The sequence below is a fragment of the Coffea eugenioides genome, chromosome 5, assembly GCF_003713205.1.
Source record: "Coffea eugenioides isolate CCC68of chromosome 5, Ceug_1.0, whole genome shotgun sequence".
NCBI lineage: Eukaryota > Viridiplantae > Streptophyta > Magnoliopsida > Gentianales > Rubiaceae > Coffea > Coffea eugenioides.
Window position 1 is genome coordinate 49,318,073 of NC_040039.1, and position 274,185 is coordinate 49,592,257.

At 37.2% G+C, this 274,185-nt stretch overlaps 43 protein-coding genes and 1 non-coding gene across 48 annotated transcripts in view; 26 read left to right on the forward strand and 18 right to left on the reverse strand.

The window, feature by feature from the left end:
* The first annotated feature begins 6,537 nt into the window (after positions 1-6,537).
* Positions 6,538-8,462, forward strand: LOC113770611. Its single transcript, XM_027315124.1, has 2 exons — positions 6,538-7,054; positions 8,326-8,462. Exons 1-2 carry the CDS (start codon positions 6,619-6,621, stop codon positions 8,376-8,378), a joined length of 489 nt encoding a protein of 162 aa, XP_027170925.1. The 5' UTR covers positions 6,538-6,618; the 3' UTR covers positions 8,379-8,462.
* A 2,937-nt stretch (positions 8,463-11,399) lies between these two features.
* LOC113772451 lies at positions 11,400-13,971 on the forward strand. Its single transcript, XM_027317044.1, has 4 exons — positions 11,400-11,882; positions 12,454-12,619; positions 13,208-13,301; positions 13,386-13,971. The coding sequence occupies exons 1-4, from the start codon at positions 11,521-11,523 to the stop codon at positions 13,742-13,744; spliced, it is 981 nt and encodes a 326-aa protein (XP_027172845.1). The 5' UTR covers positions 11,400-11,520; the 3' UTR covers positions 13,745-13,971.
* A 447-nt stretch (positions 13,972-14,418) lies between these two features.
* LOC113769831 (mRNA cap guanine-N7 methyltransferase 1) lies at positions 14,419-19,347 on the reverse strand. Its single transcript, XM_027314132.1, has 13 exons — positions 19,045-19,347; positions 18,584-18,723; positions 18,443-18,511; positions 18,261-18,332; positions 17,933-18,034; positions 17,697-17,753; positions 16,806-16,944; positions 16,151-16,215; positions 15,994-16,044; positions 15,758-15,820; positions 15,193-15,316; positions 15,024-15,085; positions 14,419-14,913 (listed from the first exon to the last, which is right to left on the reverse strand). Exons 1-13 carry the CDS (start codon positions 19,121-19,123, stop codon positions 14,806-14,808), a joined length of 1,131 nt encoding a protein of 376 aa, XP_027169933.1. The 5' UTR covers positions 19,124-19,347; the 3' UTR covers positions 14,419-14,805.
* Positions 19,348-20,105: 758 nt separating this feature from the next.
* LOC113769896 (putative beta-glucosidase 41) lies at positions 20,106-23,674 on the reverse strand. The gene is made up of 13 exons (XM_027314215.1): positions 23,581-23,674; positions 23,386-23,452; positions 23,141-23,199; positions 22,423-22,498; positions 22,206-22,277; positions 22,031-22,118; positions 21,665-21,920; positions 21,455-21,570; positions 21,123-21,346; positions 21,004-21,035; positions 20,816-20,918; positions 20,629-20,731; positions 20,106-20,535 (listed from the first exon to the last, which is right to left on the reverse strand). The coding sequence occupies exons 4-13, from the start codon at positions 22,481-22,483 to the stop codon at positions 20,316-20,318; spliced, it is 1,275 nt and encodes a 424-aa protein (XP_027170016.1). The 5' UTR covers positions 22,484-22,498; positions 23,141-23,199; positions 23,386-23,452; positions 23,581-23,674; the 3' UTR covers positions 20,106-20,315.
* A 3,245-nt stretch (positions 23,675-26,919) lies between these two features.
* On the forward strand, positions 26,920-28,984 carry LOC113769897 (60S ribosomal protein L8). Its single transcript, XM_027314216.1, has 2 exons — positions 26,920-27,464; positions 28,435-28,984. The coding sequence occupies exons 1-2, from the start codon at positions 27,025-27,027 to the stop codon at positions 28,775-28,777; spliced, it is 783 nt and encodes a 260-aa protein (XP_027170017.1). The 5' UTR covers positions 26,920-27,024; the 3' UTR covers positions 28,778-28,984.
* A 2,405-nt stretch (positions 28,985-31,389) lies between these two features.
* On the forward strand, positions 31,390-34,034 carry LOC113770655 (organelle RRM domain-containing protein 2, mitochondrial-like). Its single transcript, XM_027315181.1, has 4 exons — positions 31,390-31,702; positions 32,285-32,353; positions 32,439-32,545; positions 33,750-34,034. The coding sequence occupies exons 1-4, from the start codon at positions 31,543-31,545 to the stop codon at positions 33,855-33,857; spliced, it is 444 nt and encodes a 147-aa protein (XP_027170982.1). The 5' UTR covers positions 31,390-31,542; the 3' UTR covers positions 33,858-34,034.
* Positions 34,035-34,905: 871 nt separating this feature from the next.
* Positions 34,906-37,370, forward strand: LOC113770575 (organelle RRM domain-containing protein 2, mitochondrial-like). Its single transcript, XM_027315081.1, has 4 exons — positions 34,906-35,153; positions 36,272-36,340; positions 36,427-36,533; positions 36,991-37,370. The coding sequence occupies exons 1-4, from the start codon at positions 34,985-34,987 to the stop codon at positions 37,099-37,101; spliced, it is 456 nt and encodes a 151-aa protein (XP_027170882.1). The 5' UTR covers positions 34,906-34,984; the 3' UTR covers positions 37,102-37,370.
* A 3,087-nt stretch (positions 37,371-40,457) lies between these two features.
* LOC113770538 lies at positions 40,458-42,437 on the forward strand. Of its 2 annotated transcripts, none has more exons than XM_027315019.1 (2): positions 40,458-41,162; positions 42,155-42,437. In XM_027315019.1, the coding sequence occupies exons 1-2, from the start codon at positions 40,759-40,761 to the stop codon at positions 42,216-42,218; spliced, it is 468 nt and encodes a 155-aa protein (XP_027170820.1). In that variant the 5' UTR covers positions 40,458-40,758; the 3' UTR covers positions 42,219-42,437. The 2 variants fall into 2 exon arrangements, with proteins under 2 accessions (XP_027170820.1, XP_027170821.1); XM_027315020.1 differs by having other exon boundaries at positions 40,459-41,162; positions 42,161-42,437.
* Positions 42,438-43,447: 1,010 nt separating this feature from the next.
* Positions 43,448-48,242, reverse strand: LOC113770537 (organic cation/carnitine transporter 4). Its single transcript, XM_027315018.1, has 2 exons — positions 47,708-48,242; positions 43,448-44,966 (listed from the first exon to the last, which is right to left on the reverse strand). The coding sequence occupies exons 1-2, from the start codon at positions 48,144-48,146 to the stop codon at positions 43,786-43,788; spliced, it is 1,620 nt and encodes a 539-aa protein (XP_027170819.1). The 5' UTR covers positions 48,147-48,242; the 3' UTR covers positions 43,448-43,785.
* Positions 48,243-50,195: 1,953 nt separating this feature from the next.
* On the reverse strand, positions 50,196-53,281 carry LOC113772413 ((-)-germacrene D synthase-like). Its single transcript, XM_027317004.1, has 7 exons — positions 53,095-53,281; positions 52,708-52,984; positions 52,176-52,548; positions 51,722-51,940; positions 51,418-51,556; positions 51,019-51,267; positions 50,196-50,923 (listed from the first exon to the last, which is right to left on the reverse strand). The coding sequence occupies exons 1-7, from the start codon at positions 53,194-53,196 to the stop codon at positions 50,630-50,632; spliced, it is 1,653 nt and encodes a 550-aa protein (XP_027172805.1). The 5' UTR covers positions 53,197-53,281; the 3' UTR covers positions 50,196-50,629.
* Positions 53,282-57,522: 4,241 nt separating this feature from the next.
* On the reverse strand, positions 57,523-61,182 carry LOC113770738 (chitin-inducible gibberellin-responsive protein 1-like). Its single transcript, XM_027315307.1, has 2 exons — positions 61,031-61,182; positions 57,523-59,678 (listed from the first exon to the last, which is right to left on the reverse strand). Exon 2 carries the CDS (start codon positions 59,530-59,532, stop codon positions 57,775-57,777), a length of 1,758 nt encoding a protein of 585 aa, XP_027171108.1. The 5' UTR covers positions 59,533-59,678; positions 61,031-61,182; the 3' UTR covers positions 57,523-57,774.
* A 19,437-nt stretch (positions 61,183-80,619) lies between these two features.
* Positions 80,620-85,923, forward strand: LOC113770920 (calcium/calmodulin-regulated receptor-like kinase 1). Its single transcript, XM_027315545.1, has 8 exons — positions 80,620-80,890; positions 81,774-82,138; positions 82,441-82,594; positions 83,437-83,563; positions 84,304-84,389; positions 84,514-84,585; positions 84,755-84,958; positions 85,317-85,923. Exons 2-8 carry the CDS (start codon positions 81,825-81,827, stop codon positions 85,650-85,652), a joined length of 1,293 nt encoding a protein of 430 aa, XP_027171346.1. The 5' UTR covers positions 80,620-80,890; positions 81,774-81,824; the 3' UTR covers positions 85,653-85,923.
* Positions 85,924-87,228: 1,305 nt separating this feature from the next.
* Positions 87,229-90,375, forward strand: LOC113772172 (50S ribosomal protein L24, chloroplastic). Its single transcript, XM_027316744.1, has 4 exons — positions 87,229-87,415; positions 88,655-88,693; positions 89,318-89,548; positions 89,755-90,375. The coding sequence occupies exons 1-4, from the start codon at positions 87,323-87,325 to the stop codon at positions 89,959-89,961; spliced, it is 570 nt and encodes a 189-aa protein (XP_027172545.1). The 5' UTR covers positions 87,229-87,322; the 3' UTR covers positions 89,962-90,375.
* A 460-nt stretch (positions 90,376-90,835) lies between these two features.
* LOC113772086 (putative anthocyanidin reductase) lies at positions 90,836-94,177 on the forward strand. Its single transcript, XM_027316628.1, has 6 exons — positions 90,836-91,284; positions 92,355-92,522; positions 92,665-92,882; positions 92,965-93,124; positions 93,519-93,729; positions 93,806-94,177. The coding sequence occupies exons 1-6, from the start codon at positions 91,131-91,133 to the stop codon at positions 93,948-93,950; spliced, it is 1,056 nt and encodes a 351-aa protein (XP_027172429.1). The 5' UTR covers positions 90,836-91,130; the 3' UTR covers positions 93,951-94,177.
* A 2,116-nt stretch (positions 94,178-96,293) lies between these two features.
* On the reverse strand, positions 96,294-99,166 carry LOC113772239. The gene is made up of 2 exons (XM_027316835.1): positions 97,841-99,166; positions 96,294-97,185 (listed from the first exon to the last, which is right to left on the reverse strand). The coding sequence occupies exons 1-2, from the start codon at positions 98,502-98,504 to the stop codon at positions 96,569-96,571; spliced, it is 1,281 nt and encodes a 426-aa protein (XP_027172636.1). The 5' UTR covers positions 98,505-99,166; the 3' UTR covers positions 96,294-96,568.
* Positions 99,167-104,920: 5,754 nt separating this feature from the next.
* On the reverse strand, positions 104,921-106,243 carry LOC113770043 (histone H2A.6). The gene is made up of 2 exons (XM_027314392.1): positions 105,946-106,243; positions 104,921-105,506 (listed from the first exon to the last, which is right to left on the reverse strand). The coding sequence occupies exons 1-2, from the start codon at positions 106,132-106,134 to the stop codon at positions 105,297-105,299; spliced, it is 399 nt and encodes a 132-aa protein (XP_027170193.1). The 5' UTR covers positions 106,135-106,243; the 3' UTR covers positions 104,921-105,296.
* Positions 106,244-113,696: 7,453 nt separating this feature from the next.
* Positions 113,697-114,339, forward strand: LOC113771940. Its single transcript, XM_027316486.1, has 2 exons — positions 113,697-113,963; positions 114,049-114,339. The coding sequence occupies exons 1-2, from the start codon at positions 113,697-113,699 to the stop codon at positions 114,337-114,339; spliced, it is 558 nt and encodes a 185-aa protein (XP_027172287.1).
* A 2,524-nt stretch (positions 114,340-116,863) lies between these two features.
* LOC113772183 (formin-like protein 5) lies at positions 116,864-122,873 on the reverse strand. Its single transcript, XM_027316754.1, has 8 exons — positions 122,682-122,873; positions 122,126-122,530; positions 120,244-120,919; positions 119,521-120,166; positions 119,124-119,323; positions 118,526-118,761; positions 117,496-118,354; positions 116,864-117,285 (listed from the first exon to the last, which is right to left on the reverse strand). The coding sequence occupies exons 2-7, from the start codon at positions 122,267-122,269 to the stop codon at positions 117,500-117,502; spliced, it is 2,757 nt and encodes a 918-aa protein (XP_027172555.1). The 5' UTR covers positions 122,270-122,530; positions 122,682-122,873; the 3' UTR covers positions 116,864-117,285; positions 117,496-117,499.
* A 2,839-nt stretch (positions 122,874-125,712) lies between these two features.
* LOC113772340 (potassium channel AKT1-like) lies at positions 125,713-127,327 on the forward strand. Its single transcript, XM_027316932.1, has 6 exons — positions 125,713-125,901; positions 126,028-126,273; positions 126,350-126,448; positions 126,589-126,621; positions 126,754-126,939; positions 127,087-127,327. The coding sequence occupies exons 1-6, from the start codon at positions 125,725-125,727 to the stop codon at positions 127,198-127,200; spliced, it is 855 nt and encodes a 284-aa protein (XP_027172733.1). The 5' UTR covers positions 125,713-125,724; the 3' UTR covers positions 127,201-127,327.
* Positions 127,328-128,631: 1,304 nt separating this feature from the next.
* Positions 128,632-129,623, forward strand: LOC113770902 (21.7 kDa class VI heat shock protein). The gene is made up of 2 exons (XM_027315529.1): positions 128,632-129,070; positions 129,212-129,623. The coding sequence occupies exons 1-2, from the start codon at positions 128,761-128,763 to the stop codon at positions 129,460-129,462; spliced, it is 561 nt and encodes a 186-aa protein (XP_027171330.1). The 5' UTR covers positions 128,632-128,760; the 3' UTR covers positions 129,463-129,623.
* A 1,159-nt stretch (positions 129,624-130,782) lies between these two features.
* Positions 130,783-130,855, forward strand: TRNAA-AGC. The gene has a single exon. It is a non-coding gene; the product is annotated as a tRNA-Ala (tRNA).
* A 5,211-nt stretch (positions 130,856-136,066) lies between these two features.
* Positions 136,067-142,038, forward strand: LOC113772208 (kinesin-like protein KIN-14N). The gene is made up of 17 exons (XM_027316794.1): positions 136,067-136,171; positions 136,625-136,879; positions 137,057-137,201; positions 137,285-137,394; positions 137,497-137,616; positions 137,724-137,927; positions 138,184-138,393; positions 138,487-138,561; positions 138,666-138,812; positions 138,901-139,039; positions 139,130-139,239; positions 139,834-139,995; positions 140,084-140,271; positions 140,518-140,599; positions 140,713-140,817; positions 140,904-141,008; positions 141,631-142,038. The coding sequence occupies exons 1-17, from the start codon at positions 136,097-136,099 to the stop codon at positions 141,808-141,810; spliced, it is 2,412 nt and encodes an 803-aa protein (XP_027172595.1). The 5' UTR covers positions 136,067-136,096; the 3' UTR covers positions 141,811-142,038.
* Positions 142,039-142,325: 287 nt separating this feature from the next.
* LOC113770635 (photosynthetic NDH subunit of lumenal location 3, chloroplastic) lies at positions 142,326-143,532 on the reverse strand. Its single transcript, XM_027315156.1, has 3 exons — positions 143,129-143,532; positions 142,747-143,033; positions 142,326-142,637 (listed from the first exon to the last, which is right to left on the reverse strand). The coding sequence occupies exons 1-3, from the start codon at positions 143,415-143,417 to the stop codon at positions 142,539-142,541; spliced, it is 675 nt and encodes a 224-aa protein (XP_027170957.1). The 5' UTR covers positions 143,418-143,532; the 3' UTR covers positions 142,326-142,538.
* Positions 143,533-146,232: 2,700 nt separating this feature from the next.
* Positions 146,233-150,040, forward strand: LOC113770543 (transcription factor ILR3). Its single transcript, XM_027315025.1, has 5 exons — positions 146,233-146,581; positions 148,123-148,185; positions 148,937-149,014; positions 149,097-149,259; positions 149,560-150,040. The coding sequence occupies exons 1-5, from the start codon at positions 146,445-146,447 to the stop codon at positions 149,821-149,823; spliced, it is 705 nt and encodes a 234-aa protein (XP_027170826.1). The 5' UTR covers positions 146,233-146,444; the 3' UTR covers positions 149,824-150,040.
* Positions 150,041-150,322: 282 nt separating this feature from the next.
* LOC113770371 lies at positions 150,323-151,895 on the forward strand. The gene is made up of 2 exons (XM_027314804.1): positions 150,323-151,531; positions 151,647-151,895. The coding sequence occupies exon 1, from the start codon at positions 150,523-150,525 to the stop codon at positions 151,522-151,524; it is 1,002 nt and encodes a 333-aa protein (XP_027170605.1). The 5' UTR covers positions 150,323-150,522; the 3' UTR covers positions 151,525-151,531; positions 151,647-151,895.
* Positions 151,896-152,005: 110 nt separating this feature from the next.
* LOC113770370 (probable galacturonosyltransferase 12) lies at positions 152,006-156,260 on the reverse strand. Of its 2 annotated transcripts, XM_027314803.1 has the most exons (7): positions 155,657-156,260; positions 154,436-154,491; positions 154,181-154,336; positions 153,047-153,637; positions 152,665-152,967; positions 152,409-152,442; positions 152,006-152,336 (listed from the first exon to the last, which is right to left on the reverse strand). In XM_027314803.1, the coding sequence occupies exons 1-7, from the start codon at positions 155,865-155,867 to the stop codon at positions 152,158-152,160; spliced, it is 1,530 nt and encodes a 509-aa protein (XP_027170604.1). In that variant the 5' UTR covers positions 155,868-156,260; the 3' UTR covers positions 152,006-152,157. The 2 variants fall into 2 exon arrangements, with proteins under 2 accessions (XP_027170604.1, XP_027170603.1); XM_027314802.1 differs by having other exon boundaries at positions 152,006-152,442; positions 155,657-156,256.
* A 2,750-nt stretch (positions 156,261-159,010) lies between these two features.
* LOC113772171 (autophagy-related protein 18f) lies at positions 159,011-165,907 on the reverse strand. The gene is made up of 8 exons (XM_027316743.1): positions 164,972-165,907; positions 162,537-162,995; positions 162,041-162,463; positions 161,431-161,658; positions 160,496-161,323; positions 160,233-160,399; positions 159,595-159,957; positions 159,011-159,280 (listed from the first exon to the last, which is right to left on the reverse strand). The coding sequence occupies exons 1-7, from the start codon at positions 165,179-165,181 to the stop codon at positions 159,597-159,599; spliced, it is 2,676 nt and encodes an 891-aa protein (XP_027172544.1). The 5' UTR covers positions 165,182-165,907; the 3' UTR covers positions 159,011-159,280; positions 159,595-159,596.
* An 8,344-nt stretch (positions 165,908-174,251) lies between these two features.
* On the forward strand, positions 174,252-183,581 carry LOC113772408. The gene is made up of 20 exons (XM_027317002.1): positions 174,252-174,616; positions 174,733-174,821; positions 175,029-175,138; positions 175,241-175,295; positions 175,421-175,509; positions 176,242-176,308; positions 176,391-176,453; positions 176,661-176,831; positions 176,974-177,067; positions 177,165-177,241; positions 177,374-177,449; positions 177,559-177,602; positions 177,761-177,828; positions 178,841-178,926; positions 179,024-179,181; positions 179,267-180,590; positions 180,723-181,006; positions 181,510-181,701; positions 181,785-181,941; positions 183,034-183,581. The coding sequence occupies exons 1-20, from the start codon at positions 174,505-174,507 to the stop codon at positions 183,330-183,332; spliced, it is 3,615 nt and encodes a 1,204-aa protein (XP_027172803.1). The 5' UTR covers positions 174,252-174,504; the 3' UTR covers positions 183,333-183,581.
* A 361-nt stretch (positions 183,582-183,942) lies between these two features.
* LOC113772478 (polycomb group protein FIE1) lies at positions 183,943-188,571 on the reverse strand. Its single transcript, XM_027317077.1, has 13 exons — positions 188,267-188,571; positions 187,711-187,776; positions 187,484-187,606; positions 187,250-187,330; positions 187,023-187,115; positions 186,810-186,885; positions 185,791-185,870; positions 185,635-185,706; positions 185,105-185,164; positions 184,906-185,002; positions 184,637-184,700; positions 184,463-184,522; positions 183,943-184,381 (listed from the first exon to the last, which is right to left on the reverse strand). The coding sequence occupies exons 1-13, from the start codon at positions 188,441-188,443 to the stop codon at positions 184,318-184,320; spliced, it is 1,113 nt and encodes a 370-aa protein (XP_027172878.1). The 5' UTR covers positions 188,444-188,571; the 3' UTR covers positions 183,943-184,317.
* A 300-nt stretch (positions 188,572-188,871) lies between these two features.
* Positions 188,872-189,896, forward strand: LOC113770663. The gene has a single exon (XM_027315193.1). It carries the CDS (start codon positions 188,969-188,971, stop codon positions 189,620-189,622), a length of 654 nt encoding a protein of 217 aa, XP_027170994.1. The 5' UTR covers positions 188,872-188,968; the 3' UTR covers positions 189,623-189,896.
* Positions 189,897-190,529: 633 nt separating this feature from the next.
* LOC113772586 (pentatricopeptide repeat-containing protein At4g04790, mitochondrial-like) lies at positions 190,530-194,203 on the reverse strand. Its single transcript, XM_027317216.1, has 3 exons — positions 193,866-194,203; positions 193,710-193,757; positions 190,530-192,917 (listed from the first exon to the last, which is right to left on the reverse strand). The coding sequence occupies exons 1-3, from the start codon at positions 194,143-194,145 to the stop codon at positions 190,633-190,635; spliced, it is 2,613 nt and encodes an 870-aa protein (XP_027173017.1). The 5' UTR covers positions 194,146-194,203; the 3' UTR covers positions 190,530-190,632.
* Positions 194,204-195,967: 1,764 nt separating this feature from the next.
* LOC113771941 (putative multidrug resistance protein) lies at positions 195,968-200,756 on the forward strand. Its single transcript, XM_027316487.1, has 7 exons — positions 195,968-196,150; positions 196,493-196,547; positions 196,681-196,868; positions 196,983-197,440; positions 197,536-198,076; positions 198,285-200,248; positions 200,381-200,756. Exons 1-7 carry the CDS (start codon positions 195,968-195,970, stop codon positions 200,754-200,756), a joined length of 3,765 nt encoding a protein of 1,254 aa, XP_027172288.1.
* A 442-nt stretch (positions 200,757-201,198) lies between these two features.
* LOC113770482 (protein NDR1-like) lies at positions 201,199-202,417 on the reverse strand. Its single transcript, XM_027314951.1, has one exon. The coding sequence runs from the start codon at positions 202,118-202,120 to the stop codon at positions 201,476-201,478; it is 645 nt and encodes a 214-aa protein (XP_027170752.1). The 5' UTR covers positions 202,121-202,417; the 3' UTR covers positions 201,199-201,475.
* A 900-nt stretch (positions 202,418-203,317) lies between these two features.
* LOC113770945 (trafficking protein particle complex subunit 3) lies at positions 203,318-205,993 on the reverse strand. Its single transcript, XM_027315573.1, has 5 exons — positions 205,832-205,993; positions 205,557-205,654; positions 205,255-205,354; positions 204,450-204,632; positions 203,318-203,702 (listed from the first exon to the last, which is right to left on the reverse strand). Exons 1-5 carry the CDS (start codon positions 205,886-205,888, stop codon positions 203,580-203,582), a joined length of 561 nt encoding a protein of 186 aa, XP_027171374.1. The 5' UTR covers positions 205,889-205,993; the 3' UTR covers positions 203,318-203,579.
* A 6,178-nt stretch (positions 205,994-212,171) lies between these two features.
* Positions 212,172-215,229, forward strand: LOC113769979 (polyubiquitin-like). 2 transcript variants are annotated; one of them, XM_027314323.1, is made up of 3 exons: positions 212,172-212,279; positions 212,848-214,395; positions 214,942-215,229. In XM_027314323.1, the coding sequence occupies exons 2-3, from the start codon at positions 212,848-212,850 to the stop codon at positions 214,993-214,995; spliced, it is 1,602 nt and encodes a 533-aa protein (XP_027170124.1). In that variant the 5' UTR covers positions 212,172-212,279; the 3' UTR covers positions 214,996-215,229. The 2 variants fall into 2 exon arrangements, with proteins under 2 accessions (XP_027170124.1, XP_027170123.1); XM_027314322.1 differs by lacking the exon at positions 214,942-215,229 and having other exon boundaries at positions 212,848-214,683.
* A 1,754-nt stretch (positions 215,230-216,983) lies between these two features.
* LOC113772279 (2S sulfur-rich seed storage protein 2-like) lies at positions 216,984-217,717 on the reverse strand. Its single transcript, XM_027316866.1, has one exon. It carries the CDS (start codon positions 217,644-217,646, stop codon positions 217,182-217,184), a length of 465 nt encoding a protein of 154 aa, XP_027172667.1. The 5' UTR covers positions 217,647-217,717; the 3' UTR covers positions 216,984-217,181.
* Positions 217,718-228,706: 10,989 nt separating this feature from the next.
* Positions 228,707-232,387, forward strand: LOC113770262 (protein translation factor SUI1 homolog). 2 transcript variants are annotated; one of them, XM_027314679.1, is made up of 6 exons: positions 228,707-228,846; positions 229,851-229,932; positions 230,062-230,166; positions 231,394-231,599; positions 231,686-231,739; positions 232,067-232,387. In XM_027314679.1, the coding sequence occupies exons 3-6, from the start codon at positions 230,130-230,132 to the stop codon at positions 232,109-232,111; spliced, it is 342 nt and encodes a 113-aa protein (XP_027170480.1). In that variant the 5' UTR covers positions 228,707-228,846; positions 229,851-229,932; positions 230,062-230,129; the 3' UTR covers positions 232,112-232,387. The 2 variants fall into 2 exon arrangements, with proteins under 2 accessions (XP_027170480.1, XP_027170479.1); XM_027314678.1 differs by lacking the exon at positions 229,851-229,932 and having other exon boundaries at positions 228,708-228,846.
* A 1,649-nt stretch (positions 232,388-234,036) lies between these two features.
* LOC113770472 (thiamine thiazole synthase, chloroplastic) lies at positions 234,037-236,183 on the forward strand. Its single transcript, XM_027314938.1, has 3 exons — positions 234,037-234,538; positions 235,108-235,668; positions 235,831-236,183. Exons 1-3 carry the CDS (start codon positions 234,176-234,178, stop codon positions 235,990-235,992), a joined length of 1,086 nt encoding a protein of 361 aa, XP_027170739.1. The 5' UTR covers positions 234,037-234,175; the 3' UTR covers positions 235,993-236,183.
* Positions 236,184-238,014: 1,831 nt separating this feature from the next.
* Positions 238,015-240,407, forward strand: LOC113770597 (pectinesterase 2.1-like). The gene is made up of 2 exons (XM_027315110.1): positions 238,015-239,203; positions 239,473-240,407. Exons 1-2 carry the CDS (start codon positions 238,216-238,218, stop codon positions 240,162-240,164), a joined length of 1,680 nt encoding a protein of 559 aa, XP_027170911.1. The 5' UTR covers positions 238,015-238,215; the 3' UTR covers positions 240,165-240,407.
* Positions 240,408-241,356: 949 nt separating this feature from the next.
* Positions 241,357-244,460, forward strand: LOC113770520 (DDRGK domain-containing protein 1). Its single transcript, XM_027314998.1, has 9 exons — positions 241,357-241,519; positions 241,758-241,897; positions 242,088-242,193; positions 242,387-242,493; positions 242,799-242,900; positions 242,986-243,147; positions 243,437-243,493; positions 243,894-243,930; positions 244,059-244,460. The coding sequence occupies exons 2-9, from the start codon at positions 241,772-241,774 to the stop codon at positions 244,262-244,264; spliced, it is 903 nt and encodes a 300-aa protein (XP_027170799.1). The 5' UTR covers positions 241,357-241,519; positions 241,758-241,771; the 3' UTR covers positions 244,265-244,460.
* Positions 244,461-246,649: 2,189 nt separating this feature from the next.
* Positions 246,650-249,603, forward strand: LOC113772392 (COBRA-like protein 10). Its single transcript, XM_027316983.1, has 3 exons — positions 246,650-247,265; positions 247,862-249,337; positions 249,434-249,603. The coding sequence occupies exons 1-2, from the start codon at positions 246,650-246,652 to the stop codon at positions 249,274-249,276; spliced, it is 2,031 nt and encodes a 676-aa protein (XP_027172784.1). The 3' UTR covers positions 249,277-249,337; positions 249,434-249,603.
* A 6,858-nt stretch (positions 249,604-256,461) lies between these two features.
* Positions 256,462-265,179, reverse strand: LOC113772401 (TBC1 domain family member 15-like). Its single transcript, XM_027316995.1, has 13 exons — positions 264,694-265,179; positions 264,400-264,592; positions 262,356-262,451; positions 262,032-262,135; positions 261,190-261,356; positions 261,022-261,087; positions 260,671-260,793; positions 259,789-259,877; positions 258,976-259,081; positions 258,557-258,654; positions 257,898-258,158; positions 257,013-257,096; positions 256,462-256,859 (listed from the first exon to the last, which is right to left on the reverse strand). The coding sequence occupies exons 2-13, from the start codon at positions 264,487-264,489 to the stop codon at positions 256,845-256,847; spliced, it is 1,299 nt and encodes a 432-aa protein (XP_027172796.1). The 5' UTR covers positions 264,490-264,592; positions 264,694-265,179; the 3' UTR covers positions 256,462-256,844.
* A 2,497-nt stretch (positions 265,180-267,676) lies between these two features.
* Positions 267,677-268,888, forward strand: LOC113770426 (early nodulin-like protein 1). Its single transcript, XM_027314874.1, has 2 exons — positions 267,677-267,939; positions 268,097-268,888. The coding sequence occupies exons 1-2, from the start codon at positions 267,738-267,740 to the stop codon at positions 268,588-268,590; spliced, it is 696 nt and encodes a 231-aa protein (XP_027170675.1). The 5' UTR covers positions 267,677-267,737; the 3' UTR covers positions 268,591-268,888.
* Positions 268,889-269,463: 575 nt separating this feature from the next.
* Positions 269,464-274,185, reverse strand: part of LOC113770342 (protein disulfide isomerase-like 5-4) — a 6,011-nt gene continuing 1,289 nt past the window's right edge. The window contains exons 4-15 of the mRNA XM_027314763.1: positions 274,045-274,102; positions 273,778-273,962; positions 273,629-273,686; positions 273,146-273,186; positions 272,936-273,010; positions 272,519-272,575; positions 272,175-272,241; positions 271,757-271,900; positions 271,010-271,234; positions 270,234-270,383; positions 269,950-270,027; positions 269,464-269,814 (exon numbers count right to left, since the gene is read on the reverse strand). Coding sequence (XP_027170564.1) covers positions 269,737-269,814; positions 269,950-270,027; positions 270,234-270,383; positions 271,010-271,234; positions 271,757-271,900; positions 272,175-272,241; positions 272,519-272,575; positions 272,936-273,010; positions 273,146-273,186; positions 273,629-273,686; positions 273,778-273,962; positions 274,045-274,102 — 1,216 coding nt within the window. The 3' untranslated portion in view covers positions 269,464-269,736. The remainder of the gene's footprint in view (positions 269,815-269,949; positions 270,028-270,233; positions 270,384-271,009; positions 271,235-271,756; positions 271,901-272,174; positions 272,242-272,518; positions 272,576-272,935; positions 273,011-273,145; positions 273,187-273,628; positions 273,687-273,777; positions 273,963-274,044; positions 274,103-274,185) is intronic.

Genomic DNA, 274,185 nt, shown 5'->3' on the forward strand with positions numbered 1-274,185 from the left:
CCTCATAATAAAAAACACATCCAGTAATTCAAGTTATACTCTTTGTACGGTACTCCTCAGGAGCAAATACACATCTAGTAATTCATGTTAACAAATTTATTATTTAAATTTTCCTCCCAGTTATAGGTAGCCCAGGTTTACAAGGATTAGGAAACATTCCCTGTCCTATTCTAAGAACGATTCCAAATCCAATTAGGGATGATCACTTGTATAATTAAGGAACTAGCTAGTCCACAATTCTCCAAACAAGCAAATCATGAGAACAAACTAATCAAGGAGACAATCATTGATCCATCCATCCATCCCGTAAAGCCTGGAAGAAGTAAACTAGAAGATGATGTGCTCGAATTACATGGCTGCAGGGGGTTTAGCGGCCGAAGCTCCCGTTACGGATGGAGCTATAAAGCTTGATCGTCATCATCCCTGGACTTTTCAATCCGATAGAGAATTCTTGGAGAAGAAATTGGGTCACCAAAGCAAGTTGGAGTGCTCATCCCCTTTTTCTCCCGTCAGGAATAGCCCTACAAAAAAATTAATCATGTGTTGCGACCAGAACTACATTAGAAGGCAGAAATTTGTTCGAAGTTACACCTGCAAAATAAATGCATCCCACAGGGCAAAGAAGTTGTGGATCAAAGCGAAGCAGAAGCTTTTGAAGCTGAAAAATAATGCTGAAAATTGTCACCTATCTGAGTCCAAAGCTCAGCCATAGAACGTGGCCCTCGTACTATGGATTCATCCCCGATTTTTTATTTTTTTTTTTAATTTTTAATTTTTGGGTTCTCTTTTTCCACCTTTTTCTCTGGTATCATGAATTAACGTTTCATGCCGACTGATAATTAAACGGTCTGATGATGAATCAGCGACAAATGTAGAATATGGAAAATCAATAATGTTGTCGCGTTAACGTTCAAAGCAACAGTTAAACCTGACGGCGATTGCATCTGAGTTTTGTACGAACCGAGTCTTATCAGTTTAGGCTTGACTACCGAACATTACATGATCTGCATGCATGTGAATTAGTAATCATCTATCCCAGTTCACACTCTTGAGATTTTTTTATTTTTTTTGGAGAAACGAACTCGTGATCGACCAGCAGGCTACGACTTTGTGAATAAAGACATTAGAATGGAAGTGGTAGCTGGTAAAGGGTCTCATCAGTAGCAGGGACACGCCGCTGCATGCCATCCGATAAAGGGGAAGGAGAGCCCTGTCTATGGCCCTGGTCAAAGGCAAATAATAATAATAATAATATATGCTTTTTCAATAATAATAATAATATATGCTTTTTCGTCTTGCATCTTCCATCGGCAAATTATGTCATTATAAGGCTTCAGACATCAGCCACTATTTGGGCGAGGACGATCTTTCATAGTTCTTGTGCTAAATCTTTTTCTCAGACCAAATACCAGCGTACGTGTCATACAGCATAATATGGTGCAGTAGCCCCATGATGTAGATACTACATCTCGAATATTTTCTCTCTTTTTGCATCAAAGAATCCTATGAACCAAAGGTTTACTCTTTTTCGATTAATTGTTCAATCTTTCTACTTTATCTTAAAATTAGAAAAAATTATTCAAAACGTCCTTCATATTTTATAAAATGACTTTATTCTTCCCTCACTTTTAAAAGTGTACTTTTACATCCCTTACAAATTCACATTGGTCAAATTTGATCCCTACTTAGATTTTCAACTAGTTTTTTGTTGGAATCCACCACATGCCTTACACGTGATCATTTTTAAAAGTTAAATTTGTCAAATCAAAATTTATATAATCCGATCCATAATCCCTCACATTTCACAAAATAAATTTTTTCGTCCATCACATTTTATAAAATAATTTTTTCAGCCCTCATTAATCACGGGTATGAATAACTTTTTTTTAAACTCATATATATGAATATATAGATATCTATTTAATTTTATCTGAACAATACGAATAGCATGCAATATAACTCTATTTGATTTCGTCTAACTGTACTATTCAAGTGAAATTAAACGCATATATACATGGATTTAAAAAATTGTTAGTTTTTCACTCATATTCATTTCTTTTTACTTAAAAGTTGAAAACAAAGAAGACATTTAATTCTAAACATTATCAAGTGTTTATATTAAATTAAATTTGGACAGAAAAAATAAACAAATAAAAAGTATGACAAAAAGAAGTAAGAGATTGCCACTTTCAAATTTTAAAACAATCACAAGACAAAAAATTCAATTGTTGGTCTTAAAGGTAGCTAATAGAAATTTCAGATTTAAACTGTAATTTGTTAACATGACTATAGAATTCGAATTGAAACTAATTAATTAGATGGTCTTATTACACAACTCAATAAATGAATTATTACGAAAAGAGAAAATGCCACAAATATTGAATAGATTCACATGATGAAATCAAATATAGATATATATGGGTTTAAAATAAAATTGTTAGATTTAAACTCATGTATGTATCTATTGAATAACATGTGTAGAACTACAATTAGTCTGTTTATATGAAATCAAATAGAGATATATTATATGTTATTCGTACTGTTCAGATGAAATCAAATATATATATATATATGTAAATTTTTTATAAAAAAAACTATTCATACACATGATCAATGAGGGATAAAAAAATTCATTTTGTTAAATATGAGGGATGAAAAAATTATTTTGTGAAATATGAAGGACGAAACAATTCATTTTGTGAAATGTAAGGGACTATAGATCAGATTATATAAAATTTGATTTGACAATTTTGCCACGTGGTGAATTCGAGCAAAAAATTAGTTCGAAACTTAAGTAGGGACCAAATTTGACCAATGTAAATTTATAAGGGATGTAAAATTACATTTTTAAAAGTGAGGAATGAAAAAAGTTATTTTACAAAATATGAGGGACGTTTTGAACTATTTTCCATTACTAGCTAAACTTCGATTAAAATTGATCAACGGCATTCCTTCAAATAGATTGATTGTACTACTAGTGTTTTTTGCTTCAAAATATTTCCATGCTTAGGCAATATAGATCAATTTTACTAGTCCGCGTAAAAGAAAAATTTTTAAAAATATGCAGAAACTATACTGGCTAAATACAAGCTAAAATCTGCTACACCAACTGACAAAATTTCTTCTTGTATGCAAAAAGTGTTGAATATCAAAATCCCATGCATTCTAAAATCAAATTCTGAGTCACTCCCGGATCTCTCAATTCCCCTCCCATCCAAGAAGCCAAAATTCATCCCATGGGTAGGCTAATCCCTGCTCACTATCTCATCGTTTAATTATCATAGACTGAGCAATGTACTAGCATGTAATCAAAAATTGCTGATGCAAGTCGGCGACCTAATGCTGCGTTTTTAACCAAATTGTCCCGTTTCTTTCAGTTCAATTGGCCGGCCCAATCCCACCCCATCCATGTCTCAAATCATACTTACTACATAGATAAGCGGTCGCACAAAGCATATATAGGTCCCGCGCGGCTTTGGCTGATAATTGCCCATTAAAGCTTCTGTCCCCGGGACGCTGCTTACTGCTATGCCCATTCCAGCTCTTATCCTCTCGTCAGTGGCAGAAATGGTAAACGGCAATTGACTCTTCTTTTTTTTTTTTTCTCAAACGGCAATTGACTCTTTTTGGCTGCCCTTTTTTTTTTTTTTTTTTTTTTTGTCCAAACGCATCGGATTGTCTCCCAGAGTTACGTCTGCCGAATACTAGTGGAATATACAATAGTATTGGAGAAAAGTAGATCACTAAATGACAATCTTGCCGTTCACAAGATTTTATTTGTTCTTCCTTTATTTTTTTTCCCCCTTGTTCCAAATCTGAATGCTTTTTTAAATGGGAAATATTTCTAGCACATATTACGACCTTCGTATAATTATAAATCACGTGGTTTAAGCACTTATATATAAATATGTTTCAATAAAATCTAAAAACAGACCAAAATAAAATTCGTGTAAATGGGTGTACATCCTCGGTGGATGCTGAAGAGGAGCTTCTGAAGTTGAATAGGAAAAAAAAAAAGAAAAGTCCAAAGACAGGGGGACAATTAATATGAAATAGTGCATTCAGGATGCAGAATTGCGTATCATGTCTGCCGACCAATATGCATTCACATTTCACACTAGTTAGAAAATCTTCGTATGAAATGTGTATATACACATGTATGTGTGTGTATGTTCACACATCAACAAGGGATAATAAGGGTCTCTTAAATGGAAAGTATAATTGCAAAGTGCAATTCAGGGTATAAATCGTATATTCTTTTGAATTTAATGGTTGTAATTGAGTTTTGTACAGCTCTAAATTAAGAATGCAACCAAAACAATCGTTGTTCTACAACTATTGATTTGATGTAGAGTCCTTAATCCTTAAACTGAGACTTGTATGTTGCGGAAAATAAAAACATGGAGATGCATCAATAAAGTTCGTGATCCATGGTATATCTTCTTTCCTTCCTTCAATTGTGATGATGAATTTCTTTCACCTTTCGGACTTTCTTGACTCTAGCCTTTCCCCTTTTCTTTTTTTTTCTTTTTTTTTAATAAAAGTTAAGTCTGTTTGATATTATCTTCATTTGGGATGAAGTACTTTAACAATGCTGACTTCATTTACTGTAACATATTAATTTCGGATTCCGTATTAATTGATATGAAGTTAAACTTTTTATATCGATTTTTCACCTCAGTGACTTTTTTGAATCGTCACTTTCTACGACAAAATTCAAATCCCCGAGATTCTCAATAATAATAATACTACTGTTTTATTTGTTCATCCCAACACGATCAGCTGCCGTCGTTTGACCGGTGTCTCCATAATTGATAATTGTCGAATCTCATTCTCATCGTAAGTTTCCACGCTCTCTTCGCCATTCTTTTTTCAGGTTTAGCTTCAGATAACTGCCTTTCGATTTCTTTCGTTTAAATACTTTAAGAATAAATCTTTTCTACACTTATAATGTATACACTATCATCGTTAAATTTATGACATGTGTGTAAAAACTGAATTTCATATTCAAATAGACTAAATTATACTAAATTAGATTATTGTGTTATGAATTCTCGTAGCTATTTTTTTTTATATTTTCATAACATTTCTTATGACTGTACGTAGCACGGGTAGACTAGAGCTTAATTAATTTACAATTTAGGATTTATACGCATAATTGGGATTTTAATCTTTCAAAAATTGGTAACTCTTTGTGGGATTTGCACCAAATACTCTCTCACTTCACTTTTTTTGACGAAAGTGCACACACATTTGGTAGTGAAGTTTTGGAATGTTTTAAATAATTTGCATACATAAAAGTACACATATGTTAGCCGAAAATAACTTGAAGCATAAATTTATCTCATTCAGCTGTTATATGATCAGAGCCTGTTTGGTTTGCTATTTTTTGAATTTTTTTAATAAAAAATGTATTATAGCGATTTAACGTATACGAGAAAAAAAGATAATTAAAAAATATATTCATTTAAACTATTTTGAGAAAAAATAACATTTCAAACAATTAACAAGTATTTGTCGTTGAGGTATTTAATAGTTGAATATGAAGATGCAAAGACAATTATAAAAACACGTAAATCACATCAATATAAAACGACAAAAGCAAGTGCCATATTATGTGCAAAAAAGCTAGTCTTTGTTTTTTTTTTTTAACAGTAACGATAATATTTTTATAACCTAATTTGTTACATTATAGAGGAAAGATGAGTCTAAAAAGACAGATATATAGACTTGACTAGATTAAAGATGTACTCTAACATTTCCTTTAGATTTTTTTCATTACATGTGAGATTTGAACTCCCGACCTACAGTTCAAAAAGGGACTTGGTGACCATTAAGCTTACAAAAATGCCAATCAGTGACAGAGATATTTTGGATCATAATTTCCATTTGTCAAATTTATTATTTGAAACTTTGTAATAATACTAAGGATTTGCCTATATCTACTCAATTTATGATTTAAATGTATACGCTTACTTTGATTGCTACTCCTTCTATTTAAAACCCCTCTTCACTATTAAGCACCAATTATTAATGAGACAAGCTCTAATTCTACAAATATATAGTAATTCACGATTTCACATGGCAATTGCCACTTTCATATAGATATTATATCAATGCATATGTTAAGAAAGTTGAGTGCATGTAACACATGAAATTACAAATTAAAATCTATAAAAGCACTAAAAGTATCAGCTTCACTCATCTACCAAACCCGAACAACTTTTGAAAACAAGATACAGAACCGCAAAGTGTACAAAAAATGTAATAATGAAAAATGTACAAGTCGTTCAAAAATATCAAGACTAGTGTCCCCCCTCCCCCTCACCAAGTCCCCACAAAATTGATTAAAGGCCGTTTAGCATTTACAGGTCCTACTAGCCAAAAATATAATTGACATGCAAGGCCAACCACCAGTCAGTATTCAAGTCCCCACGAGCAAGGACAAATAAGTAAAATCACTAATAAGCCGGTTTAGTGTTTCTTTTAAACAGTCTATATACCTTCCAAGCTCCCTCCATATTTCCCTAAAACGTCTCCTTCCGGCTCCATCTCTCTTACATCTTTGCTTAAACACAATATTCTCTTTCCTTCTTTCATTTGTTGGTTGGTTCGTTCATGGCTCACTCCCCTCAACATCGCTTTCTAGTTTCCCTAGGATTCCTCGTCCTCTTCATCTCTCTTCCTTCTTCTCACCCCTTGTCCATCCATGACCTCCTCAAAACCAGAGGCTTGCCAGCGGGACTCCTCCCAAAGGACGTGAAGTCGTACACGCTTTCAGAGAATGGACTCCTTGAAGTTTTTCTCGAAGGCCCTTGTCTAACCAAGTTTGATACCATGGCTTTCTATGAAAGCGTGGTCAGGGCTAATCTTACTTATGGAGGGCTCACTGGAGTTGAGGGCTTCTCTCAAGAAGAGCTTTTTCTGTGGGTGCCGGTTAAAGATATCATTGTTGATGATCCGAAGTCTGGTCTCATTCTTTTTGACATTGGATTGGCTCATAAACAGCTTTCTCTCTCCCTCTTTGAAGATCCACCGGACTGCAAACAAGATGGTCAGTGTAGCTTCGCTCTTTTTTCCAGTTCAGCTTGACTACTTTTTCATTGATCGTTACTTTAGCTTGAAACGATCTGTTTCTTTTTTTTTTTTTTTTTGGGGGGGGGGGGAGCTGTATCTTCTGTCATGTTCTCGGTTTCAGTTTCTCTTTTGTTTTTTACAGAGTTTTTTTTTCCTTTTCAATTCCGTTCTTGCTTCCCTTTTCTGGCCGGGTTGACTAGTAAAAGCCGCGTCAAGTTAATGAATTACGCTAACTCTTTCCTTGTGATTATCTTAAAATCTCAAGTTATTAAAGTTTTTCTTGCTGTCCTTCTTGGTTCGATAGTTCCTAATTGAGCGGGTGTGAGATTAAGGATCAAACTCATTGTGACGCGTAGCATTAAGTTACTGAGAGTAGCCTAAGACTATATCTAATTTCTTCTTCACTTGTTCGATCAGTACAAGGAAAAATTCCACTATAGATAATTTAGCTTTTGGACTATATATATCGTTCAGAATTGCTTTTTGATTGATGCTGTGGGTTGAATTTTAGCATACTCATGTAAGCATATGGGACAAGTTTAACACGGGATCCTTTGCTTTATGAAAAGTTACATTCGCTTTTTTGTACGTCACTTCCAATTCCATGGCCTTTAAATTTTCAGTTACTCAATAGGTAGAAGACTTCTCGTTTTTTTCTTTGATAAGGAAAGTGTTATAAAGTAAAGATTCGAAAGGCAGAAAATTTGGAATGTTTTTCATCTTTACGAGTGTTGAATTCTTGATTTTCTTTTTTTTTTTTAAATAACTTGAATTAATTTTGTTCTATTTACATACCAATGCTGCTTCATTTTCATTTCAGTTTCCATAATTACGAGGCATGTGCACTTATTTATTTCCACCAATTAAGGGAAGTAAATAAATTAATTGTACATTTATCGTGGGGAAATTGTTATGGGCCCCCGCATATACGGCCTAGACTTTTATTGGGTAGAAATATGTGGGACTGGATTTTGAGGATATCAAGTCTTCGACGCTTAAATGAATCTTAAATTGATGCTGTTTTGTCATTTGTGGAGAACATCACAGATAAGATAAGGTTTGACAACTCATCCCAGAATTCTAATTCGGTTGGAAACTATCCTTAGATGATAACTTCCAAGGTTCAAACCCCGATCTTCTCTAGCTAAACCTGTTCACAGATTCTTATCTTCTTTCAATTTTTTTTTTTGTAATCTTCCTTCGATTTTTTATTGGCCATAGATTCTAAATTCTCTTTTGATTATGCAGGTATTTTCAAGAAGATTACAAGAAAGGAAGGCGGGTTCGAAGCACAGAGATAAAAATAAAAGATGCCACTCTTGCTTTAGCAGCTCTATGACTATTCAGTTGGGTCATAATATATATATATATATATAGTTTAACTAGCTGTGTTACTAGTAGTATTGCATGTTGGTAGGGCTGTAAAGAATCAAATCTCCAATGACATTAGAAGCGCTAAACGCTAATCTTCTAACTTTTAGTTGCTTTTTGTTTGATAACATATATAATCTCATAGACCGGAGAAAACCGAAAAAAGGAAAAGCAAATTCTAGCTTAGTACATCATATCAAAGCAAAGAATCTATATGTCCGGTCTTCTTCGGCCAACATATTATTATGCTCCTTCCGTTATGTTAAACCATCCTACCCCTCTAAAACAATACAATAATCTAGTTTATTTGACAACAATTAGTGTCGTCGTGCATACCTAAAATCTAGTAGATTATCAGACTATTCATTTCGTTTTGAGATTTCGACCTTATTTATTCGATTAAAACCTCCTCGACTTCATGTTATTTTATTACATTCTGAGGATTTAATTTTAATCATTAGATCAAAGCCGTTCGATTTCATGTTGGTTTATTTGATGCTCGATCCCTTTTTTGATATTTTTTTTTTTTTGGTAATACTTTGTCAATGAAATGGTTAAGATTGATACATGTAGCTAATTCCATTTTTATCATTTGAGCCGTCCCGAAAAAATAAAAGCCGTGTGATGGTGTCCCATCTCCGGAGCTCATCATGAAAGTGGGTCCACTCGAAATTACTGATGTGTCGTGCATCATGACTGTCCGTCCTCAGGGCCTTTGGATTTATTGATTGTGTCATGTTCATGGTCAACACACTTTCCTAAGTATATCCTACGGTCGAGTGTATACTTTTTCCACCTGGTGAAGTAGCAGAGTGTTTTTTCCTAAGTATATCCGACACTTCAGGATGAACATGGGGCTAACCATGAGCAGCCTTCATTTCTAGCTTCTGGTCTGGTACTACTATCACGGGGCAACTGTTCGTGGTCGCATGATCGATTCTTTCTCCAATGACACTTTTTTTTCTTAATAAAGAAGAAACGTTTGGGAAGATTGATTTGCCTTCTCTTATTTATTGGCCATTGAAACCGTAACGTCCCTTTGTCATCTTTAACACGATCATCTGGTTCGAGGCGAGAACCACGGCAATTGCATAAGAAACACCCAAAAAAAAAAAAGAAAAGAAAAAGAAGGTCGATCGCTATCATAAACACGGGTCTACTATTTCCTTTTGTTTTTTTGTTTTTTATATGCATCATATTCTTGAGCAATATGTAGACCCTAGACTCATCCTTATGGTTAGCAAGTGTAGGATGTTGACCATTTTTCTGTGTTCTTTAATTAATGAGGATGTCGATGAATTTACCCATATTTATATTTGTTTACAAAATATATTGTCAGCAAGTATAGAACTATTAAATATAAAATATAACCAGGTTGAGATATTTTCAGCTCGAAACGCAAAACCCATAAGTTGATTATTTGACTTCTCAAACTGCAATTCAAAATTAATTAGGAGCGTGTATGCCTGATTATGCAAACCAGAAATTGGCTTAGTGACCAATTAAAAAGGATTAATCACCGTCCGTTGGAATAAAAAATAAAATCTTTTCAAGTGTATTTAAAAAATTTATATCCCAAAAAATATGTCGCCTTAAAAATAAAACACGAATACGTGAATTTAGTAATTCAAATATATGAACGAGCACCTTCATAGATGAGCTAATTAAAAAACCACAAGAAGTACATGAATGAATTTTTTCTAGGAAACAAATGTTCCAATGCATCATTTTGGAGATGAATAGACATCTACACTTATCTACTCATTAATTTTGCGACAGTAATTTCCTTTTATTGATTTATTCATGTACTTTTTTTTGGCTTGAAGAAATTCGCTCTTATTAGCTTTGGGGGGTCTATTTTGATTAGAGTGCAGAGGGCAAAAGAAGAGCTTCTTCGGTCGGAACTCACAACCTAAAAAATGAGAAAAGTACCAGCAAAATGGGTTCTGTTGGGCTACACAATTAAAGTTGCACGAAATGTGGGAAGTTGGACCTATCACAAGTTGATCATTAGTAACAGTTTTAGGCTTCATTGTCAGTCCCCATGAAGCGATCCGATGCTCCACGTCCAAATCTTCCTACGTGAGAAGAATTGTTTGTGAGATCCATCCATCAATTCCTAGAATGATTTCAAACTAATCGTGTTTAAATGTGCAAACTGCTGTGATTTGAACAAGAATGCTTAAAATGGTGTTAGCTTAATCAACATTATCGCCCCAAATATGCAAAACTAAACTTGACATCAATTAGAAATTCGTAATTAATTGAAGGGAGGGAGGATATATATTCTTTAGGCAGAGATCATTTGAAATTCATATCATAGTCCAAAGAAATGAAATCTTTAACCATTCAATAGATCAAACAAAAATTGAATGTTTTGATCCCCATGTCTCATTTCGTTTTGCTTCTCAAAAAAAACATTACCAAAATCTGCTTTTATTCAATAAAGTTGTTGTATGACTTCCTAATGCATATAAAGATCTTCTGTGAGAATATTGCGTATGTAATAATTGCGTAGTCTCCCAGCAAATTCCTAGATTCTTTGGAATGTCTCTAGAAAATAAAAGTAATTTGTTATTGTTGGCCTTAATTTTACCCTTATAGTTGACTTGATCCCATGGAAGATTTGTTATTGTTTGCCTTAATTTTACCCTTATACTAATTGCTATTTTCTTGCTCGAAGTAACCAGTAACTATTTTTTTCCTAGATTCTATTTTCTAGTCTCTGATTATATTTGAATGCCATTTTAGATTATTCTTATTATTTTCTCCTTTTTGTACTGTTAATTTTGCTAATTCCTTGTTTCCTTCTTCCAAAAAAAAGAGAGAGAGAGAAGTTTGTTTCGCTTGGAAGGCCAAGGGCAAAAATGTCAATTAACGTGAGGGAATTGAATTCCTTCCAGCTTTGACGTGTGTCATTGGCGAATCGTGATAGCTTCCAATGTTTTAAACGTCACCTTCTTCGGTAGCATTTGCCCGGAGAACTGATCCTCATCTCTTCAGATTTTTTTTTCCTTGCTCCCAATTTTCTACTTTTACATTTTCTGGGCTATTCGGGTTTCATTTTCAATCATGGGAGGCGGAGCAGCGATGAGAGCAGCGGCCAAAGTCGCTGGTTTTGGAGTACTCAACGGCGGTCTCCGTGGAATTGTGCCTGATCACCCTGCCTCCACGGCCATGCGGAAAGTTTTGCGCCCAGTCACCGGTTTGGCCTCCCCTTCTGCGCCTGAAAACGTGAAGGAGGCTGCCGTCGCCATCGATGTGTCTCCAGTGCAGAAGCCCTGCTGGGAATTTGATGATTGGGAGTTGGCCGGAGGTGAGGAGGATTTGTTCGGCGGCTCCGGTGTGTCGACGCCGAGGCTTGTGTTTGGTGGTGCCCCAAGTCTCGCCGAAGCCAAAGAGGCCACTTATGAACTCAAAGAAGCTCTTGAGAAGTACCAAGATTCAATCTTGTCTCCTTTTAAAAGAAATTTATCTGATTTTATTGAATTAAATACACGTAAAATTATGATCTTGCGATGCATATCTACATGTTTTTGTTATCTCTTTATATGAAAATTTATTTACATTTTTTGAGACTGTTTCAAGTTAAAATGTTAGTTCTTTTTACCGATAAGGTGTTTTTGGATTTCTTTCTTGTAGTGTTTTTTCCCTTAATTTATTTTCTGGGGCGACCTATGATTACGTTATGCACAGTAGTTCGCTGGTATCACGAGTGTTCTAGTTGTTTTATTGGTTATTGTCAACTTGGGCCGATTTTTTATCACTGTAATCATTTTTCAATCTTGATTACAGTTATATATTCACGTTTGTTGAGTTAGGTAGACTCCAATAGATTACACAATAAACAACGATAACGACGATAACGAAAACCAAGAAAAGAACTTGGCGTTGTTTTGTTCGAGAATATGGTATTGTTTTCCTTCTGTTTTAGATAGGCTACAATTAAACAGTTAACAGTTAAAAAATGCTGAATTTTATATGTTGCCCTTTGTTAATTGTTAGGGTATATCTTTCTGCATCCACTACACCCAAAACTGGGTTGTCAGGGCTTTCTAGGTCAGAAGTGCCAGAGACCAAAGCTTGCGTAACCAGCGAGACCATACTTGCGCCTGCGCCAAAGCATGCAATTCAAGCTTTTAGGTTTCTGAATGAAAGCCCTGCAGTTCAGGTTCAATTTCAACTGTATTTTTGCTACATTTGATGGACTGTGAAATATTGCATGATACATTCTCTATGTTGGTTTTAGATATATCAGCAACATTTCAGCATTTAAATTCTCTACTGGCACGCGCATCTGTTTTTTACGCCTTTTGTTCACAATATTGTGTTCTGGAGATATCTAGAGCATTTCAGCATTGAAATTCTCTAGTGTCATTTAGGCAGGGGAAGGTATCCTGGAAAGGAGGATACAATGATATGCGGGATCTTTTTAGTATTTTTTGAGCTTGATTTGTCTATATACATGACATTCTTTGGTGACCTGTTGTTTATTATTGATTGCTTTCCCCTTTGTGTATGTGTTTGAGTTCAGCTGGGTTAAACCTTGTGGTTGTGGATAATTTTTCAGTGCACTTACTAGAACTAAATTTGAAATTGATACTAGCAATCTCTGGTAACCTAGGGACAGATTTATTTTGGTTATCTGTTTATGCTCACCAGTCATGGTACCATTCATAGTTTGTTGGTGTTGCTTTTCCGGTGACCCGTATTTACTCTAAATAATGTGTTGGATCTGGCCTTTTTTTTTTTTCTTCAGAGTGTTGTTGCTTCAATTGCATCAGATCCGAATGTCTGGAATGCTGTACTGCTAAATCCGACACTTCAGGATTATCTCCACTCACAGAAGATGGGTAAGATTAGTATGTGGCCCTTTTGCTTCTACTCTGCTATTTGGTAGTTTGGGGAAAAATTCTTAACTTCATTCTTGTTGGCAGGTGCTCCTTCCTCAACTACGGATCAATATGAAAAGGGTTCCACTGCTGATAGTGATATTCTTTCGCCAAGATCTCCTAGGAGCGTATCATCCGATCGAGCAGAGTCCGAGTACGGAGAATCCAACTCCACAGGAAGGTTTATGGAGCTCTGGCTGGAGCTTAAGCTTACAGTCGTTGATATGATGAACAGTTTGTCTGATTACTTTCAGGCACTGTTTGGGGGTTATTCTAACAATAAAGGAGCAGCAGATACTAATGGAAATGTGTTCAGTGGCTTGGTGGATAAGGCTCTTGGGCCTTCATTAATGGGCTTGGCTGTCATGGTTATAGTGGTAGTGGTGCTAAAGCGAGCTAAATAAATAATTATGTCTTTCCCATTTGCTGCTTGTGAATTTGCCGAAGCCACATCATGTCTACATCAGGAGTTCTTTCCAGAAGGGGTAGAGAAATCTAAGATAGCTTTGGAAATTGCTCATGTGTACATATGAAGCGGGAAGTTCTAGTTTCTATTAAGGTTCTGCACGTTTTCTTTACCAGAACGTTTGTCCTCCTTTTGACTAAATTTGATGATTATCTTTGGGTTAGAGAGCCTTTGTTTTGCTAATTCTCAGAGGTTGATGTGGCTTGTAGTGGCAGCTTGCACAGGCAGGACAAATGCTGCTAGTAATTTAGGTGTGTCTTTGATCATGTTGGCAGTGTCCGTCACACACTAACAATAAACATTCCCTTTGGCCTTTGCAAAACGATTGATGATTTTGCCCAAAGGAAAAAAATGATTGGTAACCCCTCAAGCAACGCTTATTTTTATCGCCTTTCTTTCTGTCAATGAGATCCAGACCTGGCTTCAAGAACACAAAGGTCAATTGAACAGTGCATGTGTATTGTGTTGGATTTCCGAACAATTCTTGTCACTAAAGGTTGAAATTGTTCATCTCTCCCAATTCAACTGCCCTGCATCATCGATCTGGTGCATGTAAAAAGAAATACTAAAAGCAGATGACCCTAAAAATCAACCAAAAGGTTACAGGATAACTATTTGAATGTTGTCATTCTTATATGCTTTTTTGAGTTGAACCCTCGGAATACATTTGGAGGTCAGCATTGATAAAATTTCTACGTCTGGTCTACTGGAGCCTTATGACCAGCTACTAACATCGCTAAAAGGCATCAAAATCACTAGAATATTAGGCCGCGGGGAGGAGGAACGCTAATCTAGCATCATGTTGTTTAAGGCTGCCGTCAGAAATTTGATACATTACAATTCTAAGTATTCCACAAAATTGCTCAGCCATTTAGGACTCGAGACTAAAGAGTAAATGGCATACAAGTAAAAGCTTGCTACCCATTTCTACAGAAGACTTTGGTTCTTCTTTACACGTCTCTTCTACTAGACCTGGTTGGGACTATTTAGTGAGATCCATCATCCATCAATCTGAGCTGAGCTGATGTACATGATATCCTCCTTATCGACATGCATCTTGCCTTTGTCGCGTCTATTGTTAACTCTTGTTTGGTCAGGTTGCCCACGCTGCAAGAACAAATCTCACCCAAATCAGAGTCGATATGAAAACTTTTAAATCACAGTTATGCATCTCCACAGGTTACAAGACAGATGATACAGATTTTATGCAAACTTACCTTCCTCAGAACAAATGCTAAATACAAGTATGCTACTTCCCATTCATCTGGTGATAGTGTACCTGAATTTCATCAAGAAGTAATTTCACAATCAACAAATGTAAAAGAAGCTTTCACTGATGCCACGTCTTACTATCAGCTAAGTCTGTTTTCGGATTTGGAAACTTACTGTGGTCTTGATTTCCATCGCCTAAAGCACCGAGTCTCCGCATGAGTTCAATGAACTCAGGTTTCTTTAGATATTCATCCACAAAAACATGAGAGTTTTTCACAAAAACTAGCTCCAAGTCATACTGCATCAGTGGAATTCAACTGTAAGAAAATTTTCAAGTGCAGCAGTAAAGCTCCAGATTGGCATGCTTTATCACTATAATGACAAGTGATACAGCATGCCAAACTTAGTATATATGGTAATCGTGAAGCTTAGTACATATACTAATTGTGAACCTCTAAACCTTTCTGACACATAAGCACGTCATCACCAAAGCTAGAGATCAGATCATTTCTTTACTACGGATTTGCATCGTATCTCATAGTAAACATCCAGGAATCATAAAAAGGCACTTGTTAAGCAGCACTATGTGTAAAAATCCCAAGATAGGGTATATCCTATGAGACAGTTCCTCATGATTTCCTTTAGCTGAGATGTAAGAAACTGAGACAAATATGAAAATGTATGGCAATCCTTCATTTCAATTGAGACGTACTATAAATGTTCAACACGACTCTTATACCTCTTCAGCCAACGCTTTGAAGACATGAAAAGGAACAATCCACTCTGGACAGTCTACTGCATCCTGCAAGATGGAAATAATATCGTTACTAAATAGAGTCTAGACAAAATATTGTTGGATTAGACGGAAATAGTCATACCACAATTTCCCAAAAAGTTGTACGGAACACCAAATAAAACCAAGGAAAATCTACTTTTGAGAAGAACAACGACAAGCTAAGTTGAAGAATTAAGTACCTCAAGGTGGAATTTATACTTGATGCCAAAGGGAGTTGAGGATTTAAATTTCTGAAACAAATAGAAATAAAAATCATTATAAAATATATGTAGCTTGGAATTAATAAGATATTTGAGGCCACATGACATTCTAGCTAGCTGGAGAAAAGCAATTCACCTTTTCTGAATACTCCTCGTCAAAACGTATCCAGTAGACGCTGTTACCAAAAGCCAACCCTTCAGCTGCATATACCAGATAGAATTTAGCTACCATACATCAAATGCATTCAAAATCTTCCCATTTTAATTTTATGATGGCAAAGAGGGAAAACTATTCATGTGCTAACACAAAATTTCTCCAACATGATCTTATTTGACAAGAACATGAGCAGGTAAAGCAAATTGCGTGGCAAAAATTTCACTAAAAAAAAGTTCCAAATCATTGGTTGACAAGTAAACATGAAGCTTAAGATTCAATAAAGAGCATGCAGGTGAAACTAAACATTGCATTAATGAATTGGTCAATTACAATTTGCTCTTGGCACAAGGAAAAGACGCAAAGAAAAGTTGAAAATAAACTATTAGCATCTGGTATACAAGATATAACTGAAATCGTTAATGCAGCATCATCATCATTCACAAATATATTCTCCCAATCAAACCACAGAATCAAGGAGACAAACTACTAAAAGATAATGAGCAACTACTGAGGAAAGCAAACATCTGTATTTACTATGGTAAAACTTCTACCATCAGAAAGTTCACCAAGTCAATCTTTGTCAATCTAATCAGGATGAGGGAGAAACATTAGAAACAAGACAAACAAATTAAACCTTCTCTAAGCTTTTTGATGATGACGTTGGCATCTGGCATTGTTCCAATAAAGATGCCTCCTGGACGAAGCAAAGCTGATACATTGGCCAAAGCCCTCCGTGCACGTGCCTCGGTCGACCACGAGTAATGCATAGCAAACTGCAAACTTGCAAGTTTTGATGAGTTACAATCTTAATTTTTTGAATCTTGAAGTACTAAGAACAAGTCCTTCCGTGCACAGTAGAGAATGATTAATGACCACAACTAACTATACTGATCCAAATAGAAGGAAGCATGAAGAATCAGTTACAATGTCCAATTGGCTTGTGTGATAATTTTAAAAGGACCCTATTCCCTGACAGCCTGAAGGCGGCACTTTGATTTATGCTAGCAAGATCAAGGAATGGAACATCAGAAGAATATCAAATCCATATCTTGCCAAAGCAGGTCCATTAACTACCCAAAAATTTCAGGAAGAAGTATAATAACAACAAAAAAATGCAGTTCACTGCAAAGTATATTCAAACACACCTCATCCAAAAGATAAAAACATGGTAAGGATCAAGAAAGAAAATATCACCATCCATAAGTGTACAATAATGTCCACAAAGCTGAAAAGTTCCAAAAATTTCATTCCAAAAAAAGTAAATGAATGCTTGTGAAACCACAATAATCATTGGATGAGTATAAATTCAATTAAAATAAATCAACAGACCATTGGTCACCTTTAGAGCAATTTCTAGATTTTTCCAGTTCACTCCAGTGTAGAAGATAACAAGTTGAGCATATCTCCCCATCCAACAATTGATAAAGCAACAATTACATACAAAGATTTGATGCCAGAAAACACAGACTAGCATGTCTTGGCGAGTAAAGGAACAAATGTCATGAACACCAAGATAATGACTAACCTGGCAGCTACAAATGTCAAAAGGGGCATCGTCTGATAGAACTTTATCCAAGCGTACCTGAAATCATGCAAAATGGCCAAAACAGAACTTTTCCTATAATTAATGACAAAAATGTTAAACGCAGAAAGCGGATAGTCCATGTGAATCTCACAATCAGAAGATGAATAGTAATTGCAACAATAGGCACATGGTCAGCCTAAAGATGGAGTTGAATTTAAGCTAGCAATGATATTTACCTCAAAACAATCTCCACACATAAGTCTGGCAGGAAAAGAAAACTTTTTTCTGCGCTGATGATGGTCCGCATCTCCATTATAGCGTGTACGACAGTCTTCTATCTGCATTCCTTGGGCAAATAGTCAAAATTTCTAGTTTAATCCTAGAATCCAGCAAAACAGATTCTTCTTTGCATTGGACAAAAATGTGTTCTGTGGTAGAAACTTATCACATTAATGATGAGTGCGCTTGTAAGAACTACAGTATTTGTTGCTAATCATGCAATCATCTAATTGCAGCAGCCATTATAGTGACCAGAAGACAGATAGCTGAATGAAAGCAAATTACCGAGCCTTCAGCTATATCAACTCCAACATAGTATCCAACCTTAGCTTTGTCCCATTTAATCAAATCACCACCCTGTGCCAATGTGTTAAAAAAGAGAGAAGAAAAGATTAACTATTTAAATATTTTGGGACAAAAAATGAAAGCACATGAATATGTTCGTGCACACAAGTATTAAATGGTACCTTCCCACAGGCAAGATCAAGAACCGCATCACCTTTTTTGGCATACAACTGAATCAAGACACTCTTAATCTGTATGAAGAAGAAAAAACTAAGCCCAATTCTACCAACTGAATGATCAAGTAACTGCCATACAAATCATACCCAGTTGTTAAGCTTCTTTAAATGGATAATTGGACTTGCTTCTCGCTCTTCAAGAGTCTGATTGGTCCTTGCACTATAATGATCAGCAACTTTCCTAGCAAAAAACTTTGTACTCTCATCCTCTAGAAAGTGTCCATCCCCTAATCACAAACGAGAAAATACCTCAAATTAAGAAGACATGATTCAACCTAAGGCTTCTCATGAATAAATGTGCCCCCAATTTCACTTCATATATCTAATCCTAATATCAGAATTTCCACCAATTAGGCCATTTACACAGGGAATATAACCATGTAGCTTAACAATCTGATGACCAAAGTCTCAAACTTCATCAAAACCCAGGTTCAAACACCAAAATCAATGGAAAAAAAAACAAACCTCACCCACCTAAAATCAGCTTAATTCAACAAAAGGGTTCTTTCTTAAATATGTTAAAAGCAAATTCAAGACCGTAAAATTACCGTCCGGATTATATCTGGGTTTCGATTGAGGGGGTTCAAGAGACCCCGAAGATGAAGATTCTGGATAGCTCCGCTTCATGGAAATCTCGAAAACTTGAGTGAAAAGTCTGCAGAGCTTCTGGGATTTCAGTTAGGGAGTTGTTGAATCGGATTGTGTTGCAGATGTAGATACTACTATGGGCTGCGAGTAGCTTCAATAAAGATTGCAGTAAAACAGTTTCGTTATGCGCAAAAAGCAATGGAGGGAAAAAGGGTCTATGCCAATCGCCAATTTCGACAGACGCAAATTACAATAAGTGATTGATTTTGCCCCTGAGAGTCCCAAATGGTTTATATAGGTATCCAGTATTAAGACAAAGGGTGGGTCTATTTACCATACCGAAGTGGCTATCTCTAAGTAGAAGGGAACATATCTAATTCGACCAATGTTTTTGCTAATTATTTTTTCAGTTTAGTTTGTTTAAACAGAAGAAAATTGTCTAAATTGCATATAAATCTTCTATTTAGATTTGATTGAAGGCACAGTGTCCTATTGTCAAGATGGCCTGCCCTTTGCTCCCATCCACCTCGTAATTTTGATTAGCCTAATGCTTAGTGCCTAATCCGAAATGATTTTAGGATAGGGAGCCTTTCCTATGGATTGCCTACTTGCCTTGCTCATTAGCTGAAAAAGTTGATTGTTCCATTCCAATGGGCTGCGTTGGTCCTTTTCCCCCTGCTTTTGCTCTTTTTTCTTTTTTCCTTTCCATCGTGGTTTTGAGGAAAGCTGTGATTGGTCTTCGTTAATCCCTCTCTCAAAGTACATCATTTGTTGGAGTCGAATAGCAATATATTGCCCTATGCAATGGGTGCCACGCGTTTTGACCTAATTTGTGGGCATTTTGGTTTCTCTTGGTTTCTTAACTGCGGAAAATTAGAAAAGTAAGGAAAACCTAAATTTTAATAGCATCAGGACAAAAGTGATCATTTGTTCAAAACAAAAATGGAAAAGAAAGTTTGGTCATAAACCAAATTTATGACCAAAAATGGAAAAGAAAACTCAAGTTTATTAGTGCCATAATTTTCAATATGATAGAATGAAGACTGTTGAAAAGTATACAGGGACTTGAGGAAATTAATAAGAGAAACCATGGAACTGTTAGACGGAATTCTCTGTCCATTATATCTAGCCATGGAACTGTATATTAACAATTGAATCGAATCTAACGTATTTCCTTTCTCGTGTTGTATGGCGGGGCACATAATGTATACATGTCCATAGTGATGGAGTTCTATGACTGGTATCTCAATGCTGCGCCGGATTGGTATCTCGTTTCTGTTCTTGATCTTAACATATCCTTGAACCACTGAACAGAAGATTTGGGTATTCTCGTAAGGTTATTCTTGAAATCCACGTAATACAATCCAAAACGGACGGTGTATCCCATGTTCCATTCCCAGTTGTCAAGCAATGACCACGCAAAATATCCCCGGACATCACAATTGTCTTGCCTGCATTAGTGCAGGCTTCTGCAGTTAGAATGTGGGCAGTATTGTGTATATCGGACAGAAGCAACTGCAAAAGAAGCAGTCATTTGGCAGTACCTTATAGCAGCTGACAGATTTGAGAGATAGTCCCTGTGAAAGTTTATCCTTTTCTGGTCATTTAAAGCATTCTTCAGTGATAAGTGAGATGCATCATCCATACCTGATGCCAAAATTAAGCAATAGACTGTTTTTATAATGATGTCTATTATTTAGATTAGCTAACAACATTAGGAAAAGTTCTCGCCATTTTCTGTGATGATCACTGGTGGATTCCCATATCTCTCTTTGATGTATCTCGCCAACTTCCTAATGCCCCATGGGACGATTCGTAGCCAGACAGATGCAGCCTGGAGGAGGATACACCATTAAGGACCATTTTGCACAGATTTTACAAAAGAAAGATTTTTGCCTAATTCAGAAGCTAGAACGTACTCTTTCTCCAATAGCAGCTCCGTGTCTGTAAGCTATTGCCATGGAAGTACTTTAGTACCACATATCAGTATCCTTGAACTTATTCAGTGAGTAGAAATTCTGGTGCCTTGACATCTTACCTGAAGTAATTACAGCTGAATCTGAAGAAGCATCCCGCAATATAAGCTTCCTAAAATGAGTTCTGTCATTTCGGGCGTACAAAGTGGTATAGTGATTGATGCCAATGAAATCCAAGGTGCCCTTCAGGAACTTTGAAACTTCAGGATTGATTTCTGGTAGTCTCTCAGCCACAGACTTCTGCATTGAAAGAGGATAATTCCCAAGAAGAAGTGGATCAAGGAACCTGATTCACTTGTTGTGTGTTACAAAAGACTATATTTTGATTCTTGAATCTTCATCAAAAAATAAATTACACTATACTTAAATCTTATCCTGAATCTAAATGTATTACCATCCAAGAGAGAAGTCTATTGCTCTATTTGAAGCATCCCTGTCCTCGTCACAGTCAGATATTGGTTCATACCACTTGGCATCCAGTACTATGCCAACTTGGCCTCCTTGGCGTTTCTGGAAAAAACAAGAAGCAAAAAAAGAGTGTCCATTTTACGAAGGTAAGGAAAGTATGTATCAGAAACAGCTGATTTATTTGTGCTAAGAGTACCTTGAAGTTTCTGTGGTAGTTGTGGTAAGCAGCAGCATGTGACAAGAGAATGTTGTGAGCTACTATATATGGTTCAACAGATGATTTTCCTCCCTTGCAGAATAAATGCCCCAGGATAGAGCACCTTCCGGGGGCTTGAATACCCAAGTCATAACCTTCAATTGCAAAACCACGAGGCTCGTTGAAGGTCATCCAATGCTTCACTCTATCCCCAAAAGCTTTGAAACAGGTGACAGCATAGTGTTCAAAATCCTTCCTGTAATTTAGGAAAAAAAATGTAATTTTTTAACTTGCATCGTTGAAATGAACAAGATCATATGTTGACATCGAAAACACAAAAAATTTAGTTGGAGGGGTTGGACAAACACTATTTGATCACTCAAAAATCCACCATATGTTTCCTGAAGCTTCAACGGGAGATCCCAGTGATAAAGAGTAGCATAGGGCTGAATTCCTGATCCAAAGAAACATATCAAATTTTGAACAACACACAAGAAAATGGTGAAATGTTGACATTGATAAATCAATTTGATTCGGGAACCTTTTTCAATTAAAGCATCAATAAAGTTGCTGTAGTACTGGATTCCTTCGGGATTTGGTGTACCTGTGCCATCTGCTCAAAAAAAAAAAAAATTGTCAAAAGCACCCAGAAAGAAGCACTAAGACAGTCGGAATGGAACCAAATAAGTAGCTTTTAAGGCGGGCAACATTTTCAAGCTTCAAAGAACAAAGTAAATGCAAACCAAGGAATCTCTTACTTGGGAAGATTCTTGACCATGATATGGAGAATCTATAGGCATCCATCCCCAAATCCTTCATCAAGTCTATGTCACTCTGTTATTTCAACGGCACCGTTCTCTCAATGTTAGGAAAAGACAAATCAGCCTACTATTAAATTGACTAAAGTGATATTTTAATGCTTCATATGCGTGTGGTGATTGTCAGCATAGGAAGCTATTCTTATTCTTATCTTGTACGAATCGTGATATTCCTACTTTTTATTTGTTGCAGTATTATGAAGTAATTGGGCAACACCTGTCCAAATTTAAGCTCTTATCTTCATGATTCTGGATGTGGGATGTAGCGCTTATCTTAAAAAAAAAGATTTCTTGACCCTATAGTACCATTTCCTTTTTCTTTCGTTTTTCTTCTGGTAGCACTTATTTTAGGGAACTGATGATGCTAGAGCATGCATGCAAAATGTAATGCAGCCAATGTGTACATCAGCTGCAGAGCCATTCTATGATGTGCGGGTGACGATTCTACTTTGTTTTGGCTTCTCAAAAAGTTGATCTTGCATCATCATTTCCGGTGGCACACAATTTTTTCTGAATTACATGAAGCCAAAGGAAGTTAAAACTTGAAGGGGCCAAAAAATATTGAAGGACCACAGAAGAATGAAGAACGATTTAGGTGATCCTCAGACTAACAATCCAGCATTTACAAATTACGAGTGAATGTGTATTCGAAGTTCACCTTAAATCGATGATACTGATCGACTGCAGTATTTGCATTGCTGAAATCCACAATTCTACCTACTCAGACAGAAACAGGGGATTATTCATCAGCCCGTGGGATTGCCATTTGAGTTAAAAGAGCAAGGAGTTGGACCAATGGCAAGGTCTACCATTTCCCAAGACAAACAACGCCTAAGTAGAGTTTCCCTCACCATTCCTTCCACTCCTAATGTATCAAAAGAAGCTTTTTTAGTCCTTTGGTACCTGGTAGCTTAATGAAAGCATCCCATATGCTGAGTCCCTTGTTTCCTTCATCCACAGCTCCTTCAAACTATCACACAGCACACACACACTAGATGACTTAGTGATTCATTGATTAATGAAGCCTCTTCTTCTTGCAACATAGAAGAAACAGAATTTTGAAGGGAATTAGCAACTATAGAAGTCACACAAGATCACCTGGTAAGCTGAAGAAGCAGTTCCAAAGGTAAAGCCATCCGGGAAATCATCACGGCTGATGGATTCTGAGTTGAGAAATAGACATGTTAAATAGAAAACAATCAAAACTAATTTCATTGGCGAGTTTTTTTTTTTTTTTTGAGTCAAAAAAAGAATATTAACTGATGAAATTGATTGGTTTGTGTTTTGGAATGAATAAGGTGCTGGAGTGTATATATAAGAGGTAGGGTGTAGTTATCCCACAATATTTAGCTAGTGAGATAATCATATGACAAGGCGTCCAGGCTTTGTTGTAAAGAAGAAGAAAATGTTGTTGAAGCCAAGAAATTTAAACGAAAGCGACACTAGGCATTTTCTTCTGACACTACAAGTTATTCTGGGAGTAGGCCCTGGTGGCTTAGAAGGGTTGGCAGTTGAAGCTATCTCTCCCTTTTCCTTGCACGCTATGATGTGGACTATAACTTCCAAACAAATCTTAATATCCAGTAGTGTTTTGAAGTGTTGGGAAGAAAGGGACAAAAAAAAAAAAACAGAATCTTGAAGTTATGAAAACAACTTCAGCATAGTTCCTGGAGCGGAAATCTTTTGGCAACCGTGATTAAGGAGTATAATGTCAGTTTCCACCATATATGCACTTACCAATAGACAGACTACTCTTTGAATAAACACCAACATGCGTTGAGGTTTATAATAAAGACTCTTTTACCTGAAAGATTACATTATAATTTTAACTATCAACTTTCATGACTAAAGGGAGTTCTTCAACGTTTTGAAGCTCATAAGGAAAGGTCAACATAATTTTCTTGAGCAAAAATGCTGAGACGGTCTCCGACTAGGATGAGCAAAACTTCACGTGGACGCCAGAGTTTTCCCCTTGCGAAAGCAGGTCAAGATTAAGCAATCAGGCGGCTTTCAAGTTTAGATAGCTAATTGAATTGAATCCGCCTTCTTATCTTCTGTTGAAAAAAGAAAGATCAGATTATGACAAAAAGAAGGGGCAGACATTTAAAATTCATCAATTTGTTATCCAATACCACAGTAAATGTTGAACTTCTCAAATGAACTACATATATATATATATATATATATATATATGTGTGTGTGTGTCTTTTTGGGCTGAAACTTTGAAATGCTGTTTCATCACGGTCTAGTTCTTGAAATCACCAGCAACCCTTTTTTTTTTATTGACATCTAAAACATGTGGTTCATGTCAAAAAGCATAAACTAAGGGGAGATTAAGGCTGAAGAAGGGAGTCAGGCAGCTTAATTAGGTCGTTAGCAAACCATGTTTTCATTGGAATGAATTGCTATTTGTGCAAAAACTGAAAGGATTTGGACATAAAAGGATAAGAAGATGTCAGCATCCAAATTGCAAGCCCATCTTTTTTTGCTTCTAGGCTATTATATACGCGCATACTGGAAAAGTTCGTACAATTCGTGCACCTTTCTTTGCGTAATAAATCCTCTGCTCTTAATAATTGGTAGAATCTGGGAAAATTTTCTTATCAGTTATCTCCAGACAGCAATAGGGCCTCGGTGGGGTGGAAGTTTATATATAGACAATGAATTTGTTGGACACGTTAATGGGTAAAGACGAAGCCACTTCACATAATTTCTCCGGACCGTCGCCCAACCGTTCATTTACAAAAGACCAAAATTTTAATTGCTCCAAATGAGAAGAACGGAGAAAATGTCGGCGTCAGTCTCAGCACTACTTGCTTCTTGATCCGGGAATACGTTAGAGACTGCCATCAGTTCAGCAATCGTTGAAAGCTACAAATGAAGCGAGAGAACATATTCTTGATGTCAATATTACATTCACCACAAAAAGCAAATTATTTTCTTCCTTTCTTAGCTTCAAACGTGGGAGAGGTCTCCGTCTTAAATCGACTTATACATTTTTTCGTTTCCATCACTTGATAATCAAATAAATTATTTTTTTCTTTTTATTCTACATAAAATCGATTTTTTCTTCATATTTTTCTTTGTGGAAGGTTAGGTTAGGTCCATTTAGCTCCCCTTGGTGGACCTTTTCTTGTCTCTTTCATAATCATTTTTGGTTCCTTAAGTTTTATCACAGTATCAATCATACAAAAAACTCAATGCACGTGAGGAAGGGTTTTCCTTTGTAAATAAACTTTCCCCTCCCTTTGATTACCATTACTAAAACATTTATTCAATTTGCATCTAAATTTATTAAATAGGGAATAAAATCAAAAAAGGCTTTTTTTCACCTTAATCATTCTCCTTCGTAAAGCTGCGCTTAAAGAAGGGTAATCTTCTACACGTAAATCATAACTTAATAATCAAATAAACCTTTTTTTTTTTTCATTGCCATCCTACATAAGATCATTTTTTTTCTTAATTTTTTTATTATAGAAAGTTATGTCCATTTTGGCTTTATTGGTGGACCTTTTCTTGTTTGATTATAAGTCATTAATGATATATTTATTTGTTTCCTTAATAATAACTAATTTTCAATATACATGTATTTGTTGTATTTTTTGTAGGATTTTTTTTTTGTCTTTGTTAGTATTGGTACAATAATGCCTAAATAGTACTTGTTTCCTTTTTTTCATATTTGCATTTCCAAATTTACAACCTAAGTTTGGAAATAATGAGACATAATAAATGGATATATTTTAAACCAGCTAATCAAAAGGTATAAAATTTGAAAAAAAAATCCAGAAAAAAGGACGGGGTTCAAAGCTCAATGAGACACTTAAGATGCTCTTGATAAAATTAAAATTTAAAATTTAAATCAATAAAAAAATGAAATCCTAGCATTTGAATATAACGTATTTTGTATTAAGTGACAAGTAAATTGCTTATCACTTATGTTTTTAATTAAATTTTGCCTAAACAATTTATTAGAGTTACTTTTTTTTTGCCAATATTTAGAGTTACTTAATGAGTAAGTTTGTTATACATTACCAGTGTATAATTTTTTTTACACTTGCAGATTTAGATTGTGTCAAATAATATGAATTCAAATCACATACACTGTTAGTGTAAAAAATTCAATAGGTGCTAGTGTAAAAAATTCAATACACTGTTAGTATATAAAAGCTAATCCTTACTTAATTAATTACCATGTCTAATTTTCTGTTATTAAATATGTTTGAACATTAAGGTCTAAATCCATTCAATTTAAGGGTTGAATTGGTTTCATAAACATTGCTTTAGACTAAAACGGTAAAACCTCCTTCTCAACACTGTATACATATGGATATGGGCCTATGTTCGCACGCTGAGATAATCCAGTTGAAGGTAGCCCATCACTTAAACCCAACCACCCACTATGGCAACCCTAACCTTTTAAGCATCCCATACATTTTCTGCACTTAAAACCCTAGGCAGAACTTTGCTTTTCACTCCCCTCTGCTCCTCCAACTTCTCCCTCAGCCGCCCCATTCCCCTGTCCCCTCAACCCGAACCCCCAAAATGGGTCGTGTGATCCGAGCTCAACGTAAGGGAAGATGCTCCGTCTTCAAATCCCACACCCACCACCGCAAGGGCCCCGCCCGCTTCCGTTCTCTGGACTTCGGCGAGCGCAACGGCTACTTGAAAGGAGTCGTCACCGAAGTCCTTCACGACCCGGGTCGCGGTGCCCCGTTAGCCCGTGTCAGTTTCCGCCACCCTTTCCGTTACCAGCAACAGAAGGAGTTGTTTGTTGCCGCCGAAGGAATGTTTACTGGGCAATTCGTTTACTGCGGGAAGAAAGCTACTTTGATGGTCGGAAATGTTTTGCCCCTCAGATCCATCCCTGAAGGAGCTGTGGTTTGCAACGTGGAGCATAAGATGGGTGACCGTGGTGTCTTTGCTAGAGCCTCTGGTGATTATGCTATCGTTATCAGTCACAACCCTGATAACGGAACCACTAGGTATTGAATATATCTGTATTGTTTCTGGGTAGATGGTTGATCTGTAGGCTTGCTCGTGGTTGATAATACGTTTGTGTGAAATGCTTCGAAGGTGATGGATTTGGGTGGTTTTTCTGCACGAGTTTTTGATGGTTTTGGAAAGAATGGAATAGATTTTTGTGATTAGTGTATGCATAATTACTTGTTATTTGGTTTTTATGAGGAAAGCGTGTAGGTTTTATCTTTGTTCTGATTTTTCTTTATCTGTGATGGTATTCAATGAGATGGTTGACGTTAGACATTATGTTTTAAGGGTTTGTCTGGATGGCAAAGTCTATTGTTGTATCGGGCTCTAGTTCAACTTTGTTAGATAGGTTGCTTGGAAGTTCGTTAGTTTTTGCGTTATTGAAGTGGTAAATGGTTTAGATAATATTCCTATGCACAATATGTACCACTTGTTGTAGGTACTTGATAATTATGGTCATACTTCTGTTTGCTCTTTTGCTGTAGTGTGTGTCTCTTTATATTAGTCGCCTGCTATATATTTGTGCTATACTCAGTCCCACTTTATTTGTGCTGCTTTATTCCTCAATACTTCAGTTTTTATGCTCGTAACTTTCTTTGTTAAGTGTGTGTCTCTTTATATTAGTCGCCTGCTATATATTTGTGCTATACTCAGTCCCACTTTATTTGTGCTGCTTTATTCCTCAATACTTCAGTTTTTATGCTCGTAACTTTCTTTGTTAAAGGGTTGGATTGGTGAATTTTTTGAGTATATAGAGGTTGAAAATCATTCATTTTGCGGAAGTGTTTGATCAGCGTATTTGCCAGACTGATTTGTAAGCGACACAGTTTATTATTCTTGCCTTGGCTGTCAGATAATAGGAAGACTCTCTGCTTTCATTGTGCTGTTAACTTGCTTAAGTTGTGGAAGTGACATTTAATCCTTTTCTGGCCTTCATCCCCATATTGTCGCTGGTTATTTTGACAGGATCAAGCTTCCATCTGGAGCTAAGAAGATTGTGCCCAGTGGGTGCCGTGCTATGATTGGTCAGGTTGCTGGAGGTGGACGTACTGAGAAGCCCCTTCTTAAGGCTGGTAATGCTTACCACAAGTACCGCGTGAAGAGGAACTGCTGGCCTAAGGTTCGTGGTGTTGCTATGAATCCTGTGGAACATCCTCATGGTGGTGGTAACCATCAACATATTGGTCATGCTAGCACAGTTCGCCGTGATGCACCACCTGGTCAAAAGGTTGGTCTTATTGCCGCACGTAGGACTGGTCGTCTCCGAGGTCAAGCTGCCGCTACAGCTGCCAAAGCTGATAAGGCTTAAGCGAATTAAAGGATGCAGAGATTTTTATTTTTGTTATCATTTTCCGTTGTGTTGTGTTCTAGAGAGACTTGCCTATTCAGTTCAGATGTTGACATTGTCATTGCAAGAGTATAGCACTAAATTTTGGTTGGATCTTTGGTTATGATTTTTGTTTCAGCGGTTCTTATTAGATGAATGTTCCATATTTGGTTCAATTTGTTGGCTTAATAGTACTTTGAAAACTGGGTACACTGTGGTGCACCTAATGTAATTCAAGCCGGTGACTGATTGTTGCACGCTGCAGTATGAAGAACGTCTGTAGTAAAGAGCTGTTCTCTCTGAGGCTGCAAGGAATTCCTAGAAAATGCATATTGGCTCTAAAACTTTTGTCCCCAAAAGAAAATAAAAGGTTTTTTCCTAAACCCTTTGCAGCCCGAGTGCCGCCTGTAGGTTGATGTTGGGATAATTTACCCTAGTCAAGAAATGCAAAAGCTGAATTACAACCTCTGCGGCATGCGTTCTGAGGAGTCAAAATTGCTTCCGGATTCCGGAAGATTAGCCATTGAGTTGGCTCGGTTAGCACTCGGTCGACTCATCTTCTCAAAGAAGTTTGAATTAAAAAAGGGTTAAAAACACTTTATTCCCGAGAAAATGGGGAATAGCCCCCCGTAATGAAAATAATAGGTTGAGAGTTGAGAATATTCCGTTTGGTGCTTGTGTCAAGCATTTCATTTGAAAAAAGAACAAAAAAAATAGATTGCTTAAATATGTTCACAATTCTGCTCTTATGTTGTTGTAGTTTTATATTTTGTCAAATTGATCTTATGGAATCATAGTTATAATTTATAAGACCTTTATATAAATAGATTAGTCCATGGTATATATTAGTATGTAATATTTAATAATATATATCAACGCATAAAATTCGATAACTCGATCTCAGTAGTCAAGAATTCGGTAATCGAATTTTAGCATCCACATTAAATTATTTTACCAAACCTTAATCGGGAATTTAATAATAGAATTTGAATATCTACCTCCAAACTGTCTGTACCAAACTTTGGATTTTATCAATTTTCATTTGACAAATACTTGATCTAGATTTTATCACCAATTTTTTGATATTTTTTCAAAATTTCAACACCTTTTGAATATGTATTGTTTATGACGAAAACTTCAGTGCTAAATACAGCTTCTATTCCCTAATAGATGTCCTTTTATAAATCACCATTATTTATCAATAGCACAAAGGTACATTATTTATCAACAACATAAGGCTAAAATTATCAACACATCTAAGCTATCCATTTTTCTCAATAAATGTTCTTATTGAATTATAGTTATTTATGAAACACACAAGGGTAAAATCGTTAACATATTTAAGCATTGCACCTTTTGTTTTTTTTTTTTTTTTTTGCATTTTCAAAGAAAATCCTTGCCTAAACAGAATATTTGAAGTAGGTAAAGTGCCTATTATTTTAATTGAGAGGGGCAAAGAGATATTAGTCCAAGAAAGAAAAAAAAAAGGTACCAAGTGATACGACATTCAGTCTCATGCTATAAAATGCAAGTATTGCTAAACTTGTCTGTAAATTATTTATACTGAGTATGAAGGAAGAGCCATGAGTTTGGTATAAACATTTTCTATCACTTTTTATAATTTCAACTTTGCCCTTATAATTACTTAATTTTACCTTTACTATCTAAAAATCATATGTGTTGCCCATATTATCAACCAACTTTTCCACAACTGATTTTCACCTTAACCATCCAAACTGCACATAACCGCCCATTAACTGTTACAATCTCCTATCAAATGATTCTTTCATATGCAAAATAATTGTTCCTAAATTGCAGGTGTGTGTCCTTAGAACTTGTCATTATAAAGGTCCAACCAATGGCCCGCTTCCACCTGAAGAGAAAATGAAACGAATGAGTTTTTTTATAAAAAAAAAAAATGTCAAGGCAAAAAACCATTGAAGCCTGTCTCGGACCGATTTTGCACTCAACGGGACGAAGATTGGAGGGTGAGAATCCTCTTACGATTTTCACAACATCGACATTCATAAAACGTAAAATTCCCTATTGAACCTCTCAGGTAAATAAAAATGCGACCACATGAGGTCAGAAAATATAGCAGATTACTTAATTGTAAAAGTTCATAACAAGTCATGTTTTCGATGGTAAATCACGTTTTAAGATCAATGAAAAACTTATTTAAAATTGTCATAATAATAGTAATGACACCAATAATAGTAATCAAAGGATCAATCTTTTCTACACTAACAGTGTATATACTGTCAGCGTTGGATAAATGATAAATATGTAATATTTGAATTTAAAATTCAACTTTTGCATATATGTCATAGATTCAACAGTAATAGTGTATATACTGTCAATGTATATAAGATTTACTCGTAATCAAATGGTGATTTTCTACAAAACTTTATAAGATTTTCTAAGTAAATACATTAAGAAAGTTAATTCTCCCTAGTTTTCTAATTTAATACTGTATGGTACTCTTAAAAGTGTTGGCAGCCCAAATCTGCATTTGGCCCATATGAAGAGGTTTCTAAAGTCTACTTCTCACTGATCCACCTTCGCGCAACTGCAGGAAAGTGCGAAAAAAAAAACCAGAAATCTGCAGAATTGTTTTTCGTTACCATATCAGTCCGACGTCGTAACGTGATAATAAAAGCCAGAAATCTGGCTAAAGCCCTGCTGCTCATCATATTCATTTGAGAAATCAGTCGAAATCAGAGCTTAAACCCCGGCCCAAACCTCTGATGGCGATGAAGGCAGCAGCTATCAAGTTGAAGGCCGCCGCGGCGCCTAGCACCGGTTTTAGGGCTCTTCTATTCTCGACGTCAAGATTCCCATTTAATCAACCGTCCCCTGCTCAGAAGCCGCCTCCTGCTGAACCCTCCACCAATCTCTTCGTTTCCGGTAGCTACTCTTTATCTCTTGTCATTTGCCAAATTAACTTTGCTTCTTTACTTATTTAGTTAAGCATTAAAGTATTATTACTGTTTGTTTAATGCCCTTATTTTTTCCCCTTTTACTTTCTCAGAAATGATTAAGCAGAGCTTGTACTTTACAATTTATATACCAGAGCTTCCATTTATATGCGTCATTCATGATTTTCAATATTAATTTTACTAATAATGTTGTTTCTTAGGTTCATGCTCACGGACAAAACTCCTATCTCATGCCGCAGTCAAATGTAAATAATCAAGTTATTAATTGGAGATACTATAGTTAATTAACTGCAGATGAGATCAATCAATCGGCATTCTTCCCTTGTTTTTGTTTAATTTTTTCTTTAACTCTTTGGAAATTTTATGTGTTGTAGCTGGCTATCCTTTTGATAGTAGGATCAAATGATAGGCAATGTGGATACTTAGGATGCATTTCAGGTCAATCGATTTCGTTTTCCGATGATAACCAGAATCCGCTGTTGTGTTTCATCTAATTGTGCTGTGATATGCTGGAGAGTCTGAAATGCATGACAATATTATACACTTCCAGGACTCAGCAAACGTACAACTAATGAGGGTCTCCGAGGTGCCTTTGAGAAGTTCGGAAATGTGGTCGATGGTAAGTTTGGATTTCAGGTTGTTAGACAATTGGTTCTGCGTAATAGCCTCACACAGAGCATGATATATTTCTTTGCCTTTTGCAGCAAAAGTGGTCTGTGATCGAGTGTCTGGATTTTCAAAAGGTTTTGGTTTTGTTAGATATGCAACTGTACAAGAAGCTGAGGCTGGTATTAAGGGCATGGATGGCCAGGTCAGTTGACACAATATCAGCACTTTTTTGTTTTAATTTCACAGAGAATTCCTTGTGTTGTAGCCAAAAATATGATCCAACATCCTCTGGTAGAACTGGACTTTTATCTTTTTGTAAGCATCCCATTTTGCTTGGATGTGTTTATTAAGTAGAGGAAGAAGCCTTGTCAAGGATGGTTTTGGAAGTGGAGAAAAAGTTACACACGTCTTATGGACTAGGGATTTTTTTTTCTTTGGAACTATGGATTGAATTATGAATCAAAATAAATGGAAAGGGTTCTGTTGGTGATAATATTATCATAGGATCTCTAATTTGGAGATGAGAGAAGCGATTGAAGCAGTAAGAAATTTCCTGAATGTTTTCACTTAGAGCACTTCTTCTATTGTATAAAATGTTTCCTTGTTGAGCAAGTTTACTATGGTATAGCTACAGTTGACATTTTCCTTTATTAGAAATCTTCATTCCTCACCTTGGATCTGATTCTTGGATGTGCTTGCCGTCATAGGTGATAATTGATTAGGGTAGGAAAAATTAATTAGAAACACATTGAATCTCCTAAACAGTGTGAACTGTTATTTCATTTGTTTCTCTTGGGTTTTTACTTGTGTTTGCTACTTCAAGTGGTGTCTAGATTTGCTATGTTGATGGTCTGGCCAAGTGGTGGCCCTGGTGCTGCAAAATGCAAAGAAAATCAGTAAGAAGAGAAAGTAGCAATCAAGTGAAAGAGTGGGAATGGTTGTTGAAAGTGATGGTAGTGACTTTTAGGATACGGTTTTCTTCAAGAAGTTCTAGATAATTCTACTATTCACGTAACATCAATAATTCAACAATTTAAGTAACAGGAATAAGACACTTTCCCAGAACAAAGCACAAGAGCACTTCTAAGATGCTGCTATTGCTGTTAGAGTGTACATTGAACAAAATGCCTTAAGCTACCCTTGTTGAAAAGGAATAGCAAGCTGGAGTCTAAAGCAGGACACAAGAGGGGAAAAAAGGTAACCGAAAAAAGGATGGAGTTCAATACTGAACTTTTTCTATTAAGGTTGTTATTTCAAGAATTCGCTTGGCAGACAGAGCATGCAGTTAGTTAAGGCTCTTTTTGTTCTCAGTCCAAAGTCAATTAGGCTTCTAGTTGAATGACAAATATTTTCCTGCTGATGTGTAGTTTACTTACAATTGCTCTCTTTTAACTTCTATTCTGTAGTTTCTGGATGGCTGGGTTATCTTCGCAGAGTATGCAAGACCAAGAAATCCTTCTCCACCAACTCAAAATGGTCCTTCAAATGGTTTCGGCAGCACTAATTTTCGATGATGAAGAAGATGATGAATACCGGATTGAACTATAGCATCCATTTGGTTGACAAGGAGACAACCGGATTGTTTTGTATTCGAGATGAAAAAGAACTGAATTTGGTACTTTTGGTCTAATTGAAGTCCTTTAAAACGTCAATTAATTGAAGATATCGATTCTTAGTTTCCTCCTTTACCATAATTCTCGGCTGGATACTTTTTTTTTTTTTTTTGGAAGCAATAGTCACCTATACTTCAAATCGTGTCTTAGTGCGGTCATCTTGGCTATCCTTCACCGTCATTGAAGCTTGTTAGAGCTGTTCTTTCTACTAAAGATAGCTCTTCTCTATATTACCTTGATGTCCTTGACTTGCGCATCGGAATTACGGAGCGTCGGTGATGAGTATTTTTATGGTATTCATACCCATTTCAGTCATTCTGAAGTTGCAACTGAAGGTATTTGCTATTAGTAGGTCGAAACTCGAAATACAGGCAATTTGAATTTCATCTCCATATGTTCTTTGTTAGGCTTTGCAAAGGGGATGGCAGAACTGTTCCATTAGGAGAAGTGATTGATTTAATGATTTTACGAGATTCGGGCAGGAGAACAAATTGCAATTTTTTTTTTTGGGTACAATTTACAAATTTCACAACTCTTACAAATTTTTATCATAAGAGATGTAAACGTTCTCCTCATAGGGATATTACAGTTGTGTATTATTTTCTTACAGATGCAAACCGATCTCTTTAAAGATCAAAATTATGTTATCTTGTGAAGCTGCATAAGAAAATTTACTTTACCTACAAAAATCAGAGAAAAATAATTCCATAAACAATGAGTTGCAAATTATTAATGCTTAGAAAGGGGAAAATATAAAGTGGGCCTTCACCACAAACATTCTCTTACTGGGCCTAAAAGGGTGTTCTTGAAGTTCATTTATGGCCCATTAGAAGATTTTTTGGATATTAATTTTTAATCCACAGACTGTTAAAAATATATATATATATTCCAAAGACTGCTGCATCTGCCAGCCGGCGTCGTAATGACTATAAAACTCATCATTTCCCCAAACCTCATGGGCCGTGCTAAAACCCTGTCTAGTGACTGTATCAGGGTATTAGCAGAGCTTAAACCCCCCAAAAATCGAGATGGCGTTGAGAGCGGCGGCGAAGACAGCTGCGACGGCGGCCACGGCTGCGTCGCCGAGGGGTCTGAGGTCCCTTTTATTTTCCACATCAACCTTTCCATTCAATCTACCGCAGTCTCAAACGGAGAAACCTCCTCCTGCTGAGCCCTCCACCAATCTCTTCGTCTCCGGCAAGATTCCCTCTTCAATTTCTGTTGAATATGAGTCTTTTTTTCTTCTTCCATTTCTCTCCTTACTATATCATTGTCTGATTTATCGTTCTGCACCCGTTAATGGGTTTAGTTTTACTTGCTAAGAAATTATTGAAACTAGGGTAATTTAAGAACAGCTGATTGTTGGATTAAGGGGCTGTTGGATTTGAAAGATTGGAACCTTTTTGTTGTTGCTATTTGCCTAATTCATTCGTTGATTTTCAACTTTTTTTTGGGGCCTAGCCTGCTTATGTTGTAGTAATTTGTTCTTTTCTGTGATGCAACAAGGAATTTAAGGTGTCCAAATGAATATTTTCGGTTGAAGCTGATAAGTTGGTTAGAAACTAGGCCCTTGAAAAATTGAATTTAGTCTTGGTTAAACTTCCATGAGAAATAATTTGGTGCAGCCTAGCTAGTGTTTGTAGTTGGCTTATAGTCTACTGTCTGAATTGGCAGACAATTTGCCTGACAAATTTCGATAGCATTTCCAGTGAATTTTGTTCCAAAGCTCCCATCTTTTGTTCTTGTGTTGTCTGAAGCTTTTATTCTGACAATATTGATAAGTTTATGATCTGTGCAAACTTGGACTGAATATGCAATTGTCTCCTTTTATAGCCACATCTGGTTTTTGGCAGTTGTGTTTCGTATTTTAAAACTTCTTTTTCTTTTGTGCCTTGTCCCTCAAATTCTGGTTAAATGTATCAACTCCTGCCTCTTTTTTGAGCCTTGACCCTCAAACTGTCCATTGAGCAAAGTCTGACTTTTTTCAATGTGTTTTTAAGATTCTAAGGTGCTTTTATAACTGGATGTAGTTTTTCTTCTCCTTTTCCTGTCTGCATGTATTGTATTGTCGAGTCCTTCTGCCTTTCCCAGAATAAGATTTTCCCTCTTTTAGTTTGGAAGAGAGGGTGGAGGCTCGTCAAATTTGTTATTATTGTGTGGTACAGATGCATGATGCTTCTGGACTGCCTTTTTTTTTTTCTCATTTTAGTTTTAATGATTTGATGAATTATGTTGCTCATCTTTGCGTGTGTTTGTGTTTGTGTCTTTCTACGCCTCAGTAAAGGTATGATTTATTGTTTCTTTAATGCTCTCAGGTCTCAGCAAACGTACAACCACTGAAGGTCTCAGAACCGCCTTTGAGAAGTTTGGTCAAGTGGTTGATGGTATGTTTTCTTTTCACGCTAGTGGAGAACTGGGGTTTAGAATATCCCACATGGAAGATTAACATGCATTTACTTGCCTTTTTCAGCAAAAGTGGTAACTGATCGTGCATCTGGTTTTTCAAAGGGATTTGGTTTTGTTAGATATGGATCCTTAGAAGATGCTGCTGCCGGTATAGAGGGCATGGATGGCAAGGTTAGTTTGGATTATCTGGGATTGGTTTTTGTTTTTAAGAAAAAGCAACACCATGTTTGGTGCCCCATAATTCAACAATATATTCTGGCTTCCTTTACATTGACCGATGGATAAGTTCAGGGATTAAATATTCCACAAGCGGGCTTTTGGTCACTGAAACTTTGGCCTACTTACTTTTGAGCCTATTCATTTGTTTGTTTTTTGTCGTTCAACTTGAGCTCCTGGCGCAGTGATTGCATGCCTACATTGGTTACTGCAAAGGTGTAATTGATAAAGCAAAGCCAAAAATATAATCACATTCTGCATTCTTGATCCAAACTAGCAGATGTTCTTTGGCCAACTTTTAGCTATCCATTTGACAGAGCTTGCTGATTCTAGATAAGGATTTTGAAGGATAAAGTTTTTCTTGTACATGTTTGTCTCATTTTTTTTCTTTTGTAATATCTACTTTTTGTAGTTTTTGGATGGCTGGGTTATCTTCGCTGAATATGCAAGACCAAGAAATACTCTGCCGCCACCTCAAAATTCGTTCCCCCGTGGTGTCAATAACACACGTTTCCAGAGTTGAAGAATCCCTTAATTCAAACATAGCACTGTTCTGGATTGATACAGAGGGAATGTTGATCTTATGGCGTGTCGAAGAGATATAGTCTCCATTCGGTTTAATTAAAACTGCCGATCAAGTAAAGTTACGTACTTTGACTGGTCATATATATTGACTATTGAATTGGACGACTGGATGAGGTCATTTTTTGCTTAAGCTTGTAACAATGTAGCTTAGGAGAATACAATTTGCATTGCATATTGGTTTATACTGCTACTTGGCATCACTACTCACAGGCTTTTGGAGTTGCATTTTTACCTTTTTGCTATATGGCTGATGAGCTTGGTACTTATTTATGGCCTAATCTAGTTAAATTCTAGAAAGCTTGTCTTTTATAGGGAAAGGGGGTAAATCAGAAGTGTTCTTATACATTAAGCTTCATTTGGTTAGACATGCACTCTGCCAAAAAGTTATTTTGTTATCTTATGTGGAATATTGGTGTGAATTATCTCTAAGCATAGATGACCGCAAAGAATCAACATCTGTAAAGATGCGTGACGTTGGAGTATCACTTCATGTTCTAAGTGGTTGATGGGTTAAATTTGATGCTGGATTTTTGGTTTCAATTGTGGAGGGCACTAACAGTCTACCGTTTTGGGCCGTTACATGGGTGTCTGATTGCTTGCATAGGCGACCCAGCACGCTAATGCTTCTTGGGCCAATAGCTCTGCATAATCTGTTTCACCTCTGTTGGAAATCGTGTGATGCAGAGATCAATTTTTTCCCCCTCCGCAAACAGATATTAAGTTTACCGATAACTATATGTTTGTTGATATCTAGATTTGTCCGAATTGGAACATTTCTTGTCACAATTAAAATCTAATTTTTCACAATTGACACGGTTTAAAGTGCATGCTAGCTGCGAAAGAGATGCTAGTACTCGGGACCATAGAATTTCCTTGTTTCTTATGATATGTTTTTGTCCCTGTTACAATTTCCAGATTTAAGTGCGGGGTGAAGTTTGTTGGAAAGGTAGTTTATCTCAGTTTATACTCGTGATAAACTGATTTGCTAATTTTGCCTGGACAATCATTTTCTTATACCTCCAACGGGAGAGATCAATGCCAACGGATGTTGATGCAAGTGAAAAGGGTTTAATGATGAGGTATCATGTTCGAAATCCATAAAAATGAAAAGAACAACGTTGAAAAATCTTTTTTCTGTAAAGGGATAGATCCGACTTGGATAGGATTAGTCGCAAATAGGACACCTGTGGCTTATACCTCCAAAAAAAAAAAAAAAAAAAAAGAGAAAGGATCGATTTGTTTTCCCTGTCCCCTTCAGGGTGGCTGTGGAGAATTGGCTTTGCAACTCCTCCAATGTAGTTTTTGCACCAGTAAATATCGTCCATCAGTAGCTGAACGAGCTTATTATATGTTGGGAGGTATTTTTGGCTTCTTAGAAACGTCTGTAGGTCCACCACCTTAAAATTGTGGCCTAACTGCCGCAGTTTCAGTTCAGTTCATTCTTTTTGTGTGGTGTGAACGTGTCTTGTGCTTCTTTCGCATGTTGATTCTACGAGTATGCAATTCACAGGATTGCATAGTTTGTTTGGATCTAAAGGAAATGGTTTGGGAGTATTCTTGGGGCAGGCACGACATTGGATTCCAAATTTGTCCGGCATCTGAAAATAGTAGACCAGTTGGCAGATGATGGACCACTACTGTTTCAGAAATGGCATTGGAATTCTTTGCCCTGTTGCAGAAGCAAATTGGAAGACCATTCAAAGCCCTGAAAGTTACTAAGCTGGGCGATATTTTCTAAATAAGTGCATGCATTATTATTTTCCAGGACAGGAACCGGACATGCAATATTGTCAGGTGTTGAAGTGTTGTGGAGGTGGCGCAATGGCAGCAACAATATTTTGCTAGGCGCCGATAGATAGCTTTCTCACAACTGTCCTTTGACATTAAGTCCACAATCTGACTTGATTCATCAGCATAAGATCGACATATGTACTGTCGAATGGATGGTCACTTCTTTAGCTATAAAAATGAAGGTTCTTTCTGCGAGAAATGAAATGAGGAACACAAGGAAACTTATTAATTTGTCGACTGGTCAGCCCTGGCTTTTTGGTGTTTTTATTAAATATGTTCCGTGTGGAGCTAAAGAAAAGTTTTATTACGCCTGGTGGCTAGTTCTAGCGGACGGCTGTACGGCTGTGGTCGCTAAAAGTAGGTGGGGTTTGTCCTTTGTCCTTTGTCCTTCCCTTCCCTGAGGATGAGGCAGTTAAACTTGAATATTGCTATTTGCTTGCGCATCCAACCAACCCCAGAAAATAAATAAATTGATTAGATTTCACAACTAATACACGTATACTCCTCCTCTGATTTTTGTGGGGTGGATTGGTCGTTCTCGCAATTAAATTTTCGATACCGACTTGTTTCTTTCTTTGAGGGATGGGTAGTGAGTGACCCAATTGAGAATGCTGAGGTGGAAGTCAGCCCAAAGAAATGGAAGCGTTTACTTTTTTCCAAATTTTCTTACGAAAGTAAGATTTTTTTCGGCAAATAAACCTAATTCCTGCAGTAACTTCAAAAGTCGGCAACTTTTGAAATCCTGCGAGGGATTTATCTACCCAAACAACGCACTCCCCCAATCCGATATGGGATAGAAAATCCCACAGAGTGCCCTGCTCCTAAGGGATAACTACCCCCAAGCCCACTGAGCTGATTTTCTTTTTCCTAAATTCTCTTACGAAAGTAAGATTTTTTTTGACAAATAAATCTAATCCTCACAATAATTTTAAAAGTCGGCAACTTTTGAAGTCCTGCGAGGGATTTATCTACCCAAACAACCCACCCCCAATCCGACGTGGGATAGAAAACCCCACGGGGGAAATGGAAGCGTTTACTCGGAGTACTAATTTCTTCAGGCGATGACAACTGAACTTCGATTCAATTAATACCGGGATCTATCTGCGACCAACTGATTCCTATACTCGTTCTTCATTGATCTATCATATTACTAGTACTTAAAAAAGCTAATTTACTTCTGATTTTTCACCTCCAGCCTATAAATAAATAAATAAATAAAAGTGAATAGCTAGCAAACACCTTAGCCATGGATGGACAAATGAATGGGACCTCCAACAGTAAAGGAAGGACATAATCGTAAAACCAAAAATCAATGAAGTGAAGTGAAGTGGCCAAATGTTAACAAAATCCAAGTACGTGGATTGAGGATGGAGACGCAGCCAGGAAGGACAAAGCAATTGATGTTCGTAATTGTCATTAAGCCACAACCACCCCTTTATGCCCCTCCCCATATCTCATATCTCCTTCTTCTTCTTCTTATAAAACCTCCCACTTGTACATGTCATTATACGCACCCAACACACACATAGATACACACACACACCCAACACACAAAAGGGGGAAAAAAATGGATAGAAACCAATGTCCATATGAATCTTTGTGACGACAATCACAAAGCCCCCAGTGGCATACTTTTAACACACACGGTCGCACACTAACACTATTTCTTTTTTAATACTGATATTTTTTTTCCTTTATATTAGGACCTTCAAATTCAATTCCTGTTAGTAGCGGCAGTGGGAATAGTAGAGTATATTTTTCTTGATTTACGTGTTTGTGTGTGTGTGTGTGTGTGTGTGAAGTTATGAGGTTCCTACGGGAATTCATGGCATGTTGTGGTTCATGCTCTTCAACATCGACGGTCAAGGAAGAAGCAAGGTTGTTGGTGGCTTCGGCGCCACCGCCTGGCTCCGAAACATGCGGGATCAGAGGGCGGAAGCGAGGCAGGGCGACGGGGACGGGAAGGTCTGGTCGTAATTCCTCTTCCGGCGGGGAATGGCGGCCATCCTTGTCTTCGATTTGTGAAGACAACGTTTTACATGAGAGGAACAAAATTGATCATCATCGTCATCATCATGATCATCAAGAGGTGCCTATCACCGTCGTCCAATCATCATCATCATCATCACCATCATCTGAGCGGAGTCTTAAAAGGAAGATTACGTCAGCGGCTAGACCTCGTTCCCATTGTCCTCGAGAAGATGTCAGGTGCTTTTTGATACCTCGTACTTTTGGCATCGGATTCTAATTTCCTTAACCTTTTTCTGGGTTTTTTTTTTTTTTTTTTAAATTAACCCCTGTTTCTGCTTTCCATAAGATCCTGGAATTATAAATTGTTTTGCATATCTTTTTGTACTTTGCTTCGTAGTACCACCATGCCCAAAAAGATTCCCGGCCGCGGTCAACTCTCTTCGAAATTGTCGTCCAATTCATAACGCTAGATGATATAAAACGTACTAGTACGTGATTGCTCTTATAATCGATACTTGCTAATTGAGGATTCTGTCGGATTCCCAGCAATATGACTGATTTAAGATGCCTTACTTAGAAAAAGAAAAGAAGAAGATGATGGAAGAGCTTCCATATACGGACTACTGCTCTGTTTTCCCTTGATAAACACACTTTCGTGTGTGTTCTCTATAATTTTAATGCTAAATATTAGGTAAAAAGGAGTTGGTACTGTTACCAATTTAATCCTAGACTACAGCTGTGTCTGTGTGGAAGATCATCTATACATCGATCGATCTAGCAGAAGAGAAGTCACAGGAAGCGCGGGATTCTTCAACACACACACACACGCGTCACCCAAATGCACCATCATAATTTACACACACCCCTCCCCTTTGTGTGTGTGTGTGTGTGTGGGGGGGGTTGGGGGGGGGGGAAGCAACAGAATTTGACCATATGATGATGATGATGATGATTCTCTATTTTGCGTCATAAAAATGCTAACCAGTTAGGCGGCCTAAATACAATCAACCACACTTCTGTCCTAAATAAATCCAACTAGAGCAGAGATAGATGGCTTTTGTTGTTTTATGTGAAAAAGGAAAATGGCCTGCAGTTACAGAGGCCTGGAATGTGTTGATACACGTGTCATTTTCACAAGCAATTTAGTAACTCAAGGAATTACAGTGAGGCCGGAACCGGACGTTTCATTGATGTTTTTTTTTTCGTTTTAACTTTTGTTGTTTTGGAAGTTTCAGGCGACCGGCAGTGCATGCAGTGATGCCAACGTTTTCACCAGCACCCTTCATGTTCTGAATGGACGACGGACTCCTCTTTCTTGTTTCTTCTCAATCTCCGTTCGGGGCTTCGTCGACTACGAAATTCGCGTGTAAATATATTCACTACGCAGAAACATCATGTCTGGATAAGAAGATATGTATATTTGTGTTGTATTAGTAATACTTTGAGATTAGTTTGACCTCAAAAATCAGTGGAATGAATAGGATATGGAAGGTTGTTAAAACCTTTTTTTTTTTTCTTTTGAAGGAAAGGAAGGGTTGTTAAAACTTAAAAGCCTGTCTCAAAAAAATTAAAAATCGTTTTTGATGTTACGTTTTTTTGGGTTTAAGAATTTCCCATTTGAGGGAGTCTCCGTCTGTCCTTCGATCATTTATGTCAGCGTCTTGAGGTCCTCTCCTCCATCCATCCATCCAAATGTGATCCAAGCAACCACCAGAGGTGATGCACTGATGATAGAGTCCGCTGCAGGGCAAACAAACAAAGCCAAGAAAAAAATTTTATTATCTAGAGTTTCTTTTTCGTCTTTATGTATTGATACCATATTGAGTTTAGGTATTACTAATGGTTTTTATTTAAGGAATACTAATCACGATATTGACAGCAACACTTAAAAAAAAAAAAGATCTAATTCAAGTTTACCTTCGCTAGCAACTCGTATTTTCAAAGGTAAAAAAATTATTTAGTCAATTGGTAATGTTACACAAGACAACTCACATCACTGGGGGGGCTAACTCGTATACAATCAATATCCTACCTACTAATCTTAACAAGGATAACTTAACTTAAAGAAAGGTTAACAATATCCTTCAAAAGTTTTCTAACATTCATAAGATTAAAAAGAGGAGTTTTGTTATGTATGTTTCAACGGTTTGAGAAAGAGAGTTACTGCAAATGGTAGATAAAAAATGCCTCTGTTCCAGTGCCTCAAGTTGTCCTTGCGAGGGATCTTTCACTTGGGAGCAGCTAAGGCCCTGATTCAGTGAAATTCCTTTATTAAAGTTTCTGCTGCTTTTTAATTTTAGCTACATAAACTTTTCTTTTCTTTTTCTAAATGATAACGACGAGGATTGGACAAAACAGTTGTAAGTGGAAGTATGCAGTCCTCCTTCATTTTCACTTTTCTGACCCCTCACAAGAAAGCATTTTTTTCTGATACGAGACCGAAGAGCGCATTAGACAAAAAGCCAAAACCAAGATCTTGCTCTCACTTCTTTAACATTATTATGATTATTGAGCTATTAACGTCTAATAACCAATCTCAAGAGCCAATTGCTTGTAAATCTTTTGTTCCGTGCACTGACTAGATGCACTGTGCTGAAAGCAATTGTTTTGGTCTTTTCAAATGAGTGACTGTTAAAAGACAGAGATACATATAGGCCCACTAACAAAAACCTGTAATCAACAATGCCATCAATAGCTCTCCACCTCAAAACAGAGGGAAATAACACCCAAAAAAAAAAAAACACACACACACACACACACACAAAGGGTTGGCAATACTTGATAGTATCATGTTGTAATAATTCCTTCGAGAGAGAACAATTTCAGTTCCCTGACTGCTCATTCACGAATTTTTAGTACCTTAAACAACCGTGCCTTCTCGTTCTCCATCTTCCATTCCAGTCATCGTATCGTACAATGGCTTGTTTAAGGTTTCTGGAAGCCCATATGCTAACACTCCTCCCAAAATCCCACATGCACCAAACACTGCGAAAGGCAAACCCCCACCCAAAACCACCACAAATGGTGACAATATAGCTCCCATTTGCGCTGCCTGAGTTGCACAACCAAGCGCTGCATTTCTGACCACTGTCGGGAACAGTTCAACGGTGTAGATAAATAACAAGTTGTATGTTCCAGCCATCCCAAATATCCCCAAAACCCCGCAAATCATTTGAACCACTTCCAATGTTCCAAACCACTTGAACAGGCACCCTATCACGCAAAATAAGCCGCTGAACCATTGTGTGCCAATGGCTAACGGCTTTCGCCCGAATCTATCCAACAGGATTGCTGTTAGGAAATAAGCAGGCAGCTCTGCCACCGCATTTAGGAGAACACCAAGGTAAAGATTGGTTCCCAGGTTGACTACATTTAGGCTCAGGCCGTAGTAGACCACAGAGCACGTAAAATTAATAGCCACCGCCAGAAATAAGCGGACTCTTGTGACTGGGAACCGAACAACGTCTACCACAGAACCTGTTACGGCTTCCTTCGATCCCGAATCAGTTTTAGCATCACTCCGAACCTTACTTTCATGGTTGTTGACATCATCGTCGAGGGCAAGGATGACTCCATCAGGGAGGTGCTTTCCGTTTGATTTAGCTACGTTGGTCATTATTTTCATGGCTTTGCTCAACTTGCCTCTGATGAGGCACCATCTAGGGGATTCGGAGACAAAAGGGCACAGGATCGCGAGGAAAACAACCGAAGGTATGGATGAAGCTATATAGAGATTTCTCCACGATTGGAAAATGTAGGCTATACCGGAGAGAACGGCAATGCCGCCCGAGAAGAAATAGAAGGTTGACATTCCGGCGATGCCACGCTTTGTTGGGCCAATGGGTTCGGTGGAAAGGACGAAGGAGCAGAGGCCAGCGCCACCAGTGCTGAAGCCGGTAAGAACCCGCAACAGCACATAAGTCCGGTAGCCAGGAGAGAGTGCTGTTAGGCAACCGAAAATGCCATTTAAGATGCAAACAACAATTAGAGAGCCTTTTCTTCCTAATCTGGAGTCTGATAGATGGCCAAATACTCCAGCCCCTGCGATGATGTATTTGACGCAATGAAACGCTATTAGTAGTGTTCACATTTTCAATATTAAACACCAATTTGATATTATAGTTTGGACTGATAATTGGGTTCCGAAACTCAAATTAATTTCTCCTGTCATTTATCCATATACGTATTTCAGAAAGATTGCCAGAAAACAAGTTTTAGCCGAAAATTTGTCTCAAATTATTTGGATTTAATGCATAGCTCAGGTTTCGTTGTACTTTTTTTTTTTTTTTTTTGGCTGTATTCAGCAATAATAGATGGAGCAACCAAAATGAAAACAGATTGTATAGCGGCGGAACCAGATAAATTTGCGCAAAATGGATATCTCTAGGATTATCAAGTTCAAATTCCACTTCCTAAAAATTATAAAGCAAGTGATTGATAGGTACCATCATTAGTAAGTCAAACATCAACCGAAGGTTCCATGCTAAAACCAGAAATTCAGAAAAAGAGTAGGCAGGCCGCAAAAGTTACGTAACCATCACAGCCTTTGGACTGGTGGCCATCACCAATACATTAAAACTTGATGGGATGAAAGGCAAGGTTTGCCACAATTAAATGTGACCTTACTTAAAAATTTCAGACGGATGTGTAATGCACCCATCTGATCCGATGATGGTTCAGTCCCTTTCAAATTACTCAAGGATCTCTTCGGATCCTCCCTCCCCTCCCCTGCCCGTAGTATAAGAAACTATCGTATTGATAAAAAAAAAAAAAAAAAAGACAGCAAAAGTTACGTATTTGCCCAAAAGAAAGTTTATTTTCGTTGGAAAAAGAAAAAAGGAGTAGAGGCGCCTGTAGGACTGTCTTACTGAGAGCCCCATGACGGTGATAGAGATCAAGGCACACTCATAAAGAGAATCTTCCAAAGTAATGAAAATATAGCATTTCTTGTGAGTTTGAGATGAGAATCAGTCATTGCTTTTGGATAGTGGACCAAGACGCCCAAAAGAAAAAGGAAGCCCCCCTTTATATTCATTCACCTCGGCCCACGCATGCTCAACAATCTTTTTCCAGCCAAAAGTGAAAGGTTATTAATTTGTAGAAGCCCTCGAAAGAAAGACGTCTTTTACTTTTTCTAAGTCGGTGGAGCTATTTCCGTGTGGATGGCACCCCAAGGAGTCAGAACATCATCATCATATGCACTCCCACCCAAGAAACAACCATGATGATATGTTCCCATGTTACAAAGAACAAACAGCTGAATCCCAGGCTCGTTTTTGGCTATAGTAGTCGGTGGGTAGGGTATCAAAAGGACAAAAAAAATTTGAGCGAGAAGTCTGACTAAAGCATTTGCCTTCTCTCGCTTGTCTTGTCATATTTATCACGATGCCTTGCCTTGTGGATTAAAAATACAAACACGAAACTACAAACTGGTTCGTCACTCTGATCTTGATTTTACTTAGGAAGATAGTGAGTAGTATTTGAACTCTACCGTTAGACGTTGTTTGGCTGGCAGAATAAGAGCCCAATTTAGAAGTATATTAATTGCAATCCTGCACTTATTAATTAGTCGTATTATTAAAATCCTAAAATTACTCGGGACGTTCTACGTATTTTTCATGTGGCCACTAGCAAATATGAGCCAGCCACACATCAATTTTGTCTCGGAGTAGTCTAATCGGATCATCGTCAAGCAGCATACCAATTCTGACTCTAGAAAGTGAAGACAACCGTCAAAGGCTGTAAGCATAAGCGGATCCAGAGCGGACAAAAATGACAGACGACAGAATAATAATACTAAAGAGGAAGGCATTTGAAAGACAGAGTGTGATACTGATAATAAATGACCACCACTCCCTCCATATTGTAATGGTGCAGAGCGCATTCTTGTATAGAAAGATCCGAAATTTGATAAGCCAGAGATTAGTAGTGTGTGTGCAGAGCGGATTCTGTACTTTTCTAGGACCACTCACTATCTTTAATTCACAGATACTACAATGGACTTTGATCTTGAGTAAAGCATGAAGAAGATTAAGACTGGTCGTTTTGGAACAAAACATGATTAAACATAACATATGATGAAGACTAAAAGAAGTTTCACAAAACATGATGGATAACAGATGTAAAATCAATAGCCATAAAGACATGTAAGTTGTGACCAGCAAACCATTACATACGTGCACCTCCTCTGTCATGCAAAATTCCATTCCTGCACATTTAGCAGTGATTGGCACACTCTTTGAAGACCAGAAATCCTAAAATAATTATTAAACTCTAAAACGCCCTGAAAATGATCTTGTTCTTCAACATACAAGTTCTCTCAACGTTTAAGACGAGTATGCAGATATAAACGTATCACCTAGATCATTTTGCTTCACACTTCCTGAATTAAAATTTGATTCATTTCAGTTATCATTTAATCTGATGATCAGATGATTTAGGCCTTGCTTTTCTAATGAATAATTCCTTTCTTCTTTTTTTTAAATACATTTTTCCATCAATTTTTCATCAAACCTGTCTCAAATTGCTACACAGTAATTTTTCTAAAAAAAAAAAAATTTCAGAAAAATGCAATCCATCACCTAAGAGCCCCAAAAACCAACAAAATGATCTTGTGCAGCTGCACCAAATCACCAACCAAAACAAAGAACGAATGACAACTAAGGAGCATGCTCGTGTGCCAGGCAGATTAGACAAGGAAAAAGATCTATTTAACCCAAAAAAAAAAAAAAAGTGCAAGAAACGAAAAGATCGGGTAAATTTAAGAGTTAAAAAGGACTCACCAATCATGCAGCCTCCGAAAAACAATGCTTGAACCAATCCAACCTTGTATTTCTGTCCACAAACCAACCCGAACTCGGCCACCGTCGAGGTCCCCGGCCCACCGATCCATTCCCACGAACCCGGCTCGAGCTCGCACACACTTTTAGCTTCAGGATAACATCCTGAACCGGCGGCGCCGTCCAAGCACCGCCACCCCGGTTCACGGTCGGCGAAGATCATGACCATGGTGTGAAAAGCTTCCAGAGCCCATGCCAAGCTTGCCAGGATGAAGTGTCTTAATTGCCAGAACCCAAACTCCCCGCAGTATTTTTGTAACATGTCATCTATGCATAGCTTTTCATGTTTGCGATAGTCTCCGCCGTCGGCGTCTTTCCCCCGGGGGAGGAAAGGGGTCTGGAGGTCCGGGACGTTGGGATCCCGCGACGCCGCTTCTGTCATACTTTGCAAAGGACAGACCGGTAGCTTTTTGGCTTTCTGGCCGGGATGGCTCGGAGAGCTTGATTGTGGGACTCCGGAATTGATGAGACTCCACGAATTTGTTGCCTCTGTATATATATGATTTTGCTGGATGCTAGCGGGTCTGTCTTGTTGTCAACGTGGACTATGATCTCACCGTCGATATGGTTGAAAAAAATCTTTGTCTCTCTCTCTCTCTTTTTTTTCTGGCCCTCCGCCCAGAAAGTCAGCGGAAACTCGGTAGTAGACAACGTGGTCCACGACCCCGATTCACAATCAGGATCTGGTCTGGTGATGCGCATGATGCAGTCTGCAAGTGTTTGAGTTTTCATTTTCTTGAAGATTAATCCTGACCGCGGAACGTCATTTTTAATCCGTCGAAAAATTACATTGTTTTCCATAATCACATTTCTCTATTAACTTTTTTTCTCACATACATCAAATCGTTACAGTAATTTTTTCATGAAAAATCATGAAAAATGCAATCCAAACACAAATTTTTTCATTTTCCCTTTTATAAAATTTGAAATCTCTCCTTGAACTATTTAGAAGAAAAAAAAAAAGATACAAACTGCTTTTCAGAAGCTCATTTACGTTAAATATATTCTACTGAATTCTGACAGCACATAACGAAACTCATTTTCGTGATTTATGAGTGTGTTTGTATAATACATTATTATTTGAGATAATTTTTTTGAAATACCTCTTTAAACTATTTTTAAAAAATACAAAAGATTTTTCCAAGGCTGGCGATACAGATGTACCATATGCTAAACTCTGACATTACATCAATTATAGATACAGATGTACTGCTATACTATATTATGACAGCACATCCCTGACTCGGATTCTTTTTTTTTTTTTTCCTTTCTTGGATTCTATTTTTGGAACAAGAAGTGATTAATAATGCTTTTTTTTTTTTGTTTTAATCAGCGAGTTTAGTAAGTTTTGTCAGGAACAGCCAAGTTAATATATCAATTTGCAACCGCAATTTTTGACGTGAGAGGGATGAATAGAATAGAGGGGGGAAATGAGAGAAAGTGTGTCAAATCAACAGCTGGGAGATGACAGTAATCAGATTCATGTATTATTACACTACTGTTGTATTATTAGTTTGAACTGGACCGGACACAGGCTATAAAAGCGGAATTCTTGGGAGGTAATGATACAGAAGATTGGAATACATGATTAGTGTTTGTGACGTCCGTACGTGTTATAATTACGATTGACGGGGTGGGGGCCTACTTTGAACAACCGCAGCAACTTGGTCATCTGGTTTGGCGTCCAGCTGTGCGCCACGTGCCACCTTTAGTTTCTCTTTCCTTTCGTTTCTGGTTTCTTTTTGACAACTGAAAAGGATCTGGCCTGATCGCTGATTTTTTTTTTTTTTTGTCCTTCCTTTCAAATAAATTAAGTACTGTTTGTTGTTGTTTCTCTTCGAGATTTACATAACAATAATGCTAATGTGTGTCGGGTATAGCCATGATTTCATGTGATGGACTTCGATGCTAACCAAAAACAATCACCCCCGTGAATGCGGTCCAATTTCGAAATAGACAAAAGTCTAATAGCTCGAAGAAGCATATAGTACTATTGTTTGTTATCCGAGTCGCGGAAGCAGTATGAAGAGACGCGTCTTTCTTCGTAGGATAACAATCGAGTTTGTCTCAGAACCATTCGTTACAAATTTAATGCGGTAGTTGATTTGATGAATTAGTTTGCAGACAAAGTTGTTGGTTCACGCCTAATCTATAGTCTGTTCAGGTTAAGTGGCTTACATTACATGGCAGAGAAGCATACACGCATATTGGAATAGCAACCTTTGGCTATGGGTAAACCTCCCTTCCATAGAATACTAGTAAATATTATCGCAACGGATCTTTTGTCTGATTTCTCGTCTCTCGTTGAAAAGGAAGAAAGAGAAGAGGAATGAGATATTCGAGAGACACTGTGGACGGGAAAATGAATCATAGAATGAAACATAAGATCTTATATAATAAAGTTATTAACGTTTGTTGAAAAAAAAGAAAGAATGAAACATAAGATCTTATACTGCAGAATCCAAACACAAGAGCTACATCAATCATATTGGATTGGGCATTAAAGGACGATGACATATAAAAGAGCCACCTCAATCATATGCAGGCTTAGATATGACATTGTCATGAATAATCCAATGTCGCATGTCCTTAAGAGAGTTTGGTCTGTCCTCTAATATATGCGGGCTTGCTCTCGGCCCGTTTGGCGGGCAAAAAATGTGGCCCAACCACTTAATTGAGCTCTAACATGTTTATTGTGTGTGTTTCAGCAAGTGGCATTTGAGTTTAGCAAGAAATGAGGCCCAACATAGTAATATTATTATGAAGTAAAACTAACTGCTGAAGTTTCACCTTCTGATCTTCACTTACAAGCATCTTATTAATAGAAAGCTTTTTCAACCAAAAGCCAGAACACGAAAAAGCCTTTCACATTGGGATTGGATCTATAAGCGCAGTGGTAATGGTGTCCTTGAGCTTGGTCGCAGAATGGGTATACCAATCTCCTTCTTTGTATAACAGATTTATGACCTTTGCAAGGTTCACAACTCGCTCAAGAACGGCCATAGGCACTGCATTTGAATTGAGGCATTCTCCATTAATATCTTTCCAAGCATTGGCTACCTGTTTGTTAAACTCGTCAAATGCCTCTCGCTTTGTAACCCCATATTCATTCACGTAACACTCAACAGCTGTGGCCACATGTCCTCCTTCCTGCTCAAGCTGCACCACATGAGAAAGAAAGTATTAATTAGTAGCCTGTATATATTCGCGAGACCTGTATACATCGGGACAATCGTAAATTATTTGATATAAACCTCGTGTCCGGCCATGTCGTCCATTAATCTACAAACGACTGATGCAGCTCTGACGATTAATGGTTCGTTTGTTACCCAATCAAAGGTTTGTGCAGTCAAAGAATCTCCCATTCCAACCATGGAAGTTGTTGCTAGCATCATGTATCCTGCTGTGACAAGTGTAACCTTCATGTGCTCCTCAACTTTTGGGACATAGCCATTGTGAAACCATATGGCCTCTTGAAGATATCCTTTGGCTAACTTTTTCATCTGGAAGATGTTCCAACAATCAAACGACAAATATGTAATATACCCTGCGAATAGACCATCTAACAAATATATGGCTCTCATATTGAAACCCCACATGTAGAGTACGACTTCACATGCATTGACTGTGAAGCGTTAATCCAATCATATTACCTCTAATTTTGAATAATTGACTCTATCTGACTTGCCTTCCTTGGCCAATTTTTCCTCGAATTCTTTGTAGATATCCAGCAAGGCACGGTAACAGTGTTTCATATAAGATGGTAATCGATCCAATTCAGTGATGTGCCACCTGGGTATCATTTCATGCAGGCCACCAGAACAAATTATTGTTACAAAAATTGCAAAGGGACTTAGGACTGGAGCCTATACGTACTTCATATCTATTGAAAGGTTTAAACTAAAGAAGATTTGAAAGGTGAAAAAAAAAAACAAACAAACAAAAAGTTAAAAGTACCGTTCTATCGCATCTGTGAAAACGATTAATTCATCCACAGTGGCATAGACATCATAAATGTCGTCAATAATGGAAGTGATGGAGATTACTTTTGTTAGCACTTCTCTAGCGAAGCAATATTTGGGCTCAAAATACACTCCCAAAATCCAAAAGTAGCACTCCACCAATCGGTCCCTTGCAAATGGTAAGTTGGTTGCAACATCTAAGCCTTTCCACCACCTGAAATGTGTAAAAAATCAGGGTAGAAGTTTCTTTTTACTCACTACCAATTGGACATGTGAATAATCATTTAGAAAATTTGTTAGAATATTTATTGTGGCACCCATCGTAGAATATTAATCATTTAGAAATTTTTTTAATAATTATTGTAGCACCCATCAGTATTTTGTGGGACCGTCAGCCTTGCCCTCGTCCTTTTTTTTTTTCCTTTTAAGCTAGGTAAACATTTACTTACTTTGTTAGACCGCTTAGTTCCTTCTGATGCAACTTCTGCAATTTGTTAAAATCCAATTTTGCAAATTTTAGCAACAATTTATCATGTGATTCATGCTGTTGGTAGAGAGATATGTACTGCCTCGCTCCCAGCCTTGTCAAAGTTTTCTGGATCGGCAGCTTAAGAGCTTGAACAACTTGTGCAGCAAGAAAATTGCTCAAGCTTGGAACCATGGATTCGAGGTTATTTGAAGTAAATTTCAGCGCTTCGTCCAAAACCTTCTCCCCGTGCACTCCAAAGTTTGCTGCTTCGTACAAGCTCAACATTCCAAGGACATTGCTCGCCAGAGATTCCTTAAAATCTCCTTCCGGGTTCTTGAATTTGTCGAACACGTCTGTTGAAAAAAGTAACGGTGCATGTCGTTTATTTTATCAAGAAATGATAGCCTCTGGTGTTGGCGTAGCACGTCCTGGTATATGCATGCTAAAGTGCATGGCAATTTGTGAACATGATTTACATCTACTATATGTGTTATAAAGGTCGATTTACTTACCACAAGAGGCACGAAAACCTTTTTGTCTGAGTAATCGGAAACGAAGAGCGATGGTGTGGAGATCATTGCCATCTTTGTGATTCAACTCACTGTAGGCATCGAAAATCTTCTGCAATGATGCCTCGATTTCGCTCTCAAAATGGTACGACACCCCAAGACGCTGAATGGTGTCTATCATGTCTAGCTTTCCAGGAAACTCGTCAGGAGTTTCAGTCAACATCTTTCTAACCTCTTCTCTTAGCCGTTGAAGCTCTCCCTCTGCTTCGAAGAATTTTTCCTTCAAAAAAGCAAAAAGAAAACCAGTTCCAGAAATAAGTTTTGTGATTCGCAAGATCATGAAAATAACTGCCACAAGAAGAGCTGGAAATCATATGCTAATGCTATCACCTTATGCTGAGAAGCATAGGCAAGAAAATGATCTCCCCAAACGCTTGGATGAAAATTGGCAGAGCGACGGGGAACTGGTACTTTTTCAACGACAACCTCCATAATCGATTTTAATAAGAAATGCTTGGAGTTTATTTAAGTAAAACTTCCCGGCACACTGCAAAGTTCCGGCAATGCAGCTTTTATGCTCTCTCTACTCCGCTATTTATAGAGACGAATGCAGTCCTTGTAAGCGGCCATTTATAATGAATTACGAACAAGAATGTACGATTTTTTTTTTCTCTTAAAAATTTAAGCATGTGCGTCATGATTTGATGATGGATCCAAATTGAAAGACTAATTAAATTGAAAATGAGACATCGACCAGATATTGAGTCAACGGAATTTCCTTCTGTTCTTAAGCGAGGCTTGCTTGCAATTTAGAATACAACTTTTAAAAACTAACAATTAGCTTTAGATAAAAAAATTTAGGACGCGACTTTTTTTCTGAAAAAAAAAGGAAAAGGAAAGTTTAAAAAGTTAAACTACTAAATGAGTATTGTTACACGTTGCAAAATCTTTCGGCTAATGATGAGTTACATGACATTGAGCTAGGTGAGATTATAAGATCATTGGTTCGTTTTCGGCCACAAAATTATACAAGGAATCAAAGCCTTTTAACATGAGAGCGAAAGGGCGTATTTCGGCTTGAGTTCCCTGATGCAAACAACCCCTGGCGAGAAAATTATCGGTGATCCAAAAAATTTTCAAGCGTTTCAAGTGGGCCGGCACAATCCCATCAACTTCAATTTCCGTTGCAAGTTCGAACCAATTCTTTGTTCCATTTAGCACCACATGGTGTGGGTTACCATCATTGGGAAATCTTTTGGCCCAATTAAAAATGGACACGACACTCGGCGCATTCTCCAGCCCAATATGGCCAGCCTTCAATCCGCACCACGTGTCCAATTTCCTTTAAACTCTGCGACCTCTGCTCTTTGTGACTGGCAGGATTGATTTGTGACAGGTGGGCTCAGCCCTGGTTGATAGCGATTAGGATCTGCAGGAAAAGATTTGGGATTTCTTTGTGTGCCCATGTGAATCATGGGCTATTCAATAGTCGAGAGAAATGAAGATAATTTATGTTGCATTCGCCGCCTCTGTTAAGGAATAATCTGCATCACCGCTAAGACTAGAGTGTCACTTGAGAAACCTTAAAAGTCAGGACACGTGGTAGGAATTTGATATTGTGGCGGTTGGGGAATGGGGCGAAGATTTCAACCGGATCCTCCAAAATGAAAAACTCCCATTATACTTGATATATACTAGTGGTTCAATGAAAAACTCCCAATCCGAACAGAGTCGTTGCTTTCATGTGTCAAAACAAAATTTTTGTTCGCGGACGTGTTACTTTCAAAATTAAGCGATGCCAATGCTGCCGTCTCTTTATAAACGGATGACCATATACTCGGGGGGCCTGCAGCCACCGGCCATGCAAAAATGTCCCCCCAAGTACTTGGGTGGCCTGCAGCCAGTGTTTATGGCTTTATGCCTTCTCCTTTTTACTCATTAAATCTCTTCTGCACATTTTCATTGGAAATTGCATTTCTCACTTCCCCTTTTTGCATTTCTCTCTTCTTAAAAAAAAAAAAAAAAATTCCTTTTATTTTTTGTAATTCTTTCCAAAGATTTAACAACTTCGACATTTTGGCAATATAAGTTTGTCACAGAAGAAGATCCACAAAATTAACCGAGAATGAAAGTTTTACAAAATACAAGAAGAAAAAGAAAAGAAAAATTTGTAATTGGAAAGGGAGTATACAATTACCATGAAATAAGAAGTTTGGACAATTTCAGCGTGTTAATTTGTGTAATCTTGATCCAAATACAACTGAAAGAACTTAAATTGTGTGAAAAGGTGTGTTTCATTATCTAACTCTTGTTTATATTTTATTCACTCTAGAAATTTTTAGTTTTTTACCATATACCCCAAACTTTCATTTCCTTCACTGCTGCTACAAGTATAACATGACTAAGACCCTATAATATATTATATGTTTTGCTGATTATTTGGCTAAGATGGGAAGTAACCAGACAGACTAGACAGTTTGCTGCTTTTGATTCATGTCAATCAGGACATTCGTGGAGGCGCCTGTGTCCCTCCCTCCTGCTAAGACTAAAAGAGCCAGAGGTGCAGTCCTATGAAGTATTAGGACCGCCCAAATCACGCGTGCTCTTCAACAATTTATAACCATACCTGACTGAGTCACAAATCATGCCTACTCCTCAATAATTTAAAACAATTAGGGTTAATAGCCCTAAACCTAGTGTGATTAACGACTTGGACATTTAGGATTTGTCACACACACACACGATGATCGATCGCAATAGAACCAAAACCCTAAGTCAGGGGATGCAATGTGCAATTATCATGTCTAATAAGATAATGCTATTTGATAGACACATTTGAAGGTACAATGAAAGAACTTCAATTACCAGAATAAATTACTTGAAGGTATGTTCCATCAACCTCTTTTATTATTTTGTTTCACTTTAGAAGTTTTACTTATATCCCCCCCTATACTTTCGTTTTCTTCAACATTTGCTATAGTCGGTTCATGATTATACAAGGTCACCAATGATTAAGAATTCTAAAGTATCGTTAACAAGTATTGAAAAAAAAAAACGGTACTTGTGTAGTACTAGGTTAACTAGTTTGAAAAATAATAATCTATACTATCTATAATATATATATATATATATGTATATATGTATATATATAAAGGGAGAGAAGGGGATATGGTAAACATTTTTTGTCACTTTATATACCTTCAACTTTACCCTCATGAAATTCACTTATCACTTACCTAAATTGCTAAAATAACTGCCTTTAACCATAACTCATCTAAATACATGTTGATAGAATGACTAATTCTAAGTATTATAACTACTAAAGTAATCATTATTTGATCGAAAAAAGGTTAAAATACCACAATTTGCTTTAGTAATGAAAATTTTATATAAAATGGATTCGCAAAAATGTATTTTTGAATTGCACACACTTCGCATGTGCCATTAGCACTTATATATATAAAGGGAGAGGGAGGGATTGGTGTCAACTTTTTTCTGTTACTCTTTCTAAATTACCTTTGATATCTATTCACTTCCAATTTCTAAAATATTCTTTTTCCAACTAATATGTATTTCTTATTATTTTGTTTATCAACATATTTAGTAAACCTTAATTTTTATCAGCAACTACGAATTATAGTGACAAACTACTACCAAGTAATTATTTATTTATGTATTTTATCTTAATGAATTTTCTACATATTTACTATTAGAGCATAAAATCAATTCTGTTGAAAATGAATTCAGGTATACTAAAGAATTTTGGCATGATTTTCTTTTATTAGTTGCTCGAACACTAGAAATGGTAAACGACCGCCCCTTTTTTTTTTAAAAAAAAAAAAATTGAAAGAAACGTGTAGTGCTGGGTTAGATCGTTAGAGTAAGACCACCCAACTAAAAGGTCCAACATGTATGAATTTTTGTACAGTGTGCAGATCTCCCACACATTAGTCTTGAGGTCAATAATACAGGCCAACTATCATTCCTGTTATCATCCGGAGTCCGGACAATGATGAAACTTGGTGAAATCATCCTATTATCTTTGGTTCTGGAGTTAGTGCAAAGTCCAATCAAAGTAATCCCACGAGAGTCCACTCGATCAAAAGGAGACACAGACTGGCTGGCCAACTACTCACATAGGATGTTTGAGTCGGATGAGATCTCTGTCTTCAGTAACGTGTCAAAAAAAGATTAGCTAACTTGAGATGGATTGTTTTAGTTTTGCTCAATGTAAAATTACATATCCTTCCACCAACTTTCTCTCTAATCTAGAGAGAACATCCAATTGCCATCTGCCTAAATCTGTCTCCCTCTTAACAAATTCTTTTCGTCCCCAAAACAAGAAAAATAAAGTCCTTCCTCCCATCCCTCTTCTCTTCTTGACAAATCCACAACTGAGTGACTAACAAACCAAGTGTTAAAACTCCGGAGTCGCCTAGAATTTCCATTTTGTGATGATTTCAACCTTTCAAGTTCGAACAAAGCTCGGGTAGACCGGAAGCGGGCCTAAGCTACCTCACTTAATCAACCTATTGAATACCCAAGATTAACTTTGACCAAGTGGACCCGTGGGATTTTCAGTTTTCAACAGGGGAAGGAAACTAATATGGTTGGATTAATCTTGAACTTACCCACCCTCGTGGATGCTTTTAGTATTAGTGTCCAACAAATTATGTGCTTCTACTCGCACGGTCATACCTTACACATACTCTGACCCACAGCAGAATTTGCTAATCCACTGTAAAAAGTTGTGTTGTACCTAGGATTGTGGAGAGCTCATTGTTAAAGCCAGCATCATCAAGTTCTTACAGCTCAACAGCAAAAGACAATTCTAACATCTGTACTGAACAGAAGAAAATAGCACTTAAAAAGGGGAGAATATGAAATGACCCACCTGTATCTCCAACATGACGTTTTACAACAATATTGCACAACATAACTAAATGAAATTATGCCTAAAGCTATCATGGCTACAGTAACTATGTAATTGCCCATCCTATGAACCAGAAAAACAGAAACCAGTTGTTTCTATATCTACCTCTCCATCGTGCTCTTTCCGAATTCTAAGAATCAGTGCCAAGCAGACGCAGAAATCAGGTTCCTGTCTTTCCACCCCAGCAGCATAGCGCCATCAGCCTCCACTAGTGTATAGTGTTCTGAGTAACACCTTAACAGGCCTCTTATCACTGAATTGACATAAGAACTCAGAGGATATTGCCGAAACCCAGCCATCGTAAATCTGGATTTCCACTTTCCAAAGAGCTCATGGCGTTCAACCCTTTCCTTTCCTTCGCAAGCTATAATATTCACTATATCCCTGGCCAAACAGTGTTGCTCCACATTAATTCGCTCCTTCCTGTCCCTTGGCATAGTGACATCTATCGACTCAAATATTGCCGAATAGTATTCTAGAGTTTCCCAAAACCTGGGGAGAAATGGAGCAGTATTCGTCTTTGATTCTTGTTCCACCAGGGTGACGACCTTGGGATTAAGTGCCTTCACCATTCTGAGAAGCCCATCTCTTGGATTGGTCACATCAACACTCTCATCAGGTGTGTGATGGAGCTGCAGGGGGAAGTTCACAGCCAGAGCTTCACCAGGCCTTATACACAGCATATCCCTTGTAACCTCTGGAGCGAAAACTGGCACTGCATGGAACTCCACTGGAATATTGAACTTTTCAGAAATGGCTGCTAAGCGTTTGCCTACTGCTGCCAAACCTTCTCCGCGTGCATACTGAGAAACTGGGTCATCAATGCCAGTAATACGCACATGAGGAGCACCACTAGGCCTTGCAGCAAGTGCTTGTAAGAGAGTCATCCATTGCGTGCCCTGAGCAATTTGGAAGTCCACAATGTGGATGCGATCTTCGTTTCTACATGCTTCTGCAATGGCACCATTTGCAGCCATATAGCCAAATTTCAAGTAAGGACATATTTCATACAGAATATGCATGTATGAAAGCAAGTCCTTGCCTTCTGGCTCCTTGCATCTCAGAGTCCGGTAAATGTTGGTTCCCGATGCCTCTTTCCTTGCTATTAGCCCTTCAAGCATGTAAGCACCAAGACGCTGAATTGGCTCACCAGTGATGCTTACAGCACCACGTGCTGTTTCAACCAATTTCTCAAAGTTCTCTAGCTCATTTTCATAAAATGCTCGAGCACATTCCATCAACAATTGTTTAAGATTAGTTGGAGGGATACCCTTCAGGGACAATTCTTCAATCGCTCTCAGACGCTTCTCCATAGGAAGTTCATTTCCTGATTTCCCCAGGTGCAAGGCATAAGACGGCTGGGAATGAATTAATTGCGATCCCAGGGGTTGATTTTCCTGGCTCCAGGCCCTGGATTTCTGGCCTGATGCTTGTGGGCGTTTATTTTCCCCTACAGAGGGAGCTGATGTTGTTGCTTCTTCATCTGGTCCCATTAGAGCAGTCTCCAGTTGCTGCAAAGTGTACTTTATGTTATGACCATTATTTGGATTCTGAAAAAGAGTAGTTCCACCAGAAGAGATTTGAGGTTTTTCTTGACTGGAATCCGGAGATGAGCTTAACTGCTGGTAGCAACTACTGGTATAATTTAATGAAGAATTACAGGATGGACTGGCTTCAGAAAGATTTTCTGTTGAACTATGCTGTTCTTGACCGTCACTCTGTGTGGTAAGAGTCTCAGAATCAAAATGAGACAAGAAAGGTGAATTAGGTGAGTTCCTTAACTCAAATTTCAGTGAGCCGTAGAGTCTATTTGGCACTGAAGGGGCAGTAGAATAAGAAGGGTATGATATGTCTGCACCAGCAACGCTATATCCAAAAAATTGATGTGAATCCATACTAGATAAGTGGCATCAGCTGTTTTATTTACCAATTAAAATAACATGGACGGTGGACAAGAAAACTCTCTGGTTCCTTTATCAAAGACAAAGAACAGCAGATTATGTCCGGTGAAGGAGTCAGTCTTTAGCACACAGCGAAGGACCTGCAAAGTCACAAAAAGCAATAAATTTGCTGTTATAGCCTTATTTAACAGATAAAGCTAAACTGTTGTTGATACTAGTGAAGTATTTAAACAGAATAATTTGCTCAACATGTAGTACAGCAGTTCTCCTTTTGCCTGAACAAATTTGTTACATCATGCCCATCTATTGCAATAATCAATTTAAAAAGCTCTGTCCAAACTGGTACCAACATAAGAATGATGACAATAAAATCTTAATCACCATATTACTATTCATCACAGGGATTTACAAAAAAAAATAAAGGCAGTTAACAAAAATGTAGAATTTATTCCTTGCACCAAATTGTTGAAGCAATACGCCTTCAAGTAATCCTAGCCTCAAAATGATCTATGGCAAAAGTAAATTAACACATCTCTCTGACCCCATGAACAAAACATAGAGACCTGAGTCAAAACATATCATTTCCTTCCTTTAGCTCCTAATCCTTGTCTTCATAGATCACCACAGATCAAACTATATACAGTTTTCTAAGATTACGTTTTTCCATGGGTTTGATGTGCAGGTCAGAATTACCTTTTTGGCAATCTTCTGCATAATCTCAAGAAAAAGGATAAAGAAAACAACAATCATGCACAGAATTTCATTAACCAAAACCAGCTAAAAAGAAAGAAACACTCCTCATCGCTCGTAGAATACAATCTGAACAAGCATATACTCATGAAAATATTTTCAATTACACTACAAAAAAGAACCCCATAACATAAACAAGAACATACTTTTTGACACCAGCAGCAATAAACTGGGAGTTCCTAATAATTTGATGGTGTTCCACTAAAACAATGAAGACAGAGATAAGTAAATAAGCTAGCTTTTTTCCTCTTCATTTATATCTTTTCTTCTCAACTACTTTATAAACCATCTACCCTCCCTATAACTCCCTGCCTTCAATAAACGAAAAGAAATATCCAAGAAACTAAAGAAGGAATTCTAAAGTGGCAAATTTTCCCCATTGACTTGAGCTGAAGAAGAGAACACCATGTATTCAAAGAAGCCTAATTCAATTGCTTGACTAATAAAAGCAAGTCTCCTCAATCCCCTGGTAAGAATTTTCTATACAAGTAAATGAAGGAGAAAAGAAAACACGATAATCAACCCTTTGAATTCAATCTCTCTCTCTCTCTCCCCCTCCCTCCTCCCTCCCCCTTTGTTTTAAATGTTGCTCAACATTCAACCTTGAAGAACAACAAAATAAAAGACAAAACTTTACCATCAACACAACAAATATAAAACAGGAAATTCCTTTCAACCACAGCCCGCCTCAAAAGATCAACAAAATGAACCTTGACTTCAATTAAAAAACGGAATTAAGTACCTGAGGATTACTTAGGCTTGAAATGAAGACGTCAACCTCTTTCTCTAGCCTTCTTCTTCTCTAGCTCGGTGTTCAGGTGATAGGATCTTAAATATTTTGAATACGTAAATTTCTCGGCAGTCAAAAGATGGGATTTTTGTGGGCTTAGGAAGCTGAAGAGTATCGAAAGAACGAGCGAAGATTGAAGATTTTATATATAAGGAGGAAAGGAAAGTGCGACTTGCGAGGCAGTTGTGACCTGTGACCTGTTAGCTGACGAGGGAGCTGGGCCCGCGGTCTCTTTAACGGTAACGGAGACTAGGGGAGTTGAATTTTGACGGAATTGATGACGATGATTGAACCGTTAGTTACGCCGACCACACGTTCGACTTTGGCGAACATTCTCAGCGCCCTCAAGCAACTCATGTCCTTTTGGTTTTTGGTTTGGATAGAGCCACGCGCTCCTCATGGCTAGTGTGCGGCAGCCAAACATATGAGAATCTTTCAGAAGGAACCTCATGCAAACATGATTTTTTTTCCCTTCTTTTTTTTTTTCTTTATGCGGTTTAAATGTGTTCACGGTTAGTCCAATAAATTATTTCCAATCAAAAGAAGATTTTGGCTGTTGATTTCACTTAGGAAAAAATTATTTCATTGTACTAATTACTTAGAGCATTATATTATTTTTCTATTTTATTACAGTCAAAACATCTTTATAACAATTCAAAAATCTTTATCACAATAACAATATGTACATTACAAATGTCTACCCTCAGAATTTTGCCTATCACAGTGGACTTTGATATCTTCTTTTTGTCTATCAAAGTTGACCATATATGTTGATGAATTTGTTATGACTTTTTATCCTATGATCTTTTTGCTCCTATAATCATGGATATATGAATAGCATCTAAACTAGTGTGAATATCCGTGCTACGCACGGTACTGACATTATTGAAAAAGTAAAAATAAAATGGTGAATAAAAAAAATTTAAAAATTGTACCAACACAATTAAAATGTAATATCTGTCTAACAATAGTTTGAAATATGATAGAATGTGCATATCATTCAAAAACTGCATTTTTTCGGAAAATAGATCCTAAAAAAATAATAGAAATTTATTTTAGAAAATGAATGATATATGAACAAAAATGAATGTAATTGAATGTTGTTAAAATGAAATACTTACAAATATTATGCATTCGATTTGATAAATACAAAAATCTAGACAAAAATCTATAACTCACTACTTGTTCCGTTCTTGAAATTTTTTTTAGGGTTAAATATAGTAAGCCCCTTAACTTTACATTTAGCTGCACTTTACCCCTCAACTTTACATTTAGTTACACATTTGTGATTTTTTTGAAACGTGATTGTAATTTGCAAAGCTCATTTGTAGGGGTGGTTATAGGGTTAGTTTGGGGATAAATATTTCTTAATTATAAAAATGTAACATTGTATTAAAATAGCATACGAATGAGCATTTGTCTTTAATTAAGGAGTAAAAAGGATTTAAAGTATAAATAACAAAGTATAAACGGTTTATGAAATAGATAGTGGGAATATTTTAAATTTTAAATTTGATTGGTGATAGGGTTGGTTATAACCCACTACTCTTTATGTATTAAAATAAATACAAAAATCTATAACCCACTACTTGTTCCGTTCTTGAGATTTTTTCTAGGGTTAAATATAGTAAACCCCTTAACTTTACATTTAGCTGCACTTTACCCCCTCAACTTTACATTTAGTTGCACTTTACCTTTAGTTGCACATTTGTGATTTTTTTGAAACGTGATTGTAATTTGTAAAGCTCATTTGAAGGGGTGGTTATAGGATTAGTTTGGGGATAAATATTTTTTAATTATAAAAATGTAACATTGTATTAAACTAGCATACGAATGAGCATTTGTCTTTAATTAAAGAGTAAAAAAGATTTAAAATATAAATAACAAAGTATAAACGGTTTATGAAGTGGATAGTGAGAATGTTTTAAATTTTAAATTTGATTGGTGATAGGGTTGGTTATAACCCACTACTTTTTATGTAATAAAATAAATACAAAAATCTATAACCCACTACTTGTTCCGTTCTGAGATTTTTTTTTAGGGTTAAATATAGTAAACCCCTTAACTTTACATATAATTCCACTGTACCCCCTCAACTTTACATGTAGTTGCACATTTGTGATTTTTTTAAAACGTAATTGTAATTTACAAAGCTCATTTGTAGGGGTGGTTATAGGGTTAGTTTGGGGATAAATATTTTTTAATTATAAAAATGTAACATTGTATTAAAATAGCATACGAATGAGCATTTGTCTTTAATTAAAGAGTAAAAAAGATTTAAAATATAAATAACAAAGTATAAACGGTTTATGAAGTAGATAGTGAGAATGTTTTAAATTTTAAATTTGATTGGTGATAGGGTTGGTTATAACCCACTACTTTTTATGTATTAAAATAAATACAAAAATCTATAACCCATTACTTGTTCCGTTTTTTAGATTTTTTTTAGGGTTAAATATAGTAAACCCCTTAACTTTACATATAGTTCCACTGTACCCCCTCAACTTTACATGTAGTTGCACATTTGTGATTTTTTTAAAATGTAATTGTAATTTACAAAACTCATTTGTAGGGGTGATTATAGGGTTAGTTTGAGGATAAATATTTCTTAATTATAAAAATGTAACATTGTATTAAAATAGCATACGAATGAGCTTTTGTCTTTAATTAAGGAGTAAAAAGGATTTAAAGTATAAATAATAAAGTATAAACGGTTTATGAAGTAGATAGTGTTAATGTTTTAAATTTTAAATTTGATTGGTGATATGGTTGATTATAATCCACTACTTTTTATGTATTAAAATAAATAAAAAATATAGAAAAAAGAATAACAAAGTATAAAGGGTTTATGAAGTAGATAGTGGGAATGTTTTAAATTTTAAATTTGATTGGTGATATGGTTGGTTATAACCCACTACTTTTTATGTATTAAAATAAATACAAAAATCTATAACCCACTACTTGTTCCCTTCTTGGGATTTTTTTTAGGGTTAAATATAATAAACCCATTAACTTTACATTTAGTTGCACTTCACTCTCTCAACTTTACATGTAGTTGCACATTTGTGATTTTTTTGAAACGTAATTATAATCTGCAAAGCTCATTTATAGGGGATGTTATAAGGTTAGTTTGGGGATAAATATTTCTTAATTATAAAAATGTAACATTATATAAAAATAGCATACTAATGAGCATTTGTTTTTAATTAATGAGTAAAAATGATTTAAAGTATAAATAACAAAGTATAAACGGTTTATGAAGTAGATAATGAGAATGTTTTAAATTTTAAATTTGATTGGTGATAGGGTTGATTATAATCCACTACTTTTAATGTATTAAAATAAATACAAAAATTTAGAAAAAAAGAATGAGAAGTTTAGAAGCCATTGAGAGGGTCTCTGATAAAAACCCCTTCCTCAATACATATAGACTAGTGGGAATACCCATGCTATGCACGGTGCTGACATTATTGAAAAAAAAAATAAAATGATGACCAAATAAAGGTGAAAAAATTTTATCAATAAAATTAAAATATAATATCTGTTTAACAATAGTTTGAAATATAATAGAATGTATATATCATTCAAGAACCGTCTTTTTTCGGTTGTATGAGAATTTTTTTTATTATTGTATGAGAATTGTTAACAAAAAAATACAATAGTTAATATAGAATAGCATCAATAGAATTTAATACAATTGTGTTGTAATCAAATGAAAAATACGCACCAATTGAATTGTTATTAGCACCCATAGTTAATGAAGTAATCCCTATATAAAAATATTTTGGTACATGTAGTAATTGGTAATCTATAAAATAAAATAAATTGTTAATCTATAAAATTGCTAAATTGTCTATAAATAGCATCAACAGAATGTAATACAATTGTATTGTAATCGAACAATTATACTACAATTGTATTGTATTGTATCTATAGTTGATTTAGCAAAATAGTGCAGCCAAAAAGTGTGTATGTAAGATGAGTATGACGATATAAAAAGCTGTATATTTACCATGATCACGCAAAATCATTGGTGATGTGGATACCTGGCGATCTTGAGGACAGTTAGATTTTTCATTTCTTTGATCTATAAATAAAATATATATTAAATTAAAAATCAATAGTTTATGTATTTATTTTATGTGTAAATAGTGATACATTGTATGAGAATTGTTAACCAAAAAAATACAATAATTAATATAGAAATAGCATCAATAGAATTTAATAGAATTGCATTGTAATCAAATGAAAACAATTACAGAGAAGTGGTTACCTGAATTAAGGAATGCAGTTTTAAATGCTCAAAAGTGCCTTGACGATTGCATATATGTCAGGGGATTGGTGAGTTTTTTGCTCCTCTTGAATCATTTTCTTTTTTCTAATTGTAATATATTACTTGCAGGTGTTAAGTAGGACTTGACTCTAACCTTTCGTTTAAGTATTTTAAGCAATGAACTATTTATTCCATGAGTTGAATTGTGCTGTTGCTAGATAGATGAATCGTGTAGTTGTAATTGTCATTGTTGATAAAGAAAAGAAAGGCTATAATGCAATTTTGCCAAAAGGATTTCTGACGAAATTAAAAATTAATCCAATTTTAATAATGGGCGTATAGTGCCTTAGTTATTAGTAGTATCTGAATTGTTTTTCTCCAATTATAAATCATTTTTAATTTTTTTTTAATTATCAAAAAATCTTTTTTTATTTCATGCACGATCATTTTTGGAATAAAATTATGAAAATAACTATCGTAACACCTATTTTATGTGATAAATATGCAATAAAAAATAATTAAAAAATTTCAGTAATACAAACAAATAAATTTTTATAATATACAATTTATATTAGAAATAGTAGAACCCTCAATCATGAACCTATACCATCTGCAATTATATAAGCAAGCAATACCTTTTTATCTTTGCTTTACAGTGTAACAATAAGCAAACAACCGTTCATAAGATTTTGTAAAAAATTTTCAGAAATAATGGATGATCAGAAAATCAATGCAATATCATTCATGACAAAAAACAAAGCAAAAGCAAAACATACTTAAAAGGCAGAGGGGACTGACCTGGAAAATTAAGCCGGCCACAAGAAGGTTGATTTCTGCTGGAGTCTCTGCACATAATATCTTCCACTACTGCTCACAAAAGAAACAAAATCAATACATTTACAAAATCAATAGAGAACCAAAAATAAATAAGAAATTGAGAGAGAGGGTGAGGGAATTAACTCGATAAGTTAATCAAGTCTATGAGTAAAAGAAGAATTTGTAGGAGTAATTGTAGGATGAGTTAAGATAGTGGGATAGTGGGAGTATTGATTGGTGATAAGGTGATAGTGGGATAGTGGGAATATTGATTGGTGATAAGGTGGGTTATAACCCACTACTTTTTTATGTATTAAAATAAATACAAAAATCTAGAAAAAAGTATGACAAGTTTAGAAGGTATTAAGAGGGTTTCTGCTAAAAATCCCTTCCTGAATACATATAGATATAGATATAGATAATAAAATAGCATTTTTTTAGTTTTATTAACTTGCAATTATTTGAAAACAATCTTCAAACTTTTATTGTATGATTTTCTGCCTCCACAATTATTGTTATATGGATGGCATCTAAACACTATAATGACATCTTTTAATACTGTTGTTGTTATTTGCAATCATTTTTTTAATGATCAGTGCATGTGGTGGTACCTTTTGGCAACCAGGTTATTCAAATTTCAATTTAGTAACATATATAAAAGTTTTGATAAAACTCTTTTATGTTAAATATCATCCTTACGTGCACGATATTACCTATCTAATTAACTTATTTTTTGGGAATTGGTAAATACAACAAAGTTCCATTAGGTTATCAAGTTTCAAGTTAATAAATTATAAGTTATCATGTAACTTTGTGTAAGTAATTAATTTAATAAAAAATGTAAGCATATTTCTACATTTCTAATGTAAATTAATTTGCACTTTTCTTGCTTTGAATAATTAGAAAATTCTATGGTCTTTTTCAGTATCATTCCCTCAATATGGTATAGCTCTAATGATGATAATGAATTTCATCATCCAACGGTGAACTTCACTTTAGGGTATAATATTAAGAACGGGCTGTAAAATCTCCCTAAATAATTTTCTTCTCCCTAGGATTGTGCGAAAAAAAAAAGAATTTATAGTAGAAAATAAAAAGATAAAAGAAAGGAGGGGAAAATGAAAAAGTTTACTGCATCGAGAAGAAGCGGACGCGCTGCTGGCTGCTGCGAACGGGGAGGTGATGTATGGGGTGACTGGGTAGACAACAAAGCCGCGCTGAGGCCAAGCCGTGTAATATAAACGCGAGGATGACGACCACGTGACGTCGGGATTAGATCCGATAAATAAACCGGGATCTGTTGACGGTAAACCTAAGATAGGAGTAACATAGGAATGGAATGGAATTAAATAAGACGGACACGTGGGGGTTGAGAATCTCCTCTATTTTGACTACTTTGACCTGACGCCGTGTCACGCGGTATTGTATGACTGACTGGACTACTGCCTCGCCGCTTTTATTCAAACAATTTCAAAGAAATAGAAAGGGAAGCGCCCCCTGACCAGCTGGAAAGCCACTAAGCAAAATCCCCACCCATTAATTGCTTAATTCGATTGTAATATCCATGACGTAATTTCGAAAGTTACGTAGATATCTAGAAATCTATCAATGATTAATTTATAGTTTTATAGCTATTTTTAAAAAAATCTTGAAAGTGTCTAATAATTAGAATTAAAAAATTTTAAAGTATAGAAATGATGAGATAAAACGATGATAAATTTAGAAAATTCAAAGTCGCGGTACCCACAACATTCTTTATTCTTTTTTTTTTCGCCCTTTTGGGCTAACAATACACAATTTCAATTTTATGTGGGAGCGAGTTGATTTTTCCAATGGACCCCTGGTTCATATGATTATGCAAACTTAATTATTAATCACTGAAAGGTTATCCATGTTCCATTCTTCTTGGCTATGAAAGTAGTTCATAAAAATTTGGCTCTCCTATAAAGGATAAATTTGTTTCAGTCAATGACAGAACCACGTGGTATCTTTTTTTTCTTTCCGAAATGATAAATAATTTTTATAGATTATCAAAACTGTGACGGTTCCACCTTCTCTTAAGGCGAACCAAAGGATTCGGCGGGGCAGGTACGCCCTAAGAGGAGGTGAGGCCGTCACAAAAATTGTACAATTGAGAGCAAAAACTCGATAGAGCTATACAATCAAAGGGAGGATAATTGCATTCCTCAAATTTTAGGAAATTGTAGAATGAGCTTGTAATTTTATACTGTTTTTATTTTTGCGTCTTATTTGCCCCCCTCTCAATTTTCTGACTAATTTTGTAACTTCCTTATGGAAGATTCTTTGCAAAGTTTGAACATTTGTCCATGTCACCTTCTTCAAATTTCTGAAAAGAAAATTCAACCTTTTTTTTTAAATTTAAATGCAACTAGTATAATATTAATTGTAAATATATAACAACAATTTAAATGTAAGGATATACAACAATCCACATTGAAATTTTAGCTCTATTATAAACACGTATACTGGTGGTCACCCTCCCGGCCCACTGGTTTGCATGGAAAAGAGCATCTTGTTTACTCGTGAAATGCATGTAGAATGTTTTCTTTAAAAAGATTACGTAAGTCATTATTCCTGATCTAAAGAGGACGAGGGTGTTGCAAATCGCAGTAACACGATTAATAAGAATCACATTGATCTATTACTTCTTCATTCTTTTTTTTGATAATGAAACTGAACTTCATTAAAGTAAATCCGCATTTCCAGCGCACATAATAATCTCTTTTGGGATGTTTGCAAACCAAACGGGGCTTCCCTCAAGTGACAAAGACAAATGTGACAATAGTAAATGAGCAGCAACATTCTTCTTCCTTCTTACATGTGAAACCAAACCGCCAACGTATCTTCTGTCCCACACTCTGTCATTTTCTGTCCAATTTTTTATTATATTACTATTTTTTCTACATAAATATCATGTTTTAGTTCTTTTTTATTTCTTTAAGATCCAATAACTATTAACTGAGTAACACAAAAAATTTAACAAGCTCAAAAAATCAAAATTCATAAAAAATGAGTTTTTTTGTGAAATTTCTGCTGTATTTTTTAATTTTCTACTATATATATTACTTTTTTGAAGCTGTTGTATTTATTTTTTATTCAATTAATAATTATTGAATTTTAAGGAAATAAAAAAGAAATAAAACATGATATTTATATAGGAGAAATAACAATATAATAAAAAATGGGACAGAGAATGACATAGGGTATGGGACAGAAGATCCGTTGCGAAAGAAACCAGTATAAAACAAAAATCCTTCACCACATCTCTAATGCCTCAGATCAAGTTACCTAACACACAGATAAATCAGGACATTAGCAAGTAACCCTACTCTACCATTAATTTCAGCTAACTTTATAGCAAATCCACTTCACAAACTAACCAGCTTGGGAAAAGATGTGAGGCGGAACGTAGAACTCAGGAGCTATTCAACCGCCATCTACACAGGGGAAGAAGAACCAAGTATCGTCCCGCAGGAATTGAGATTTACTCGTCCAAATCCAATCGGACTCTCTGTTCAGTTCTGTAATTAAGTATCCAGGCTTTAAAATTAAACATGCACTTTTATTGCGAGAGGATAGGAAAATCAGATGGCCAAATATTTAAAAAGTAGGCCAGTATCTAACTTCAAAGGCAGAACCTTAACCCTTAGAGATATTATTATTAATTAACATCCATCGTTGCTCTCCCTAGATAAAAAGGGGGCTATGAATGTGATGACACCGAAATGATTAGTGCAACAGGCAATTAGTAGTGTTTGATCAACTGCTAACCACCTGTGATCCGCTTAAAGAAGCATAATCATCATGAACGCGTGATAGGGATTCCGTCCAGAAAAAAATGGATTTTGAGTGGGTCTAGCTCTAGCAGAAGAAAAAGAAGCATTATTAGGCCTGGTTGTAAATAACTAATACTACTATCAAGGAAATAATAATAATGTCCTCATCATCTTGGCTGGCGTATTAAAGGGACTTTTATTTTTATTTATATATCCAGGGGAAAAAGAAAGTGTAGAACTACCTCCCAATTTGAAAAATGCCTGTGATGCTAAACACTAATATTAATTAGTTTTTTGATTGATTGTATTTGTATATACGCGTGAGAATGAATGCGCGTGCGGGGTCGAAGTGGACGTGACTGGTTTGCCTTTATCTAAAATCTCCGAGACGACTAAACAAGTGATAGGTACGAATGAAAAGAACGGTTGGCTTTTTGGTTTAGGTCCATTATCTTAATGATGGAATGCCACGGTTGTCTACCTTAAACATGATTTATATCTGGAAACATACAATCATGACCTTCGAATAATAATCTTTATTTACAGGAGGAATGAAATCTGATTCTCTTTTTCCCATGGCTAAGTGCCATGTTTATACTTTTATTATTGGTTTTTGTGGTGGTTTTGTTGTTGGGAGGGGAGGGGGGGGGTGGTGGGGTGTGGGGAGGGGGTTTAGCTGTGTTTGGATTGCATTTTTTAGAATTTTTTGTAGAAAAATTACTGTAGCGATTTGATATATGTGATGAAAAAAAGTAATAGAGAAATGTGATCACGAAAAATGATGCAATTTTTTGACGGAAAATGACCGGCCAAACAAGGCCTTTGTGCAAGAATGCATGGTTCATCATTCAGGAGAATTATTTAGCTGTAATAACTTCATGTACTCGTGCATACATGGAGTCTTGACCTTTCTTCTTCGAACTTTCCAAGTTCACAAATCGATATAAAGATAGGGATAAGAACATAATACATACATACCTTTCTACTATATCCTTCCGGTGCTTTCTCCTCCACGAGCTTTTGCCTTTTGATTTATTCTTCTTTCTTCTACTTTAATTCTATTTATCCTTTCAAGATGTTGCAACGAAGTTAGGAAAAGTCGCTTAATTTCGAGGGCTTTTTCTAAAATTTATGAGATCTGAAATTTCATGAAGCCTCCAGACTTTACTCGACTTCTTCCGGAGGAGGTTTGATTTCAGAGCTTGAATAAGCCACCGCTGAATTAGTATTAATCTACTATTCTAATGTAGAGGTGCATTATCCTGATAGGTATGCCATCCAAAAACTAGCACTACCCATGCTAAGTCCCCGGGGAAAAAGGTAAATTACAAGGAAAATCAACTCAAATGTATGGGTGGGGTGGTAAAATAAAAATAGTAATGAAAAAAAAACTCTATAGCAAGATTAGTAATTGACATAAGTATTATAGCGTGTTTGGATTGTAAATTATTTGAGATATTTTTACTGTGGCACTTTTTGTGATGTGATGTATGTGAGATAAAAAGGTAATTGAGAAGATAAAAAAATGTATTGAAAATTGTAATGGTGATATAAGTAAATATATTTGGACAAATAATCTCCTATCCAAACACACTGATTTGGACAGGCGAATGCATTCTCCTGTCCGATTTCGTGAGTAATGCTGATCTGCATTCGCCTGTGAGCGTATTTGAAATATGAAAGCTCTTGCTTCGCTTAAGGCCTTGTATATGTTGCCGCTTTTTCGCTCGTACGAAAAAAAAAAAATCATACTCTATTTCGGAGTTTCATTAAAATCATATACCTTTGTCATGATATGATCGGTGACTACTAAAAGTAGAAGTCATCTTTCTTGAATAATATTCCACTGACACATGCATGATATATGCTAGTACAAAGTAAGTAATGTGGGATGAGCTTTAATCTCATCTGGAAAGCAAGTCTCAAAATCTTATCCTAAGAAAAGGCCTCAAATCGGATGAACGTTGACAGCACTGAAAAGTGAAAAAATGCATTTATATACAGACCAAGTAACGTATTGGACCTGTTAAAGACCATGACCAAATTATTCTCTCGTGTTTCTTTTTTTTTTTTAACCTATTTTAAGGGAAGGGCCCCAATTCGGTCAATGAAAACTGAACCATCGTTGAATCAAATGAGTGGATTATGCATCCGTATGAATTTAAACTAGAGGTGTCAAAATGGGTAATTTGGACGGGGTTGGATTGGGTAAAATGGATAATGAATATAAGTAAGTCAATCAATTTATATCCATTTAATTAGATGAATATAAATGGGTAAGTCAAAAAATGAATTGGGTAACCCAATTACCCATTTATAACCCATTTATTTAAACTTTTTGTAAATTCATTTTTGCAAACTAAGTTGTCAATTTATACCCTCTTTTGTACCCATCATTAGTTTTAAATATTTATTTATAATGCTCAATAAGCCTAATTATCAATTTTTTCCCATCCGTACTCTACGTCGCAAAATTATATAGTACTATTTAATAATTAAACAATAAGAATATAAAAATTTGAACTAAATAGTATAAAAGTTAACATAAAAACTTAATCCAAAAATTTTGAGCCTCTAGCATTTTTTCATATGTAAATTTAAAATTTTATTTTGGAAAAAATAAGAAAATAGGCTAAAACTTGTCATAAATTGGTAATACTGAAAAATGAGCAAGTTAACAAACTAAGAGAAAATAAAATGATAAGATAATACCAAATAATAATAATAATAATGAAACAAAAGTAATTAACATCATGACAAAATGAAAATTTTGAAAAAAAAAAATGGATGGGGGGGAAGAGAGGAGGTTTGTGGGAAGACAATTCTAAATAGGTTAATTGAGTTTGATGGGTAATCCAATACTATCCATTTAATAAATGTGTATTATTGGGTAATCTATTTATATCCATATGCAAAAATTTAGGATACACATATCATCTATTCATGGACGATACAGGTAAATTTAGTTAAATGAATTTGTTTGACAGTTATAATTTAAACCACTTAAATACAGTAACAAGCAATTGGTGGCCACCCCACCAAACCTTAAAAATAATGGTGGTGGCCATCAGCCCTTGAGCCGTTGGTTAAATTATTCTCTCGTGTTTCTGCTTTTCTACCATCTTAGATTCACCCACATAACGCGTTACTCACTCCATAAATAAAGACAAAACACTTCAAGTAATGTAATAATAGGCGTTCTACTGCTGCTGCTACTATTTAATTACGAGTCGGCATGAGAAACAACAAACAAAGACGAGGCAGCCAAGTGGCAAATGGAAAATTGTATGATAAAAATCATGAGTGACTAATCCTTTGTGGCTTTTTGGTCAAATCCAAGGAAATCAAGAAAAGAAAGCACATGGGAAATACCGAGTCGGAAATTTGTGTTCCCATCTCATTCCTCGCAAACAAACGCTTACGCACACGATGACGAGGGTATCAGGTCAAACTTTTTTTTTTGGATTGTTTGTTGGTTTTTTTCATTTTTTTTTCTTATTTGGTTGGTTGTAGGCTGTGGTGGAGGACTAAGGAAGGATGATTTCAATACATTTCACTCTCTTTGGATGGTCTACTGCTTCGACTTTGCTGATTGCTCTTGCGCATGGAATTCTTACTAAATCGGTTTATGTCGTCGTCGTCAATATTGAGAAGAAATTGTCAATGCACCTTTTCTATTCTCATCATCTTATTGGGTTCAGGTTAAAAGGCATAACAACAGGTAACATCATGTTTTAATGGGAGATTATTTTAAAAAATTATTTGACACGACGTCGTATCACTTTTTTTTGTAATATAAATATATATGAGATACAAATATGATTAAAAATATAAAAAATTAATTGAAAAAATATATTTATGACGTAAAACATCAAATAATATATATATTTTTAAAAAAATCCATATCCAAACACAGTTATGTCTAGAATAATCCTTAAGCTACGAATTGTAGTAGTATAGATTTGTAGCTTGCAACAATTTATCATGCTACCAACACCTCTATAACATTTACTACTAACTTTTTAGGTTTTCTCATGCTTGATTAAATTTGGCAAAAATTAGAAAAAAAAAAAACACTAGTTATTTGAGGAATTCTATGACTTAAATGATACTGCACTAGGCAGTCAAGTACAAAGTTAAAGCTGCTGAAAGGGTTGAGGAATGAGAAATATCAGTAGAAAGTCAACTAGAATTGGGAGGCGGATGTGGACTCGAACACGCGTGATCAGCCCAATTGTGCTTCTAGTTGTATGCATTTGAATATCCGCACGCCACACACATTATCGTAAGCCGTAAATAATTAACCTTAGAAATTAGATTGAATCCAAGCCATGCTGCTTTCATGCTTTCTTCAGGGAAACGTCTGAAATTTCAGTTTTCCGGCGAAACGTTGTAAGATCTTTGATCGTCGGGAAAAAATAAATAATGAGTTTTTCGGTGATGGTTCTGTTCCCATCGATCCCCTATAGACCCAATTGGATCTCCCCCGTATTTAAATTATGATAGAGTATGAGTAGGAGTAGGGATGACGATTGACAAAAAAAAAAAAAAATTATTAAAGTTGCGAGATCGGCTGGAAATTTCACATCATAGGCATCATTCGTGTACTACAACGATAAACCTTTTAGGCAGAGTTTTCAGTTAGTTGATGGTTAATACAAACATTTATTACATGTGCAAAAATGGAGGACGGAGACGGAAACCTCATCACTCTCAGCCTAAGACAACCTTTATACGTTTTAGGGTACACTTGGAACTTCAAATATAATTCCTCCCTCAATCGCTTACTTTATGCGCCACAGCTAATCCATTTTTGTTAAAGACACAGAATAACGAATCAAATTTGAAAAATAAAAATAAAAATAGTGGCTAGAAGTAGCAGGTGACTTTCGTTGCATTCTTAAGTATTTAACCAAGATCCTGGGAAATCTTTAGTGACTGTTCGACGACTTGGGCCAACAGTTCAGGAGAAAACTGATGGGATGAAATTAGCCATTTGGAGTGAAGGCTCCGTATCTCTGATTGGGCTTGGGTATATTGGACTGGGCCATTGCTTTGACTGCTCAACTCAGCATTGGCGGCAATTGTGAACAGACCACGATGTCACGTGCGGCCCGGTGGGGACTGCATTAAGAAGCATTAACAACAACTGCACATATAGTACCTTTCCATTGTTAATATGTGATCCTTTTGGGGCGTTTTGCATGCATTTTGGTACTGAAATAATTCTTGCTGAAAATTACTCACAACTTCCTACAACTTTGTTGCTGTTTTAAGAAAAATTGGCTTTCCTATTTGCTACCACAATTCCAATTCAAAAGTCTAACCTTGTCCTCCATTGGATAGGAGGTAATTTGTTGTGAATCATCTATGCTTCTTATATATATATAAAAAAAAATGGAAGAGCATTGAGCTCAATGTAGATTTTTTTTCTCACTTATTAAATTTTCAAGTTTAACCTCAAAATCACTTAATTATACCTTTGACATCTGATCACATGTTACCTGTATTCCTAAACCAATATAACCATAACTATCTTTTACTTATAACTACCACAAATATTGTAACCGCCAAGTTCATTAAAAATATATTCAAAAGATCAAAGTTTATTTTTTATTTATGAAAATTTTATACTGTACTGATTTCCCCATATAAAATTTGATTTACCTTAAATTGCATACACATATCGAGTGTGTCTGTATCACTAGTAGTACTCAATAGCGCCACTCTTTTAGCATTTTTCCCTCAAAGATCCAATGGGACCTTATTTTGGTGGTCAAAGTTGAAAACTCAAGATTTAGTTTTTTTCCGACTATTTGTGGATTAGTTTGGTTGTGATTTATTTGTATCATTCCCACTGTTATATCCAAAAATCACTGTGCCAGGACAATTTTGCGAAGATAAAAGAATAATGAATGCAAAACTTCTAGTATAAAGAATACCTAAATTTCACCTTCAGCTGTTTGTGTTCCTTATAATCCGCCAATTCATCAAGTAGTACAAGGACTACTTTCCAACTTAATGTAATATATTTTGTGATGTTTCATCAAATGTTGGGCGGCCTGTGCTCCTCTATCAACTAACCAAGATATGATCACTTTATTTGGACAAAAAGGTTTTTCCGAAAATGAACCGGCCGCCCCCGTTGCATTTGAATGATCTCCACGAGGCTACGACTTCAACAAACGCCGTCGGAGCACTTTCCCCTCTCCATCATTTCATCAGTGTACGGTTTACCCGTGGCCCGAATTGAAAATATTGAATGCGGCGGCTGAACTCGTGAATTTCTCAATGCTCATATTATTCTACGTAATTTGGTTGGTACCCTCCTCTTGAAACAGCCTTTTCCAATCCCGTCGAAACATCCTGCTGCGTGCCGGCGCCCCCACATTGACGTTTCACTTCAACAATTTACCAGTCTAAAATTACTAGGCTGACCTCTGTTTATGGTCAATTAATTGAAATGATTGCATAATTGATTGCCCAAAAGAAGACTTCAAGAAAAAATAAATAAATAACTTTTAGCCTCCCATACAGACTTTATATTTGAAAGAGAGAAAAAAAGAAAAAGAAAAAGAAATCTCATGCAGGTCTACCTGGTTAAGATGGTAGTATAATATTGGGACTGCCCCTCACGTCCTAAGACTAAGTTATTGTTGGTCTTGCCTGGTGGAATCGCAGAACATGATTGAAAACGTATTATACTTCGGGATCATAAAAGAGTATTCATACCCAACCCTTTTCTTCTTCTTTTTTTTTTTCGGTTATATATAAATCTGGGACGAGGGAAAAGGATATATAGTACTGTATTAAATCATCCCATATTTATTTCTAGTAATTATAGGACTACTAATGCAGTCACTAAAAACCTGCTTCCCATGTTCATTGTTTGCTACAGTGAACTTCAAATCTTGATAAATTTAATCTCTTTTGGATTAATCATTCCTACAGTGACAGTAGTGTATACACTGTCAGCATTAATAAATGATAATTATGTAAATTTTGAATTTAAACTCCAACTTTTGCACACGTATTATAAATTTAACGGTGATAGTGTATGCACTATTAATATATATAAGGTTTACTCATCTCTTTTTGGTACTTCGTTGGTTAAAATACCATTCAGACTTAAAAATCAAGAGAAAATTCCAAGTCATCGGCGGTCTCTTTTCGGTATCAAAGAACCAAGGAAAAGCCATAATCCAGCTGGTCAATGCAATTAAGTACACAAGCTTTTGTACAAGTACAAACACATCGTGATGATGGATTTACAAGTTATTAATTACCAGTATAATTGCGTAGAAGATTAACTATAGTTCTCATAGTCAACTTGAAGTTATGACAATCTAGAATGAGAAACATACATAATGACGTATATAGAGAATTAATGCCGGGTTTGGAGTGAAGTAATTAAACCATAAAATAATTAGAAGCTCTCATCTTCAACGTGTCACTATTGTGGATGAATCATCACATTCAATATTCAACGGAGGGTCTAACGTGGAGGGACTTCAACTGCAGTCACCTTGATTTCTTGTTGATTTTAAGTGTCCTACTTTGAAATACGATGTACTGCTAAGGGGAGGAAGCTTTGTTGGATTAGGTTTGAAATTGACTGCTTCCATCTCGCCTTCTTCCCACCTTACACTATCAACTTCTATTGCATTTGCTTTGCTGTTGGCATTAAATTAAGTGCTCATATTGTAGGTGTGAACTGCGAAATCAAACCTAACACCAATTTTGTGTTATGATTCTTGAAGCAAAACGGAGAAGGTACTGTTGTAATATTTAGTCACAGTAATCGAACGTCTCACCTAGATCTCTCTGTTTCTGCGATCAATAACATAGCTGCGCATAGAATCATTTTTGAGTCAAATTTTCCCCTAATCTTCTTCGAATTGCAGAGAAAGATAAGAGGGGAAAGTTGACGATTAGAGTATAAATTCTTATTTTGTTGTATAAAGCTCGTCAATTCTCCAAAAAATAATATAGCTGTGCATTAATTTCGCGTCAGTCCTAATGTGGTGTGGTATGGCATCCATCCTTCCCTGCCCTCCCTAATTCTTTGAATTGAATTGTTCATTTGTAGTAGTAAAAGTTTATTCCAATCTAAGCAAAAAAAGAGGTCCATTTGCTCAACAAAAGTGAACTTTACGCTTCCACGCTACTGTCCCTTTCAATACATCTTTCCTGTTTCAAGACACCTCCTTCCCCTTCCATGTCACAATCTCTCCGATATTCCCTTTCGTTTCTTAAAAACTTTCATGTGACATTTGATTAGTCCGGTATGTTTGTACTCCAATCTTTGATCACTTGGGGATAATTACACACTCCATCTAATGTTCGATTTGACTCCTTTTGCACTTGTAATTGAATTTCATTTCTCGATGACTTGCCTTAGTTGTCTACACATCATCAATGTTTTTTTTTTAAAAAAATTTTATTTATCATACTACAGTTTGTTTGGCCGAGCGAATTCGGGTCTCTGTGAACAATTGCACACAAATGCCCATGTAACAAGTTAGTCAGATGAGTGACTTGAAAACTTCACCAATCTCTGATCATGCCAAGTCTTTTGTTTGGATAAGATTTTATTTGGATGATTTATTTGAGATATTTACTGTAGCACTTTTTGTGATGTGATGTATGTGAGATAAAAAGGTGATTGGGAAAATAAAAAGGTGATTGGGATTTGTGAGAATAAATTAAGCAAACCAAATTCTCTCTATCCAAACAAACTTATGCATCCCGATTTATGATTTTTGGGATAATTATTAGCACTAAGAAGAAAGCTCAGTGTTATTATAACGAGTAAGAATAAGTAATGTTTGGTCCACGTTGAATTGGACTCGTTAGATCACCTCAATCTCTCACCCCATTTAACAAAAAATTTATCCACTTAAACAGCTAGTTCAATGTCTTGTTTGGATTGCAAATTTTCTCTAAAATTTTTTACCTTTTTTATTTCATGAACATATTTCTTAATTATCTTTTTTTTAACCTCACACATATTATATCGTTGCTACTGTACATTTTACTATAAAAATTTTAGAAAATAGCAATCTACAAAGACTTTAAGTATTCAAGTTCATAGGTTTTTACGTATTTTTCAATAGCACGATTCTGTAAAAATCAATCACAAATCTAAGAAATTAAAAATTATCATCAGCGGTGAAATTTGGGTTAACTTGATTAAGTCAACAACTTATGTTTATTGAATTTGAGTTAGAAGTACAATTTCATGAAATTATAAAATATCAACTCGCACATGCTTTCACATAATTGAGTTAATTAATTCTGCACAAACCAGCCCAAGTCTTCAATGGCCTATAAGCTTGGTCAAATAATCAAATGCAACTAATTTGACTACAAAATCAATTACTTGGAGGCTTTTTTTTAAAGCAGTAATAATCATCAAAGTCATACGAATGAGAAAGAATTCTCCTTTATCAAGATAAACAAAAAAAAATAAAATTCTCAATTGTCTGCTAATTTGGTCAGACCAAAAGCATATTGCCAATCCTTAATCTGAAGGGTTAATTACATTTACCTCCCCTGAGGTTTGACCATATTACCAATCAATCCCTATAATTTGTCCAAATAACGGTCTCACCCTTTGAATGATCAAACATTTAACAAAAACCCCCTTAATGCCGAAAATGCCCTTATTGAGGCCATGTTGCATTAAAAAAAGAACATATTTTTATTTTATTAACCCTGAAGCAATCCAAAAAAATAGAAAAAAATTTTTGCTTATTATTTTATAAAAACCATATATTTGCTTCCATAAATAGTTTTGAAGCAATAATTATTTTAAATCTTAAAAATGAATATTAAAAATTAGATAAATTGAAAGAAAAATAACAAACGAAGAAATTATTTTAATTCCTGGAGTATGGTTCAAATTGAGGAAAACATGTCTTGTGCTCTCCGCAACATGCCTTGAACCATAAATTCGAACCATACTTGAGGATTTAAAATAATTGCTTCTTTTTTATTTTTCTTTCAATTTATCTAATTTTTAATATTCATTTTTAAGATTTAAAATAATTATTGATTCAAAACTATTTATGGAAGCAAAGATATGATTTTTATAAAATAATAAGCAAAAACTTTTTTCTATTTTTTTGGATTACTTGAAGGTTAATAAACAAAAGCATGTTCTTTTTTTAATGCAATATGGCCTCAAAAAGGGCATTTTCGGCATTAAGGGGGTTTTTGTTAAATGTTTGATCATTCAAAGGGTGAGACCGTTATTTGGACAAATTACAGGGATTGATTGGTAATATGGTCAAAGCTCAGGGGAGGTAAATGTAATTAACCCTAATCTGAAATATCAACACATAAAATACAAGGGCTAATTTGGTCAGACCAAAATTATCACAAATTACGCGCGTTTTCTTCTCAAACGTAAACGTGGCGACAAACCGGGAATTTAAAAATTCCCAAATACACAGGCTCTGCGAAAAAAACCCCCCAAGTTTCAATTTATTCCTTTCTGATTTCTCCCACTTAGAAAAAAAAATATTACTACTAGACTAATCCTCAGAATACCAAGGAGCAGTAAAAGTCATCCTACGTGAGCACTATTTTTCAGCGTTCTCCAAAAGCTGGTAGTGGCCAACCTAAACAGATCAAACTCCTCTCTTTCTTCTCTCTCTCTCTCGCTTTCGATCTCTCTCTTAAAACTCCGCAAAGATTCCTTTCTCCTTCCCTCAACTTTCACATTTTCTCATCCAGTTTTCGATTTTCTTTCAACCCTTTTCGTCTTTTTCCTTTCCGTTTTTCTTTTTTACCAGAAACAAAAACCAAAGAGAAAATCAAATATTTGGAGTGGTGGGTGGTTCGAGAAGTTGTTTAACATAGCAAGTACTAATTAGTAACTGCTGCAACTTTCATTGCTGATAATCACCAACTGGAGAAAAGGTATAATAATTACGTCAAATGTGCCGTTGCAGTCTTATTCTTTTGAAAACGTAATAGCATGAAATCTACGGCAAAAAAGGCAGTTTTTAATTTCTTGCTTTTGTCCAGCTGTAATTTTGATCTGCACTTATTTTTAAGGGGCTGGGTGGGGAAGGAACGAGTGGGAAGGATGTTTGGGATGGTGAGAACCGATGTCTTGTTTCAGGACAAGGAGCAAGGACCTTAACCCCTGGGCCGTGTTTGAATCTCAACTTAGTTTGCTTGATCGATGAATTTCTATTTTTACCGTAATTTCTTTTCTGGGTGCTTATAAAATTATGGCAAAAGAAAATGGGAAGCATTTTATTTATGTATGCTCTGCTATATGTTTAATGAAGTTTTTTTTTTTTTTTCAAACAAAATTTGTGTGGGTTTTTTTTTTTTTTTTGCTAGATGTTTGTTTTTCTGGGTTCTGGATTTAATTTTCACTATCTCTAAATCCCATGTAATGCAATGATGTAGGATTTGGAAAGTTGACCAAATCTTCATACTGTAGTCTGCTTTTGCTGCTTTGCATTTCCCTCCTGTATGTCGTCGTTTTAGTTGTTGAATTAGACTTTTCCTTCTCCAGTATTGTACTATTTACAGCCTGACTACATACATTAAACACATAAAAGCATTCCACCCTATTTTAGTGGAATGGCTTGCTTTTTGTTTTTCTTTTGTCAATATCAATTTTTTCTGTTTCTTTTTTTTTTTCAAAATCACTCTAGATATAAGAATCAACTGTTTATGGACTTTTTGATAACATCTCTGATTTAGATGAACTCTCTCTGGGGTCTTCAGAATCATTTTCAAAGCTGATTAGTATTTGGATTTTTATTAGTTTATTTTATTTTAACAGGTGGGCCGATGGAAAAAATCTTAGGTAGGATATATTAGAACGAGCAAAGAGATGAAAGCCGAGTCGTCTGGGTTAATCATTGGGATTTCGATAGGGGTGGTGATTGGAGTGCTTTTGGCTATAGGTGGATTTTTCTGCTTTTTGTACCACAGGAAACGATCACAGATAGGTAATAGCAGTTCTAGAAGGGCAGCAACGATCCCAATTCGTCAAAATGGTATTGATTCTTGCACAGCATTATCAGATTCATCGGTTGGTACAGAGTCTCCAAAGACTAGTATAAATAATGGCATTTCCTTCTGGCTTGGAGGACTCAAGAAGGCTAATATCATTTCTGCATCTGGTATTCTGGAGTACTCTTACAAGTACGTGATTTTTAGATAAAAGTTCAGAGTGTTTCATCGTATGCTTGGTGACTTTTGTTTAGATATTGGGAATTTTTTTAATGCAGGCAGAAGTAACACTTACTATAATAACTGACTTTAAAGTTCATGGAGTTGTGCCAAAGAATCAAAACCACATCTAAGTTATTATCAACTCTCTTAAAATTCTAATTTGGCAGAGGGCTCCAAAGTATGTGCTAGAAGTTGTATATATTTATGTCAGTGTAGTGCTTTACACTTCAGCACGCAGCTTCTTAGTCTTGTTTTTCTTGATGTACAATCAGGGATCTCCAGAAAGCAACTGTCAATTTTACAACGTTAATTGGACAAGGGGCGTTTGGTCCTGTTTATAAAGCTCAGATGTTAACTGGTGAGACTGTTGCTGTTAAAGTACTCGCAACTGATTCTAAGCAAGGCGAGAAAGAATTCCATGCTGAGGTATTATTGATTGCAACCTAAATTGCTGGCTGAAGCCACTATAACCATTTACTTGTTTCCATATGCATACCTTATGTGTGCTCCCATGCAGTTGAGACCTGTCATGAGCAAGTCATCAGGCAGCTTTGAATTGTGAAAATTTTAAACTATTTAGGCTGATATTGAAACCAGTTGGCTAAAATGTTAGTAACAAAAGTAATTAAAACGTGATTGGTTGCTTTTAAGAAAGTAATTAGTTCTTGAACCTGTTACTTGAATGGGAAATAATTTGCTGAAAGATTTTTAAAAAAATTATAAGTTGATTGATAAAAAGATTTAGTAAGGCATAACTGATACGAATATGTCTAAGGTGAAAATTAATAAATTGATTGAACGTTACTATAAGCAAGGAAGTGAAAAAGGAAGGCAATTAATTATTACCTTAAAAAAGCAAAAAGACATAAATATTGAAGAAGTCCCCACGGCTGAAAGATAAATAGTCCACTTTGCAAAATGTAGATATATCCAACTCAGCAACCTACCATATATTAATGAGTTGAAATTGCATGCGATTTTTCTCTTAAGCATTCTTTCTCCTTTTCCTACATGTATCTGTTCCTGGAGCAAAATAGGTTTGTTTTTTCTTGTACATATAATCATTAAGTTGGGTATCACCATTGGGATCTGGTAAATAGACCGAGCTTCTGAAGTTGTAATATTTATTGCGACTTTGTGTGATGAAAAAGGCATCTTGCATCCCAGAGCAAATTTCTAGTTCTTCCTGACGTATATGGAGTTGATCAACTCCTTTGCTCTGTTTTCCATGTATCTAAACGTTAATTCTACTACATCTTCATTGTCAGGTTATGTTACTTGGAAGGTTACATCACAGGAATCTTGTAAATTTGGTTGGCTACTGTGCAGAAAAGGGCCAGCGTATGCTTATCTATGTATACATGAGTAGAGGCTGTTTGGCTTCTCATTTGTATAGTAAGTTTCTAATTCTAGATTTGCCTAAAATATCTCATTAGATTAGTGGAAATACGTATAACAGAATAAAGCAGGAATATGAGCCTCTGATTCCAAAGAGCCAAAAGTTTTCCTACACTAGACATTCTTCACCCACGTAAATGGATGGCCTTATGATTAAGTGAGCGATATATAGATGCATCATTTCTACATAAGTGGGGAAACTATGTGTCTATGTAGTTTATCATCCTTAATCACAAGCCGTCTTGAGCTATTCCATTATCCAGCAGTTAAAAGCACTTTATGCTCAATGAAACACTGAAATTACAAATTAAGTGCACAATTTTGGATTGTAACATAGAACACGGCTCAAAGTTCTGCCCATGAAGGAGGAAGGTTTATGATCTTTAGGTAGGGAATGCATTTGTCAAAAGACTGACATGACATCTTTTCTTGCTAAATGCAGCCTGTTTAGTTAGAATTTCAATATTAGAGCTCTAAACCTAGAGAAATTGGCAATCTTGTGGTTATGAAACTTATTTCATAGATTAGAGCAGGCAAGTGAAATTTTATTAAGTAAAAAAGCCACCAAATCCCTCTCGGTTGTATTTCCGGACAAGCGGCATATAACTTTTAGCTTGTTATCAAGTCCTTAAAGTTAAACGAGCTATCTTTTGCAAATTAGAGAAACCAATTTCCAGTTAATCTTATTATATTAGTCATCAAAGGATTGCATGAATGCTTACTATTTTGTTGTGCAGGTGAAGAGCTTGAACCTTTGAGCTGGGAGTTGAGGGTTCAAATTGCGCTGGATGTTGCAAGGGGCTTGGAGTATCTACATGATGGGGTAAGCTGCTATTTTGTTGCATTTGATTCTTTGCCATAGTTATACTTAGCAAAATCCTTTTTGTGCTGATGCATTTGTGGAGGTTATGGCTTTCCTTTCTGGGTTATTGACATATTATTTGCAGGCAGTTCCTCCTGTGATACACCGTGACATTAAATCTTCCAATATTCTGTTGGATGAGTCCATGAGGGCAAGGGTACGTGATTCTAATTTTCTTGATTCTATGGTTAGCTATCTGCAGCATTTATGTAGCTTCACTTTTTGTATCGTCATTTTCTTGCATTGTTCAGCAGGAGTTGGAACATTCTTGTTCTTGCATGTTGCTTTTGGGGCTTATATTAATTACGGATGTGCTGTTTTAACAGGTGGCTGATTTTGGGCTGTCAAGGGAAGAAATGGTCAGCAAGCATGTGTCAAATATTCGGGGAACTTTTGGATATCTTGACCCTGAATATATATCAACAAGGGCCTTTACTAAGAAAAGCGATGTTTATAGTTATGGCGTGCTGCTATTTGAACTTGTTGCAGGAAGAAATCCGCTTCAAGGACTAATGGAATATGTTGAACTAGTAAGTTGTTTCTGCCTTTCTTTTAGCATGTGAAGCACAATCTAATCAAAGCAAAAGGGAGCAAATATATGAAGTGCTAATTGTAGACATAAGTAGCTTCTAGAGGAACTGGATGAATTGCTTATGACCAAATTGTCTTGTTCCTGAAGATATTAATCGTCCATTGTGATTGATGCAATAGTGCAGAATACTGGACACTATGGCTTTGCCATATTAACGATGCTCTATTATCCTGTATACAAACACAATTCTCATTATCCATACATCTGCTGTACCATGCTCGGTAGATGTAACTTCAATTTATCTCCCTTCCTGCATGAACTTCCTTTTTCTGAAAAAGTGAACCTATTGGTAATAGGCGGCTATGAATACTGAAGGGAATGTTGGTTGGGAAGAAATTGTTGATTCTCGTCTTGATGGGAAATATGATTTGCAAGAGCTGAATGACGTGGCAACTCTGGGATTCAAATGTGTAAATCGCGCTCCTAAAAAACGGCCCTCCATGAGGGACATTGTACAGGTACTGTCACGGGTTATCAAGTTGAGAAATCAGAGGAAGCATCACAAGAAATCTTTGTCTGCTACAGCAGATGAGGTTACAATCAACATTGATCAATCAACCCATCGAAGTCCTATGTCTGGACATCGGCGCATGGAATCTGTGGAGAGCACCGCTGACTCCTGTGAAGTGTAGCCGACACCTTTTTATGGTGGTTTATTTTTTCCGTTTGTTTTGACCTGTAAAGTATGTGTTTGATAGATAGGAATGGACGAGTCCTCTCGACTTGTGATTTCACTGTAACATAACAGCCCCATCTTTCGCTTCTTCCTTCCCCCAAATTTTTGTACATCTGTGTAAAAGAAAAAGATTGAACAAAAAGAAAAAAAAGGAAAAAGTTAGGCATGCATTTAACTTTCTTAGACAGTTGTGATGGAAATGGAGAGCACTTGGAGCAATTTTCCCATTGGGAGGGAATTTGGTCTCCTTTCATGTTTCTTTAATTGCTGTATTGGTTTTAGTCTTCTCTTCCCACTGTTTTCTGTCTCTTTTGGATAATTGCTGTGTTCGAGAAGGGAGTAAACCTCGTTTGAGTGTGCATAGTTATCCACCAAACAAGCAAACGAGAAAAATTTCTCTTGTACTAGTAGTCTAGGCCTACTTCTTTTGTTATAGTAGTACATATTAAGAAGGGCAAGTTATATTTAATGCAATTTTTTTTTTGTTTAATACTTACCTCATGTACCCTTCTATTAATATTTAGTTTTAGAATTGTATTGATAACTCCTATTAAAATAATTGAATTAGTAGAGTAACATATTTGTTGATAAAGATACACATTAAGTCCCGTTTAGGGTTGCGGTGCTTTTTGGTAAAAAAGCATTTTTAAGTGTTAAAAGTACTTTTAAAGTGTTTGGTGAATATCATCTTATAAAATTAGGTGTAGAGTTTTTGGTGTTAAAAGTACTCTTAGCAGAAACTCAAATTTGGTGCTTTTAAAGTAGATTTTGTGATTTCAAAAAAAATTAAATGTAATCATTTTATCCTATATTATGAACCAAATAAAGAGATAACCACTTTTAAAAAATTTTAAATTATACATTATCCAATGCAATAAATACTTATTGAATTATATTTTCAAACAATATATTTAATTTAAAAATACTTAAGTAGTTAATAAGTACTTTTATTAAAAAATCTACTAAAAAAGTATTTTTAAATAAACGATTACAACCTCAAACGGGCCTTAAATATGGTTATAATAGTAAATTGATAAATTACCTTCGTAAAAAGGAAAAAGGCTCGTCATTTGGGATAGATACGAAAAAAAAAAGTGCTCATCTTCATGAGTGTAGGAAGTCTAAGTTCTAAAGATTTTTTTTCTTTGGGAGGGGGTGGTGAAGAACAAGGAATGGTGAATGGCAACAAATTGGGGACTTAACAAAATGTTTTTTCTGAAAATTTGGAGAGAAATGAATAAAAAATGTTTGAAAAATGTTTGATAATGAGGCAAAAATTTGGGTTATGAATTTGAAATGTCGAAATCAATTCCCAAATTCTCAATAATTAAAAAATCAACTTATCAAATTTCACTTTAGTTATCCTCTTCTCCCTATGGTAAAAGTGAAATCAAATTTTCAAAAAAAGAGAAATAAAACCAAAAGAAAGAGAGACAGAGAGAGAGAGAGAGACAAGTCGAAAGTTTTAAAAATAGTTTTAAGAGATTAATTCTGGGGTCGGGTTGAAAAGGTCAGGCCATACGGGTCGGATTGATTAATCCACAAAATTCAGCTAGATTGGAGTAGCACTCTATCTTGTTCCTTCTACTTCTTTGTTCCCCTGTTAGTCTGCAGCTGCGAAGAGCCATGGCAGCTCTACAGAGCTCCTTCACTTCTCTTTCTCTCTCCTCCAACAGTTTTCTCGGCCAACGCTTCTCCGTCCCTCTCTGCCCACCTCAAGTACGCCGCCCCATTCATTTCCCTAATCTTTGTTTCATGTTCATAAATGAAAGAACTGCTAATTCAGCTCCATCGAATACTTCTTTGAAGTTCTTGGAGAATGTGGATTTATTTCTTGTACTTTCTTGAGTGGTAGTGGTTAATATTCATTGGGGGCTTTTATTTTTCTTTCTTTCCTTCTTTGAGGAATTGTATTGCTTCATAAGGCTTTAGGCTTTTCTGTTTCAGACATATCTTTCTTCGTCATTATTTGAGGAATACTTTGTTGCTCTTAATTGGGATCAAGAATGTTTGGACCATTTGAAACATTTTGTGGCTAAAAGAAAAGTTCAATATATTATTTCCTGTAAATTAGTCACTATGTTTTTATATCTTAGAAGAGGGGAGGAAATTCTTCTATTCATTGGGCTGAAGCAGAGTAATATTTTGTTGTATCTAGAAAGGGGAGGAGATATGTGCATTATGGGAGTAGCAGCTTGCTGCTTCATGTGCATAAGTTTATTTTCCCAATTTTCTGGTTACATGTGTTGAAAAGTTTTCCTATATGGAGAAATTTATGATATGTCTTCTGTTTTAAGTGAAACTCTTTTTGGCTATTGATCTCTAATCTGTGTTTTCAAAATCAAGACGGAAATGGTTGCCTTGATTTCGTCTTCCAACTTTTGTGTAAAGTCTTTCTGGAAAAGTCGTCTTATCATCATCACAAGAAATTAAAAAAAAAAAACTGCATTTCATTAGTTTCTATAGGACTTGTCTTAAGGGGACGTATAGTCTTCCGAGATCCCAATGCCTGTGGATTTATTTGAACTTGCAGTAGCGCAATTAGAAATGATTAGTAACTTTATAGTTTTACAGGGTATCGTTTAATGCTTAGAATACCAGATCTCAGAACCCTGAATGTATGGAGTACTCATTAAAGAAATACTAAGTCGTCGACTGATTTCCAAAACTTGTGTTAAGTAGTACTGGTTCTTGTAGTTTCTACAATAGTAGTTGTCTTCAGTTGCTGTTCTCTAATAAAGTTGTTGTTTACTTCACTTTGAATGCTGGATTTTTTTTTTTTTTTTTTAATTTTTAATTAATTAATTAATTTTTTTTTTGGTAAGTAGGAGGTCTTGAACCTAGGGCCTTCTACTTACAATCTGCCCTTACCCCCCAACCTAACCCTTCCCCCCTTGAATGCTGGAATTTAAAATCGCTCATCCCTGCATTAGTGCCTCTTTCTTTTATGTGATGCAGGTTGTGCCCACAGAGAATCCCCGTTCTATCTCAGCAAAGGTTAGCTATTTATCAATTTATCATGCTCATTTTCAGAATTTATGTTCTTTCTATCTTTGCTAATCAACATAGACAAAGCTTGATGTGCACATGGCAAAGTACAAACTGAAAAAACAAGAACACAATGCTGCAGACTCTGTTCAAAATGTCTAGAATGCATTTCTCATTAATCAAAAAACTTTCATCTTGACTATCCTGATATCGAGAGCTTCATTGTGAGCTCAGAAAGCTTAATAGTAAACTAAATAGTAGGAATGGCATGTGAAATCACCATTATTCTTAGGAAATGTTTTGTGAGGATGAATGCAGGATATTTGCTTTGTTAAACTGACTGCATTGGACCAACGTTTGAAGTATTACAACATTTAAACTGCTGCTCAGTGTTCTACCTGTTTCCTCTTTCTGATGACGGGAGGGTCTTCTATTTGAACATCTGAGGCTTCTGAAATTGCTTCAGTTAACTGATGGTGATTGAGCAGGATCTATTGTATGGCACATACTAAAATGCGTGTCCATTAGGACTGACAAGAAATAGAGACTTATTGTATTTTAGGCAATTCAGCAAAGAAGAGGGTTATTGTATCGTTTATTCATGGTTCTTTTGGCCTTTTTTTTTATGCGCAGCTCAAGCGATGGGAGCGCAAAGATTGCAAGCCAAACAGCCTTCCGGTGCTACATAAGATGCATGTTAAGGTCGGAGATACAGTAAAAGTCATATCTGGACGGGACAAAGGTAAAACTGGAGAAATCACTGAGATATTTAAGCATAACAGTACCATTAAAGTGAGAGAAATCAACTTGAAGACCAAGCATGTGAAGAGTAGGGGGGAGGATGAACCAGGTCAAATTATAAAGGTAATCAATACTTGTAATATTTGTCCATACACCCATCTATTCTGCTTGTTGGGTTTCTTTCCACTGTAAAGATGTTCATGTCATACTACTAGGGAGGTAGTTAATATTTTCTGTAATTCAGATTCGTTTCATTAATGATAAACTTTTCCGCACTTCCCAGTTAACATTTCTTTGATAATTTTACGTCTGGGGCTGGATGGTTTCAGATAGAAGCACCCATTCACAGTTCAAACGTGATGCTATATTCCAAGGAACAAAATGTAGCGAGCCGTGTAGGTCATAAAACCTTAGACAACGGAAAGCACGTCCGGTACCTCATCAAGACTGGAGAAATAATTGACAGCGCAGAGAACTGGAAGAGAGTGATCAAGGAGAAGAAAGAGGAGAAAACAGAAGCAGTTGCTGCCTCTTAGTAGGGTGATCACACATTCAATCCTCGAATTTAACCATTATGGGGCATTAGGATGTTATTCAATCCCCATCTCATCTCATGTATTTTATCTTTTTGCTTGTCAATGTATATCTTCTTGTCCCTAAATATGGGCTTCTTGCTATTCTATCAATTTTAAGGGAGTTGCGTAAGAAAAAAAAAAAAAAATATATATATATATATATATGAAAAAATGATTGGGCCGAATAACGGCCCAATGGATTGCTTAGATGGGGGGCTTGGCCCCGAACTTGAAATTAGGCTGAGGCAGGGTTTTGGTGGTTGACATAACTGTGGATATAGATTGGGCCACAACGTGGCCCAACTACTCCTCACAAATATTGTAGCCCACGTGGGAATATATGTATATCCATGTGATCGGTACATTTTAGTTTCACCCTTGAAAATGAGTGGGAATTTTGTACAACGTTTGATGAGAAAAAAGCAATATAGGCAACCGGCAGAGCTATTATATTTATCCTTTTTTATGTTATGGCTGTACAAAAATAGATTAATGAAGTGCGGCATAATAGTTTCACTAGCTTGTTAGTAATTATCCGAGGCAATAAACATGATTTACAGGTTAAAATACCAGCTAGCGAATGCTGATCAGGAGGACATGAGTTCAGTTTATGGTGATGAACGAGGGGGTGATTATGAAAGATCCTATTGGCTAATCACACCTCAGACATTTGCCAACTGCATAATTATTTAAATCACACGCGAGAGCTTATATTTAATTCATCAAGTGTCCCCGTTCCCTGAACCTGCGCTTATGCATGCGTGACGATTCATACCCCACTTTCCTGGGAAAAAAATAAAAAAAAAAAGAAGATGATGCATTTTTCCAGAAAGAAGTGGGTGGCATTAATTTGTTGCAAATACAAGCGCAGAACGAGAAACAGGGTCATTGATGAAGGAGGAAGCTGTCTTGTCTCGGTCTTTCTCTATGCTCCATTACTTCCATGCTTCCTTCAGAACTGGTGTTTGATTAATTACACAAGATTAGTCACATACGGTTGCGGAAAGAAGAATCACCAGCTTAATTCATCATAATTTACTTAATCTTGTGGAGGGATTTGATCCAGTTCTAGTAGTACAAGTACTAAAAGTTTGGCGGTCGAATTCATATAGGTTTGCTTACCTATATTAATGGAAGATATAGCAGCAAGAGACGAGGGGAGGAGCCAAGAAGAAAGCCCCGTCACATACTGTGTGACCGGAGCATCGGGTTACATTGGGTCATGGCTGGTGAAATCCCTCCTTCAAAGAGGCTACCGGGTTCACGCCACTGTCCGCAGCCCTGGTCCGTATAAATTTTTTTTTCCTTTTTTGCTCACTGTTCTTTTACAACTAGTAAAATGTTTCATTAAGTTCCAAAGTTGGTTACCATTTAAAGATGTTCAAACACTACTAATTGGTTAGCTATTATCTATGTTTCAAGTACCAAATTAGTATTACCGATTAATCAACATTATGGCGAAATGATTTCCGGGTGAAAGCCTGTTTATAGTACTAGCAGGATATTGCAGCTTGAGTTGGACTTGGGGCTTCATTCACCGACTTGGCTAATTCTTTTGTCAGATTCGAACATATGATGTTCACCTTAGAACAGTGATTGCTATTTAAGGCCTCTGGCCTTTGCTCCAGAACTAGTACTAATATGCTTAGTGTAGGCCAATTGTGGATGTAAATTCTTTCTTTTGGCGTGTAAAAATGCTTTATCTGTTGCACTTTCTGTGTAAAATAGTCATGCTTGAGAATGCAAGAGCTTGGTCTGCAAAAAAGTTACCGTAAGGTATTCATCATTACTCTTAGAATGATATCTGAATTAAGTAGCATTTTACTTTGGGATTCTGAATTCCTAGAAATAGATCAAGTTTGCCCGTGATTAATCAAATTGAACAGTGGCGACTCTCTTTCTGTCATTCAAACTGGTAATGGAGCAATAAAATATACCAAGAAAATACACCAGATAATTGCACTTGGTGATGAAGACAAGCCTCCTGTTTTTGTGCTGAAAACAGTCTTTAGATATTGGGGTTATCCAGGACTCAGGAGAAGTACCTCACCATCTGGTTAGGGTCTTAGTAGTATCACATGATGCAACCAAGGGCTTTCTTTGCTGGATTTCATAGCACTTCTGCAGCTGACGCTGCAGTACTTACACTTTTGTCTGGAAAAAGAATGGATTGAATGATGGAAGGAAAATTTTTGTTATCTATTATGATTGACGTAATTTTATGCTGTCATAACGTGGTCTACTTATGGAAGATTTATATGAAAGATATATAAAATTCACCATGATCATTCTGCTCCAAATTATGCCAGCACTAAGTCTTATGCTGCAATTAAAAGTTTCCCTGAACTTCTCAGAGAAATCACTGAATCTTTTAAAAGAGTGGGATGGAGGAGAGCGGTTGAGAATCTTCAAAGCAGATCTACAGGAAGATGGGAGCTTTGATGCTGCTGTGAGAGGTTGCAGTGGCTTATTCCATGTTGCTGCTTCGATGCAATTTGAGGTTCCAGTGGAAGAGAATGTTGGTAATGTTCTGTGCATTATTCTGATGACATAGGGTAGTTTTACTTTTGGAGTGGTTTCAGAAAATCAGTGTGGTTGTCAGTAGGAATTTCACGGACCCAAGTCCATCGGAATGCTAAACTTCAACAACCTTTTGGTCTTAAGACAGTTATGTCCAGACAAATGTCATTGAACCTGCAATTAAAGGAACCTTGAATGTGCTCAAAGCTTGCTCAAGAACGAATTCTGTGAGAAGGGTTGTTTTTACATCATCAATAAGTACTATGACTGCCAAAGACAGCTCAGAGAACTGGAGAGATCTTGTTGATGAATCCTGCAAGGTTCCTATTAATCGTGTCTGGAAACACAAACCAACCGGATGGGTAATGTTCTCCCTTCAACTATTCTTTTGAGAATATTGTTGATGAGAGCCCACAGTTGTTTTATTACAATGATGCTTGCCAGGTCTATGCATTGACAAAGATTCTGACAGAGGAAGCAGCCTTCCAATTTGCACATGAAAATGGAATTGACTTAAGGTCTGTGATAACTGCGACTGTTGCTGGTCCGTTCCTCACTTCAACAGTTCCAACAAGCATCCGAGTTCTCTTGTCACCAATTACAGGTTACTATGCTTGAACCATTATCTACATTTAATCTTTTGCATTGAAAAGCTTAAGTTCAGTTCTAAGGCAGTAAGGCAAATAGTTGCATAGTATTGGTTAACGAATCAGATAAAGATTGATCTTTTAAGGGAATCTCAAGGAAATAACTAGTCTACAGTAAAATCTTTGTTCGGTATCTGAATGATGGAGTAAATTCATATTCATTTGGCGTTCTGATACTTTCGAAGTGCAAATATGATTCTACATGTCCATTGAAGTAACACAGGTACATCTTTGTCGACATTTGTTCATCGAAGATAATTTGGTTTTCATACATCTTAACTTTTGGATGGCTTACTTGTGTTTGAACATCATAAGGCAGCTGATTCTAACTGCAGTTGCTGACTCCTGAAGGTGACCCTCAACTATTACCAATTCTAGTTGGTGTAAACTCTAGAATGGGTTCGATTGCTTTAGTTCACATTGAAGATATATGCAATGCCCATATTTTCGTCATGGAGGATGCTAGAGCAGAAGGTCGATATATGTGCTGCTCACGTAGTTGTGGAATGGCTGAACTTGTTGATTACCTCATGGAGGAGTATCCTTGCTCTAATTTGCAGAGGTTTTTCTCCACAGTCAGTAATAAATGGCTTCCAATTGATTTGGAACAGAGTAACTGATAGCTGTTTATTTTTCAGGCTTGTAAAGGCTAAGAATGAGTCCATTCCAGCAGAAATTTCTTCGAAGAAGTTGACAGATTTGGGGTTCAGCTTCAAGTATGATGTGCAGGATATAATACAGCAAGCTGTTGAGAAATGTATTGCCTGTGGATTTAGACTCTAAAATGACTGAAAGAAGCGGAGAATTTTGATGTCTGACAAGAACTTTACAAGGCAATTCTGGGATTGTTAAAAAAAATGAAGGGAAGATCGTAGTACAGGACCAACACTGTAAATTGTCGAATCTGTAGTCTTTACCATCTACTCCCCAAACGAGGAAAGTGTGTGGACGTGATAATTTATGTGATAGATTATTGCATCTGGCAGTAAAAACCAGTGCTGATTTTATTAGCTTCTTCTGTACGTTCTTTCTGATTTGGTATGGCCTCTTTAAGAGTTCAGATTGAATATCACCATGTAAGCAGATGACAACTTTTTATTAGTCTACCGACTTCAAATTCGATTGCATATCTCAGCCAGGCTAGGCTAGAGTAGAAAAATTGGAATTTCTCAACAATCAGATGGAAAACGACGTTGGTACAGTAATACTACTCTAAAAATGGTTACAGATATAATAAGCTTTCTCTCTCTCTCTCTTTTATTACTCACTGAACTGCTCAAGAGAACTTGGCAACCATCTATCTACCCACCCCAAAAAATAAAAATAAAAATAAAAAATAAAGAAGGTATCAAAAGATTAAAATAATTAAGAGTACGCTGAATCAATGTAGTAGCATAGGTAACCTGTTATTTGTCTTTGAGTAACTTGGTATTGAAGCAGAAAGCTGAGTAATGAGCTCTACTTAGAAGTATGTCATCCAAGTTTTGTTCAGAAAAGATAGGAAGGAGAAGTCAATTATAACAAACGGAAGAATTCTGAATTGTTGCTTTCGATTAAGAAAATAAGTATCGAAGAGTGACTATTAGAAGACACATGATGTAATTGTACTCTCCAGTCAAGCTTTTCCTACTCCCCCTTGAACTATTGCTTGGAGCAGGAAGCTCCATTAAATGACAATGCAGAATCGTCATCAGTAATAAATGGACATATTGCTTCTGTACTGTAGGAGAAATCAACTCATGTATACTAAGTAAACAAACATGTGTTGTTGCGCCATCATCGCTAACTTTTAAGGCACTTAATCAGGCAAGAATTCAGGCGAGCAGGTGTGAGGAAAATCAATTAAGTTCTGGGTTATGCAGCTTCTGCTGACTCAATAACTATAATAAAGTTCTATAAAATCAAGAGTACAAGTAACTAACTGAATTCGACTTGCAGTTTTAAAGTTTGTTCTTGTGGTACTACTAGTCTACTCTGCCTGGAATCCAAATACAGGAGGAGATTTTCAAGCAAACGTTAGGAAGAGATAAATTTGAACAACCGAAATCCACAACCATCTTGTATATTCCATAATACCAAAAAAAAAAACGAAAACATCCCATATGCAGAAGCTGTTTCTAGTTCAGAAACTGCAGCAGAGGAGCTATGGGTCTTCCTGGTTTTTCCAGCCACTTTTGTGGAGTTCCTGAGCCAAAAGGAAGGAGAGATACGTTTGTAGCTTTTGTTTGCTTCTTGTGTCTGAAATATTCTTTTGTTTACTTGTGATAATTAAGGACTTTTATAGTTATCCTAACCTATAAACCATTATAAACTACGAGTAGTAGTTTGTCAGTCTTTAACTACTAGTATTACTGCTTGGCACTTTCGTCAACTTCTAGCTGCAACTTTCACAATAGAAGTTCCAAGAGAAAAAACAAAGAGAAAGAAGTTTTTTAATGGGATCTTCTCAGTCAATGGATGAGATGAAGTGAGGCCAGAAAGAAGACAGTTTCGACAGGATGAAGGGTCTAAATCAGCAGTAAATGCCAAGTAATTTGAATATTTGCTTTTGTCTTGTTTTTAGCTGTTCTAAGCAGCAAGACCGCTGGTCTCTTTCAAGCATTCAAGACTAGCAAATGAGTTTCTATCCAAAAATTTCTGGAGGCAATGGATACATTTATGAGTTGGCATGCGCCAGGAAACATTATTGGATTTCCGCAGAGATGTTGAGTTGCAGCAATAAAATGATTACCCATACTAAGATACGTTCTATTCTATTTTAGCTCTGAAAAAAAGGGGCCGATGGATTTCCTTATTTTGCTACGGTAAACAACCATATAGGCCCCCCTATTCTAACCTTAACCGTTATCACTGCCCTTATGCTTGGAGAAGTGAAAAGCACCAGTCCGAAAGAAACATTTTTATATTCTCTTTTTATGTCATATATATTACATCAACATAGTCTATTTTTATACAAAAATTACAAAATAAAAATAAAAAATTACAATCCAAATAGGACCTAAGTTTTTTCACGAAGGGCTTTTGGACAAAAAAAAATTATCTCATAAGCGACCCTAATTCTGATACCCTACAATAATCCAGAGACTCTCTTATTATGTTCAATGAATATCTTGCGGAGACAGCAAGTAGCAAGCAAATTGGTGCAATTTAACAAATGATTTCATTGGCATAGTCAAAAGGGAACTCGAGAAATCACAAAGGAGAAACACCTGCCTCTTGGATTACAACAATACACTGCTTGCAAAAGCGAAAAATAAAGAACTCTTACAATTGCTCTCACACTGCATAAAGAGGACGAAATTTTGATGCAAAAATTGATATTGCTCCAAAAGAGCACAACAGAATCCTGTGCCTTAAAGCAAAATCTTCACAACATCAATTTAGTCTCGAATTTCTGCTCTTCAGGTTTTACAAATCACTACAAAGCAAGGAAGAAGAGCTCTAGGATTGAGCAGATACAGTTCCTCTATGTTGGAATAAAGGCCTACTTTCCCAGCCAATGAATCGAACCCCGTCTGGCCAATCATTTCTTGCATGTTCTCCAGAGGCCTATGCACTCTCCCTGCTATTACTCTGCAGACTGCTTTTCTTCCAACTTCAAAGATTTCTATCGATTCAAAAGCTCTTCCACTAGTAGAAGTTGTGAAAACACCAATTCCACCTTTAAGTTCCTTCTTGGTAGAAAAGCCATTTCTTATTATTCGACACACACAGCACTTATCAGATGCACAAAGACTGGAGGCTCCATTCATGCCAAGAGAGCACGCAATTGTTGTACCATAAAACCTTAAAAGTTCATTACCATCTGCAAGACACCGAGGATGTTTCTTTGGGAGCTTACTGGCCTTGACCTTTACCATCTCTCTGTATTCTTCAAACCGAGCCAGAGTTTTCTGCATGTTGTGAACTTTCAAAACTTTTTCAATTCGACCACAATGGCTCTCGGATTTTAGCCAGCTCGACCGACAAATTATTTCCACAATTTTCCTTGATGAATCACCTTCCGCAAGTTCAGTTACTGTGTAACGATCAACATGCAAAGTTGAGTTAAAATACTGATCCAACTAGTTTCATGCTCAGTTTGCAGCCCTCAATCATATGTTACTAGTTAATTAGCAACCTGACAGACCTCATTAGGAGCAAGAATTAGAGTTTCGAAACTGAAGCAACCTATATTAACTTTACTTTTAATCAGATATGAGGTGGTACATTAGACGGAAGTTGAGTAAGCAGCCATCCAATTGCATTTGCAGAGAAATGACAAACTTAGAAATATTTAGATACAGTTATCTGGAGAAGCAAAGAACTTAACATCAGTCCTCTGTACGACTAAGAAATACATAGAGAGGGAAATTGGGCTACTGGCAAATAACAACAATCAAAAGCATACAGAAATCGGAAAGGAGCTCTATGAGAAATTACTGATAAAAGCTCAAACAATTATTAAGATCCCATCACCAGTGATTTATTAAGCTTTCTAGTTCAAGGGCTCAATTCGTATTCAACATTGATGGTGTGAACAAAGTGAAAAGTAAGGTTGGAGAAAGGTGCTTGGAAGTTGGAAAAGGTATTCTTCAGCAGAATGGAGATTTCTTTATAATTTTTTTTTTAATTTCTTTATGGATTTGTAGGGAAACAAGAAAGGAAGCAGGAAAGAAGATACTAGTACTCACCAGCATGTTTGGATAAATGATGTGCTTCAAGAGCTTCAAACTTCCCAAATTGCTCTCCACACTTGTGACATGTAACAGAAGAAGTTCCATTACCATCCATCTCAAGGGAAGCCCTTGGTTTTGGAGGAAAACCACTTCCCGCAAACCCACAGGCTTCCCTCTCTGTCAGAAGGGCAGTCGTTTTCCTAGGAGGAGTTGCTGGATACCTATATGAAGGATTAAAATAGTGCATTGTAGGGTGCCCTCCAGGCCCAGGTGTGCCGGGCCTTAAAGTGCCAACAAAAGTTGAGCCACCACCATTTTCACTGCAGTTACCACCACCGCCACCAAAACCTTCTGGGTACCCTCCAAAGCTTGTGATTTTGAGCTCACATCTTGAATTACTAAGAATCACTTCATGGGTTATTGGGTTGAGAAATTCACTGCTTCCTATGGATCTTGGACTGCAGCTAGGGGGTTTCTCCATGTGCCTCTTGCTTCCATGAATAACATCTTTAAGATTTGCTATAGACCTAGAACAACCAGACCTGCCTGCTTTCTTAGTCAATATAGCACTCAAGTGCTTCCTCGATTTTGGATCATGAACATCAGATGGCTCTGATTTGCAGTGTAAAGACTTCTTCAAGGAAAACCATACTGTTGGCATACTCTTCCCCTCCTTCATTCTTTCTATACAACTTTAAAGCAACTTTTCTCTGTTGCTTAAAGTACTTCCATCAAAAGCTTATCCTTTTGCAAAGCTATCCATCCCCTTTTTCGACCTCAAAGAAGCTGAAAGTACAAACTAAATTTCAAGAAAGCAACAATCTTTACTCTAGCCTGACATCACTTGTATGCAGTTCCCTTCTCATATTGAGAAACAAAAAGAAACCACCCGAACTGCATCTTCATGATAGTACTAGTTAACTTACTAGTAAATTTAAAAAGGAACTCCTCAAAAGACACCCATGAAAGTTGTCAAAACTGTCTTACACAACGTATGCAATCCAGCTACATCACATGAAGACTACTGCTTAGGAGTTCTATTCATTTGATTGGGTGTCAGTGAAGCATGAGAAATATGAAAGATAATCGACTCAAACCAGACATAAAATAAGATAGCCAAAACATAAGAGGGAGGAATTTTCTTTCCTTAACAAATAGGAGTGCAGGTTAATAGGCATACCATGAAATTCAAGAAAATGACAATCTGGACTGTGTGAACATGGCAAACTTACCTTGCGGTGGGCTGGTTTGGTAAGTAGTGACAGCAATAATAAATATAGCAGTAATTCATTCGATTGTGGCAAACACAGTAAAGAGTTCAAAACTGGGACAAGGAAATTGAAATTGCCTGACACCAGTTGTCACCTCATTCGAATTAAATGAACCCACAAGTCTGCATCTTCTCTTTTTAAATAAAAATCCAATCCAACCAAGGAATAAGCCCAGTGGTTTTGATGCAACTGTGCTCGCTCGCATTACTGCATTACAGATACATATGAATGCAGGACACAAGTACGGGAACGGGCCTTATACTGAAACTGATCAGTATTAATTATATAACTGGAGGGATAAATCATAAAAGGGACGGCGGTAAATATGAACCTGATGATATCCATGGACATTCAAGATTCATATGCAATTGAATAAGAGTAGTACAACTAGAGCTGCTCTTTGCTCATACATGTTGCATTAATTGATTGCATGTCAATTCCATGAATTGCTGGTAACAACATATCGACAGGATTGACTACGATAACTGAATTTTTCGGTCTTTCATCATTATCTACCAAGAAAAAAACAAATCACCAATTTTTACAGAGTCAAAGAAAATATGGAATTGTGATTTGGTTATTGATCCTATGTAATACTACCATAGAATGTGGCAACTGTGGTCCAGTCAAGGGATTTGTCTCTGACATGAGAAAAAAAAAAAGAGAATATATTTTAGGGTTAGGTTCCTTGAGAGAAGTTACAGAAAACAGGAGCCATTGGGCCATGGCAATTCAGCTCCCACACTGTTTTGTTTTGTGTTCTTTTGCTTTTGTTTTTGAGGAAAGGGTTCTTGGGACAAATTGTCTTGCTGATAAAGCCGAAATGTTACCAAAGGAATTTACACTGACTAGCCCTTGTACAGGGAGGCAATACCATGTTAACATATGAAGCTCTCAGTCCAATTTCTTCGCAGCCCGTTTTTTAAGAATTCCAGCTTGTCATTGGCATACACCGGAGAGTTGGCACCAAGAAACCTAAATGACAGGGTTGATAGAGCATATGTTTCCACTTAGAATGAGGAATGGAATGAACTTTAGCTAAAGAGTTAATTTCACAAAGGTTTCATTTCGAGAATTATGTGCATCTTTTGAAAGAATAAAGAGAAAAAGGGACTAAATCCACAAACTAGTTTGTAATAAGACATACATATACTAATATTTCATGCTAAGAGAGACCTTGTATCTTATAAGAGAAAAGGGAAATTATTGTGCGTGAGAATTATGTCATGTATCATGAATTCCGTTATAAGACTTGCATCATCGTCGCGAAAGAGTGTAAAATCATTAGGATAGTTTCACATTCCTCCCATGAAGTTTCTCATAGTCGGAAGAAACCCTCCTTACAGTTGGATAATACACTTACTGTTCTTATTTTAACATTTAATTGTTGCAAAACAAACCAAAAAATTTTTTAATATTTTTTTTCTAATAGGAAAGATTTGGAATTTAAGAAGCGAATAGGCAGAAGGACGATTAGAACCAAGACTTCTAAATTTTGCGGTCTCAACCTTAACTAATACATCAAAACATTTTTCTAACAAGGGAAGGGGATGGGTGTTACAAAACAAAACAAATATTTGTAAATATTTTTTCTAATATGGAAGAAGTGGAATTTAAGAAACAAGTAGGTAGGAGGAGAATTAAAATTCAAGACTTTCAGATCTTGGAGTCTCAACTAGATCTTGTGACCTCAACTTATAACTAATAGACCAAAATATTTTTCTAATAAGAGAATTGTGGATTTAAGAAACAAGGAAGATGTCTCAACTAGATCTTGTGACCCCCGGAAAGACATGAAAAAAAACGGCTCGAATGATACGATCCCTCTGTCACCCCAAAATGAAAGGGTGATCTCGTAGTTCTTGGTCTGTGAAGATGCGTTGTTAGGTCAATTTTAACTAATAGACCAAAACATTTTTCTAACTAATAGACAATCTTGTGACCTTAACCTTAACTAAATAGACCAAAATTTTTTTTTTCTAATAAGAGAACAGTGAGGTTTAAGAAATAAGGAGGAGTTTCAACTATATCTTGTGACTTTAATTTTAAATCTAATGATCAAAATAATTTTCTAATAAGAGAATGGTGAAATTTAAGAAGTAAGGAAGGAGCATTTTTCTAATAAGAGAATGGTGGGATTTAAGAAAGAGGAGAGAAGAAAAGGGAATTTGAATCCAAACTTCTGAATCTTGAAATCTCAATCACAACCACTAAATTACCATTAAATCTCTTTTTAATACCCAGAAAACAAGAATGTGAGTGAAAAATATTACATTAGGATGAAAAAGAGAAAAAGAAAACGGGAAAATGAAGCAGGCGGAATTAGAATTCAAAAATGTCAAGCACGAGATGCATAATCTTATGGTCGCTACTCTCCAATCGCTGTTGTTCCCTTGCCTCAATTTTTTCCCTTCTAACTGTCTTCATCTCTTTATTTCCCTAAGTTACTTTTTTGGTCATTAGCTTTCCATTTTTTAACCCCTCAATTTTCTTGTGTTTCTAACACAAAACATAACAAAGAATAATTGCAAAGAAGTTTTGATTTTCTATACGAAAGATTTGGTGAAAATAGTATTTTGGGTTTACCATTTTCCTTTCACGCAGCCTATAGAGGTTAATGTAATTATCTAAATATGAGGGGTAGTATCCTGCAATTACGTCAAACCATAGGGGAGTAGAATAACTTTTCACTTAACTCTTAGCGCAGACCTTGGACCTTGGCCCACAACTGCAACTCTTCAAATTGCATGGTTGCATCCATAGAAATTTGGGTCCACTCTTTTTATCTGGATTTTATGAGCTCCTGTGCTGGACCCGTGATCAATGGGTCATGGTTGTTGGAGGGAAGTAAAAATTAGCCGAATGCCAAATACAAAGCCATTGGACACTTGGCCGAACCAGGGAGTCAAATCGCTGTCAGATGGACAGTTTCTGAGAGGCTTCGTTCAATTTAACAAAATGTAACTTTGTTTATTCAGAATGTAAATCAATTTCAACATAATATAAATATGAAATTTTATAAACCTTCCTGAATGGTTGCAACCTGGTCACTCATTCCACTAGGGCCGATGCAACTTTTGATTATGTAAACGCAGCACAAACGAAGCCAAGTTGTCTACAAGTTTGGGGAAAAAAAAAAAGCACATTAATTGCTTTGTGAATTGTGAAGAAATAAATAATAGGCTTAGCAGAGCGATTAGCTGTTTAAATTGGTGATTTAATAGCGGCTTCATCATCTTAGAGGCGACACATGGCACATCTATTCAGTCATCCAATGCCAGCACGTGTTGATGATATGGCTTCAGTTCTAGTTCATGAACCAATAATACAGGCTGGCGTTGTTTGGATTGCATTTTCTTGAATTTTTTGTAGAAAAATTACTGTAACGATTTGATGTATGTGAGGGAAAAAGATAATAAGGAAATGTGATCACAAAAAACGACGCAATTTTTCGTCGGAAAATGGCTGTCCAAACGGGCCCTAGCTGGAAGTAGATTAACCAACTTATTTTGTATGATCAATGTATCAAACTATTTCTCGATTTCTGTCTCCCTAAACTCAGTACATTAGTAGATTATATGCATTTTAATTTCTAGACGACCTTCATTTATGAAAATCTAAAATGTAAGTTAAAATTTTTTTTTTCTTTGAGAAGATCATGTGGTAGATTGATTCAGATTTCTCTGTCTTCCTTAGATGGACTAGTTTAAATTCTTCCAAGTTTTTCTTCTTTTTTTTTTTTCACTCACAAAGTATATTTGTTAGTCCGATCAAAGGCTCATAAAAGATGCACCCGTGCTTGTCAATGGGCCTGGGCGTCGGAATCCGAACTCAGATAGAGTAATTTCCATAATACATGTCATAACTGTATTGGGCTCACTCAATTTGGGTCCAGAACCAGCAATCCATTATGACAAATCCAAACCATTGGAAATGAAAAAGGACAAAAGTTAATTAAAAAAAAAACTTCAATCACTTGCTGAAGGGAAACCATCTCACACGAAGATAAACGTCCATTTTTGATTGTCTTATATTAAGAAGGAACTTCAATCACTTTGCAGCCTGATTGACAATTTGGCACAAATAAAGTAAAACATCTAACAAAAATATTTTTATTGGAGTTAATCCTGATTATATACACTATCAAGATTAAATGCGTGCACATATATAAAATTTAGATTTTAAGTTCAAATTTAAATTACGCATCATATATTCAATAATGAAAGTGTACACGGTGTTGTTAGTGTATATAAAAATAATTCTTTTCTTTTTCATAGTATTAAATTGATTGGAATAGGGTAATCCATTTTAAAAGGGGGGAAAACAAAGAAATGGGGTATGAGGCCATACTTAAGCCAAATCTAGTAGGAACTTGGCTTTTTACATCTGATGGAAGCTCATCGGGACGACCAAATGTAGCTAGAAACAGCCTCCAAGTTTCTTTCCATCAAAGAGGTTCTACTTTTATTTCCTTTTGGCAACCCATTCTACGACGTACTTCTAATAATTGACTGATTACAACCAACTTTCTTGGATTACACCAACAGAAGTTCCAATCCACTCCACATAAAATTGGTTCCATATATCATCCACTACTATCACAAATTTTTTTCCCTTCTCTTTAAGGCATGGAACAATTTTTCGGCGGTTATCTTATTTTAATTTGACCTGAGATATCCAAAGTTTATGGCTCTGGCAATGACATTCTGTAATCTGGGAGTGCTCGCCTCTTGCGAGGTAGTGACCCAGTAAACATAACCCAAAAATCAAGTTCCATTCAAGAGATTCTTATAAATACATGAAGCCAAAGTGGTTTTGCCAACACCAACCATACCATAGATACCAATACATGAAGAAAAAGTTCGTGCAGTGCTCCCACGACAAAGTTTATTTGCAGCGCTACATGTGAAAGAACTGAAGAAGTAATCAATTATTATATACTTGTAATATTAGAACATTTTTAGAGTTCTTATGAACTGGACATTGATTTCTTCTACCGAGCAAAACACTTGACGATGGCCAGGAGCAAGAGGTCCAATCAGTTTTAGCCAGCTATCATCCATCGTCGCACTACTAGAAAAGTGCCCACGAGAACTCAAACAGAACTTGACCCAGACAAGCCCTTAACCATGACTACGTGATGCATCACGACAGACATGGATGGTAACACAAACTAGAAATACTCGCAAGAAGGTGATTATATGGTACTTCCGTATCTGGTATGGAAAAAGTCACATTTATAATTTCATATCGTACCCAGAGACTCCCAAGGGCACTCACAAGCAACCAGAAGAGTACGAACTATAAGTGGAAGGTGATGTCGCATTTACCCTAGAGTAGTCCTGAAATTGCGCAGGAATCACATTGCGGATCTGGATTGTCAATGAATGAAAACCAACAAGACAACCAGCAAATCATTATGCTAATGCTAATTGTCCTCTTCGGCCTTGAAACAAACTAAGAGAGAGAATTGAATTGGCAAAGGCCTTGCGTTAAAGTCAGCCAAGCAGACAATCAATCAAGGCCAGATAGCATCCTATACAAATAAAGCTCATTCATGCAATAAAGTAATATATTCCCATCAAAAGCCGAAGTTAATACAAGCAGCAGTTCAAATACCAATCCAACCAATTTCTCTACCAAGGTATCTTCAGCAAACCAAGCAATTATCAACTTGTACAATTAAAAAGTTTGTCACCCACTCGTTTGCTCCATCAGTTGCAGGAGCCAGTTGATGTATTAAATACAAATTATTGGCACGCTAAAAAGGGGACACATCCATCCATCATCACATACAACAACTAAGAGAAGAAAGTCGATAAACTAAGGAAACCATTACCGAACAACATCGGTAACTAAATTGCGTAGAATTCAGTACCAAGATAGCAGAAGCCTCATTGAATCAATCTCTCTCATAAATATCAGCATTTCACAACTGTTAGAACGATAGCAGAACCAGTTCAGATTCATTGATCCATTCGTCCATTTATATTCACATAGAACTAACATCAAACCTAAAAACACCTATCACTAAAAATTCAAAAAAATACCCAAAAAAAAACAACAACAATTAAAGCACCACTACGTTGATCTGACCCTCAATACCCTCATACTTATAAACCCTAAAAGACAACACAGCTAATTTGATTTCAAATTGATCAAAGCTAAGTCTCCAGCTACTATCTTTTTCTGTTCATCATCTAGTCATCCTCTGCCGGCTTGGAGGAGGTTCCAGTCTTCTTTGGAAGCAAAAGGTTGTGAATGTTTGGCATCACTCCACCATTAGCAATGGTCACATCCCCAAGAAGCTTGCTCAACTCCTCATCGTTCCTCACAGCCAACTGAATATGCCTTGGCACAATTCTGGTCTTCTTGTTGTCCCTTGCTGCGTTTCCAGCCAACTCAAGCACCTGAGATCACCCAATACCCAAACATTTATTAGCAAACATTCTATTTAACAATCCTAAAGCCAGAGATCTGAAATCCTAAAATTGAAAACACATCCAACTGCCCACTTCATTGGTATAAAAAGTGGTTAAAAACTATCCATTGAGTTAACAACCGATTAAATCGAAACCAAACATTCCAAGATCTTATAGTCAGAAACCCTAGAAACTAAAATTTCAAATTTAGCCAAAAAAAATCACCAAATTAATACAGATAGAATAGAACCCTAGAAATTAGGGATCTAAACGTATCTTTGAAATTAAAAAGAAAACAAGACGTCCGTCGTCCAATTCAATCGACTAAAAAGCCAATTATTGAAAAATAGAACTAGAAACCCTAACAATTGGGGCATTTCAGACAAGGTTGAAATTAAAAGAAATCACAAACGAAAATATGCTGTACCTCAGCAGCAAGGTACTCAAGCACGGCAGCGAGGTAGACGGGAGCTCCGGCACCAACACGCTCGGCATATTTTCCGGCCTTAAGGAACCGGGCGATACGACCAACGGGAAACTGAAGCCCGGCCTTGCTGCTCCTCGACTGGGCCTTCTTCGCAGCTCCGGAACCTAGAGTTTTTCCACGGCCCGCCATAGATTTCACTAATTAATTCCTGAAAGTGTTAAAGATTAGAAAGATTGACGGAAGAGAACTCAGGAGAGTTATGGGCCGGGAGAGAGAGGGAGTTTGTGAGTGGCTTGCGTACGAGGGTCGGTTTGGGATTTATATAGTGGTTAGGGATTTTAAAAGCAACCAATCAGTTAAAGGTGCACGGATCGTGAAAGTGAAGCGTTGGATGAACTTGTGAACGAACGGTTGGATTTAGTATTGCAACGCACTTCGCCGCTTGAAGGATCCTGTTTTGTGTGGCGATTTGAAACAACGTGGGGTGTTGGATTACGTGGGGAATCCGAATTTGACATTTCTACCTTGGTCTTACTTACAATTCAAGTTAGGCTAAAGGGTTAATTTCGGAAACCTATTATCAGAAACCTCCCCGAAGTTTCTAACAGTTTCATTGCCCTCCCCTAAAATTTCTAAATATCAAAAACCTCCCCTATTAAGTCATTGGAGTCTAATTATCACATCAATTATTGAAAATGACTTAATTATCCACACATTCTAAAATATCAAAAACCTCCCCTATTAAGTCATTGGAGTTACTGAAAATGACTTAATTATCCACACAACTTGAGAGATATTTCCCATTTATGTTCATATGATTAGTTAAATTGTTATTAACTAGATTTAACAGAAATAATGACAATTTAAAAGTTTTTTTAAAATATTTCTAATATGTCATTACAAAAAGGGGTAGATGTAAACACCCTTCTGTGATTGATAATTGATATGCATGAGTAGAAGTAATGATTCAAACTTTAGTGATTTTTGTGGAATAAGAGAAATAGAGCTTCTTTAATCATATCTAAGGATTTAGGAGACTTGACAAGGGAATTTGCTCTCAAAATTTTGGTGTCTAAGATTTTGCTCTTAAATTTTGGAAATTTTTATTATATTATTGCAGATGTGAAGGTAATTATTGATGGTCATGCTTAATAGTCACCTTACAAGTGAAAAAGAATAACTTGTATCAAACAAAAAATAGAAAACATGATATTATGTAGTTTGTATTATGTTCTGTATGATCTGCTCCATTTGGTGATTGGTTTCAATCATAGTGTTTTTCCTTTTTTTTTATCCTAATTGTTATTTTTGTTGTCATAAAAAACAAGTGTTGATGTTGTATGAAATATAGGTAAAGATTGTTAGTTGGATGCTACCAAATTGAAAATTCTTTTAATTATGACAATTTTTTTTCTTGCTTGTGAATATTCAACAAATGGTCATTTTTAAATCGAAATATTGGCTATAGTAGAGTTTATATGTTTTGTTTCTCTTGTAGCAGATTATGCAACTGATGTGTTATAATAAATGTAATAATATAATATTACACGTGCAATATGTAAATGAGACTTTGAGTTGCTAAACTTGTTATAGAGTTAGAAAGTTGATCTTTTGTTTACGCTCTATGAATGCGGTAACAGTTACATCGCCTCACATTTAATAAAGTTAAAATAGATATATATTGTTTTAGTAAATTAACTATATAATGCAAAGCTTAGGAGTAGTTATGAATTAAATTGTTTTCTTTCTCCTAATACCAATTTTATATTGTTTTTGTATTTGAATTGAACTGATTTTTTACTAGCTAATTAGTTTTAGGGGAGATTTCTGATATTTTGAAAATCTTAAGGGAGGGCAGTGAGACTATCAAAATCCTCAGGAGAGGTTTCTAAACTTATCCTTAGGCTAAATTTTCTTTTAAGTACAATAATTTTAGGATTAATTTTGATACACAGACACTTAATATACCATCACTATTAGATGCACAATAATTCATTTAAATTTAAATTTTGCTATGTGTTATATAGGCATACATGTAATCATAATAGTATATTATCATCAGTGTATATAAGATTAACTCTTTGCTCTTGAGCATAGCAACAATTCTCAAAGACATTGAGGAGCTAAGATGAATGTTTTTCACACACAAATAAAAGGATTTTTTCTATTTTGTGAAAGCACGCAATTAGAATATAAAATAAAAGGGCACATATTAAAATACTTATATTATACCTAATTTAACACATAAATATACATGCTCTATTTATTGACACTTTCCCAAAATAAATACTTTTGCTAAAAAAATGATAAATTTTATATACATTGACAGTGTATACATTATCACCGTTAGATTTATGATAAATGTACAAAAGTTGAATTTCAAATTCAAATTTTGTATAGTTGTTATTCATCTAAAACTGATAATATATACACTGTTAGTATAAGAAACATTAATAAAAAAAAAACTAATACATGAACATTTCCTAACAGGTGTCTCGAACCAAACCCTATAAAATATAGGGAATGGATCCATGTATACATTTTAGACAGCATACTCAATCCTTAATTTAATAAACTTTAGCCAAAAAAAAAGACCTTTGTAGACAGCTAATTACCAATTCCACCTCTTGTCATGGGCAAAATTCTCAAAATATTGCTAAAATAAAAATTTGTCATAAAATTGGTGCAGTCTGGGAGGCGTTTCTGATTTAGAAGTCGCCGCATTTCCGATACGAGGCTTCCAATAAAAATACTTTTAATTTTCATTTTATTTTGGTTGCTTTAGTTTTCTTTATTTTATTATTTTTTGCAAAAGCTTCGCTGCTCATTTGCATTCACTGTTTTTTGATGAGCGGCGAAGCTTTTGCATTCACTGTATTTTTTATTTTTTTTTTGCAATCTTTCGCCGCTCATCAAGCATTCATTTTTTTCCGCTGATGCCGCAAATCAAATTTGAGCGTCAGTTTTTTTTCCCGGCCAAAATAAATTTTTTAAAAGTGAAATCACAATTTTTTTAAAAAGTGATTATGTTTTTTTTAAAGTAAAACCGCAAATCTCAATTGCAGCGATAGTTTTCCCACTGTCCATCACTAACCAACGGTCGTGGTTCCGCAGCTTATTAATTTTTTATTTCTTTTATAAAAAAAGTGACGGCTATGCCCTAATTTTTTTAAAAAAAAATAATGCCGCAATTTGAATTTGTGACGTTAGTTATCCACCAGATCTACAAAATTAAAGGTACTGATTTAATCCAAAAACAATTTCCAATCAAAGTAGCACTACTCCAATTAGGACGAAATCTACCACACAGAAGGATTTATTGGAAATGTGGCTATTCAACCGCATCGCGCGATAAAGGCAAGATGTGCGTTGATGGGTGATATTTAGAATTTTTGAATTTTTTTATCGAACTCGTAGTTTTATTATCATTTAAGTTCATATGCTAATTATTACATCCTATAAATATTGTTCAATTTTTCATTATTTATCATTATTTAAGTTAACATTAACATTAAAAAATTTCAAAAATATGACTTAGGCAAATTTTTATTAGTATTTTAATAGCATACTTGATTATTTACTAAATTTATAAAATTAACATAATATCGTATATTAATTTTTTGACAATTCTGGTTTATAATAGGATTTTAGTAATACGGTTTTAGAAAACTAAAAGAAAACTAAAGCAACCCAAAATAAATGAAAATTAAAAGCATTTTTACTGGAAGCCTCACATCCGATTTGCGGCGACTCCTCATTTAGAAACCCCTCTCAAATATCACCAATTTTGTGGTGATTTTTAATTTTGACAATATTGCAAGAAATTCGCCTCATTACAGTATGAGGGCTTGAAAATTAGGGGTTTCATGTTACGTAAAATGTTAAACGCTAAATCCTAATTAAGCCTAATTTATTATCATTATTACATTCTATAAATATTGTTCAATGCTGCATTATTTATCATTATTTAAATTAACATTAACATTAAAATATTTCAAAAATATGACTTAGTCAAATTTTATTTGTAATTTAATAGCATATTTGATTATCATCTAAATTTATAAAATTAACATAATTCTAATATTATATATTAAATTTTTGATAATTCTAGTTTATAATAGGATTTTAGTAATACAATTTAGGAATTTTGATTTTAAAATTAGGGTTCAAAGGTTACACAGTGAGGGACTTGAAAATTAGGGTTTCATGTAAAATGTTAAACTCTAAACCCTAATTAAGCAAGAAAAAAAATAACTTTCGCCGCGATTACATTTTATTAAAAAATAAAAGGAATGTATCGCCACTCGTGAGATGATCTGCGACGCGAAAAAGATTAAAACTTTGCAAAATAAAAAAAATTAAATTTCTTCGCCGCTCATTTCTTGGGCGGCGAAGCTTTTGGAAAATTTAAAAAAAATAAAATAAAACCGTCGCCCCTTGTGATGAGCAAAGGTAGATTTGAGCAGCGATGGAAAAGCTTTTGCAATTTTGCATAAAAAAATAATAAAAACGTCGCCGCTTATGGAATGAGCGGCGAAGCTTTTGCAAAAAAAAAAAAAAAAAGAAAGCTAAAGCAACCCAAAATAAATGAAAATTAAAAGTATTTTTATTAGAAGCTGCACGTCAACGACGCAGCGACCCCTAATTTGGAACCCACCTTCCAAGGACACCATTTTTTGACAATTTTCAATTTTGACAATATTCTGAGAAATTCGCCCTTGTCACGTGTCCTCAAGCCATAAAATAGAAGAATCCTAGATAGAATAAGAAATGTTGCAAGTCATAAATTGGCTCAGCTTGCTGCTAAGCTTGTAAATAATGCCAGGGGGAAAATTTTCCCTATGTGGCTGAAAGAATGAACACAATAAGACATGAGGGCAGTTTTTCATCTTATGTAGGAGTAACTATTTCTGGTATTATCAAGATTCCGGATACGTGTGTATATATACATATATGTGTGTGTATGAATTGTCGTTTGACATGAAAAAATGTTCAGTTATAAGAAAAAATCCGGAAAAGTGATGAATAGTTAGGTCTTGTTCCACAAAACCAATTCATGCAGTATCACTTCACCCAAAGCAAGTAAAAAGAAAAAGAAAAAAAAAAAAATCCACGTTTAAACCCCTCACCAGAATATTGTGAAGGGAAAAAAAAAAGAAGAAATGTTAAAGTGCATATACAATTACGTAAGCGAGGTCATGTATTGTAAGTCATTTCTTCATACAACTTTTCTCTGATTTCTGCAAGAATTGATTTACAGAATATCAGCCCAGTTTCCACCAATCAAGGATGCATGCGTCCATGATCCACCCTTATTATCAAGCTCCTTCAACACTGCCCATGCAAAATCAGAATGCAAGTCCAAAACAACAAAATTTCTTGCTAGTTTACAATCCAAAGATGCTAATGCTAATCATCGTAAAATATTCAGCTAATATGAATCAATAGAATGGCTTAATCCCTAATAATGAGTAACAACCTTCGAGAAATCCTAGCAAGTGAAGAAAAGAAGAAGAAAAGATCAGCGAAAAAGTACTCGAGTCCTTTCAACAATTTCATTCTCAATTATCTTTTGGCGCTTGAGTGCTTAAACACCAGCATCATCATCCTCTTCGTAATTGACTCAGTCTTCAACAGTACCCAGATCATCTTCTTGAACTCCTCCGGCTTCAACCCCACCCTGGCCATCTTCTTGAGCTCCTCCGTCTTCAGCACCAACTTGACCATCTCGTTCATCTCCTAGGTTTCCAACACCTGCGCCCTCGTTGACGAGGAGATGACCATCTTGTTCGTCACCCTCAAAATCTTGTCCGTTTTGATCTGCATAAATCATTTCAGCAACATCGTATAGTTCACCTACTCTTCCATTTTCATAACCCCAAATCTTCATTGACAAGTTATATATCTCCTCGCGCCATGGGTTTGCGAATTTTACACTATCGTCGAATTCCATCATCCTTATAGTTTCGATTCTGTTGAAGTTCTCCTCCAGCATCAAGATTCTGTCTACCAAAAGGTCCTGTGGTATGTTGGGAATCGGTATATTGCCAAGAAAGTTGTAGAACACATCAGAGTCAGGTTCAGGGACCGCTCCACCATTGCCAGTTATGAACTCATAAAGGGCCCTCAAGATTGCGGTATCCATAACATCCTGCGCCTCATCAACAACGTCGTCAAGATCATCAGGATTCTCTACGACAACTCCCTTTTCATGAACAGCATCTGAATCTTGATTAATCTGACCCCATATTAACTGAGACAATCGAAATCTCTCCTCCAGATAGCGGTTCATGAAATGTGTGTTGATGCCTCGACTTCGGACAATATCCCGAAAAGACTCCTCCATGAAAAGAAGTGCACGGGTCAATCTTTCTTGAGAAATGTTTGCAAAGCCTTTTGCCCACACAAATTGGTGGAATTCAGGAGAGTTAGCACTGGGGAAAACCCAGAATCTGGTGCGGTACTTAAGCATTAAGTTGAGGATTCTAAGATACTCCTCGCGAAGGTTCCTCGGTGGCACTCGTCCTCCTCCATCACCAATCTTGAATTTCTTGGCGGCTGGTTCGTTTCCTCCGGATGTTGACATTTCTCTTGATGAAGCTTCTTCTTCTTCTTCTTTTTTTTTTATTTTTTTATTTTGAGAAAGAGAACAGAAATTAAAGAGGGATAATCCTAGAAGAGGCAGAGAGATCAAGAATACAACTTTTGAAGGTGGCTAGCTACTTCAGGACCCTGGTTACTGATTCACCAGTAATAATTTCTCTGTTTTTTTTTTTTTGTTTGGCTAATTTGTCTCTGGGATGTTGTTTTAGTAGCAGTAATTTCTTGCTTGGAAAATGAAAGCTGGTATGGTGAGGATGATGGTAGGGAAGAGGATGGTGTAGTATCTACTATTATACTTTGGATTGTTTTGGATGGTAGGGAAGAGGATTGTTTTGCAAATTCGGAATTCTTGTTGGTTATCTGATTTCAATCCTTGATTTATTTTACTTTCCAGTTTTAATTTCTCTTTAAATTGAAAATTGGGCTGGGTGAGTGCAGGGTAAGAAGGGATCGTTGGTGGCGAATTCGGCTGTTTGGAAACCGTCTGGGGCCCGAATCCAGCTTCAAGTTACCCACTTCAATATTTCCTGGCACCTGTTGAAATTGGCCCTTTTTATCAGCTTTCAACTAATCCTAGTTTTGTAAATATTTCTACATATATCATTCGCTATATCCATTGATAAAATATAAATACTGGGTCACGAAGCACTAGTACTAAAAGAAGAAAGAAGGCTATGCTGGATAGAAAGTCGTTTGCTTTTCCGTGGTTAGATAAGATTTTTACAATTTGACTTTTATTTACTCTTTTTTGGCTTCTTGGCCATAAAGATGAATCTGATAATACATCATTTTATGGTCGGTGGGCGATCTATTTGAAGAATACAAGGCTTTCTGGAGTTGGATTATTCTACCTGAAACTCATTATCCATTTATATTGATAAGTTCAAATTATATTTTTCCGTCCCCGTAAATATCATCACAAAATTCACAGGCCAAGAGTGACTTTACCACGGCTGTAAGGATTTCAGCGTCTCTTTTTCCATCTATTTTTAAAAATTAAACCATCACTTCATGTATATATATTCTCAAGTTCGATAACCAAAATTTATATTTATCGTGTTATCTGTGATTTTCTAAAATTTTGTTGCTCATTTTCCCTATTTGAGTGTGTATAGGTAGACCGGTCATCTAGTTAGAATGTATAACCAATGAGTAAGCCTGATTTGGACAACACTTACGCCAGTCTTCTTGATTCATGGACTGCCTTTGCAGCAGCCAAGAGGGTTCGGAGGCTTGAGTTGGACTTGTCATCCTTTTTGAAACCTAACAGGAGTTTGGATGAGATCTACTGTTTCCCATCGGCTTCAAGTTTGGAATGGAAGGCACTGACTTCCCTAGTGCTGCATTCTGTTGATTTAGTTGAAGAACATCTCTTGCATCTCTTTTCTGATTGTCCATTGCTGGAGAAGTTATCTGTTACTGATGCCACCATCTTTGCTTAACTTGAGGCTTCAATCGCCTAATCATAAGCTGAAGCACTTTGGAATTATATATTGCCAGGGGTTGGAGGCTATTGAGGTTGTTCCAGCCCTCAATTTTAGCTGTTTTGTATATAAAGGACCCACGATAAACATGCTCTTCGCAGACGTTCCTCAACTTTCTTCAGTTTCTCTTATAGGGGCACCTAATAACAGAATTGATTTTTGCAAGGATTCAGTAATTACCAAATTCGACCAGTTTCCCTTCTCTATGTCACAGCTTCAGATGCTTGCTTTGGATCTGGATATGGTAGTTGTCAAGAGTTATTACCTGTTTCCTAACACCTTTCCAGAGTTTAGGAATATTCGCTAACTGGAATAGAAGTTCTTTGCGTTTTATGAGCAGAGCATCCTTTTGCTGTGTTCGCTCATCCATGCGTCGCCTGGTTTGCATAAACTGGAGCTCCAACAAAACCAATAAACTTTTCTCAAGAAAAAGGATACTCCAGAACCCCGTCTCCAACTCTCCCTTCAGTCAAGAAATTGGTGCATTTTTTCTTCCACAAAAATGAGTTCTCTCGACCCAACTGATGAGTACCAACGTGATCAGCAGTACGTTGTAATCCTCCAGTTGATGATTCAGTACCAGTTTGAAACAGGGGAGTTTCCCATGGCTGAATCTTTAGCATTTTATGAATACGTCAAGGGAAGCGAATTGCTACCAGATATCACCACGTATCAATTGAAGATCAAGAGTTGGTTCCTGAGGAAGCTTTTCCAGATGAATGTTAGACAGGATGGTGAAGAACCAATTTTCAACGATCCTTCCCTGAAGCAGAGGTTTGAATTGTCGAAAAAGATATGGGGTGGTAGCCGCTTTCAAGAAGATGATGCTCAAAACTATGATGAAGATTGTTTTTTAGTTCATCCCCATACCGTAAAGCCTGTTACATTCTCCGCAAAGAAAAGACGTCGTCTTGATCATGATCATCAAGATAATCAAGAAATTACTGGCGAGAATGATGTTGAGGTTGATCTTCGAGACAAGGATTTTCAGGACATTGCAATCTTGAAGTCCATTCTTTACTTCCACCACAACAGCAGAAAGATCCCTCCTCCGGGCTCTATTGAACTGCATCAATTTGTCGGGGAATCAATACTCAGGCGTGGAATTACTCGGGCTGATTTGGCGGAAAGGATAGTTGGGATGGAGGTTTCTTTCAGGAATATTACTGAAGCAATGGGTACTCAGGATGTAAACTTCCCAGATTCCCTTGAACAGGAAAAACATGACTTGTCAAGACAAATATGGGGCGATAGACGATTTCAAGATGGTGCAGAAGACGACGTTGAAGATGAAGAAGATGATGCTGAAGACAACGTTAACGAAGAAGAAGAAGATGATGATGATGGTGGTGATGATGATGATGCAACTTCGAAAGTGTACTGAAAGCTGAAGTGATTCCCTTTCAGGTACTTTAATTTGTTTTCCATGGTAAGATTTTTTAGAAAGGTTGCTTGCTCCTGATTAGAGTTTTTGGCTCTTCCATATGCCAAATTGGGCGGGGTGGTATTGTTAGCATAATAATTCCGTTCCGATCGATAAGCGATAAAAACAGTAACCACACAGAATCGCATTGTAGTAAACATGGGTAGCCATAAAGTGCCCAAGTGTAGCAATTCGCCAAAGGCAGTTAAATTTGCCCTTTTAATCGAAATTCTTGAAGAACTTGATACAAGTTCCCGTACGTTTTATCTCATGTCTTTCTTCCTTAATTTGGTATTTACAAGATGTTGTAAAGTCTATTCTTCATTTAACGTAGCTTTAGATATTTAGGTTTTTTTTTTTTTATTAATTAGTTCTTTAATCGATTGTTGACAAGCAAGAAAAGGAGCCATGCACATAGCTGGTTTCTGCACATGGGTGGCGTTCATCGTTAGAGTCTGCATGGTTGCATGCATGCACACGTATGTCATTAGCGGAAACGGATCATATTTTCTCATTTTCAAACAGTATATTACCGGGTCAATCTTGTGTATGCATGAACTGTTCCAGATATTCTATATATGCGTACTAACAAGGAAGCAGCAAGAAGAACCTCTTCAGTAATGTCATTATGACATTTAACCTCGTTGAAAATTTTCGTCCTGCAGCAATAATTTGCTGCAATCAAAGTATCAAACCAAAAACGCACCAAAAAAAAAAAAAAGTATCAAACCAAAAGAATAAGGTCGGATTTGCGCTAGCATTTAAACAGAAAAATCGTTGAAGGAGGTCATTGAACCGAGTAAACAGAAATGGTAATAGCAGAAGATGTATTCACTCACTTTTCAGGCAAAAAATTAATTTTGCTGAAGAACTAACTTCGATGCACTTCTGCTCTTGAATATTGCATGACAAATGTCCAGATCATATGCTTGAAAAATACAACCCAATGCGACGTAAGGACTCCCGAATCTCTAGTCTCTACAAACACAATCCATTCCCTGTAGTGTAGTGAAGAAACTAAGGAGGAGTTGGGTTTTGGGCATTTTGCTTATTCCACTTGTACTTTGCGATGGTCTTGACTCTTTGCCCATCTAGCAGAAGTAAATATTTTCAACTTTTTAAGTTAATGTAAATTTTATTTTATTTTAAAAAAGTTTTCTTTGATACGTTCTTCAAATTATATATATATATATTGACTTGCTACATGCCTTTGAGTTGAAAATGAGCGTGAAAGCCTGATTTATTTAGGCGGTTAATCATTCTTTGGAGCCACTTCATTCAAGAAACATTCCCCAGCCGGCCAGCCCATACGTACTGATCGGACATCATGCTGTCGAACAGATGACACAATTGGTGAGAAAATAAGGACTCAGCGAACACCGATAATTATTTGTATTAACTTCAGCAATGATCTCAACTACAAGTTCTCTAAGTATCAGTAAAGAAGTTACATGAGCAATGTCTGAGTAAGATATACAAAATCTAATTGTCCAATACCAACTCTTCTAAACAGGACAACAAAATTGAACAAATTGTTATGTCAAAATTGATCAAGAATGACAAGCTAAGAAATTTAACTTCCTAACTAGTGATTCACTACTACAGACATATACATCAGCTACTCCTTCCATACAACACTAGCGTTAGCAAACATTCCTCCGTTAGCTTCAAATTTCTGTCAGGCATCTACTGCGCTGCAAACTGCTGGGTGCACAAAAAGCATATTGCCATGAGTTCAAACACCTTTCAACCAAACTTTGGCATCATCATTTACAGAAGGTGGTTTGATAAAAGAATCAGCATTGCATCATTCTCTTGGTCTCCTATCTCCTGCAGATTTATGCCAAGCAAAAATAAATACATTTTGGATTCTGTCTACTTGGAATGGATTGACATCAGGCGAAAGCACGATACTGATATAAATCCGAAAAGCAAAAGCATTTTAGATGAGTAGTATCAGTTACTTAATTAGCACAAGTTTGAGATGAGTAAAGCAGCCACAAAATAGGATGGACAAATTTTGACAAATTTTGACCTTACCACACTACGACGTTTCATCATCTGAACTAGAACTATCCATCCGCCTCTCTGCTATAGCAGGAAAGAGCCGTTGACGAGGATCAGGGACAGAATTTTGCCGTGGGTCTGAAGATGCACTTGTAGCATCTTCGCTTCTCCGAGGTTTATTCAGGTTTTTTGGGGCACTTTTGACCTCTTTGCACACCTTGTCCAATATTATCAGGAAGTCTCTTACTATAACAAATAATCTCAAACCCTCATCCTTCCCGGCATTTCCATGAAAGTAATCTCCAGTGCTCTTTACTAAAGCCATGATTCTCTTCTCTTCCTCAAGCAACCACATGATGTCGACCTCAGCATTCTGCACAAAGCTTTCCAGTGTTTGACGAAACCCATTTTCTTCATCCACGTTCTTCATTTCTGCATTTAAGAAATCTCGGGCTTTAATTAGAGCGTGACCAAGTTTAGCAACTGTTCCAGTTAAGCTATCAGCATCCAGAATTGCAGCTCTTTTGACATTTTCAAGTTCATTTCCTAAATTTGCCACCACCTGCAAACCCATACTTCGAAACTGCTCTTCTGTATCATGTGAAGAAACCTCAATTAGATCATCAGACTTAATGCTGGACATGCTCCGCATCTCTCTAGCTGCACGGGCAGCTCGTACACCTTCTGAACGAATTATCTCCTGAACAACAAAGTGCAAAAGTGTAGTTTTCCCATCAATTCCTTTCACATCTGACAATTTCAAAAGTGTGTCGAGTCTGAATGCCTGTGCACCACCACGAAATGTGCCATCATTCATGCGATTTCCAGTCTTAAGAACAGCCTCAAGGAGCTTAAGAAACAATCTACTTTTCCGGAGTTCCGTGCAAGCAGCCTGCAGCGTGAATAAAACAGAAAACCACATGCATATGAAAACAGCAGTCAGCAAGACAAGAAGCATGATTATATTAAAGTTTTAAAAGTTTTCAACTCATGAACAATATTTTATTCAAAGGACTCTTTTACCAATAACTTTAATTAGGTATTAATTGAAACAACGACTTACCTCCAAGGTTGCAAAGGACTCTTTTACCAGAGATGCCTCCTCTTGAAGAATACACATAAACAGTAATGATTCTAATCTTTTAAAAGCACATGGTATATCCACCAAAACTTTAAGGAAGCGCTCAGCAGGCCCAAGACGAGAAAGGTCACCACTATATAATCTCAACTTCAGTTCTTCATCAGTTGTCGGTGCCATCTTTAGCAATGTTTGAATGAGTTCAGAAGGAAGTTCATTTCCTGAATGATTCTAAGTATTAGCTGCAAGTGCTTTAAAATCTGCAGAGAACCTCTTTAGATGCTTTTTTCTTATTTTTCAAGGGCTAGGATAAGTTACTGGAGAGACATTTCATATAGTTATCCAGCTAGTATACTAAAACTGGCTAAAAAAAGTTGCTTTTAACATCTAATATTTTCTTTTAATTGCCCGGGATGTTCCATGTGTGACTACAATACAAAAGAAAAGAACAAATTTGTTTTTGACAGGACACTTTCTAGCTAATAGGACCAAATTTGTTTTCGTTCTCCAATATATAAACAAACAATGCATGCTCTACTTTGATGTAATGTTTGATAAGCAACAAAAGAAAATAACAAATCACCTTCTTGAAGTGCATCACAAACTTCTTCTGTTGTCACATTTAATGCTTTAAGAAGGATTGAAAGGTTCTGAGATTTTTTGGGATCAATAATTTGGATATATTGGTTTGCAGCATCTTGGGCTGCAGACTCCTTGCGCTGATTCCTGTTTCTTTCAGCAGGAGCATAACCAAATAAAGACTCTATCATCTCTTCATTAAACCTGTTCACAACCAAACATCAGATTTATCAGAAATCATGATGTGAACATCATGAGTTACATGATAAAGAAAGAGAGTAAGAAATGAAATAAAGCCACTATCATCCCTTCATCAAACCTGTCCGTGGCCATACATGCTGTTTATCAGGCAGCACAATTCAAAAATCACGAGTCTGTGATAAACAAAGAGAGTAACTTACTGGAATGATCCCGATTTGATTTGGTGCCAGACCATAGAATGGTCAGGGTTAGCCAGAACCTTATCCCAGAAGAAAGGCTTCAGCTTAGCTTTAGGAGCATCAGCATCTTCAACATTGGCAGAAGTTGACAAATTACTCGATCCAAGAGGTGGACGAGTAGGCTTTAGACCTAAGGGTGGGGGCCGAGGTGGTGCCCCACTACCACCTGGTGGTGGTGGTGGAGGTGGACGAGGGCCATTCCTAGTAGGAGAAGGTATAGTAGGTGGAGGAGGTGGAGCTGGGGCAGGAGGACGTGGGCCACCAGGTCTTAGAGGTGGAGGCGGCGGAGCTGATGGTGCAGGAGGGGGAGGAGGTGCTTTACCAGGACCAGTAGGAAGTCCAAGAGAATTTGCCCTACCAGGGGGAGGCTTCAGGGGAGGTAAACCAGTTGGTTCTGATCTCCCAAGTATCTGCGAAGAATTCTCAGCTAATGTAATTCCACCTCCGGCAGCAGTTCCAAGTGGAATCTCAATTTTTGAATCAGTCTGCAAATGAGAGTCCATGTTGAAATCACCAGTCATCTTATGATTTGAGTTGTAGAATGACTGATTAGAAGGCTTCTCATTATTTATTGAAGAACTTAAAGTGAATGACTTGTTTGGAGAGGCTGAAACATCAAAACCACAAAAAATCAGCACAGGAAAACAGCAATTGAATATTAGATATTAAGTGAAGAAAAATTACCGACGGAGTAGTCACTTAAGCTTAAATTGAGAAGAGGCCTCTCATCATTTTTTCCAACTCCAGAGCCTCTCCTGCAAAATCTACGACAGCATAAAAAGAGCACTGCAGAAATAACAAATGTTGCTGCTGCAGTCACAGCAACAGCTATGACAACTGTTTTGCTGGTACCATGTTGCTTATTTGCCTGTACATCAGAAGAAGAACTTGGGCCTAAAGAAGGCTTTGCACTGGGAGTACGATGTAAGTTTGAATTGCTAGAATCTGGTGGGAAGAATGGAGGTGATGGGGGGCTAGTACTTAGCTGCGGTTTGGGAACTACAGGTATTGAAGGAGCTGGAGCAGGTGATGGCAGTGCAGGGGACGGGGCAGGAGCTTCTCCAAAGCTCTGAATCAATCTCCGTCCTCTAGAAGCACCAGGTCTGGTGTATATGAAATCCAGATACCTAATGTACCAATTCTTTGAATCTTTCTCTTCTCCAGATTCAAGGAACACGAGATCTTTCTTCCTTAAACATTCCAAAAGAGTCCTCTCAACCTTGGGATTTAACACCGTAAGAAATTTCTGTGCATCTGATTTGGCTAATGACCTACCATTCACAATAACTTCACTCGACTCTTCAACAGCTTCATTGGCACGCATCAACTCCAACCTACAGTTTGCCATCAACAGCTCAGCCTGCAAGAAGAATATCCAACTGGAATTCAAAACGCGTAAACATGGAAGAATGCAGTAACAAGCACTGCAAAATCTGAACAAATTTACAAATAACTACAGTTGATTGACACACCATCTGCGTTCTACATTTCTCATATTCCTTTTATGCTACCTTTTCAACACTGGAAAATGTACAATTCATAGAGGAAGAAAGTAAAACAATAACCATGAAAACTGGATTGATAAAACCATGGTGTCAACAAAGTTGCATGGCCCTACAGATGATTCAAAGTTGCAAATGCCAAACATCATGAAAAGAAAATAAAAAAGATTTATTACTGCACTTCAGTTATTAAGCTTCATGGCTGCCGACCCAGAGGAATACTCTTTAGTTTTCCCCTCTTCTTTTCTCTTCTACTCCTCCAGAAGCATATATACTATCAAAATAATATGCACATATTCATAAACGCTATCATACTCAGTACCATGCTTCTGATTTGTTCCAACTCTCCTGAACTCTTGATTGTCTCAGGTTATGTGCAGATCCTCTTACTTAATCAATATAATAAATAAGTTGGATCTTTACAAGCATATAAATATATGGATCTCTGCCCTCCATTATATCATTCTCCTGTTTACTTCAAAAAGCCATTTTTATATAAAACAGCTTCAGCATTTCCTAGTACATATACATGCCAAACTTATCATAATCAGAGTGACACCATTTCCCCAAACATATCTCCAATTTCAGCAGATTTAGCAAGCATTTTCTGAGAAGACAAACATTCATTCATCTCTTGCAATGCATGACATTAAATTCCAGCTGGCAGACTAAGAACTTAACAGACTCCCAGATCATGAACCGAACTAGAAACATAAAAACAGCAAAACAAAAATAAGAAAAATTGAATAGGAAGGGCAAGAAGATGGGGAAGAAAAATAGTGAGCCAGACCCCCAATATAAACAATATTTGGTGTCCTCCCAATGTACTTCCGCAATACAGGACCAAAAAGAAAATCAAGAAGAAACATCTTCTGAAAGGAAAACATCTTATCCTTAGAAAATTTGCACATAATTGCTAAGATATTACCACCGAAACAAGATAGTAACCATTCAGCTCCTTTTCTACTAGATATAACCAAAGGAAATAGTTGTTCATATGCTACCAAAATAGGCATACAGAACTAAACAAGTAAAGCGCAAGTGAAAAAGTAAGAATCTTTTACCACATCCTGATTCCTCTCCATTAAGTTGACCAGACTTGCAAGTGAAGATTCTGGTGCAGCTTTCTTGCTTCCAAGACATGTTGCAATTAAAACTAAAAGCAGAACCAAAGATGCAATTACACCAAGCCCCCCTCTGACTCCCATTTGTTCTTGAATCAGTATCCCAAATGCCTTCACTCCTTCTCATATCATCAAACCAGCAACCCCAGATTAGGAACAAAAACCACTTCTTTTATACCCTGTACCAGAAATCTCCTCCAGTTTGGGACAAAGGTCAAGTCTTTACAGCATTTACCACAAAACCAATTCAACTTTTTCAATACAACCCCTCAAATGTTTCAATCATAGACCTCTTACCAAGAATCTCGGTGACCCACTTTCAAATTTTAGGCCAAAGCCCAATATCTGGCATCAAATCTTAGTCAACATCAAGACATAAACGAAAAAAATAATCCGTTTCCCCCCTCAAAAAAAAAAAGCCAAATTTTGGGATAGAATACACCGTTGTTATGCAATCAGACAAAAATATCTTCAATGGAGATGAATGTTTTTATACTTAAGGAATTCGAGTTCTCGTCCAAGAACCAATAAATCTAAAAGGGGTAATTATTACTATGGGGTTTATCGAATGTGACCAAATTTATCTACCACAGAAGGCAGCTGAAAAAACACAAACAGCAATGGGGTGGCGGTGGCAGAGCGCGTGAGTTGACCAAGGAAAATTCCTCCCGAGAAACAAAAGTGAATTCTTTTCTCGGCTTGATGTTCGTGCGAAATCTGCCAAAGCTTTTCCTCAAGTTCATTTTTTAATTCTTTGCAGTAGTAATTTGGGCAATTTACCTTTTTTTTTATTTTTTTCTATATTACTTATATTATGTGTGTCCGGATAGTAGATTATTTAAAATGATTTTTTGAAAAAAAAATTCTGTCACAATTTTTTAGTGTAATGTATGTGAATTAAAAAATATATTGATAATGTAATTAAATAAATTAGTTCTTTTAGTATATCTTGTTTTCTCCAAATTTTTTTTTATTTTGGCTTTCTCTAATTGATTAGTATTTCGTCATTAAATTGAACCATGCATTTTTCTTTTTCTTTTTTCTTTCCTTCGTTTGAATAAGTGCACTCGTTTATTACCGATATTTCAATTAATTATAACTCCGTGGGTAGGTCCTTCCTACAAATGCGAAAATGACGCGGAAAGGAGCCGTCTTGAGTGTAGGGTAAGGGTGCACAATTACACAAGTCCCATGCATTGAGTCTAGGAATGGAAAGGTAAAGCGGGATGTATCATGTACTTTTTTGTGTGCCCACTCGAGTCGTTGGGTTGGCGTTCCTTGACAATGTCAATTTTCCATAATTGCTTCTCTTTTTTTCCCCTAATTCTTACAAGTACTATTTAAAATTATTGTTTCTAGATCTTTTTTTAAAAAAAAATTTTGGAATGGGAAACAGTCTACTTTTTTGGGCTTTTCTTCCATAATATGGAGCAGACTAGACAATCATTAAAATAGAATTCTGGTGCTGATATTATAAAAAGTTAAAATTAAACAGAGAAAGTATATATATTCAAGATAAGGTAATGATTATTGGTGTGTGCACTCGTATACTATATTAGATACAATTTAACTATACTAACTCGGGTTCACTGGTCGCTCGTTAAACAAAAATCCTCTCATTTTATTGATCTGTGTTATTAATTAAGGTGAGATTAGGATTTCGTCATGCTTTGTGTTTGGGTTTGTGACTTGCAACTAGTTGTTTTTTTTTTTAACTTTTTATTGTATAATTTGACTTAATCGAACTGTGTTGTTAATTAAAGTGAGATTAGGATTTAAATGAAACTATTACTCATTAATTTCTTTCTTTGTTTTTTGGCTCAAGAAAGAGTAAATTACCATACGATATGATGATGTTGCGCACATCTCTTGTCTTGGGCTAATGACATTGGTCCAAGTATTACTGAATAGAAAATTGGTAAAATTAGCACTGAAAACAAATTTTTTATTTCGTACTTGGATAAATCTTTTTAGCTCTGACCAACTCTTAAGAGGGTATGCCTTCCACGCGGACTACCTGACGTAGTTTGCCTTTTCTTCTTCGAGAGATTACTGCTGGATTGAGGTCAAACAGATGGCTGTTACCAAAATTCTTCTCAACCTGACAATTCAATGAACTGAAAAATCGGCCAACGAAACAACTGTCTTAAACCCAAAAAAAAAAAAAAAAAAAAAAATGCAAAGTTCCTGAGAAATTTAGGCAGAAAGAAACGTCAATTACTTCTACAGGTAAAGAATCCTGCAGCGGTAACGAATAACGAGCCCTTCAAATTCTTAATCCCACTCTTGACAATTTGTTGATTTATGGCACATAATTTCATATAATACCATGCAAGTAAAAGATCACGTCCTGAATTTTGGTCAAATCCCGAATCTGCAAACTCCTCCTCATAAAAAGAAAAAAAAAGAAAAAAATCTGTTGAATCCTTCATTTTCTAAGGTAACTTTACATGCATTACCCTGAAACAAATTCTGCTCTTTGGGTGAGTGGATATGCAGATGTCGTACCATGAGAATACTGCCTGTAATGAATGCAACTTTCTTTTGCTTAGTGCTCGTACTTATTTTCACAATAAAGGGACGAAGGACATAGAAAGGTGAAAAAGGTTCAGCACTGGATGGAACGGATTGGTGCCTTGTAACAATAGCAAACCTTGATTCAAGTGATATTCTGGTGACATCAGGAAACACCACTAGCTTTCAGATGTTCTTTTCACATTGTGTAAAACTGGTTCTAATTTCTATTGGCGGATGGATTTATCTTCATAAATAGTTGCTCTGATGCAAAAACCTGCCGTAATTAGAACTTCTAAAGAACTCTACATGCTGCATGTTGCTATATCAGTTTTTGTTTTACAAAATCTTACATCTTTTGTGTACAGAAAATGAATTCTAGATCGCTGGAATTAGATGGGCTGTCATGATTTTCATTCTCGTTGCCATTGCTATTTCATTTACCTGTGTTATGTGTTCTAATTGATGGGATGAACGCCAACAGGCGCAGCAGAGTTTTTGGGAATCTTAACGAAGTCTTAATCCCAACTAACCTGAGGGTTAAGGGTCGGATGTTGCAATTAATTCCACGGGAAAAATCCATTTTTCATCCTCAAACTTTGTGACTAAGACATATTTGGTCCCCAAACTTTTTGACCAGACACATTGAGTACATGTATTAACTATTTTTTGCCACATTTAATCAAAAAACGGGAAAATTTTCAATTTGGACGGTGAAACCCACGTGGGCGTTAACTTATGCATCGGGAATCAATGCAAGTCAGACTAAAGTCCACACATTCTCTCTCTAATGCAAGTCGACACAAAATGTTGACTAAAAGTACACTCAAAGTCTAAGTGTGGAGCTCCTTTTCCTCTCCAAGTTTATCTCTTTCCCACCGAGCTTGTGGAGTGAAAAGCTGCGTGAGATTAGCAGAGGTGGGTATCTGCTTGCTGCTCGTTATCACAATCACAAGAAGACATGGATTGGGGCTTCTATGGGGGACTTCCTTCGGAAAAGTCTGTGAATCCGTTATGTAACCTCAATGTACTGGTCCATCACTACTCTAACTACAGTTGGTTATGGTGACCTACATGCCGAGAATACGAGAGAGATGATCTTTGACATCGTTTACATGCTCTTTAACCTGGGGCTGACAGCATATTTGATAGGAAATATGACCAATTTGGTTGTTCATGGAACCAGTAGGACCAGAAAATTTGTGAGTAATACCTATACATCGTTTTTTTGTGATTTCTTGAAGTCAAGTCTAAGTTTACGATATTTATGTTAACTGCTTGCACATGATCTTCAATTTTAATGAGGCCGTGCATTCATACATAAACAGAGAGATACCATTCAAGCTGCATCAAGTTTCGCTCAGAGGAACCAGTTGCCTCTTCGCCTACAAGATCAGATGCTCTCTCACTTGTGCTTGAAGTTCAGAACTGACTCAGAGGGGCTGGAGCAGCAAGAGACTCTAGATTCTCTTCCAAAAGCCATCCGGTCAAGCATTTCACATTTTCTCTTTTACTCCCTAGTGGATAAGGTGTACTTATTTCGTGGCGTGTCCAACGACTTGCTCTTCCAACTGGTAATTCTTTGGAACGGTAGAACATTTTCACTTTTCAAGTTTGAGGCCTTATAGCATATACTTCCTATACTGCCAGGTTTCAGAGATGAAAGCTGAGTACTTTCCTCCCAAGGAGGATGTAATTCTGCAGAATAAAGCTCCAACAGATTTTTACATTCTTGTGTCAGGAGCAGTGGTAAAATTGGGCTTCCTTTTTCATCTTTTTCATTGTGATTTATCGAAAGTCATGTGCTTGTAATTTGTTACCCTCATTTGGACTTGTAAAAAAGCTGTTGACTCATAAATGCCTGCTGCTGATGTTTGAACTGCTCACAGGATTTACTGGTTTTCAAAAATGGTGGCGAGCAGGCAAGTGCAATGCATATGCTCGGATCAAATACTCCCCCCTTGTTTTTCCCTGGACTAGACTATCTACTTCAACAAATAATGAAAGATTTAGACTTTCCTCTTATATTGAAGATGTTGTGACTGAATTTTCAGATTGTTGGGGAGGCAAAAAATGGTGATCTCTGTGGTGAGATTGGGGTTATTTGCTATAGGCCTCAGCTGTTCACTGTACGAACAAAAAGACTGAGCCAGCTATTGCGACTGAATCGAACCACATTTATGAATATCATTCAGGCCAATGTTGGAGACGGGACCATTATCATGAATAATCTCCTTCAGGTCCGTCCGTATGCTTCGTTAACTGGAAGACGATTTTCAATTTTGATTGAAAATTTTCGTTACAAGGTCCTTTTGGGTTCACTACTGCACACACTCTGTCATTGACTATCATTGAATTGCTTTTGGCTTTCTTCATTGGTTGCGCAGCATTTGAAGGAGCTAAAGGATCCAATCATGGAGGGAGTGCTGATAGAGACAGAGAACATGCTAGCTTGTGGAGTGAAAAGCTGCGTGAGATTAGCAGAGCTCCTAAAATTATGATTTGTATTATCTTGATGTTGGCCATGCTACTTATGATCTCTGTTGCTGGGAAAAATAGGGGACATGCAAGAGAAGGAAAATTGGTACTAAGCTTGGAATGAGTTACCGAATCTGGGGGTGATGACTGTGGTTCGTTCCTTTCATGGGGCAGAACTTTGACTGAATTTGTAAATGTAGAAATAGGATGCTTTCATGGGGCATGTCTTTCCTAAAATCTGCACTATCATATGTTTCATGGGGCATGCTTTGTAAACGTAGAAATAGCATGCTTTCATGGGGCAGAACTTTGACTGAAGTTGTAATAAAATCTGCAATCCCATATGTTTAGTATATATTCTTTATTTCATGCTTTTCCTATTATTAATTGCGTGAAATGGTTGTTGTGCATCTTCATATATGAGATTGTGTGATATGAAGATTGTGTTATCTCCTCAGTGCTTTTTCTACTTAATGGTGTAGGAAAAGAATGAGTTTTTGTTTTCTTTGTTTTTTTTACTTGTTCATTCCAAAACTTTGTCTCATAATCAACTTGAAACGTAATTTTTGAGGGATATCAGTCCATGAACATGAACCTTTAGAAACAATAAATATAGTGATCACAAGAACTACCAAAAAGAGAGCTACATGAGATCAATAAACAAAAAGATGTAAGAATTACCCTGTGAAGAGCTCATTGTAAAAAAAAAAAAACTGCAGACCTCAGAACTCATCATTTAGGAGCTCCACCCTTAGACTTTGAGTGTACTTTTAGTCGACATTTTGTGTCGACTTGCATTAGAGAGAGAATGTGTGGACTTTAGTCTGACTTGCATTGATTCCCGATGCATAAGTTAACGGTCACGTGGGTTTCACCGTCCAAATTGAAAATTTTCCCGTTTTTTGACTAAATGTGGCAAAAAATAGTTAATACATGTACTCAATGTGTCTGGTCAAAAAGTTTGGGGACCAAATGTGTCTTAGTCACAAAGTTTGAGGATGAAAAATGGATTTTTCCCTTAATTCCACACTAAACCGAACGTGCTTTCAGATACAAGCATTCACACATGACGTACCCTTCACTTACGCAGTTGCATTCCTCTTAAAAGTTTAGTGCCATGCCATGTCGGAGTACCTTACATATAATAAGCTTATTTTCCAAGAATCATCATGGTTGCAAGTTTCTAGCTTTTGGTGAAATAGTCCAAAGATCAAAAGCAAAAAGGGCAACTCTATCGTCCCCAGCATGGAAAGGTCTCAATTCTCAATATGCTGTCACGTTACCTGTTCTGCTGTGCCACGTTGTTCACAGAAGATGAAAACAAGAAATTTCCAGTGAGTTGCTAAGGGAATTTAACCATCTTCGATTCATTTTCTATTCATCCGATCACCATTGGAACTTTTTGACTCGCAAGAAAATTCCAGATGGGAAATATTCCTCTTTATCTTTACAGCCTTCATATATTCCATAAGAATTTGTTCTCCAGGTCGCTTTTTTAAAAGCAGCTATGGTACTATAAAAAGCAAGAAAGCCTCAATTTCACTTTGGCAATAATTTCACAACTTCTAGATTTCTAATCTGCAATGACAAGTTACAAAAAGATTGAAGTTCTGTTGGAAGATCACAGCTCGCAAAAATGGTGTCTTCCCCTCAAGGAAGATGTATTCACAACTTTTCTTGAGAAAGGGAATCCAGTAGCTCATAAGATCTTTGGCGAAGGGTCGTTGTTCAGTCCATTGCTCTTTGGAAAGTTCTTTGATCCTTCTGATGCTTTTCCGCTCTGGGAATTTGATGCAGATGTTCTCTTGTCAAATCTTTATGGCTCAAGTGAGAAAAGAACGGTTGATTGGTTTCAAACAGATGCAGATTATGTCTTGAAAGCTGAATTACCAGGTGAGTATCTTTAACCTTATACTTCGTTGCATCAAATAGGATTACAGATTCAGAGTTGGGGGAAGGCCAAGAGCTAGGCCAGGTGTCTTTCAAGATAAACAGCAAAGAAAGTTTCTTCAACTTCTAAATTTAACGTTGCAGAGTCCGGGAAAAATAGCATACAAGTTTGTGTTGAGAAAGGGGAGGTGGTGGAGATTAGCGGCCAATGGAGGCAGCAGCAGGAGTCCAGGACAAAAGATTGGAGAGGCTCCAACTGGTGGGAACATGGATATGTTAGAAGGATTGAACTGCCTGATGATGCAGATTGGAGGAACATGGAAGCCTGTGTGACAGATGATAGACTTTTAGAGATTAGAGTTCCCAAGAGCCCTGTAAATTGTATACCACCTTAACAATACAGTACAAATCAAGAAAAATGTTTTCTTGCAGTTAAATTATTCGACGACTGAAGATAGAGATGTTATGTATACGTTTGCTGTAAAGATAGGCTATCAAGGAATGTAATTAGTTTTGCTCTTTAAATTAAAAGAGACGTGTTTGACTTGGGAATCAACTAAGGCCCTTTCTCATGAATGCCTGTGATTCAATTCATGATATTTTTCGCACGTCATTCAATTCATGACAGAATTGTTCCTGAAATACGTTACAAGTCATCCCAAATTCACACGCCTTCATCCTATATCCGCATTCTATGCAAGTATCAATACAAATCATACAAGTCATGTGTGGACGCTCACCTCGGCTTCCTCGACTCAACTTATCGTCGAGGTGACTCAATCCAACACGTTTTAGGCCAAGGTAATTACCTCAGCTATCTTGGTGTTTATCTTCATCTTTGCCCTCTCGAGGTGAGTCCACCTCAGTCGATTGGGCCTGTCTGGTTATTCGGTGTCTGATATTTACAGGCAAAAATTGACTAATGTCAGACAGGTTGATATGACTGCTACCGCTGTTATACCTAGACCTACCTCTAATACTGCCGCCCTAGGCTGATTCCTTGCAGGTAATAAGGAGTAGGTTCCATTATTTCTCTTGTCGTTCTCCTTACTATAAATACTCCCCTCCATTTGTGAGGTAGAGGGAGGATTTTTGCTTAATTTCTCTCTTGCTCATAACTCTAATCCAACTAGTATTGCTTTTACTCTTGATCCCTTGCATAACTAATTTTATCATCGAAACTAGATCAGGGGACAATGCCGTGGTTGTGTCTCTATTTTAACAAGTGTGCTTGTGCTGTAGACTCGATTCATCAGTGCGAAAATCACCTCGTCATCATGGATGCATCAAAGGTGTGGATTTAAGAAGTGAATGCAGATTTAACCTACCGTATACGTAGATTATTGGTAATAATCTTAAAAGTTGGACGCTTATTCCATACTGGAAGAGATGAGACAAGTTCCTTACCCTCAGAAAAGGAATAGGCAAAAACGGTGCATGTCAACGTAATTACAAATTCAAAGCAAATGACTAAGATCAAGTACAATTTATGTTGGATTAGATGAATAGGTTCGTTCGTTCGTAGTAATACTACTATATTATCATTGAAGGCATGAATTGAAGTCCAGCTGGATCTGGGGTCTAAATCACTTTCCACATTAAGCATATTAAATTTCCAGATCGCGCAACTTACCCCACTAGTAGGAAGGATCAAAGAACTTGCCTGTGAAAATTGAAGTTTAAACCTGGACATGGATTTCTGCTGCCTGTCAAATGGGGATGTAGCTCAGATGGTAGAGCGCTCGCTTAGCATGCGAGAGGTACGGGGATCGATACCCCGCATCTCCATTTTTTAATTGGGACCTTTGCCATCTAATTTTTCCATGGTGGGTGTGGAATTCGTGTCAATTGAACCTCCAAACTTCCAAGAGCTAATGATTTGAATGCGTGCCTTCGAACCTCCGAAGTAACAAGTCGTTTTAATGGTTGCTTCTCTCATTTGTGTGAGTTATGTCAATCTATGTCCGGAATTTTCTTTCTTTCATATAAAAATCATCAGTTACTCCATAAACTTTGGTTTATGTCGACCACATGAAGAAGTTGCTTCAATTAGGTATATCCTCTGATCGCTCTCTTCTTGACTGGCTCCAATCTAAATTTCTTTTCATAACTACTGTTTGACAAATGTTTCGTTGTTGTTGGGGGGTCTTGACAATATCTTCGGATTCAAACTAACTACATACAGAAAACGACTTCAGAATTTAGCTTCTGTCCTTCAAAAGAAGCAAAAAATCACATTCTAGCGGCCTTCGCAAATTTCTTGTTGGAGGGACTTCTCTATTTTACTCGGTCAATTACTACCACTGCCTCTGTCCGGCTTCGACATCAAGTGAAAACTTGCCATTTGCCTTGAAGACGAAGTTTTTTGTTTTCAATTCTTCAGCTTTTAGTTACCTGCAAGAAGAAGATAATCAAATTAACCATTTCTTCTTGGTATTTTCTCAGAGAGTTTTAGTTCATGAAAGACGTAACACTAACAATAGTCAAGCTCCGGCCGGAAGCAGATAAAGATTTGTTATTAAAATGATTGGCACTTTTAATTTGTCTTTACGTTTGGATCCAGCTGAAGCAACAAACTGAATGCTTGATAATGAGGCTACTATAGTCGTTAGCAGTCTCGATTTTTGTGAATTTATTAACTGATACTCCCATAATTTGATGTTATTGTGGTTACTTTTGGTGCAGGTGTATATTTTGTATATTCTGCCTAGAGGTGGCAATTTGTCCCAAGTCCTAATGGGTTACCCATGCCCATGGGGACTTTGGGCGGGATGGGTATTGGATTTTGATATTGGGTTTAAAATGGGACAAATCCCAATTGTACCCATTAATTGATGGGAATACTTGGGAAATACTTGGGTACCCATTGGGCTCAAATAACAAGGGCTCTGTTTGGTTTAACTATTTTTGGGGGGTATTTTTGAAATATTTTATTATAGCAGTGTATATGAAAAATTTTTACTATAAAATTTTTTTGAAATATTTGATATACTAATATGGATGGGATGTTTTTTGAGTTATTGTATATTACTGTAACATTGTATTTGAAAAACTTATTTTTTGAAAAAATAGCCAATCCAAACGGAGTCTTAGATTCAAAAATTATCTTTAACAATTTTTATAGTCATACTAGAGAATATAATCTAGTAGTTTTCCTAGTCATTATCCACAAGAATTTTCAACATTTCAGTCAATTTAGACCTGTCATCTTTGGACAATGATGAGAATAAATATTCAATACCTTAAGTACCTTGGCCATCTTGATATATGTTGGAATATGACTGTATATCTATTTTTTCCTTTATTTGTTAATCCAATTTTTGATGGGAATCCTGAGTATAAAGCACTTGCATGTTTATTTAATAAAATTAAAAAAAATTTAATAAATCAAAAATATTAAAATTATATAAAAAAATAAAAATGAATTAAAGGAAAAAAATATGTAGAAAATAGATTTGGGTATTGGGCGGGATCAATCTAAACCCATCTCAAAGTGATCCCGCCCAACTTAGTCCCAAAATACATATGGGTAAGATTGGGCCCAAACCCATATGACCCGGTTCCATCACAAACCCAAGCAAATCCCGCCCATCCCGCCCATTTTGCCACCTCTAATTCTGCCAGAGATGAGAGAACCCTATTCCACCATTCTCGATTGAGAACCCCTCACCCTACTCGAAAGAACTTTCTGGCTTCATTTATTGATTAAATTATATGCATAGTGTTAAGTTTTTTTTTTTTTTTGGGTAAACTACAAAAAAACTCCCTGTGATAAACCTAATATACAGAAAAGCCTCCCATAGTTTCAAAATATACAACACGACACTCCGTACTTTGAACTAAATTGTAAAGTTGACGGAATCCGTTAAACTTAACGGAAATGATTTACTGGAATCTAAAAAAAAAATTTATACCTAATTTTTAACAAATATACCTATTCTACCCCTTAACCCTCAATTCTCTCTATCTAGAGAATAAAACAAATGATTTTTTTGATCTATCTTTTGCTTAATTATATCAGGGCATTCTGGTCATTTCATCCATTTCCGTTAAGTTTAACGGATTCTGTCACTTTTACAGTTTAATTCAAAATACGGGGTGTCGTGTTGTATATTTTGAAACTATGGGAGGCTTTTCTATATATTAGGTTTATCGCAGGGGGCTAGTTAAAGCGGTGCTAGCTCAGCCCTTCATTTGCAAATTTAATTTTTTTTTTGTAATAGAAAGGAGTCATTTTGTACGAATCAAAACTATTGTGCACCTTACACTACCAGTTTTATGACATGTCCTATGAGGCGTGTAGAAATGAAATGAAATCTCTTTCATCGCAGCCCTCGAACTGCAATCAAACAATAATACAAGAAATTTAAAGTAGAGATATGAAAACGGAAAAAAAAAAAAAGGAAGTTCAAAAGACAAATGAGTAGGAGTAATAATAATAAAGGGAAATGATGTTGAGTAAAAAAACCAATGTACCTAAAAAAGGCGAGCAGTGAACATCGAGAGCAAGTTAAAGCAGTATGGTATGTATTTATTAGGTTCACAACAGAGCCGTGTGATTTTGAGTTGGAAAGCTATATTTCTGCTGCTGCTAACTCTTTTCAATGAATGTTAGCACAACACGTTTGGCACAAACCAGATTAGATCGATAAGAATTTATAATGAGGCTGAAGAAGAAGCTTCATGTGAAAGGTTAAAGAAAAGGACTTGAAGAAGGCTACAAAACACCAATTGGTGAATTAGATAGAGCAACAGCAACTGCACAATGCATTACCTGTTTCTTTCTCTTTTTTTTCCTTTTTTTCTTGTTTCTTTTATCCAGGGAGGTTTTTTTGGGTGTTGGGAGATGGTTTAATATACAACTGTTTGTAAAGTTTTACAACAGTACATGGATGGTAGATCCTGTTTTCAAGGGAAAGGCAAAGTGGAAAATTCTTGGCACCATTTTGACGCAAGAAAAAGGATCGTTTCAAGTTAGTTTGTTCTCTTGTCAGGTGGAGAAGTCTGAGGAGCTAAATGTTTGTGCCTGCATGCGTGCAAGTATACAACTATTTGGTTCAGTTTGGTAGGATTGTTTCACAAAATATACTCCATTATTTTTAAAACACTTATTTATAATTTCTTAAAACACTAAAAATCAATTAAAAACTATTTAAAACAAGCAAAGAAATTACAAAATATACTCCAAAATACCCAAAACACCCAAACATCAATGCCCCCTATTAACCACCCATGCCCAACCACACAAGTCAATCAAACCCTTTTCTTTGTCCTTTGCCACCTTGCTTTCCTTCCCTCTTCTCGCCCTATCTCTTCAACCATTTTCAATTCACCTTTCCCTTCTTTCTCTCACTATCTCTTTCTCCTTACTTGTTCCTTCTCTATTGTTATTGTAATAAACAAGATTGAGGAATATGGAGAGGCAAGGGTGCGACGTGGAAGAAGAAGACGGAGATGGCACGAGAGAAAGTGAGGAAAAGAAAAACGGGTGAGAGGTGGTGTGATAAAATGAGGAAGGGAAAGTGACTTGAGCGGAGAAGTAAAAAGTGAAACAGATGATGACAGGATTTGATAAGTGAAAAGTGACATAAGGGCAAGTGAAGGATTTCACACCACATAGTTGAAAACATTCTTAAAAGTTGTTCTAAAAGCATCACATCAAAATGTTTTAACAAAATATACATTTAAATTTCTAGATACTTGAAGGGCATTCCATTATCTTTTTTTTTCCTTTCTATTGTTTCTCTATGGGCCTTATTTGGATTGCTATTTTTAGGATTTTTCATAGAAAAATATATTATAATAAGTTGATATATACAAGGTAAAAAAGTGATTGAAACACGTGTTCATGAAAAATGTAATTTTTTTTTTGTGAAAAATCGCATACCAAACAATTAGTTTTTCCTTTTTCCTTTACAGGTCGTTACTCATTAGCAAATCTATTTATTATTCCTCTACGAATTAGTTTTTCCTTTTTCTCTCATGAGTCATTGGCATATCTATTTATTTGAACGTTTGCCAAGGCTACACTCTTCTATAAAAAGTAATTTAATCATACTTTTATTTTGTTTGGTTTTATTTATAGTTTTAACAAAAAATTTATATACAATCATCAAAATAATTAATTAAAACTCATGCACGTCATATCATAAATCTTATAAAATTTTTAAATTTAAGTGCCTTTTTGTCCCTTTCTCTCTCTTTTTTTTTTCAATGTGAAATTTCTCTTGCAAATAAAATCGACATAGAAAGTGCATTTCAAAATTTTTCAGGCGTAAGGAATTAGCTTAAATTATTATTTTCTGGACATTTTTCACTTTTTGGAATTTTTTTAAGCCTTTAACACATAAAATGTTGTTCCAAACAGTACCATAAAAATTCACTCAACAATTGTTAAAAAAAACAACCTAAGAACTTTTCATCATTAAAAATCCATACAACCTGAAAAAAAAAAAGTAGTCCAATAAATCGGATCGAAAAATGTTAAAAAGTCACCCCTGTTAAAATATCCATACAACCTGAAAAAATGTCAATGAACAGAGGTGCGCCTACACAAAAAAAACGAACAGGGGCATAAATGTCACGACAAATTTCAACGAACTTCTCTTCACGTGACCGCCAGATTCCATTTCAAATTTCAAAAAAGTTACCTTCATTCCACAACGCTCTACCCAGTAAAATCCCCAATAGTCAACCCAGATTTACCAAATTACCATCAAGCCCCATGTGAACTCAGATTAATAAAAATAAAAAAGCCGAATTTCTTATAGAGAGTAACCCTTTACTCTTTTACGTATTTTAATCAATTCATCCTTAGGGTTAAAGCTCATAAATCGTTGTCTGCCTGATTTCAATTGTGTTTTGTTGTGTGTTTTTTAGTTCCTGCAATTCAAAGCAACGGCTCTGATACTTCAATTGCAATCCTGGCCCCACCAAAAGGGGCAAAAAAAAGTTGAAAAAAATTGAATAACTCAAAGCTTCACCCATTTCTCTCTGATTTTACACACACAACACACACCATCCCTTCAAATGGCACCAAAGAACAATCAGAACAAGCCTCCATTACCCACTTTTGCTGCTTCTTCTACTTCAAGCTCCCCTAATGTGAGACCCCTTTTCCTTTCTTTTCTTTTTTTTCCTCATAAATTTTGCCTCTAAATCTCCCCTTTTGTTCCTCCTTACTTCCTTCACTTTCATTGTTTCATGGTGCTTTCTTTTTTCAAGATTTGATTCTGTTAATAACTTTTTCGGTGTTTTATATTAGGAATAGCTGATGGATTTTTTATTTTATGAGAATACGTAAAATGGTTTTGCTTCTTTGGTTAAATATGTGGTTTTTTAGTTAATTCATCGTGCTGGTTGACTGTGCTATGAGGAAGTTTTCATCATTTTTATGCGGCAATTTTGCTAGTTTTCAGATTCGAAATTGGGAAAATTTTTGAATATATCTTGTAGATGATTTTTTTTTTTTGGTTTCTTTTAATAGTTTGTGTTTTGAAGATAAGGTGTTTAATAGTGTGCTGATTGTGTTGTGGGATGTTTTGGTTGAGTTTTCAGAGCAAGTATATTGTGGATGAGGTGTCTGTAGAAAAGAAGAGGAAGATCGCAAATACAAAAATGCCGCCGGCCACCATCAGTACGAGAGCAAACCGGCAGGCACTGATGGAGCGAAATGGGGGTGGAGATCTACCGCCGTCTAGTGGTCCACCGAGCACTGCTGGCTCAGATTGTGGTGTTGTTGAGTTCACTAAAGAGAGTGTTGAAGCATTGGTTAACGAGAGGTTGAAAGTTAAGAATAAGTTTAACTACAAGGTTAGGGCTTCTTCAATTATCGTGAGAAAATTTTATAGCAGGTCGCTGTTCTGCCTTTTATCTTCATCTCTGCTGAGATGTAGTGGGTTAATGAAAATAGTTAGTGGAAAATGTTTGATTTTTTGTTTGTTAGATGTGTTGAAAGTATTTATATATTTAATTTTGCTATGTAATTAGGAAAAATGTGATCAAATGTCGGACTTTATTAAAAGGCTTAAGGAATGTATCAAGTGGTTCCAACAGCTTGAAAAGGAACATGTCTCAGAGCAGGAGAAGTTGAAGGATTTGTTGGAAGCTGCTGAGAAGAAATGCAATGAAATGGGTACTGTTGGTTTCACAATTATTCTTGGCAGCTTCAGATGTTTGAATTGTTCTCTGACTTTAATCTAATTGCCTTGCCTTTAGAGATGCTAATGAAGGCAAAGGAAGAACAATTGAACTCAATAATCATGGAATTAAGGAGAAATTACGAGGCATCACAAGAGAAGTACGCAAAGGAGCAAGCTGATAAATTGGTAAGTCTAAGGGAGGAGATAAATCAATCTTTGAAGTTTCTGGGTTCGTATTGCTGAAGCAGTTTTGCTAATTTGTGAATGGTTTGTGTATTTGATTATCAGGAAGCTCTGGATTCTTTTACCCGAGAGAAAGAGGCCAGAGTAGCCGCAGAGAGACTACAGTCTTCTCTTTCAGAAGACCTTAAGAGAGCTCAACAGGATATTGCGAGTTCTAATCAGAAGGTTCTAGAAGGAGATATTCGCTTGATCTTATGAACCTGTGTCTTATGATACGATGTAATCAGCTCCTCAAAGTTTATATGACGTTGGTTGTTTCTCTCCCTTTTCAGATACAGTCATTGAATGAAATGTACAAGCGTTTGCAAGAGTATAACACCAGTTTGCAGCAATACAACAGTAAACTTCAGTCAGAGCTTGCTTCAACCAATGAGATGCTAAAGCGTGTAGAAACAGAAAAAGCTGCTGTAGTGGAAAATCTGAGCACTTTGAGGGGTCAGAAGACTTCTTTGCAGGAGCAGCTTGCTGCTTACAGAGTGAGTATCTTGTGTTATGTCGAATATCTTGATGGGGATGTATTTTCATATAATTCATGAAAATGTACTCTTCATTTGCTTGGACAAGTTATCAAACTTGGTCGCTGTTTTTAATGTGGACAGTTTCTTAGTACCACAACATGATAGTGTAATGACTTTGAATTGCACATTCTGCAATGTCTTGTTTATAAGAGCATTGAGTAGGACTACAATTCATAAACGTGATTTATTTTTGTTTACTATGATTTGCCTTTAGACTTCTCAAGAAGAAGCAGTGAGACAGAAGGAAGCTTTGGCAAATGAGGTGGGATGCCTTCGGAATGATATGCAACAAGTGAGAGATGATCGTGACCGCCAATTATTACAGGTCCAGTCCTTGACAGCAGAATTAGCAAAATGCCAGGAATTTGTTGGTCAATCCTCTGCCAATGTGGATACTCTGACTGTGAAGTCAAATGAGCTGGAGGTTTGTTTCACTTTTCCTTTGTTTTTCATTTTTCATAATTGGCCTTTATTTATGATGATCCTGTGCTGATGGATTTCCCGTTCTTGTCAACAGGAGAGATGTTCATCTCAAAGTGAACATATTAGAAGATTGCAGGAACAACTGGCTTTTGCTGAGAAGAAATTGATGGTATGATTTGCAGGAGATGGGCGCTTTTATTAATGGTTTGAAAATTTTAGCTTTCAGAAATATTCAAATGGGTATTGACATTTATATACTTTTGTTCTTGATAGATGTCTGACATATCTGCAATGGAAACAAGATCAGAATTTGAAGAGCAAAAGATATTGATCTTGGAGTTACAAAATCGTCTTTCTGATGCTGAGATGAAAATTGTGGAAGGAGAAAAACTACGTAAAAAGTTACATAACACTATATTGGTATGGTTGTCAGTTGAATTGCTTAAATAAATTGTTGTTGGGAGTTTGCTCTTTTCATTTTTCACTGAAGAATCTTCTGCTGATATAGGAATTAAAGGGTAACATTCGGGTATTCTGTAGAGTGCGGCCTTTGTTGTCTGATGATGCTGGTAACCCCGAAATGAAAGTCATCTCTTTTCCCACTGCTATGGAATCACTTGGACGAGGCATTGATTTGAGCCAGAATGGTAATTTTTATTCTGAATCTTATGCAAATAAGTGCGTATTCACCATGTGTGATGGGCTCTTATTTCACTTGATTTTTGTACTTTTACCAGGGCAAAAGCATTCTTTTACTTTCGACAAAGTTTTCATGCCTGATGCATCACAAGAAGATGTTTTCGTTGAAATATCACAACTAGTACAGAGTGCTCTGGATGGTTATAAGGTGATGTCTTGCACTTGTTTTCATTAAAAGAGTCACCACTTCAACTGAGAGCAATTGGCATGCCTTCTTCATACATGATGTTGGGAACTTTTATCCTTTTGTGACACTTAATGCCGTGCATCTAAAATTTTTACTGAATGAGCTTAAAAGAGTTTTTGGGGATGATTGTCATTTCCATATTATTCTGATAGGTCAAAAGCATAATTTAGTTTACTTTTTCTTACAATTTTTTGCTGCTGCATATTTGGCTGGAAATGAATACCACTCTCCCTCAGTCCTAAGCTGAATGTCCTTTCAAGTTTATCTTGCAATTATGTACATCTTGTTACCTTATACTTCAATTCTATACTTTGACGCATCAAAAAAGATGGGAACCCCCTCATTTTTTCTTGAATTCAAATTTACCAATATAGCTTGTCAAATTTAATTCCTATTTTCTGTGTAAGCACTTTAGGATTTGACTTTCAATGTCTTTATCCAGTCAAACTAAAATATTCAACAAGTTATGGAATGAACATCATAATTTCATGAACATGAATGCTTTGTCTACCTCAGAATCATTCACTAAGAATTGTAGATCATCCACGCTTCCAGGTCTGTATCTTTGCGTATGGTCAGACTGGCTCTGGTAAGACATACACGATGATGGGTAAGACGGGAAATCCAGATCAGAAAGGGTTGATACCAAGAACATTAGAGCAGGTATTTGAGACGAAGCAAACTCTTCAATGCCAAGGATGGAGATATGAAATGCAGGTAAGTACTGATTGCTTTTTATGTTGTAGTCTGGATGTATAATCTTCTCTTTTCTTTCTAAATCAATTTTTTTTGCCATTACTGTTAGGTATCAATGCTTGAAATATACAATGAAACGATCCGTGATCTGTTATCTTCAAGGACAGATAATGGAGGAAAGCAATATACCATCAAGCATGATGCAAATGGAAATACTCATGTCTCTGATCTAACAATAGTAGATGTTTGCAGCAGTAGGGAGGTTTCTTATCTTTTGGAGCACGCAGCTCAAAGCAGGTATGACATGGTTATACTTTGCTCTTTGTTGGTCAAGTCTAGAATCCCACTGCATTTTAATATTATATCTTTTAGAGGGTCAATATTCCTCATGAAAATATTTAATCCACTTGTGAGGTAGTAAATAGTACATTCCTTTGAATTTTCTCAAGAATTAATTTCGTTATAGTTTTTTAGTAGCTTTTTGATATCATTTTATAAAGCAAATGGTTTAACTCCTGATTTCTTTTGTTTCATTTCTGTTAGGTCTGTAGGGAAGACCCAGATGAATGAACAGTCTTCGAGAAGCCATTTTGTCTTTACTTTGAGAATTCTTGGTGTTAATGAGGTATGTGTACGTGGCTGTCTTAGATATCATTACTTTTAAGTTTGACCAAGGCGTTTGTACGTCTCTCGTCATCTGCTAAACATGCTGAATGATGGATATTTAAATGGCTTCAGAGCACTGAACAGCAAGTACAGGGGGTCCTGAACCTAATTGATCTTGCTGGTAGTGAGAGACTTTCTAAAAGTGGGTCTACAGGGGATCGCCTGAAAGAAACTCAAGTATGTGAATATAACTCTTTTGCTTAGTTCTGGACCAAACTTTCCTCATGGCATTGTTTCCTAACGATCGAGTTGTGCATTGTCAGGCCATAAATAAAAGCTTGTCGTCTTTAAGTGACGTTATATTTGCTTTGGCAAAGAAGGAGGAGCACGTACCATTTAGGAACTCAAAACTCACGTACCTTCTTCAGGTATGTCTTTCACCTTTAAATGATCTGTTTGAGTTCTCCATGTAGATCATCTCAACACCACCACCACCACCACATTTGTTTTCTAGAAGTTTATATCGTGCTTTACCTTGTGTAGAATAGATGTAAATAGAAAAATGTTAGGCAATGAGAGAAACTTGTTCTTATGGTTCCGTACTGTGGACTGTTGGAAATCCTTAAATCTGAGAGAGTTTAGATTCTTTGCTTGGCGGAGGTGACAGACGATGGCTTTGAGTGCATATGGAACAAAGCCCGAGGATCCTTCTTGACTATCTCCTTGTTGGAGCTGTCCGGACAGAAATACCTAATGGTTTTCTAGGGCAAACTGTGAAATTGCTATTGATTTTGCCATCTCATAATGCAACCTGTAGATTGTAGGAATCATGGATTATGTATAGATAGATATAGGTATCCATAAGATTGAGTTCTGTGGAAAACATCTTTCATGCATTGAATCAATGAATGCTGTCAGGTGCATGTTATAAATGCTTCTCAATGTTTTGACAAGAGGTTCGGAAGAAGCGTATGGCATCATCGTCTTATTTCTGATTGTTGTCGTCAAGTATCTTCTTCTTAGCTTCTGACCAGTGGTTTGGTTTTCCAGCCTTGTTTAGGTGGGGACTCGAAGACTTTGATGTTTGTTAATATTTCTCCAGATCCTACGTCAACAGGGGAATCTCTTTGTTCCCTTAGGTTCGCAGCACGGGTTAATGCTTGTGAAATTGGGATCCCGAGGCGTCAAACCAGCATGCGAAGTATAGATTCTCGCTTGAGCATTGGCTAATTATGGATAATAATTCTTATAATTTTGTTTTAGCAAATGTTTTATCTGTACCTGTACCTCTGCTTGGTATGTGATTTGCGGTTTAACCAAGAATTCGACACACTTCTAACAGCAGTTTCCCTGTAATTTGTATAGTGGAAGTCACTGGCGTTTGTATTCTGTACTCACCCTTTAGTCATTGAATTTGTACCGTACCTACAATATATCTCATATATTGATTGTTAGATATACTATACTCTACAAGATTGGTTGGGGAATTTGCCATATATTCAGTGCCAGATGTAGTTGAAGACAGTCAAATCAACAGCTAATATCTACTCGAGTTGGATTGACTAATGAATGAGACTCGTTAATCTAATAATTAAGGATTCATTCAAATTTAGCCTTGTTTGATAATTGAAGTGAATATTTAAATTTAATGGATTGAAATTTTAACATGTTCAGATGTGTTTGATAACAAAAAAATAGAACGTCTAAATTAATTAATTGACATTAAATTTTTTAAGCAAAATATGTTTAAAAAAAAAATAAGCGACAACTTATCACTTAATATAATATATATTAAAATGTAACAAATTTAGTATTAACAAACAGAACTAGAACAACCTGTAAAGTTGTGATCGCTTTTGTCTTTCTTATCTTCTGTTCCTTCTCTTTACTCATCATCGCTCACATTAGGTGCCTTCAAACTCTAATGCTGAAGATCATCGTAGTGAAAAACTTGCAGATTAGGCCATCCGGTTCATGACTTCTTGAAGAATAACAGTAGTATCTTGATAAAGCGATTGCGTTCGAGGAAGATTCTGATTTTTGGCAGCATCTTCAAGCTGCCAGAACAGAAAATTTCGGACACATCTTAGTATGGAAATTTAATAGCAAGGCCATGGCTGTAGAAGATCCTCCTCATCATATCAGGGAATCTGGCGACTGAATTACCTTTTCAACACTGTCAAAAAGGCGATTGGCAAGGTCAGTGAGAGGTTGCTTATCACCATCAGCAGCTGCCGTGATTACTTCATCAAAATCAAAGTACATGAATGTAGACTTAAGGCGCAGATACTTCAGTACGTAATTAAACGTATCAGGTCCTATTAAATCCTCCAGTGCCAGAAGATCGAAAGCATATTTTTTTAGTCTATGCATTCTCCCTTTTGTTCCGATATTTGCAATATAGATTCCTCTCTTCAGGAAAGAACGAGTCCCCGTATCTTCATTCGTAATCTCTGCCATATGAAAGTGAAAACAAGAAAAATGTACTGACATTTAGCGGCAGACAAAACATTTCATACGCAGAGTCAGAGATGGTTGAAAATCTCACTGTTCTTGGCTGAAGGTACAGGAATAGGGCCAGTAAGCCAATAACCGTTATCCTCAGCAAGGGAGATTCCAGCAGCTCTTGAAGTGCTGAAAATTGCAAGAGAGGCGAGGCCTAAGGCTAATCTTCTTGTAGTCTGCAACGTGTCTTCTTGAAGTTCATCTGTCCTCTTGCTGAGAAAGTTAACATCCGTTGCTTTCTTTCGGATGTTCTCGACCTCATGAAGCTTTGGGATGATCGAGAAGGCTTCAAAGATGCCGCTCAAATTTGTTGCACGGGCCATTGTGGGCATTCGAGCGTAGGAAACTATAAGCCTGATGCAGTTGGTGCTTGGTAATGCCTTTATTGTCAGTTTATCGTTTCAAGTGTGCTGGTTATTTCTGTCCACCAGGAGGATATCTTAAACGGGATAGATTTGTAATTTGCAAACGATAAGAGTTCTTTTGAAATTATTTTTGGTGTTCTCGACTCATTAATTAATTTTTTTGTTTCCTTCAAAGAGATAGGGGCAAAAGGGAGGAGTTGGGAGTTGATTAATGTCCGTCCTTGCTGAATTCGGATTTGTTACATTTATACAACGGGGTTTTGTTGAACTCCGAATTGAGCCAGGAAGGATGACACAATTGGGCCCGGCCCCTGCAGGCAGCACAAAGCCTATGCTTATCAAACTGTTTGGGCTGGATGTCTTGCCCAAGAATTTGGTGCGATAGATTTTTTAAAAAAAAAAAATTGGTAGTGCATATATTCATGGAGTTTTTTTAAACTAGATGTAAGATTGGGCCAAGATTACGATGCAATGTTGGGTTCAAACAATGAATATCCAGCCTTCAAAAAAAAAAAAGAAAAAAAAAAGGGGAAGAATACTTATTTCTGAATTTTAGGTCAAAATAGCATCTTTCTGAAAGTGGCTGGCTAGGCATTTTTTTAAGTAGTCAATCTTTGGTTTTTCCGAAGAAGTGGAGGAAAAGGAATAATGTTGATCTCATCAAAAGCTAAATAAATTGACTGCGGCATATGTTTACTAATGCTTTCATCGGCTAGCCTATTGCGTGCACTCTACGAATCTAATCCTAACCAATTGAAGATAAAAAATATTAATTGGGTTTGTTTGGATTGAGCATTATTTCCCCAATTTTATTTACTTTCCAATACACCTTTTTATCTTTTCAATTATCTTTTTATCTCACATACATCACATCACAAAAAGAACTACAATAAAAATATCCCAAATAACTTACAATCCAAACAAACCCAAATAGATAATATAGCTCTGTTTTATAGACTCTTGAGAAGCATATTTGTTGATTCTTTCTTTCTCCAAAAAAAATCATAAAATTTCATTGTATTAATGGATAACTTTATATCAGACATACACAGATATAACAATCTGAAAAGCAAGAGATACCAACATATATTTGAAAAATTAATGAAATTTTCACCGTAAAATTTCAAGAATATCTATGAATCCCTCCACCCGCTGGAATTCTTGGATTGAGTAAATTGTTAAAGAATCATTTGTTGTGAGAAGTTTGCATAAGCTAATTATTATTGGCTTGCTGCTCAAAACAGTTGCAAACATCTATATATGGTACTGATTACAACAAACATCTATGGTGCGTTTTGGGAAAACAATAAACACGTAGACCCATTTGCATGTTTGTAAATGTTGTAATTATTTGTACTCTTTCATTTCTTTTGTCAAATTTTGGGCCCACCAAAATGTGGGCGTAGCTTGTGGTGCTTTTTGGGCCATTCATATTCAATCATTTTGCCATTTCCAGCAGCATCAACATTTGCCAATGCCAAGTTGACATGTCAAACCATCACCATCCCACTTCAATCTATTATCCATGCTCTTGAAGGGGAAAATGGTAAAGGGGCTCTAAAATGAGAAATTTGAAGCCTACCAAGGTGGCAGATCACATATTGCATCGATGCTTGACAACTTTATATCATTGTCCTTGACCTTTTGCCTTTGAAATTATACTCTACTATTTTTCGTGGCAACTTGGCGCTTTTTGGCTTGGAAGTGCAATGTGACGTTGAAACTCGAAGGAAGGGCACCGTCACATAAAAATCATTTTGCCGACTGTACTCTAACTTGTACATGTAACAACAGCCCCAGCTAATTTTTCTTTTTTCCATTTAGGGGCATCCCTAACCAAAAGGCTAGACTAATCTCCTAAGATTATATAGAGTTTTATCTCAAGAATACACAACGCGAGGTAATACACGAAGGCTGATCACCGGACCTACTGGTAACTATCAGGTTATGGAATCAGTCAGACTACTCGCGACAACACAGCCCCAACTAACGAAGACGCATAAATTACTCAAACTGCAAAATATCCAATAAAAGCTCTTATTACAGGAAGGATTTTAACATCTTTGCAGTCGCAAGATGAGATTAACCAGACATCATCATCCAACTTTTTTCAGTAAAATAGATTAATCTCCTCCCCACACAAATTGGGAAGTTTTATTTTATTTTTTTTTAGCAAAGTTCAATTTTTTGATGTATTCAATATTGTAAAGCCCAAAAAAAAAAAAAATTACGTACACTTGATATTGTAGACCTGAATACTTTGGCGCATACCTTTTTTTTTTTTTGTTTAATGGTACACTTTATGATCTTGTAGACCCGAGTACTATAGTGCTTACATTTTTTGCAACATATTTGTACCTAGTACAACCTTACAAGCAACTAAATTCTTTAGCTAGGAGAAGGATAGATTGGATGATACGAAAAAAAGAGTGTAAATGAAAAATTTTAAATTCGCAACTTCACACTTACACTTAAAAAAATAAAAATAAAAATCTTCAACTATGAGCATACGTTGAATTTTTCAACTAAACATTTGGACAAGCGGGCTTAAACGGAGATTTGAAACTGGCCTTTGGGCCCAATGAGTAAAGTCCGTGGATTGAATCGAATTCACTTAAAATGACGAGAAGCCCAAGTCGCCTTCAGTCGACAGTAAACCACGCACGAAAAACACGCCAGCATACGTGTAGTTGAGTACACGTAGGATTCTTCGGCCACTTTTTTCTTATTTTTCTTTTTCTTGGGGGGCTATGTAATAAAAAATTCCAGTATTATTTTCATCAGTCGTCAGATTCCATTTTTCCCCGCTTCAAAACTAAAATAATTCCTGATTTCCCCCAAAATTTCGCCTACCCCCAATCCCCATCATACCCCACGCATATTTGGAAAAAACACAAAGAATAAAGCCCCTTATCAGTCTTGTTTAATTGTCTTCAACAATTGATATTCTTTTTTCCACCGGAAAACATTTTCGTGTCAGGGAATTGATCGGAAATGGTTTCCCCGGAAAACACCAACTGGCTTTACGATTACGGGTTTGAAGATATTGCTGTGCCTGATGGGAATTTTCCAGCTTCAGCTTCTGGGTTTAATTGGCCCGTGCAGACCTTGAATGGTTCATCAAATGTTAGGTATAGCTGAAAAACCCTTCAATCCTGCTTAATTTTTCTGTGTTTTGACTTGAGGGCTTTTTGTTGGTTTTGTTCTGAACTGGGGACTAGGGCTTTGTCCAATACCTCAATTGCTCTGGTTTTACGTTATATCTTGCTGCAATCATTAGGACTTGGGGTCCCTTTTTGGCTCCCTTTCAGAATTTATGGACTCTTTATCTCTGTTGTGGGAAAGTGCTTTTCTTTTGTTAGTGAATGGGGGACATGGTGTTCATGCATACTCGTTTGGTCTTGAATTTGCCTCTCTCCTGTTGTAAAGACTATGATTTTGGGTCTGTTTTGGCTCGCATTCGGAATTTTTGACTTTTACTGACTATTTTATTTTATTTGTTAAGCTGTTTTGGTGGTGTTTTATATGTTTCTATTGCCGGGTGTTTGTTTCTTATGTTTTTTTGATTGATGGTTAATGTGTTGAAATCAGGATATTCTTGTGATAGAAGGTTAGATTGAAAATTTCATGTTTTAAAGATTAAGGCTTTAGGGTTCCTTTTTGGCTCTCATTTGGCATTTGAGGAATTTTATCAAATTCTTTTTCACTGTTTTGGCAGTGGCTGATTTCTGATTGCGCCCCCAAACCCCACACCCCCCCCCACCCCCAACAAAAAATAAAAAATAAAAATTCCTACTTCCTCTCCTTGTCTGGAGTGCCAATTGGTATTGATCATTGATGTCTTGAAAATTAGTTCTTTATTCTTTAGAAGTGTCGTGTAGGAAAAATGATGAGTAGAATTTTTGTGTGAATTTGTACTCTAATTTTGCAAAAACTTGGTTTTTTTGAAAGTCTTTTTGGAGAAAGTTACTAAAGTTGATTCCTACTGACATAATTGGCATTTCCTGGTAAGGTAATCACGCAAGTTTTCCAGAAGAACTTCGCTTGATGTTTCTGTTGCAATTAGTTGCTCTCAAATATTTCTTTGCTTGTTCACTTCAGTAATTAGGAAATATATCTGCTAAACTGGTAGAAGAATAAAAGTTGGATTCTGAGGCTTCAGGTCTGACATAAAGAGATTGCTTGGATTTTAGCTTTTATGATAATATGACTGACATATTGCAAGTTGAACATTTACCTTTTTCTCGGTGGCCAACTTTTTTGCATTTGACTGAACGTATCAGGGAGAGAAGTTAGAGTTTTCTGACTTAAGAATTTGTTATTATGTTGGAGGGATTGAGGTGATATTGCCCACAGGGTATGGATCCGCTTTCTGTGTTCAGTGGTATTTACCGAGTGATTGATTTCTACTGTCCTTCTCCATTTGTCTGTGTGGTGTCTGCCTTCTGTTGTGTTGTGCATGATTTCTTCCCCCGCCTTCCCCCAGCCACCCCCAAAATAAAAAAAAAAAAACATTTTGAGAGCTGGTCACACCCTGGCTGGAGCAGCCACAGAGAACTACAATTTGAGCTTATTGCGTGTTTTGCTTACTTTTATTCTTGCGTGAGTTTTTTTTATTTTATTTTAAAGTTCTTGCATCTTTCAGCTGATATTCCTGTTTATCTATTTTCAGTGTGGAGATTGATGGCTCGCTTGGGGATTCAGATGGCCCAAAGGAAACTGGCTCCAGAAAACGGTGAAGTAGTTCTGAAGTTTATATTACACCATTCGACTAAGTTGATACTGAATCTATAATTACTTCAGTGGGATTTGGAGTAAATTTAGCCAAGCTAAGAGCCTTTTGAGTGTTGTGAGATCCCTCCCCCGCCCCCCCTTCCCAACCCAAAAACAAAAAAGGAAAAAAACCATTTATTTTCTTCTCCTCTTTGCCTTTTCTCCTTTTTTGATAAAATTAAAAGGAGCATGCTCATGGAAAGTTCCTTTTTCATTGCTTTGGAGTGCTCATATTTCATGTTTTTCATTTTTGCTATTGAGTGACAGTCAGTAGTAGAAATGAGTGCACTAAGCAAATGAGATGTGGGAAATGACAAGAGAATGAGTTTGGATTGTGGGCTACAAATTATTGGCTGTGCATATAAATGAAAGTTGAATGGCTCAATTTTATGTACTGGAACAGATCTTATTGCAATTAGATGTTAAAGACAATTTTGGTTCCCAAGTGTTGCTTAGTAGCTGTAATTGGTTCTTTTTGCTATTGTAGGTTATATTAGCATTTAACCTAGTGTGGGACATATTATTTGCAATAGCTAAGTGAAATTCTAGGTTATTAAAGCTTAAACTGGGGTGGTTAGTTTAACATTTCTGGACTGTGATTGGAAGAAGATGGACTGAGCACAAATATATGCTGGAAGGCTGTTGGATAAGAGATTTCTTATTGAACCCACGAGTTACTTGGTCGTCACTTTTTCCTAATACCTTTATTGCAGGCTAAGAACTGAATCATGCGCTTCAACAAGTTCCAAAGCATGCAGGGAGAAACAACGGAGAGATAGGCTAAATGACAAGTGCGCACCCTTGATATCTTTTATTCTACGCTTCTCACCGTTTTCTACCAAGTCTCTGACAAAGACCTAATCCATCATTCAGGTTTGTGGAATTGGGGGCTCTGCTTGATCCTGAAAGGCCTCCCAAAACAGACAAGGCTGCCATTCTGGTTGATGCTGTTCGAATTGTGACTCAGTTGCGTACTGAAGCCCAGAAGCTGAAGGACTCAAATCTAAGTCTTCAGGAGAAGATTAAAGAACTGAAGGTAAAATTTTGTCTTACCAGTGTTGAGCGTTTCTTTATCCCATTATTTTGTCTTTTTCTCGCCCTGCCCCTGCACCCCCACCTTATTCCCCATTTCTACGCTTGGATGTAAGCTTGCTGACCTTAAATCAGATCAATGCTTTCTCCTCTTTTTTCCCTCTACGTTTTAATGCACCTATTGTCAGTCTATGGTCTATATGTGGTTGATTAACTTGTGCTGTTGAGAAGCTCATTTTTCTCTGTGCTGTAATGCACCTATTAACAGTCTATGGTCTTTCATGCAATTGATTGACTTGTGTAGGCTGAGAAGAATGAGCTTCGGGATGAAAAGCAGAGGCTAAAGGGTGAGAAGGAAAAGCTGGAGCAACAACTGAAGACAGTGAATACCCAAGCTAGCTTCATGCCACCTCCTACCATGCCTGCACCATTTGCTGCTCAGGGTCAAGCACCTGGGAACAAGTTGGTACCCATCATCAGTTACCCTGGAGTTGCCATGTGGCAGTTTATGCCTCCTGCTGCTGTTGATACCTCACAGGATCATGTGCTTCGCCCACCAGTTGCCTAAGCCAGAGGCTAATGGCTTCCAACTGCAAGCAAGTGCTTAGATGGACTTCAATTTAATGTAGCTTGGCATAGTGCTTCCAACTTTGTGATCTAGTTCTTAATGTAGCTTGGCATTTCACGACTGTAATAGTTTTTGCTCGACAATGTAACTGGATTTGGTGGATTGCTAAAGACTCTCGTTTCCTTGAAATTTCAGTACTGCTGGTTTTGCATGTTAATGTTAATAAGTAATCCCGGCTTTGAATTTCAGGAAAATACTTGGGCTCCAACAGTAATGGACTTCATGGTGAGATTTGCGAGTTGCCCATATGAGTTACACGAAAAAGGAGGAAGTTCCTTGGATCAAATGAGCACCTGGTTGCCCGGAAGTGGGGCTGAAACCTCCTTTGTCCTTTTAGGCCATGGGATGTGTCGAGCAAAGGGCTTTAGTTTTTGCAGCGGCACTAGGTCCCAGCAATCCTCCATCGTCAAACGCTACCCGAAGGTCCTGAACAAGTCAAGAGTCAAGACCACAACCCCGAGGCCAAATGGGCGTCCTGTGCCTCATGGCTGCTGTTTGGGACCCGTATTCTGAGGTTGCCGCTTTTTTCCATGCAATCTTATCTACTTTGTTGCTTCCCATACTTTCTTGATTCTTCTTCAACCTGCCGGGGTGTAGTGAAATACTAGAACCTTAAAAACGGCTTCCTTTCTCGTTAAAATGAGTATATCACTGGCTAGCAGAGCTACAATTACTCCATTCAGCTACAAACAAATCGAAACTCTCCCTCTCATTTCCTTTGCCCCAACTCAACAGCAGCATCACCATTCTCTTCTCTTCATTGTTCCCCTAAATCCGCATCATAGACCAAGAACACCCTCTTTATCCCCAAAGTGTTCAGTTTCTTCAGCCACTCCCCCAACTTCCAAAGAGGAGGCCATCTTCCAGGCCAAGGTTTGTCTTGCCTCCACGTTGGAGAAGCCTTTGAACAACCCCAAACTCGCGGGAAAACTCAAGAAACTAAAGCAGCCCAGATTTCGGATGGAAATTCCAGTCATTGATGACTCACCTTCTTCACTCAGTCAACTCGCTATTCAAGTCTTTGGAGATATGCCCATCAAACGAAAAGGCACAAGTGTCAAAATTCTTATTTTCTGGTCCAATCAAAGCTTGAAAGAAGCTGCCAATGAAGTATTTGACTCTCAGAATGGATATATTCTTGTTGAAAATTCTGATCTTTCATCAGTATACAATGAGGAAACAAGAACTTTGAGTTCTGCTGACGTGGCAGTATTTTTGGCGCCAGAGGCTTCACAGTTGGCGGTTTTGAAGACAATAACTGACGATCTTTATCCTAAACCAGTGGTGCTTTTCAATCCCGGCTGGGCTTTTGAGGAGGAGAGTGATTTTGGTGAATTGAGTAGCTTTGTTGGTTCTTTTGAAGTGGTGTATTCTTTTATGGGATTGGAGGTAAGAGGGATCTTGAGTAAGAGAAAAGGTGTTATTTTTAAGCGTGTTAGGGATGGGGTATTAAGTGGTGAGAGATGGAACGTTTTTGTGGAAGAAAATGGAGAAATGAAGGTGGTTTCCAGCTTTAAAGCTCGGCCATCAAATACTGAAGTTGAGACGGTTTTGTATAATTTGATGGCTATCAATTCACCAATTACCAAGTCTGCAAAGTTCTTGAAGAATTTGATGTCAAATGCAACTGGGAAAAAGTGAGTGCATTTCTGGAACTCAAATGTTTGTTACATTCATGGCTGATGAAGTAATAATATTCCACTTCCACATTGTTATAGATTGAGTATTAGGTATTTGGTTGTGATTTTGAAGTTTGAGTTTTGTCAAGTGCTTGAATTGTGGAGCATAAAAGTTGTGATTTTATGGATTTACAGAAAAATGCGCAGATGATTTGCGCTTGTTGTTGTTGAATTGACACTTGATAGTATATGCCCCCACCCACCCCACCCTCCCTCTTTCCCTTTCTTATGTTGTTCATTTTCCTCGAGTGTATGCTCTTAAATGAGTTTTTATGAGATGTTGATTTCATATCTTGCAGTCAATAAAAGAATGCAAACTTGCAGCTTGGTTTTGTCCCGAGAGCAGTAATAGGTGAAAACATAAAAATCGGGGAGATGGTGACTGTGCAGGGGTTGGGAAGGGCCTTGCAGGTGATAAAATTTGTATCGTATTTCCCAAAAACTAAAGAAATATATAATATTCTTTGAACAACAAAATTTTTAGGAACAAGAAGTCATTGAGTTGAAACTCAAGATGTAATCACCTTGCCATAGGGAATTGGTGATCCTGTTTTTATCACTCATTTACAAATTGGTCGGAAAAGTCAAATCCAATCTAAGATGCTCTAATATGACAGCTTTTGATAAATTTGTCAGAGAAGTTAATATATTTGGTCCATAGCGGCCGAAGTTGAGGAAATGCTATGTCTAGCCAAGGCTTCGCTCTGCCATTGAAATGGATGACACCAGCATTTTCAGCAGTCTCAATGGTTGTATTTTCTTGGTATCCAAGTCCTAGCATGTGCCAGAAGGGATCAATAACGTGGATGTGACCATGAAATGCTATAAGTCCTGGAGGTAATGTACCTAGTTGCCACAAACTCAAGTCTGATTTCAGGTTCTGCAGGGGAAAAAGGAAAATTAGGAAATGCTTGAGTCTCAGCTTCCTCATTGTTTTAATAGTCCAAGGAATGTCTGATCTTTCTCTCAGCAATTAGGATAATTTTCCAATTCTTTAAATAGTCACCTGTTTATTCAGAATGCAAAAGATATCCTCTAGTACCTTTGACCTTTCCACAATAAGAGCATAGGCATGCTAAGGGTGTATCTGAAGTTTAATTACCTCGTCTAGCCAATAATGGTATGTCTGACTTATGGTTGTCTTCCTCCAAGCTTCAAGATCAAAGATGTTCATGCCATAGGCCCATGCACATTCATTCGGATCAAAACTTTTTGCTATTAGTGGATGAGAAAAGTTCAAATAGCTTTTGAATCGCTTTGACATGACAAACTTATCCCTTCCTCTACATGTTTCCACTGCTCCATTTACTTTCCCCCTCATGTCAATGTCCCATAGAGGTGAAAGATCAGTTTGAATCACAATGTCATCGTCTAGGAAGACCACTTTGTTGAGGCTGGGAAACAACTGCAATTAAGTTGATAGTTGTGAGACCATAGGTCTTGTGAAGTTTAGGCTACAGGCTGTCAGATATTAAAAACTTTACCTCTGGCAAATGTATCCTTATGTGATTCATTGGTGAATTGTACTTGGGACTGAGCGCTTGCAACTTTGCAGCAATGACATAAGGCTTTTCGGTGTTATTTGCCACAATAGCTGATGACCCTCCCCTAAATTGTGACCGCACCTTTTGATCCTTTTCCATTGCTTCTAGCACTGGGACCCTCCCCTTTGTCAACCAATCAAAATGATGCAACCCTTTAACTTCAATGACCGCTGGAGTCAAAGGATGCAATGAGAACCATGCCTGCATTGGAGAGTATGTCTTTCTATCTGTGATTATATGGAGGACAACCCTTTCAGGGTGCAATGAGTTGTACACAAGTGATGATGCAACAACTGAGGTAGCAAGTACATTGTCGGAGGCAAGAACAAAGTGGAAAAATGAGTTATCAACCAGGGCAGGGATGAGCTCTGGTGATGGGAGCTGGAGCCGAGCATTGGCATTGCTAGAGTGCTCATTTGCTAATCTGAGTGTGAGGCAGTACAGCTGTTTTGGTATGCTACTTGATGCCACATGCCGGTAGAGGTATTCTTGAATTTTTGCACTTCTTGTCCTTTGTTCAAGGAGTGTGACCTGTACGAAGTTAGGAGAAAGATGAGATTACATCTTGGTGATCAATAATATTACAGAAACAATGCAATCTTGAAGAAGCTTCCATTTGTTAAGTCAGATGCAAATCTGCAGAAGTTTAGGGACTCAATAATACCGCCTTAGTTGCATTATGTGCCTTGGTTTAACTTTCTGCCCTAGTCTAGGAATATGGCATGATGCTTGTTTTTTTATCAAAATGGCGGTGTTAGTTTCATAGGTGATATTTTACTTGTGAAACTTTGCTGATACTTCACCTGAAATATTCCAGTTGAGGAGTTTTGAAGAGGCATATAAGAAAATGCTCTTTATGCTTTGTTAAGCTGATACGTATAAATGTATTACTTGTGAAACTTTTCTGATGCTTGAACTATTCAGGACATGATTTTACAGATACTAGCAGTTGAGGAATTTTAAAAAGGGATATAAGAAAAAGCTCTTTAAGCTTTGTTAAGCTGATACGTAGAAATGTACTTTTCTGACAGAAGTTTAAGTAGATTGTTGATTGATGTGAAGGGAGCACACTACCATAGCCTTAAGCTTCAGCGCAAATGCCTTTGCATCTGGTCTACTATCTCTTATTTCAGCCATGAAATCTTCCAGTGTTTGAGGAATCTGGGGCCCTGCTTGTAGCTCATCTTGGTTTACAGGTTCCTCTAGTACTTGATATATCACTTCTGGGACCTAAGAGACAAAAAAAAAAAAAAAAGTTTAATTAATAGATCAGAACATAGGAGTAGTAAGCATATAATGATCTCGACAAAAGAAAGGTTAGGGAATTACAGTTGATTCAGTTCTTCTTCCAAGAATCCTTGGTCCTAATCTTTTCCCCAAGCAACCTAAAATGGCAAGATAAAGTTGTAAGATAATGCAATACTTACCATCAGTCTGATGAAGAAAGAACACTGTATTCTGATAGCCAGAAGCATTAATATCTGTATGGAAAGCATATTATTTGGAAACATTACATGTTATTCCCTAATCACATTTTCCCACCACCTTTTTATCTGTCCAACAACCCTCCTCTGTCACATAAAATTTGTTATAGTAAATAATTCAAAAACATTTTCTAAATAATCTTCAATCCAAATAGTTTTTCTAGCTGTATCTGTGAAAGGAGGAGCATCTTATGGCAGCATGATTGAAAGTGGATCCTGATTGTTAGGTTCCAGATGCTATTTGACTGCAGTAAAATCGCTCTGATACTTGGTATTCAGCGATTTTTTGCCATTCCTAAAAGAACATCAAATGGAGTGCTGGAAAACCTGTTACATTATGCCAATTTGATGGCAATATTTGTCTTCCAATTTGAATATGTAGTATTACGGGTTTTTATGACCAATAAAAGCCATTTATGGCACTTCCTTGACGCCATACTCTCATCAACCATTCAGTAATGGTACCTTCAATTGCCAGGATTAACCATTCTACAGATGCCTATGACCAATCTGGGCGACCTGTTGCATGTTGCTTCTCCAGATCATGGTACAAAAAATTTGTGTGACTATAGTTTTCTGTTCTTTTTTTCAATTTACCTGGTTAATTTAACACCGGGGATTTTAATGGGGTTCTGCTGAGTTTTCATGCATCTGATTAGGCTACTACTGAATGGCAAATCTAATAACCAGCAATAACTCCCTGTTCACCCTACCACGGTAATTTACATATCTTTTCTCTAGACAAAGGATATTTTTCCAGTGGGTGTATCAAGAATGTAAAAACAACTACTATATTCCATGTGAAATGTCTCTGTTTTTGGCAACATTATTGACTGTTTATTAATTGTCCCGGCAAAACCTGGATTGGCTTTTGAATCAAGAGTTTAACGTTAATGCTGAAATCTAGGCATTCAGTAACGTACAAAATTTGGGTTCATTTCTAATTTTGCAAACTGAAGCCTTGTCGGGTCCTCAAGTGTTTTTCATGTTTTAATTATTCTAAATGATGCACGTCTCTCGTCTTCTGTGTGTGTATGGAGAGAGAGAGAGAGGGAAAGAAATGTACCAATTGATGAACACTTGGTATCTCGGTCGATATTATCCACAGCCGTGAGCACAAAGATGAAACGGAGGAGGAATGTGAAGAACAAAAGTGAATAGAAGACCATCCTATATGAAAATCTTCTTGATCCAACTTTCACTTTGATGAACTCTTTAAAACCTTTTGCTGGTAACACCGTTACATGCCTGAGACTCGGCGATATATGAAGCTGCATTGTGGCTCTGGAAACTAATACAGAAAAACCAGAAGAGAACACAATGCTGCACAAAAAAAAAAAAAAAAAAAAGTCTCCCCCCACTTCTGGTACGTCCCTCAATCACAAGCTTGCTAGTACCTCATCAGGCAATGGCCCAAGAAGAACTTTTGAGTTCAATTGCAAAAACCCATGAAGGAGAGATACAGTAAAAGGAAGGTTATTTTAAGGGTTGTTATCAGTCACCTAACCTTGCTTAGCATATTGGTTAGACATGTAAGGTTTACAGGCGGTTATATATATTATTTTTGGCAGAGAAGAGTTGTTTGAAGGAAAAAGACTTGAGATGGAAACAAGAATCTGCACCTGTTTTTGCGGCCTTTTGGCTTGGTTTTGAAGAAGGGAAGTTGAAACAAAAGGAGAGGAGAGAAAGACAGGGCACAAGCGTATTGATACACAAGAAGCAGGGAGCTGCAAATGTGATGTATTGTTTGTTGAATATTTGTTGTTGTTTGTTTGTTGCTTTGCTTGGCTTTGCCTCCACATGAAGTTTTAAAGCATAGCAAGGTTTGAAAAAACATATGTGGTTTGGGGTTTGACGGAAACAGAGTTTCTAAATGGAAAACGACTGACCAATTCCAAGTTTGAGATACTCTACAAGCCAAAGCCAGAGGAGATGACTGCAAAGAGTGGGGTTGGGGGTTTGGTTGTTGGTCTGTTGGAGTGAAAATTACAGGAAGACTATATTTTGTTTTCTGAGAAATTAGGTTGTCTAATCTAATTTTCTCGAGTATGTAATTAGTATATTAGCCAATTTCTTTTAAAAGGTTTCTTTTGTCAGAAAGTTGGGACGTCAACTTTGTCATCTACTGAATTGTGCTTATCCTTTTCTTGGTAAAGAAATCATGCTAATACCATCTTATTGGGGAAAAAAAGGGGGACGACAAGAAGCATAAGCTCTCACATTCTTTCTTTTGGTGTCATGATTTGCTCATGATATTAATACTTCTATATTATGTTCGAGGAAGTTTTAGATGCATTTTCCAAATGGAGAATCTAGGAAGGCAAAAAAAAAAAAAAACCCCATCTAAATGACATATGGTGTAATTATATTTCTAGTTCTTGACTGGTAAGCGCATAACGATTTGCCATCAGTTTTAAAAGATAAATGAGGATCTGACACTGCTTTCTTAAATTTTTAAGTAAGATCATTAATCCCTGCAAGAATGACATAATTTAGTTTTAGTAATCCAATTTTTGATTTATGCTTGCTGGGATGCAAAGGATGCTTGAGTTTAAGTTAGACCCCCTCTCATTTGTGACTCTCAAGTAAGTGAGGTTTTCCATCCGGTAGGGTAGGGGCCTCCCATTTCCAATTGTCATCCCCTAAGCATATTACTAATAATTAACATAGGAATATTAAACAGACACGAGCTCCATGATGCAGAAGATTGATCAGGTAAAGGGCTTTAGTCATTTCCTTCAGCAATAATCAAAAAAGTGGCCTGACAAATATTCAACCGAGGGATTAAAACAAATTGGGTAGCCGAAGAAATTTTCAAACTCTGAAGTTGCTTGTAATAATGGGGGGGGCTGGGACTGTTTTCATGAATCAAACTTAACAATACCCTCTGCTAATGAAATTCCAACCTTATATAACCCCGTTATTTTAACTCTTCATACAAAAGAATCAAGCCTTTCAACGTCTCAGAAGGCTTGGAAAAGGTCAGTTGGGCAAATGGTCGACAAGGGTGTTGTTCCTGTGGATTAAGGGTCACTTTTTAGTTAGTAATCTTTGTAGAAAGGAAAATTTCTAGGTTGGCTACATATGGAAGACGGACATTTTATTGGGGCAGCTTTTAGTTTTCACGCCGGGCGGGTAGCTGGTTTTACTGAAACTGATTGAATAAAAGGTTTAACATAATCCCTTCCAGTGGAGTTAATGATACTGCAGATTATCTTGTCAGGTCTGGAAGTTGGCCTCCCCCGACCAGGATCGCTGATGATGATACGATGAAAATTTGCAGAAGAGCAGCATTCACGTCTAACGAAATAGAAAGCCTTCCAGACCCCGTGTGACACGGGAGTCTTCCACAAGTTCAAGTCAGAATCCTCCAGATTCCTCTGTACTTCCAATTTCCTAACCTACAGATGATGAAATTGACTAATCTTCGGAGGTTCCAATAATTTTGCAGCCCCCACAATGTCGCATGCCCAGGTTTAGAGAAACTAAAAGTGATCAACTGCCAAGTGCATACGTCTGAAACAAGCTAGTGTGGATTAAAGCGAGGAAATGAAAGAACTCTTCCTCTAAGATTCTGCAAGTCCACCAAATCATGCGTTGGCTAAACTTCCCCAGTTTCTAAGTTTGTGAAGCCGAGGTGGAATTACTTGGCCGTGCAACTTCAACTAATTAACTGCCATACCTCGAAGAGGGTATCCGCCAGAATCCAGGACCCAAGCACTGCAAAAGAAATATGAGAACGACAATTACAGATGTTGGAAGGGACAGATCATGAGTTCCAGTTAAGCTTAGAGCATAACTTCCTGTTTTTATCACAAGCCTGAATCCTAGTCCCAAACCAAGTTGCTTGTGCTCAGATCTTTCCAGTCCGCTGGAAAATTGCTGAAGCTATTGCTCCTCCACGAGTTCTCTTGCACCAAGACCTGCTGGGGCAAATCCATATTCCCAGTTGCTCAAATAGAAACTTCTCCAGTCCTCTCCGTTTCCTCCATTTTTTGTCCCCCCGAACCTGTGCAGGGTGTTTAGATCCCTTTTACTCATGGTTGATGTATGTTTTGGTAATATACATGTGGTTTTTTATTATTTTTTTCAGGTTACATTTCTCACTCATTTTTTTTTTAAGCTGGATTTCGCATCTAAAATCACTCTGCCTACATGTATCAAGCTTTTCTAAAGCATCTAACAAGAGCATAATAAGTGTTGACCCATGCTACTGCAGTAACTTAAATATTCCAGTTTAAATTACAAAACATCCAGAGGAACTTTCGTCCTCCAGTAATGCCATTCTGCCAAGTTGAAGCCAACCTCGGCCCAATTCGGAGCTGAACTCAACGTCTAAGAACGCTACTGCAGGATGTTTTAACAAAATGCACTTTTCCCTCTTCAAAGCTCGGGGTTATATGAGAAAACACCTACTTCAAAACATAAAAACGCAGGAGCCGCGCATCACTAAATAAGATTTAGGTAATGCCCTTGAGAGCAAAAAATGCTGTAAGATGATGCTATTATTTACAAATCGTAACTAGCCAACATATGTTTCGAGTCTATTATATACAAAGTTGCAGCAATAAAACAAAACAACACATTATCATCATCAATCCTAGATCGCAATCAAAGCCATTTGCCTCGCTCTTCTGAACATCTTCACTATCATACAACGTTCCAGGAGAATAAAAGAATAGCTTCACACCTGTGGAAATATGTAAGAAACTATAATTTCAACTGCATGGGCAGAAAAAGACAGCCAATTCTTTTTAAATTTGCCTATAAACATGGTGAAGTAGGATGAAGAACAATTTTTTAGAAGCATGAATGCAGCAACAAAAAAAAAAAAGACCACACAACACCAGAATTAATTGATGCACGTGTCAAAAAGACCTGGGAACAAATAAACAACATAAAGAAAGAAAGACCTCTGATAAGAAGCTGGACTTGGCCAAATGCTTGTGTCATCAAACAAGAACAAAGACATCAAATGCAATTTCAGAGCAGGAAAAAAATTACCTTCAAAGAACCTCATCACCACTACCTTCAAATTGATTCTCCGATGTCAGCACACCTATACTATTATTTACAAAGCTAAATTGCGTCTCTGTCACAGAGCTCTCTCTATTATTTACAATCTCAAGCCGACCATTTGCTTTGGAGTAATCAGCAGTATTTACAAAACCCTTGGTTGTGTTTGTTGGCACCTGAAGACCAACCCATCCTGTTTCCTCAGCACCATTGTGCAGTTCGGTCACAGCTAATCCCCCACTCATGGAATCTAATGAACCAGAACTGCCCATGTAGGCAAGCTTTCTGTTCTCAGACATTCCAGATCTCTGATACAGCAGTTGTCTATCCTTGCTGTGATTTAAAACTTGCCTGAATAACAAGAGATGCGTGATTCAGAAGCACTGGACGAAACTATACCAATTTATACTGTCAGAAAGAATTTTAAAACCATATATACAAAATCATACTAATCCAGACCTCAGCCAAAACTTATGCTTACAGAGTAAACTACAACATATCTACACAAAATCAGTAACAAAAGCACAAACTGGATCATCCTGAATAATATGTTTCTACAAATAACGCAACAAAACCAACACAGCTCAAAATAAAAATAAAAAAAAGTAATAAGCATCTAAATGCACCTTCCAGGTTGAAGCTTGGGAGCTTGAAGATATTCAAACACTGGCACTAGTTCTTTTGAACTCACTTCAATCATTCGAGTAGGTATTCTTTCTATCTCAATCTCTCCTTCAAAGGCACTCTCCTCACTCGTATTAATGCCATCTGTTGCCATGGTCTGAAAATATATCTGTCGAGCAACAATACATGAATAAAAGAAATCTTACACGGCAGATATGCAAAGCAAAGGTAATCTTCACTCATTGCCAACAAAGCAAAAATGTACCTCAGCTTTCATCCACAATGGAACCCGATGCTGATGCATTTGCAGCTCTGCTTCAGATATATACAAGTGGTATTTTTCCTCAGAAGCCATCTTATCCTTCGAGACCGTGTTTCTGGCCTCAGAGTAAACACCCTTCTTTCTGATTCCTTCTGGAAATACCTTGCTGCTATCGTAATGTCCATTCTCACCATAGATATCAACATTCTCATCTCGCTCTTTACAGTTTTGTTTATGACAAATATTCCACTTCCGCATAGCCTCCACCACTAATTTTGCATCATTCTCAAGACACGGGTCACGTCCCATGCCTAGTTCATGCATTGTCGTCAGAGAATCTAAACCAGAAGATACCCGCATTGCATATTGAATCAAACAACCAGGAGAAGAGAAAACCAGCAGGTGACAATTAGTCTTCAAAAAGCTGGTATCTAAATACGAATCACTGCCTTTGTAGTAATGGAAAGCAGCTGCAATAGCCCCAGCTGGAGAATTCATCCTTCCAGAAGCAGCAGCAGCAGCACCAGTTACAGTGTTTCTCCAGCCATTATTTCCACTCCTTATTCGGCTCACAACAGAGAGTGTTACAGGAGGATCAGAAGTACGAAAACACTGCTGATCATAAACCTGTGCTCCAGAATGTGGAGTTGAACAAGCTGGTGATCTCATCATAATACCTAATCCACTGCCTTTTGAGCTCAAACAAACATCAGCAGATTGAATTCCAGATGAACCAAGAAAAGGAGATATTGCGAAAAGATGACTTGTCCCTCTGGAAGAACTTATCAAAATCCATTCACTGTCCCTACTAAAACAGATATCCTGTATAACCTGAAAAGGAATTATGAGAAAATGGAAGGCATTAACTAACATGTCAACAAACTAAAAGTAAAATCATTATCAACAGTATGAAACAGCTATAGTACAACAGCACTCACAGCATTAGTAAAACCACGTTGCAGCCTGTAAAGATGAACATACGAGGCCCCAAAACCAGCTCCAGATGTATCTCTAGGTATTATTCGAAAAACATTAATGTTATGACCATGAACCGAGGCTGTCACCAAAAGAGTGCCAGTGGGATCAAAGCATAATGAGGAGATGGGGCTTTTATGTGCCCTAAATTGAGTGATAAGAGTCTTCTCAACAATATCTCTGACAACTACCTGTCAAATTGGAAATGGAGAAAGTTAGCGAACAATATCTCAAGCTGTGAATACCTATTAAAACACAATCAATGCACTATTTCTCCAGAAAAATTATATTAAGCTGAGAAACTGAAGCTTGATACTGATGCTATTATTTACCCGACCTATACAAATCCAAAATGGTACAAAGACATGAAAGGCAAAGGATCACCATTTAACCAAATGCATCCAAACCTTGAAGGACTAATAGAACGCTAGCTACTATAAAATATATGCCTTCGTGTCTCTTGAAGCAAATTAAGACTAAAAAGTAGCATAATGTGTGATAACTCCAACATCAGATTTGAAGTCAGATAATTAGCACCATAACTATATTCCTATATGAGAATAAGGAACATACCATTCCATCATTTTCCACATCATGCAGTTGGGAATTAGCAACTCCATGCCCACTCAGTCGAGGACTCCCTGATTGTGAATTATTTCCATCAGGCAACAGCTCAGAATAATACCTGGAAAGCTTCTTATAACCCATATCTCCAAGAGTCATTAAACCAGCGGCTAGCTGTTTGCTTGATTCTTTTGCATAATGTGCAACCAGGCTCCCATTTGATGCAGGACTAGGAAATCTAGGAGGGGTAAGTTGTTGGGGACTGACATGTCCAGAGTTTGAGTTACCTACTGGACTCCCACTATAAGCCATCCACCTGGGACCCAGTGCAAGAGGTCCGAAGCCAATACATCCAGATCCACAACCCAATGGAATGGGATTTGTAAGAATATTATAATCCGTTTCCAAAGTTGCAGCATCAAAACAATGTATCTGTGATTAAATTATAGCAGTTAACACATACAGAAAAAGAGTCAACCAAAGCAGCTTAAAGAACCAAACATACCTGTGATGCTTGTAGAACGGCAATGATTCTAGAGCTGCACCTTACTAAATGAACAACTGATCTGAACTTGAGCTGATGCACATAGGAGTGTGATCTCAAGGAATAGAAACAAACAACAGTAGGCACACCACTACAATTTGGTAACTCATGCCCATAATGGATGGTCCCACTACGAGAACTGCATTCCTGAAAGTCACTGCCTCCAGGAAAGCAACCATCAGCACAAATTAGGAGCAGTGGCCTACTGTTAGCGAACTTGTCTCTGTCCTGTTTTGAGGCCAACAGTTTTGGTAATATTTGCATGAATGAAACAGGACCATCCTGCCTCGAAACCAAGTTATGCACATTACTCACATCTTCAACATCCCAAACCTGGAAACCATTCCGAAATCCAAGCAAAAGGACTTGTCTAGTGATGTGCCCATCACATTGTAAATTGTCAAACGCAGCCCAATGCACCTATATCAGTAAAACAGGAAATGTATAATTAGACATCCCAAAGAGTAGGCCTAATCGGGTAAATTGAAAATCTAAACAAATAATAAATGAATTAGTCATCTTGATGTGAGTTACTCAATGAGGATAAGAATTACCTAAATCTTAATTAGCATCACATGCATAAATTGCAGGAAACAAAAAAAAGTATAATTATTTTCCAATAATAATCACTAGCTATGGACCGAAATTTACAACAAGCATTCACCGATACATTGATAATAAGGGAAACCCAAGCAATGATACATTTAGAAAATTTAAACTGTAAACCTACTATAAGGTCCTAACGGAGCAATTTCACTCCAGCACAAGATTCAGCAGTGTTAGCTGCACTTGGTTGGCCTATATTTTTTCTACAACAAACGCAGAAAAAGAACACTAAGATTACCTTTAGCGTAATGCAAAAACCATCCAATAAAAAAAATCCAATTAAAGTTCTTTACTTATCAAATTGAACTCTACCACTCCCCAACCACCTAATGGGTAGAGGAAGCGAGGGCTCACAAAACCTTGGAAACTACCATAAGCCATCCAAACGAGTCCACATGAAAACCTCAAAATAACATGTGAACAGGAAACAATAATTAATGACATGTGCTAAGCCCCTTGAGAATGAACTGCCCAACATTATAGATTTGTCAACCATGTGCCAATTTCTGTCGGATTATCGACATGGATCAATGACCGCCAAACGACAAAATAACAGCAACTGCTCAACAAAATTAAAAAGGTCCACATTTGTCGGGTAGTAAAAACATAGCACCTCACACGTAAGCCCTCAGCCAGTTGGCAAAGTATTTCGATATAAGTCAACAAACAGCAGCCACGCAGCAAAATTATAGCAGAATATGATATGATACGAACTAACTTTTCACAAGCGACAAATACTTCTTTTTTCAAACTGTTTCAAGCTAAAGTTTTCTTCCCATAATACATCACAACCAACAGACTTTTGCAATGGGATTGATCTCTATTGGCTGAAAAGTAGAAAACATAAAGCATGGTTTTTGACAAGTCAAAAACTTCCATAGTGAGGTATAATGTGCCATGCAAGTTTAAGCCTCCCATCTCACATTCTGAAGAACAAAGAAAAGAAAATGATAGGGAATGTAACAATATAAATGTCCAAGTACAGCTATACAACCCCATAAGTACAAGATACGGCTATTTACTGAGACCTGCAGTTGGGAAACTTCTCTCTCTATGATAGGGTGGGGGTGGGGGGGGGGGCAAAGAAAACCATTTACTTGCTTCCTGGATATGAAACAAATTATGAGTAGAACTGCAGGAAAAGTTGCGTTTAACAATTATCACCACCAAGGACAACAATCTTTATCCAGGAAAATCATTTACAAATTAGATACTACTCCATGCAGTTGCAAACAATGCCCAGTTCGCAACTTCTCAATCATTTCCAAAGAGTGGATTTATAATGAGAAGTACTAGAGTGCACTCCCCGCAATTTTCAAGCAGATCCCTATTTCCACAAAACATTAGATAACTCATTTAGTCGAAGAATCCACAAAATTCTCATCCCTGAAACAAAAATGCATTTGATTCAATAACCGACCAAATTCTCATCCTTTAATATAAAAACAAGTTTGGATCAAAAACTGACAGCAATCTAATTCTTGACACCAAGAATACATCAATCTCAAGTACCCACACAAGCTATCCATTCATGGAAATAAGAAAATCACAAATACATCCAGATGATGCCCACTATTTATCAAACAGCTAAATCACAAACTCCAATTCCCCAAATGAAAGGACAATGCTTTCATTTCAAGATCCAACTTTTGAACCCTCAGCGATATCAAGCTCAAAGTTCCAAACTTTTCCCATTAAGAAGCTGGAATATCCATCAAAGAAAGATACAGCTAATCTTCAACACCCCCACCGCTCCCCCCCCCCCCAAAAAAAATCATTGACAAGAGTACCTGATCATGGAAGGAATCCGAGTCCCTCTCCACAATGGCAGAAGCAGCTGATGCAGCAGACCTTACAGTCGAAGCAACAGTGGAAGCACCAGAAGAAACAATCCTTAAGTAACTGGAAAGAGCCTTAAATGAAGTAGGAATGAAGCCTCCACCACTGCTGCCGCCGCCGCCGCCGTTTCCACCACCTGGTTTCTGGCCATCATTCCTCATCTCCAAAGACTCTCTCTACTGATAGAACCCACACCCTAAAATTTTTCTAGCAATTTTTTGGCTTCTCCGCACTAGTGAGTGATAATAAGCAACTCCTCCTCTGCATGACGCCGGTTTATATAGTTGTACCACAAAAAACAACTTGTATTGCCCCAAAAGCCTCGCTCTCTCCCGACTCTCTACTCCTCCCCCTGCTCAAACGTGTCTTCATTTTCCACTCCCAACTCCGAAAACATCCAAACCTATGCAACAAAATCTAACGTCTACACCCCCTAGTTATCCTACTCATCAATGCATCCCAACAAAAATTCTTCACTCTTTATGTTCTCCTTCTCCTTCGTCTTCTTCTCTTTATTTGCCTTTCCTCCCCACTTATCATCCAAGCCACGCGCAAGCACAAAATTTCCACCCCCACACAGACTCTCACACAGTAAATACTTTCAAAACACCAACAACAAAACTTCTCAAAAACTCTTTTTGTTGTTTATGTCATCACTGCAATCAACATATATACAAAGTTTCTATGATTTCTGTACCGCCACAACCTAAGTTTTAAAAAAAAAGATAGGAAATTAACAATTTTTACAATTAAATAAAGAATTTGTAGAAATGAATTAAGAAATTAAGGAGAAACTCAAATATAATTGAATAGTTAGGGTTCTGTTATGGGATTTTGAGAGAGAGAAAGAGAGAGAGAGAGAGAGAGAGAGGAATTGAGGAAGAGGGGAAGATTGGGCGATCGGATAATGAATAGGGGTGAAGAAATAATAACAAAACTCTTTGATTACGTCTCTCTCTATTAAAACTAAAAGTTTATTATGTATTTCATTTTTTTTTTTAAGTTTTCTATTTTTCGATTTGGGGCTCTCTCGTGTCGTGGACGAGTTGAATACTGTGTGGAAAAGAAAAATACAAACCTCTCCTCACGTCTTCTCCGTCACCATGCGGCGTCAATTTTTTTCACTGTGCGATTGTCCAAATTTGGTAACAAAAAGTTAGGTCCTCCCGCTTGCATTTCCCTCCGTACCCTCATCTCCTGTGAGAAATGAAAATGAAATAAAATTGAATTAGTGGACTTGATATTTAGGTGTGGTTTGGGATGGTAGTACTGGGTTTGTTTGGATACAACATTATTTGAAATATTATTTAAAATAATTACTGTAACACTTTTTGTGATCTGATGTATGTGAGATAAAAAGGTGATTAGTAATATAAAAAGGTGGGTTAGGAAATGTGTTTATAATGCAAACGAAATATTATTTGGAATCATTTTTCTATCAAAACAAACCGGGTGTTTTTAATAAAAAAATATTTTTAAATACTAAAAGTACTTTTAAAGTATTTGGTAAATATCATCTCGTAAAATTAGGAGTAGAATTTTTTTATCTTGAAAGCAATTTTAGCAAAAGTTCCAATTTGGTACTTTTAGAATACCTTATCTGATTTTAAAAATAAAATATCAAATTTAATCATTTTATCCTATATTATGAACCAAATAAAGAGATAAAGCTTTTAAAAATTTTTAAATTACACATTATCTAATACAATGAATACTTATTGAATTATATATCCAAACAATATATTTAAAAGTACTTCCGTAGTTAATAAGTACTTTTATTAAGAGTTCTACTAGAGAAGTACTTTTCAATAAACTACTGTAATCTCAAACGAACCCTAAATTAGTGTGTTTGAATAGAAGTTTATTTAAGATAATTTTTGAAAAAAAAATATTGTATCATTTTTTGATGCGACATATATAAAATAAAAAATAATTTATAATATATATTTATAATTAAAATAAACTATCCAAACAAACTTCTGTAATATCTTTTTATTAACACATTACAATTATCTTTTTATCATATATATATATCAATCGTTACACTATATATATATATATATCAATCGTTATTAACATATTATTTTACAAAAGTTTTAGAAAATATCAATCCAACCGGGACCTACGATGCTGCCGTTGATCTGATTGGATATGGTAGAACGGTAGGGAGGTGAGGGAGTAGTGAAAGAAATGGGGAAGCAGCGCAGAATGCCTAAGGAGACCACTAAACGACGGGAATGAGGGTAGAAAGAATCCGATGAAGAAGATATCGAGGGGTTTCTTGCGTGGCAAGTATCAAGTATGTCAACAGTCGTCTTAGCCGTCGGCGACAGTATACATATGAACCTTCAATTGGTCAAAACCATGTAGAGTATTTATTGCTACTACTTGCAAGCATCAAATTTGAAGTTCGTCAATTGACTTTTTTCTAATCGAGTTCTAAAACACTTGTTGGGTCTTATTTGCATAAAATTTTTTACCGTGATCACATTTTTTAAGTATTTTTTTATTTTAAATATATTAAATCATTTTAATTTTTTTCATAAAAATTCAGAAAATGTCAATTCAAATGAGACCTAAAATATGTCATAAGTAGTACTTTTTTTTCGAGGGATACTACTTATTAACACATTAGGCACTGCACATAATTTCAAAGAGTAGCTAATATGATTATTGTTCTAAGAAATTTTTTTCTGTGTTGATTCACTCATTGCAAATCAAACGAATTCGTATGGATTTTACTATCCAATTTTAGTGTAATTACTAATGACTACGTTTCCTCAATGTTAAAATTTCTTTTCAGTATCACAAATTATATTTAGAAGTATTAACTATAACTCAATTATGTTGTCTCGTGCAAACTTGTCCATTAATAACTCGGCCAAATCCATCTATTAATTTTGAATGAGTCTAAATAGATATTCAATTAAACCCATTTAATTTATATGTAGGGTTAACTCGACTCACCCATTTATATTTATTTAAAAATAATTATACATTTAAATTTAAATTTAACTTTTAATGAATGTTAAGCATATAAATTCAAATTTTTTACCAATCTAATAACGATACAAGATTGTTATTTTTTGTCAAATAACATGCAAAAAAATAGAATTTTAAATGACTTATATAAATGAGTAATTGGGTATACCCATACCCATTTATTAAATGCATATAAATTCTAATTTACTTATTACCCAATTATGACCCACCCACACCTACCTGAGTCATCTATTTTGACACTTCTAGTAACTTATATTTTCTTCTTTTTTTCCTACACAGACAATATGGCAATAATTACAACCAACGCATTCAATGAAAACAAGAAGAGGAAAAAAAAAACTACCGCAGATTATCAACCCTACGGAGTGCAAATGAAATAAGTAATTGACGATGGAGATTGCTTCCTGGAAAGCAAAAATCTCGTGATCGATGACGGGTGAGTTTGTGTTGGCGTCTATTTGGCAAGTTGAAAACGTGCGAAGTCAATTTGATGATTTTCATGCCAAAATCAATAGCAAAAACGCGCTAGCCATCCATTCAAATCCAGAGTTCGGATTTGCTATCAAAACAATCTCTATATTTTTTTAATTATTTTTTTATTTCATATGTATTAAATCATTATACTACTTTTTCTACAAAAAACTACAATCCAAACATACCTATTAATATTTCAACAATGACAAACGAACTCGAGTATGATGAAATTTAGTTGATAACAATGAATTTTTTTTAATAAAAAATTATGTGTTCAAATCTCGTTATTTATGTAAGAACCATATTAATGAATGATCTAAAGAGAGTACATAATCTTTTCCTATGGTTCTGAGAGTATAATTTGATCTGTCATGGTAATTGAAATCGAATTTATCCAAACTATTTTTTCTAATACCAAAACGGCAAAAAAAAAAAACCTGTAGGGGCTATAGCCTATTCCTTTCTGTCTTGTTCAATGGAACAAGGGAGATAGTTCACCTGACCAAGGTGGCTGGCTGTTGGTGTACTAACTTCATCCGATCAAATATAGCAGCTAGTGTCTTGGTTAAATATTAGCGAAGAACCATAAATCTTTTACTTGAGTAGTGGTAAACAAGGACCGTGACAAAAATTTTTGTCTGGATTTATTATTAAATTAATACAAGTAATATTGAAGCTTGACGAATCATCTTCTGACCTCATCCTCGATTTTCCTAAATATTAAAAGACAGTAGTGTCAATATAGCATCTCGCGGCGAAAACGGGGTAAAGGGGAAAAGATGAGAAAACTGAAGGGTAGGCTTGCGGTGCACGCCAGCACGAGTCGGCGCAGCCACCCCAGGAGTTTCGAGTTTCAACTGCTTTTCTTTCGAGAGTCAAAAAAAAAAAAAAAAAACTGCCTTGATGACAAATTCATTAAACAATTACTTATAATATGTTTAAACTAATATTTACCTGAAGAAAAAAAAGGAAAAAGAATAGTCGGTTTATGCAATAAGGCTGCAGGAAGAAAACCCTTTCACGTATCGGGTTTGGTGTAAATTGAGCTTGAAATGAATGAATTATCTCAATTCAGCAGAACCACAGATTGATTCCTTTTTTCTAAATGTCTAAGCTCAACCCTTGCGTGTGTGTTTATATATATATATATCCTATCAATTCATAGCAATTCATAATTCATAGTAGTAGGGGAAAAGTTGATGGTGGATGCCAAACCTTTATGCCTTTTTTATTCACTCTCTCTCACACCTTTGTTTGGATTGTATTTTTCTGAACTTGTTGTAAAAAAATTATTGTAACGATTTAATATATATGACGTAGAAAAGTAATTGAAAAATGTATTTACGAAAAACGAAAAAATTGCAACCCAAACACACCCAACTTTTTATCAGCCACCATGTTTATGACGGCTTCAGCCTTTATTTCTACTTTTAATCCAAAAATTTATGATCGTATGATTTTTAATTTTTATTCCTTTAATTCTATAGCTTTTTTTTTTGGGTTGGTTTGGCGAAGTTGGAGGACTTCGAATTTTGAACTAGTACTGAACTGTTTACATACCCCAAGTCCAACAGCAATGAAAAAAAATGATGAAGAAAACCTTTCAATATTCATTTGGAAAGGATTCAGTGCATAAAGAAAAGCAAATAAAAGAGATTCGATTGTGTTTTTATTAAAGGATTTTGTACTGCACCACTTAAATGATAGTACCTGTACAATTGTTTGGATCGTAATCTTTTTCCAAAAAAAATTTACGTTTTTCATAAACATATTTGTTAATCATTCTATCTCATATACATCGAGTCATTATAGTGTATTAATGGAATAAAAACTTTAAAAAAAAATAAGCAATCCAAACAAGTGAAAGGTGAAAAGGATGGTTGGTTCAATTGTTCCAACAATGGATGCCTAAACAGGCATCATCCTTCCTCGAGTTTCCCTTAATTTGGACCATTAGGCATACCCTTAATTACGAATTGGACGAGCATAACGCCTTCTCAACATGTATCTACTCAATATGTGATGACAAATCTGGTTTTCTGGAAATGTTTGGACAGCTTGTACAAAATTAGTTATTAGCACTTTATAGATCTTGCAAGAGCACTTTACGAATGATTTCCTTGTGTTATTTCATATTTGGGACACGACATAATCGCTTCTTAATGGCAATTCTGACTCCTTTCTGTTCCATGCTTTCTTTCCAATGTTCAGCTGCAAAGGCGGGATATAATTTTCCCTTCGGATGAGTCCTTTAATTTTAAAGGCGCGGCTGATACGGGCCAAGTTTCCATCACTGGACTAGGGGGTTCTGAATACAAAATGAAATCTTCTTGCTGCTGCATTCCCAGTTTCGCCAAATATAAATACTCTACAACCAAAGATCAACAGATTTTCCAGGAGAATACACCAGAAAGTGTTTGTGCCTTCGTGGAGGTCGTGTTTATATATTTTTTCGAGTTTCCTACTTCCTTTATTTTTCTACACCCGGAGCTGGATTTGTTTTCTAAATATAAGGCAGCATTTGTTTGTTTGATTGGCAGGATAGCTTTTTGTTTGATTTTAGTTCTAGGACGATGATGGATGGTTTCTTTTAGTATAAGTGGGAGGTTTCGAACCTGTGAAGTCTTGCATTGTTGACCTTTCACTTACATTCTCTCTCCTGGTACCATGCATCCCATTCTTCCCTATAGGTGCTTAGTTATTGGATTTTTTTTTTTTTTAAGTGATACATATGGACCTAGTCGGTATAGATGACCTACTTTTTCATGAATTCGAATATCGCACTGTTTATGTGAAAACCATATTAATGAGTAAGAACTAACTTGTAGAGATCCATCAATACGTATGCCTTTTACCACAGGAGCTATTAGACTGGTTTTAAACTCAATGACGCCCTCTCCCACTCCAACTTCAACGTTATTGCTTTTAAGTTATTAAATCCTATACCTATACATAGAGGTGTCAATCACAACTTATTTGTATTGACTTGTCCAAACACGCCTATAAATAAGTAGTCATAGGTATGCAATGCATTTTGAATGGATTTAAAATTTTAAATAGATGACTCGCTTAGGCCCACTTAATTAATTGGTAGTGGGTTGACTCCCCTCACCAATATATATCCATTTAATAATAATTATATATTCAAGTTCAAATTTTGGTGGGTATTAAGGGGATACATTGAATTTCTTAATAATTTGATCATAAAGTATCGTTATTTCTTATCATACAACATGCGAGAAAATAAAAAATAATAGAATTTTAAACTAGTCATAACTCATAAATAGGTAATTGATATGCTCATTCTCATTCATTAAACGAATATAACTGAATTTATTGAATAAGTATATATAGATTAACCCAATTATATTCATTATTCAATTATGATCCACTCGAATCCCACTCACATATTTTGACATCTCTACCTGCATGTAAATATGAATAAGGAAATGAATTTAGGTTCTGCATTTGTTAGCTAGTGACAAGATCAAGTTGCCAATCGAACGACAGATTCCTTAAAGAGTAAAAATTAGTCGAATAACTAAATAGAGTGATATGTGAGGGGAAAGAAAAACAGAGTGATATATGGGAGCTAAGGCCCCGTTTGGATTGTGATTTTCCTCAAAAAAATTATTACGTTTTTCGTGAACACATTTTCCTATCACCTTTTTACCTCGCATATATCAAATTATTACTGTAATTTTTCTACAAAAAATCCAGAAAAATGCAATACAAACGGGGAGATAAGACAATGGGCGTTAGATGGTCCTTGATCATCACATCCGCTGCGACGATCTGTCAAGGGAAAAGCTAGCACAAGTATGAAAAGGACTTAAAGTGGGCCACTTTGAATACTCACGAGATTGGTGGACCTAAAAGTTTACCAATCAAGGCAGGTAAAGTCCTACTGAGCCCAATTTGGCCGAAGAACTGTTGAATTAATGTTCACATCTGTTCAAGTGTCATGGTCAAGTCCCAAATTGCCCCGGCAGATCATAACAGCTGAAAAAATTGTACTTAGGTTAAGTAGATTCTCCAAAAAAAAAAAGAAATCAACTAATTCTTTCATTGAGTAAAGTATTCGGTGCATGCAGGCCTTGTTACGCATTCTGGAGCCCAGCAAAACAGTCTAATAGCTGTTAGCTTCTTGAGGGAGAGGGAAACTCATATCAAGCCTTGGACCATTAAAGGGGCTGAGGATGTAAAACTAGTGTGGCAAGGTTACATTTTGTTTTCTCCGGCCCATAATAGTTTATTCAGGTGGCTCCCTCAGCAAGCAAAGTCTGATTAGGGCAAAATGTGCTTGATTTTTCTTAATTGTCGCGTCCTTTTGAAATGTTTAAAAGTCAGCTTTAGCAATTAAAGAAGGATTTGCCCATCACAATCATGTCTACGGACGACAGAGATTACGCCTTGAAGAGTACATTATCACATTTAAAGGAAAAAGTGCATTAATCGCGAGCCATATATTACTGATATAAAAATTTAGCTCCTCAAAATGAAAACGAACAGTTTTAGTTTCTAGCACGTAAAATGCTCTTATTTTTTGTCCTTCGACATCTTGTCCTACCAAATTTGATTGGAATGAATTACGGATCCATCAATTACTTCCATATTTAAAGATTAAACTTGGCAAATCATCCATTCGAATGGTATAAAATAGTTATGGAGTACATATACGCACTCGTTTTGTTGTATTTCTGTGTAGACAGTTCATTATACTACCTGATAATGATGGGATGCCATTGTTCATGCTTATTAAGCAAATATTCTTTCAACTCTCAAGTGGAATCAGAAGAAAAAGGATTAAAGCAAGTAGGAAGCTTTAGGTGGTCCAATTCAAGAACAACTATTTTTACGCATCTTTTGTTTCCTTTCCTTGTCAAATCACCAATCCCCATCCAAAGCTACTGATTTCCTCCGCTCTTCCACCTCGATGTTTGAAGAATTTCCATCGTCAATATATTCTATTCTAATGTTTAATTAGTGACCTCATGCATCCTACCTTTGCTTAGGATATCAATTTTCCTGCTCATTCGATTGACAACTTTTGCACCGGCATCACATCCCTTTTTTCCTCTCTCTAGTCTTGGGCCTTTTTGCTTCACCAAGTTACCATTAATTGCCTTATGCATGAATTGTAAAAAATTCCAAACTTAGTTGTGCCACTATGACACAAAAATTAATCCCCTCTGGATTGCATTTTTCATGATTTTTCATGAAAAAATTACTGTAGCGATATGATGTATGTGAGAAAAAAAAATAATAGAAAAATATGATCACAAAAAACGACGCAATTTTTTGACAAAAAATAACAATCCAAATAGGCCTAAAGTTAGAACAAACAAAATGCGAAGTGTGAATATGCAATTAACATTTTTCTCTAATTTGCAATGTATGAATTTCTCTACAGGGGCTTCTTTTAGATCGTCATCAGCATTTCACCTTGCCTCTAGATTGGCGGAGTGGTAAAAGGTGGAAAAACAATAATAAAAATCAATTTTTAACTCTCACTATACTTTATCGTACCTTAAAGTAATCCCGAGAAGATGTACTAAAGATGCCGACAAACCCTCTCCTGACACTCCCGCCACCATAGCACTGTCCGTAAACCTGACAATGCGCAATCCCGAGATCCAATACTCCGATTTCCAATCATATGCACCCGCCATCAATTCCCCACTGCTTCCTCCCGCATCACCCACCGTCCACTCGCTATCTGAATTCTGATACCGTTCAAAGGCCAATGATCAATCTCGCCGAAAGTTAGTAGGCCCCACAGAATGTCACTCACGTGACATTTGCCTAATAACCCCTCCCGCACGTGCGAACCAACTCAGTCCCCTCTCCTCCTCCATTTTTTTCCCATTCACCTGAACTATCCATCAAGGTGACCTGATCCACCTCCGCCAACGCCATCACTGCCGTAGCCGGCGGATTGAGAAGTTTCCAGATTAGCTTTGCTAAAGTTCTTCTAGACTGCCTGGAAGGCTAGAAGATATCGGAAATGGAGTCGATACTGGCTCGAGCTTTGGAGTATACTTTGAAGTATTGGCTTAAATCATTTTCCAGAGATCAGTTTAAATTGCAAGGACGGACGGTACAACTTTCCAATTTAGGTACATGTCTTTTTGGTCTGGTTATAGTTGGTTTTTCGTATTCACTGCTGAATTTAGAGACCTCATTTGGTGAATTGAACTTTTTTTTTTCCCTTTTTTTGGGGTAATCTTGGTAGATATTAACGGAGATGCTCTGCATGCGAGTGTTGGATTACCACCAGCATTGAATGTCACCACGGCAAAAGTTGGAAAGTTGGAGATTGTTGTAAGCAATCAATTTGTAAATTTCATATTCTGATTGCAATCGTTTCGTCTGAAATTTTGAGCTGCAATCCGGGAAAAAGATTTTTAATAGTGATTTTTGACCGAGGATTTTGCTTTTTATTATGCAGAAAATGCTGAAATGCTTTGCACTGACAGTCTTTTGCTGCTTCTGATTACGTTGTTCTTCTTATTTTTTCCGGTTTTGAAGCTTCCTTCTGTGAGCAATGTGCAAATAGAACCCATTGTGGTGCAAATTGATAGGCTTGATTTGGTTCTGGAGGAGAATGATGACATAGATGCACCTACGAGCTCAAGCAGGTAAATAGCTAGGCTCAATAAACTTAACTTTCTTTAAAGGTGGTTGCTTTAGATTGTCATTAAGGTCCTAGTTGTTTATTTGTTAAAATCTTCGCCGTGCAGTGCTCAAACATCTGCCAGTGCTGCAAAGGGCAGTGGTTATGGATTTGCTGACAAGGTTAGTCTCTTTGTTTTATTCTGCTGTCTATTTTCTGAGTTTACTGTTCCCAGATGTTTTGTACGATTCTGCTTCTTCTCTGTGTTAGCTTCAGCTTCCTGTTATTGATCCTCTGTGATGAACAGATCGCTGATGGAATGACGCTGGAAGTGCGTACTGTGAACCTTCTGCTTGAAACTCATGGGGGTGCTAGACGCCAAGGTGGAGCTACTTGGTATTTATCAGAACCTTTCTGAATATCCTACATGATTTAAATTCATAGCAATTGTCGCTTCAGTTGATGTATATGTGTTGTTTTGAGTATGACAGTTAGGATAACCTCTTATGTTTCAAGGTCCTTTATCAAATTCTGACCTCTTTGCATAATGCAAGTTGACTCATTTGCTTTTGGTGGTATATGGTTCAAGTATCCATGGCAATTTCTGCCCACTCTTGTTTTCTTAAATGATAGACTACATTATGAGATTTCAACTGTGTATTATGCTCCGCTCTTATTTCTTGAACCAAAGATTCTCTTCCAACTTTCCAACAGAGGGTCCTTTTCGCTTATGGTCTGCAGTAACCCTCCTTGTATGTGGGATAAAGAGCGGTTCCCCAACTACCCCTTGATTATTTGAACCTGTGGCCTAAAACTTCATTCTGATGTGCTGCATTTGGCTGTTCCTTGAACTTCTTGTAGTCTTTTTCACTCTAATTTTCAGATATTGTAGAAATTGTTCGGATGGCGCATTTGTTTTCATCATTAATTTTCATGTCCTTTGGTTGTTTATCATGTATGCAACTGTCTTCCTTTAGTAACTGGAGCTCTTCTCTCTATGCAAGAATCCATTAAATTGAGATAAATCCTTTAGTTTATTTGAGTGACGATTTGAAAGCACAGCAGCATAAAGCTACAATGGATCAGAAATTTGTTTCAAGTATTTATAATATCCTCTTATCTAACCAGGGCATCCCCCATGGCGTCAATCACCTTCCGCAACCTTCTGCTCTATACAACCAACGAAAACTGGCAGGTCTGGCTTCTGAAACCAACTATATTAGGGATGCTTCTAATGACGAGACACAATTCTTTACTAAATCAAGATCCTGTAACAGGTTGTAAATCTTAAAGAAGCACGAGACTTTTCCATTAACAAGGGATCCATTTATGTCTTCAAGGTAACAGTCTCCTTCTTCAGTAAAGATTTTTGCTTTCCTTTTGGACTCTTTTCATTGGTGGCTGTTCCTTCAATTATTGGATATATATACTTAGCCAGTTGTCTGTATCACATTTGACTATTTGCTTGAACAAGATGTGTATGCCTGTGTCCCTCCTTTCTTACTAGAGCAGGATATTAAACTGATGTTCTTTTTGCCTTTTGGCAGAAACTTGAGTGGGAATCTCTATCTATTGACCTCCTGCCTCATCCTGATATGTTCTCGGATGCTCATTTAGCATGCTCTCAGGAGGGGTCCAGTAGGAAAGATGAAGATGGCGCAAAACGAGTGTTCTTTGGTGGGGAACGATTTATTGAAGGAATATCAGGAGAGGCCCATGTAATGTGAATTTATGCTTCATTTAGTTATAAAAGAACTTTGCATTTGACTTCTGCTTTGACGAAAAAACACTTGTTTTTGTGTCCTTGTCATGTTTACTTTTTTCTTCAAAATATTTGTGACTTTTGATAACTACAATCAGATAACAATCCAGAGGACAGAACTCAATAGCCCACTGGGGCTTGAGGTTCAATTACACATTACTGAGGTTGTGTGTCCTGCTTTGAGTGAACCAGGCAAGTAGAATGTTGAACTTCTTTTGTGCTTTTGGATATGTCTTTTACACTCTCTGGATGGTCTTGCCAATGTTCTTGTATTCTGTGCTGTTACCAGGTTTACGAGCTCTTCTCCGCTTCTTCTCAGGATTGTATGTCTGTTTAAACAGAGGGGATGTAAATCCAAATGCACAAGTAATTGCATCTACTTTTTCGTTGCATTAATTGCCATAGTCTACAATTGGTAATAGAAACAGCTGAACTGTTTGGAGCATCCAGTAAACTATTTCCAGAATTACCTAATAATCTCTCTCTTTCTCTCTGCAGCGATCTATGGAATCGGCAGGGCGTTCTCTTGTCTGTATAATCGTTGACCATATATTTCTCTGTGTAAAAGATGTTGGTTAGTTCCTTCCACATGGAAGTTCATTCTTCAATGATACATATGATTTTTTCTGTGAAAGCAGTTTTTATGCTGCAGTGCCCTTAAGAGGTTTCAATTTCACTTGCAGAGTTCCAGCTTGAACTCCTAATGCAGTCTCTCTTCTTCTCCCGGGTATGTTCTACTTGTGCAACTTTTCTTTTTTTCCAGTCGTTCATGAATTCATTGATCATTGCGCATTCAACGCACATGAATTTCCTGTAAGTTGTATTCACTTCTTTTTCAGTAGTTATTTCTTTAAAGGCAATATGAGATATTACTTTGAACTGCAGGCTAGCATTTCTGATGGAGAAAATAGTAAATGCTTGACCAGAGTAATGATTGCTGGATTATTTCTGAGGTCAGTAGTACATATAGACCTAATATGTGCAAGGTGGCCAGCAATCAGATACTGAAAGTCCTCAATTCTTTCATTTTTGTGTGATTTTATTATTCATCAGCTGTGTTAAATTTAGTCGCTTATTCTATTTGATGTTTCAGAATTTTTGTACCAATTTGTTGTGTTATGAATCAACAAATGTCATTTAACCATATATCAAATAGGCATTCAGCTGAGGATAGGCTTAAACTGCCATTTATGACATATAAGAAACAAGAACAGGCTGCTGTTTTAGTATGATATGGTTATTCTGTCATTGGGCCTACTACTTGTAGGAAAAATCTTGTTTACGGTGGAGTAGAGGTAAAGATGGCATACATACTCTACGTTCTTGGTCTTCCCTATGAGGGTAGTGGTGAAAAGAGGCCAAATTTTTCTCTGTGTTAAATGCAAAATGAAAATGGAGTTGAAATTCTCACGGCAAATTTTTCTTCTTGTGTTAAGTCTTGCATAATTGTTCTGCTTCATTATACTTAAATAATCTCAGTTTATAACAATAAAACTATGGATAATTCCATGACCTAGTTCTTGTGCTTAATTTACACAAAATGTAAGCGATTGCTTTCTGTGGTACTTCTCCTCTGTGTGTTAAAAAAAAAAAAGATCATGGTGTTCAATTGGGGTTTCTGTTATTAAAGGTACACTATCCATCTGTTTATGCCCTTACCTTTTGTTGTCTATCAGACAATTATGCTAAGCCTTTTTATGAACGTCAGCTATGATGCTTCGCCAAAGTCAATAAACCATAATTAATGTGTCCAAGAGATTTTGGATGAAAAACAATTCATTGCATTTATTTCATGAGGGTTAGTCCACTGTGGAATTAGTGCTTAGAACTAGTGCTTGGCGAGATGATCAGTAGTAAAATTGGGGCGTGCTCCTTTTACCTTGAAATTGATATGTTATTGTGACTATTTCAAGTTCAGTTGACAGTTATAAGTTCTCTTGATCTGTAAATTTGTCTGAAATACAGAGATACATTTTCACGTCCTCCATGTACTCTGGTGCAGCCGTCAATGCAGGCTGCTTCAGATGATATTCTGCACATTCCAGAATTTGGTACTGTTATCTGCATATTCTCTTCAGAGAAAGTTTGTCTATATTTGCCTATTGATCTTAAGGGATCTATCTTATTTTGAGACCAATTGTCAAACAGGTAAAAACTTCTGCCCTCCAATATATCCTTTAGGAGATGAACGATGGCAGTTCAGCATTGGGCCACCTCTGATATGTCTCCATACTCTTCAGCTCCAGCCCTCTCCAGCTCCACCAAAACTTGCTTCTCAGACAGTTATTGATTGTCAGCCACTGATGGTTAGTATCTTAATATTTTTGAAGAGCTTTGCAGCATAATTTTTTTTACAGCTCAGTTTCTAAGAATTTTGCCTTTTTTCCTCAGGTCTACCTCCAGGAGGAATCCTGTCTAAGAATAACTTCTCTCTTAGCTGACGGAGTTATAGGAAAATCTGGATCTGTTCTACCAGATTTCTCAATTAATTCGCTCTTGTTCAGTCTCAAAGGTTTGGATGTCACAGTGCCTCTTGATATTGGGAAACCACAATATGATTCTAGAAGTGGTGTTGCTGATTTCCGGTGTCCCTTTGCTGGGGCAACCCTTCATATTGAAAACTTGTTCTTTTCTGAGTCACCCTCATTGGTACTTCGGCTATTAAACCTGGAGAAAGATCCTGCATGTTTTTGTCTCTGGGAAGGTCAGCCTATTGACTCTAGCCAGAAAAAGTGGACAAGTGGGGCTAGTCTCATCAATTTATCTCTGGAAACCAGCAGTCACTCAGCTGGAATGTCTTCTCATTTGTGGAGATGTGTTGAGTTAAAAGGTGCTTGCCTTGAAGCAGCAATGGGAACTGTGGATGGCAGGCCTTTAATGAATATTCCCCCCCCTGGAGGTATTGTGAGAGTTGGAGTTGCTTGTCAGCAATTCCTGTCCAATACTTCAGTTGAGCAATTATTTTTTGTGCTAGATCTCTATGCATACTTAGGTAGGGTAAGTGAAAGGATGGCTGTAGTTGGGAAAACAAACCGTAATATGGAAGTTCCAAATGAGTCTCTTGGTGGAACACTAATTGAAAAGGTTCCTGGTGACACAGCTTTAAGTGTAGCCTTGAATGACCTTCGGCTAAGATTTTTGGAATCTTCTTCTGGAGACTGTCTGGGACCACCTTTGGTTCAGTTTTCTGGTGATGATTTGCTCATTAAAGTTACTCATAGAACCTTGGGTGGAGCCATAATGATTTCGTCCAGCATAGGATGGGAGAGTGTTGAGGTTGATTGTGCAGAGACTGAGAATAACTTGCCACATGAGAATGCCTTGAGGCTAGCATCTGATAAAAAAGGTCCTATGTCAGGAAATGGCTACCCTCATCTTAGAGCTGTCTTTTGGGTGCAAAATAGGAAGAATTTCCATGAAAATTCACGTGCTGTCTCGGTTCCATTCTTGAATATAAATGTAGTCCATGTGATTCCATATGATGCACACGATGTGGAATGTCATAGTTTAAATGTGTCAGCTTGCATTGCTGGGGTTCGTCTTGGAGGAGGGATGAGTTATGCTGAAGCTCTGCTTCACAGATTTGGAATCCTGGGCCCAGATGGTGGTCCTGGAGAGGGTCTCACAAGAGGGTTGGAAAAATTATCTGGGGGGCCATTGTCAAAAATTTTTAAAGCATCACCCATTGTGGATGAGCTCAGAGATAGCAGAAAAAGTAAGCTTTTCAGTTGACCTGAACTTGCCTCTGTGCTTTGAATTCCTGCTGAACTGCATATATTTTATGACATTCAAGTTTGAACATCGCTGATCATTTTAGTTTCTCCTATTCACTTCTTAATCTTTCAAGGTGGAAATGTTGAAGATGAAAAGCAGAACACTGCATTGCAATTGGGTGCTCCAGATGATGTGGATGTACTTATAGAATTGACAGATTGGTTATTTGCTGTTGAAGGAGAAGAGGAGATAGCAGAGAGGTGGCAGTTCAATTCTGAACATGCTAGCAGAGAGGACATGTGCTGGCATGTGACTTTCCAGAACATGCTTGTCAAAGCAAAAAGCAGTCCAAAGCATTTAATGAATGATGAGAGAAAATTTCATGGAAAGCAGAAATATCCTGTTGAGTTGGTAACGGTAATAACGCGATTCATTATTTTGTTCAAATGCAATAGATCATATAGCAGTAAAATGGTGTGCGAGGGAAATCTCGTTTACTACCATTTATTTTTATCGTCTGCATACATTTTAGGACAATCTGGAAAAAAGATGTAACTAATAGAATACGACATGAAGATATGGCCTTAAGATGCTAAGATTTGATTTGTTTGTGAGTCAATCATTCAACTTCTTGTTCTGTCTTTAGTTCTTGGATGCGCATATTGTTTCCCCATCCATAGAAGAAGCAATTGACTTCCTGATGCGTTGAGCATACATGGTTGATGACCCCTATATATAACTTTATTTTTTGTTCTTTCCAGCCATTTTGGTGGCATATTGTGTCTTCCTTCTGCTAACTTTCTCATTGATCTTATTTCAAAATTACTGGTAAAGGCTAGAGGCAGCATCTGTCCGCATCAGATATATCATTCACATGTATGGGGCTTTATTTACCTTACATAGTATGCAAATGCTTGCAGGTTGGTGTACAAGGCTTGCAGATCTTAAAGCCTCTATCTCAAATGGGCAGCCTGGAAAATGGTGTAGGGAATAAGCAAATTGTTGAGACATGTGGAGTAAATACTGAAGTTGATATAGTAATTTCTCAAGATGATGATGATGGGGGAGCCCAGTGGGTGGTAAATAATTTGAAGTTCTCTGTGAAACAGCCGGTAAAGTGGTTTAGCCTTTATGTGATTGCTATTGCTTTGGCTTGGGTTGTCATGTAATGACTTTTGTTTTTTGACTTTGCTAGATTGAGGCAGTTGTCACAAAAGATGAATTTCATTACCTTGCTCTTTTGTTCAAATCTGAAGTTGAGTCTATGGGTAGAATAGCCGCTGGAATCCTGCGGGTGCTTAAACTAGAAGGATCTGTTGGCCCTGCAGCAATCAGTCAACTAAGCAATTTAGGTAATCTTATGCTATATGCATGACATATCATAAATTACAATTTATAACTACATTACTAAATATTTTAATTTCATTGATGCTATTCTCTTTGGGGTTAAAATCTGGATATTATGATTTTGGCTAGTGTTGGAAATTATTGAAGAGACCTCTTGTAGGTATATTTTGCTTTTATTTTTTCACTTCCCTTGCCCTTCCTCTGTTGGGTTTGGGTCCAAAAAGGGGGCAAGTAACATGAATTCCAAATATGGGAAGAATCACCAGTTTCAAAGAAACCATAAAGAATGATTCTGACTCTGAGCTGTGTAAGATTTACAAGGTTAGTCTTGAGCTTCAGAATGGAAATAAAAGTGGGCTGGAAGCATTTCCCCCACAATGCAAAGCTTATGTATCCAACTGGGCGTGCTTTTAGTATCACAGTTCTGTTTATGGTAGGGTAATGCATCCCTATGGATAGGTATGATTTAGTTGGAAATGCGTAATGCTTCCCCTTTTCAGTTAATCAAGGAAGGAAATGCGTAATTGTACTTTGAATTGATCGCAAAGAGATTCACAGAAGGATCCAGTTTTGCTGGAAACAAAGAGGTGGAAGAGAAACTTTTGGGTAAACTTGAAAGTGTAACCATTCTTTTGGTCCGGACAAATGACATCCTGAGGAGTTGAGACACATATTGACTGAGAAATGATGAATTAAGCTTATGGGTTTAACTTTAACTATGCACCCAAAGGAAACAAAAGATTCTTAAAAAGGAAAAAGATTTTGGAGAACTTATTTGCATAGAACAGAGAATGAAGACTCAACGGGTTTGCAGAGTCGATTCCTGCAGCATGAATTACAGATTGTCGGTGATCAGGCTGCCTGCATTTTCTAGTCCATTGTGGGACTAGGTAGGAGCCCTTAAAAGGTATCCAACTGGGCGAATTCTACATGATCAAAAGAAAGTTGTATTGCTTTGCACATGCACCCCTCCAGATTTCCTTTTTGGATATCTTATGATATCAAATTGAACCTTTTCTTTATTGGTTTCACGTGGTTGCCATGCTCAAAACATAAGACACCCAGCCAGAGTATTAACACCTTACTAATTGTTGCAGGAAGCGAAGGCTTTGACAGAATTTTCACCCCAGAAAAGCTCAGCAGGGGTAGCAGTCCTAGCAGTATTGGGTTCAATTTGTCATCGGATACAAATGGTGGAATTCGTGACTCATGTTTAGAGTCCACGCTGTCTTCTCTTGAGGAGATGGTCTTGGATTCACAGGCCAAATGTGCTGCACTTACTTCTGAAATTGGTAGTCCAGAATTTTCAGCAGAAAACCTACGTAATGTTAAGAAATTGAGTCAGAAACTTGAGAGCATGCAGAAATTATTAATGCGGTTGCGGACTCAAATTTGATCTGCTTTAACTCCTGCGATACCGTACAAAATGGAGAAAGAAACGGACACAACTCTTAAGCCATTCTTTTTTGTGTATATTCTAATACATAGTAATACATCGAGTTTATCTATCTGCCGGCAATTGTATTAAAGCAATCATAGTTTCAGTTTGAAATATTGTATTTGGAAATAGGAAATTTTGTTGTAGAAAGACTACTTTGATGCCATGTATAATAAGAGCATTTTGCGGACTTCGTTAGCCTTCGGACGATAATTCCATGTAAAAGTTCAGTGATATATCAAAATAAAAAGTTTTTGAGAGCTTTTAGTTCTGTCAGAACTTATTGCACAATGTAAAAAATTTCAGATGCTGCATTATTATTTATTTTCCGTCCGCAATGAATAATTGCAGGTCCTTTTGTGAATAGGCTAAACGCTGGCTAAGGAAGCAAGGTCCCATAACCCGACTGGGACATGGGAGCCGCGTAAACCTGCGTAAGGTGGCATAAGAAACTTCATAAATAAAAATTACACATGAAACCCATCTCCCGAATGGTTAGTTATGTATGGTTAGCCCCCAGTTTTTCCCCTGGCAAGGAAAAGATGCACCGAATTAGTACAGGAAAAGATTAGAACACCAAAACTTCCATTTTCACAGCTTCCAAAATTATGCATTCTGAAAGTTCTTCATGATGCATTCCCAAACCAACATAAACAGATATTTTTAATCTGCTAAGGCCACATTAAATCAACATAACAACTAGAGTACAACATGTCGATTAGACCGAGTTTAAATGACAGCTGCCAGAAGCCTAAAAATTTAGCTCCTATATCAACTTGAGCAAACAAAATCTCAGACTATGCCTCGTGATGATCCTTGTATCATACAACAAACCCACCCGCTGAAAGCCGTAGCAAGAGCTGTTTTTGCAATCAGACCAGCATCAATGAATCTCAGAAAGAGTTATTTTGCAATCAGACCAGCGTTAATGGACCTCAGTAACTCAAGAATTTGCTACAGCATCCCAGCGCCATATAGTCCCATCCTCACAGCAGCTGAGAATGGTGCTGCAGCATTTAAGTATACAATTATTTTAAACTCATAAAAGATGAAGAACTTGGATCGAGGTGTTTCTGTTCCGAGCTTACCTTCCATCAAAGGACACAGCAGTCTGCCTAATAGGAGATTTTGATTGAACATGAGATAACCTGAAGAGTCAGCAGAGCACGCACGTTAGATAAACTATCCACCAAATTAAAATTGAAGCTGGCAATCACACTGCCTCACGTGGAGGATGAAAGGGATTGCAGAAAGTAACCAACCTTGCAATGAGGGCGGGGGGGCTCGATTGGAGATCCCAGACAAAAATCTTCCCTTCCCGATTTCCTGCAAAAAAAACCAGAAAGATGAATCTCTGACACAACCTCAGCTGAAACTCAACGAATAATCACTATTTGGCTCTCATGCTAAGATTCATACAAAAGGAAACCAAGTCAGCTAGAAACTATAATAGTTTAGCAAAAAGATGTACAATTAAAAATCAGAAGAAGTTTTGATAATAGCATTCTGGATTCTTCATAGTTAATATCACCTATAACAGCTGCTTTGTAATGGAAATCGCAGGAAAACTTGATGAACCAGATATCACACTCAGGAACAGGATACTTTTGAAGGACATCAGCTGAACCCTGAAAGAAATTCATTTACTGCTCATAACCATCATGCATACGAGGAACAAAATCAGATAACATATTCATAGCCAACAATATTCCCAATACTAATCTACTCACCTCTCCCGGAGAATGTTCTTTCATTTTAGGTTCCCATAAGACAATTTCGTTGTCTACACTCTGGACATATCCACAGGAAGAGGGAAGTAGAGAGAATAATTTTAGTGCAGAAAATAGGTAAAAGAAATCAAATTTGGACAGAAAAGAAGTATACTTAGAAAGACCCAATGTAACCAATGAATTTCTATGTGCACTATGTTACACCTATTAACTAGCAACCTTTAAGAAATTTGCACAGTTTGTCTTAAGGTACTCTTGGGCACATGACACTATCTGCTGAATTGAAAAGCACAAAAAAAATAATTCCAATGTGATGGGCTGAAAAATTATTATATAGCTCAAAGAATCAATCTACAAGGAAGGGAACATCAATCCTCTGTTAAACAGCAAATGAGGTCCCACTAGCCTCACGGAGCCTAAACATTGATCATCTCTTAGTGCTGTACCTTGATACTATGTGGGCATGGGAGCCTAAGTGCGCAAACTGTGGGAAAAGAGAAAATGATGCCCTAGTAGTTCTTGTCATTCACCTTAGACAGGATAAAGTCGCCAAGCCACCGATTACAGTCAACATAATTGGAATGCACTGAAGCTATAAATACCTGGAATGACAAATGCCAACTTCAGATACAACACTAAGAATTTTTCTTGTAATAAAGCAGAACCAAAAAAAAGCAGCTACTTACTGGGAATTGTACATATTTTGTTGGGAATTTGGAAGGAAGATCTGTCCAAGTAAATGATTTCTCCACATATGTCCAGAACTCTGCAGCAAGTCAAGCACAATGCCTTACCTAAACTAGGGCCTCAAGTTACATTGGTAATAGTTTGGTTATGTCATTGAGCAAGGGAGCTTGACTGACATTAATGTTACAAGATGACTGAGATCAGATTTGTCCAAATGCATAAAACAATTATCATAAGTAGTATGAAGACTACACACAGGTTTAGCCATGCAGTAAAACAGAGAAAGAATGCCCAGACAAGTTGATACACAAAAATGCTTCCAGAGCATATAGTAGATTTTTTTTTTGTTTGGGGGGGGGGGGGGGGGTGTGTGTGTGCGCGCGCTACAGCAAGCTGCAAAACAAAAACTTTGATGTACTCTCGAAGGTATTTAAATGATGATTAGGAAGTTCAACACTTCAGCAGAAGAACCATGTAAACATGGCCCAGTTTCACATGCCAGATGATTTGAAATTCTATTACATATTACTTAACTTTCTTAGTTGAACAAGACAATCTGCCAAGGACATCTCAGCAGAGAAAAAACTTCATACGATGAGGTTAACACCATCCTAATTTTCGTCAGTATTTTAACCAAGATCGGTTTAGTTGTATGACTGCCTTCACATTCAGCAGCAACTACTTTGTGTGAGGTCAGCTTATGATACCAGCCTCGGGCTTAAGAAGACCAGCTTAAGAGGCCAAAAGGAAAGGAACCAAAGAAAGAGCACAATCAACAAAATCAACTCATTCATCATCCTAGAGAACTCCAGGCAACTCTTCTTATTTGAGAAAATAATCAGAAAAAATCAGTGCTTTTTCTTTCACTGACCAAATTTTGATAGTGTTATCCATTCCACAGCTTGCAATCTGATATATGTCAGAAGGATGGAAAATTAACTCACTCAATATCCCAGAGAATTCCAGGCAACTCTTCTCATTTGAGAAAATAATCAGAAAAAAAAAATCAGTGCTTTACCTTTCATTGACCAAATTTTAACAGTGTTATCCATTCCACAGCTTGCAATCCGATAAATGTCAGAAGGATGGAAATCCTACAATAATCATCATGAATGGAAACATATAATGCCAATGTGGCAAAGTACCATGCATGAAATCACTACTACTCATGGAAATTAAGAAGCACAACTGGAGTGAGAAGGTTGCATAAATCAATAATGATGAACATTACCACACTCAGGACTTCATTTCGATGACCTCCAGCACCAGCAAAGATCAATATGCATATACCTGTATGAACATTCCACAGCCGCACTGATTCATCCTGGTACAGTGTGGATTATTAATAGATCATATAGAGAAAAGGACAAAAGCAAATATCTCCAACAATTTCTAGAAGGTTATTCAGATGGTTGCAAAGAAATGGCCAAACTATGAGATAATTGTTTTTCCACTAACTTTGCTAGCAGAAACCACAAGAGATGGCTTCAAAGGCTGTGTCCTGATCTCATTTATTGAGTCACCATGACCAACAAAACTCTGCAGAAAGGAAGACATTTAATTAGGAGAAAGAGTCAAAATGAGTTGAGGCTCCAACCAAGCAGACATTTAATGGCGAGTGTGGAAGAAGTGTATGCTAGCCTTGTATTTCTTTGCTTAAGCTGGCTGAGAACCAAGAGATGGAAAAAATACCTTGTGGATTTTTTCATTACCAGCATCAATAACGCGTATTATGCCATTGATTCCTCCAGCCACTAGCAATGGCGCACCATCAATATTGCAAGCCCAGCTGACAGTGTAAAAGGATTCGTCCTTCTGATCTAAAAAGCATTTGGAAGCACCCAGAGCCCTTTAAGAATACACATTCACCTAAAATTATCAAGACTAGAAATGCCCTAGAGGAAAATCGAAGTTCTTACATCCTCATCAATGTAAGATTGCAACACAGCAATAACACCACCTTCCAAGCATTGGTATACAGTCACCTGAATATAAACAAACGAACAGAAGCAAGAGAATCACAAAGGCCAGCTAAGCAAAGGGCTTTGGCAAGGAAACCAAGAATCCCAATATGTACTCCAACCCATTAAACAGTAAATGATAAATTGGAACAAGGCAATAACATATATTCACGACAGATGGGCTCTTTATTCGACGTGAACATAAATAATGGACAAAAACCAAAAAAAAAACTCGCCATTTTAGAGGCGAAGGCAGCTCAAGGAAAGCTGAACAATGCAAAAAGCTAAAGTTACAATCTTTGTCAACCCAATTTGAAGTTGGCATCCACATTAACAAATTTATCTACAAATTCAAGAAAATATCTTCCTTTTTTAAAATTTTTTCTCAGTTTTCTCAATCACTAATAGTAGTAGTTAAGGAAACAAACGCAGAATTAGAAGTAAACAAGAAAAGGGTCGGTGGGGAAGGAGGGGAAGAGACAGAGAGAGGAGTTATTGGGGAGAAACAACGCACGCGATTGCCGCCAACGGTGGCGAAGACGTTGAAGTAACGGGAATCAATGAAGTTGAAAGCTACGGCGTATAAGGGGCGTTTGCCTTCTTGGAGCCGGTTGGTGACTCTGTACTCTTTCTTCTTCGACGAAGTTAAGGATCCCACCACCGGTTCGCATCCCAGTGCTATCTTCGCCATTGTTTCTACTTTATGGTCTCCCCAACTTATTCGATTTCCAGCCACTTACGTTTGTCTATCTCACTCACGCTTCTCAGTTTTTCTTCACCTACGAGTACCCAAAGACAATTGGAGAGAGAGCTGCTTTAAGTGAGTACTTAATAAAGATATTTGGTGAAGAAGAAATTTATAATTTTATTAAGTAGACAGGGAAAATACTACTACAAACAAAATAACGAAAAAACAAATACCAAGAAATCTGCCACGCCCACGCAAAAGCTAAATAAATGAATTGCTTCGTTAGAATATGTTATTTTAATAAAAAAAAATGTTTTTTACCCTCTTTTTTTTTTTTTTTGTGTAATACAAGAGTTGACCAGTCCACTCCTATCATAATGAATTTATCCTCCCGCCCCCACCCCCAACCCCACTTCTATTCTGTAATTTGAAGCAATTTATCAGCAAAAAAATACACAGCAAACCTTATCATCATCTTCCCAACAGAGACAGACGCTACTCCTGCTACTAGCTGACTGTCAAATTCCGATGGCTACTAATGTCATCCAGCTCCTCCGTCATGCATACTATTTCCATTACCAAAGCTCTTCCAACTCAAAATCCTTAGCAGCCTCTCATTATTCCACACCACACCCGAAACAATACTCAGTCAAATGCTCCAACGACTCCAATGCTCACGAACCTGAAGACGAGTTCTTCCCCGCTGCCCCAGCCTCCGAAGCCACCGTCCCCCCAGAAAAATTCCCGATCGAGAAAAGAAGAAAATCGGAAATAATCCGGGACAGAAGGTCAAGAAGTGGCCTTGTTAAACCCGAGCCACCGAATCTTGAGATAGGGTGGAAAAGGACTAAGCCTATCAAGCTGGAAAAGCCAGTAGGGTACGTGATCATGGATTTCTTGGAGAAGTTGGAGCAGCTAATGGGGAAGGAATTTGGCTCGACTACGCTGTTAGCGAAAGCAGGAGAGATTGTGGCAGAGAGAGCTAGAGAAGAAGCAGAAGTTTTGAAGGACGAAGGCAAAGTTGATGACAGGATGGTTACTGAACTTTTTAGAGTACTGAAGCTGATGGAGATGGATTTGGCTATGGTTAGAGCTGCAGTGAAAGAAGAGACGTTGATTGAGAGACTCGAACAAGCTAAAGCAAGGTGCAGACAAGCTATTCTTGTTGCTAATTCATTTTAAAGCGCAGAGAGGCTGCGTATATATATATATATATATATATATATATATATGCTTGTTCCAGAGAACCTTCTAATGTTTATGCAATACAGAGAACTGATCATCTAGAATTGAACGTGTCACGTAGTTTTGTGTTTGTCCTGATAGAGAACATACGGTAAAGTAAAGGGGCTCTTTTTGTTTTGGATTTCTGTCTGTTGTTTACCAAATGAAGGACGGATATGCTAGCAAAGTCACTTGGAGAACTCTTCTCATCTTATTTAATTATTTTTCATCCTGCTTAAGTTATCCTGCCATTTTGATTGGAAATGTTAAGGTGAGTCATCAAATCTCCTATATTATTACCAATAGAATATCAGAGCGACCAAATTGAACAAATGATAAGGTCAAGATCATGCTGTTCATTGGGAATTGAAAACGTTCAAAATTATGCCACAAATAGATGTGGCAAGTGGAGCTCCAGTTGAGCTTGCCACAAATACGATATCACATTTAGGGTGAGGATTAGCATAGAACTTCAAAATGAAGGTTGAACTACTTAGAAGCTAGTTTTCCAACAACATGGATGGTGTTTTCTTTATCAAGCTTCCGTGACCAGATATTTCCCATGGCAATTGGACTTGAATACTTTGTTTGTCTAACCACGCCTCTGTCGTTATTACTACAGTAATAAAAATTTATCAAGCTGAAGGGATGATGAGGGAGTTAGAACGAGGAACGAAAGAAAGTCCGACAATAAACCAATAGGGCAGGCTTCTTTAGGTCCCAATTAATTTTTCCGACAGGAACTCAGAAAGGAAAGAAGGGGATTTGCCGGTTCTCCAGATATCAGTGGCTGATGCCTCGACCTGTAAAAATCTCTCGGAACTATAATGAGCAACAGAAAGATAGGAGTATAATTTAACCAGACAAAGATGGAAATGGAAATAATGAAACGAGATAATATTTCAACAGCAGGAGAACATTATGCCTCTGAACTTCCTAAATTCGGATTGAAGAACTAAGGAAGAATATTACACCTTTACATTTTTCTTCTTTTTCTTTTTCTTTTTCTTTCCTTTTGAAGGAAGGGATCCAGTAAATGTTGCCTGACATTCCTGGATGACCCGGCTAACATGAGGATCATCTCTTGGTATTTTATTCAAAATACTTTGTGCAGATTTATGATCGCCCAATGCCAAAAGGGCCTGATACATCCTTACAAAACTTAGAACGTTGTATGGAAGACCAGCTGCCTTGTACTCTTTCCAAATAAGAAAACAAGATTCCAAATCCTTGGCACTAACACAAGCTGTAAGCAGAAAATCAAGACTTTTCCGTGAGGGGCGTAGATCAAGGTCTTTGACAGCTTGAAGCATGGCCAAGCCAAAATGCATATCTGTTGGCTCTTTCTCAGCAATTTGGCAAAACACCTCATCAAAGACATTTTCTGTTGCTGCATCATCAGAAATGACACTCTGCTTTAGTTGCCTAAGCAAATCAACTGCAGAGGTTAGATGCTCATGCCGAATACAGTATAAAACAACCCTAAAGCACCCATCAAACCAGTAATCAGGGTTATCCAATTCCTTGAGTAACTGAAGCAATCTGTCCAATTGACCTTCCGATTGGAGATGTTCGATCAAACTAATAACTGCCTTGGGCTCCAAACGACCTTCTGCTTGCTTGATTTCTTCATACAGATTGAGAGCATCAGACATCTGTCCATGTGATGCAAGAGCCGAAACAAACACACTTTTAACTTCATTCAAGCTCTTGGCTGGTATTCGTTTATCCAACATTACCTGTTTAGCCTTTTCAAATTGTCCACATGATACATATGCATTGATGAGGGACATAAAAACAATCTTCGTGATGAGAACTCCAGACTGCTTCATTTCTTCAACAATCTTATCAATATCCTCTTCAGAGTCACAGTTGACTAAAAGGTAACTGTATGTCTGGGAATCTGGCTTCACATCTGCATCTTTCATTTGTTTGAGAACCATCAATGCACCATTAATGTTTTTATAACGGAAGTATCCAGCCATTATGGCATTGTATATGTTTGATGTAGGCATCAAATTCAATTTATCCAGATCCACTATCATGCCATACGCACCTTCAAAATCTTTCATTTTCACACTGAGATTTATCATCCTCCTGAATGTTTCAGTACTTGGTTTCAAGTCATGGCAAGATATCATGGAATAGAGGCGACGAACCAAATTATACTCCCTGCTTTCCTCGCAGGCATCCAACAGGGAATGAAATGTATCCAATGACAAGGTAAATCCTACTTTTAACATCTCATCTACAATGTTAAGCGCATCATGTACCTTGAGCAATTCACAGCAATACTGAATAAACTTTTCATAATGCTCAGACAAAGGCATCAGTTCTAATTTTGCTAGCAAAGTTTTAAACTTGACAAGGACATCTTCAACTGCTAAATTTGGTATGCTAGTCACATAGTTGTAGATGAAGTTTGAGATCTTTTCTGCTCCAATTTCATCCATTTTTAATGCCAACAAGAACCTCTCTGCAAAGAGGTCCAGCGAGAGCTTCCCTAAAGATCTGAAAATATTCACCAAATGCTCCATAGATGAAACTTTTGTAATGTCAAAAGCTTCCAATAAGGGCAAAAGCTCCTTTTTCCGGTTACTTTCACAAAATGCTAAAAGATAGCTCTGTTGAAAGGAGGATTTATCGTTGCCATCATACAGTGCAAGATTATAACAAAGCTCCTGTATCTTTTCTTCATCATTCACTCCAATGTAAAGAAGCATCTCATAGTAAGTTAATGTGGGGAGTGAATTCTCGTCTCTGATTAGTTCACAGAAGAAGTGAAACTCAGGAACCAAGCCAAAATCAATAAGATACCTAAGGAAGGGACCATAAGTAGTTTCCCCTATTGGGAATCCCAATTCCTTCATCCATTCAAAAATTTTGTAAGCCTTGAAAATCTGCTGTAGGGAAACTTCTTCATCATCAGTTTTCCTGGCTGTTTCTATGCACAGTCGAATTAAAGCATTAAATTCTTTCAATCCAGTTCCTCGTCCCAATTTACCAAGTATCTGAATGGTCGCATCTGGCCCCAACTTCTCCCCACACATTGTTGTTAGTCGGTCAAAACGATTTTTCTGACTACTGCTAAAGATCCACTTCTGCTTTCGCTCCCGGGATATTTCTTTCCTACGCAGAGATATGTTGTTTTCTGCTGAGCGTGAGATCCACGGATCATGCAAAACATTGCTGAAAGATTCTTCACTATCACTTGCTGAATCATATGAGCCATCCACATAGTAATCTCGCTCACCTGCATTAACCGTCAAGAACAAGAACTAAATGGTAGAATCCAACCAATACTTTCCATTCTCACAATGCAAAAACAAAAGAATTTTCCATTTGTTCCATTATGATGTCCTAAATAGGACAAACCTTTAACTGTCAGGCGCCTATAAGCTGAAAGTGCAGACACACAACTTCATATCTTACTTATGCAGAAGATCATCACAAGCAAGACTCCATACTCTCTTGAAACTTCAAATTTCTGGCTACATCCAGTCAACAAACTTAAAATACTGCATCTTAGCAAGCCATAATACCCAACGCTTTCCCATAATATAATCAAAGTTTACTAGATGTCAATTATATTTTTAAAAAAAATGTTTAATTTTCTCTGTTCTACAGGTTGAACCTCTTTCTTTTTTCTTCTTTCTAAAACAATTTCTGAAGGGGAAAACAGAAGCAGGGAAGGCTAAATGGGGACAGTGAGAACTGAGAGTGAAGGAACAAAGACCATTAACCACAAATCAGAGACCTTAAATGGCCAAGTATTTCATTCCGGACATTTGAATGTTATACCACGTAAATAAGCTGCTTTGGAAGCATCTTGATATGTAATTACCGCAAGAGTTAACATTTCACCAAATAACAGTAGCATTCTCTCCACAAACTGCAAATATAACAAACACTCTCTGAATATCTATAATTCCGATCAACAACATTATTATTTTTTTATTTAAATATCCATCCTACAAGTAGTACAAAAATGGCCCAAGAATTTCAAAACAAGTACAAGTGAAAACCGAAAAATGATTTACTCAACCACGTAATATTGCAGATATCTCCTCCGACAGCAGCCTCGCCGACTCGTCTACTTGCAACAACAGCCAGCAAACACCATTAGCAAAACAGAAATAGTTTAAAGTAACCGTACTAGTCACAGAACTGAAGCAGAAAATGAAAATGATGAACAAAATACCGTTATCAGCAGCAGAGAGAAGCTTCAAGTTTCCGATCCCACCGATACCCCCGAGAGGCTTGAGAAAAGAAGCAGTATCAATACTAGAAGAAGAAGAGACGTCTGATTTAGGTGCCTTGTAGTTGAGTAACTGCTTGCGGATAGTGTCGGAGGTGGAGACATTTATAGAGGAAACGTATTTTTTCAGAGCAACGTCCTCAGCCGAGGTGGCGGTGGCGGTTTTGAATTTAGAGGCGGAACGGAAAAGGTTGCCGAGGTTTTTGAGCTTAGTGGCGGGCATGAGAAGATGTCCGGCGAGTGTTTGTTGAAATGCATATGGTGTGGGCGTTCGCCGAAGCTTTTTCTTCCCCACCCTTTTTTTCGTAAGATATTTGTGGGCTAATGGACCAGCGGTTAATATGTGGTATTTCCTCCATGTGAGTGAGAAGAGAGTGTTTGCCAAAATTGGATTGGTGACGAAAAGGTGAGTTGGGCATATCCTGAATTAGTAGCACTTCACTCATTGTAAGGCCTTACACCTAATCTAGAAAGGTTTTTGGGCCTCCCCGGATCGGACAATTTATGGGTTCTTGGGTTGTGGTGTAGCTTTCGCTGCAGTGTCTTCAGGGTCCAACTCAATATATAAAGTTAGGTGATTATGAGATTATTTCGAGTCAATAATAAAAATTAAACATTCAAAAAAAAAAATGAATGTTACTGTTACACATTTTGTGATTTTAAAAGATTTTGAAAGTTACAAATTATATGTTTTTTAGCCACTATTTTTCTAATTCATTAGTATCCTATCTCGTTATCTCTATATTTTTATTCTTAAACAGTTAGTTTTGCGAATATTTAAAAAAATCTCAAACGATACAAAAAATTACAGACTTGTTTAGTGGCGTCTTCTGCTGGCATATGTGTACTACCCTCTTCCCACCAATCCTCACACAATTGGCAAGTTAATTACTCATGTAAAATGCAAATTCCTATTCTCTCTAGGACGGCTGGTATACAATATTCTTTTGACATCGTCTATGCATATTGTTGCTCTGCTATATTTATGTGTTTGATCTACATACGCATATATGTATGTATGTATGTATGTATGTATGTATCTAACTTTATTCGTGTGTGATCTAAGTGCAAATGAGATTATCATAAAGAGCTAACAAGGAAGAAGAGAAAACTCGGATTTTGCTGGCAGCATCCATATGAGGAAGAGCGTGCAAGTTTAACACGTTTTCACAGACAGGTGAGGTGAGGAATAGGATGAGATTGAGCAAAATTTTTTAGTTAACTGCATTGGCAGACCAACAAATAATATAGGACGAATGGGAAATGACAGATACGGGCGTTATAAAAATATGTAACTTGATATGAAAGAAGGATTCTGCGTTGAATAGGCTAAAGCTCTTACTTATTCTCCTTTTTGGGATTTTCGCGTGAATGATTCAATTCATAAACATAAAACCATGAAGTAACGTGCGGTATCTAACCAAGTAGACGTTAATTTCATCTAACAGTTGAGTTAAATATTATAACATTTGGTGGAACATCAATCCAGCATGGATGGAGCACCTGTCCCATAACAGGTGAATTTGTAACCTGTGCTCTTGCATAGGCACAAGCAAAACAAGAACGAAGTAAAATAATCCTTTCCAACTATATAAATTTGGTGGATTGCTAACGAGAATTCGGACACTTTGTTTTGGCCGCGAAAGGTTCCTTTACCAGTTAGTAAACACTGGGAAAAGTACAGCAAACAGTCATGTTACGGTAGGATGGAAAGAAGCAGCAAACAATGAAAAGGCAACTGATAAAGACTGGTTTTAATCGTATTTTTATACGTCCGAGGCCAAGAGGAAGCAGCCGGCTAATCTGATCACAATGTACTGCAGCCCCGCAATCACAAATGACAGTGGAAGCGATAAAGTGCCTGCTGCTAGAATAAAATAAACTCTCTAGATTCTGTAATTAATTTATGTTATTTATGAAGAACATGGTGTCCAGAAACTATAGAGACCTCCTTCAGATAATATATTTCGGCTAATCGGCAGTAGCATATTTAGCGTATTCAAAAGGTGATACTCCCTCTTGGAGGGGGCAATTAGAACTCAGAAATGGGACGTAACAATGGCATGTTTCGATATGCTGATGGAGTGGACAAGCTGCTGATGACTTTTGGGACGTTAGGTAGCATTGGAGATGGATTGCAGATTCCTCTAATGATGTTTATGTTAAGCGATGTCATCAATACTTACGGAAATCCCAGTGGTGCACTCTCTTTCGATACCGTTAATGAGGTAACAAAAGTTAATTAACATGCTGTTGTCTTCAACTATTGCTAATCCAGTTAACATTATGGAGTCAGATCAGGGGGAGAAAATGTTTTAACAAACATAACTCTCTATGGTGTAACATATTATGTAGCCCTTATCATGCATGACAAAAAAGGCCAAACAATTGTGTTTTGAGGTTGTGGATTTGATATCTTCAGTCACTTGTGCGCAAGTTTGGAGTTAGATTAGCACGAGTTAGCGAAAATACTAGCTCAGACACCACTTGCCAACAAATCCAGTAGAAAATGAATCAAAAACGTTGCATCAACTTATTAACATGCTGTTTTAATCTTCAAAATCTTGCAGTTTGCACTCAGGCTACTCTATGTTGCAATTGGAGTTGGACTATCTGCTTTTGTTGGTATGCAGAAATTAGTTTAAATTAGCTAGTGCTGTATGATGCATGGCATACATGCATATCCTTCTGATGTAACTTGCCCACATATTTAAAAGCTCTATTTTTTTTATTTTTATTTTTTTTTGGATGGTGGCAGAGGGATTGTGCTGGGCAAGAACAGCAGAAAGACAGACTTCCAGGATGAGACTGGAGTACCTGAAATCTGTGCTTAGGCAAGATGTTGGTTTCTTTGACACACAAGCAGCAGATTCTTCCACCACTTTTCAGGTTGTTACCACTATCTCGGCAGACTCCAATACGATCCAAGTCACCATAGGTGAAAAGGTAAGCATTTCACTTTCGTCTCTCTTGTCAATTGTCATCCCACCAAAATGCACTCACTAAGGACATCATAATTGTTCCGCCAAATTCTAAAACAATTTCATCTTCTGAATGTAGATACCCGATTGCCTGGCTTACATGGGGTCCTTCTTCTTCTGCCTCATATTTTCCTTCATTTTGTCCTGGAAGATTACACTTGCTGCTCTACCATTAAGCCTCACCTTCATTGTTCCTGGACTTGGATTTGGGACATTAATGATGAACGTTGGCATGAAAATGATTGAGTCTTATGGAGTTGCTGGTGGAATCGCAGAACAAGCAATTTCCTCAATCAGAACTGTATATTCTTATGTAGCAGAGAATCAAACTCTTGTGAAGTTTAGCAATGCGCTTGAAAACACTATGCAACTAGGTATAAAGCAAGGGTTTGCAAGAGGCTTGATGCTGGGAAGCATGGGAGGTATTTATATTAGCTGGGCTTTCCAAGCTTGGGCTGGTTCCCTTCTAGTTAGCAAAAGGGGAGAGAAGGGTGGAGACGTTTTTGTTGCAGGATTCAATGTTCTCATGGGAGGATTGTGAGCGATTTCATTCTAGCATACTTGTCAGTTGGAGTATTAGTTTTTCTTTGTTCAATCTCTTTATTAAATCTTACTATTCAAAATGCTTGCAGAAATATTTTGACTGCACTTCCAAATCTTACTGCCATCACGGAAGCAAAGGCTGCTGCTATTCGGATTACTGAGATGATTGATAGGCAGCCGACCATTGATAATGAAGATAAAAAGGGGAAAGCTTTATCATATGTGAGAGGAGAAATTGAGTTCAAAGGTGTCTATTTTAGCTACCCTTCAAGGCCGGATACACCCGTCCTACAAGGCCTGAATCTTGTATTCCCAGCAGGCAAAACAGTGGGACTTGTTGGGGGAAGTGGTTCTGGCAAGTCCACCATTGTTTCCTTACTGCAAAGATTTTATGACCCTATTGAAGGTGAAATATTTTTGGACGGATACAAGATAAAGAGACTTCATCTTAAATGGTTAAGATCCCAAATGGGTCTGGTTAATCAAGAACCAGTCCTCTTTGCAACTTCCATAAAAGAAAACATCCTCTTTGGAAGGGATGGAGCATCTATGGAAGACATGCAAACAGCAGCCAAGGCTGCTAATGCCCATGACTTCATTATTAAATTACCTGATGCTTATGACACTCAAGTAAGGCATCTCTACCTCTGAGTCTGAGACTATTATCTTTCTGGTACCTATGTTTTTTTTTTTCAAAATGGTTTCCTCTGCGGGTGTGTGTTGGAGTGTGTATTTTTGTGGTGTGGACTCTGTTCACATGCTACAATTTTTGTGTTTTAATTTCTTGAAGTGCTGCCATTATTCAATTATCAAGTGTTTGGACACTGGATTTCTCCAGGTAGGACAATTTGGAGTTCAATTATCCGGAGGACAGAGGCAACGAATAGCCATAGCAAGGGCTTTGCTGAGGGATCCAAAAATTTTGCTGCTTGATGAAGCTACAAGTGCATTAGATACACAGTCTGAAAATATTGTGCAGCAGGCCATTGATAATGCAGCTATGGGGAGGACTGCAATCGTCATAGCTCATCGTCTCTCCACAATTAGAATGGCAGATTGGATTGTGGTTCTTCAATCAGGGAAAGTAGTTGAATCAGGCACCCACAATGAGCTTATGCAGATGAATGGCGAAAATGGTGGGGAATACTTTAGAATGGTGCAGTTGCAGCAACAAACGATGCAAAATGAAGCTGACAATAGCTTTAACTATCAGAGTGACTGGAAGAGTCCGTACAAAAGGACTGTTCCTCCAAGTCCATTGAGCGTCAGATCAAGTGCACCAGGGACCCCAGCTCTCTATGCTCTTAGTCCAGGCTTTTCGAGGAGTGCACCGTATTCCACTCCTTACTCAATCCAATTTGATGACTATGACACTGAAGACGAAGAGTTTGACCACTCGGCTTCTCCTGCTCCTTCACAATGGCGTTTGCTGAAAATGAATGCACCAGAGTGGGGCAGAGCCTTGCTTGGATGCATGGGGGCTATAGGTTCTGGAGCTGTTCAACCGGTAAATGCCTATTGCGTGGGAGCGTTAATATCAGTTTACTTTCGACCTGATAGACCTTCCATCACATCCCATGCCAGAAACTACTCTTATGTGTTTGTCGGCCTGGGAGTCTTCAACTTCTTTACCAATGTCCTGCAACATTATAATTTCGCTGTCATGGGGGAAAAGTTAACCAAAAGAGTTAGGGAGAAGCTGCTTGAGAAACTTATGACATTCGAGATCGGATGGTTTGATCGGGATGAAAATACTAGTGCTGCTATATGTGCACGTATATCAACCGAAGCTAACATGGTTCGTTCCCTTGTAGGTGACCGAATGTCGCTACTTGCCCAAGCATTTTTTGGAGCTACTTTTGCTTATGCACTAGGGCTAGTGCTAACTTGGAGGTTAGCCCTGGTGATGATGGCTGCTCAGCCATTAGTGATAGGAAGCTTCTATGCTAGAAGTGTTTTGATGAAAAGTATGTCTGCAAAAGCTCAAATTGCGCAGAAGGAAGGAAGCCAACTAGCAAGTGAAGCTGTTATTAACCATAGAACTATTACGGCCTTCTCTTCTCAGAAAAAAATTCTTGGGTTGTTCCAAGCAACATTGGAGGGGCCACGGAAGGAGAGCATCAGACAATCCTGGTTTGCAGGTTTTGGCCTGTTTAGTTCTCAATTTCTGGCAGCGGCTTCTACAGCTTTAGCATTTTGGTACGGCGGAAGGCTGTTAACAAATGGGCAAATATCTCCAGAGCGACTCTTTCAAGCATTTTTGGCTCTGCTGTTCACTGCTTATACCATTGCAGAGGCAGGAAGTATGACAAAAGATATATCTAGAGGAAGCAATGCTGTCCGCTCAGTTTTTGCAATTCTAGACAGAAAGGCTGAGATTGATCCAAATGATTCACAGGGACATGACGCAACCAAAACAAGTATTAGGGGTCGAGTGGAGTTGAAGCATGTACACTTTGCTTATCTATCAAGACCTGAGACATTAATCCTTAAGGGCTTGAGCCTCAAAATCAGTGCAGGAACTACAGTAGCACTCGTTGGGCAAAGCGGATGCGGCAAATCAACAATCCTTGGACTCATTGAGAGATTCTACGATCCTCTTAAAGGTTCAGTATGCATTGATGAAAGGGACATAAAAGACTTCAATTTGAGGACCTTGAGGACACAGATTGCACTAGTCAGCCAAGAGCCAACCCTCTTCGCTGGAACTATCTATGAGAACATTGCCTATGGGAAGAAGGATGCCAAGGAATCTGAGATAAGAAAGGCTGCAATGCTTGCTAATGCACATGAGTTCATAAGGTATGAAGTCAATGTTCACAAATTCAGAAACTAATTTCTTTTAGCACCAATCCGATAAATCTATTCTAACTCCGCTAGCAACAAAAGAGTTCCGTGACCTCTAACATAATAATGTTATATTAACTGTAACAGTGGGATGAAGGATGGATACGAGACATACTGTGGAGAAAGAGGGGTTCAGCTGTCTGGTGGTCAAAAACAGAGAATAGCATTAGCTCGGGCGATATTAAAGAATCCCAGAATCCTACTATTGGATGAAGCAACCAGTGCTCTTGACAGTGTATCAGAGAGCTTAGTTCAAGAAGCACTGGAGAGAATGACGGCCAGAAGAACATGCATTGTTGTGGCTCATCGTTTATCCACAATACAGAAAGCAAATTCGATTGTGGTGATCAAGGATGGAAAGGTTGCAGAGGAAGGTTCACATTCTGATCTTCTTTCGTTAGGACGTAATGGCGCCTACTATGCCCTTGTAAAAACACCGGGAAGCAACTCTCCTTACCGGTGAAATAGAGCAAACTTTTAGTATACGTAGATGGTGGGTAAGGCTGTATAAGAGCCATCTCCAGTTATGTTCTCACCTGAAACTTCTGCGTTGTTCATGATTGAGAAGATTATGGTATCCCTTTATCAGTATATAGATCAGTATTTAGTTTGTTATAGCCAAAATTTGTGTTCGAGTTGGTTGGTGATGGACTTGTGCTCCTTGAAGAATGTAATAATACCTACCATTAATGGGAAGTTGATCTTGGGGATTAGGCAGAGTTTTACTCTTCCAGGTGTACATTAATACCAAAAAAAAAGGAAAAATTATGAAAGAAATGATTGTGCACTGTATTGTAGAAAATCTGATAAGGCGGAACCATGGCTTACTATTTCTTTTCTTGCAAATTCTACTACTAGTTTCAATCGTTCTCTTGTTTTCTTAAGGAAAAAAAAAAGGCAGAAAAGATCAATAATCTGGAAAATAGGCTTACAATGGAAGACTGAGCTATGGAGTTACAGAAAATCCAATCGACGATCATAATGGTACAAAGTAGATTTGAGTACAAATTTAAGAATTAAGTAAAACGAAAACTTAACCTACCAATAATAACTACCATATAGGATTCCACTAAATGACGAAACCATACTTAGATTAATACTTCCTCTCAAAGGATTAAACCAAGACCCTGTGGCCTGCACTCACTACGAAATCTAAATCTAGGATGCTTCAAAAATTAGAAACTACAACAGCAGAACCAAGAAATACAATGCAATCGAAATTACCACTAGCCCAGGACAGCGAACCGACTCCGGTGCGCCGGACTTGAGTCTGATGCCCTTCTTGTTGACTTTTTTACCAGAATTATTGACATCCAAATTAGCTCCCACCTTCAAGCCATGTCTCTTGGTATACCAAAACAGAATCTTGTACCTCACCCTCGTGGTCAATCCCACCCGGAAAGTCACCGTGGACCCATTTGACACCGCCCCGTAAGCTGCCTCCCACGGCACCCCATATGTCTGCACCAGCTCTTTCCGGCGAGCTTTCTTGTCATGACCCTGGTAGAAACTTGGGACGGTATAGTTTGCTATTCCAAGGCTACCATTTTGAACATAAAAGAAGGTGAGATTCAGATCATCATAGCCTACACCTTTGTCCTTCATTTCATTCTTGAGCCTCAGATCAAAGTAAAGAGTGTGGTTGCTTCTAGTAGTGGTGGAATTATCTGTTGCATTCAGGGAAGGAACATAAAAGTCTTCTATGGAGCATGAGGGTTTAGACCCACGAAGACTTAGCCACATGAAAAGGGCTGTTAGGCCTGAGGTCAATATGAAGCTGCAGCAGCATCGGCAACACCCTCCTCCACTGCTGCTGGCGTCTGACATGCTTGGAAAAAATGGTGGTTCTCCGGTGAAGTATTATGAGGGACTACCAGTGAACAAAGTAGTACCAGGAAACAAATGATGCCAGTGGAAAGAAAAGAATCAATTCAATTGTGAAGACTAGAAAGAAGAAACACTGCAGGCAGGAATAATTGTTGTGTTTCGTGCTTTATTAAAAGGAAAAATTGATCAGTACGTGTAGGCCGCGTTGCTTTTGGTTTGGACTTTGGAGAGACTTCCGTAACATGAATGGGGATCTCTGCTGAAATTTCCTGGTTCGCTCCAAGAAATTAAGGTCAACTCGTGCATTGACTTGACGCTCCACAAACTTTTAGCAGTAGATTCGTTAACCTTTTCTTAATGGGAAATTGTGGGACAATGTGGTTTAATGGGAATTGGTCATTGGAGCAACTTAGGAGGAGCATTTATTGCAGTAAAGATTAAGAAAATTGTGGTTTAATGCGTATTGGCCACTGGGGTAACTTAGGAGGAGCATTTACTTTAGTAAAAAAAATGTTGTAATTGAAAAGAACAAATTACTTTTAGGTATGTCAGATATGAACTACTTTTAGCGGATTACATTCATCGATTCACGAGCCAGAGAGCTTTGCTGTGACTCTCATATACCGCTAAATTGGATCACAATAAACACAAAGACCCTTTAAGTTGAATTTTGAAGGCCATCCAAAAGTAATTTTACCCTTTTTTGGCTCCAGAGAATACCGTTCCTTTTTTTGGCTCCTGTAATTGTTTTGGTCATTGGCTTGAAGAATGTAACAATCGATAAAAGAAGACCCGGCCTGGTCTACAATACCGCGTAAATAGTGCATTAGGCGCTTCAAGGAAGGAAAAGGTACAATGCTTCAGTTGGGATATCTATTGGGGATCATGTCACGTTAGAAATTGGACCTGCTATAAAAGCTAAACAATGAATAGCTCAATTACTTTGAGGCATATTTGTAATTTTACTTAAATCTCCTAAAACATCAGCAGATAACCAACTAGCAGCTTAAGATGGTTAAACGTCCCAGTATGCTGTGAACTGCCCTTGCATGACTTCTTTGGTTCTGCCTCCCGACAGGACGAGAAGCTTGGAGTAGAAATTTTAAAATAGATATTTAACTATGAGCTACGCCATAGCAACTTATTAGCAACCACATCATATCAGGTCCCCTGTCTGAGCAACTAACAACCAAACTATTCAGGCAAAAAAGTTCAAACGCAACAAGAACGTGAATTGTCTCACTTGCATCAGCATTCTCAACTGGCATACAGCCTAAAAGATTTAAGCCATGTCCAGTCTATCAAAACTTCTAAGGTTGTCTTCCAAACTTAAGACTAACAAGCAAAGCCATATATGCATGTCTTGAGGAAAAAAAGATGATGAATGAACTCAAATACAACACCATGATGTTAAACAGCACTCTATGTATATACATTGATCATGCGGTCAAGCAACATGTTACTCATCATCTTTGTAGGGGTACTCCTCAGGAACTTGCTTCACAAGCTTCACTTGCATTTCAAATGCATCATCCCCTCTCAGCATATCACGGATCCATGTCACTTCAGTTTTCATTGACACCTGATCATTGGAGGAAAAAGTATACGATGTGGTTAGGAGGAACAGAATTTTGTTTGCACACTCAAGTTTCATATATAGGCCACAATAAATATTTCATTCAACTTAGTATGTTAATTTTATGAAAAGTAGGTAGGATTATTTCTTTGTTAAGTAGTTAATAATGCTTAGCTCAAACCATTTTATCAAAGTAAAAAATGTAATGGTACAAATTTATGAAGCACAACACGTTAACATGCAGCTCAAACAGAAAAGGTTAGGCTTGCAGAGCATGCATGCGTGCAATTTCGTCTGTGCGATCATATCCTGAAATGGCTCAGACCAAAAGGAGTTCGCACTTAGAAGATCTGATAAACAAAATTATACCAGGGTCGGATGGAATCAAAAGAAAAGAACGGACGACTACTTGGGAAATGGGACAGAAACCTAGAAGTAAACATTTTACTAACTGAAGGAGGTCTCTGTTCTTCCGCTTGTAAAATGCAAGAATAAGGTATTAATGTTCTCCATAAAGAAAATCTTTTTTTCATTTATAATTGTGGTTTTGGTCAATAGAACGAGCAACATGGTTAACCACATTCCATTTTCAGCCATGCATCTGGAAATGAATAAACTTAAATTTCTCATCAGAAAGCATAAAGAGAAAAACAAACACACAAACAGATAATATAAAGAAAATTCAAACAAGAGCACGAGTCCGACAAGATTGTCAACAGAAAGGCCCAAACGTCCATTGAGGTAAGAGCTAACCATCTCCAGAGCTCCCCTGATAACTCCACTCAGGACGTTGCAATAATACAAGCCTTGACAAGTGTCAGGAAGTTCAACAAAATCTACCAGTGGGTTATCTTCCAAAACAAGACTGCAGGTTGTACCCTCAGCATCCCAATTAGTCACAGTTGCAGTGACCCCTAGGAACATTTTGAAACCAACCTGTGTAACAGGGAACCATAAGAAAAGCATTTATCACATTGAACACCAAAAAAGTGAAGGATCTTCCAACTATTTACAAACAACGCTAAACACAAGAAGCCAATTCAGTTCAACTTTAGATTTTTTTTTTAATATACAATAAGTATGAAAAATAACCAGACAATCAGAATCTCAGCTACCACTAACAAGTTTCACATATCACCAATTTTAGGCTCAAGCACTATGAATAAAAATCAGGGAAGGGAGAAACCCGTCATAAGCCTGTAAGAACATGCAACTTTTTCCCTACTTGTAGTTATTTTGCCACCAAATGAAAGGGGAAAAAATATTAATACAGACAAATCATTTCCTGCTGGTCTGACTGCAAATTTGTGATACAAACTTGCGGAATTTCAAGAAGAACAAAAACAACCAAGCATCACCAAAATGCTACCTTTTGATGAATTAAAATTGGGTAATGGATCTAAGGCAATGGTTAGTAGAATGATATTTAAACAAGGGACACAAGAGATCTTCACTGGGCGAACATTCTCCAAAGCTGAAACTTGAGACGAAGCATACAAATCCTTTGGAGCAGAAGATAACAATATATCAGAAAATGTATACTCCAAAATGAAGAGACCTTGGCAATGACTTCAGCAGTTTCCTTGAAATCAACACATCTAGAAACATTGGACTTTGCAAGAAACTCATCGATTAGCCGAATCCCAATATTATAACCCCTGCAACATAATAAGAAATATCCCAGTTTAAACAACTTCATCAATGTCTCATACCTGAGCAAAAACTATGATTTTTATTTAGAAAAAAATGCAAAATTGGCTATTCTCAAATTATTTTAAACACAGAAAACTAGAACACACTGACTATCAACAATACTATTATAAATTGAAAGCTGACAATAGTATTGAGGAAGTAAATTACATCTGGTCAAGCTGCTTGTTGACTTCCTCGACCTCTTCCAGATCGGTTAGCAGCTGACGAACGATCGCGCCATAGGTTAGAGTGAAAAGCTCCGCGTTCTAACACAACAAACAATTAATCCATAAAATCCAAAATAAAAAACTTCAATATTTCGAGCTATTAATGCTATTAGAGTTCACGCAATAGAAAGCAGATATCGCTGGGTGCGGAGAATAATTAGGAAATGAAAATTCTCTCTATCTTGGTTGGTTTTTCCTTTTATTTTTGTAACGTACCACCCGTTCCACGCTGGCGAAAATGGCGTCACCGGATCTGGGAGCAACGGGAGGCATCGGGGAAGGTTTCCACGCTCTTGAATTCTCCGGCGAGATTCACTTTGAATACTTTGGTTTCCACTCCAGTAGCTGATGATCGCGTGCGAGTTTCGAGGGAGTCCTGGCAGCGTTTTCAGGATTGTATTACTTGGGCCTGAGATTGATGATATTTTTAGAAAATCTATTGGGCTTTGCTCGAGGAGGAGGACAGAGGATGACGTTATGGGCCTTGGAAAAGTTTGAGCAGGGCTGGGTTGGGTTAGAGGTGGTATCAGAAGAGACAGAGGCCTGGATTACCAGTTGACGGTCCATCCTCAATTACTAAGACAAGATAACTGCCAATTGACATAACTACCAAAATAACTATCAATTCGCTAACAAGATTTTTATAAAATTTAATTTATTCTTACATTGCACGTACATGAGTGTGTCTTTAGCACTAGTTATCTATACTATATATATATATATATATATATATATTATATATATAAAGCTTGAGGAAGAGACTTGGTGTTAATATTAGAATTAATATTTATTGTCATTTTATGAATTTATCATTATAAAAACTATTTTTTATTTTAATTATCTAAAACTACTCATCTATTTTTACTGTTAACTATTTAAATATATGTTTTCAACATAACTACCCTTAAATATCATAGCTATCAATATAAAATTATTTTATGAAAAATATTTAAAAGATTAAAGTTAGATTCGATAATAAAAAATTTATTTAAAATATATGATCAAAAGTATTATGTATTTTTTGATTACACACATATTGGGTGTGCATTGAGCACTAGTTATATATAAAACTTGAAAAAGGAGTTTGAGGTTAACATTTATCGTCACTTCATAAACTTTCCTTTTTATCCTCATAAAAACTATTTTTATTTTAACTACTTATGACAATTTTTTACCTTTAACTATTTAAGTAGATTTTTCAACATAACTACCCCCTAAATATTATAACTACTAGTATAAAGTTATTTTATAAAAATTATTTAAAAGATTAAAGTTTGCTTCAGTAATAAGAATTTTATTTAAAATACATAATCATAAATATTATATTTTTTTTTATTACACACACATTGAGTGTGTATTGAGCATTAGTTTTAATAACATGTGTTGCCTCGAATTTTGATTTACAAAAAAGATATAGATTTTCTTTTCGGAGCCACTTGAAATGATTAGACCATGTCTGGCTAAAGATATAATCTCAAATCACAAACAGAAAGTAAGCTAATCATTAATTTCTAGACCTGTGAGAGTTAGAATGTGGACCTTCAAGTATTCCTATCAAATAATCCCTTTAATAAAAATAAAGTAAGGTAAAAAAAATTTTAAAATTTGACTAAAATAAAGCAGTGCCAAGCCCGAATCACCAAAAAAAAAAAGGAAAAAAGGACAGAGTGATGGAGAGACAATTGTTAATGCCTATGACCCGGTCAAAAACATTTTTTCTGCAACTCCCCATTTGTTAAAGTCACGTCAACTTGGGAGACAACAGTTACAGTAATGACAAAAAAAAAAAAAAAAAAATCTGCAAGTTGACGTTAACACCACCGTTGCCCCATAAGATGCACTTACATGGATTATATCATATGCATTAAGCAATCGTTCTAGCCACCTAATCTTTTATCTTCTCTAACGGGACCTACCAACAGAAAAATCAGACTTAAAACAATTCAAACTGCAACTCTGCAACAAGCTTGTAAAATATCTAGGCATTAGTAATAAAATTATTGTCGTATTTGAAACAATTATTGTCATATTTTTTATGATGTAATATAAATAATAATTTTTGTGTAAATAATGTGTAATAAATTTTTTTATGTTTTCTGTGAATATGTGATTTTAATCATCATTTTTCTCACGTACATCAAATTGTATCAGTACATTTTTCAACAAAAAATAGCAATACAATTGGGAAGAGTTAGCTAATTTTTCTACTATATTGGCTTCTTTGACGTCAAAGCTTACTTATGAATATGATTATTCATCCTTAAATGTATTTTATCATTCTTGGAGTCATTACTAATTCATAAATCATGCATGAATAGGAAGTATTTCAACATCTAAAGAAGTTTGAGATTTTTGTTTCAATTTAGCATGTTAGTTATTCAAGTAAACGGTTTATTAAGTATTCTTGAACAGAATGATTGTAAATTAAAGATCCTAGAATGAAGAGCTCCCACCTACCCAAAAAAAAAAAATTTCCTCAAACAAAACTACAAAAGCATGTTATCGGTTTATTCGAAGCACCAAGCATTACTTATCTACAAAAGCATGTTTTGATAGTTGTTTTATGTTTGAAATTGTTTATTTCATTTGGAATTTATTGGTATCGGGAATAAAAGTAATAACACGGGTCTGTTTGGATTGTGAATTATTAGAGATATTTTTACTGTAGCACTTTTTGTTATGTGATGTATGTGAGATAAAAAGGTAATTGGGAAGGTAAAAAGGCGAATTGGAAATTGTAATAATGATGTAAGCAAATAAATTTGGGGAAATAAAGCCCAATCCAAACAAACCATATGGTTAGATGGTATCCACTGAGTTGTTAACTAAAGAATAGATTTGCACTCAATTGATAGTATGCACTAAATTGTTAACTAAAACAATAGATTTTTACTCAAGTTGCATTTGGATTGGTCATTTTTTTAAAAACAAGTTTTTTATATATAATGTTACAGTAACATACAAACAAAAAATAACCTCAAAAAAAATACAAAAAAAAACCTAAAAAACACCAAAAAACACAAAAAATAACCTCAAAAGCACAAAAAATAGGCTCAATAACACAAAAAATAACCTCATCTGCAGTAAAAGTTTTTCACCTACATTGCTACAGTAAAATATTTTAAAAACACCCAAAAAAAAACTAATCCAAATGTAGTACATTAGGAAAAAACACAATTTTTAAATATATATTTCCTTTTACAGAAAATATGAATAATAAAATGAAATCTTTAAACCATCACATTTTGGTTAGAATTAATTTTGAAACCTCCAAAGACAATAGTACATTAAGAAAAAAACATAAGTACAAAATATTTAGATAATCAAAACACAAGTTTTAAATATAGATTTCCTTTTACATAAAATATGAATAATAAAATGAAATCTTAAAACCAAACGAAGGGATTGGTGTAAACAAAATATGCCCTTATTTCTTAAGACAATTATATCATTTTAATTATTCAATTTTGTATCATGATTTCATATCCTTGCATTCATTGAATTAATAGCCACTCCCCCAAAACAAGTATCACTTTTTCTAAAACTTAATATATTGACAAATATACCCTTGCCTCTTAAGAAAATAGCTCACTTCTCTAGGCTAATTACTCAGAATATGGTCGAGAAAAAAAAAATTCGGACATCTACCGCCCTGACAATGGTCTGTTGCAAATCTATGGGTACCGGGCCATGTCAGCCCGGCACCCAAAAGTCAGTCTTTTTTTTTTGGGCTCTGACATCGCTGCCGGGCTGTGGGAAATTTTTTTTTTTTTTTTTAAAAAGTTGTAGCTGGCTACCGGGCTCAAATTTTTTTAAAAAAAAAAATTGCAAACTCTCGGTGGAAAGTTCACTTTTCTACACATAAGAAGTAGAAGCAATGCAAGGAGGCCAACTCTACTATGTGGAGACGCACAAAGAAGTAGAAAGCGAATTATGCATGGATAAAAAATGTTATATATTTTAAAATTATAATAAAAGTCCTCTTAAAAATTTATTCATCAGCTAATGTCCAATACTTATATTTGATAAATTAAAATAGTTAATTAAATATTCTATTATAATATAAGTAACTATATGTCATTGAGTCGAATGAATAATATTTTCTTTTTTCTTTTTTTGGCATTTCAACTAGTTGTCTGTTAAGTTTCAATTGAAATAAAGATTTTATAATTATTTAAATTATTCAATAAAATTATCAATTTAAGATGAACATAAATATAAATACATTAAATTGTATTATTGAAATATTTAATTTAATATGAAGGAAAGACAAGAAGAAATGGCAAGAAATTTTTTAAAAATTCATGTGAGTTCTTTATATTGGTAATCACCTTTATTTGTTATTATAATCATAATACCTGATCATAACCGATTGAAACTTATATCCTAATACTATTCACAACTAAAGTTACTATATACTCAAATTAAAATTTTCTTTTTTCACTAAATTTTCTTTTATATATGATGTATGTATTATCATTTGTTGATAATTAATATAACGAAAAGATGCTCTTTAGACTAATATGTCTTAGCAACGTGGATTACTTTTAAGGATTTGAATGAGAACTATACCACATTTTTTATGTATTCAATCTAATTCACATTATATTTCATTTGAAATATAATTATTTAAAACATAAGAGACCAAAAAATACGAAGTCAAACTTTTGACTAATTCTAACTTGATTTGACCGTTATCTATTATAGTTTTGTATTAGTTGTCCTAAATTTGGCTAAAATAAAAAAATTGCAAAGAGATAATTATTTTGGTTAAAATATTACGGATTAGTTTAACTCATAGACCAAACGTTGGGAGAACCAAAATTGCACATGTTCCTTTATTTTAATCATATTTGATATCCTAACCCTTTTTGTTATATTTACGCCTCAATTATTTCAAATATGAAACTCAATTAAAAAATAAAATCTACCACAATATTTATTTTGACATGTACAAAATTCACTAAATAATGTTGAAAATTTCACCCATTTTCCAATACAACAATTTCGTTCTTATTTTTTTAAAAAATTTATGCCGCTTGACGTACTAAATTCGACTGTTTTTGGAGTTAATTAAATTACGTTTCCAAATTCGAACAATAGAACTAGATGAAAACAGATTTGTTAAATCAATAATTACTTCTATAAGATGTTAAACTAAACAAAGACCATTTTAACCAAAAAATCTCATTCATTTTACAATAAGATGCAGTTCTCAAATTGTTGAAAAATTATTTGTTAAAATTGTTATGTAATTTTTAATGTACTATATAATTTTATAAATATAAATTTATTGTGCAATATAAAAACAAAATAGCCAAAAAAATGAAAAGCAAATTAGTCACGGGGTGCTCAACATCTATCTGCCAGCCCTTTTTTTTTTTGTCCATAAGCCCCGATTCAACACTTGCAATTTTTTTTTAATAAAAAATTCAGTTTTTTTTGCATAAGTTGTTGGTTACCGAGCCTTGTCAGCCGGTAGCCGACAACTTTTTTTTAAAAAAAAAATTTTACCTCCCGACTTTGACTAACTTTTGGGTGCCGGACTGACACGGCCCGGTACCCATAGATTTGCAACAGACCATTGTCAAGGCGATAGATGTCGAACAGACCATAAATTTTTTTTCTCGACTTGGTCTGTTTGGATTGTGAATTATTAGAGATATTTTTACTGTAGCACTTTTTGTGATGTGATGTATGTGAGATAAAAAGATAATTGGGAAGGTAAAAAGGTGTATTGGAAATTGTAATGATGATGTAAGCAAATAAATTTGGGGAAATAAAACCCAATCCAAACAAACCAACTTTATATCTACAATCATTGAATTAATAGGGGTTTGGGATAGACATTTTTTTGTCACTTTATATATGTTCAACTTTACTCTCATGAAAATCACATATTACTTACATAAATTACTAAAATAGTAATTGCTTATAACTATTTTAAATCATAACTCATCTAAACACATGTTCACAAGATGACTGATTCTAGAAGGGAGTGTTTGGATACAAAATTTATCCCAAATAATATTTCGCTTGTATCATAAACACATTTTCCAACCCACCTTTTTATATTTCCAACCACCTTTTTATCTCACATACATCACATCACAAAAAATGCTACAGTAATTATTTCAAATAATATTTCAAATAATACCCTATCCAAACAAACCTATTATTATATTATAACTACTAAAGTAATCATTATTTAATTTTAAATAGATTAAAATACTACAATTTATTTTGGCAAGAAAAATTTTATATAAAAATAATTAATAAAATTATATTTTTAAATTGCACCCACATCATTAAGCGCCAGTCTGCGTGATGCGAGCGGACGTATAGACAAGACAAGGGAGGCGCTCCTAATTATCTCCGCCACGCAAAAGAAAGGGAAGGAAAGCAAATAAATTATAGGAGAAGGATTCCTTTCGCCGTTGCCGACTTGCCGTGTAGGTTTGGTGCAATGTACCTCATGATGACACGTGTTCCTTCCCAATAGGCAGACACAGGCTGGCAATTTCGTAATAATTCGGTCATTACGTCTTTAAATTGATCCCATCTCCTCCGTTGCCAATCGCTCATTCATCTGTCCACAGCTCCAATTTCTGAATTTCTTTGTCAAAGCCTTCTACTCTCTCTCTCTCTCTTTCTCTCTGTCAAGGTAATTGGCTTTCTCCGATTATCTTCTTGTTCTTATTTGTTTTATATTCATTGTAAGAAATCATCTTAGGTATGAATATTTTTCCAATTATTGTTCTTCTTTATCTTATCTTCATAGCAAGATAAGAATTCATCTTAGGTATAAATATTTGATTAGGGATTTCATATCTATTGTCGGAATTTAGACAATTTTTGGATGATGGGACGGTTTTGCGAGTTTGGAAAATTCGGTTTTTTAAATTAGAAATTTGTATTTTGTTGCCCAGTAAGGATTATTTCCTTTCTGGTACTATATTTTTTCTATTAAAGTCATACTACCAAAATCTGGTTTGATTAAATATCAGATCTATGGTCTGGGGTCTTATGAATTTTTCGGAATTTACGGATCTGGAATTCATCTTTCTACGATATTTTGATGCACAAAAAGTTATATTTTAAATTAGACTTTTTGTTAATCTGCCGTGGATGCATATAGATACATGAAAGATTTTAGCTTTGTACATTGTGATTGTTCTTCTTTTCGATTAATTGGATTCTGACTTCTGAATTCGGATCTTCCATCTGAGCAGATGCAGATCTTTGTCAAAACTCTTACCGGCAAGACCATCACTCTCGAAGTCGAGAGTTCTGACACCATCGACAATGTCAAGGCCAAGATCCAGGACAAGGAAGGAATTCCCCCAGACCAGCAAAGGTTGATCTTTGCTGGAAAGCAACTAGAGGATGGCCGCACCCTCGCTGACTACAATATCCAAAAGGAGTCCACCCTCCACCTGGTCCTCCGTCTGAGGGGTGGAATGCAGATCTTCGTCAAGACCCTCACCGGAAAGACGATCACCCTTGAGGTTGAAAGTTCGGACACCATCGACAATGTCAAGGCCAAGATCCAGGACAAGGAAGGCATTCCCCCGGACCAGCAAAGGCTCATCTTCGCCGGAAAGCAACTCGAGGACGGTCGTACCCTTGCCGACTACAACATCCAAAAGGAATCCACCCTCCACTTGGTTCTCCGTTTGAGGGGTGGGATGCAGATCTTCGTGAAGACCCTTACTGGAAAGACTATTACCCTCGAGGTTGAAAGTTCCGACACTATTGACAACGTCAAAGCCAAGATCCAGGACAAGGAGGGTATTCCCCCCGACCAGCAAAGGCTCATCTTTGCTGGAAAGCAACTTGAGGATGGCCGAACCCTTGCCGACTACAACATTCAGAAGGAATCAACCCTCCACCTGGTGCTTCGTCTTAGGGGAGGCATGCAAATTTTCGTCAAGACCCTCACCGGGAAGACTATCACCCTCGAAGTGGAAAGCTCTGACACCATTGATAATGTCAAGGCTAAGATTCAAGACAAGGAGGGTATTCCCCCCGACCAGCAAAGGCTCATCTTTGCTGGAAAGCAACTTGAGGATGGCCGAACCCTTGCCGACTACAACATTCAGAAGGAATCAACCCTCCACCTGGTGCTTCGTCTTAGGGGAGGCATGCAAATTTTCGTCAAGACCCTCACCGGGAAGACTATCACCCTCGAAGTGGAAAGCTCTGACACCATTGATAATGTCAAGGCTAAGATTCAAGACAAGGAGGGTATTCCCCCAGACCAGCAGAGGTTGATTTTCGCCGGCAAGCAGCTTGAGGACGGAAGGACTCTTGCTGATTACAACATTCAGAAAGAGTCCACCCTTCACTTGGTGCTGAGGTTGAGGGGCGGCATGCAGATTTTCGTCAAGACATTGACTGGGAAGACAATCACCCTTGAGGTGGAGAGCTCTGATACCATAGACAATGTCAAGGCAAAAATTCAGGACAAGGAGGGAATCCCACCAGACCAGCAAAGGTTGATCTTTGCTGGTAAGCAGCTTGAGGATGGACGCACTCTGGCGGATTATAACATTCAGAAGGAGTCAACCCTTCACTTGGTGCTTAGGCTGAGGGGAGGAATGCAGATCTTTGTGAAGACTTTGACCGGAAAGACCATCACCCTAGAGGTGGAGAGTTCGGACACAATTGACAATGTGAAGGCTAAGATTCAGGATAAGGAGGGGATCCCACCAGACCAGCAGAGGTTGATCTTTGCTGGTAAGCAATTGGAAGATGGCAGGACCTTGGCTGACTATAACATCCAGAAGGAGTCCACCCTCCACCTTGTCCTCCGTTTGCGCGGTGGCTTCTAAATGCTGTACTCTGTTGAAGCTGTCTTGGTGTTGAACTGAACTTGCCTTGGTGTTATTGTGCATGGGTGGTCGGACCGTCAAATAAAGCCATTTTGTATGGATCTTTTAATAGTGTTTGTGGCCGTGTTTTCTGGGATTGGTGGCGGTGTTTGTTTGTTAAACAGCTTGTTATGGGAAAATTGGCTGTGTTACCTTTATTTTGAATAAAATTTCATTTTCGTTCTTAGAGTATCATGTTGAGAATGGAACTTTTACTATGTCCTTTAATATATGCCCTTAAATATTGTGATTTGCTGTTCATAAAATTCTTACTTTACTCGATGTGAGCTTTTCGCAAGGAGGGATAATTTTGGGTTGAATTACAAGAGGCGGGGTGGGGTAGATTGAGTCGAACCAGGCACGGGAGTGCTCCTGTTCTTCTGTGCAAATTCCTACGTAAATTGTAAATCGTTGGGGTTCATTGCAAAATGCCTAATCTTTCGTGACTATAACATCCAGAAGGAGTCCACCCTCCACCTTGTCCTCCGTTTGCGCGGTGGCTTCTAAATGCTGTACTCTGTTGAAGCTGTCTTGGTGTTGAACTGAACTTGCCTTGGTGTTATTGTGCATGGGTGGTCGGACCGTCAAATAAAGCCATTTTGTATGGATCTTTTAATAGTGTTTGTGGCCGTGTTTTCTGGGATTGGTGGCGGTGTTTGTTTGTTAAACAGCTTGTTATGGGAAAATTGGCTGTGTTACCTTTATTTTGAATAAAATTTCATTTTCGTTCTTAGAGTATCATGTTGAGAATGGAACTTTTACTATGTCCTTTAATATATGCCCTTAAATATTGTGATTTGCTGTTCATAAAATTCTTACTTTACTCGATGTGAGCTTTTCGCAAGGAGGGATAATTTTGTGTTGAATTACAAGAGGCGGGGTGGGGTAGATTGCGTCGAACCAGGCACGGGAGTGCTCCTGTTCTTCTGTGCAAATTCCTACGTAAATTGTAAATCGTTGGGGTTCATTGCAAAATGCTTAATCTTTCGTGACTGATCGGGGGAACACTTATTTGTTGGATTTAGGAACGTTCTAAGCCAGTTATTGTATGACATGACTAATTCGGGTTCTCTAGGCTTTTCTAATTCGTTTCATGAACCAGGTAATTCTTAAATATGATACTTGATAACAAGAGGGCTTAAGAAATAGGAAAAGGACGACTCCCTGATCAGAAGGTTGGTAATCTGATTTGTGTTTGTTGAGTTATTGTGCAGCCGAGTGAAAACTGGTGTAGGATTGAGCCAGTAAAGTATGCTTGAGCCGAGCAAGAAAGTCGAAAGAGCATTCTGACCAGATCAATGCTGAGAATCACCTCAAACGTGCAAAATATAAATCATAACACTTGGTCCTTGTTCTGAAAAGACTTGTTTGGAATATGGGGCATGGGAGGGGTTGAATGTGAGCATTGCTCAGGAACGTTAATTGCCTTCCTAGCTATCTCCTGCGGCGGATCATCCTCCCAACTGGCCCCCATTTCCTCCAACTCCTGCCTTAGCACCTGCTTTATGGCTTGGCAGCGGCATTCATTACCGAAAGCCAGAAACTCCAGACAGCTGCTGGTCTGTGATGGTGTTGGTAGAAATGTTTGCGTGAGTTCCTCTCAGCCCCTCAATCAAGCGGTCCAGCTGCTGCCTCTTGAGCTGCTCTTCGCATGATCCGCCTGAGCTTTCCGGGAGAAAGCCGACTCCTTGGATTACCGGGGGTTGACGGTGATGCCGAGTGGCAAAGACTCTGCACTTACGGTTGATACGGCAGCTATAAAAGTAGCCAGGCTGATCAACTTTGCCATTGCAATCATGCGATTCTTAGGTGGTTTTTTCTAAAAGAAGAAAAAAAAAAGTTGAGCATTAATATGGATATATTGGGAACTTGGTGATGAGATGGTTAGCAGTAGTGCTACTTGGGGCTTAGGCAGGCTCTCTGGAGTAGGTTTCTTTTTGCCAGATGTCTGTATCGCACTTATGCTGCTATGTGATCTTTGATCGTTCGAGTAAATCGTTTGGCTGCATTGCATTAGAAACTAATAATTTGAAGTTCTCAGAAACTAAAGCAATTTGAAGGGAGAACGTGAATGTTTCTACCTTTCTGATAATTGTTTCTTCTATTAAAAATTAAAAAAAAATGAACAAAAAAAATCTAGACATAAAAGCAAAACATGAAATGAACTTATTTTTTAAAGTGAGGAATCTTAAAATCTGATCTTTTAAATCAGAATCTAAAATCTAAATTCACGAGCACACTCGATAGATGAGCTGATGACAATTTTGAGCAATACTATTGTCCTAATTAAAGCCCTGCCGGATGCGCAAGGGGACCAAGAACTTATTTATTTTTCTGAGATTTTGATTTTTTATGCCATTAGGTTTTTATGAAAAATAAAATCACGGTCAATCAGTACTAGTTGTTCCAGTGATCTTGTGTCTTGGCGCATGACAGAAGTTAACAAATCCCGTTCACGCCCAATAAAGAGGGAAAATCAGCACTGCTTGCGAATCTGAAGAAGGAAAATACGAGCATTTTCAGAAACAAGGTCGTACTCACCTTGCCAGAAAACTACAAAGTAGGTAGGCACATAGCAAAACACACGATCACGTGCTTTTTATTAAACTACATTGGGGATTGGCATCACTTCAATCTCCAGCCAGAAAAGCCGGAAACCAAGTGAACCTTGTTCATCATACACAAGTTAATTACTAGACGAAAACAGCTCCGATTTGGCACTGCTGTGGTTCCAGGTTGCACTTGCGAGGGAGGTTTCTAGCCTTCTGCATAACCTGCTGCTGCATCTCCTCCCCTTGCCAGCCTCCACCTTGCTGCAGTTGCTGCCTCACAACGTGCATAACCGCCTCGCACACGCACTGCTCGTCGAAGTTCTCAAGGGTCTGGCAGCAGGGCCGGAGGTGCTCCTCTTGTTGCCCCGGCAGCGGGTACATGCGCAAGTCAGAAGGGCTCATCTGAGACAAGTATTGCTGGCAGTGCCAGAGCTGCTGCTGCTGCTCTTGGATTTTCTGCTGGCATCTCTGCGACTGCCCTCCTTGTCCTGGGTTCTCCTCATCCTCCAGCACAGTGGTGGTTATGGTAGTTCGGTGGGCCGTGGCTGAAGCAATAGCCAAAAGGGCCACCAGCAAAATTGCTGCAAGGACTGTGAGCTTTGCCATTCTCCTCACTTTCTGCACTAATCACCCTTTTTTTTTTTCCCTTAATGCTTGAGACGTAGAGTGGGGTGAGTGGTAGGAGTCGGAGGATGAGGGGGATTTTATAGAAGAGCTTGACCTCTGCATGTTCGACGAGTGGAGAAAATTTGGTAGAATTGAGGGAGATGGTGAGATGCGGAGGATTGGATCGGTGGACTTGTGATGAGGTGTCGATCGATTCTTGATTCAAGGCTACACGTTGATGCCCTTGCGAATGCTGCCATACATAATGTATCAGCATGCAGGCATTTTGCTTTATGCGATCATCAAATGGGGCGCTTTCCACCTCGATCTCGTGAATTCATTTCAACAATGCATCTTTTGAGCTGGTTGTATTAGGATTTAGATTTAGCAGAAGCAGGGAACACCTTACTAGCAGACGTACGTGGAGGATGGAGAGGGTAGGAAAATACAGGTGCGATGCAGAGACTCGAGAGGGTTACTGAGGTGGCTCAAATCTGGAACACCTACCATCCCATTTCCTGCAGAATTTCTGTTTTTCTTTGCTTTTTGGTGGCGCACAAATGAATTGAATAAAGCCAGAGTTGTTGTTTGGTCCTGTAGTGGGGCAAATTTCCCAGTAGCCACGTGTCAGTTCGGACATGATGACCTGTCAGCTCGGCCAACCAATCTACGGATACTGTGATATGGCAGCTCGGGCAGAGCAGCTCGGAGTAGAGGGAGGTCAGTTCGGCCGTAGCCGCCGCCTCTCCATGAAGTGGGCCTGATGGGCCGCCGCCTCCGGATCTTTAGGGGTGTCATATGAAACCCTAGAAGGACTCCGAACCCTAAGGGGACTTTGACTCCTATATGGAAACTACTACCCATTAAGCCTATATATACAGCACCATAAGACGACACAAGGGACACCATCTACAGTTCTCTCTACTGTTGTTCTACTCTTGAGCTCTACTGACTTGACCATCGGAGTTATTCCGGGGACTCTAGTCCCGCCGTTGTTCTTTCTTCGCAGGATAGTCAGTTCGGTTTCTCTTCTCAACTCGGCTACACTCAGCCAGCTTGGTTCATAACAGCTCAGCTCGGGTTGCATCCTTGGCAGCTCACAGGCTAGCTCGCCAGCTCGCTCAACCCTTCGCAGCTCAGGCTGCTCGGTCTTCCCCTGTCAGCTCAGCAGCTCCCGACCAGCTCGGCATCAGCTGGCCAGCTCGGGGAACTAGCCCCGTCTGCCCATTTCCAGGTCGGCTCGTTCACCTAACCAGCTCGCCAGCTCGCTCCCACTCAGCTCGCTCAACCCGTCGCAGCTCAGCTCGGATCTTGTTTTTGGCAGCCGCATCAATTGGCGCCGTCTGTGGGAAGCAAGTATTCTCTTTTGCGAAAACATGCCGAAAACTAGATCTCAGAGGAATGTGGACGGATCTAAGGGGAACGAACAGAGTAATCCACCGCACCCCCGTCAAGATCCAATCTTGGAGAATGAAAGGCTTGAGCTCTCACGGATCCCGCCTGAACAACTGGTTCAGACGGTGGCGAAAAACCTACCTACCTTTGAGGCAATCATGAATTACCTCAAGGGGCAGATGGGAGGTCATCATGATCCGGGGCTCAAGTCCCAAGGAGAGGAAGGGGTAGGGCTGTCAGAATCCCGAACAGGGAGCCCTAACCCCCGGCCCAAGCGGGTGTGCCGGGAGCTCACGCGTGAACAGGTCGACGTCGTGGAGCCTTCTCACAAACACTCCCGACCTGAGCACCCGGAGCTCTTCCGAATGTATTCAAGAGGAGAGCTCTCCCAGCGGAGAGAGCCGCACCAGGTGCGGGACGAGCTGGACCTGCTGTTGGATTCTGAGGCGGACAGGTACATCGCCTCTCCCTTTGTCCTTGACATTGAGAACTACCCGCTGCCTGCGAAGTTCAAAATACCGACCATGAAATCCTACGACGCGACTACGGATCCGGAAGATCATCTGTTCACATTCTTGACACAAATGCGCCTACAAACGGCCGCCGATGCAGTTAGATGTAAGACCTTTCCAATGTTCCTGGAGGGAAAGGCACGCCAGTGGTTCCAGGGACTACCCCCCAGGTCAGTTCGGTCCTTCAGCCAGCTCGCGCGATTGTTCTCAGCTCAGTTCATTTCGTCGCGAGCCTTTTCCAAGAGTACTGCTCACCTGATGACAGTTCAGCAAAGGTCCGAGGAATCGCTGCGCGAGTACATGGTCCGATTCAACAACGAGTCCCTCCAGGTCCGGGATCGGGACGATAAGGTCGTCATGGCCGCCTTCATCAACGGACTGCGCAAGCAGAAACTATACACCGAATTCGTAGAGAGACCTCCCAGGTCAGTTCGGGAGATGCTGAATCGAGCTTACGAGAAAGCTAATGCAGAGGAAGCCAATCGCTTGAAAAGCGCACAAGAGAGGTCGGAGAGGCTCGCGTTGAGCTAGCTGAGGCCAAATAGGCCAAAGAAGCTTCTGCGCGAGCTGAGGCCGAGCTGAGGCCCAACAGGCCAGAGAGGCTCCTGCGCGAGCCGAGGTCGTATGGGCCGCAAGGGTCGCCGAGGCCGAGCTGACCTGAGACGCAGCTGAGGCCGAGTTGGTTAGAGACGCAGCTGAGGCCAAGCAGGTCGGAGAAGCTGCCGAGACCGAACAGGTCGGAGAAGCTGCCGAGGTCGTACAGGCCACAAGACTTGTCGAGGCCGGGCTGACCTGAGACGCAGCTGAGGTCGAGCTGGTCAGAGACGCAGCTGAGGCCAAGCAGGTCGGAGAAGCTGCCGAGACCGAACAGGTCGGAGAAGCTGCCGAGGTCGTACAGGTCGCACGAGTTGTCGAGGCCGAGCTGGCCAGAGACGCAGCTGAAGCCGTGCAGGCCGGAGAAGTTGCCGAGGTCATACTGGCCGTAAGAGCCGACGAGGTCGAGCTGGCCAGAGACACAGCTGAGGCCGAGCAGGTCGGAGAAGCTGTCGAGGCCAAACAGGTCGTACAGGTCGAAGAAGCCAGGTAGGTTGCTGGACAGGCCATCCCAACCTAGACATCGTATATTGATAGAGCATCAAGCAAGGGTGTGGAGTCAGACCCCTCCTAATCAGCCCTACGGAGGAAGAATTGGCTTGCGCCTTGAGGTTCGACTTCAGGGCTTCCAATAACGAGTCCGAGTATGAAGCTCTTTCATTAAAACTCTCACTCTGTCCATACATGACCTAAGTTGTTTGGTCGCGCATGGTCCTATCTTTTCGTGCAAATATATGAACTATTTGGAAGTCAGTTCACGCGCTAACCCAGGGTCTGCTCGCGCAAGTGTATTTAAATAGCATGATAAGAAAGACATGAATGAAAAATTTTGCTAAGTATAGAAGAAACAAAGATCTATTCATTCGACAAGAGTCTACTTACAAAGGAGGAGTTCATACAAAAAACGAACTGGTCCTACTCAGTTCGGTCTTACGAGTTATTCGAGCAAGGGCCGCAATCGTGGAATCATGGGTCTCATACCGAACTGACTCTTCGCCAAGGAACTTGGTCCAGACTCATGCGACTTTTCGATGACTCTAGACTCAAAGGGGGGCTAGTGTAGTGGGGCAAATTTCCCAGTAGCCACGTGTCAGTTCGGACATGATGACCTGTCAGCTCGGCCAACCAATCTACGGATACTGTGATATGGCAGCTCGGGCAGAGCAGCTCGGAGTAGAGGGAGGTCAGTTCGGCCGTAGCCGCCGCCTCTCCATGAAGTGGGCCTGATGGGCCGCCGCCTCCGGATCTTTAGGGGTGTCATATGAAACCCTAGAAGGACTCCGAACCCTAAGAGGACTTTGACTCCTATATGGAAACTACTACCCATTAAGCCTATATATACAGCACCATAAGACGACACAAGGTACACCATCTACAGTTCTCTCTACTGTTGTTCTACTCTTGAGCTCTACTGACTTGACCATCGGAGTTATTCCGGGGACTCTAGTCCCGCCGTTGTTCTTTCTTCGCAGGATAGTCAGTTCGGTTTCTCTTCTCAACTCGGCTACACTCAGCCAGCTTGGTTCATAACAGCTCAACTCGGGTTGCATCCTTGGCAGCTCACAGGCTAGCTCGCCAGCTCGCTCAACCCTTCGCAGCTCAGGCTGCTCGGTCTTCCCCTGTCAGCTCAGCAGCTCCCGACCAGCTCGACATCAGCTGGCCAGCTCGGGGAACTAGCCCCGTCTGCCCATTTCCAGGTCGGCTCGTTCACCTAACCAGCTCGCCAGCTCGCTCCCACTCAGCTCGCTCAACCCGTCGCAGCTCAGCTCGGATCTTGTTTTTGGCAGCCGCATCAGGTCCCCATTTAAATTGTACAGCTACTTGGTTTGATCATCAGTGACTCAGCGGCGCGCAGAGACTGAGGCAATCTTCGGTTTTTCTGATACATTAACACGCAAAGAAATCTATTTCAAGGGATCTTCATGGTACACAGATAGATTTGTTTGTGAAAGAAGACTAGGAATTTAATGGTTTGGACATTGGATCTCTGATGATCGTCCATCTGCAGTATTTCTGTTTCTAAGGGCTTTAAAGTTTAAACTCTCACGCTAATCAAATTTACAGCCATACCTGCTGAGACCGTCATGATGTACCCGACCAATTGAGAATGACAGCCTGACAGGTCGAGACTATCATAATCTACAATTCTACATGACAAATTGACAAATTGAGATTCAAAGGTTGTGGTAATTTTCTAGTTAAATTATTTATTATAAATTGTATGTGAAATAAAAAAAATAAAAAAAGTTAAAATATTTATGATTGCGAATCAAACACTCAAGTAAGCAAGAGGACACTTGCACAGGAATGGGGGTCCTAAGACTTGAGGCATAATTTCCATTTATCTTTATCTTTTTTTTTGGTTTTTAGTTAAAACTTTAGCAGGCCTCTTTAACCAACAAAAAGAAAAAAGAAAAAAAAAAAAGGATAATTGCAGAAACCTCCCCTGAGGTTTCTGACACTTGTACTGACCTCCCCTGTGATTTGAAAAATTTCACTGATCTCCCCTGAACTTACTAATCATTTGCAAATTCAGTCCAAACCATTAAAATATTGTTTTAGAGAGTGAAATTAGAATTTTGTACCAGATTTACCCTTTCTGCTACATGTCCAATGAATGACAAAATATTATAAATCAATTAACAATTAATAAACTTTAAGGGGTGTAGTTTATGGCAAATACGCATTATCTATTTAAAATACCGACTTTTTATGGATATTTTACTTTCAAACATTTAATTTATAATAAATATATCAATGTTTGTAAGTAAAATTCAAAAAGTGTTACAGTAATATTTTACAAAAAAGGAAATCGGTAGGTTATCTATTTAATATAAATTAAATATTTTTTTAAAAAAAGAAATGGCCCATAAAGTATTAATATTTTATGGCTTTCATCCATTAGATGAGTAAAGTATTGGCTTTTTATGAGCATTTTATTCTGAATCATTTAATTTATGTTAAATACATAAATAATTGTAACTAAAATTGAAAAAGTGTTACATTAATATTTTTACGGAAAGGAAACTGCAGGTTTTGTATTTAAACTCTCATGCTAATCAATTTACACCGGCTTCAACATATGTTTTCGTTTTTACTTCAACAGAGTCTATAATAAGGTTTAAAAATCGTAAAAGTTTTTGAAATTTTCCTTCACATTGTCACATACTTATAAAGTTGAAGAAAAATTTTAAAGAAAAGAAAAAAATTCAAAAAACGAAGGAAACCGCGATATTCTTCTCGATGATCCTTTCAGCTCCTAAGCCAAGAAAAAGCTGAGACTGTCCTCATGTACCCGACCAACTGAGAGTGAAAGGTTGAGGCTATCATAATCTACATGACAAATTGACAAATTGAGATTCAAAGGTTGTGGTCATTTTAGAACTACATTAGTTCTAGTTAAATTATTTATTATAAATTGTATGTGAAATAAAAAAAATAAAAAAAAAGTTAAAATGTTTATGATTGCGAATCAAACACTCAAGTAAGCTAGAGGACACTTGCACAGGAATGGGGTCGCAAGACTTGAGGCATAATTTCCATTCATCTTTTTCTTTTTTTGGTTTTAGTTAAAACTTTAGCAGCCTTCTTTAACCAAACAAAAAGAAAAAAGAAAAAAATAAGAAAGAACCCTCATCTTGTGTAATGCCATCCCTGCCGCCATCCAACTTTTTCTTTTTCTTTCTTTTTTTCATAATTATTTTATGTGGGCTAAGGGCAAAGAGGGGTGAATTTCTCATAATATTGCTAAAATTAAAAATCGTCACAAAATTGGTGCTGTTCCTTAATTAGGGGTTGCCGCAACTCCGAGGTGCAGTTTCAAGTAAAAATAATTTTAATTTTTATTTATTTTGGGTTGCTTCAGTTTCCCTTTTTTTTAATTCCTTCAAACCATCGCCGCTCATTTGATTAGTGGCGAAGGTTTTTTTTTAAAATATTTTTGCATCGCCCTCGTGAGATGAGCCGCAGTAATCTTGTGGTATATATTTCTTCATTTTTTTATTGAGGTATATATTTCATTTGCCAAAGAGGCCAAACAAAAGAAAGTACAAATTCAGGAACAGGACTTCCAAGGTGACATCAAACACTTGCAAGTTAAACGCAAGTCATGCTGTCCCGCACAATGATGTGAAAAAATAAATGTTATATCTTGTTAATCATAAATTTGACCAGCTTATGTACCAGATAATTATAGTTAAGTGAACAAATAAACAAGAAAGATTTGCACTATACATACGATATATTTTTTTGTAAAGATTTTTCTATTATATATAAATGCGTTGTTAGTTACTTTTATGATTGTATTTTCATCTCTTGTATATCATATCAGAAAAAGTGTCACCTTTATGACTGTATTTTCATCTTTCATATATCACATTTGAGAAAAGTATTACATATTAATTTCAAAAAAGAGTTTCTGAATAATCTTTTATCCAAATTACAAAACGCATTTATCGGTATATAAAATAGTAGATTTTTCAAAAGATTTCCAAGTTATGACAAATTCTGCATTTAACAATGCAGATCTCTTTTCATATTTATTATTTTTTTTTAATCATGAAGAATTTTTTGACTAACTTAAATTTTCATATTAAATTTTTTTTTTTGGCATCGCCGCTCATGAGGTGAGTGGCGATACCTTTTTTCTCCTTATTCTTTTTTCTCTTTTTAATAAAACGCAAGCGGCATACTAAGGAGTAAACCCAGCCTTGAAGGCAATGCTTAGTTTTGTGATCATTTCCAGGTTCCATAAGTGAATAATAGGGGTGCAGAGAATTCGAGTAGCTTGAATCGAGCTCGCGAGCAGCTTGATTAGATACTCGACTCGAGCTCGAGAAAATTCGTGCTTGAGTCGATCTCGAGCTACTCGCTACAGTAAATCAAGTTGATTCGAGTAGTTAAGAGCAAGAAATTTTAGCTCGTCGAGTAGCTCGAGCTCGGTGGCATATATGTATATTTTATATATCAATTTACCCTTTTAGGTTTGTTAGTTAGAATATTTACGGGCTTAATCAGCTATATTGTAATAATAATGAAGGGTGAATATGTAATTTTGGTTGAAAACTAAAAACGATGAAATGATGAATCTGTCCTTCATTCGTCTTCTTCGTTCCTCTTCAGTTCATTCTTCAGCCTTCACTCTCAAATCCCAATCTCTCAAGTCTTTGGCTCATCTTCTCAACTGTCACAGTCGAGACATCTGAAGCTTTAAACACTTCCGCAGTTCAAGCTACGCTTCCTTCTTCCTTCTCCTGGAGCTCAAAATGGAGTAGGTAGCAGTAGTAGCGCGAGCAGCCGAACAATTTCAAATCAAATCAAAACCCACCAATTTCAACAGCTGCATTTGACAAATTGAGGTACTTATTGTGCATTTGTGTAGTAAATATGTGCATTATGAGGTTAAATTTGATAAGTTTAATATTAATTTTTAATCTCCAAACCCTAACCAAAAAAATTGGGGGCTGCAGCCTGCGATTCAATATATTCCATTTGCATACCCCATTCCCTCTCCATTGCTGTACTGGACCTTTGAGGAAATGGAGGAGGGCAGCTCGATTCCTTCAACAAGTGATTCGGTAGTTGGCGCGACAGCTCCAAGAATTGGTAAGTTTCTTGACATTGGCTCTAAACATGTTTGTGGGTTTTTCTTTGATGTGAAAATGCACTGATTTCAGTTGGATTATTAAGTGTTAGCTAGCTAGTATATTAATGAGATTAATGAGAATATTCAGTTATGTTCTTAAGTAGGTCATCTGGAGAATAATTTTGATGCTATCTTATGCAGTTTTATTTAATGCAACAAATTATTCCAGGAATTAGAAAATTTAAAGACAATCTTCAATACTGTTGGTAGTTCCTTTTTGGTAGTTCTCTTAACCTGGCAGCTAGTAGTTCATGTTGTTTAGATGGTTCGCTGCCATTTAAGTGTGTGTACTCTTGCAAGAGTTGGCTTGCAGTTGCTTGATTAATTTTGTTGCTTGTTATGGTTTGATTTCTTAATTCTTCAACAACTTTTAATATGAAATATCCTGATGTTGGAGTTCAATCTGAGAAATTGTGCTTGGAATATATTGTTTGGTGATGGTGACCGTGATTGGTTTTTTTTTTGGTTGGTAAGTGCTCATAAGATCTAACCCTTGTGCTTATGATAGGAATGTTAATGTGGATCATGGCCACTTAGTTTCTGCATGCGTATGGTGTTTCTTTAATCTGCCTGTCCTTTTGTTTCTCATTGCTTCTCTTTTGCGAAATTTCTGAATTTTGGAAGCTAAAATTCTTGAATCTTGAATCCTTATTAATCTTATTGATTCCCCTGGGCATGTTGATTTCTCATCTGAGGTGACTGCTGCTGCTGCCCTTCGTATTACTGATGCTGCATTGGAGGTGGTTGATTGTATTGAGGGTGTGTGTGTGTGTGTTCAAACAGAAACTGTCCTTCGACAGGCTCTGGGAGAAAGGATTCGGCCTATCTTAACCTGTCAACAAGATGGACAGGTATGTCCCAAGGAACAGGTTATGCTCTATGTATCCAAGATGATTCCAGCATCTGACAAAGGTAGATTCTTTGCTTTTGGCCGTGTGTTTTCTGAAAAAAATTGCTACTGGCATGAAGGTTAGAATCATAGGTCCCAACCATGTTCCGGTAGAGAAAAAGGACTTGTATGTTAAGAATGTCCAAAGAACAGTTATTTGGATGGGTAAGAAGCATATGTTGCTTTTCAATCTGGGCTTTATGATGATTTGCAAGTGGAAATTCCTATTTGCTGATTTTGAGTTAGTGTTTGCTGGGTTTTTTATTCCCTTTTGTTTTTGGGTGCCTAATATCTTACAATCAATGGTTTGTATACCAACCAGGATAGGAAAACTTGCTTCATAAAACAGAGAGGTGAATTTTTATTTGTGTTCATTTATGCAAAATGTTGCTGCATGGAATTCCAAATGGGTTGGATTGACTCTTTAGTTTACCTCTTCAAGGAGAAATTTAAAACTTGCTCATATTGAGTTCTATCAGGAGCTTTTGTGGTGTAATATGTATAGATTAATCTTTGCGTTGATCTGACTGCACATGATGCTCATCCAATTAGAGCAATGAAGTTCTTTGTCTCCCCTGTCGTGCGTGTTGCTGTGCAGTGCAAGATTGCATCTGACCTCCCCAAGCTTGTTGAAGGTTTGAAACGTCTGGTGAAGTCTGACTCTGACCCTATGGTTGGCTATACGCAATGGCATGCTTCTAAGTCTTGTCCATGTGGCTCCAAGACTTTATGGCTTCTAAGTTTTGATTTCTTTGCATTGCAATTAATCTTGTTCAATTGATATTAATGTACTTTAATTCGAATGTTTAGTGCAATTTAGTTTATTGTTTAGTACAAATTAGTAGTGCTCAGTGCCCATCGTTGAGAATTCTTTAGATTATTAGGAATTGTGCAAGAACCAAGATCAATTCGAGCTCATTCGAGCTCGAGTACTCGACTTGATATCGAGCTTGAGGTACATGCCGAGCTCGATCGAGTCGAGTTCGAGTCTGCATATGTTTGTGTCGAGTCGATCTCGATCTTTGTTTCTCCAGCTCGCTCGAGCTTGAGCTCTGGTGGTCTGCGTCGAGTTCGAGCTCGACTCGGCTCGATTTCACCCCTAGTGAATAAGATGAAGGCTGCAATAAGTAATACATAGCCTGAGATCCTCATTTCATATAATTCATTCAACGTGGCAAATAGGATATAACATAAATCAGAATGGAAAAAGCACCACGTCTACAACCGTCTTGAATATATGTACACCAGGTTTCCCCATTCTCTGATTGCATTGTGGAACAATTATTTGGAACAATTCATTTCCTTACAGGAATAGGAATTGTTCCATATATGAAATATATATCACAAGATTTTGCATATATATCACAAGATTTTGCATCGCCGCTTATCTCATGAGCGACGATGCAAAAAAAATTAAAAAATATAAAAAAAACTTATTGCCGTTCATCTCATGAGCGATGCAAGAAAAATTTTAAAAAAACCTTCGCCGCTAATCAAATGAGCGGATGAGCGGCGATGATTTGAAGGAATTAAAAAAAAGGAAATTGAAGCAACCTAAAATAAATAAAAATAAAAATTATTTTTACTTGAAACCGCATATCGGAGTTGCGACGATTCCTAATCAAGAACCCTCCATCAAACAGTATCAATTTTGTGACGATTTTTAATTTTAGCAATATTATGAGAAATTCGCCGCAGAAGGGGCATGAATTTTTTTTTTTTGTCAGCAACGATATATGTGTATAATCTACTCTATCCTAATCTAGGAGGAGTAGGAGCCTAAAAAGACTGTGATAGGAGACTAGTGAATATACAGATCCAACTAAATTAAGGGAGTGTTACAGCTCAAGAAGGGACTTAAACCCCTCCCTGGTGGCCACTGAGCCATTGGCCCAGTGGTTAGAAGAGGGCATGAATCTCGTTGCCTCTAAACCTTGGATGGATGGATGGCTGGTATGCGACCGACCTGACTTTTAACAACGTGGGGGCCCACCAGAATAAGCCTTTATAGTCTTCCAGATCCATCCCCCGGCCTTTTTTCTTTTTCTCCTGTGCACTGACTTTATCGCTTTTCCTCTATCAGCTCAGACCCTCGTCCGGATTACTTTGGGGTTTGCTTCGATTTCCTTGATCATACCCGACCCGAACCCCAATTTTCTGGATCAGGTATCTACTCCTGCCCTCTTCTGATCTTCTTAGATCCATGCAATTTCAACCCCTTTTATGGTCTCTTATCTGTTAAAGGTCTGATTTTTTTTTTCCCTTATGTGTCTCGTATTAGTTTTTTGACCTTCTTGTTATTATTTTGTTTTTTTTTTTTTGCGATGGGTTTCTTTTTCTTGTTTATAAAATTGTTATTTTGGTAGCTAGAATTGGGTTGTTTGGCTAATTTGTGCTTTTGGGCTACTTTTCTCCTGAAGAACTAGAATCTACAACTGTTTTCTTTGATAATCGTAAGAATTCAAAATTTCATTTATGGCTTAAAACGGTTTCTTTGGCCACGATTGGTCTAAAGATTTGTCGTTTGCAGAGTTTCAGTAGGATTTTGGAAGAACCCTTAAAGAAGTTCAAGGTTGTCTGTTTTGCATGATTTACTATGTAATCTGGGTTATTTTTTTCCCTTTATTTGAATGATCAGGCTCGTAAAAGGTTTGATCAATGATAATTGTTGGAAAAATTCCTGCTTTTCAGACTTGGTTATCATCTCGGAAGATTATTTGAGAGAATTAGGTTTTAAAATCGTTTATTTAAGAGTGCTAATTGCCAAAAAGATTTGTTATTTGCTGATGTAGATGTAAAGTTGGATGAAAGCTTACAGCTTTCCTTTTGATCTCTCGTTTTCTGCTACTAAGTAAATGAATACTGATTAAGGATTCCCTTGGTGGATTTTCTTTACATGATCTTTGGCCTCACCCTCTGGATTTCGGTGTTTGAATATGTATGCCTCTTGGATACCCTATGAGTATCATAGGTTTTTTGTTTACTACTGGGTGTTTTCAATGTAAACTTTCTAGCATCCTCATCTTGGTTGTATTTGTTTATCTTGTGGGTGGTAGGTTTAAGGTTGTTGATCGATTTGTCAAGATATAAGTAAATAAGAAAGGGTAATTAGTTTGAGATTTCTATCCACCCTTCGTTTTACTAATTCTGTTTTCACTTTCTAATTAAAGAGAACACAAGTTACAGGAATCTGATATGAAATGGGGGAAATTCCATAAATTCATCTTCTCACCAAACAGCTTGTTACGTGTTGTAAGTTTCATATTTGGAATCTGGAAATTGAATCTGAAATTATTTACTTTACTTATCTGGCTTTTGTTATTGCATTGAAGTTAGTCCTTTTGACTATTGGCTGATGGTATCACTTATCCTCTCATGTAGGTCTGAGCACATTAGTTCCGTGCAGATCTTTTGTGTCGCTTGCATCTTTTATCTGTTAGCAAAGTTTCATGTCTGAATTCGATCTCCAGACTCCAGCTGCTTTTGGTATGTTGCACCTTTATTTTCGTTTCTTTAAAAACACAATTACTTTTCTGATCCTGTTGTGTTGTTTCTGGTACATAAGCAACAAGGCAGTAGCTGTATATAAGTTAAAAACAGATGATATGGTACAATAGAAAAGCTGCCCATGTGTTGCCACTATACTTGGCAATTGGGCGGGTTGGACGGTTTTTGGGCGGATTGATATTGGGTTTTCATTTAAATGGGTGACACCCAATCCGCCCAATTTTAGATTGGGTTAATTTTGGGTTGGGTCATATCGGGTTATTTCAAACCCATGACCCAATATATTAATTAATAGATTTTGATACATAAACTCTCTCAAATACATTTTCACATACAAAAAAAATTTTCACACAAAAACACATTTTCACATAGATAGACATATTTTTACACACTAAAACACTCATAGACACACACACTCACTTCTTAAACTCTTTTGAAATACGTTATTTTTACACATACAAACACATTACAATACACACTAATATACTTTCACAAATACACACATACTAACTATTTAAACTACTTGGATGAACTCACTATTTTTTTTACAAGTAAGGATTTTCAAATTGGGTATAACTTTGGTCCAAACTAAGAGACCGAAGCAACAATTTTGGTTCAAGTTGGATATAGCATGAAAAATGGCATACCAATATACAATTTTCTAAGTCTTGTTACTTGATTTAGCATTAGCTATTCCGGACATATTTCTAAGAAATCTGCCAAATTCATGAACTATTAGCTATTCCGGACAAATTAGCCAAATGAAGCCCAGCGACCATGTAATGAATTTGGACCGTAACAGCTTTTGGAGTTCTGTGAGTGTCCGGAATAGCTAATTTGGCAGATTTTGGACAACTTGGCCAGCGTATGTTTTGCTTGATCCAACAAGGCTGGTCATTTTTTTTTGTTTCTTGATTTTAATTTGTTAATTTGTTTTTTAACTTAAGTTGGGTAATGGGTGCCCAACACAAATATCCAAACCGCCCAAAATATATATGGATTTTTATTACCCAACCCAAAATTAACCCAAAATCCAACTTACTCAATCCAACCTCTCAAATTAGTGGGTGGGTTGGGTGGATTGTTGGGTTTTGGGTATAATTGCCAGCTATAGTTGCCACTAAATAAACTTTGGGCAAGGAAATCTAGAATTCTTCCTTTCTGCCTTGCTATGCTGTTGACATAATTTATGTGGTGCTTTTTTAGACCCTTTTGCTGAGGCCAATGCTGATAACTCGGGTGATGGGTCAAAGGATTATGTGCATATCCGTATCCAACAACGTAATGGTAGGAAAAGCCTGACTACTGTGCAAGGGTTGAAGAAAGAGTTCAGTTACAATAAAATCCTGAAGGACCTCAAGAAAGAGTTTTGCTGCAATGGTACTGTTGTCCAAGACCCAGAACTAGGCCAGGTCTGTTTCATTGACACTGCATAGGATAGATGTGGCTTTTAACCGGATATTTCTTCTAATCTGTAAATTTTCTCGTTATTTTGAAGGTCATTCAACTCCAAGGGGATCAGCGTAAGAATGTTTCAAGCTTCCTTGTTCAGGTGGTCTTTCCAAAGCCTAAGCATTTAATTTGTGCCATTTTCGTTCGCCTCTTCTTCTTCCCCCCTTGTTATCTTTTCATTCCCCGTAGGTTATTGATTTGTTTATGCTAGTGCCTATGACTCGGAGCAACTTTGTTGGGTTGGTGGGCATATGATTTCTTCCTTTTCCAGCTCTTTTGAGGGTCATTTTTCTACACTCCAGCTGACTTTTGTCTTTTTGAATTTTATGGCCTTTAGGCTCAACAGAGCATATAACAACTTGTGATCTTGTAGTTTATTGAAGTTTTGAACACGGATAAAGTTGTGATGTTTTCTTTCTTGGAACAGGCTGGGATCGTAAAGAAGGAACACATAAAGATTCATGGTTTTTAACTGCCAACAGCAAGTGAGACAGTGTGCATTCATCTGGTGTCAGTGCCAGCGTATAGTAGTTATCTGATATGCTATTGTAAACTTTGAAAAATTTTATGGTGTGGTTAGATATGTATGCAGTGTGTGCTGTTGTGATGGGATGCTTCTTATTTCCGAGGTTTATGCTAAATAATTGTGACTTGTGCCTGGCAAACATCATTCAGTCTTGTCTTTGTCTTGGTTTCTGATACTCCATAATCTGCTATTACGTGGGTGGAAAGAAACTCACCTCACCTCGTTGCCTGTTCGAGTACTGATGGACAATTTACTTGTGTAAGTTTGGTCCTTGCAAGGATGACATTGATGTGTTGAAGCTACTTTTGGAAGTATTTCTTGTTCCGAACCAAATAAAAGAAAAGGGCATTTCTGTTTTTAAATTTCCCCATGGACGTGAGGGTATAATTATTTTGTTCCCCATCCACAAAAATGGCTGAATTGCGTTGAAACCTCACACTCTGGCGTAATGAATATGGTGATCGGATTCACAAGTACCACTTCCCGACAACAAAAATGCAACGAGAATGAAGAATAGCCAATAAAGTATCGAGTTGGTTTAGTCCAGCCAGTTTCTTAATCATCAATGATGGCATATGGGTAAGGCGATGTGGAGCGAGGTCGACCCAATAAAAAAGCGATTAAAATGGAAAACGTTGGCAAGGTGAGAGAAGCTCAATTTTGGTCATGCTTCCTTTCGGGACCGAACACAAATGTGTAATTTTGCGTCATCTTCTTGTTTTGAAAGGTGTTTGGGCTTGTTACCTTGACATACCATGGGGTTTATTTGGATTGAGGATTATTTGTCAAAATTTATTTGCTTACGTCATCATTACAATTTTCAACACATTTTTTTATCTTTTCAATTGCTTTTTTATCTCACATACATCACATCATAAAAAATGTTACAGTAAAAATATCTCAAATAATTTACAATCCAAACAGAGCCCATGTTGACGGGCGAAGAGTGAATATAACAAAAAAGTTTTAAAGACAAAAAGGATAGTAAGCCATGTTTTCTAACCTTGTGGCAAATGCTATGCTTTTTAAAAGCACAGTTTTAGGTCATCAGAAAAAAAAAGTGAAAGTTCCCAGCGGATGAAGGATCTCCGTAATTGCGGACGCAACTGTAGATTATATCAACGCTAGATTCAATTGTTTTTGGAATTTGGATCACGACTCTAAAAGCATAAAATATTTCTATAATCTTTTACTTTGATTAACTTTAGTGCGTGCTTGAACGTCACGAGAAGACATCTTTGGGGTAAAAAAAAAAAAAAAAAAAAAGCCCTCACGAGAAATTGACAGCAAATCAGTGTCACGTGATGCATGCAAAAAAGGACAAAATCCAAGCACAGAGATAGTGACGTGTCTACCTACCACTTCCAGGAGTTCCTACGCCAAGCCACTCTACAGTCTACTCTACTCACCAGTTGCATTTTTCTTCCACGTCAGATATACATTTCAAAGCATTTCAACCAGCAAAATAATTTTTTAGTTTACCTAAATTACATAAACTTACTACGTGTTGGACTGAAATGGCTACGTTCTATGAATCCACTTGTGATGTGAGAGCACACTATTTTTATTTTTTACGTAATTCGTTTTTTAAACCATTAAAAAAACCCTCAAATATTCATTACTACATCATTCCATACATCAATTATTTCGCAAAGTGTATTTGTTCTGTTCAGGGCGACCTTGTCAAGATTGCATCTTTTCCAAAAAATTCTTACATTTTTCATGCATATATTATTCAATCACCCTCTAATTTTATATACGTAAAATTGCTACGATATATATATATTTATATATTTTTTTGACAACAGATCCATCGCTAGTTTGCTACAGTTAATTTTCTAGAGAAACTCCAAATAATACCAATCCAAACGAATCCTAGCCGCCTATCTTCCCGCAGGCGATATAGACAAAAAGTGATCCTCACTCAAAACTCAAAAGCCTCAAACTATAGTGCAGGCAGGCAGGGTTTTTGCTTGGGATAAATTCAGGCTTCCAGTTTTGTGTGAATCCATGGCAAGCATGGCAACAGCAACCTTCACCTCCACTCTTTCATCCAAGCCTAGAACAAGTCTCTTTGGGAATTCCCGATCATCCTTCCATGGACTACCTGTATCTTCATCTCCTCATCTTCAGCCAATTAAATCAACCCCGCAAAATTCCTCCTCTATCTCCATGTCTGCCTCGGCTACTCCCCCCTATGATCTCCAATCTTTTACGTTTGATCCCATCAAAGAATCCATCGTTTCTCGTGAGATGACTCGCAGGTACATGATGGACATGATCACCTATGCTGACACTGATGTTGTCATTGTTGGTGCTGGATCTGCTGGACTTTCTTGCGCTTATGAACTCAGCAAGAATCCTTCTGTCCAGGTGTGTTCATCATCTCTTCTCCTTTGCGTATAAAGTTAACCTCCCATAATATCCCTCTTTGTTAATCAAGATTTATCTCCATCTTGGGCTATTTGTGCTCATTTATATCATTCATCGGATACAAGTTGCAATTTTGAGATTATCTCATAAGCACTTAATGCTCCTTCAGTTTCGTCGTCCTACTATCCTAGTGGGACTTTGGCTTTTGAGTTAAATCCTAGTTTTCTCATAATCATTTCGTTACTTTATTAAAATTAGCATATGGCAGTAGGATTTTTGCCAACTTTTTAAATTCTCTGATTCAGTTGTGCAAGTGGAAAATATTACTAGGAAAGGAAAAAACGAAAATGTTCCTTTGACTAAAACGGAATTTTAGTGTTTGTCCAAAACATGTGCAGGGTTGTTCTTTGTATAATTTTGCATGGGTTCTATGCAATTGCGTATATATCAAAAAAAGATATGGTCCCAGATATTTCTGTTCGAAAATTATGTATTTTTCTAGCTAGATTAATTATCTTTACAAGCAGATCTTGGTTTGTTAATGTCCTTGTTCTCTTCTGTACATTTAGGTGGCTATAATTGAGCAATCCGTGAGCCCTGGTGGTGGTGCATGGCTAGGCGGACAACTCTTTTCAGCTATGGTTGTCCGGAAGCCGGCACATCTTTTCCTTGATGAGCTTGGTGTTGACTACGATGAACAAGACAATTACGTTGTGATCAAACATGCAGCTTTGTTCACTTCAACCATCATGAGCAAACTTTTGGCTAGGCCAAATGTGAAGCTCTTCAATGCTGTTGCAGCAGAGGACTTGATAGTGAAGGGGAGTAGAGTTGGGGGTGTGGTTACCAATTGGGCTCTGGTTTCCATGAACCATGACACACAGTCTTGTATGGATCCTAATGTTGTGGAGGCTAAGGTTGTGGTGAGTTCTTGTGGGCATGATGGCCCTTTTGGTGCTACTGGTGTTAAGAGGCTCAAGAGTATTGGCATGATTGAAAATGTCCCTGGCATGAAAGCGTTGGACATGAATGCAGCTGAGGATGCAATTGTGAGGCTCACAAGAGAAATTGTGCCCGGGATGATTGTCACTGGTATGGAAGTTGCTGAGATTGATGGAGCACCAAGAATGGTATGTAAATCTTGGTCATTTTACAATAAATCAAGCATAACTGGATCAAAATTCAAACTTTGATGAAGCATCATTGTTTTCTAGTCTTTATGAGAGTGATGAGTAATTTGGCCTTCAATGGAAGGTTTACAATACATAATTAAGTTCATTGTGATGATTCAGGGGCCAACATTCGGAGCCATGATGATATCAGGGCAGAAGGCGGCTCATCTTGCATTGAGGTCCCTGGGATTGCCTAACGCATTAGATGGAACATATGCGGGAAGTATTCACCCTGAGCTAATCCTTGCTGCTGCTGATGCTTCGGAGACCGTGGACGCCTGAGTGTAGAACACTAGAGAACTAAAGATGTATGAATGAAAACAAGAGGTAGTAATGTATATAAATAAGAGCGATGGGTTTGTAGATTTGCAACTTACAAACGAATGAATAATTTTCTGGGACTATAGACGTGATGATTATCAATGTAGCTGAAAGTTGTGTGTGAAAAAGTGGTCTTGGAGTTTCGCAGTTCTTAATCGTTGTGTTTTCATGGTCCCTTTTATTTTTTCATCCCTCTTCAATTTCGACTTTCTGTAGGTTGAAATTTTATGTTCCAAAGGAAATCTTGAAAATTTCGAATTTAGGAACCAAAGAAAAATTTAAAGTTTTTGACAATGTTGTTAGACTTGAATCGGATAGTGACTCGGCTAAACAAACGGATTGACCCCAAATACAAACGGATTGACCATTTGGGGTCAATTGGTCGGATTGGTTGAACTGTTTTCGAAAATTCATTGACGTCATCATTATGTCATAATTTTTAAAATATTTTTATGAGTTTCAAAAATATTGAAATTATCTTGTTAGTTTCAATAAGCCAATCATACGAAATATTTCGAAAGTATTAGACTTGCAATTAAATATACATCTAATAATTATATATAAAAATATAAATTCATGAATAAAATATGTCTATTCTTTAAAATTACATGAAAAACTAAATTGAAACAAGTTAATACAAGTTGGAATCAGTGATACTAAATTGATAAGATTATAGAGATGAAAATATTTTGATTTAGAAATTATTCAGAAAAGCGAGTGATTTTGATATTTATACTAAGTGGGCGGTGTTCCTATTTCTATCAATAAATGAAAGTGTTATAATTTAAGTAACTCGAATTATGTTTGAAAAAAACAAAAAAGAAAAGTTTGAAAATCGGGTTAATCAGTCGAATGGGATCATTGCTTTAATCTACTTTTGGTTTTGCGTTATAAACCAGTTTGAAAAGAAAATCGGTCCACGGTCGAACCAATCAGACTGATCGATCCGATTCGGGTCTAGCAACACTGGTTTTCGGGGTGATTATACTCGGGAGGTACAGCGAGTCGAAAAAATTGAAGGTGGGATCCAGTTCCAGCGTCCCTTGCCGGCCGAATTCATCATATTGATTTCAAAGAGCGGCATGCATTTGGTCAAAATGATCTACAGTTTCTTGCGTTTAATCCACGAACGGGGGATGGTGGGGGGAACAAACTAAATGGCGCATTGACGTTTTCATTGCACCAATAATCCTGAGTTTAAGTGTGTTCTTTGTTTAAGGCAATGTAATTCATAGTAGTACTATTTAACCATGTTTTGACTGTTGGCGTGAGTAAACATGCATTCCGGTTAGCTTTTACCTTTCTTGAGTTGCCATTTGGAACATAGATAATTAATTGTAATTAATTAAAATGGATGCATTTTTGAAATGGAATACAACTGTAGAAGGACAAAGAGAAAGAGCAATACTGATTTTCAACCTTATCACCTGATCGTCCTACCAACCACAATAAAAGTAAAGTGTTCCCATGTTTTTCTTCATCATTATCACCATCAATCAAGTGCTTTCCAATTTTTTCAAAACCCAACAAGAGCTTTTCCTTAAAGTTGGTATGCGTCCTACACCTAGAATGGATTCTCCTGGGGATTGATCATGATGGTGGAGCCTAAGTCGCAATTTCTTTATATAATAATAATAATAATAATCTAGTCTTGAAATATGATCAGCTACTTTTTAATCAGCAATTAAAGGTGGGTATGTACCCTATGAACTGAAATATTCCCCGCTTTACCGTTCAGTGAGTTATCATAGCGCATATACTCCGCTACTCTGTAATGGCAATTAATAATGCATTTGGCGCTGATTACTGTGAAACTTAACGAATATTATATATATATCGTGATTCAAGTAATCAATTCATCAACCTTTGTCGGGTGTTTCTTTCCACTAGTCATTTTCATGAGAGTGCTCTGGCAGATTCTTTTTTTTTTTTTGTTTCTGAGGTGAAATTTTCCTAATTAAAGCCGAGAGAATGGAAAAATTGTCTATCCCTTGGCATATTTGTCTTCCGAAAGGTTTCAGGGATGGCACGATGTGGAAAAAATTTAGCTGGTCTTTGGCACATCTCTAGCGATTTCCATCAGTATATTCATAGTAGCAGTTCTCTAGCTATATAGCCAGAGGCAAGAAGCTCCAAGCTACCTACCAAGTTGAATCACACTATCATAGATAGTAGAGAGACCCCATGACTTCTGCCTACCATCCTCTGTTGAATCCTACTAACAGGACGATAACAAACTGCAAAACCTTCTACTTTGTCATCGCAATATGCGTAGTTACTGCATTAGTGATCTTTTCTACTAATCGTCTTAATCCACATTTAATCGGATATAGCAGTAGCAGCCACTCTGATCTATCATCACTCTCTCCAAATATATGCCACCAGTCCCATGATCCCCAAGAATGTTTAGCATTTGTCTCGGAAGTAGTCCCTGATGGTGTGGCACAACAAAATGGGCCAATTCTTCTCGAGAAATTCTTGAAGAAGTATGTTCATCGCATGAACCATGCAATTCTGGAGACGGAGAAAATCATGAATCAGATCAATGATCAAGATGAGCAAGGGGCCTTGGAGGACTGCCTAGAGCTACTTGATCTGTCCGTTGATCGTATTACTGACTCAATGATGGCTCTAGGCAGCAGTACCACTAGGATATCATATCTCAATGTGCAAACATGGCTCAGTGGTGCGCTCACTAACCATGTTACCTGTTTTGATGGGCTTAATATTTCAGGGAGAAAATTAATGGGGGAAGTCGTTCAAGACTTAATTTCAAGAGCAAGGGCATCTTTAGCCATGCTTGCGGCAGTTCATACAGCTCCAAATGAGGAAGAAATGCTGCAGCCCTTGAAGGGGAAGGTGCCATCATGGCTGACATTGAGGGACAGGAAACTGTTGGAGAAATCAGCTGAGGATATCAAAGCTGATGCTGTGGTGGCACGAGATGGGACAGGAGATTACAAGACCATTGCGGAAGCAGTTGCAGCTGCACCTGATAAAAGCAAGAAACGGTATGTGATCTATGTGAAGAAGGGAACTTACGTAGAGAATGTCGAAGTGACCAAGAAGAAAAAGAATCTGATGATTGTTGGTGATGGTATGGACTTGACTGTTGTCAGTGGTAGCCTCAATGTTGTTGATGGATCTACAACTTTCAAATCTGCCACTCTTGGTAAGTGATATGTTTCTGCTAATAGCTAGTACCCTTTTTGCTCAAAATTGAGACTTGTAGTGTCTTGTAACTGGTTATTGAACTTGATGCCACTTCTACTAACCTACTAGAGCTGGATTAGTGAATCTGTTATAATTGAACTCTCATGAGTTTCCCCAAGGTACCAAAAGAAGATTCTGCTGAAAATTTAGTGATTATTTATAACGAATTCATAATTGAATATTTGACCAAGAAAATGAAAGAATATGGATCTCACGTTTTACTGGCAGCTGCTGTTGGTGATGGACTCATCCTGCAAGACCTTTGCATCCAGAACACAGCAGGACCAGAGAAGCATCAAGCAGTAGCACTTCGTGTTGGGGCAGATCAATCCGTCATAAACCGCTGTCGAATTGATGCTTATCAAGACACCCTATACAGCCATTCTCTCAGACAATTCTACAGGGATTGCTACGTTACCGGAACAATCGACTTCATCTTTGGCAATGCAGCAGTAGTATTGCAAAACTGCACACTTGTCCCACGATTGCCCATGAAAGACCAGAAGAACATGGTTACTGCACAGGGGAGGATCGACCCAAATCAGAACACGGGGACATCAATCCAGAATTGTGAAATCATAGCAAGTCAAGACCTTGAACCAGTGAAATCTTCATTTCCTACATATCTCGGCAGGCCATGGAAGGAATATGCTAGAGTTGCTGTCCTAGAATCATACATTGGTGATGAAATTGATCCAGCAGGCTGGTCAGTATGGAGCGGAGACTTTGCACTGAAGACATTGTATTTTGGGGAGTATATGAACAGAGGACCAGGTGCAGGCACTAGCAAGAGAGTAAACTGGACAGGATTTCATGTGATTACTGACCCGTCTGAGGCTATGAAGTTCACAGTTGCTGGACTTGTACAAGGAGGTGAATGGCTGCCATCTACTGGGGTTGCTTACACAGAAGGACTTTAGATTAGCATATCATAATCAGTCAAGTTAAAACAATATTTAGCAAATATAATTGAGTATCACTGAGGCTTGATCTACAACCTTATAATTTCATGCCGATTTAGTAGATTTGGACTGTGTATTCCTCCTCTTCATCGCGCTTCTGGTTGGAAGAAATAAAAGTGATTAGTAAGATTCCAGGAGGAACTAACCTCTTCCATTCCTCACTTGAGCTCAAACGTACTTTTATGGAGGTCAAATTTTATAGCTTTTCATGAGCAGAAGTACCTCACCAAAGTTGGCTCTTAATGGTTTGTACGGAGAATTGTACTGCTTTTTGGATATATCATGGATAGATCATGGATGAACATTTCAACTAAGACCAATAATGTCCCTGCCCACATTATGGCTAAGTTTTCGTTATCCTTTGAGGGAAGCCATGTCTGGTTTGTAGACTTCCCCAAGCCAGTTGCTGATGCTGCTCTTGTTGATTTGCAATGAATGGGATTTTCATTATCAAAAAAAAAAAAAACACATTTCAACTAAGACTATAAAATCTTGAATTTTCAAATTCATAGCTACGATCGGCAATAGTTTGAAAAAAAAAAAGCCAATAATGTGCTCTGACTTTTTGATTTGAAAATATTGAGACATTGAGCTTCATGCGAATTAAATTGGGTCTAATATAAAAAGAGATGGACTCGAATCGGACATGATTCCGCTCATTTGATATAATTACATATCTATATAATAACTATTTAAATTAATTGTCTATACACTGATAATATATACACTATCAAATTTGGATACATGATACATAACTAAAATTTAAATTAAGAATAATTGTCATAGATTCAAACCGAATAGTGTATGCAAGAAAATTAATCCTAAATTTTTTATACCTAAGCTTGACATAATTTGATGAAATATTGTTCACTATAGTTTTGTCATAACGCATTAGCTTTTTAATTGCAGCAAGCAACTATATATATTTATTCTTTTCCCTTAAAAAATTTTAAGATATATATATATATATATATTTTTTTTTTCAAAATTTGGGGCCGTATCATCTTTTCGGCGAGCCAAATCCAGGCGGACGAGTGGGATTTTTCTTTGGGTCCGGCAGAGCTTCTCAAAGCCCACTCACGAGACCCATTTGATAGGGCCTAACAGAGAGGGCCAGTCGCGGCTTCTTTCTTCCAGTCGAAATCTGAGATACGACACCGATCACTTTCAAACGACATAGTCCCAAATGCGTCGTTCACAAATTACACATAAGCAGGAAGAAAACGCAAACCTTTTTCCCTCTTAAAACCCCGAAATTGATCATTTGAAGGAATTTTCCCCCTTTTTCGACCCTAGATCTTCAGTTTTCTAAGGTAATTAAAGGGAAAAAAAGGTTTCTTAGCTTTGTTTTTTTATCTTTACTCATACTTCAGTGGTTTTAATTGCTGCGCTGAATTCTCAAATTACGTGATTAAATTCCCAATCTTTGACCCTAAATTTTTTTTTTTTTATTGATCATCGATTTGCACGAAAACTACATAGGTGATTTCAGTTTCCTATGAGCATTATCGCAATGTTTTGCTTTTGGTACTTACGATGAATTATTTGCAGAAATAGTTGGAAAAATGGAGGATATATTTATTGCAATTCTGTCGATGCTTCTGGTGTTTGCTTTAGTACCGCTGTATCTATGGAAACGCCGACTTGATTCTCGGTCTCCTGATCAACCTCGAGAGGAGGAGGAACCTCAGGTTTTTATTAGCTTACAGAATATATTCAGTAGTTTTTATTTCTTAATATTAAAATTTTTTTCGTTGTTGTTAGCTTGATTGCTAGTATCTGTACGGTTGAATTAATGACGTGCTGGTCGCTGATTTTGGCTTAATTTTATTTAATCATATAATTATTTTGTAATTTGGCGGGATGGTGTATAATTTTTAGGTTAGGCAAAGGGAAACAGTAGTGAGGGGTAGTGGAGCTCGGCGGATGCGGCGAAGACCTGCTGCTTCTGGTGCCAGCTCATCGTCAGCCGGAGCTACTGTAGAAGGTTTCCTATTGTTCGTTTTATAGGATTATGTTGGAGAATATTGTCGATGTAGCCCCAGCACACCCCCCCCCCCCCTCTCTTTTTTTCTCTCCAAAGGAAATGAAAAAAAAAAAAGAAAGAGAGAAAGTTGGATAGTATGTTGGACTGTTTATCAAAGTAGTTTGAAGTGGCTATTTGATACATGTGGATGCAGAAGCTGTTGATGAAAGTGATGAAGAAGCTGATGGAAATGAATACTATCCTGCTAAAGTGTCGAAGAAAAAGGAAAAGAAGCGGCAGGAAAGAGAAGCACAGAGACAGGTGCAATAAGTTTCTCCTTTCCACTTGAAGTATCTTCAGCGAACAATTCAACATTTCTCTACTTTGCTATGATGCATTTGCTTTCTGTTGACTAGTTTTATGTGGAAAACATGTAAATGATTTATTAGGCATCTTCCTTGTGAATTAAAGTGTGTCTTTGATTGATTGGAACTTGGGAATGCATCATAGAATGGCATTTTAAGGATTTTCTAATTAATTGCTCTGCTACTGTGTTCTTTTATATTTTCTGTCATGTTAGTACTTTAATATGAACTAGTGAATTCTGAAAATCATTCTTTTTGAAGGCTGACGAGGCTGCACGTGAGTCAAGACGGACCAAACAAGATCATTACGAAGAAATGAGGAGGAGGAAGGATGAGGAACGAGAAGCGCAAGAGCTTAAGCTGGTTGGTTGATTGATACTATGTGGGACTGTAAGAAGTGGATAAATGTTGTCTTATCTGTTGAAGTACCTGAACATTGTCTATCCAGGAAGAAGAAGCCAGAGCTCGCAAAGCCAAGGAGGAAGAAGCTGCTGCATTAGAATTCGAAAAATGGAAAGGGGAATTCTCAGTTGATGCAGAAGGTACTACAGCAAATGAAGTCCAAGATGGAGGCCAAGACCTACTCTCTGGTTTTGTGGATTACATCAAGGTACTTCCTAGTGCAATACAATATTGTTGGATTCTTTTATCATTTGATTCGTGCTGCTCCTGTAGTATTGACTTGGAGTATTGGCCTTGTAATATAGGAAGCTTGTATGGTAAAATAGTTTTCTGTTTTATTTGAATCAGTGAATGTTAGAGTTGTTTGCTATTGGAAGTGAATCAGTTTACTGTTTCAAAAAATAAGTCGAAAGGAATTTCTAAAGGCACATGCAATGTAGAATTTAGAGAAAGACTGAAAGAATGCTGTTTTCTCATCCTTCTCTCTCATTTTGCAGAATCATAAATGCATTCCATTGGAAGATCTTGCCGCAGAGTTCAAATTACGGACCCAGGTAGGGCCTGTGCACTTTTCGTCAACCTATCTGTTTTACCTGTATTATAATAGCAGGGATAGGAATCTGATCTGCTAACTTAAGGAACTACTTCACTTGCTTGTCCAAGATGAACTAACTGAGCATTGGCCAATCACATTAAAAGGGGAAAATGGAAAACGAGTTAATCGCTATTTTATATTAATTTAAATCTGATGCCTCATAGTTCTTGAAGACAATTGAACTGTTAATTGTGAGAAATCATAATGTACCAATAGTCTAAGATTATTTTATGGGTAAGACCTCTAATGTGAATATATTTAAGTCTAATTATCGAAAGGCACTTTGAGAATTTCTTAGCGTGCATCCTAACGTGTTTTAACTTGTTTCCTCATCTTCTGATGAGTTTTATTTGGTATAGGACTGTATTAACCGGATCACCTCGCTAGAAGATATGGGTATGCTTTCCCTCCTTTTTCTCATAAGAGTGTCTATTAGCTGCATTTAATGGTTGATTAAGGAGTAAATAGTCCTGCCATTCTTTCCCACCTTCCTACATCGTTTGGTAGTGATGATTTTGTTTCAGGGAGACTATCTGGAGTCATGGATGATAGAGGCAAATACATATATATCTCGCAAGAAGAGATGAATGCTGTAGCTGAATACATCAAGCGCGAGGGTAGGGTCGGCATATCCCACTTAGCTAGCAAGTCCAACCAGTTCATAGATTTGGAACCAAAATCCCAGTTTGTGGATGACATCAGCAGTGTAGAAGAGATAGCTGTTGCTTGATACTTCCATGCCCTCTATAGATGTGAGGAAATAGTTAAATTTCTTCACTTTGTGGATAGCTCTCTAATCTATCAGTCCCTTTTTCCCCTAATTCTCTTGTTTGATGTACCCTATACGGTAAAAGAAAAGGAGAATTGCCTTATTTTTGTTTCAGGTACACTTCTTGAATTTAAGATACTTGGTTGAGATGGAAAAACTGGACACCTTTTTTTTTTTTGGGAGGGAGGATAGCATGTACGTGCGAAGTGTCAAAAGAATGCTGTAAAATATATATATATATATATATATTGTCTTCCTCTTACCGAGCTTAGCTCAGATTTCCTTTAACACACTTGATTGTTTTGCTGAATTGAATTGCAACCTTGTGGCTTTTGGTTCGTGATGGATGGAAGCCCATTTAAATTAGATAAGAGGCCTCGCAAACAGTCTTCTTCTTGTTCTTGATCTTGGACAAGTATAGATACTTTGTATACGTTCAGGGAGAAAGTCACAACTTGTTAGGAAAGTTCTGAAAATCTCTACATTGCTAAGATTAAACTTTCACATAAAATTGTACCAGAAAATATGCAATCCAGTTAATAGGTCATGGGCATTAATAAGTATTGAGAATTCATCGAGTGCTGCATCTAGGGACGTGGAAGGAGGATGTACGTGGGGGATAGACGAAACAAGTTGGGGAAGAATAAAAGCTGAGATCCAGCAACAGGGATAGGTTGGCAACGCTGCTAGAGCCATTTTTTTCTTGCCAAAGCAATTTTACATATTATGCCATATCTGCCCCTTTCAGTCAACAACCAATACACCTATTCATTTTCGTGGGTCCCCACTAATAGCACTTCCATCTTATGCCTTGGTGATCTGGGTCGAGTTGGAAGTAAAAATAATAGAGGTTGATATGAAACAAAATGGATTTATGATTTTGAACCAAGGTTTTAATTGATGAAAGCATCCATCTAGTCGACATTGTCAAATGGTCTCTCTATTGAGTCCCAGATGAACCCTTTTTGTTCTGATACAGAAGAATCCCAAAGTCCCTTTTGTATTTCTGTGCATCAACACTGATTTATAACTTAAAAATGGATGAATAATTGAGATGGAGGAGCAGCCAGAAAAGTTGAGATCTTCTGATTGAGCTATTCTAGAAAATCTGAAAATTCTTTGTGCTGATTCATTGGTGGTATTGAATTATCAAATTCTCACTAGGGATTCCTGCTAGCCAGCGACAGTTGTTGGGAACGGAATTGTGGAGCACTTAAAATAATTTCTACAGACAAATATAGGGGGGAATGAAAGGCAAGTGTAGTGGAGCCGATAGCAGTTGTGTGAAAGTTAGAAGTTGGCAATTAAGGATAAAATTGGTATTTTATTAAAAATTATTTTTGGCACAAAAATTATTGCTCTGGCAACATCACCAACCAGTCAAAGGCTATTGTGTTCGCAACATAACAAGTGGTTATCTACGCCACATCATAGGAGATTTCGGATTGCCGATTCACCCTCCCTAATGATGATGAGAGAAAATAGGTATAATTTCAGAAATTTCCCCTAAAATTTTTGATATTTCACTTAGCATTCTTAAAGTTTTGAAAATGTCATTTATCCCCCTTATTTTCAAATTTTTGTAACATTCTCAATCCAGTTCAAATTATACAAAAATGAGTATTTTTGGAAAGAAATTACTTTCTCTATCCTAAAATGAGTATTTTGATCATATAATTTGAATTGAGTTTAGAATGATACAAAAATTTGAAAATAAGGGAGGTAACTGAGAATATTTTTAAAACTTCAAGGGTGTTAAATGAAATTATAAAAAACCTCAGGGAAGGTTTATGAAATTACCCCGAGAAAATATAAAGAAAAGTGACCAAATGGTCTGGATCAGTTAGGAAGGGCAAGCATGTAAGCATCGAGAAGAGAGATTGAAAAGAGAAAGACAGCAAGTGCGCAAATGAAGTTGATGCGTGCTTTGACCATACAGAGACAACTACTAGTACTTCTTTTAACATTTTTTTTTTTTTTTTTTGGTTTGGTTTGGGGGTCTCCGAATCGAACGCAAAAACTAGAGGAAGGGAATGCTTCTGAATTGTTCTCATTGACTAGTGTTCTTTTATATGGATGGCATTGCATTTGGTAACGAATTAACCGTCTCATAAATTGTTGTCTTCTCTATTTGGCTTCATTTTTTTTCACCTATCAGCTTCTGCGCCGGCCTTGGCTGGTGAATGCTGGCCTAACCCCAGCCATTGCCAGCCCTTCCCAATTACTCGATAGCCTCCTGGCTCCTTTTCTCTTCTCTTCTCCGTTCATTGTTAGCGCATGCACCTTTAATCTTTTTGACGCTTTAGGAATATAAAATTCAAAACAATCTCAACCTGAGACACACAGATGAGAAGCAAAGGAATGAAAATAACATGGAATGTAGTGGTGGCTTACCTTGTCCTCATCCTTTTTTATCATGGTCTGGTGATATGTGAGGCCCAAGATGGTCTTGGCCTTGGCCTCGGGGGTGACAGTAGTGGCGATGGCGATGGCGATGGTGTTGCAGCACCACCGCCACCAGGACTGGATTCCTGCAATGGTGTCTATCTCTCATATTCTTTTGACGGACGAGAGAAGATATATCCACACGTGAAAAATGCATCAGCGCAGGCATATTCATTCACGAGTATTTTAAGTTTGATTAATACAGGATCGGTTGAGCTCAAAGCATGGCAGGTTAAGGTTGGTTTTCAGTATAATGAGCTATTGGTTTCGACTGATGGGGGAGTTCTCGTTGGCGAGTCCGAGATGCCTGTTTCAGTGGGAAAAAATGGCACGATTTTTGCAGGGTATCCAATGACAGATCTAAAGACAGCCATTGAGACTGCTGGGGATACGACTCAGATTCAGGTTCAGGTGCAAATCAAGGGAACAATGTTTGGGTTGAAGAAGGGTACTCCTATGCCCAAGAACATTAAATTGTTAAATGATGGCTATAAGTGTCCTCCTGCAAAACGCCAAGGTATGTCTTATGATTCATACTATTTCGTTAAAACTTGCCATCTCACATGAATTTTCATAAGATCCATCGGACTAAATTTGCTACTTCTTATGATGAATCATCGCTGTATGACCAAAATGTGCTAAGAAGAAATTGGTTAAACACTACCTTACTTAAATTGGTTGATTTGGAACGTTATGTTTGGGATCAAGTTCGAAGCCAATCATGCAAAATCTATCTGTTGATTTCATAAAAAAAATGGAGTATTCCATAGTCTAGGACATGCAAATATATTTTTGGCCTGTGCAAAAGGTTAACGTGTATATTGTGTTTCTGTAGAAATCCTTTGAAACTGATTTAAGGGAGAATTATTGAAGCTTTACGAATCATGATAATCTGAAAATTTTTCAACAACACAGTTCCTTACCTTAAGCGCGCGCGCGCACACAATTTTTGTACAAAAATTGACACTTTCGCCAAAATAATTACTGATATATATCCTGTGAAAAATATTGATAGTAAACCGACCTTTTTTTTCCTTTTTTTTTTTGGTGTCATGAGGAGGGCACAGAAAAGTACCCTCAGGAAAATTACCTGTTGGTATATATCATTTGCAGGAAGTTACATGAGTGTATGTTGCATGAGGGATCCGAAATTCAAAGTAAAGATTATCAAAACCAGATTTTCGCCTCGCCAATACGGTGACCTTAATATGGTATACGATGTTCTTCAAGCCTATCAAAACAAGTACTTCGCACAAGTCACTATCGACAACAACAGTCCGCTTGGTCGTCTGGATCACTGGAACTTGACTTGGAATTGGATGAAAAATGAGTTCATATACTCGATGAAGGGAGCTTACACGCACAAGAGGGACCCTTATGATTGTATTTATGGCCCCCAAGGACAATATTATCAGGATTTCGACTTCAGCACTGTCATGAGCTGCAGTAGTAGGCCGATCATTTCTGATTTACCTCGTGAGAAGAAGGATGATGATAAGGTTGGTAAGTTGCCATATTGCTGCAAAAATGGGACTCTTTTGCCATCGGTTATGAATGAGACGGAGTCAAGAGCCATTTTCCAACTTGAGGTCTTCAAGCTTCCACCTGATATTCAGAACAAAACTTCAATCACCCCACCCCAGAATTGGAATATCACTGGTGTTCTAAATCCAACTTACAAATGTGGCCCCCCAGTCAGGGTAGATCCCACAGAATTCCCAGACCCTAGTGGACTTGATTCAACTACAGCAGCAATTGCAAGTTGGCAAGTAACTTGCAATATTACTCGCCCCAAGACTAAGGCAGCTAAGTGCTGTGTTTCTTACTCTGCTTACTATGCTGACTCCGTTATTCCATGCAACACCTGCGCTTGTGGATGTGGAGAAACATCTCGCTGTGATGCAAATGCGCAGGCGTTGACTCTCCCTCCTGAAGCCTTACTTGTACCTTTCACTAACCGAACAGCCACGGCAAAAGCTTGGGCTCATTTAAAGAAGCACAAGTTGCCGTTAAAATTGCCTTGTCCAGATAATTGTGGCGTGAGCATAAACTGGCATATTGATTCAGATTACAACACTGGGTTTGCGGCAAGAATGACCCTCTTCAATTGGGGGGAAAATATCTTCGCAAATTGGTTCGCGGCCATCCAAATGAAGAAAGCTTACCCTGGTTACGAAAAGGTTTATTCCTTCAATGGCACGAAACTACCTGACCTCAATGACATCATATTCATGCAGGGCTTACCTGGATTGAACTACTTAGTGGGAGAGGTGAATGGAACTCACCCGACTAGCCCAAGAGTACCCGGAAAACAGCAATCAGTGATTTCATTCTCCAAGAAACACACACCTCACCTTAATATAGCTGCTGGTGATGGATTCCCTACAAAAGTAATATTCAATGGTGAAGAATGTGCTCTTCCGACAAGATTACCGCAAAGATCAGATGGAAAGCGTAGATCTACACTAAGCTTTTTGCCAGCCATTTTCATTGCGATCATAACATTCCTGCTATTGGCTGATCTCTGATCGCTCATGCTGAAGCAACTATACAGTTTCCCTAGCAATGTTGCTCCAATACAGTAGAGGGGTATTATATATTCTGTAACTAGCTCGTTTGTTAATTAACTAGCTTGTGTTTGTTATTACTGATCTAGTACTGTTCTCTTTTTTCTTTTTTTGTCAGTATTAGAAGCAATGATGTGGGCTTGGTAGGATGCGATGCCTGAAGAAGAATTTTTATCCAACTATAGCAGATGAAGAAGATGAAGGTGTAACAAGTTTAGACAGAAAATCTCAAATTGTTACTGAATGCTTGACGATTATACTGCTGCTAGCTATTGTATACAAACATGGGCATGCATATTTTCTGAGCAAGTTCGATGCTGAGAGTATCTCTCCTTTTTTTTTTTTTTTTTTTGGGTTGTTGGCCTTTACTATAGGATCCCCAACCTCATAAAGTAGTTGTTGAAAACTTGATTGATTTGAAATTTCGAATATTGTCCAGTCCACACCTGGTCATTGACGACAGTTTACTGAAGTTAGATTAACAAATTGAGCCCCTGCGCTCAGTTGAGTGTTTAGTAGCTAATCCTTATTCAACTTGTAACCTTTTCTTAAGTTTGATTAGAGAACTCTTGATATCCCACCCTTTGTCCCCAAAATCACTTAGCAGTAGTAGCCATAGCAGATTGACAAAAAACCAAAAAAAAAGTAGCCATAGTAGGACGGGCTTCCAACCAATAATAATTAGTTGAACAGACAGCTATACTAAACCGACCAAAATTTTATACTTGTGTAACTTTTTACGTGTATAATAACAACTTTCTCCAGAAAAAAGGAACAGATGAGCCTGATCGATGCCCCAATTCCTGTTTAATCAAATATCATAATTGTATCAGTTCGGAAAATGGAGTATGATGTCCCTGGAAAGCTTGCGACTTCTTGAAAGAGGGGGAAAAAATATTGCATCCCCTGTCAAGAGAATTGATGTTTCAAGAAAAGTTGAAACACATACCCCATAAACGAATAAGGGAAAAAAAAAAAAAATTCTACGCGCAGTTTGCATTTTCGAAGGTTAGGTAGGAGTAAATTTTATCTAGATGCTCTTGTCTAAATTTTACTACTAAGTAGTATTTAATTTGAGGCTGTTAATTAACCTTTGAGGTACAATTAAATATTCTTAAACTAGAGAGGCCACATTTAGGGATGGCGATGGGGGCGGGTGCCCGCGAGGGGCTCACGGGGCGGGGGTTGGGGCGGGGGGTGGGGCGGGGGCGGGGGGGAATTTTTTCCCCCCGCTTAGAAACGGGGCGGGGGGCGGGGGAGTATACCCCCGCCCCATCCCCCGCCCCGCCACCCGCAAAAAAAAAAATATATATATATATATATATATATAAATGACTATATATTATATGTAAGTTAATTAGTTATAAACTTATGATAATGATATTATTAGTTAGATGTATTATATAATGTATATTAGTTTATGTAATATAATTGATATTATCAATTATATGAATAATTATACATGTCTACTAATAGAATTTATTAATTAGTTATACTAAATTTACTAATACATTTATACTAAATTTCTAATTACACTTAATAGAATAACACTTTTTTCTCAAAAAAAAGCACAAACACAATGATGAATTAGTGATTGCATTTGTACTAAAAGTGAAAATTTGACTATTTTAGTTATATTTATTTCATCATATTGGATTGTATTCAAATAACTTCTGTTTGATTGTTTTTATGAGTTTCAATTGTAAAATTACAATGAATAATAATTTGGTGATGTGTTGATATTTTAGTACTTGATTATTTATTAAAAATTAATTATAATAAAATTTTATTAACCCCGCGGGTGCCCCCGCGGGGGAAGCGGGGCAAGGCGGGGCGGGGGGAGCGGGAGGCGGGGGACGGGGGGAACTAATAGGCAACGGGGCGGGGGACGGGGGAGCCCCGTTGCCATCCCTAGCCACATTTGACAGCTTCCAATCATTTTGCTGCATCTCTCGACTCTGCATCCGTATCAGGCACAAGTCCGTCTCCCTCTCCATCGGATGGGGCTGCAGCCGCCGCTACTGCTGCATTGATTATGTGCTTGAAGGCCTCACAACGGCACTTCTCGTCCATTTTCTTGAACTGCCAACAGCAGGGCAAAACTGCTAGTTCAGTTGGCCACTTTTGAGATATAGCCTTTAAGCAGAAGCTAAATTCTGGGCTCTCTTGGATGATCACGTCCTTGCACTGGTCACTCTCATCGCCTTCGCCCCAAATCGTCGTTGTTGAATCAGGCAAGCGGATAGATGTAGAGATCAGAGAAGAAGTGATGTATAAAGATAACAAGAGGGAAGTGATGTTGGTGGGGTTGTATTTCAGGATTGAAACTCGAAACTGAACGGGGCTGAGCTTCATTCTTTGAAAGTAGCTTGGACGTTTGAAGCTTCCGCGTAACTGATTATTGATGCCACGACAGAAAATCTAAGGAGATGTGGGAACTGATCAGATCAAAGATGTGGGAACAAAAAAAAAGAGAAGAGTGAGACTTCTGAGTAAAACGAATGCAAGAGGCAGACAACCTCTGAAAGAGATCCAGAATTTGGAATCTGGGAATGGGTTGAATACCAAAAGGAAGCTGCACGAGGAAAATAAATTCCTCTCCCCAAGTATAATATTCCTTAGTGAAACAAAAAATAGGAAAAATTATATGAAAAAAGTAAAAAAATTTTTTGGAGAATATCTTTGTGGTAGAAGCCTTGAAAAAGGTTAAAATTTCAGAAGTACAAGAGACAGCTTTCACTATTGAGGGTAGAGTGGAAGATGAGGAGAAGAAGGAGCGCTGGTGGTTCATTGGCATATATGCCAGTTGTGTCTACTAAATAAGAAGAAGATAATGGGAAGTAATAAACAGAAGAAAATCAGGCTGGGGGAAAAATGGATTATCATGGGAGATTTCAATGATATAACTTCAAATGATGAGAAATAGAGCGAAAGGAATAGAGATGATAGAAGCTTCCAAGACTTTAGGAAGTTCATAAATGATAATTAGCTGGTGGATGTTGGTTTTGAGGGGAAGCCATGGACGTGGTGTAATAATTGGTATGGGAATGGAGAAGTGAAAGAAAGAATTGATAGGGGATTATGCACTTCAAAATGGTCACAATGCTTTAACGAAGTCAACTGTAAGCACATTGAGTCCCATGCCTCAGATCACAGTATGCTGATACTTGAAACTTAGAAGGAAAGAAGAAAAAGGAAAAAAATTCCAGTTTGATAAAAGGAGGCTCCAACATAATGAGGTTGAGGGGATGGTCAAAGAGGCATGGAACATCCCCTGCGAAGGAACAAGATGGTTTAAAGTGACCCAGAAAATTAAAAGATACAAAATTGAGTTATTGAAAAGAAGCAGCTGCAAGAAAAGGAATTCCTTTGAAAGGATCAAATGGTGCAAAAACCAACTTGAGGACATTAAGGCAACAAATGCTGAAAATGAAAGACAACAAGTACAGAATATTAAGACAATTGAAAGTGGCCTATGATGATGATGAAACTTACTGGAACCAGAAATCTAAACTGAGATGGCTGAAAGAGGGAGATAAGAATACTCAATTTTTTCATGCAATAGTAAAGGGGAGGAGAAAGAGAAACAGATTACAGAAATTAAGAAAGCCTAATGGAGAATGGATTGTGAATGAAGAAGAGGTGGGAAGAGAAATAACTACTTGTTATGAGCAGCTGTTTAAGTCTTCAGCTATTGGGGAGTTAGAGGAGATCTTAGATGGAATTCCTGTTATTGTAACTGAACAAATGAATAAGAAATTGACTAAAAAAGTGAAAGAAAATGAAATTAAGGCTGTCTTCTTCTCTATGGATCCTAACAAGGCTCCTGGTAGTGATGGCATGTCTCCTTTATTCTTCCAAAGATTCTGGAGTATTATTAAGCACGATCTGGTAAATGCAATCCAAGGTTTTTTCCACCACAGTGTCATTCTTAAAGTTATAAATCATACTGTCATATCCTTGATTCTAAAAGTTGAATGTCTCACAGAGATTAAATAGTATTGACCTATCAGCCTCTGCCAAGTGATCTATAAAGCAATAGCTAAAATTTTTGTCAATAGACTAAAGCCTTTTCTCAATAGGTGTATCAGCAAAAATCAATTAGCGTTTGTTCCAAATAGACAAATAATAGATAATATTATTTTGCCTCATGAATTAATGCACTTCCTCAAAAATAAAAGGCATGGAAAAGTAGGATTTATGGTTGTGAAACTGGATATGTCCAAAGCCTACGACAGGATGGAATGAAAATTTTTGAAGGCTATTATGAAAAAAATGGGATTCTGCTCCACTTGGATAGGCTGGATTTCATCTTACATCAGCTCAGTAACTTACTCCTTCAACGTTAATAGTGACAGGATCCTCTAGAGGCATAAGGCAAGGGATCCTCTCTCTCCTTATCTGTTTCTGATGTGTTCAGAGGGGTTTTCTAATCTTTTACAGAAATCAATGCAAGGAAAGGAGTTGACATGATTAAAAATTAGTTGAGGGTCACCTGCAATCACTCACTTGTTCTTTGCAGCCGACTCATTGGTGTTCTGTAAAGCAAATGCTCAAGAAGTTAAGAGACTAATGAAGATCCTCAAGATGTATGAAGAGGCAACGGGATAGCTCATCAACATGAAAAAACCCTTAGTATTTTTTAGCAAGAACACAGATCAAACAGTGAGGAATGAAGTCTGTCAAGCTATGGGGTCAATTCAACAGGTAGGACAAGATAAATACCTTGGGCTGCCTATGATCATCACAAGGTTTAAAGAGCAAGTGTTTGGATTTATAAGGAATTCCATATATAAGAAACTGCAGGGTTGGAAAAATAATCTATTGAGCTAGACAGGGAAGAAGATAATGCTTAAAGCAGTGGCAATGACCATGCCAACTTATACTATGTCTGGCTTCAGGTTACACACCAAATTATGCAGAGAAATTAGTTCTAAAATAGCAGACTATTGGTGGGGTGATACAGATGGAAAGAAAAAGATGCACTGGATAGGTTGGAAGAAAATGACAGAGAATAAGGATACAGGAGGAATGGGATTCAAAGATTTGCAAATGTTCAATAAAGCTTTACTGGTAAAACAAGTATGAAAGTTAATTACACAACCAAACTTGTTAGTCAATAAAGTTTTAAAGGATAAATATTATCCCAAACAGTTAATCTTCAACTGTGAAGTGCCTAAGTATGCCTCTTGGATCTGGCAAAATATTTCAGCTTCTCAGAAAGGAAATACAAGAAGGAATTAGAAGAAAAATTGATAATGGTAGAGGAACGAGAATTTGGGACGACAACTGGATTCCAGACAGGCCATCTGGGAAACCAACATCTGTTAAGCCACAAGGATGTCAACTAAATCATGTCTCAGAAATGATAATCAACCACAGATAGAATAGAGTTCTTGTCCTCAAAACCTTTAGTTCACAAGATGCAGAGAGAATTCTGAGCATACTAATAAGTGTAACAGGTAAAGAAGACAGCTACTATTGGATGTACTCTCAGAATGGCCAATATATTGTCCAGTCTGGCTACAAGAGATGGATGAAGGAAAAGAATTAGGTATGCACAGAAAGAAGAGAGGAGGCTGGATCAAGCTATGAAGGCACCATCACTAAGGTCTGGAAATCACTGTGAAAGCAAAATATGAGTCAAAAAATGAAAGTTTTCATTTGGAAATATTTGCATAGTGCCCTTCTAGTAAGAGAATTAATTTACAGAAGAACAAACCAAGGGAATCCCATACATGCAGGATGTGGAGAAAGGAAAGAAACAATTGAACACCTATTGCTTTAATGTAAGAAAGCTAAGAAAATTTGGAAAATGGCTCCAGTTCAGTGGAATGGCTTAGAACATCTTTCTGATTGCTTCCTAAAATGGTGGTTAGCAATTATAGAAGCCCAGGAAAGCAGAGGGGAAGAGGATCATGTGAATCTCACCATCAACATTCTCTGGTAAATATGGAAAGTTAGGAATGATAGGAAGTTCAACCAAAAGGAAAAGAAGCCTCACAGGATAATTGAGAAGGTCTCAAAGGATTGGACAGAGTTTGAAGAAGCTAACAAAGGGAAGGAATCAAAGAACACTCAGGAAATAGAAGTACAGCACAAGATTGACCATGATCATAATGAAGGCCTCACGAGAATGTTGTTCAAGATCTATATCCAACAAGACAAACGTCAATCAACTGTGGGGATAGGAATCACAGCTACAGACAATATTGGCCAACTACAAGCAGCTTGAGCACTTAGAGAAAAAATGTCAGGTGATCCATTACAAGATCAAGCAGAAGCTGTGAGACTAGCTCTATTGAAAGCCGTCAACCAATGCTGGAGGAACATTAAAGTGGAGCTGGATAACAACAAACTTGTGGGATATATAATGAAATCAAGACACAACAACGAACGGGCTGCTACACTAATTGAGGATATTCAGTCCATTTGTAATTTGTTTCATCAATGCTCTTTCGCTTTTGCTAACTCAGGAAAAATAGATAGTATTAAGCTGAGTTTTTATGCTGGTAACATCTGGTTAGATGAAGAATGGGTAAATCCTAATCTTAGATGCTAGTACATCAATGAATATTGTAGGACCGTTGTTCCTTTTGTTTGGACCCTTGTTCAGTTATTATAACGTTTTTACGATGAAATATAAAGCTAACGTTTCGATTAAAAAAAAAAGACAGAAAATTTAAGGGCGAATTTTGGCAGCATTTGGTTCAGATTAAGTATGAAACTTATTAAAGAGCTTCAAGTGTACGTTGATGGTCCTCGTGTCGTAAGCTTCAACTTCCACTGGAGGTCTGGAGCAAAACAAAGTCAATCAATGTTTTATAGTTTTTACGCATATCGAAACCAACAAACATCCACTGCTGCATTAGTCAACCCGATCCGACTTAAATTCGTCCAATCGGCCTGATGACAGCATATGGGTCGAAGAAACCAAATATGGCCTGGAAATGGATCATTTAGGCCCTGGATGCCCGTTAGGCCTAGAAGTGGAATTTTCTTTTTTGCTTTTTAGAATTCATGTTCTCTTGAAGATAACATGAATCATCCGAATGAAGAGTCAATAACCACCCAATCCGTTGACAAGAAGATGTACATACACAAAATTCTAACTCATCACGACCACTCTTCTTGACAAGTGAAAAGTACCAACCAAATCTTTTCTTAAATGTTTTGCATTTCATCAGAGTTTTACAAAAGCTACAACTTAGCTCGCTCCACACGAGCAATACACCCACCACCCTTAGATGAATATGGTATAAGAATAAGAATATTGAGGAGGTGTGACGAGAATAAAAAAAAAAATTTTCTTCCAAACGCATTTTCAATCAGATGCATCCGTGCCGTGGGATGTGTACACAATTGATAATACCCTTAAGACTGTACCGATAGAAAAATGTACAATTGACACTCTAATCTAAACCAAACTGCAGACTGCAATTTCATCTGCTCTTTCTTGAAAATGCTCAAAAGTATACGGCACGGATATTTATGCCTTCTGAATATCAAAACTATTGTTGCATGCACTATCATGGCTTCTTGGCCTGCAGTGACATCAATCCAAGCATAAGCAAAGGAATTATAAAGCAGAAAATGAGTGTAGGACACCCTCCTGCGATAACCCCTAAATGTTCACAACCAAAAACCCAAATACTAGATCCAACAAATACATGAAGCTAACTTTTTAAGTATCATACCTTCTTCAGATACTTCTTGTGAAGTTTCATAGCACCAGTACAGGCCTTCTTTGCATCTAAGTTTCCAGTCATGTCGTTCAGAATCTGAGAAAGGCAATGAAAAAGAAAGTAATCATTTACTTGAAGCCGTACTGGTGCCGTAATAGTAATAGTAATCATTGACTTGAAGAGATATAAATTGACAATGTTCTGTCCTAAGCCCGTATGGAAGTAAAGGCAAAAATGATGCCCAAGGTTGGATGGAGAGATCATGATGATGAACATAGAGGACAATCTATCCCAACATTCCAACTTATCTCCAGCTCCAACACACTATGAGTAGCTTAAAGCTAATTCCAGCCCTCACAAGTGTCTGGTCAGAGTCAATCATAAAACATTCGGGAAGAGTGCACCAACACCTAAAGAATTTCTGAATCTCGCAAAGAGTCAATATACTATTAGCATGAATCAAGTTACAGATATTTTCGGTTTGGTGTATTTGCTTCTCCAAATACAGAAATGCATAAGCTTTTTCGTTTGCTTTCTCATTTCTTCATTGTTTCTGCTTGAAAAGACCTTTGAGTTCAATGGCGAATTCCAATGAGAGAAGCACTGTTTATTTTCCTTCAATTTAGAACCATTATTATTATTTCACAATTGTCAACCATGTGACAGCATGAAACTCTTAAGTATATCCAGATAAAGTTTAAAAAAGAAAAACAATAACAACCTTCAGTTCAAAACCACATTAATTGACCTGCCTGTATATGCAACACAATTACACTCATACGTCTCTGATTACCCAAAATTTCTAGCATGCATTCTGTATGTTGCGCATAACATGAAAAAAAATAATTTTACAGTCAAGGATCATCAAACTAAATCCACGAAGCTTATCAAACTGACCTTAACAACGTCATCTAGACCTCGAGCTTCCGTCAACAACTTGGAACTTTTATCTTTGAGGACACTCGCTACAAGAAAAATAGAAATCGGAAGAGGCGCTTCATCATTTTTGCCCCCATTTTTCATGTTATCTCTCTCGTACTTTCCACACTGGCGTCTTGACTTCACTTTTCCTTTAGATCCCTCAGATTTTTCAGCAGCAGATTCAGGTTCCTCATACATAGAGAACATGTCTGGGTCATACTCCAGGGCCCACATCATCTATTAAATGTTAAAACAGACCAGCTTTCAGAAAGATCAAAGAACTTTAGGGTCCTAATAACCAAGAGAATTAAAATAAATTAACCCACCCACCCGCAAAACCCAAAAAAAAAAAAAGGATCAAGGATCAATTTTCAACCATGGTAAACAACTGAGAGAAAACAACAGCAAGAATTCAAAATATTTCCAGAAATAAGCACATAAATCTTAAGGATCAAAACTACAAAAGCAAATAAGTGGAAAATGAATTTACTATGTCCAAGTTCCCGTACCCAGGTCTCCTCTTCTCTCTAAGAAATTTGCTCTTGTTTACAATGTAATAAAAGAAAATCTAACAGCCTAATATCAGGTGAGCTCTAATGACAGCAAACTCCAACAGGAAAAGAATTAACTCTTACCTCCCATAGGTATAAAGAATCGCAAAAGGAGAACTCTCTACGAAACAAAACCATAAGCATGCGGAAAGCAAACAGATAATCACCTCCGCCAAGGGTTTCTGTGCATAAGATTAGATACAATGACGTTAAACACTCATTTAGATCATATTACAGAAAATTAGAGGAACACTTAAAAGACAAATTTAAATATGTCCTTGGTTACAGCATAAATCGTTAAGTATTGTAAACAATAGGTTGGATAAAGCACAAACGTACTTCTGCTAACATTTGTAACTTAATTGCATACCAGTATCCCTGCTAAATCTATCTTTCAAGTATGTCAGACCATGCAGAAGTACTTGATACAAAGTACACCCAAACCTAGATCAGGCAGTCTGGACACTACTAACTTACTAAAATACAATAGTTGAAGCAGATACCTAAGTGCTGATGAAGCTTGGGATCAATAACTTGAGTAATCGAAGCTAGATTGCTGAGCTGTGTCTCCACACCAACAGAGCTCTCTGTGCATCTGAAATTTCCTCGCTTTAGAGTTTCAATAGCAAGAGATCGAATCAGCAAGTGAACACAATTCAGTTCATAAGAGTGAAAACACTGTCAACAAGAAAGGAAGCCGACACACTAAAAATATCATCGTGAATGATAAACTTTGACTCACAAAGAAGCCAGAAGATATCTCATGAAGATGAAAAATTTAAAAAGAGTACTATCATGAGACCATAAATGATAATGCATTATAAGAAATTAATATTCCCCTGGTAATGTTAGTTTACAGCTCTACAATCATGTCACCTGATAAAAGGAAGTCCTTGTTTGGTTCTTATCGTGGTTATCTTTCGTTAAATAAGATGAACAAATATAATGCACCCTTAATTTTCATAGGATAGCTGCTTTCAATGATCTCAAAAATTTAAGAAATGAGCTTGGTTGTTATTTGGCCTGAAAAGTATCATTTTAACAATTTGAGATTGAAATAATATCTTTATCTCCTAAATTTACTAATTTCACTATCAATGAGACATGATACTTTTAAGCAGATACAAGAATATTCTAGAGTTACTAATTTCTCTAGGTAATGTGCTTAGCATTGAATAGGGCAGTCAGTCAGTAGATGTACGCAACCTGATGACAATAACCTGAACCAATCTTTTGATGCAATTCCAAAACGGAGCAAATCACAAACAAGTGCAGCAGATCATTTATATAACAGAATAGGTAGAAGAAAAACTCACCAATCTCCGCATTAGACGATCAAAGCACCAATATGCATCTGCTTCATCTTCCAGAAGCATTATCATAGGGGAGCAAAGATCACTCATTCCTGCTTGGCACACTCCCAAAGTTAATACATCAGAACAAGTACCCCGATGCGATTGATAATGAACTTTTGTCAAATACGTGCAATTCCAAGATAGAGTTGAACATATAATTTATTAATAACAAAAATCTGTCTAACTTCAAATCCACTGTTGGGAAATGTTAATGGACATGAACAGCAAATCCAGTGTGGTTTATCCGACTTAAAATCTTATTGGCATGGGAAGAGACCAGATTGCCAGTCATTCAAAAAAATTCTGAGTTGGATACTGATTTTTTTTTTTTTTTTTGGGTTAACGTTTCCCACCCCTCCCCACACCCTTCCCACTTCCAACTGCCAAGCACAGGATTCGAACCGGAACTTGGCAGGGGTGAAGACCTTAAGAGCCCTCCCTAGGCCATTTGGGCCGACCAGTGGTAAAGTTGGATACTAACTTAACATGCTATAAATCATAAAAATAAAATGTTCCAATATTTTCTAAAATTGACTTCCTAAATCAATCTGTTGCCTGCATTTACAAGCTTCTTAAACAAGGATCAGGTGCAAATTACTTGAAATAGGTAGTTTCTGACTCGCCTCTACCACAACTATAGTATGTAGAAAAGAATTATGAGAAAATGATGTGGTGAAACTAAAGCCACTGAATCTAAGACCAGGCAAAAATCTTCATTCAATATCAATCACTCTGAAGATCTGATTCATGGACCGTGTAGTTTAGATATATACAAGAAAAACAGCTAAAGGAAAGCCAAAATATGACAATAAATCACCTTCAAGAGTATATTTGACCACCCACCTTGACAATAGCCAACATCTGCATCAGACCAGGCATAAACAGCTAGAATATCCCAAAGCTTTGACAAGTTTTCTTGCTTCTCGTAAAATACTAATGTCCTGTCAGTCCGAACAACATCCAGACCTAAAAGACATATCACATCAAGGATGAAAAGTTACAAGGTAAAAATAAGTAATAATCAACTGGTAAAGAAATGAAGATCCATGCAGAATATACCGGTGGAAACTTCTAGTATATTCAGTTCAACAAATAAATGATGAGAATATTGGAAGAGAATAGGTCATAGAACATTGACAGCTTTTAAGAGTGAATTCCAGAGAACATGCATCAACATGTTATTGAAACACCAACCTATTTGATGTAGTGTAAGTTTCCATTGAATTACTTTCTTGTCTCGTGGATTGTGACCAACAGCATCTGCAATAACAAGACTAAGGGCTTATACCTAATTATAGCAGACATTTCGTTTTCCTTTTGGTGAGTACAGTGCTACAAGTTCAAAGTTGAAAATTAGTATACCATTTTGTGGCATTATTAATGCCGGGTCCAAATCCATCTGTTGAAGTACTATAGGATCTTGAATAGGCTCACCATCTTCGGTGATTACAGGTGCTGTGATAAACCTACCACTTCCAATCAAAGGAAACATTTGCCGGCACTCTTCTTTAATTGAGGCATATTTTGCCCTGAAAGGTTTACATAAAGAAATAACAACAGTAAAATATTTAAACAATTGACAGTTGAAATTGCAACTCAAATACAAATAATTAAAGAGAAAAAAAAATGCAAATTTCTGGTGCATAAAAAACCAATAGAAAGTTGCACAACATTTTAGAGGAATGGATCCAGTTAACAGTCTGTGTCAGAACCTAATCAATTTTCTGTGAGACATTGGACCTTAACATGAATTAAAGACTGGACTCTTTTCTGAGTACTTCAAGTGTCTATTTAAGTAGTTTTTATGTTCTTTGAGATGGGTGTGCAGGAAACTATCTGCTTCAATTAATGAGACCAGACAAATATGCATCACTATTCTTTTGCAGTGAACTATTGAAAATGATTTTCTTGTACAAGTGTGATTTTCTTGTATTGAAGTCAAATTATTTTGCTTTGCAACACCATTAGATTGGTTATTTAAACGCTTTGAACTCTAAGCTCATTCTTTGATCATTCTAAAATATTGTCAGTTATTTGTGCTAATCAATGCTCATCAACCAAAGCCACAAAGCTTCTGTTCAGAAATCATATGCTTACTCAACCTTACTCCTATACAGAAATCATATGCTTTAATTACACATGTAGGTCTTCCAAAATATGCAAGAATAATTTGTAATTGTATCATAAAGCGAAAATCAGGCTACCTACGACTTTGCCGAATCTCGTCTCGCTCATCAAATGTGCTCTTAGGATCATAACAACCCAATAGGAACTCCCAAACTTCACCTCTAATTGAAGGATGGATACCCTGTTTTGCGACAAGTATTTTACTGCACATCAAAACAATCTCTAGCAACGCAAAAGAAGAGATAAAATATACTGCAATGGTCAAAAGACCTGAAAGCATTCTCCATCATGATCTTTCAGTAATATAAATGTTATAGACTAAAAGAAGAACAATGCACTGTAGATTGCGGTGAAATTGTAATAATCCTTGTGGAGATTTTCTCTTATGATTCACTACTCACCCCACGATAAATGCGACTAAGTGTTTTGCCTATATCAAGTTGCCCTTCTGGAGTAAATGCAGCCTGCCATTTCCGCACACTTAATGTCTTTCCAGCCTGGATAATCAAAATAAAACAGAAAATCTTGAAACAGGCCAACACAATCTTAGGAAAATGTTGGGAACATCATGAAATACCAAACTCAGCATGTAAAATAAACTCCAACATCAAACAAATACCACCATTTAACACTTTAAATCATGTAATTTGCGTAGGCTACATAACCACACACTTTCCTCTCAAATTGCAACTCTTCCAGGATCTGGTATTTCCTCTCAAATTGCAACTCTTCCAGGATCTGGTATTTCCTCTCAAATTGCAACTCATTGAAATACATCTAAATAAAAAAGAAGTTAAAATAAAAATTCTCCCTTTCTCCTGAATATTCAAAACCAGTTCCCTCGTTAGTACTCAAATCATTATGTGCCTAAGCATGAAGATGCACTCACATTGAAAAACCTAAAAGGTCTACATGGAAATGAAATTTTCGCATATGCAAATTCATTGAGTTATCTCTAAACTTCTGGATGCTGACAACCAGACTAGTTCTCAAAGTTGTTAAGTAATCCCAAAACAAGGAAAGTTACCCTTTATCACACTTCATTGATAAAACTCTTGTACAGAATGAAAAGTCAATCAATTAATTTTTAACCAAAAATTTACTCAACTAATTTCTAAATCGTCCCCTACTAAGGTAAAAGGTGTATGGACCACATGCAGAGCATCCATGAAGAGAAAGACTTCAGGCTGGCATCCTTAGAGTGAAAGGGCTTTCCTTTTGGGGGTTTTATATATTTCCAAGCCAATTCTGTTTAACGGAAGTCTCATGATCTAATGAAAAAGCTGAATGATCAAGTTTTAGGCTTAAGTAAAAGTTAATACACTGGGTCAAGGAGGATTTGCTACTTGAAGTAACTGATGCATCAACTCAACCTCTCAATGTTACTTGAAGTAACTAAGGATTTGCTACTTCAGTTCTTTGAAACTCTTTGAATCAAGTCTGGCAAACAATAAAATGCTCCAAAAGACTTCTGAATGCAACCTCACAGAGAACTAAAATGTCCCCTTAAAAGGAACAAGTCCTCTACGCTTGCAGTCCAGTACACATATGCCTGGCTACAAAATAGGCAATTATCTTAGCGCTCCACCTATTCATTTTTCCTTCAGGTTGGCAGGGTCTGCGATGCAACACCTCAAACCGTCCAGCCCCAGACACCTGGAAAATACAACAAAAATTGGCTTTGACTTTACTTCTTCCAGAAACGTAATCAAGTAATTGGAGTGCGAAGAAGATGAGGTTCTCCGATAAAATGAGATCATGGAGAGAGTTTGGATAACTCCATGGATATAGCAAGATTGCAAGGATCATTCGATTGACACCAAAACCACCAAGAGATCCTCTTCTACAAAGCATCACTTCCACTTGAATCACCACATCCCATCCACCACAATTGACAAAATGTCATCCAATTTTCAAAGAGCTAACTAATTAAACATCTCTAAGTTGGGACATCATTTAATAGTTGCTGTTCATTCCAAAATTTTCCAAGATAGCACATCAGAACAGTCTGTTAAACAGGATTTGTTACCTTTGTCTTAGTTGTGGAATTCAGGGACCGTTTTAGCACTTAGAGAAAGGATCCCGAAATTGAAGTAGCTAAAATAAAGAAGCACCAGTCAGTACTAGTACTTAGTAGGGCGTTCTTCATCTAAGGAGTCCTCAGACAGTCATATTTCTTCCTTCCCTTAAGCTAGTCGTCCCAAATCCACAGGAACAACTAAATGGTAGCATTCAGAGAAAGGGAAGTGTAACAACAACTTCACATATTTACCAAAAAACCAATCTTCAAGCCATTGATCTCAATGAAAACACTTAGAGGAGATATTTAAAACATGAGCAATACAATGATCTGAGTATAAGAAATAAAAAAAAGAAGAAGAAGCCAAAACAGCAATAATCTTTATCAGAAAATGCAATAATTGGATGCGAAGGAAATCGACAAACCTTGATTCGAAACTTGCTTTTGGGAACATCAGTACATTCAGGCCGAACCTGATAGAACTCATCAGCAGGAGCTCCAGGGTCCCTCCACATGTCAACGTGGTGTTAAACAATCCCAGCTAATAAAACCAACGAATAACTCACTTCAGAAATCCTCAATAGCAAGTCCCGAAATTCTGAAATCAGCACGTGCAAGCTTAATCCCAAAAACCCAGATCAGATTCCACATAAAGAACGCCAAAAAAAAAAAAATTCAATTCAGATCATGTACGATGTGCTCATTAGCTGGGATCATACCTATTTGTCACAATGATCCCAAAAGGGCCAGTTCAGAGGTAGGAAAAATACATAAACAAGCACACAAATCAAGAAAAGGAGTATTCCTTCTCATCATTCGATGCTTTGGATTCTCTAATAGTTACAGTATTCTTTATTTTCTCCTTGAGTTTCTTGATTTGGCAATTAGTTGGGGTAGGTGGCTATGATAATGGAGGGAGGTGGATATGGTTAGAGAGGCAAAGGCAACTTTTGGGCCTGTGATCAGAAATTAACGAACTTATAAATAAAGTAACCCAAAAGTCCCTTTGACACAAAAACCACAGACAAGGACAAGAAGAAGAAGCCGTTTAATGCGTTGACGTTAATGAGGAAAAATCGATTGTTTCTTTATACTGTCTGTCTCTCCATTCTTTAAGAGTAGCAACCGGTTCTCTCATTAATTTGTGTATGGTATAAGACGAGCTGGACGCGTACGTATGTGAAGTTGGGTTGCGTCGTGGGGGGTAGCGAGAAAGGCGAGGGATCAAGGGATTGGTGCCCACTCACTCGCCTATATTCGCGGGGGCTAAAATGAAAATGTGGGAGAGTGTACACACGCGTTTGCGGTGGCGCGTTAAGGTCTTTTGTCAAACAATAGAACAGGGTTTAAAGTACTACGTATTAGAAGTTTAGAACCGAGGAGGAATTGGCCTCCACTGGACTGGACTGGTCATCGTCTGTTTCTGTTTTTCTTTTTCTTCTTTGTGTTTTTCTTTTCGACCACTTTTGGCAAGTAGTAGTTGTAGTCCAGTCAAAGTCAATGGAACTCAAAAGCAACGTCGTCAACTTTCTCTATGTTTGGAGTTTCGTTTGACAGGTTCTTGCTGCTTAAAGTTAAAGCATTGAACTCATGAGGTGGAGGAGGAGGAGGAGGAAAAAAGAAAAAAGTTAAAAAGGTTGGTGGCAAATAAAAGTCAAAACCTTCACATTTTGGCTGAGAAGGTTCCAATGTTAAACCATCCCCACATCTTGTTGAATGCTTAACGCTTTAATATGAAAGCTAAATGGTACCAATTTTCAATTTTGACCCGGTCACAAGAAGTTTTGTACAAACGTGGAAGGGTATATCATTAGATGAGACTTGAGAATTGAAGGCGGGGTTGGTGGGTTGAGATCATGTAAGAATGAGATGGGCGGAGCTCTTCTACTCTCTTTCGTTTTTTACCAAGTTGTGACCCATAGACAACGTACATGACAAAAGCCTGGAATTCTTCTGATACAGCGTGTTGAAATCTAGTTAGGGTGCAAACGAGTCGAATCGAATTGAATTTCGGTCTAATTGAGTCGAATTTCGATATAATTTTATGAAACTCGAACTCGACGAGTTCAAAATGTCAAGTTCGAGTTCGAGTTTTAAAAAAATAAAAAATAATAATTACTTTATTTTTAATAAATCAATAAAATAATAATTTTTCTTAACAAATAATAAAATATTAGAGATATATATGTAATTTTACTATTAAAATAAAAAATATATATATAATCGAGTTCGAGCCGACTCGCGAACTAACGAGTTTAGTATTTTTGAACTCAAGTTCGAGGTCGAATTCGATTTGGTCGACTCAAACTCGATATTGATCGAGTTCGAACTCGACAGCAGCTCGATTCGTTTGTAACCTTAGTCAAAGCACACAAATAGAGATCTTCCTTGTTCACCAAAGTTTACAACAATCTCTTTGTGGAGAGAATACATCGGAGAACTCACACACATGATGTAATAATAATACAACAAGGATTAGAGAGCACATACATAATTACATTTGTTGCGTGCTACTTCCGGATGCAATATAACAGTATCATGCATGGGAGAAGAAAGATGGACTGAGGGCCGCCCGAGGCACTGCTAATTCAAGAAGAGAACTAAAATGTGCAATTTTCATGCTGAGCTGTGTTGTGTACGTCCCCCTCCTATTCCGAAAACTGATATAATAGTCCAATTTTTATGACTTGTGTGGCCATAAAATTACATAAAATCCAATATCAGTTGCATGTAATTTACCAAGTTTGCATTTGAGAAGCGAGTGCAAGTTTGATATATGCTTTACCCAATTGCTAAGAGGGCTTCCTTACAGTTTTATGCATTGCCGATCTGGATTGGGGGTCTAATTTCATTTCATTCCTACCACCATAAAATACTATTAATACTACTATTTTTGAGTAAGAGTTGTGGTGATTGTAATTCTTACGCTAAGACATTTGAAAACATCTAATTTTTTCAAACTAAAAATGAAAAAAAATAGACATGGAACCTATGTTACATTCAATGCGACCTCCGCAAGGTGCAGCTAGGGAACAAACTTTTCTCACTGCATCAAACTCAACATCTTATTTGACCGAAGATGAATCTTTGCTTATTTTGGTCCCTTTCTTTATGAAGATAGATACCTTTTTTTCCCCCGTTCTTTGAATTCTTTTCATGACCAAGAATGATTAGTTGAACTTTAACGTTGTTGAGGTCTTCTCTGATTTGGCTGAATGCAATGTCACAAAATCAAAAAGAAAAGGATTCCAAATGTTTAGCTGCAGTTATTTTCAAGAAGGAATTATATGTTAATTAATGCACGTTTATAAACATCCCATTTGACGAGAAGAAAAAGCTGCCTAATCAGCTAAACATTCTGCATCAAGCGAAGCTACTCCAGCTGTATAGGAGGTAAGAAGTTCAAAATCTGAGACATCGGTGTCAGGACTCAGATGCGAATGCCCAAAGCACAAGATAAGAAGGTGCTGATTTTGGTCAAGGAAAGTATAAATCTGCAGAATAAGTTACCCTTAAAGGCCTCAGAAGAACAACGAAGCTCACGCCCAAAAAGAGCCCATATACTTTGCACTGGAAGTTAAGATATCCGAAAGTAAAGAATAACAAAAAGAAGCAAAAGCTTCACTGCCACAGCTTGTAAAGTTCGTTCATTTTGTCCTACAAATACCCCTTGATCGTTCGCTACCGCACCAGCAAGTTCATAGCCAGGTTTTACTGGAAGTTTCTTTCAGTTTACACGTCCAAACTTGCCTACCAACCTCCAATGGCTCAGGCCAATCTGAGATCAACTGGAAAAGCCTTTCGTGTCCTAGGCCTCTTTAGCCTTTTGCTGCTTGTTGAGAAAGGCATTGCGTTTGAGTTCAAGGTCGGAGGTCCCAACGGTTGGGCAGTTCCTGCTGATCCTAACTCAAACAGCCACAATCAATGGGCGGAGAAAAACCGGTTTCAAACTGGGGACTCCCTGTGTAAGTTGATCATTTTGCTAACATCAGCATCAATTTCTCATCAACTACAGCGCTAGTCTTGTGCTGCTACCCTTTTATCGTCCGCAAGCAGCATTCAGCATTCTGCAAAAACACTTCGAATGAAAATTTAACTGTCACTTGCTATTTTCTATTGCAGCGTTCGTCTACCCGGGAGACAAAGACTCTGTGCTTTACGTGACTAAGGAGGACTATAACAATTGCAGTACGGACAGACCTCTTCAAAAGTTTACAGATGGCCACACCGTGTTCAATTTGAACCATTCTGGACCATACTATTTCATAAGTGGAGTCAAGGACAACTGCCTTAAGAACGAAAAGATCATTGTGGTTGTGATGGCAGACAGAAGCAAGGTCGTTCCAGCTCCTTCTAATGAAACAGTGGCAGCTTCTCCTCCTTCAAATGAAACGACGACATCTCCTCCTCCTTCACCATCAGCAGAGGTATCCCCATCCCCAGCACCAGCAACTGGAGAATCATCTCCTCCACCCTCTGGACCAGAGGAGACAAATCCAACTCCAGCCCCTTCAGAGCAATCATCTCCTCCTAAAAGTGGTGCATCTTCAATTCTTTTCGGACTCATTGGCTCCTTGGGAGCTCTTTCTGGATCATCACTCCTGCTGTTTTTCTGAATTCAAGATTTGTGTTGTAAGAGTTTGGGATTTTTTTTTTTTATTTTTAAATTTCATTCTGAGGGTTGTCTTGTTTCTTTCTTTCTTTCTTTTTGTATTTCTTCTACATGATTTTCCGTGCCTTGACCTCAGTAGCTTCAACTTTCAGCTGGGCTCTCAAGGGTAAATTATTTGTTACACTATTATTATACTGGTGAGAAATAAGCTGATGTTTGAGTAAAGTTTGTATTGGCCACTGCTACAATGTATGAAGAGTGTACAAAACAAATAAAGTTGTTGATATGAGAGCTTGAAGGCCTCTTCTGTTCTTCAATTAACATTTCAGCATATGCCGCCATCGTACCGAATACAAGCTACTGGTGGACAATATTGATCACTCTAACCAGCAATAAATTTCCTAAAAAATCCAATTGAACGATATCCAGAGACTTTTCTACATTTTGAGTGGATAATATCATAAAGCAGACATGGCTTTTCTTTCCTTTGTGACTAATTAGACGATGGATCATCGCACCAAGGTTTTTCTTTTCTCTGTCGATTTCTCAACCGAGGGTGCCAGCCAAAGTATCATGAGATATTGCATTGCTTAGGGTCGTTTTTTCGACCATCCTATGTCGTTTTTTCGACTAACCTAGTGGGTTAAAAAGCCCGACTCCACTTAAAAAGAGGTACAAACTTCTTTAGGAAAGGACAGTGCATGGAATCCCACAACTTGTAACTCAAACAAATAAATAAAGTTAGATTTCACTACAGCACAAAGGACCATTTTACATGCCCTTCGGTAATTTTCTATTTTTCCTCATTCCTCATCATATGCTTAACATCAAGTGTTTTTGCGAAATTCCTAGTCAGTTGTCTAATGCAGCCACATAATAAGCTTAAAACTTCTGACTTCTTATGAGCTGAAGTAGCTTAGCATGAGTTAAAACATTTGATGGATACACTAGGGAAGAAATATCGTAGGTCACAACTGACTAATACAACATATACTAGAATTCCATCAGAAGGTTTCTATACTAAAAATCCACTGCAAAATTCTGCAGCTCACTGCTAAACCCAATTTGATAAAGTAATCTGGGTAAAATCGTGTGGCCGTGCTTTGATGCTCTTTATACAGTGACTAGAATGGATTTTTACGTTTTCCCCTCAAAAATTTTTTCCTAGTTCAACTTTCTTCATCAGTCTCATCGTGTTGTGGAGAATTGCATCCAAAATTCCAGCAACCTGAAACACGGACAAACCAAAGATGAAATTGCCTACTATCACGGCAGAAATGCAGAAAGCAATGATAGAGCAAATACAAGAAAGAAAGGATTGAGATGGAGGATGACTGAAGGAACAAGACGTGAGAAAACCAACCGTAAAAACACCACCAATGATGGCACAAACATTGGTTATGAAGTGCGAGAAGGACTTTGAGTTTTCTGTTATTACGACCTGATCACAAGAGAGGCGCATATCACCAATTAAGGTGATGATAAAAACAATCTTAACCACAAAAACTGAGAGATGAGAAAAGCACTAAACCATTAATGACAAAAAATATTAGATTTGATAGGGCGAGAAGGCAACACCGAGAACAAGAACCTGTGGTTGAATGCACACTAAACAAAGTTGTCAAAAAAGGATTTTCCCGCACAAACCTGCATGGGTGATAGCTCAAAGTGAAACTTTGCAACTGGAATATCGAGGCTGTGAGCCAAACTACTGTGGGCTGTGTACTCATACTCTTCAACTATTTTATAAGATCTTGTCATCACTTCAGTTTTCACTACCTGTAGATAATGCTCAATCTGCATTTGGTAAAGAATATGCAAATTATTTCCAGACTTAATCATCCTATTCCTCTAAGTTGAAATACCAAAATGATTAATCACCCATATGCATGAGAATTAGAGCCAATAGAGGGCAAATTAAGTCAAAAAGGTGAATGGGCAATGAATTTGCACACTTCTAGTTCTTAGTTGAGGAATAATGAGTGACAACACTAACTGCCCAAAACAGGGTAGACAATAAGGCAAAGCTGGTAGAAGGGTTAGGATGAGTCATGTGAATGACTGCCGATGATGGAACTAAAACCATGCGCTGGGATACTATAAATATATCAGAAGTTTGATCACTGAGATACAAGATAAGAAAAAAATATGCTTTTCTCAGGCCAATATTCATGGAAATTCATTCTTCACTTCCTAACACTTTCAAGTCCTTTTAATCTTCTATACTAGACTGCTAACATGCATAAAGAAAGGAAGGATTTCCCGAAAGGAAAGCATCGTGTATTTACCAGAGCAAGTTAATCAAGCATGCATAGGCAACACCATCCAGTAATAATTAAAGCTCAGAATGGGAAAAAATAGCATTTGCACCATAGGCCAGCAGAAGAATATTAGATGTCAGTGAAAAAGGCAGAGGAGCTTACAGTAACATTTTCATTCGAATCACTTGGGTTAGAGATATATGAAAGGCCACTCAATCTGTCATAACTTCTAAAAAGATATGGTAGTAATCGCTTCACATCACTTCTTTCCCTTGGATTAATCTTCTTCCCAAACGAAAAATGGGAAATGACATGTGACATGTTCATCTGAGAAAAATCAAAGGAGTGCGAAGGTGAACGAGCTGAAATGACGAGGTTGCCAGGAACCTGCATCATATGAGGCATGTTGAAAACCATGCACCAGGTCAGTGAAAGGCATAAAATCATATATTTGACATCAAAAAAAATCCTGACATAAAGTACAGATTGTAAAATTGCATTATTCATTCTGGTCAATCTGTCTGCCCCCTCCTTTCCCCTTTATGTATTTAATTGTTTAAGAAAATTATAGATAAAATCAAGGCCCTTCACCTGAAAATCTTCATTCTCCAACTAGGAACAGGAGATTATAGGAATCATTTTTCAACATGGTGACTACAGAAAAACAATACAGCAAGTGGAAATTCTACGACATTGCTGCTAATCTTCAATGAAGAAAAAGTCAACAAGCAAAATTTACATTTACGCAAGTGGCTCAAATGTCTTAACTTGTTTTACACTGCCAACTTCATTTTCTTTCTTGAAATTAAAGCATAAAGGGTTTTGGACAGAAATCAAATCCAGCACCGTGGCCATACCAAAACGAAAAAATGCCAAGTATGGTTGGCTTCAAATTGGTGTAATATCTACCTTCTTAACGCGTACAAAACCTTCAACTCTACATCCTCCCGCTGAGGGCGCAGGTCTTTTTGGATCTTTTGTCTTGTCAGATTTATCCTCTAAAGCAAGTCTTTTAGACTCCAGTGAAACAGGTGCAACCAAAGTTTCCATTGTCTGCAAATAATTAAAAAACCCAGTAATGCCACACATATAATAGGTGACAACATCAACACCTATGCAGGACTACACAATTCAATCATATGTTTCTAGTATAGAAAAATGATATCAACTGCATTGATACATGTGCAGAGTCATGCTACATATACGTTTCCCTTTTCCTTTATTTATTTAATTTTTGTTTTGTTCTTTTACTTCCTTGCTTTTCTTCACCTGATTTTTGCCTTTCCCGTTTAAAGCTTTGGGCATGCAACTCAATATTGTTTCTTACCTGGACCAGACTTTCAGTATCTCGATCGCCATAATATGATTCATGCTCATGATGCCCATGTTCATCCCTATATTAAAACAGACAACAAACTTCTGATTTGAATACAGCAAATTCAAATATTACATAAGGTCATTATAATTGAAAAGTTCTGCTACTTAAAGCTAAAGAAGAGAAAAGTTTGCACTACAGAAGGAAATTTTTAATGAGAAAGTTCAGATTAACCAAGACAAACATATAATAAGCAAACAGTTTTTTACAGGCAACAAAGGTCAAAGGATCAAAACATGCAAAGGAAGCAGAAAAAGTGATGAAAATTAAAGATAGAATGTGTCAGGTCACTTTACCTAAGGTCACTCCCCTTACGGAAGATGCGAATAGATGGGTACCCTTGTATGTGATGCCTGGAAATTCATTAGCCAGCAACTTGGTTAACCAGAAAATTACGTGTTGGAGAATAGAAAGAGAAGCAGAACAACCCAACTGATAAATCCATACTGATGGTCTGGACAAAAAGATCAAAGTCTACAGCCTTTTCATGTACAAGATACAACTTTATTTAATAGATATTGTCTTGACTATTGTAGAAATGTCTTAACTCATGACAATATATGAGCCAATAGATTAAGATGCTTATCCACTAGTCATGGAAGATGATTGTAAGACAAAAGCTAAAGAATATTACAGAAAGCAGGTGCTCTTCCATCATCCATACTGGAAGATACTTCAATAGAAAGATCAAAAATTCATTTATCAGAAAGTACCTTCTACACAAATCAACTTCTTCGGTGCAATCAACTTTTGCCAAAAGAATGCGACCATCCATCTCTGGGTCATATCTAAAGACAAGGTCGCACTCAGATTTAAGTAGATTCTATGATACTAAATGCCATTTGAAATTGAGATGAATCTTCAGCAGAAAAAAAAGCTCCATTTTCCTAACGAGAATTAATGAACAGAAGATGAGACCACACCTGTCTCTTATAATTTTGGCTGCTTTCTCCCAAGAAGGTTTCTGAAACAAGCAGCAATATATCAAAATCACCTATACTGACATAAATCAGCCTTAAATTTGTACAGCAATAGATTCATCTAGGGTTTGCAGTCAAACTGTCAAAGAATCAACAAACAATTTGGTACTTAACAAGAACACTATTCAAAGTTTAGAATAAGCTACACACAGATGAAAGTGCCCTGCTACACTAATACACCATCAAAGTAGAAATCACAGATTTATACATAAACTAGCCAATAGAAATGCATACATGCATGTAATTGAGTGCACAGAGAGAGAGAGAGAGAGAGAGAGAGAGAAATCTTTTAAGAAATGAACACAGACACAAATATAAGGAAAGAGACAGAGACGGAAGCGGGAGAGAGAGATCTTTTAACAGGCAGAAACCACTTATGGGCTCAGAGCCAGTCAAGCTAAATATCACCAAAGATACAAATAGTACCAGGCGGTTACTCCAATAGCACCAAGGAGCGAAAAAATTCACAACCAAAATCGGATGCCTGAGGAAGTTATATTGGGCACAAATTAGCAAAATAACAAGTAGAAAAGCAGAAGATAATAAGGTATAAAAGTAAGATGCAGCTAACTCACTGATTTGCAATTCTATCAAAATTGCGGCCATATAGTGAAACAGCACCTTCGCCGTGTTCTTCATCAATTTCCTCATCATGCTTAATTGCATCTAAGATTGGCCCAGACTGAAACTCAGAGCCCGTAGGATTCAAGTGTGAATCTATTGAATACTTGCGGACAGTTTTTGTTATGTTCAACCTATTCTGCAAGCAAGACAACAAAAATTCATAAAACCATGCGTATGAAAATCATAGTCGAAAAGCAAACAGAACCTCCAAAACTCACCGTTCCCAAGACATCACTGACATCAACAGATGCGAACTCACAAGACAATGCTGGAAAACTACAAGGATTTAGCAACATGTTAGCTTGATTTTAATAAATAGATTTTGTTGGTTGGGGGGGGGGGGGGAGCAGAACTTCAAG

Coding starts and splice junctions, on each gene's coding strand:
- LOC113770611 (XM_027315124.1), top strand. CDS start 6,619: ATGGCTCACTCCCCTCAACATCGCTTTCTAGTTTCCCTAGGATTCCTC. Junction 7,055..8,325: donor ACCGGACTGCAAACAAGATG/GTCAGTGTAGCT, acceptor TTGATTATGCAG/GTATTTTCAAGAAGATTACA.
- LOC113772451 (XM_027317044.1), top strand. CDS start 11,521: ATGGGAGGCGGAGCAGCGATGAGAGCAGCGGCCAAAGTCGCTGGTTTT. Junction 11,883..12,453: donor CTCAAAGAAGCTCTTGAGAA/GTACCAAGATTC, acceptor GTTAATTGTTAG/GGTATATCTTTCTGCATCCA. Junction 13,302..13,385: donor TCTCCACTCACAGAAGATGG/GTAAGATTAGTA, acceptor TCTTGTTGGCAG/GTGCTCCTTCCTCAACTACG.
- LOC113769831 (XM_027314132.1), bottom strand. CDS start 19,123: ATGAAGCGGAGCTATCCAGAATCTTCATCTTCGGGGTCTCTTGAACCC. Junction 18,512..18,583: donor TAAAGAAGCTTAACAACTGG/GTATGATTTGTA, acceptor TTCTTCATACAG/ATTAAGAGTGTCTTGATTCA. Junction 16,045..16,150: donor ACGAGGAGTATTCAGAAAAG/GTGAATTGCTTT, acceptor TATTTGTTTCAG/AAATTTAAATCCTCAACTCC.
- LOC113769896 (XM_027314215.1), bottom strand. CDS start 22,483: ATGAAGGATTTGGGGATGGATGCCTATAGATTCTCCATATCATGGTCA. Junction 22,119..22,205: donor TGATGCTTTAATTGAAAAAG/GTTCCCGAATCA, acceptor TCTTTGGATCAG/GAATTCAGCCCTATGCTACT. Junction 20,732..20,815: donor AGTGATCATCACAGAAAATG/GCGAGAACTTTT, acceptor TTTTGGCATCAG/GTATGGATGATGCATCTCAC.
- LOC113769897 (XM_027314216.1), top strand. CDS start 27,025: ATGGGTCGTGTGATCCGAGCTCAACGTAAGGGAAGATGCTCCGTCTTC. Junction 27,465..28,434: donor CCTGATAACGGAACCACTAG/GTATTGAATATA, acceptor TTATTTTGACAG/GATCAAGCTTCCATCTGGAG.
- LOC113770655 (XM_027315181.1), top strand. CDS start 31,543: ATGGCGATGAAGGCAGCAGCTATCAAGTTGAAGGCCGCCGCGGCGCCT. Junction 32,354..32,438: donor GTTCGGAAATGTGGTCGATG/GTAAGTTTGGAT, acceptor TGCCTTTTGCAG/CAAAAGTGGTCTGTGATCGA. Junction 32,546..33,749: donor TTAAGGGCATGGATGGCCAG/GTCAGTTGACAC, acceptor TCTATTCTGTAG/TTTCTGGATGGCTGGGTTAT.
- LOC113770575 (XM_027315081.1), top strand. CDS start 34,985: ATGGCGTTGAGAGCGGCGGCGAAGACAGCTGCGACGGCGGCCACGGCT. Junction 35,154..36,271: donor CACCAATCTCTTCGTCTCCG/GCAAGATTCCCT, acceptor TAATGCTCTCAG/GTCTCAGCAAACGTACAACC. Junction 36,341..36,426: donor GTTTGGTCAAGTGGTTGATG/GTATGTTTTCTT, acceptor TGCCTTTTTCAG/CAAAAGTGGTAACTGATCGT.
- LOC113770538 (XM_027315019.1), top strand. CDS start 40,759: ATGAGGTTCCTACGGGAATTCATGGCATGTTGTGGTTCATGCTCTTCA. Junction 41,163..42,154: donor TGTCCTCGAGAAGATGTCAG/GTGCTTTTTGAT, acceptor TTGTTTTGGAAG/TTTCAGGCGACCGGCAGTGC.
- LOC113770537 (XM_027315018.1), bottom strand. CDS start 48,146: ATGACAGAAGCGGCGTCGCGGGATCCCAACGTCCCGGACCTCCAGACC. Junction 44,967..47,707: donor TTTCGGAGGCTGCATGATTG/GTGAGTCCTTTT, acceptor ACATCATCGCAG/GGGCTGGAGTATTTGGCCAT.
- LOC113772413 (XM_027317004.1), bottom strand. CDS start 53,196: ATGGAGGTTGTCGTTGAAAAAGTACCAGTTCCCCGTCGCTCTGCCAAT. Junction 52,985..53,094: donor CCTATGCTTCTCAGCATAAG/GTGATAGCATTA, acceptor GCTTTTTTGAAG/GAAAAATTCTTCGAAGCAGA. Junction 50,924..51,018: donor ACGACATGGCCGGACACGAG/GTTTATATCAAA, acceptor CATGTGGTGCAG/CTTGAGCAGGAAGGAGGACA.
- LOC113770738 (XM_027315307.1), bottom strand. CDS start 59,532: ATGGATTCACATCAATTTTTTGGATATAGCGTTGCTGGTGCAGACATA.
- LOC113770920 (XM_027315545.1), top strand. CDS start 81,825: ATGAAAGCCGAGTCGTCTGGGTTAATCATTGGGATTTCGATAGGGGTG. Junction 82,595..83,436: donor AGAAAGAATTCCATGCTGAG/GTATTATTGATT, acceptor CTTCATTGTCAG/GTTATGTTACTTGGAAGGTT. Junction 84,390..84,513: donor TGGAGTATCTACATGATGGG/GTAAGCTGCTAT, acceptor TATTATTTGCAG/GCAGTTCCTCCTGTGATACA.
- LOC113772172 (XM_027316744.1), top strand. CDS start 87,323: ATGGCAGCTCTACAGAGCTCCTTCACTTCTCTTTCTCTCTCCTCCAAC. Junction 87,416..88,654: donor TCCCTCTCTGCCCACCTCAA/GTACGCCGCCCC, acceptor TATGTGATGCAG/GTTGTGCCCACAGAGAATCC. Junction 88,694..89,317: donor CCCGTTCTATCTCAGCAAAG/GTTAGCTATTTA, acceptor TTTTATGCGCAG/CTCAAGCGATGGGAGCGCAA.
- LOC113772086 (XM_027316628.1), top strand. CDS start 91,131: ATGGAAGATATAGCAGCAAGAGACGAGGGGAGGAGCCAAGAAGAAAGC. Junction 92,523..92,664: donor TCCAGTGGAAGAGAATGTTG/GTAATGTTCTGT, acceptor TTTGGTCTTAAG/ACAGTTATGTCCAGACAAAT. Junction 93,730..93,805: donor CCTTGCTCTAATTTGCAGAG/GTTTTTCTCCAC, acceptor TTTATTTTTCAG/GCTTGTAAAGGCTAAGAATG.
- LOC113772239 (XM_027316835.1), bottom strand. CDS start 98,504: ATGAAGGAGGGGAAGAGTATGCCAACAGTATGGTTTTCCTTGAAGAAG. Junction 97,186..97,840: donor TCATTTATCCAAACATGCTG/GTGAGTACTAGT, acceptor ATCGTTACACAG/TAACTGAACTTGCGGAAGGT.
- LOC113770043 (XM_027314392.1), bottom strand. CDS start 106,134: ATGGCGGGCCGTGGAAAAACTCTAGGTTCCGGAGCTGCGAAGAAGGCC. Junction 105,507..105,945: donor TTGAGTACCTTGCTGCTGAG/GTACAGCATATT, acceptor GGGTGATCTCAG/GTGCTTGAGTTGGCTGGAAA.
- LOC113771940 (XM_027316486.1), top strand. CDS start 113,697: ATGAGTAAGCCTGATTTGGACAACACTTACGCCAGTCTTCTTGATTCA. Junction 113,964..114,048: donor CATTGCTGGAGAAGTTATCT/GTTACTGATGCC, acceptor ATATATTGCCAG/GGGTTGGAGGCTATTGAGGT.
- LOC113772183 (XM_027316754.1), bottom strand. CDS start 122,269: ATGGGAGTCAGAGGGGGGCTTGGTGTAATTGCATCTTTGGTTCTGCTT. Junction 120,167..120,243: donor CTTAAGTGACTACTCCGTCG/GTAATTTTTCTT, acceptor TTGATGTTTCAG/CCTCTCCAAACAAGTCATTC. Junction 118,355..118,525: donor AGTCCTTTGCAACCTTGGAG/GTAAGTCGTTGT, acceptor TTCACGCTGCAG/GCTGCTTGCACGGAACTCCG.
- LOC113772340 (XM_027316932.1), top strand. CDS start 125,725: ATGTACTGGTCCATCACTACTCTAACTACAGTTGGTTATGGTGACCTA. Junction 125,902..126,027: donor CCAGTAGGACCAGAAAATTT/GTGAGTAATACC, acceptor ATACATAAACAG/AGAGATACCATTCAAGCTGC. Junction 126,274..126,349: donor ACGACTTGCTCTTCCAACTG/GTAATTCTTTGG, acceptor CTATACTGCCAG/GTTTCAGAGATGAAAGCTGA.
- LOC113770902 (XM_027315529.1), top strand. CDS start 128,761: ATGACAAGTTACAAAAAGATTGAAGTTCTGTTGGAAGATCACAGCTCG. Junction 129,071..129,211: donor CTTGAAAGCTGAATTACCAG/GTGAGTATCTTT, acceptor TTAACGTTGCAG/AGTCCGGGAAAAATAGCATA.
- LOC113772208 (XM_027316794.1), top strand. CDS start 136,097: ATGGCACCAAAGAACAATCAGAACAAGCCTCCATTACCCACTTTTGCT. Junction 140,818..140,903: donor ATCGCCTGAAAGAAACTCAA/GTATGTGAATAT, acceptor GTGCATTGTCAG/GCCATAAATAAAAGCTTGTC. Junction 141,009..141,630: donor AACTCACGTACCTTCTTCAG/GTATGTCTTTCA, acceptor TTGGTTTTCCAG/CCTTGTTTAGGTGGGGACTC.
- LOC113770635 (XM_027315156.1), bottom strand. CDS start 143,417: ATGCCCACAATGGCCCGTGCAACAAATTTGAGCGGCATCTTTGAAGCC. Junction 143,034..143,128: donor TGTACCTTCAGCCAAGAACA/GTGAGATTTTCA, acceptor TTCATATGGCAG/AGATTACGAATGAAGATACG. Junction 142,638..142,746: donor TTTTTGACAGTGTTGAAAAG/GTAATTCAGTCG, acceptor CTGTTCTGGCAG/CTTGAAGATGCTGCCAAAAA.
- LOC113770543 (XM_027315025.1), top strand. CDS start 146,445: ATGGTTTCCCCGGAAAACACCAACTGGCTTTACGATTACGGGTTTGAA. Junction 149,015..149,096: donor AGAGATAGGCTAAATGACAA/GTGCGCACCCTT, acceptor TCCATCATTCAG/GTTTGTGGAATTGGGGGCTC. Junction 149,260..149,559: donor AGAAGATTAAAGAACTGAAG/GTAAAATTTTGT, acceptor TGACTTGTGTAG/GCTGAGAAGAATGAGCTTCG.
- LOC113770371 (XM_027314804.1), top strand. CDS start 150,523: ATGAGTATATCACTGGCTAGCAGAGCTACAATTACTCCATTCAGCTAC.
- LOC113770370 (XM_027314802.1), bottom strand. CDS start 155,867: ATGCAGCTTCATATATCGCCGAGTCTCAGGCATGTAACGGTGTTACCA. Junction 154,492..155,656: donor TACCAAGTGTTCATCAATTG/GTACATTTCTTT, acceptor TTGCCATTTTAG/GTTGCTTGGGGAAAAGATTA. Junction 153,638..154,180: donor CGCTGAAGCTTAAGGCTATG/GTAGTGTGCTCC, acceptor AACTTCGTACAG/GTCACACTCCTTGAACAAAG.
- LOC113772171 (XM_027316743.1), bottom strand. CDS start 165,181: ATGAGGAATGATGGCCAGAAACCAGGTGGTGGAAACGGCGGCGGCGGC. Junction 161,324..161,430: donor AACGTGGTTTTACTAATGCT/GTGAGTGCTGTT, acceptor ATTCCTTTTCAG/GTTATACAGGATATCTGTTT. Junction 159,958..160,232: donor CCCAAGCTTCAACCTGGAAG/GTGCATTTAGAT, acceptor CTTGTTATTCAG/GCAAGTTTTAAATCACAGCA.
- LOC113772408 (XM_027317002.1), top strand. CDS start 174,505: ATGGAGTCGATACTGGCTCGAGCTTTGGAGTATACTTTGAAGTATTGG. Junction 177,450..177,558: donor TCTCTGTGTAAAAGATGTTG/GTTAGTTCCTTC, acceptor TTTCACTTGCAG/AGTTCCAGCTTGAACTCCTA. Junction 178,927..179,023: donor TCTGCACATTCCAGAATTTG/GTACTGTTATCT, acceptor ATTGTCAAACAG/GTAAAAACTTCTGCCCTCCA.
- LOC113772478 (XM_027317077.1), bottom strand. CDS start 188,443: ATGGCGAAGATAGCACTGGGATGCGAACCGGTGGTGGGATCCTTAACT. Junction 185,707..185,790: donor CAAAATATGTACAATTCCCA/GTAAGTAGCTGC, acceptor TTGTCATTCCAG/GTATTTATAGCTTCAGTGCA. Junction 184,382..184,462: donor GCTGTGTCCTTTGATGGAAG/GTAAGCTCGGAA, acceptor TAAATGCTGCAG/CACCATTCTCAGCTGCTGTG.
- LOC113770663 (XM_027315193.1), top strand. CDS start 188,969: ATGGCTACTAATGTCATCCAGCTCCTCCGTCATGCATACTATTTCCAT.
- LOC113772586 (XM_027317216.1), bottom strand. CDS start 194,145: ATGCCCGCCACTAAGCTCAAAAACCTCGGCAACCTTTTCCGTTCCGCC. Junction 193,758..193,865: donor TCTCTCTGCTGCTGATAACG/GTATTTTGTTCA, acceptor TGTTGCAAGTAG/ACGAGTCGGCGAGGCTGCTG. Junction 192,918..193,709: donor GATATCTGCAATATTACGTG/GTTGAGTAAATC, acceptor CGGTTAATGCAG/GTGAGCGAGATTACTATGTG.
- LOC113771941 (XM_027316487.1), top strand. CDS start 195,968: ATGGGACGTAACAATGGCATGTTTCGATATGCTGATGGAGTGGACAAG. Junction 196,548..196,680: donor TGGACTATCTGCTTTTGTTG/GTATGCAGAAAT, acceptor GGATGGTGGCAG/AGGGATTGTGCTGGGCAAGA. Junction 198,077..198,284: donor CTGATGCTTATGACACTCAA/GTAAGGCATCTC, acceptor GGATTTCTCCAG/GTAGGACAATTTGGAGTTCA.
- LOC113770482 (XM_027314951.1), bottom strand. CDS start 202,120: ATGTCAGACGCCAGCAGCAGTGGAGGAGGGTGTTGCCGATGCTGCTGC.
- LOC113770945 (XM_027315573.1), bottom strand. CDS start 205,888: ATGCCTCCCGTTGCTCCCAGATCCGGTGACGCCATTTTCGCCAGCGTG. Junction 205,355..205,556: donor AACAAGCAGCTTGACCAGAT/GTAATTTACTTC, acceptor ATTATGTTGCAG/GGGTTATAATATTGGGATTC. Junction 203,703..204,449: donor TCAGGGGAGCTCTGGAGATG/GTTAGCTCTTAC, acceptor TCCAATGATCAG/GTGTCAATGAAAACTGAAGT.
- LOC113769979 (XM_027314323.1), top strand. CDS start 212,848: ATGCAGATCTTTGTCAAAACTCTTACCGGCAAGACCATCACTCTCGAA. Junction 214,396..214,941: donor GGACCTTGGCTGACTATAAC/ATCCAGAAGGAG, acceptor CGTGACTATAAC/ATCCAGAAGGAGTCCACCCT.
- LOC113772279 (XM_027316866.1), bottom strand. CDS start 217,646: ATGGCAAAGCTCACAGTCCTTGCAGCAATTTTGCTGGTGGCCCTTTTG.
- LOC113770262 (XM_027314679.1), top strand. CDS start 230,130: ATGTCTGAATTCGATCTCCAGACTCCAGCTGCTTTTG. Junction 231,600..231,685: donor AAGACCCAGAACTAGGCCAG/GTCTGTTTCATT, acceptor GTTATTTTGAAG/GTCATTCAACTCCAAGGGGA. Junction 231,740..232,066: donor TTTCAAGCTTCCTTGTTCAG/GTGGTCTTTCCA, acceptor TTCTTGGAACAG/GCTGGGATCGTAAAGAAGGA.
- LOC113770472 (XM_027314938.1), top strand. CDS start 234,176: ATGGCAAGCATGGCAACAGCAACCTTCACCTCCACTCTTTCATCCAAG. Junction 234,539..235,107: donor GCAAGAATCCTTCTGTCCAG/GTGTGTTCATCA, acceptor CTGTACATTTAG/GTGGCTATAATTGAGCAATC. Junction 235,669..235,830: donor TTGATGGAGCACCAAGAATG/GTATGTAAATCT, acceptor GTGATGATTCAG/GGGCCAACATTCGGAGCCAT.
- LOC113770597 (XM_027315110.1), top strand. CDS start 238,216: ATGACTTCTGCCTACCATCCTCTGTTGAATCCTACTAACAGGACGATA. Junction 239,204..239,472: donor TTTCAAATCTGCCACTCTTG/GTAAGTGATATG, acceptor TTTTACTGGCAG/CTGCTGTTGGTGATGGACTC.
- LOC113770520 (XM_027314998.1), top strand. CDS start 241,772: ATGGAGGATATATTTATTGCAATTCTGTCGATGCTTCTGGTGTTTGCT. Junction 242,901..242,985: donor AAGCGCAAGAGCTTAAGCTG/GTTGGTTGATTG, acceptor TTGTCTATCCAG/GAAGAAGAAGCCAGAGCTCG. Junction 243,494..243,893: donor AGTTCAAATTACGGACCCAG/GTAGGGCCTGTG, acceptor TATTTGGTATAG/GACTGTATTAACCGGATCAC.
- LOC113772392 (XM_027316983.1), top strand. CDS start 246,650: ATGAGAAGCAAAGGAATGAAAATAACATGGAATGTAGTGGTGGCTTAC. Junction 247,266..247,861: donor TCCTCCTGCAAAACGCCAAG/GTATGTCTTATG, acceptor TATCATTTGCAG/GAAGTTACATGAGTGTATGT.
- LOC113772401 (XM_027316995.1), bottom strand. CDS start 264,489: ATGTGGAGGGACCCTGGAGCTCCTGCTGATGAGTTCTATCAGGTTCGG. Junction 262,452..264,399: donor AAAGCAAGTTTCGAATCAAG/GTTTGTCGATTT, acceptor TTGATTATCCAG/GCTGGAAAGACATTAAGTGT. Junction 261,357..262,031: donor GAGATTCGGCAAAGTCGTAG/GTAGCCTGATTT, acceptor TAAACCTTTCAG/GGCAAAATATGCCTCAATTA.
- LOC113770426 (XM_027314874.1), top strand. CDS start 267,738: ATGGCTCAGGCCAATCTGAGATCAACTGGAAAAGCCTTTCGTGTCCTA. Junction 267,940..268,096: donor TCAAACTGGGGACTCCCTGT/GTAAGTTGATCA, acceptor TTTCTATTGCAG/CGTTCGTCTACCCGGGAGAC.